Source organism: Coregonus clupeaformis, chromosome 23, assembly GCF_020615455.1.
Source record: "Coregonus clupeaformis isolate EN_2021a chromosome 23, ASM2061545v1, whole genome shotgun sequence".
NCBI lineage: Eukaryota > Metazoa > Chordata > Actinopteri > Salmoniformes > Salmonidae > Coregonus > Coregonus clupeaformis.
In genome coordinates, this window is record NC_059214.1 from 16,956,068 (window position 1) to 17,179,751 (window position 223,684).

The 223,684-nt window shown below is 43.6% G+C and overlaps 1 protein-coding gene across 4 annotated transcripts; it reads left to right on the forward strand.

The window, feature by feature from the left end:
* The first annotated feature begins 66,995 nt into the window (after positions 1 to 66,995).
* LOC121536674 (acid-sensing ion channel 4-A) lies at positions 66,996 to 215,753 on the forward strand. Of its 4 annotated transcripts, none has more exons than XM_041844099.1 (11): positions 66,996 to 67,940; positions 204,202 to 204,346; positions 204,665 to 204,792; positions 204,899 to 205,052; positions 205,869 to 205,922; positions 212,127 to 212,280; positions 212,792 to 212,883; positions 213,140 to 213,219; positions 213,608 to 213,715; positions 214,365 to 214,475; positions 214,917 to 215,753. In XM_041844099.1, exons 1-11 carry the CDS (start codon positions 67,365 to 67,367, stop codon positions 215,052 to 215,054), a joined length of 1,740 nt encoding a protein of 579 aa, XP_041700033.1. In that variant the 5' UTR covers positions 66,996 to 67,364; the 3' UTR covers positions 215,055 to 215,753. The 4 variants fall into 4 exon arrangements, with proteins under 4 accessions (XP_041700033.1, XP_041700036.1, XP_041700035.1 ...); XM_041844102.2 differs by having other exon boundaries at positions 214,365 to 214,423; positions 214,917 to 215,016; XM_041844101.1 differs by having other exon boundaries at positions 214,365 to 214,518; positions 214,917 to 215,000.
* Positions 215,754 to 223,684: the final 7,931 nt, after the last annotated feature.

Here is a 223,684-nt window from a genome sequence, read left to right on the forward strand (position 1 = left end):
ACACCAGTCTCAACGTCAACAGTGAAGAGGCGACTCCGGGATGCTGACCTTCTAAGATGGCGTAGCAGTGCGGTCGTGTCCTTGTGTAAATAGCCTGTTTTTTTTTCTCAATTTTACTTTTCATTCTTTAACTAAATATACTTTCCTGAAACCCGCCTCACCCAACGTGGAAAGGATTCTATTATTTCTTTATAACTTTTATCAAGAACCTTAAGCTGAAACTAGTCTAGCTGCAACCGAATGGCTACTTGCTATTAGGCACCGTTAGCGTCTTCACCATTGTCCGTGGCCTGCACTACCCACCAGCCAGCTCTAGCTCTAGCCTGGACAATTTGTCGGCCAGTCTGCACAGCGTGCTATTGACCCAGAGCATATCGGATTTTCTGCCAGAATCACTGGACCCTAGCGCCGGATCATCGTAACCAGCTAGCTGTAACCAAAAGGCTGTTGTCATTGGCTAATTACCATTGCCCCTTAGCAAACACCAGTTAGCCTTGAGCTAGCCTCGAGCAAAGCCCATCTCCCGGCTATCTACCTCTCTGTCAACCGGACGGGACCTCCTAGTGTTGACACGGAGCCCCGCTGATCCAACACGACTGGTTTGCCGACTAAATCGTCTGATGTGGTTTCAACAGGCTTCCCATTACGACGTCGACCACAAAGATCCATCTGCTAGCCCCGGCCCGCTAGCACACGCAAGCCGGGCCTCTTGCTCGCCAGTGCTGTAGCAGCCCCCGAACTACCTCCGAACTCTCCTATTGAAGTTCACCGGACCTTATGATAACTCAGCTATACAGCTGATGCCTGCTGGACTTTATACGGTACCGCATCCTGTTTATGTTTAGCCTCAGCCCAAACTTTGTTGCCATTACCAGCTGTTATCTTAGCTCTCTCGAATAACACCTGTGATTGCTTTATGCCTCTCTCCCATGTCAATATGCCTTGCTTATTGCTGTTTCGGTTATTTCTTATTGTACTATTTCACTGTAGAGCCCCCAGCCCAGCTCAACCTGCCTTAGACAGCTCCTTTGTCCCACCCCCCATACACGCGGAGACCGATTCAATCGGTGCCTCCAGTGATGCTATCTCTTTCATCGTTACCCAACGCTTAGGTTTACCTCCACTGTACTCATATCCTTCCATATCCTTGTCTGTACATAATGCCCTGAATCTATTCTACAACGCCCGGAAATCTGCCCCTTTTTTTCTCTGTACCCAACGCACTAGAAGACCAGCTCTTAAAGCCTTTAGCCGTATCCTTATTCTACTCCTCCTCTGTTCCTCTGGTGATGTAGAGGTTAACCCAGGCCCTGTATCCCCCAGTATCACTCCTACTCCCCAGGCGTTATCATTTGTTGACTTCTGTAACCGTAAAAGCCTTGGTTTCTTGCACGTTAACATCTGAAGCCTCCTCCCCAAGTTTGAGTTATTCACTGCGTTAGCACACTCCGCCAACCCTGATGTTCTAGCAGTGTCTGAATACTGGCTTAGGATGGCCACCAAAAATGCAGAAATGTCCATCCCCAACTACAACATTTTCCATCTCGATAGAACTGCCAAAGGGGGTGGGGTTGCAATCTATTGTAGAGATAGCCTGCAGAGCTCTATCATATTATCCAGGTCTGTGCCCAAACAGTTTGAGCTTCAACTTCTAAAAATCCACCTTTCCAGAAATAAGTCTCTCACTGTTGCCGCTTGCTACAGACCCCCCTCAGCCCCGAGCTGTGCCCTGGACACCATATGTGAACTGATTGCCCCCCATCTATCCTCAGAGTTCATACTACTTGGTGACCTAAACTGGGATATGCTTAACACCCCGGCCAACCTACAATCTAAACTAGATGCCCTCAATCTCACACAAATTATCAACGAACCTACCAGGTACAACCCAAAATCTGTAAACATGGGCACCCTCATAGATATCATCCTGACAAATGTACCCTCTAAATACACCTCCGCTGTCTTCAACCAGGATCGCAGCGATCACTGCCTTATTGCCTGCGTCCGTAATAGGTCCGCGGTCAAACGACCACCCCTCATCACTGTCAAACGCTCCCTAAAACACTTTAGCGAGCAGGCCTTTCTAATTGACATGGATGGATATTGACCTCATTCCGTCAGTAGAGGATGCCTGGTTGTTCTTTAAAAGTGCTTTCCTCTCAATCTTAAATAAGCATGCCCATTCAAAAAATGCAGAACTAAGAACAGATATAGCCCCTGGTTCTCGTCAGACTTGAGTGCCCTTGACCAGCACAAAAACATAATAATAATAATAATAATAATAATAATAATAATAATAATATGCCATTTAGCAGACGCTTTTATCCAAAGTGACTTACAGTCATGTGTGCATAAATTTTTACGTGGTGTACTGCATTAGCATCGAACAGCCCCCGCAATATGTCAGGAACCAATATACACAATCAGTTAGGAAAGCAAAGGCTAGCTTTTTCAAACAGAAATGTGCATCCTGTAGCACTAACTCCAAAAAGTTTTGGGACACTGTAAAGGCCATGGAGAATAAGAGCACCTCCTTCCAACTGCCCACTGCACTGAGGCTAGGAAACACTGTCACCACCGATAAATCTACAATGATCGAGAATTTCAACAAGCATTTTGCTACGGCTGGCCATGCTTTCCACCTGGCTACCACTACTCCGGCCACCAGCTCTGCACCCTCCGCTGCAACTTGCCCATGTCCCCCCCCCCCCGCTTCTCCTTTACACAAATTCAGACAGCTGATGTTCTGAAAGAGCTGAAAAATCTGGACCCCTACAAATCAGCTGGGCTAGACTATCTGGACCCTTTCTTTCTAAAATTAGCTGCCGAAATTGTCGCAACCCCTATTATGAGCCTGTTCAACCTCTCTTTCGTAACGTCTGAGATACCCAGAGATTGGAAAACTCCCCCTCTTCAAAGGGGGTGACACTCTAGATCCAAACTGTTACAGACGTATATCCATCCTGCCCTGCCCTTCGAACGTTTTTGAAAGCCTAGTTAACAAACAGATCACCGACCATTTCGAATCCCACCTTACCTTCTCCGCTATGCAATCCGGTTTTCGAGCTGGTCATGGGTGCACCTCAGCCACGCTCAAGGTCCTAAACGATATTATAACCGTGATCGATAAAATACAATACTGCGCAGCCGTCTTCATCTACCTGGCCAAGGCTTTCGACTCTGTCAACCACCGCATTCTTATTGGCAGACTAAATAGCCTTGGTTTCTCAAATGACTGCCTCGCCTGGTTCACCAACTACTTCTCAGATAGAGTTCAATGTGTCAAATCGGAGGGCCTGTTGTATGGATCTCTAACAGTCTCTATGGGGGTGCCACAGGGTTCAATTCTCGGGCCGACTCTATTCTCTGTGTATATCAATGATGTTGCTCTTGCTGCTGGTGACGCTCGGATCCACCTCTATGCGGATGACACCATTTTGTATACATCTGGCCCTTCATTGGACACTGTGTTAACGAACCTCCAAACGAGCTTCAACGCCATACAACACTCCTTCCATAGCCTCCAACTGCTCTTAAACACTAGTAAAACTAAATGCATGCTCTTCAACCGAACACTGCTTGCACCCGCCCACCCGACTAGAATCAGTACTCTCGGTGGGTCTGACCTAGAGTATGTGGACAACTACAAATACCTAGGTGTCTGGTTAGACTGTAAACTCTCCTTCCAGACTCACATTAAGCATCTCCAATCAAAAGTTAGATCTAGAATCGGCTTCCTATTTCGCAACAAAGCCTCCTTCACTCATGCTGCCAAACATGCCCTTGTAAAACTGACTATCCTACCGATCCTTGACTTCGGCGATGTCATTTACAAAATAGCCTCCAACACTCTACTCAGCAAATTGGATGTAGTCTATCACAGTGCCATCCCTTTTGTCACCAAAGCCCCATATACTACCCACCATTGTGACCTGTACGCTCTTGTTGGCTGGCCCTCACTACATATTCGTCACCAAACCCACTGGCTCCAGGTCATCTATAAATCACTGCTAGGCAAATCCCCGTCTTATCTTAGCTCACTGGTCACCATAGTAACACCCACCCGTAGTCTGCGCTCCAGCAGGTATATCTCATTGGTCATCCCCAAAGCCAACACCTCCTTTGTCCGCCATTCCTTCCAGTTCTCTGCTGCCAATGACTGGAACGAACTGCAAAAATCTCTGAAGCTGGAGACTCTTATCTCCCTCACTAACTTTAGGCGTCAGTTGTCAGAGCAGCTTACCCATCACTGCACCTGTACACAGCCCATCTGTAATTAGCCCATCCAACTACCTCATCCCCATATTGTTATTTATTTTGCTAATTTGCACCCCAGTATCTCTATTTACACATCATCTTTTGCACATCTATTATTCCAGTGTTAATACGAAATTTTAACTATTTTGCACTATGGCCTATTTATAGCCTTACCTCCATAATTTACTAAACTTGCACACACTGTATATATATTTTCTGTTGTATATTTTACTTTATTTTGTTTACCCCATATGTAACTCTGTGTTGTTGTTTTTAATCGCACTGCTTTGCTTTATCTTGGCCAGGCTGCAGTTGTAAATGAGAACTTGTTCTCAACTGGCTTACCTGGTTAAATAAAGGGGGGAAAAAAAAAAATAGGCATAGTTGCAAAGAAAAAGCCATTTCTCAGCCTGTCCAATGAAAATAAAAGATTATTGGGCAGTCTGAGATAATTCTTTTTCTTTGCAACTCTGCCTGGAAGGTCAGCATCCCGGAATCGCCTCTTCACTGTTGACGTTGAGACTGGTGTTTTGCGGGAATAGCCTTCATTTCTCAGAACAAGAATACACTGACGAGTTTCAGAAGAAAGTTATTTGTTTCTGGCCATTTTGAGCCTGTAATCGAACCCACAATGTCTGATGCTCCAGATACTCAACTAGTCTCAAGAAGGCCAGTTTTATTGCTTCTTTAATCAGCACAACAGTTTTCAGCTGTGCTAACATAATTGCAAAAGGGTTTTCTAATGATCAATTAGCCTTTTAAAATGATAAACTTGGATTAGCAAACACAACGTGCCATTGGAACACAGGACTGATGGTTGCTGATAATGGACCTCTGTACGCCTATGTAAATATTCCATTAAAAATCAGCAGTTTCCAGCTACAATAGCCATTTACAACATTAACAATGTCTACACTGTATTTCTGATCAATTTGATGTTATTTTAATGGACAACACAACATTATTTTTTTTTTTAAACAAGGACATTTCTAAGTGACCCCAAACTTTTGAACGGTAGTGTATGCTGGGGAGGAAATAAGTGCAAGTTGATGGACAGACAACCAGTAGAATTACAGGACTATTTGACGGCAACTGCAATACAAATGGCCTTTGCTTTTGTTGAGTGTGAAATGCCACTCGTTCCCTCATCCCCTTTGTTGTAAAGCTTCAAATAAAACATATCCTTTGGGTATACTCCAATTAGTGACTTGCTCTGCCCATTGTTTACTGTTTGAAGGCTGTAGGCTGTATGCACACTCCCAGGCATTCTCTCCTGCCTCGTTTCTGTTCTACACACAAACAACAAAACACTAAAGATCAGACATGGCACTGATGGAGGCTAGTTCAGGCAACAGGAAAATGCCACTGTTCCAATCCAGTCTTAAAGGAAATCTCAATGTACACAATGCTTTTAAATATGCAGAATAGATAAGTGTCTGGTTGAATGAAATACAGCTTTGTTACAGTCATATTTAATTAGTTGGACCCAAATCATTTAGGGTCAGTTTACAATGACCAATCTGAATTTACATGAATAGATTAAATATTTTATAAACAATATTTCCTTTTTATGATTATTTTATTGTGAGGAGGTTTGGTCATACCCTTATATATCACCAAACCTTTTGATTTTAAATAATTTGCTTTCTCCTAGGGTTTAATTGGAGTAAAGCCTGAATAATTAATGTATTTTTTTGTAAGTAAACGCTACAACAACAAAAAATATCCTATTTCCAAATGTCTATGTAGATAAGTGGGCAGCTCTAGCAACACTGACATGAGGTAAAACAACTTGAGTAAATCCAAACATATATGGAGAGCCCCACCTTAACATGGTATTGATTATTTTAACCTCTACGGGATCGGTGTCCCGTATACGGGACGGTTGAGCTAACGTGCGCTAATGTGATTAGCATGACTGTTGTAAGTAACAGCAAACTTTCCAGGACATAGTGTCACGCTCGTTGAAGGACGGGACGGACCAAGGCGCAGCGTGATATGCATACATGTTTATTATACCGAATAAACACAACGACAAAACAACTAAACGAAACGTGAAGTCCAAGGTAGACAACATACCTTACACGGAACAAGATCCCACAACCCACTAGTGCCAAAAGGCTGCCTAAGTATGGTCCCCAATCAGAGACAACGAGCTACAGCTGCCTCTGATTGGGAACCACACCGGCCAACATAGATCTACACATAATGGAACTACAACATAGACTATATATAACAAAGAATATACACACCCTGACTCAACATCTAAGAGTCCCCTGAGTCAGGGCGTGACAGTACCCCCCCCCAAAGGTGCAGACTCCGACCGCACAACATAAACATAACAGGGTAGGGGCCGGGTGGGCATTCCGCCTCGGAGGCGGATCCGGCTCGGGGCGTGACGACCTCTCACTCTCCGCCTCCCTGTTGCGCCCCTGGTCTGGTCTGGACCTCGGCGCGCTACTTCCCCTCTCCTTCCTCCCACGATACGCCAGGCCCTTTCTGGACCCTGGTGTGGGAGACCCCGAACCTGGAGAGGGGCTGACGTCATGGTCTGGACTGGAGCCGCTGACCGGAGCTGGACTAGGCACCGGTGGAGCGGACTACTCTGGCTCCGGAGTGGAGCCGCTGACCGGAGCTGGATCAGGCACCGGTGGAGCGGACTGCTCTGGCTCTGGAGTGGAACAGCTGACCGGAACTAGATCAGGCACCGGTGGAGCGGACTGCTCTGGGTCCGGAGTGGAACAGCTGACCGGAACTAGATCAGGCACCGGTGGAGCGGACTGCTCTGTCTCCGGAGTGGAGCAGCTGACCGGTGCCGGACAAGGCACCGGTGGAACGGGCATGGGCCGTGCCGGACAAACGCACCACAGGCTTGGTGCGAGGGGGGGGGGAACGGGCCGGGCCGGACTGGCGACGCGCACCACTGGCTTGGTGCGAGGAGCAGGAACAGGCCGGGCCGGGCTGGCGACGCGCACCACTGGCTTGGTGCGAGGAGCTGGAACAGGCCGGGTAGGGCTGGCGACGCACACCACTGGCTTGGTGCGGGGAGCAGGAACAGGCCGGGCCGGGCTGGCGACGCGTACCACTGGCTTGGTGCGGGGAGCAGGAACGGGCCGGACCGGACTGGCGACACGCACCACTTGCTTGGTGCGAGTAGCAGGACTGGGTTCCTTTATTAACCCCCGCTCCTTCTGCTGCCTAACCAGCTCCTCTCGCCGTGCCTCTACACCTTCCTTCTCCCTTCTAGCCTCCTGTAGCGCCTCCCTCTGACCGAATATCTCCTGCTCCCTCTGAACCAATAGCCCCCGTAATCTGGTGGCCTCCTCTCCTAACCAGCAGATCCGCCCTATCGCGGCCTCCTGCTGCCTCGTCGTCCACACCGTGTGCCCCCAAAAAAATTATCTTGGGGTTGCCTCTCCACCCTGATCCATTTCAGGGCCTCCATCTTTCTTGCCAGATCCTCTCTTATCTCCTGCCAAGTCCATCCTCTCTGCTCCTCCTCGGCACACTGCTTGGTCCAGGTCTGGTGGGATCTTCTGTCACACTCGTTGAAGGACGGGACGGACCAAGGCGCAGCGTGATATGCATACATGTTTATTATAACAAATAAACACAACAACAAACTAAACGAAACGTGAAGTCCAAGGTAGACACAACCAACATACCTTACACGGAACAAGATCCCACAACCCACTAGTGCCAATAGGCTGCCTAAGTATGGTCCCCAATCAGAGACAACGAGCTACAGCTGCCTCTGATTGGGAACCACACCGGCCAACATAGATCTACACATAATAGAACTACCACATAGAATATATATAACAAAGAATATACACACCCTGACTCAACATCTAAGAGTCCCCTGAGTCAGGGCGTGACACATAGACATGTCTTATATGGGCAGAAAGCTTAAATTCTTGTTAATCTAACTGCACTGTCCAATTTACAGTAGCTATTACAGTGAAAAAATACCATGCTATTGTATGAGGAGAGTGCACAACAACAAAAAACGCAACACGGCAACTGGTTTGATACATTCACTGCTGAAGGTAAATAATGTACTTGCATTCAGAAAATCTTGCTCTGATTTGTCATCCTAAGGGTTCCAGAGATAAAATATAGCATAGTTTTGTTTGACCAAATCCATTTTTATATTCAAATGTAGGAACTGGGTTCTACAGTTTGAAGCCCTGCTGTCTCTGGCTCCACACCCACCCCGTCTGGCCATCTAGATGTGTGAAAGTTAGTGTATAAGCTAATGATCTATCATGTATTCCTGGGAGTGTGTAAACTTACATTTTGTATTACCATATCATTTTTGTATTTTCTCTATAGTTATGTACTTGAAATGTATCAATTGACAAATTCGGCACATTTGAGCTGACTTGATACAAAATGCTTCACCGGATCAATCTGAAACTTTGCGCACACTGCTGCCATCTAGTGCCAATCATCTAAATTGCGCCTAAACTGCAATATTATATTGTGGCCTTTCTCTTGCATTTCAAAGATGATGGAACATAAAATAAATAGAAAATGCATGTTTTTTTGTTTTGTATTACATTTTACCAGATCTAATGTGTTATATTCTCCTATATTAATTTCACATTTCCACAAACTTCAAAGTGTTTCCTTTCAAATGGAATCAAGAATATGCATATCCTTGCTTCAGGTCCTGAGCTACAGGCAGTTAGATTCGGGTATGTCATTTTAGGTGAAAATTGAAAAAAAGTCCGATCCTTAAGAGGTTATTAAGCCTTGTAACTTGTTAGTACTTAGGATAGTGCTTATATAGCCCAAGTATTGATATTCGTCATTCTATAAAGGGTTAATGAGACTGCCAAAGACTGTCATACTTTAGAAAATATGGATCTGATTAGAATCTTGCCTCTCAAATGTAATAATGTAAATCCAAGTGTATTTCCATGGATCTATATCCCTTCAAATGGCCCCTAAACAGAACCAGACGCCCTCTCTGTGATCCTGCTCTAGCAAATATCTACAGTGGGGAGAACAAGTATTTGATACACTGCCGATTTTGCAGGTTTTCCTACTTACAAAGCATGTAGAGGTCTGTAATATTTATCATAGGTACACTTCAACTGTGAGAGACGGAATCTAAAACAAAAATCCAGAAAATCACATTGTATGATTTTTAAGTAATTAATTTGCATTTTATTGCATGACATAAGTATTTGATCACCTACCAATCAGTAAGAATTCCGGCTCTCACAGACCTGTTCGTTTTTCTTTAAGAAGCCCTCCTGTTCTCCACTTATTACCTGTATTAACTGCACCTGTTTGAACTCGTTACCTGTATAAAAGACACCTGTCCACACAATCAATCAAACAGACTCCAACCTCTCCACAATGGCCAAGACCAGAGAGCTGTGTAAGGACATAAGGGATAAAATTGTAGACCTGCACAGGGCTGGGATGGGCTACAGGACAATAGGCAAGCAGCTTGGTGAGAAGGCAACAACTGTTGGCGCAATTATTAGAAAATGGAAGAAGTTCAAGATGACTGTCAATCACCCTCGGTCTGGGGCTCCATGCAAGATCTCACCTCGTGGGGCATCAATGATCATGAGGAAGGTGAGGGATCAGCCCAGAACTACACGGCAGGACCTGGTCAATGACCTGAAGAGAGCTGGGACCACAGTCTCAAAGAAAACCATTAGTAACACACTACGCCGTCATGGATTAAAATCCTGCAGCGCACGCAAGGTCCCCCCTGCTCAAGCCAGCGCATGCCAAAGCCCATCTGAAGTTTGCCAATGACCATCTGGATGATCCAGAGGAGGAATTGGAGAAGGTCATGTTGTCTGATGAGACAAAAATAGAGCTTTTTGGTCTAAACTCCACTCGTCGTGTTTGGAGGGAGAAGAAGGATGAGTACAACACCAAGAACGCCATCCCAACCGTGAAGCATGGATGTGGAAACATCATTCTTTGGGGATGCTTTTCTGCAAAGGGGACAGGACGACTGCACCGTATTGAGGAGAGGATGGATGGGGCCATGTATCGCGAGATCTTGGCCAACAACGTCCTTCCCTCAGTAAGAGCATTGAAGATGGGTCGTGGCTGGTTCTTCCAGCATGACAACGACCCGAAACACACAGCCAGGGCAACTAAGGAGAGGCTCCGTAAGAAGCATCTCAAGGTCCTGGAGTGGCCTAGCCAGTCTCCAGACCTGAACCCAATAGAAAATCTTTGGAGGGAGCTGAAAGTCCGTATTGCCCAGAGACAGCCCCGAAACCTGAAGGATCTGGAGAAGGTCTGTAGGGAGGAGTGGGCCAAAATCCCTGTTGCAGTGTGTGCAAACCTGGTCAAGACCTACAGGAAACGTATGATCTCTGTAATTGCAAACAAAGGTTTCTGTACCAAATATTAAGTTCTGCTTTTCTGATGTATCAAATACTTATGTCATGCAATAAAATGCAAATTAATTACTTAAAAATCATACAATGTGATTTTCTGGATTTTTGTTTTAGATTCCGTCTCTCACAGTTGAAGTGTACCTATGATAAAAATTACAGACCTCTACATGCTTTGTAAGTAGGAAAACCAGCAAAATCGGCAGTGTATCAAATACTTGTTCTCCCCACTGTATGAGGCTAACGCATCCATATTAATCACAGTTATTCATGCTGCTTTCTCCATTAGACATTTTCATTTTATTAATTTAGCAGATGCTCTTATCCAGATCGATTTACAGGAGCAATTAGGTTTAAATGCCTTGCTCAAGGGCACAGACAGATTTATAACTTATTCAGTTACTGGCCCAATGCGCTTAACCGCTTGCCTACCTGCCTCCCAACATTAGCACATATTCACCAAGTATTCACCTAGCAACCTTTCATGACAACTAGACAGCGCTACCATGGAGCATGTTCTCCAGAAATACACTGTTGTTACTCTATCGAACTGACCACATGCAGGCGTGCGCGCGCGCACACACACACACACACACACACAGAGAACATTGTTGCAGGCTCATCTTGCCATTTCACCGGAGCTGTTTACATTGCTGTCCCACTTTAATAATAATGATGAAAAATGAAGATTTCCCTTCCCTCAGCTGGCTCTGAGGCATTTCACCAGTCTAAAGAAGCAGTGCTAATATGAGCCACTCTGAATGTGTTGACGCTGTTTTGAACAAACTGAAGCCTTTCTAGGAAAAAGTTTGTTGTAATCGTATCCCAGGCAGACATAGGTTTGAGAGCCCTTGGCCTTATCTGAGGATACAAAGGTCAGGTGCGAAATGAGAAAAAAATGTAAAGACCCAGAATCCACAGAGTTGTATTTATGACTGTAGCCAGTGGGCTTTTTGTACACTGTGAAATTTGAATTTGGTCACAAAAATGACACAAACAACATCTTTTTAGAATGACCTTTGCCGCTCCAGACTACTTCAAAGAACCTGGAAATAGGTTTAACGGTTCATTTCCTATTTGCCTCTCCGCCATTTTCTAATAATTGTTTGCAATTGTGTGTCTCTTTGTGCAAGAATCGTCGCTTTGTGATGCTCTAATGACTGTTTTCACTGTCACAATAGTCAGTGTCCTCAGTGTCACTGATACAATGGAGAATTGGACTACTCTGTAAATGGGAAAGAAATTCAGATCGCGTTTATTTAGAAGATTACACACCTCTGCCAAAAGCACTGTTTCCCAATTTAACACTCATAATAACATTTTGACTATAACTCCACCATAACTCCATTTTGACTATAACTCCACCCAAACTGATATGAAGCTCAGCAGCTGCTGATGTGCTAGAATCAATGCTTCCAGAAACATTGTGAATAGAGAAATCAATTATTGTTTAAACACTAGGCCTGCGCGTCCAGGAATCAATCGATGAGATGTATTATGGCTCAGACACTCTTTACTATACTGAAAAACAGTTATTTTTCGTAGAAGGGACACAGAAATAGCCTGGTAGCTGGTCTAATGCATGACCTCGGGCACAGCTGAAATGGCTCGTATTGTTAGGGGTCTCTGCCCTAAGATAATGCGCGCAGTTTGGTCAGGAGCACGTTTTGAAATCTCAGTCCTCATATTGATGTGCAGAGAAGGAACATCAGGCTATATGCTAACTTTTTAACACCATCTCCCACATAGCCTTGCTTCAATTAATATATTATGCACAGGTAGATTAAATACTTGTTTAAAGCAAAGGTCTTGCTGACATATTGCCTGGGTCACCATTAAACTCAGTGTTGGTGGGATATGTCCAAATTATAAGACAGGGTTTGTCATTTTCTGGCACTGATCAATTGTATCTTTCATAGAGTATTTGGGATTTCTGCAATGGACACAATAAGCATTTGTCACCACGTTGAGCTTACAGTGCATTCGGAAAGTATTCTGACCCCTTGACTTTTTCCACATTTTGTTACGTTACAGCCTTATTCTAAAATTGAATAAATTGTTTGTTTTCCCTCATCAATCTACACACACTACCCCATAATGATAAAGCAGAAACAGGTTTATAGATTTTTTTTAAAGTTCATAAAAAATAAAAAATGGAAATATCACATTTACATAAGTATTCAGACCCTTTACTCAGTACTTTGTTGAAGCACTTTTGGCAGCGATTATTACCTTGAGTCTTCTTGGATATGACGCTTCAAGCTTGGCACACCTGTATTTGGGGAGTTTCTCCCATTCTTCTCTGCAGATCCTCTCAAGCTCTGTCAGGTTGGATGGGGAGCGTCGCTGCACAGCTATTTCCAGGTCTCTCCAGAGCTGTTCGATCGGGCTCTGGCTGGGCCACTCAAGGACATTCAGTGACTTGTCCCAAAGCCACTCCTGAGTTGTCTTAACTGTGTGCTTAGAGTCGTTGTCGTGTTGGAAGGTGAACCTTTGCCCCAGTCTGAGCACTCTGGAGCAGGTTTTCATCAAGGATCTCTCTGTACTTTGCTCCATTCATCTTTCCCTCGATCCTGACTAGTCTCCCAGTCCCTGCCGCTGAAAAACATCCCCACAGCATGGTGCTGTCACCACCATTCTTCACCGTAGGGATGGCGCCAGGTTTCCTCCAGATGTGACACTTGGCATTCAGGCCAAAGAGTTCAATTTTTGTTTAATCTGAGAGTCCTTTAGGTGCCTTTTGGCAAACTCCAAGCGGGCTGTCATGTGCCTTTTATGGCCACTCTACCATAAAGACCTGATTGGTGGAGTGCTGCAGAGATGGTTGTCCTTCTGGAAGGTTCTCCCATCTCCACAGAGGAACTCTGGAGCTCTGTCAGAGTGACCATCGGGTTCTTGGTCACCTCACTGACCAAGGCCCTTCTCCCCCGATTGCTCAGTTTGGCCGGGCGGCCAGCTCTAGGAAGAGTCTTGGTGGTTCCAAATCTTCCATTTAAGAATGATGGAGGCCACTGTGCTCTTGGGGACCATCAATGATGCAGAAATGTTTTGGTACCATTCCCCAGATTTCTGCCTCGCCACAATCCTGTCTCGGAGCTCCACGGACAATTCCTTCGACCTTATGGCTTGGTTTTTGCTCTGACATGCACTGTCAACTGTGGGACCTTATATAGACAGGTGTGTGCCTTTCCAAATCATGTCCAATCAATTGTAATTAACCACAGGTGGACTCCAATCAAGTTGTAGAAACATCTCAAGGATGATCAATGGAAACAGGATGCACCTTATGTCAATTTCGAGTCTCATAGTAAAGGGTCTTATGTAAATAAGGTATTATCATTTTTTTTAAATAAATTTGCAAAAATGTCTAAGAACCTGTTTTTAATTTGTCATTATGGGGTATTGTGTGTAGATTGATGAGAAATTGTTTATTTAATCCATTTTAGAATAAGGCTGTAACATAACAAAATGTGGAAAAAGGGAAGGGGTCTGAATACTTTCAGAATGCACTGTATATGGAGATGTTTTTGGCAGGCAGGCCACAGTGATTAATGATGTCTAACGTAAGTATATCAACATGCACAAAATATGTCTTCATTTTTTGCTACAGTAAGAGGGCAGTGTGCATCGACCCAACATTTATTATATATTTTTTCACATACTCTGAATTTTTTTAATATGAGCAGCAATTTTTCTAATTTGGCTTGACAACATTTATGCTCGGGTTTTCATATTTTTTCATGTCTTCGTTTAGCAATTATGCCGTTTTAAGACTTCATACCTTGCAGTCATAGTCAGTCACCTATACATCACATGCTAGCGTGACTTTAGCTGTAAAGGATTGTGGGAAAAGCTAATTATATTCAGTATTTTGCAGACCTATTCTTTTGTTATGCCACATAGCACATTGCTGTTGCCATTACGATCGAAGGTGAGCAATGTGCAATCTAAGGGTGCGTCCCAATAATATCTCCTTTCTGAAGTGTGTACATGTTCACTACTTACCATCATTCTAAGAACATTGGATTGGTGGAGGCATGGGCTAGTGGGACTTTTCACCATACTTTTTAAACCAGCCATTTCCTTTCAAATCAGTGAAGGGAAGTGAACAAGTGGACACTTTGGGAGGAAGGAGAGGTAATTGAGACATAACCTAAGGGAAATGTTGGTCTTGGAAGCAAGGAATCCAATGTTAGATTAACTGAAAAAGGAAATCGCACTGGTTTCCTAGAAGTTTCACATGAGGAAAGGCGCATTGACAGTAACCCCAGGGTAGACGGGGGAATAATGAAATAGATGGGCATTGGCCTTGTCTCTCTCTGCCGAATGTGCTTCAGCTACAGCCCACTTTCTCATGTATCAGTCGGTACATTCCTTAAGACATCAATTTTATATTAACATGTTCTTTTCCCAACAAACATCATGGCTGCCTCTCACTTTTACAGAGCGTGTTTGTTTGATGATCAAATATACTTTGTAGTTTGGGGAAGGGCTCTTTTGGATTACCTGACTGCTACTGCAGATTTTAGCAGTCAGCAATTACAATGTCCCTGAGTGTAAAGAGTTTTTACCTACAGTTTTCAGCTTTTATTTACAGTATAATGCTGTGTGCTCTTATGTATATACATTCATTTTACTTCAACATGGACATTTCTAGGAAAGCAGTTCCTTTTATAAGACACTGACTCACGTTCTAGTCATACCTTACTGCAAATTGAAATGATCTGTCGTCAGAAGCCCTATATGGAATTTTATAGGCTGGGTAGTTTGGATACTGGATGCTGATTGACTAAAACAGCATTCAGCTGCGTGCATGTGAGATCATATACCATGACGTTTAGCCTTTTCACCATGAAAGCCGTGGAGACCGTATACTACGGGTATGACAAAACATGTATTTTTACTGTTCTAATTCCGTTTGTAACCAGTTTATAATAGCAATAAGGCACCTCGGGAGTTTGCGGTATATGGCCATTATACCACGGCTAAGGGCTGTATCCATGCACTCCGCACTGCGTCGTGCATAAGAACAGTCCTTAGCCATGGTACATTGGCCATATACCATACCCCCTCGGGCCTTATTGCTTTAGTATACAGTAGGTCAGACAGCTACTGTACAACCACAGTCTACACCTGTGGTCCACCTTACCCGACACCCTAGACCCACTACAATTTGATTACCACTCCAACAGATCCACAGATGATGCCATCGCACTACACACTGCCCAATCTCATCTGGATAAGAGGAATACCTATGTAAGAATGCTGTTAATTGACTACAGCTCAGCCTTCAACACCATAGTACCCTCCAAGCTCATCAATAAGGCCCTGGGCCCTGGGTCTGAACCCCGCCCTGTGTAACTGGGTCCTGGACTTCCTGATGGGCCGACCCCAAGTGGTGAAGGTAGGCAACAACACCTCCGCCACACTAATCCTCAACACGGGAGCCCCACAGGGGTGCGTGCTCAGCCCCCTCTCCTGTACTCCCCGTTCACCCATGACTGCGTGACCACGCACGTCTCCAACTGAATCATCAAGTTTGCTGACGACACAACAGTGGTAGGCCTGATTACCAACAATGACGAGACATCCTACAGGGAGGAGGTGAGGGCCCTGGCGGAGTGGTGTCAGGAAAATAACCTCTCCCTCAACGTCAACAAAACAAAGGAGCTGATCGTGGACTTCAGGAGACAGCAGAGAGAGCACGCCTCCATCCACATCAACTGGAGTGGTGAGGGTGAAAAGCTTCAAGTTCTTCGGCGTGCACATCACTGATAACCTGAAATGGTCCATTCAAACAAACAGTGTGGTGAAGAAGGCTCAACAGCTCTTCTTCTACCTCTGGAGGCTGAAGAAATTCAGCTTGGCCCCTAAGACCCTCACTAACTTCTACAGATGCACAATTGAGAACAGCCTGTCGGGCTGTATCACCGCCTAGTACGGCAATTGTACAGTCCGCAACCGCAGGGCTCTCCAGAGGGTGGTGCGGTCAGTCCAACGCATCAGCGGGGGCACAGCGCCTGCCCTTCAGGACATCTACAGCACCCGGTGTCACAGGAAGGCCAAGAAGATCATCAAGGACCTCAGCCACCCAAGCCACAGCCTATTTAACAGTACAGGTGCATCAAAGCTGGGAGCAAGTCACTGAAAAACAGCTTCTATCTCCAGGCCATCAGACTGTTAAATAGTCACCACTAGCCAGCCTCCTCCTGGTACCCTGCCCTGAACCTTAGTCATTGTTTCTAGCCCGCTACCACCCGGTACTCTACCCTGCACCTTAGAGACTGCTGCCTTATGTTTATAGTCAAAATATGTGTAAGTGACCCATACAATTTGATTTGATTTACACTTAATAGTAATAGTAGTACTAAGTACAGCTGGGCGATATGGACAAAATTCATATCACAATAAATTGACTGAATTTTTACACTAACAATAAATTGAACAATACGTTTATAACATTAATGTGCACCACAGTTAGTTTAAAAAAAATATTATCCGTAAAACTGCTACTACTACTTTGAATGTTGTAGCTATCAATTGATTAAAACTCACCCATTTATTTCATTTCAAACTTCACATTTCACTAGTAGGGCCCTGTAGGTTATTTATTGTAATGTACGATATCAGCAAAATGTCCACGATAAGTCAGTGTCGATAATTTTTGGTTTACCGTCCCAGCTCTAGTACTTAGTCATCAATACAGCAAATGTCAAGCACTTTACCAAAGGGTAGTGATTACAATGATAACCTACATATTAAGATGCCGTCTAATCAGTTTTCTCACCTTGCTCTTAATCTACCTGTCAGCGTTGCCTGCCAATCAAATACACCAGAGTGACTGATTAGATTTGAACTGCTAAACAGTGAGGATGCTCTAAAGATCATGGGAGTGATGAGTTCCCGGTAGTTTCTTCTCCTGCATCAACATCTTATTCAGTATTCGTATAATACCAAATCAAATGTTGGTTTTCTGACGGCACACAGCGGGGAGAGATCGCCCATATTCTCCTCCTCCTATTAGAATGCTTCCAGTAATCAAATTAATTACCTCCGTCCAAATTAGAAGAACCATGTAAGGGTCCCCTGCCTCATAAGTGATGAATGAATCCGATTACGTCCCAAATGGCACCCTATTCCCTTGGACACTACTTTTGACCAGAGCCCTATGGGCCTATAAAGGGAATAGGGTGCCATTTAGGACACATCCTCTGTCTTCAGATCAAGCGATCTCTGGCTGGAGTTTTCATGAATAGAGCCAGAGGTGGGGGGTTATTTATCAGAAACATCCTGCATCACAGCAGGTGATGCAGTTAACACACTGGAAAACTGGGTTGAATCATGAAACAGAGCAGCTGCCCTTCAGCAATTAAAGTTATGAACCCATAAATCACAGCTAATAGGGCCTAGACTGTAGTAAGGAGCACAGACTTGTGGACCCTACAGTCATTTAGCTGGGGTTTTCCAATACATTGAATTCATTACATTGGGTGTGGACTTTGATTATTGGAACACTGTTTTAGATCTAAAAGGGAAGTTGAAACATAATTGGACTTTAGTTTACAAATGCGTTGTTGATTACATCAGTACTCTGTAAGACATTGCACTTAGGCAACTTTTTTTCTACACAAGCTCATCATTTTTAGCCTTTCAACATAGGATAGAGCGCATAGAGAGCCTTGACAACCAGTCAGTCACCTCCTATCCTTAACCCCTGTAAGTCTAAGGTTCTAAGCTGACATATGGAATTGTTTTAAGATGGTCATACTATGGATCATTTAGCTATTTCATAAAAAAATGTAGGACCTCTTTAGGTATCAAAAACATAAAAATATAAAATATTGAATTTGGTCTTTACTACTATAGCCCAGAGAAACACATTGAATAACACATTCATAAATGGCAAAAAAAGAGTCAAAACGTAAATCATAAGAAACAAGGTTTTGAATGTCTGTCCTATATCTAGGAGATATAAAAAAGCTCAGGAAATATATATATATATGTATATGTATATACAGTGCCTTCGGAAAGTATTCAGACCCCTTGACTTTCTACACACTTTGTTACGTTACAGCCTTATTCTAAAATGGATTAAATAAACATCCTCAGCAATCTACACACAATACCCCATAATGACGAAGTGAAAACAGGTTTTTAGAAATTGTTGCACATTTATATAAAAAAAAAAGATATACCTTATTTACATAAGTATTCAGACCCTTTGCAATGAGACTCGAAATTGAGCTCAGTTGCATCCTGTTTCCATAGATCATCCTTGAGATGTTTCTACAACTTGATTGGATTCCACCTGTGGCAAATTCAATTGATTGGACATGATTTGGAAAGGCACACATCTGTCTATATGAGGTCACACAGTTGACAGTGCGTGTCAGAGCAAAAACCAAGCCATGAGGTCAAAGGAATTTTCCGTAAAGCTCCTATACAGCATTGTGTCGAGGCACAGATCTGGGGAAGGGTACCAAAAAATGTCTGCAGCATTGAAGGTCCCCAAGAACACAGTGGCCTCCATCATTCTTAAATGGAAGAAGTTTGGAACCAGCAAGACTCTTCCTAGAGCTGGCCGCTCGGCCAAACTGAGCAATCAGGGAAGAAGGGCCTTGGTCAGGGAGGTGACCAAGAACCCGATGGTCACCTTGACAGAGCTCCAGAGTTCCTCTGTGGAGATGGGAGAACCTTCCAGAAGGACAACCATCTCTGCAGCACTCCACCAATCAGACCTTTATGGTAGAGTGGCCAGACGGAAGCAACTCCTCGGTAAAAGGCACATGACAACCCGCTTGGAGTTTGCCAAAAGGCACCTAAAGACTCTCAGACCATGAGAAACAAGATTCTCTGGTCTGATGAAACCAAGATTGATCTCTTTGGCCTGAATGCCAAGCGTCACGTCTGGAGGAAACCTGGCACCATTCATACGGTGGAGCATGGTGGTGGCAGCATCATGCTGTGGGGACTTTTTTCAGCGGCAGGGACTTGATGAAAAACTGTTCCAGAGTGCTCAGGACCTCAGACTGGGGAGAAGGTTCACCTTCCAACAGGACAACGACCCTAAACACACAGCCAAGACAACGCAGGAGTGGCTTCGGGACAAGTCTCTGCATGTCCTTGAGTGGCCCAGCCAAAGCCAGGACTTGAACCCGATCGAACATCTCTGGAGAGACCTGAAAACGACACTCCCCATCCAACCTGACAGAGCTTGAGAGGATCTGCAGAGAAGAATGGGAGAAACTCCCAAAATACAGTTGTGCCAAGCTTGTATCGTCATACCCAAGAAGACTTGAGGCTGTAATCGCTGCCAAAGGTGCTTCAACAAAGTACTGAGTAAAGGGTCTGAATACTTTTGTTATTTTTTATAAATTAGCAACAATTAATTAAAACCTGTTTTTGCTTTGTCGTTAAGGGGTATTGTGCGTAGATTGATGAGAAGAAAAAAAAACATTGCATAAATTTTAGAATAAGGATGTAAAATGTGGAAAAAGACAAGGGGTCTGAATACTTTCCGAAGGCACTGTATATAACCTTTTTTTGTGTGTGTGTTTTCTTTACACATGTAACCCCTTTTGTGGGTAGGTACAAAACTACTTTGTACTTAACCGGTACCGGTTACCTTCAGGTGAGTCCCGTGACACTTGTGGTGGTCGTAGAACAAAATGGAGAACACCATTGTATTCGTGAGAATATCCCCTTTCCACATTAGTTTTTGGCCCAAACGGTTCGGACGCTACAAACAGAAGTTGGCATATCGATGGTACCGACTTCAGATGAGTCCCCTGATACTTGTGGGGGTCAATAGTTTGTAAGTCAAACTGTTCGGACTCTACAGACGTTTTTGGGAGAAGACCGATGTTTGGGATGTCTCATGGTCTGACAAACACCGCTCTAGCTCTGCCACCTTTTACCGCAGATGCGGAAGTGCGACATCGGTGGATGTGGTGGATTGAGATGCATCTAATGCAAAAAAAGATATCTCTAGAACCGGTGCGTCAATCGACTCTAGGTTAATGTAGCTGAGCAGATTCTGCTGCTGCTGTCTGTCTGTCTGGTGGTGAAGTGTATTTCTCTAAATACCAAGCCAGCCCCCAGCTGCTGCTGGTTTTGTCTCTCCTCTCCTCTCCTCTCCTCTCGTGGAGATCAAACAAGGTGGGTGGTGTCCTGAGGAAAATCCCCCAGTGCAACAGCTTGCTCCCAGGCGCCCGCTTTGCTGCAGAACACTTCTAATGGAGACAGGTCCATTCAAAGGTTAATCCTCTTAGACAAGGAGCAACAGCAGCTCAGGTGTGACAAGCCCCCCTGTTCTGTTTGTACACAACGCCTCTGCAACCTGAGGCTAGACCAGCACCACAATGGCGCTGTGTTTGTTTGTTCAAATACAGACACCACTAGGTTCCTGCAGTGAATAGAAATGTAATATGCAGTATTGTTATGTAATACTAACACCACCATTACGTCCATCTCTGTGTCATTAGACGCATGGCAGATGGATTATGTAATTTAACAAATCTCGTAGTTCACACCCCTCTTGTTGGTGGATAGAAAATGTTACAGTTTTAAAGCTAATTTCCCGCAATTATATGCATTCTTCCATGTCTTATGTGTGTTTATATGATACCAGAGGTCGAAGCCCGACCGACAAAAAAAAGTATGTTCAACACTCTGTTTTTGCACGCACACATAGTTAGCTGTACACCCACTCTCATTGAGGGTGGGGGTGGGGTGGGCATCTTTCACCCGCATGGCCACAGGGACAGGTCAAGCGGTCATGTTGTCAGTGTTTATTAATGGTGACTGCGGAGCAGAGTGACAGCATGGTGATCTCTGTGATGATGATGCCTTATTGCTTTCCATGAACACCCCCGGTGCATGCATATTTATGACCCGCTGGCTGTTCCGTTGCCTTGACGCGTGGTAGAAATATCTGTTTAACACCCTGCCTGGCTGCTTACCCAGGCAGTCCTGGCAGTAAACGCCCACTTTTAGTGCTAATACTTCTACCGCCTCACTGGTGATCGGTAGAACCCAGAGAATGATTTTCATTCAAATTAATTCAGATTGTTTAATTTGGAAGTTGAAGTTAGGATGAGAGAAATTGCTCAACAACATGCCATGCATTGGACAGTCGAAGAAAAACTGCCTATTCAATTTGCCGAAAAAAACCCATTCACAGTCCCAAATAAATCTTCACTGTACTGATGTCAGCAATTCGCAATAAACAGGAGCGGTTCTTGACTATCGATTTAATTAATTTGAACTAATTGGAGGGACAGATTGATTTGTGACACGATGACACGTGTGTGTATTAAATATTTACAGCATTCGGTTCCCTCCGGACTAGGCTGGGATTTGAAAGGGCAACTCATACGCTGTCATTTACTTGAATGATAAGGGCCTCTCATTGTTAACCAACATTTCTGTTCATGTTTGTCCATATTTTGTTCCCAATGCATCTTCTTTGATGTTCTTTCCGTAGGAAGCTACTAGCTCATGTGCTAAGTGTTGTTTTCCAAAACTGAACAATTATTAATCTCATACTTTTTGTAACAGTTTGTTACAGGTCAGATCATAGTTAATTGTACAATGGCGTTCTCATCAAACCTAGTTAAAAGAAGCCTACATAATGTATTGAGGTCCAGTTTCCCAGACACAAATTAAGCCTAGCCCAGAAATTAAAAGTGTTTGCAATGGAGATTCTCCATTGAAATAGCTTTTTACTCCAGGACTCTGCATAATCTGTGTCCAGGAAACTGGCCCACCGAGTATATGCAATACTACAATACTGAAAAGCCTATAGACATGCACTGTCTCCCTCCCTAATAACTACAGCTATTCTTTATGTATCCCCTATAAATGTTTAGTAGGGACTTTATCTTCATGCTCTGATTTGTTGTTTAAAGCACCAGATTTGATCAGAGGTTCTAAATCATATCTAAAAAACATATACTTGTTCCTTTTCAACAACCGGGAAAATATCAAAATAAGATGTAGCATTTATTTTCTGCATGTTCCAGCAGTAATTCATGACACAGGCAGAATGTTACATGATAATATATGGCACTTTAAATCCAATGGCTCTCAAATCTGCCTGCTGAATATGTTTGGAGGTTTCACCAGGCTCCTGCTATACAGGGCTATAGCTGAATGTAGAAATAATAAATACAGTCTCCAGATAATGTCACTCCTCCGTACAGTATCTCTCTCTCTTCAAAAAAGGCCACCTTCTACTCTCCAAGTCGATTGGCTTGTCTTGGCTCTTCCCCTTTCATAAGCGCTGCTGCTGAGATCTTGTCAATGATGAGAGAGACATTCTCTGGTCTGCTGCTGATGTGACAGTGACACACCCCCAAACCCAAACCCGACCCAAACCCGAGATCAAGCCATCCCTGTGCTCTTGTCTAGAACACTGGGATTGGGTTTTCAGACATACCCCATACAGACCCCATATGGTGATTCGATTGTAAATGTCACATTTTGGTCATGCAACCAAATCAGCCGCTCCCCCCTCCCCCACTTCCATCATTTTCCCAATGGGATGCAATTCGTTACATACATTAAAACTCCAATCTAGGCACCAAAATGGGAATAAATCATTCTACCAGCTACGCTGAAGGGGGGACTGATTATTCCACTGTGTGACCAGGAACTGGGACATTATTTCAAAGCCTACGTCTGGGGAATGCAGCCACACATTCTCATTGACAAATGCACAATTATTTTATCAAACACCTGCACATTATGCTATTTTTGTTGTATTAGTCATCCACTTATTTTGAAATAATATATGATTATGCCACTTTCTTTCAAATCTGCTAGTTTGAATATTGAGATGAATGTACTACTCTGATTCATGTGTCATATAGTTTGTATGTCATTTAACACTAGACCTTCATGGAGCCCCTATGACCAGGGCTCCTGCTTTGGCTAGTTTTACAGACCCACTGTTTGTTGATATTGCACCTAGGCCACAGAGCTCTATAGGGACGTTCCATATGATTTCAATCACTTTCTGACTGCACCCCTTTTGATTTGAACGAAACCTTTCAAACATGCCCATGGTAGAAGTGGTCAGAAAATGACTTTTTGGACCTGAATGCAAATTCAGGAGAGGTGCTCAAAGTTGACCCATTTTGCAGACCCCACCCTACCATAAGCTGTCCATGTCTTCATCACTGAAAAAGGTTGAGTTTGATGTCATTTGAAAGCTTTCAAACAGGATTGCCAAACTATTATGTCATTTTTTAAGTTTGAATGTAAATGATCTAAAAACGTAAACTATGATTTTTCTAATTTTAACAAATGTTGTAGCTCAGACTCTATTTACATCATCAGCATACTCTTGAATACATGGTGAGTGTCATTTCAGTTATATAAATGTAATTCATAGAATGGACCTATCCCTTCATGCCCCTGTAATTTAGCTGGTGCACTATTGACATTTACATTTAATTGAAACTTTAACTTCCAATTACTACCAGTAAGATGCCTGCCGGTCAGTGGCGATTTTAGCATGTAAATCTTGGTGGGGTAAACAAACATAATTTTTTGTGGATGCCTGCCAGCAAAGCCACTACACAACACAACACAACACTAAACAATACATTAATTGCACTATAAATGTGACAAACGGTGCACACAAACTGTTAGGGCCTACATAAAGCTGTCTTTTCAGCACCATGGAGTGAATCCTTACCACTGCTACACCTGGCTATCAGCGGAGCCTTGTCTGGCAGCAAAACAATTCATTCAGCCTCATTTACTGCCTTTTAAGAAAACATAGCTGATATGGCTGACTTGCTTAAACAAATGTGGTTTCTAATGACAATTGAGATGTACAAACTATGGCATAAGGGGACGACGAGCGGATAAGAGGCAATCTGGAATTTCGATTAAGACATTAATGAGCGAGCTAGGACGGACGTAGTCAAAATAACTATTTTTTCAGCACTTTTGAAATGTACAGCGACAGAATTCAGAACATGGGCCATTCTTAGTGTTCTCCCTATACACTAAGTCAGAACATTGGATATAAAAGGGGGCATAGAAGCAGAAAATGAAAACTCTTACAATATTCAATGATTATATTTCTCTAAAACAGGCTATAGGCTACATGTGCACCACCAAGTCAGAACAGTATGCTGAGTTATGAGGGGGAAAGGGACCAAATTATTAGGGTGTGGCACATGGGCTACCAGCAGCTTACTACACAACATACAGTGAGGGAAAAAAGTATTTGATCCCCTGCTGATTTTGTACTTTTGCCCACTGACAAAGACATGATCAGTCTATAATTTTAATGGTAGGTTTATTTGAACAGTGAGAGACAGAATAACAACAAAAAAATTCAGAAAAACGCATGTCAAAAATGTTATAAATGTATTTGCATTTTAATGAGGGAAATAAGTATTTGACCCCTCTGCAAAACATGACTTAGTTTCTTGTAGTTGGCCACCAGGTTTGCACACATATCAGGAGGGATTTTGTTTCACTCCTCTTTGCAGATCTTCTCCAAGTCATTAAGGTTTTGAGGCTGACGTTTGGCAACTCGAACCTTCAGCTCCCTCCACAGATTTTCTATGGGATTAAGGTCTGGAGACTGGCTAGACCACTCCAGGACCTTAATGTGCTTCTTCTTGAGTCACTCCTTTGTTGCCTTGGCCGTGTGTTTTGGGTCATTGTCATGCTGGAATACCCATCCACGACCCATTTTCAATGCCCTGGCTGAGGGAAGGAGGTTCTCACCCAAGATATGACGGTACATGGCCCCGTCCATCGTCCCTTTGATGCGGTGAAGTTGTCCCGTCCCCTTAGCAGAAAAACACCCCCAAAGCATAATGTTTCCACCTCCATATTTGATGGTGGGGATGGTGTTCTTGGGGTCATAGGCAGCATTCCTCCTCCTCCAAACATGGCGAGTTGAGTTGATGCCAAAAGAGCTCGATTTTGGTCTCATCTGACCACAACACTTTCACCCAGTTCTCCTCTGAATCGTTCAGATGTTCATTGGCAAACTTCAGACGGCCCTGTATATGTGCTTTCTTGAGCAGGGGGACCTTGTGGGCGCTGCAAAATTTCAGTCCTTCACGGCGTAGTGCGTTACCAATTGTTTTCTTGGTGACTATGGTCCCAGCTGCCTTGAGATCATTGACAAGATCCTCCTGTGTAGTTCTGGGCTGATTCCTCACTGTTCTCATGATCACTGCAACTCCACGAGGTGAGATCTTGCATGGAGCCCTAGGCCGAGGGAGATTGACAGTTCTTTTGTGTTTCTTCCATTTGCAAATAATCGCACCAACTGTTGTCACCTTCTCACCAAGCTGCTTGGCGATGGTCTTGTAGCCCATTCCAGCCTTGTGTAGGTCTACAATCTTGTCCCTGACATCCTTGGAGAGCTCTTTGGTCTTGGACATGGTGGAGAGTTTGTAATCTGATTGATTGATTGCTTCTGTGGACAGGTGTCTTTTATACAGGTAACAAACTGAGATTAGGAGCACTCCCTTTAAGAATGTGGTCCTAATCTCAGCTCGTTACCTGTATAAAAGACACCTGGGAGCCAGAAATCTTTCTGATTGAGAGGGGGTCAAATACTTATTTCCCTCATTAAAATGCAAATCAATTTATAACATTTTTGACATGCGTTTTTCTGGATTTGTTTGTTGTTATTCTGTCTCTCACTGTTCAAATAAACCTACCATTAAAATTATAGACTGATCATTTCTTTGTCAGTGGGCAAACGTACAAAATCAGCAGGGGATCAAATACTTTTTTCCCTCACTGTACACTTAGTATTACTTTCTTAGCTACAGTATACACATCTCCCTGGCATATTGCATCATTTATGCAGCAGCATACAATACATGTTTGGACTCACCTTGTTGTGCTGTGCTCACTTGAACACGAAGGTGGCGCGGTGGTCCTTGTGGGCACACTTGGTCATCAAACTTTGTCATCAAAGTCTGGCTTTCTCTGGAAAATGTATGTTGTTTAAAAGACACCTGGGAACTCGGAAAAAAAACAAGATAGAATAATGATGGCAGTGATCTTCAGGTCAGAGCTCTAGAAAGAGGCCCGAGTTCCCGACTTGGAATTCCGAGTTGTATGACTGTTCAACACTTATTTTCCCAGTCGGAGCTAGTTTTTTTCCGAGTTCCCAGTTGTCTTGAACTCACTGAAGTCTGAGATTTCCCAGTTCCGAGTTTCCAGAAGTCATGCTGGATTGACAGCATGAATGTTTATCCTTTTAAGCTTGGAAAAGAGACCCTTAAACCCAAATTTGGACCACACACCCACTCCACTGATAACAGGCTAGTGATTGCTTTGCAACACTTGCAGTTAGCCAGATTCCATCCAAACAATCATTGTTGAATTTGCGATTTCCAACTTGTTGTGTAAGGTTTATGTCCAATGGCCGATGAGCACCGATACGTTTTATCTATAATTTGCCTTCATATGACAAGGATTGAAAAGGATTTGCCAGTAGATTGTCAACGTGATTCATGATAATGACTGCTTGCTAGCTAAGATTTTGAAAGTATGATGTTGACATGATCAGTCCAATCAAAGCTACGGTAGATATAATGTGGTTGACATCATTTTATCTGTGGCCAATGACCTTGAGCCTTCTTGGATGGGCAATTATAATGTAACTTTATGGAAGCACCCAAGGGGCTTGAATTTTCGAGCTCTCTCCGTATATTTTGCGGTGATGTAGTGTCCCCATGAGTGACAGAACACTGAGCCAATCATGGCCCAACTAGAGAACATTACCAACCCCTACGCTCCGTATTTTTGCCCTGTCTGCCCCACCACCATAGAAAGCACTGAGCTAGGCTAAAACACCTGCATTTTGGAGCTACCTTACTCAAGAAAGCAAAAAAGAGACCATGTTTGTAATAAAAAATACGTAATGTAATATATATATTTATACATTACTAGTCAAAAGTTTGGACACAGCTACTCATTCAAGGGTTTTTCTTTATTTGTACCATTTACTACATTGTAGAATAATAGTGAAGACATCAAAACTATGAAATAACACATATGGAATCATGTAGTAACCAAAAAAGTGTTAAACAAATCAAAATATATTTTATATTTGAGATTCTTCAAAGTAGACATCCTTTGCCTTGATGACAACTTTGCACACTCTTGGCATTCTCTCAACCAGCTTCATGAGGAATGCTTTTCCAACAGTCTTGAAGGAGTTCCCACATATGCTGAGCACTTGTTGGCTGCTTTTCCTTCACTCTGCGGTCCAACTCATCCCAAACATGGGTTGAGGTCGAGGGATTGTGGAGGCCAGGTCATCTGATGCAGCAGTCCACCACTCTCCTTGGTCAAATAGCCCTTACACAGCCTGGAGGTGTGTTGGGTCATTGTCCGGTTGAAAAACAAATTATAGTCCCACTAAGCCCAAACCAGATGGGATGGCATATCGCTGCAGAATGCTGTGGTAGCCATGCTAGTTAAGTGTGCCTTGAATTGTAAATAAATCACAGAAAGTGTCACCAGCAAAGCACCCCCACACCATCACACCTCCTCCTCCATGTTTCACGGTGGGAAATACACATGCAGAGATCATCCGTTCACCTAGCTTGCTTCTCACAAAGACACGGTGGTTGGAACCAAAAATCTCCAATTTGGACTCATCAGACCAAAGGACAGATTTCCACTGGTCTAATGTCCATTGCTCGTGTTTCTTGGCCCAAGCAAGTCTCTTCTTCTTATTGGTGCCCTTTAGTAGTGGTTTCTTTGCAGCAATTCGACCATGAAGGCCTGATTCACGTGGCCTCTTCTGAACAGTTGATATTGAGATGTGTCTGTTACTTGAACTCTGTGAAGCATTTATTTGGGCTGCAATTTCTGAGGCTGGTAACTAATAAACTTATCCTCTGTAGCAGAGGTAACTCTGGGTCTTCCTTTCCTGTGGCGGTCCTAATGAGAGCCAGTTTCATCATAGCGCTGGATGTTTTTGCGACTGCACTTGAAGAAACTTTCAAAGTTCTTGAGATTTTCCGTATTGACTGACCTTCATGTCTTAAAGTAATGATGGACTGTCATTTCTCTTTGCTTATTTGAGCTGTTCTTGACATAATATGGACTTGGTCTTTTACCAAATAGGGCTATCTTCTGTATTCCACCCCTACCTTGTCACAACACAACTGATTGGCTCAAACGCATTAAGAAGGAAATAAATTCCACAAATTAACTTTTAACAAGGCATACCTGTTAATTGAAATGCATTCCAGGTGACTACCTCATGAAGCTGGTTGAGAGAATGCCAAGAGTGTGCAAAGCTGTCATAAAGGCAAAGTGTGGCTACTTTGAAGAATCTCAAATATAAAATAAATGTTGATTTGTTTAACACTTTTTTGATTACTACATGATTCCATATGTGTTATTTCATAGTTTTGATGTCTTCACTATAATTGAAATTTCAACTTCATTCACATTTTAGTACATTTATATGCCAAAACATAACACCCACCCTGTATTCAGGAGTATGCTGTCCCAACCAATGGCGGGCACAACACAAACACCTCAGATGATGTAAAATAGGGTCTAAGATGGAACATATATGAACATGAACAAAATCGGAGTTTACACATTTTTTGATAATTGGCGGAAAAGCCATTTTTTAATGAAAAAAAAGTATGTCAATAAATCATAAAACAGTTTGACAACCATGTTTGTAAGCTTTCAAATTATATCAAACTTGATCTTTTTCAGTGATGAAGACATGGAAGTCTCATGGTAGCGTGGGGTATGCAAAATGGGTCAACTTTGAGCACCCCTATCTCCTGAATTTGCATTCAGGTCCAAAAAGTCACTTTCCGACCACTTCTACCATGGGCAAATATGTATGGAAGGTTTCGTTCAAATCAAATGGGGTGCAGTCAGAAAATGATTGAAATCATATGGAACGACCCTATACAGTCAAGGGCATGGCTTGGATTCATGGCATTTATAAGTTAAGTGGGGAAGGGTTCACACTGCAGCAAAGGCTTTAAGACCATATGAAAGTTATAGATCCTCCTCTTTAATGGGGTCCTTGGTAAGAATCACCATATCACATTTTGATGCATAAATGCTAAAATTGTAGGCTAGTCAGTTTAATGCTCTGCTAAAGATTCACTACAATATAATGAATTTGGCAACTGCATGGAAATGACTGTCAAGGTCACTTATCCTGTGTATCACTGCTTCAGTAGAAAAGACAGAAAGTAGAATTGACAATGATGGGATGTGATTAAGAGCATTATTTTTCGTAGGATACACAGCAGTTGCCTTTGGAGAGTCAGGAAATATGTTTCAATGGAAATATCTTGGATGATACTGTTCTAGTTCTGTGAGCAATGATTGTCTAGCCACAGCCCCCAGAGTCAATTTTATTAATGCCGTTTTGCAGCCCATCCGTGGATGGCTGGGGTTGTCTCTTTGTTGTTCTTGAACTCCAAAATGCAGTTTGTTGCTCCCTTTTAGTTTGATTAGGCTACTGATTATTTGGAGCTACAGAGGTGGTGGGTTGTTTGTTTTCTGACTAAAGAGATCTGGGGTGTTAACATACTACGTTTCAGACACCCTTGATTTGGCTTCTCAAAACAACAGCATTATTTTCATTTAAGTAAGATTTGAGGCTTGATTTATGTCTGCTTGTTGGGCATCGGGGGTGACTTTGAGTTATCATACTCAGGCACAAACAAACTTAATTTACTTCCTTCCTTATTTTGCTTGTTGTCATGTTACCCAAGGCTATTTTGAATGGTCTATTTAAGTCTTCTAACTGAATCTTCCATTTATAGGCTGAGAGGTGGAGGAAAGCAAGAGCGAGGAAAGCAATAGGCACTATGCTTTGTGATTGGATGAGAAAAAGTAACCAAGGAAACCACAGTGCTTAACGTGTTCTAAATTGGTTTAAAGCCATTTAACTGCAATCCGAGTTGCAACATTGGTGAAGTAAACATGATCAATCAGTGATGAGGCACGGCTCAATATGTTTGGACACTGTGCCCTATTTCTGTATTCCCCATGTTAAGTTTGTGTATCTGCAATGTTGCAAGTGGGCCTGCAAGAGTATTTTATGGAAATTTGGAAAATAATTAAGGAAAGCGTTTCAAAGGTACCCTCATAAATAATGTAAATTCAGCGTTAAATGTCCCTGACAGCCAGTGCTGGCGCTGCAGAATGGTTGCCCTGGGAAAGGCTGAGCTGGTCTGTCTGGTCAGGTGAACTCCTTGGAGTGCCATAAATTGACAGGAATGGGAGACAGTGCAGAATAAATGGGATGGCTTGAGTGACGAACGTTCCCTAATAATGTGTCCAACGGGGAGATCTGATAGCCTACAGGAGGGTTGAGAAATAAATCAGTTACCACTTCACACAAAACCATCTCTTTACTCCTCAGATCTGTCCAGAATACATTTGAGAACTAATTTATGGCTTCAGAATAGATGGTCTTTATCAATCCCTGAAAACAGATGATGGTGGTGATGATGTGTCACTAATCCCTCTCTCTGAAACAAATAATAACGAGCTCTTCTTTTGTGCTATATACATATCAACAGCAGAACTGACAAAGTATTGCACACTATTCATTACTAGTCACTGTCTGTTTGGTGTGTTGTACAGTAGACCTATGTCCTGCATCACTAGCTTCACCATATCAAACCTCTACCAGTCACAGAGAAACCCTCTCATCTATTTTCCTCTTCTCCCAAAGCCTAGGCAGCAAGACTAATCTAGGACAGCTTTAGTGACAGTTACCCATCATTAAAAGGAGTTATTACTCACGCCTTGATTTTATTTCAAAAACCATATAAGACAACTTTGTCTCATAACGTCTTTAGCAGTCACCGCTTTGTTTCTACACTTTGTTTCACAGATATTCTGGAAGTCCTCGCTATGTGGAGTTGAGCTATACTGTCATTATAGTTTTTGGAGGGAAATAAATATTTACGTTTTTCACTGAGTTAAGAAGACCCAGTAAGAAGGCCCAGTAATGTCTAGTTTGTTCCCCAGAGAGCAGAGCACTGCAGTGCAGTGCAAATCAGCCTTCTTTCTAAGTGTTGGTTTAGCCTGTGGGCCTGTGACGGATGAGTGCGATGTCTCTGGCCCAGATCTCCAAGAGTGTGTCCCCTTTGATATTCCCTGACTCCGGGGCGTGCATAAGCGCGTTGAGCAAAGAAGTCAAGGTCACTCCCACTCTGTCGCCATCCACACACTCATGAATATTATGATTAATCAGAGTCCTTTGGCTTGGAGTAATAACAAACCCGACATTGTTGTGATAAGTGCATAACCCATAGATTTGATGCCGGTTGAGAAGAGCTGTCTGTCGTAAGCCCCATTGGCGCTGTTTTCCTTGAATGAAAACAAAGGCTTTCTCCCAAGGCACCCATTTGTCTAGTTTAACTGATTGCAATCTATTAGGGTGAATATTTCATGAATATTAAATATCGGGAACTGAGGTTATACTGAGTTCCCACTATGGATTATCTTGCTCTTTTGTATGCAGTAATTAATGTATTTTTGTTTTTGTTTATTAATATTGATACCTCTGGACAATTCTTTCATGGTTTCACATTTCACGGGGAATGGTGCACGCTACAGTAAATAAATCGATCTCATAAAACATGAATAAAAAATCAGCCCGCCTTTTTTAATTAGTACGTTTAATTGAGTAATTTCATATAATAGCTGCGAAGAAGTCAATCAATCAGGGTATTCAGGTATGTCGATAGCACAATACCAACAATCATTAGATTTAATGTCACACTCAGCGATGCTTGTAGAGCAGTGAACAGTAGACATAATTTCACGTGCAATTAGGCAGAGCGAACAGATAGGAGTCTCTTTATTATGCGACATGAAACACTTTTTTCTTTTTCTTTATCAACTCCACTCCAGCCACTGGGGAAGACAATATTTCACATAGTTGCGGGTCCATTTGTCATGATAGTGTAATGTTACTGTTGATTTTTACAAGCTGTAAAACATGAACCAAGGTTACGTTGCCTCTTGGCGATGTGTGCTCAGAACAATTAACCTGTCCCACTTAAAGCCAGCACGTTGGCTAATTTATTAGCAGTCATTTATTAGTGGAGTGGAACAGCATCAGAGCCACCAAGACAGGTTCCTGTTGCAGCCAAACTGTCACTGTCTCTGTCATGATGTGCCCAATCTAAAGGCCTTGTTCCGCCGAGGGAGGCCACCCCTCTTTACCTGTCATTGTGCTACTTAAGTGGCAACAGGTGTCTCATTCGATGCTCTCCAGCTCTCCAGTAACCTTCTTTATTTATTTAAAATCTCCTGATGGTCCCGGTTTGCAAATGGAGTTGTTCCTCCCACTGCTGGTTTACGGGAAGCGTCTGACAGCTCTTGAGAGGTCCTGGGGATGCCTTGATGGGTATTAGACATGGTTTCACACACCCAGAGGATTGGGACAAGTTTGAGTAGGCCTACTTTCTCAGAGTTAGTTGTTTAGTGTTCATTTTTAAAGGGGTAGTTGGCAGTGGCGGTCGGTGCCGTTTAAGATGAGGGAGGACGCTAATTTTTTTATGAGCTTGGCCTTATTTCTATTACATCATATTGATCATTCATATTCTATTCACCAGCTCAATGTAACATCAATAGATTTAGGCTACTACATGATACTCGAATTTCCCTATGCCCATCATGAGGTTGCTACAACCTGGCCTATGAATGAAAGTTTACAACGTAGGTGCACAGGTCGAGATAATTTTTTGTAGTCAAGGTGACAGACAGTGACACATTCAATACCGCCTTGCACACTCTTGCCTGCATCTAGCTGATCTAGGGCGTAATCATTAGTCCAACAGTTGCAAACGAGAGTTTCTATTGGACAAATTCAGGTATGTTTATTCTCGTTTCGTTCCGTTTGCTTCTGTTTAAAAAACGTTTTTCAACAGAATCAGCGGAATGAATAGACCCCTGATCACACGCAAACACAGTTCACTTTCATAGCAGCCACATACAAACAGCATGATTACTTTGCTCATTGTAATTCCTTCTCGCATCTACGCGCTTTCCTCCTCTCTCACCTTTTCCCTTCACGTGTGGACTTCAGTGCAGAACACATCAGCTTTGTGTGAGCAGGCAAAAAAAACTTTCCAAGACAAACCTTCATATCATAACCACTAACCGCTACACACAGCCTAAATCATTGTCACCATATTATCTAACATCATAGACAACATAGCTAATAGAACTAACACATTAGTAAACCCGCTACAATCATGCAGTACAGTGTCCAGTCAGCAAGCACTTTAGCAGTTACACCGGCGGCCCCGGTGGCAATAAATTAATAACCTTGACTTGGAAGAGATCCGGTGTTGGATAGCCAGCAAGCTAACATGGGGGCGGCAGGTAGCTTAGTGGTAAGAGCGTAGTGCCAGTAACTGAAAGGTCGCTGGTTCTAATCCCAGAGCCGACTAGGTGAAAAATCTGTCGATGTGCCCTTGAGCAAGGCACTTAACCCTAATTGCTCCTGTAAGTCGCTCTGGATAAGAGCGTCTGCTAAATGACGTAAATGTAAAAAAAAAAAAAAACATAGCAGCACTCTCTGTTTGACCCGGGTGTTTGAGTAGGCTAAACTAGCTAGCTAGCTAAGTAAGTGAAAGTGAAAAAAATACTATGAAAAATTGCCAGCTCCCTCCTCCCTCTCTCTCTCTTGCTTCTCCTTAATTTTTAAGAAATGTTTTTGTTCAAAACTGTTCAACTATTGTGTTTCTCTCTCTTTGAGTCAACTACTCACCACTTTTTATGCACTGCAGTGCTAGCTAGCTGTAGCTTATGCTTTCAGTACTAGAGTCATTCTCTGATCCTTTGATTGGGTGGACAAAATATCAGTTCATGCTGCAAGAGCTCTGATAGGTTGGCGGACGTCCTCCGGAAGTTGTCATAATTACTGTGTAAGTCTATGGAAGGGGGTGAGAACCAGGAGAGTCCTAGGTTTTGTATTGAAGTCAATGTACCCAGAGGAGGACGGAAACTATCTGTCCTCCGGCTACACCATGGTGCTACCATACAGAGTACTGTTGAGGCTACTCTAGACCTTCATTGCGAAACAGTGCGTTTTAATCAATTATTTGGTGACGTGAATATATTTAGTATAGTTTTATCTAAAAAGGCTAACTTCTTTTATGTTTCACTATTTTTATTTTTATGAAATTCACTGAGGAGGATGGTCCTCCCCTTCCTCCTCTGAGGAGCCTCCACTGGTAGTTGGATAGTGGGATAGTTAAATTTTACCTACATTATATTTCAAGTGTCTACATTTTCTTGATATTCCTGTCAGATCTCGTCATCCATCTTGCCTGGATTGATTTACAGTCCAGCCAGCATCTTTCACTAAACTCCTCTCCTCACTTCCTGTTACGAAGCCTTTCAGACCTTTTCCTCTTATCTTCCCTTGTTAAATTTTTCTTTTAGGACAAATCCCCCTGAAGAATCTCAGAATACAACTGTTTTATCATTAGACCTGTAACCTTAAGTTGACATTTATAAATACCGAATGTCCCTCTGAATTGCTTTTTGTTGAAGTCACTGTATTGCAGGGCCAGATAGCATCAGTCCATTTGTTTCCAGACTTTAAGTACAGGCTCCGTGGGCAGGCACGGCGTGAGAGGAGGACAATGCTACCGGTCCAGCTTCTCTGCAAGCCTATCAGAAACAATAGCGATGGAAAGCAGAGGTAACGATGGTACTCTCCCCTTCTCCTCTGTTTGTGTACCCAGGACAATAAATCGATACTGCCGGCTTCAGAGACTATTTTACAGTCAGGGCACCTCTCAGCTTAAATGTTTGTCTGTTTTAGTCAATGACACTTCTCTGCAAACTATTACCCACCGGGAATGGAGAACAAACGTGAAACAAATAAACTAGACGCCGACCCATCTTGGCATTGTTTGCGCTTACAGATGGAATCCTGATAGTGGGGACATTTTCTTTGCGCAGCGCCAAAGGAAAATCTATCACGGCCAAGATCCAAAGCCATTATACTAGTAGTACAGCCTCAGAGGAAATATTACTTGTGATAAAGGAGGATTTCTGGGCTGATATGAAATCAAGGTTATCTGGATCTTAGTGATGCCTCTTGTATGACATGCAAAACCAGCCAAAACAAGAAAACAGTTCTGCCTGAAAACTCATTTCTGTTTTCGCTAGACTGCCAGTAAACAAGAACAGTACTGATGTGATCATAATTCTCCTTCTCTCCACAGTGAGTCTACTGTAGTGTTCCCCAATGCCTGTATAGTTCTTACTGTGGTGGCTCTCTTTTTGCCTGTTTAGAGATCTTTAAAAAAGGGAACAGCATATATTCAGTAAAATATTTTGAGTGGAACAACCAGAAGTCAATATGCAATTTGAACACTAGTTCCTTGTGTCATAAATAAGTTCAATCTCCAAGTACTCTCTTTGTATTGCCTCTCTTCTTACTGTTACTGGGAAGAAAAGGGAAAAGAGACTGAGGTTTAGTAGAGCAGACAAGCCAGCCACAGCCTCACACCGCTCACCTGGATCCAGGCAGGACCGAAATAGCACTAAAAGCACCCACTCTCACTTTGTAAATGTTCCTTTGTTCCTCTGTCTCTTGCATCACTTCTATGGCTGCAAATCCCATGGCTTATCTCTCAAGAGATTTCGCCACATCACTGACTGGTGGTTCTCTCACCTAGACGTTTTAACCCCTGAGATTCTGGGACCCTGGCCCTACAGACCAAGGGCTGTCACATTGATTCCTGTATAAATGGATGGTTTTGAAAAAAACGAATAACTTATAAAGTGGTATAGCAACAAGATTCATGTCGCCTGCCACATAACTTGTCAAATAGCAGGGATTTTTTTAAAATATAGGCATGGCAATTCCATATCGTTCGATCAACAGGGTTTTCCACCATTCCCACTAAATATTCCCACTAAATAAAGAGTATCTCTCCTTGGTACTGTCATGTCCTTAGAGACAGTTTAGTTTGAGGGGGAATATTATGGCTTGTCGAGAGCGTGACGTCAGTAGTGCACTGCAATGACTCGTCCTGACAAGGATGGGGAACCTCCCTTTCGCTGCTGGAGTCTGATTGATTGGGCAGTCACGACCATAGGAATGTCCTTCACAATGGCCAGGGAAGGACAGCAAGTAGATTTTCTCTGTAGGAACTTCCTCTAAACTGAACAAACACTGTTTGCAAAGGCAGTGCATGATACAAAAGACATACGGTCTACACCTAGGCCTATTCGGTGTGCACACAGTACACTGACTTTAGTTCAGTCTTGTTAGGTCAAGTTAGTATTACATATTGAAGTATTTAGTTATATATTTTTTCCCAGATAATTTTTATGTAGAAATTGACTACATAATGCAATTCAGTATTGACAGTGTAACAACCTCTCGGGTATATGAATAATAAAACAAATTTGGTGGCAAGGATTGTACTGAAATATATTGTGGTCTTTTTCTTACCCCTTGTGTTTCTCTAGGTCCCTAGTTCTCCAGCAGTAGTGACGGATTCTCTTTTGCCCAAGCTGTTCCTCAGGGCTATCAAAAGTCCATTTACTCAGAGTAATGTGGTCCACGGAGCCTACATGGACCTGCCAATACTCCCCTCAGCTCCACCATATATCATGTTGTACCATAGTAGACCTGTTTTATTACACCTAGTTTATGTAAACATGTAATTATGTCATAGTAAAATCCTCTCTTGCACAATCATGAAAACAGTTGTCATTCATTTCTATTTTGGAAACAAACTATGGTAATCTAAAAGTGAAAGGACTCCCCCGCCTCCTTTCCCTATAAATGTAGCTTTCATATGACAAGATGGGCATTCATGATGCTACTAACAAGCAAAATACACAGTTTGGAATATAGACAGGCTGTTCCCTTAGTCGTAGACATGAGATGTCTGTCTCCCCCTTTACCTTCATCCATTTTAGGCAGGGCCTTGTTAAATATTTGTAGAGTGCCAAGGCACACAGAAGCCATGGCATCATCCCCATTACGAATGAGCCGGGCCCCTCTTTTAAATGTTAATTGCCTTCCCTCATGCTTTCTCATTACACCCATTCTAAATTATGTGCTGTAAGCTCCAGTGAAAGTGTTCTCATTTATTCTCCAGAATGGCATTCAAGATCCACATAGTTATATTCCAATCCCAAATTTGCCATGAACGAAAAGGAATCGCCCTGCGCATTTTGGTGTGTGCATTCACCACCACTGTTAGTGATCAGGGTTGGTTGACAGAATTGTTCAGCCAAGTTTGAGCGAAATAAACAGAAGGCGCCAGCGTCCAGAATGACCACATGCATTATGGAATGTAGTGTATGTGGTCATTAGGTTGGTGCAGGGATGCTTGCTGTCTATATGCTGTATCTGCTCTCACCTCACCCACTCAGCCGCTGCATAATGCATGGGGCTAGCTACACCGTTAAAGATCAGCATTCCATATAGAGCCAAATGAATCATTATTCACTTGTATAGGTAAAATGTTCAAAATAAGAATTGTGTGCATATTCAATGTTTTTTACAATGAGCAGCGTTAACCGACTTGTCACAAGACCTGCAGTACCATCGTTTTTTTGCTTAGTCTGGGAAGTATGTAATTTGTTTCATTTAGGTGTTTCAGTTGTTACCAACTGTGGTTGATGCAATTTTTTGTAGTTTTATACCGTTAGTGTGGTTGAAATGTAACATTTATGGAATTGCATTTGTAACTGCTTTAATACTCCAATAGTAATGGCTATATCAATTATGAACAGTAACGTACTTCATCTCTCCCAACATTGCCTTTCCTAAACCAAATCCCCAAATGGGATTTTGGTACACAACAGTAATTACTTTAGTTTGATAACATTCAGAATGTTGCACGCATTATAATGTCCCGCTAGTTTGTCATTGTGTTTTTCTTTCGTAATCGCAACACATACTTCCGTAAAGGATTTTGAAATTCCTTTTTAGACATTTCCCTCCAGCCCGTTCTTCGGGAATTGAAAGGGTTTGGGAGAACGGTAATGGGCAGACCTCTGCAGTGCTCTTTATTATAAGCATGTTTCTCTGCAGATCCATCTGGGTTTCTGGGTGTCAAACTCATTGCAGAGAGGAAGATGAGTATGCCAATCGTCAGGGCCCGGGGCTTTGCCCCTCACGTCGTCAACATCGCTCCAGTCCTCTCCTGCTGTAATGCCATCTGGCAGAAAGGTCAAAACAGGCTGATCCAAGTGCAAGACTTTGGGGTAAAAACAAAAACACATTTCAGGGTTTACATAATCCCCAAACTCTGTGATGTATCTCGTCTTCCAGACGTTCCAGCATCAAAGTGAGGCAGGAGAGGTATTTAAAGCATCCATGTGAACGCCTTGGCTGCATAAACATGCCCTGTATCAACTCGCCGTATGCCCCCCCCATCACAGTCCTGGCTATGATGCAGATTAACCAACTTGTCTGGAAGCATAGACATTTTTTCCCCTCTTTCACAATGAAATGGAACTGATGAGAGCTTGGCAGGATGGTGTTTCTGCACCTTATGTTTATGGGGATTCCAGTTTGGTAAAAAGGCTTTCCCATAGTGAGTCAACCTAATTATTAGCTGTACAGGGAGGTGTCTGCTAGTCTGTCACACTATTCATCCAATTTGCGTCATCCCATATGTCCATATGAGCAGATATCCCATACCTGAAGTGAATCCGGATGACATCATCACTAAAGTAAAGAAGCTGTCACAGATAGACAACCCTCTTGTGTTCGTTTCCATTAATCTAGTCAAATATTCAGCGGATGCATATTTAAAAGTTGCACTCTTTTTCTCACATTGTATCAAGATGCGAGGGAAGAATAATGAGCTTCATTATAGGAATCCACCCACTTGTCACGACACGTCTTGACCATTACCGCTTCAACTTTTTATCTTTAATACTTAATTAACCTGGCTGAAGAGCAGCTGGTGGAATTATCCAAGATGGGTAAAGCTGCAGCATCTTGCTGGTTGCCTTGGAAACCTTGGATTTTAAGCACCAAGCACTGGGCAAAGTTGGATGATCAAAGGAGCATCAGCACAGGGCGAATAAAGTTAATTGGTTTTGGAGATTCAACCATAACTGACCAAGAGTTGCTGTTATGAGTGGAAAATAAAACCTCTCGAAAGTTTTATAATCTGAGGCCTCACAGAAAATAAGGATTCCGTTCCTGACATGTACAGGAATATGCTGCTCTAGTCTAGGGATGACGATTCAGGATAGGGGCTTAAATCTGACACAATGTGGCCATACAATAGATGGATCTGAAGTCTTGGGAATCTGCGGTGGAAAGCACAGACGTAACAGAAATCCCCACTATAAAGGGAAGGGGCAAAAAGGCAGTTATTTAACCAGATGCCCCACTCAGCAGAGAGGGGATTAAAATGCACTGCTGCTTATCTGCCTTTAAGACCTTGACTTTCAAACCACAGGTTCCCCTCAAACCACGGTGCCAAGGTCAGCTTTTTATTAGTGCTCCATTGTGTGCTAATGAGAATGCAGAAAGACTATTTCAGAGACAGGATTTAGGTATTCTCACTTCAAAGTCTGTGTCTATAAAAGAAAGAAATACAAGGCTAGTGACACATGCATTCTGTGCTGAACAATATGGCAAGGGAAGGTGAATGCTCTTTGATGTGTCAGCATGTTCAAGTTGGACTGAGAGCAGATCTTTGGAGGTTGTGTCCAAAGGCATAGGACATTGGCTGAGGTGAGATTGAGTGGCATAGCTGCCTAAGTTTTGGGGGTGAAGTATGTCCACGTTATTTACATTTTGTTCCACTTAATAATCTTAGTCCACAATGCTAGTCCAGTAATGGCACAACACAGTATTTCCTTGTAATGCTAGTGACCTGTGATGCAGGAAGCAAATTACACTACATCCAGTCCCAATGTAATATTTCCTATAGGATAGTGAGTGTAATGGACTGTGCCCAAGTTTAAGGTATCGAGTTGTGCAAATAAGAATGGTGTCATAACCCTTGCTTGTGTGTGCATGCATGGGATGCATTATTGCTAATATAGCAATATACAGTAGGAAATGTCTCTACAGACTTCTGCCTGGCTCATTCCTATTCTGCACGTTCCACTATCTTACCGCACTCCCCTTCTGTGATGTGACTTGTGAAGAAATGGCATTTATAACTCATACAGTAGTGCGAGAAAGAATCCCTGATGATCAGCAGAGTTCTAGAAGCATGCTAGGAGATTGTGTAGGCCTCAGTACTCCTCTGGTCAATGGAAGTTGATTGGGGTCTCATAGTCATCAGAAGGACAAATCAGAGCCCTATTCATGTCCGTGTACTTAGTAGGCAGGGAAAACCAGTTTTGGTGATTTCTGGTATATCTTCAAAATAAATAAATCGCAGCACAGTTTTGGACTCATTCAGCAGTTTTTTTACCTGATTAAGTACAATACCATTGGAAATTAATGTTGAAAGTTCCATTCATATTCCTAAAACTTAAGTTGAAAATGCTGTCGCTGATTCCTGTTGACAAAACATTTCGATAAATAGCCCAATGTCAAAACACAGTTTTAACGTTTCCAAATAAATTACCAATATGCAGAAACAGTTTGTGATATATTGAGAACATAAACATACAATGTACTATCTACACATACATGTGCCACAATAGTAATCATATTACTTGTATTTTTTAAACAAGCACCTTATAAACTGCACACGCACCAAAAACCCTGTGGCAATAAATCACTGATATCGATTAGTGTTGTAGGCGCTGTTGAAACTAACACAACAAAAAAACACACATGGAAACTGGAGATATTTTTTTACATCACTGGTTAGAGAACAACCTGCAGATGACAGTCAGCTACATTTTGGAGTGATGCATTTTGATTTGGCGGTTGGCAACACTTATTTGTCAATCACTCATATCAATATCATGTTGAAATCAATTGCCCTAGAGGGGGAAGATGAGGTTGCACGTCTTGTTAAAACTAACACAGCTCAAAAACCACACGGAATCTGGGAATAATGTGTACATCACTGGTTAGAGGACAAATTGTAGAAGACAGCTAGCTACATTTTGAAGTGTTACATTTTGATTCAAGTGGGTCGCCAACGCTACACCCCAAAACGTTTGGGGTGTAGCGCTGTTTAAACAAACAATATTCAAAGGCCACACGGAAACTTAGAATAACCTATACATGGTTGGTTAGATGAAAACTTGTAGAAGGCTTATATCTATATTTTGGAATGTCGGATGTTGATTTTGGGAGGCTGCCATCACGGAAAAGGGGAAAAAAACACTTTTTCTGTTAGTTAACTTAAACGAATCACAACACGGTATAAGAAATCAACAGTGACAACGGTTGACTGCTATTAAGTGATTGTTTGACTGTCAAATCCAGGTATTGGTGTGTGGCCAGCGGCTTTTATAGAGAGACTGCCCCGAAGTTCTGTGCATCCCAGCGCATGTGCAAAATCAATGGTACAAAACCAAAGATAATGATATTTTTTAAGCAATCAATCTTATGTCATCGTGATGACTGTACACTTTTATATTAACATCTCCAATCTGAGGTAAAAATTATGTGTAATTCCACTACATATCATTGGGTAAAAATGCAAGCTTAGGGAAATTAACGCAATATACAATAATTTAATATTCCAGAATAATTCAACATGTTAATTTAAGATGATGACATACAGTGCATTCGGAAAGTATTCAGACCACTTGACCTTTTTCACATTTTGTTACGCTACAGCCTTATTCTAAAATGGATTAAATTAATTGTTTTCCTCATCAATCTACACACAATACCCCATAATGACAAAGCTAATTTAATCCATAAATTTGCTAATGTATTCAAAAATAAAAACAGAAACACCTTATTTACATAAGTATTCAGACCCTTTGCTATGAGCCTCGAAATTGAGCTCAGGTGCATCCTGTTTCTATTGATCATCCTTGAGATGTTCTACAACTTGATTGGAGTCAACCTGTGGTAAATTCAATTGATTGTACATGATTTGGAAAGGCACACACATGTCTACATAAGGTCCCACAGTTGACAGTGCATGTCAGAGCAAAAACCAAGCCATGAGGTCGAAGGAATTGTCCGTGGAGCTCAGAGACTGGGGAAGGGTACCAAAAAATGTATGTAGCATTGAAGGTCCCGAAGAACACAGTGGCCGCCATCATTCTTAAACGGAAGAAGTTTGGAACCACCAAGACTCTTCCTAGAGCTGGCTGCCTGGCCAAACTGAGCAATCGGGGGAGACCAAGAACCCGATGGTCACTCTGACAGAGCTCCAGAGTTCCTCTGTGGAGATGGGAGAACCTTCCAGAAGGACAACCATCTCTGCAGCACTCCACCAATCAGGCCTTTATGGTTGGACAACGACCCTAAGCACACAGCCAAGACAATGCAGGAGTGGCTTCGGGACAAGTCTCTGAATGTCCTTGAGTGTCCCAGCCAGAGCCTGGACTTGAACCCGATCGAACATCTCTGGAGAGACCTGGAATTAGCTGTGCAGCGACGCTCCCCATCCAACCTGACAGAGCTTGAGAGGCTCTGCAGAGAAGAATGGGAGAAACTCCCCAAATACAGGTATGCCAAGCTTATAGCGTCATACCCATGAAGACCCGGGGCTGAAATCGCTGCCAAAGGTGCTTCAACAAAGTACTGAGTAAAGGGTCTGAATACGTAAATGTGATATTAAAGTTTTTTATTTTTATACATTTGCAAACATAAACCTGTTTTTTCTTTGTCATTACAGGGTATTGTGTGTAGATTGATGAGGGAAAAAAACAATGTAATCAATTTTAGAATAAGGCTGTAACGTAACAAAATGTGGAAAAAGTCAAGGGGTCTGAATACTTTCCAAATACACTGTATGTTGCCCACTCACAAACTATTGCAACAATTACATCTATTTCTCACTCATTTAACCATTTAGAGAGTTAAAAAATGCTCTCAAACTATTTAACCATGCGGCTAGACTAGAGCCTCCATAGTGTCTATGCAGCAGTCTGAACGTTTGACGTCCCTATACTTAGAATGACTTGAAATACAGGCACACCTTACCAGGAATATTCATACACACGACCCTGTTTCTTCATAGAATTTAGGTTCTACCATGTTCAATGCTCCCCATAGAATTACTTATAGAATAATGAATGAAAGGATCTCTATGATGCTCCTATGCTCTGAGTTGATATTCATGTCATAAGAAGGAAATTCCAAATTGGGGAATTGGGGATTGGGGAAACATTATTTCCCATTGACCCCCGTTGTAAAAGAGCCAACTTTGTCGTCTATTTTTTTGTTATACAGAAATAACAAAGCATGACGAAAAGCTGCTGTGTTGTTCATAATACATGTAACCATGTAAAAGATCCTGACCTATGGTTCACAATGCTCCCACATAGGGAAATAGAGCCTGCGAGAACAGCCCTGTGGCTTCAGGCTTTTCAGCGTGGGAAATGTGGGGACCCGGTGTCCAAGTAGGCTACAAGTAGCTACACTGAACAAAATATAAACGCAACATGTAAAGTGTTGGTCCCATGTTTCATGAGCTGTAATAAAATATCCCAGAACTTTTCCAGATGCACAAAAAGCTTATTTCTCTCAAATGTTGTGCACAAATTTGTTTACATCCCTGTTAGTGAGCATTTCTCCTTTGCCAAGATAATCCATTCACCTGACAGGTGTGGCATATCAAGAAACTGATTAAACAGCATGATCATTACACAGGTTCGCACAGCCATTGAAGAGGAGTGGGACAGCATTTCACAGGCCACAATCAACAGCCTGATCAACTCTGTGCGTTTTCTGAGGCAAATGGTGGTCACACCATATACTGACTGGTTTTCTGATCCACGCCCCTACCTTTTTTTAAAGGTATCTGTGACCAACAGATGCATATCTGTATTCCCAGTCATGTGATATCCATAGATTAGGGCCTAATGAATTCATTTCAATTGACTGATTTCCTTTTATGAACTGTAACTCAGTAAAGTCTTTGAAATTGGTGTAGTGTCGAGTTAACGTTGCTAATTATGCTGTGTTGACAAGGAGGACCCGCTGACGCTGTATTTTCATCATAAGGTTTATTCATAACAAAGGGTTACAGCGTCGATTTACAGATACCTGCAGATACCTGGAGAATAATCGCCCCATCTCTAATATGATTATTCTGTCTTCCTTTCTCCCAACTGTGGTATATATGCTATGTAATCTGATATGGGTGTTCCCTACAGACCAATCCCAGGAGGACACCTAACAGACTTCCTCTGTTCTAAGGTGTGTCACCACAAAACTACTCCCTCTAACACTGAATAAACATCCTCTCAGGTTCCACTTGAAAACATTAGCAAAGTCATAATTCATCATACACTACATTGGTGTATGTTGCATTTATATTTTTGTTCAGTATATTTGTGTGGAAAACATTTCATCACAGTTAAGACATTTAACTTGTTTAGTACAGTCCATTTGTAACTTCACTCACTACTTGTAGCTGTATAGTCCATTTGTTTGTGTTGTTGGTCTTGGCTAGCTTAATGTTCCGGTTGGTAGTTGGCTAGCACTCAGTCACGTGGCTGCTAGCACTGTCATGAAAAGGGGCATGAGGGAAGCCCTACAATATAACATTTTTCTAAGTAGTGAGAATGCTCGGGAGATGTTGAAAATAAGAAGAGGACACGAAAATTGCGTTTGAAATAGTTGAAGTTTTTGCTGTGAGCCAATGGGGTGGTTTTCCCTACAGGTGGCGGGCCGCGATGTTCTATCTAATACCTATTGGGACTATGCTCCCAAGACACACTACTAGAGCTTGTGAATGGCAAGGGGATTCCTTGGGTGAAGGGAAAATGCCTTTCTATTCTACTAGATTATAGCAAAACAAACCCTGCCATTCACTGTAAGATGCCCCATCTGGGAGATTGGCAGGACTTGCTGTTGTAATCAATGTAGTAATTGTAAAACAACCTGTATTTAAGGAATTAGAGAAATAGCAAAACCCCAGTTGCAATTTTGCCCGGGTTGAAGTAGATAAATGATAGTGCAACTATTAATATTGCTGCATTTTGGATATGAGTCATTTATTTTCAAAAGAGACAAAAAGGCATTTCCTATATACTAATGTTTAATGATGATAATAATTTACTGTAGATTATTCAATCAGCAATGAGTGACAGTGTTGAACAATAACCAAATCCATATAAGTTTAGACTGTCAGAAAGACACACTTTGCACCATCTGTCAAAAATACAAAATAGTTATTTGCAAAATGTCAGTTTTGTATTTCACAAAACCTGTTTATGTCCATTTAGGCCAGGCAGAAAATGTCAGTATGAGGGTTTTGCACTTTTTTTCTTAGCTCTAGAGCCCACTTCAAAGCCATTAGGCGTTCAGAATAAGATTAGTATTCCCTTCACATGAACACATGGCTGTAAACTATGGAGGTTGAGTTATAGGAGAGGTTTATGCTGTAGGTAAGGCCAGAGAACACATTCATCTTTCATTTTCTGTCGATACTGTGGCACAACAAATGATGGAGGAAGGATTAGGCAACAGTAAACACAACTTAACATATAAGGCCACAACGTGTACCATAGGATAAAATCACAAAATACCATTATCTGTGGGTAATTCCATTTTTGTTTTTGCTAAAGTCCATGGAAAATAAGAGCACCTCCTCCCAACTGCGCACTGCACTGAGGCTAGGAAACACTGTCACCACCGATAAATCTACAATAATCGAGAATTTCAACAAGCATTTTGCTACGGCTGTCCATGCTCTCCACCTGGCTACCACTACCCCAGCCACCAGCTCTGCACCCTCCGCTGCAACTTGTCCATGCCCCCCCCGCTTCTCCTTCACACAAATTCAGACAGCTGATGTTCTGAAAGAGCTGAAAAATCTGGACCCCTACAAATCTGCTGGGCTAGACAATCTGGACCCTTTCTTTCTAAAATTAGCTGCCGAAATTGTCGCAACCCCTATTACTAGCCTGTTCAACCTCTCTTTCGTAACGTCTGCGATCCCCAGAGATTGGAAAGCTGCCGCGGTCATCCCCCTCTTCAAAGGGGGTGACACTCTAGATCCAAACTGTTACAGACCTATATCCATCCTGCCCTGCCTTTCGAAAGTATTTAAAAGCCAAGTTAACAAACAGATCACAGACCATTTCGAATCCCACCGAACCTTCTCCGCTACGCAATCCGGTTTCCGAGCTAGTCATGGGTGCACCTCAGCCACGCTCAAGGTCTTAAACGATATTATAACCGCGATCGATAAAAGACAGTACTGCGCAGCCGTCTTCATCGACCTGGCCAAGGCTTTCGACTCTGTCAACCACCGCATTCTTATTGGCAGACTAAATAGCCTTGGTTTCTCTAATGACTGCCTCGCCTGGTTCACAAACTACTTCTCAGATAGAGTTCAATGTGTCAAATCGGAGGGCCTGTTATCTGGACCTCTGGCCGTCTCTATGGGGGTGCCACAGGGTTCAATTCTCGGGCCGACTCTATTCTCTGTGTATATCAATGATGTCGCTCTTGCTGCTGGTGACGCTCGGATCCACCTCTATGCGGGCGACACCGTTTTGTAAACATCTGGCCCTTCATTGGACACTGTGTTAACAAACCTCCAAACGAGCTTCAACGCCATACAACACTCCTTCCGTAGCCTCCAACTGCTCTTAAACACTAGTAAAACTAAATGCATGCTCTTCAACCGAACGCTGCTTGCACCCGCCCACCCGACTAGAATCACTACTCTCGGCGGGTCTGACCTAGAGTATGTGGAGAACTACAAATACCTAGGTGTCTGGTTAGACTGTAAACTCTCCTTCCAGACTCACATTAAGCATCTCCAATCAAAAGTTAGATCTAGAATTGGCTTCCTATTTCACAACAAAGCCTCCTTCACTCATGCTGCCAAACATGCCCTCGTAAAACTGACTATCCTACCGATCCTTGACTTCGGCGATGTCATTTACAAAATAGCCTCCAACACTCTACTCAGCAAATTGGATGTAGTCTATCACAGTGCCATCCGTTTTGTCACCAAAGCCCCATATACTACCCACCATTGTGACCTGTACGCTCTTGTTGGCTGGCCCTCACTACATATTTGTCGCCAAACCCACTGGCTCCAGGTCATCTATAAATCACTGCTAGGCAAATCCCTGTCTTATCTTAGCTCACTGGTCACCATAGCAACACCCACCCGTAGTCTGCGCTCCAGCAGGTATATCTCACTGGTCATCCCCAAAGCCAACACCTCCTTTGGCCGCCATTCCTTCCAGTTCTCTGCTGCCAATGACTGGAACGAACAGCAAAAATCTCTAAAGCTGGAGACTCTTATCTCCCTCACTAATTTTAAGCGTCAGTTGTCAGAGCAGCTTACCGATCACTGCACCTGTACACAGCCATTCTGAAATTAGCCCACCCAACTACCTCATCCCCATATTGTTATTTATTTTGCTAATTTGCACCCCAGTATCTCTATTTGCACATCATCTTTTGCACATCTATCATTCCAGTGTTAATTACGAAATTGTAACTATTTTTCCACTATGGCCTATTTATTTATTGCCTTACCTCCATAACTTACTACATTCGCACACACTGTATATATATTTTCTGTTGTATTTTTGATTTTATGTTTTGTTTACCCCATATGTAACTCTGTGTTGTTGATTTTATCGCACTGCTTTGCTTTATCTTGGCCAGGTCGCAGTTGTAAATGAGAACTTGTTCTCAACTGGCTTACCTGGTTTAATAAAGGTGAAATAAAATAAATAAAATATTTTACTGTGGCTTAGTAAATGCTCTCAGTGAATATAAGTTGACATTACATTTACGTGTATGCTCTATGTATATACTTATAATTCAAATGTCTTTACTACATTTATTGAATCATTTATTGAAACTCTCTTCCTCCACAACTGTTTACTAGAATGTAATAACACCTTTGTCTTAACCCCTCTGTCTTAGAACATTCTCACTGCAATAATAACCTATTATTATCTATGAAGTAGTCAAATAATGGTATTCAATAATTTGGTAAAGAACAATAGATTAGAGTCCACATGCCATTATGTTAATATTTTAAAAACATAATTAAGTTTTCTGTAGAAATACAGGTCATATTGGTTTACATGAAAATCAGCATAACCTAAATACAATATAATTTCCAATGCTTATTGGGTTTCCTTCCTTTATTAGTGCTGTGTGGCCCTACTTAAGGGGGATGTTGTGGTAAAGGGATATATATATATATATATATATTTACCTTTATCTGCCCCAGAGTCAGATGAAATAATGGATTTTTATGTCTCTGTGTCTAGTATGAAGGAGGTTAGAGGTAGTTTTGTGAACCAATGCTAACTAGCGTTAACTTGAAGTATATGGTAACAGCTAAAATGGAAGTCTATGGTAGCAGCTAGCATTAGTTAGCAATTGCGCTAATGCTAGTTAGCAACTTCCTTCAAACTGCACGCAGAGACTTAAAAATGGTATCCACAAGTTCATCTAACTCTGGGGAAGTAGAAAATGGCTTAATTGCCAAAATCCCAAAGTATCCCTTTAAGAGGAAATCCACTCAATGTGTTTTACAATAAATGCCAGCTCAGCCCCAACAGCTCAAACCCTGGCCAACAGCTAATGTAGAGTTGAATTTCAATTGTATTGAAACAAGGTGACCTAAATGACCCCTCTTTTAGTCCCCATCAAATCCCTTTACACAAACAGGAATAACCAGGAAGTGGGATTCCGCCCAAATGTCAGTTTGGCTCACCATTTATCAGAGAACACAGACAATGAAAGACTGCGTTAAAGGGAGCGCCCACTGAAACCATGGAAGTATGTATACAGTTGAAGTCGGAAGTTTACATACACCTTAGCCAAATACATTTAAACTCAGTTTTTCACAATTCCTGACATTTAATCCTAGTAAAAATTCCCTGTCTTAGGTCAGTTAGGATCACCACTTTATTTTAAGAATGTGAAATGTCAGAATAATAGTAGAGAGAATGATTTATTTCAGCTTTTATTTCTTTCATCACATTCCCAGTGGGTCAGACGTTTACATGCACTCAATTAGTATTTGGTAGCATTGCCTTTAAATTGTTTAACTTGGGTCAAGCTTCCCACAATATGTTGGGTGAATTTTGGCCCATTCCTCCTGACATAGCTGGTGTAACTGAGTCAGGTTTGTAGGCCTCCTTGCTCGCACACGCTTTTTCAGTTCTGCCCACACATTTTCTATAGGATTGAGGTCAGGGCTTTGTGATGGCCACTCCAATACCTTGACTTTGTTGTCCTTAAGCCATTTTGCCACAACTTTGGAAGTATGCTTGGGGTCATTGTCCATTTGGAAGATCCATTTGCGACCAAGCTTTAACTTCCTGACTGATGTCTTGAGATGTTGCTTCAATATCCACATAATTTTCCTTCCTCATGATTCCATCTATTTTGTGAAGTGCACCAGTCCCTCCTGCAGCAAGGCACCCCCACAGCATGATGCTGCCACTTTGTGCTTCACGGTTGGGATGGTGTTCTTCGGCTTGCAATAACCCCCTTTTTCCTCCAAACATAACGATGGCCATTATGGCCAAACAGTTCTATTTTTTTACAACCTAAGTGTATGTAAACTTCCGACTTCAACTGTAGGTGTAAGTACTGTATATAATAAAGTGATGAAAATGGGGTCAACTGGAAACCCCCCAGCTTGTTTCGTCCTTGTCAACACATTACTTAGGTGCTTTTGTTGTTGTTGTGGTGTTGGCGTTTGCGCTACTGTCAAAAAAACGTCACTGATGTGTTTCATATTGCTTCATATGTTTGTCCTTTGAGAGTTGTTATACGCAGACTGCTTTCTTCAGTTTTATGTATTGTTTTCACAACGCTGCCTGAGCGTAGGTGAAATGCGTTGCAGTTGTGTGTCCTGATGTACTATGCTGACTGCTCCCGTATATACAGTGGGGAAAAAAAGTATTTAGTCAGCCACCAATTGTGCAAGTTCTCCCACTTAAAAAGATGAGAGAGGCCTGTAATTGTCATCATAGGTACACGTCAAGTATGACAGACAAAATGAGATTTTTTTTCCCAGAAAATCACATTGTAGGATTTTTTATGAATTTATTTGCAAATTATGGTGGAAAATAAGTATTTGGTCAATAACAAAAGTTTCTCAATACTTTGTTATATACCCTTTGTTGGCAATGACACAGGTCAAACGTTTTCTGTAAGTCTTCACAAGGTTTTCACACACTGTTGCTGGTATTTTGGCCCATTCCTCCATGCAGATCTCCTCTAGAGCAGTGATGTTTTGGGGCTGTTGCTGGGCAACACAGACTTTCAACTCCCTCTAAAGATTTTCTATGGGGTTGAGATCTGGAGACTGGCTAGGCCACTCCAGGACCTTGAAATGCTTCTTTACGAAGCCACTCCTTCGTTGTCCGGGCGGTGTGTTTGCGATCATTGTCATGCTGAAAGACCCAGCCACGTTTCATCTTCAATGCCCTTGCTGATGGAAGGAGGTTTTCACTCAAAATATCACGATACATGGCCCCATTCATTCTTTCCTTTACACGGATCAGTCGTCCTGGTCCCTTTGCAGAAAAACAGCCACAAAGCATGATGTTTCCACCCCCATGCTTCACAGTAGGTATGGTGTTCTTTGGATGCAACTCAGCATTCTTTGTCCTCCAAACACGACAAGTTGAGTTTTTACCAAAAGGTTCTATTTTGGTTTCATCTGACCATATGACATTCTCCCAATCCTCTTCTGGATCATCCAAATGCACTCTAGCAAACTTCAGACGGGCCTGGACATGTACTGGCTTAAGCAGGGGGACACGTCTGGCACTGCAGGATTTGAGTCCGTGGTGGCGTAGTGTGTTACTGATGGTAGGCTTTGTTACTTTGGTCCCAGCTCTCTGCAGGTCATTCACTAGGTCCCCCCGTGTGGTTCTGGGATTCTTGTGATCATTTTGACCCCACGGGGTGAGATCTTGCGTGGAGCCCCAGATCGAGGGAGATTATCAGTGGTCTTGTATGTCTTCCATTTCCTAATAATTGATCCCACAGTTGATTTCTTCAAACCAAGCTGCTTACCTATTGCAGATTCAGTCTTCTCAGCCTGGTGCAGGTCTACAATTGTGTTTCTGGTGTCCTTTGACAGCTCTTTGGTCTTGGCCATAGTGTAGTTTGGAGTGTGACTGTTTGAGGTTGTGGACAGGTGTCTTTTATACTGATAACAAGTTCAAACAGGTGCCATTAATACAGGTAATGAGTGGAGGACAGAGGAGCCTCTTAAAGAAGAAGTTACAGGTCTGTGAGAGCCAGAAATCTTGCTTGTTTGTAGGTGACCAAATACTTATTTTCCAACATAATTTGCAAATAAATTCATAAAAAATCCTACAATGTGATTCTCTGGATTTTTTTATTCTCAATTTGTCTGTCATAGTTGATGTGTACCTGTGATGAAAATTACAGGCCTCTCTCATCTTGTTAAGTGGGAGAACTTGCACAATTGGTGGCTGACTAAATACTTTTTTTCCCCACTGTATGTATTATTTTATAGATATATTCTGTTAATAGTTCACTAAAGTTTATTGCAACGTACCGGCCGCCTACTTGTCTTCTTTCAATGTATTTTTTATAAAAATTAACAGTATTCTTTTTATCAACTTCATATGGTCGCCCATACTGTACATGTACTGTCCAGAACAATAAAAAATAAACACACATCATATTGGACAGTAGTGGAAAATTGCCAATTTGTTCATCACATTCTGCCCCTTCTACTATTACCCGAGCAGAACCATCACAAGGAACTACCTAGCCCAGGGGTATTCAACTGGGCGTCCCATAGGGGGCCACAGAGGTACTGCAGGGGGTCTGCAAAAATACATATAAGAAATAATATTATTATTTCAATGTTTTTATGAATATCGCTAGCAACAACAGAAAAAACAAATGTTCAATGAAATACTTTACCTACAGTTTATCTTATTTCTAACAATGTCAACTTTATTTCTCAACTCCTAATATTGAGCAAATTACACTCATTGGAGCCAATTACACTCACTGGAGTTTCTGACACAGGCTTTGAAAAAGCACCCGTGTATAGGCTACCGGTGCGGCAAGTGCCGCTGGCTGCTGGTAAGCTTTCTTGACTTGGACATACATTTTTGCCAACACATGGCTAACCTTTGTTTAACCAGCTAAACAGCTGCTCTTAGCAAAAATGTGTTTAGAGTTACCATTCTAGCTAATAGGCTATGTTAGAGTTTACACTTCCTCTTCCAATTATAATGTGGGGAAGTCAAAATAATGAAAAACTGTCTACCAAATCTATTCATTTGAAAATGTTGAATATTTTTCCTTGCAATTATCATTGGCTGATGATAAGACAAGACGTGAAAAAATATGTTTTTTTGCTAACATATGATGGGGGTTCCTGGGTTGCCGGTTTGCCTGGGAGGGGGTCCCTGGGCAAGAAAAGGTTTGAATCCCACTGACCTAGCCCAATAACCCAACAACTCCTGATTCCCCATTACTTTGTTGTGGCCATCACTAAAATACATAAAAGCAATTAAGTATAGTTCCGATGGCTGGGGGTAAATTCAGGTCCCATCTGGCTGGGGGATCTGTTTGTTACTTCCTCAAAGTTGTTTTTGCAAAGGGTTTACTATTCCCAATAACTTAGGCTGCATCCCACATGGCACCCTATTCCTTATATAGTGCACTACTTTTAAACAGAGTAGTTAAAGGTTGTGCAGTAGGGAATAGGTTGCCATTTGAGATGCAGCCTTAGACATTTAAATGTCAAATTTTACTCTACTCCACCTCTTGAGAATAGGAAGCCAAATGACATATTTAAATCCCAGAACTCACTCATTCTGAACTAGAGTCCCTTTTCAAGTCCTTGGCACAAAGGGTAGCTCATGCAGGAGGAATTTACCCTATCCAACCATTGTACCTGCAGTAAATAATAGATTGAGAGAAAAAAAATACACATCTCCCAGACATAAGACATGACGAGTTAACAGACATAAAAAAGAAACCAAGCTTGGAGAAAATTGGATTTTAGAGAAAGCCTTGTCTTGCAAAAAATGACCAGTCAGAAAATGTTAGTGAAGCAGACTGGCTTTCATTAGGTCAGTCATTTAGAGCTATTGAACCATGAAGATTGGTTAAGGGATATTATGTTAACCTCCTGTTTTACATCTAAAGTGAAGATTAAATGTAATTAGGGAGCTTGTGTAATGTTCTGCACAGTATCCTGGTAATTGATGAGTGACTGAAGCCATTTAGTATGTGTCTGTGCTATTGTTCTGATTCCAGGCAGTGGCATGTGCCATTTTACAGTGATTGATCGCAAACGTAGACATCCGCTATTTCACTCCTCCTTTTTGCTTTTAATGTGAGCCCATATTGTGATGAAAAATATTGTATCACATGAGGGGTTTATCTATATTCTGTTCTATAATCGTATATATATTTAGAATTCGGCAATATTCGTAGTTACGCATTGATCAATGTTAAAACCAAATCTTCCTACTATCACATCTAAGCCAGTGTAACCAATTTCGATAAAACTTAGCAAATCTACTTGGATGGAGGTCGACAATACACTCTCTGTATCTCATAATGCTAGCTAGCCAAAATGACCCAAACAAGACTGCATATATGGACATTTTGTGCACCATAACTAAATGTTGACGATATCCCACTTTTTCCGCAAAACATAGATAGCTAGCTAAGTTCAAAGCTAACAGCAAACTTTGGGAAACTGCAGCACTGCTAACTCACACGTGTATTACTTAACTTACTAGCTTGCTACAGTACATAGCTATTAGATAGCTAGCTACTCCATTATCAAACAATTTTGGGGTAGCTAAGGTAAGCCAGCTAGATACAGCTAGGTTTGAGTCCTAAGCAACCTTCCCTGTAGTGAGTAGCCTACATGTTGTTTGAAGTACAGTAGACCAACATAGCTATTGTAGTTGGTCAAAGCAGTGAGTCTATTAAACCTAGATAGTGCATGTGTGAAGCTAGACCTTGTGTTGCTTGTCAGACCAGCCTAACTTCTCACTTAAAAGGTTGTTTTTGTGTTTAATTTAAAGTATATTCTGTATTTTCTATCCAGTATGGCTGTACAGATTTGATAGACTCCCCTGCAACATTTTGGAACAAATACGGAGGCAGGAGATTGATAACAAATGTCATTTTTGGTGCACAAATGCCTACATCACATTGAAGCGTGGACTCCCTGACCTTTTAAAAAGCTCTATGAATGATATGTATTCACATGAAATTATGTGTTGTCAGCCATTCCTCTGAACTCTTCTATTTGTAACTCCCCTTTACACATCGGGTAACATTTTCTACTGATTGCAGCTTTCACAACCAGTTGTGAGATCTTTATTTGATGTATACAAATGCATGTACATGGGGATAGTACATGGGGATATTAGTACAGATATGGACAGCCCTGGCACTATAGTGTCTCTACAAGTACTTGAACAGAGTTGGAGTGGTGGATATATTTTTTAAGTCATGGGAAAGTGTGTATGGAACACAATGAATCGAAAAGTATTTTCACTCATGTAATTTTGGTATCTTGGACAATATGCTACAAAGGAGAGCAGGTTCACTCTATCCTGAATAAGGAAAGAAGGAATTTAATTCTGCTCCATCTTATGCTCATCATGGACAGAATGGAATGGCCCGAACAATGTGCCAATATGCCTCAAGCAATTTAACTACCGTAAGTAGTATGTAATAGTAAGCATTTTAAATGATCAATTAATTTAATGACAAGATATAGATCTAAATAAAACTGCATAATCCCCTAAAACCAATTATCCCTTCCCTGATCATCTCACGTGCAGTGCATACTGTATATACATCAGAGTTGTTGAAAGTCACCTTTCCCACTGTTTCTCAGTACAGAACATGCATATTTCAATAGCTTTTGGCAAGGCTGCCCCTTTTCCACCCATGTTAGGGGATGAGAGTGGTTTTGGGGCTAGAGAGGCAGATGGGCTCTCATCTTTCCCTCTCCACTGATGGCCTGACCTCTGCGTCTCCTGAGAGCATGATACCACCAAGGGCTCTGATTAAGACCTGTGCAGCCTGCACGGGCCTGGGAAACCCACTGGGCAGGTGAGAGAGGAGGCAATAGAGTGGACATGATTGACTACGCCGCACACACTGGCCGAGAGTTGCAGTTCCAACAGATCGAGAGAGTCCTCCCCATGTTTTCTGCTCTTTGGCTAATTAAGTATTATTATCCAACACAGCAGGAAGTACCTGAGAGATAATTGTCCACAGCAACAGCTAAATGTCCCAATCTGGAGGTTGAAGCCAGGAGCACTAGGAAAGGTCAGACACCATTATGTGTTCCGCTGCTGATCTAATTATCGCTACCATCCCTCACAAGGACTCCATTAATTCATATTCCAAAATGTTTCTTGGGGCATTAGTGTCACCTGAAAGCAGCTATTTTGGTCTCTTTTTTAAAAATGTATCTTTATGTAGTCCCAGCCCTTGTTGGCATGCTCTGTATTTTAATGTCTGTACATAATAAACAAGCTGCTTTATTGTGGTGAATTGCTGTTTTGTCATAGTTCTTTGAAGACATCAATTACATCGTATCAATAGCAATGCCATGCAGACTTTATTCAACACTTTTTCCCCATGCAAATTCTCTGTGTTATGATCAGATGCAAAAGGTCATCTCAGAGCCACGAAGGTTACAGAATGTTCACAGCTTGATTACATTTTACGCTGAAGCCTGATTCACATTGGACTTCTTTCATTTGCAACCTTAGTCATTTACCAAAATGCACCTGTTAAGAGATCAAATGACAGAGCATTGAAGTACATTTCACATCACAATAGATTCATCCCCCTGCTGATGATAAAGACATTTTGGATCTGATTGGGCAGAATGGGACTTTCCTTTGTGAGAATGAAAGTCACGTACAATGTGAATAACGGTAATCAACAAGTAGTTAGCTGCACATTGTACTGTTATTGTCACGCCTGCTCCCGCTCCCCCTCCCTGGTGCTCGAGGGCGCCAGGCTGACCATCATTACGCACACCTGTCACCATCGTTACGCACATCTGCGCTTCATTGGACTCACCTGAACTTCATCACTGTTTGATTGCCTCCCCTATATCTGTCACTTCCTCAGTTTCATTCCCGTGTCTGCATTGATGTTGTTTTGTTTGTATTGTCCAGACGCTGTCGGTGTTTTGTTCCTGTCTGTTTTTTCTATAAATGTTCACTCCCTGTACTTGCTTCTCGTCTCCCAGCGTCTGTCCTTACAGAATGCAGACACCAATATCAGAAGCATCAGGGACGTTTATATATATTTTTGGGGTTGGTGACGTCGGGGCTGGGTGCCGATGCCGAAGGAACCGGGGATGCCTCAGCTGGCTCGTCAGGCTTACATGCCTTAGCTGGCTCGAGAGGTTTTCTTGCCTCGGTTGGCACGGCAGGCTCCCATGCCTCGGCTGGCCCATCAGGCTCCCATGCCTCGGCCGGCCCGTCAGGCTCCCATGCCTCAGCCGGCCCGTCAGGCTCTCATCCCACGTCTCAGCCGGCCCGTCAGGCTCCCATCCCACATCTCAGCCGGCCCGTCAGGCTTCCACGCCTCAGCCGGCTCATCAGGCTTCCACACCTCAGCCGGCTCGTCAGACTTCCACACCTCAGCCGGCTCGTTAGGTTTCCACGCCTCAGCCGATTCGTCAGGCTTCCATGCCTCAGCCGGTCGGTCAGGCTCGACAGGTTCCCGATCCTCGGCCGGCTTGTGAGGCTCCCATGCCTAGGCCGGCCCGTCAGGCTCGACAGGTTCCCGCGCCTCAGCCGACTTCATCACTGTTTGATTGCCTCCCCTATATCTGTCACTTCCCCAGTTTCATTCCTGTGTCTGCATTGATGTTGTTTTGTTTCTCTTGTCCAGACTCTGTCTGTGTTTTGTTCCTGTCTATTTTTTTCTATAAATGTTCACTCCCTGTACTTGCTTCTCGTCTCCCAGCGTCTGTCCTTACAGTTATACTGTATTACATTTTCTTTTTGAAGTACTCAAAGCCTTTGATATACTTTTAATAGAGGGGGTTAGAACTTTCTTGATCTATTTTCATTCAGAAGAAATAAAATCGACTCCCATTCAAAGTGACAATATGAAGTTCTGCCTCATGTAAGATAACACCAGCATGTTCTGAATGGCTCAAATGTACTGTCAATCCAATTTAGTTTGGAACAACTGAACACATTTGAACTAGAAGGGTGTCTTGATCTGAAAAGTAATAAACGTCTACAGCTTACAACTACATCAACACGTTTGTGCTCAACAGATGTTTGAAGCAAGACCTTGCCAAATTGTGTAAAATTGATCTGTCTTTCATTGCCTTTGTGAGGATCCCATTATCGGGTGACTCTTCTGCAATATTTATTCAGTTCACCCCTCTCTGCCCCCTGGCTGATCCATCCATGCTCCCCTTGTACCTCCTTTAGCTATCCAATCACTCCCCAATGCTAATGAGCAGCTTAGGTGCCTGCTCTCCTGTCCCTCAGATATCATGACTGGAGACGGGCTCATTGATTGGAGAAGATTGATCAGGCCAGAGATGATACAGCAACATTACATGATTTATTCTGGCTCTAATATCCTGTGTCAGGGTCTCTCCCTAGGGACGCTGTTCTTCAAGCATGTTGTTCTTTCATCATCGGGAGGATCAGAACCTCTTTACAAAATGCAATCTCAACTTTTCTCGCAGGATGTGGCTGTGACACTCTTCACTTAGCGGGGAGCCTGACTGTTTTGATAAATTCTTACACCGTCTCGAAATTGTCGTCATTTATATTTAATGCGTTATTGTTCTAGGACAGTTTTTTCTTTCTCCCCTTCTCTTATTCCGAACACCCGTTTGTCTTGCGTTCGGTAGTTGCTATGTTATGGCAATTTAATGAGCTGTTTCCCCCCCTCTGAAAGCCAAGATGGCACAAACAAACACAATGATTCTACCTCTCAAAATAACTGGATTAGAGGTAAGATCCAGCCAGAGAGACACAGTTTTCAACTTTTAACCCTCTTCCCACCACGACCACCACCCTCCCCCAAAACAGAATAGAATCATTATCATCGTCACTGACTCACTGTTGTGTGAAATCCTAGTGAGCCTCACAGGGCTGGAGTGAGTTTTCACAGACTCCACTGAGTCGGGGCGGCGTGGCGTTTGTGGTGGTGAGGTACACAGCTGGCGGCAGAACATGCCCTCTTGTTGTGGGGGCTGGAGGGCAGGTGAGGCTCTGTCGGAGCAGGGGAAAGATTGGGAGTGTGATGCCCGTAGTGTTTTTAATGCTGATGGGGAAGGGAAGAGGGTCAGCGGTCCCTCCCAGGCTTTCCTCCACATCCCATCTGTCCTGCACTGACAGCCTGTGAGCCCAATAACAAGTCAGCATCTGTCCTCTAATGAGGCTTCCCGCTCTGCATCAAGACATCAAACACAAACATATAGATAATCAAGGCAGGGGGAGAGGTGCCCCTCGTGAAATATAGCCTTATCAGTCCACTTAATCACAATGTCTCCAAGTACAAAGTAAGCAATTATCGCAAGATGGCTCGAAGCGCCTCGCTATTCATTTTACAACACACACAACTTGGCTTTATCAGTGTAAACTTTGCTTTGTAAACCGAAAACAATGGTTCATTTATAAATATCTGTTTTTCCCCCCTCACATTTATCATGTCTCTCTTCCTGCTGTCTTCTGTCATCCATTGTTTTCAACTGGACTGTTATTATGTGTGTCGGACGCAAACAGATCAGGTTCAGTCAGTCAATGTTCTCCCCTGGCGTTACATCTATTTCAGCCGCCCTCCACATAAAACCTGACACTCCCATGAACTCTCAAAGAGGGAGAGGGATTTTTATTAAGAAGCTCTTAAAAAGAAAGTGCATTTATTATTTACAAAAAGCTATGTGTTGTAGAAATTGCGCATGAATGATTTTTGTGAAAGGAGATTCAGCCTGTGACATTTAGCTTTTGTTCCACTCGCTTATGGGAGAGTGCCTTTCTTACTTTTTCTTGGGGGGTGGGGGGCTACATGCAGGTGTGGGGAGGGTGAGGACACAAAAGTATCATACTGTTGGGAAGTTAAAGTCTGCTCTACTCTGGCTGTGTCCTTCACTAACTGTGGATAAGAGCGTCTGCTAAATGACGTAAATGTAAATGTAGATGCAGAGCTCTGCCATTTTGGTTGTCAATACTTGAAAACCCTACAAATTGTCAACAACCTCTGTTTTTTAATTTGAGGTTTTATCAATAACGTTGCATTTGTTAGCCTTGGTCTCTTTTTGGTTCCCTTGAGAATAGTAGTCTTTCATATGAACTGTAGATGAGAGCAGCTGATTGGCAGCAATACACTTACAGGGAAATGATGTACTGTGGTCCTCAACATTCTCTGTGAGAGCAATACTAGGAAGGTCAAGGGATGTGCACTTTCCGTGATCTCTTCCCATGTTGTTCACATATCTATGGATGTTATGGACTGAAACATTGAAGATATACACGAGTAAGATAGTGTGCATTTTTTAATAAAGCAGCTTACTGCGTGTGTTCTTCTTAAATATCAATTATCCTCAGGGCTCTAAAAATAATTGGTGAACCTTGAGCTTTCTACTCATGTGTGCAGAGCATGTCAATTCCTCAGTCCACTGCGTTGGCTACACTCTTTATTTTTCTCCCTTGGGCAATGGGCTACATTCATACATACAGCAAAATGAGTATCCATATGGTCCTTCAGTAGATAGTCTAACCTTAATAATGAGAGCTCTCACTATGCCCTGGCACTTTGGACTTTCATGTAGTATTAGACCATGGTAGCAGGATTTGTGCTGGCCAAGGCTGAAATAAGCGACTGATCCGTACCGTGTCCAATCTCAGCATAAACGGGGGAAAGGTCTGGTGTGTGGCTTTCAATGTCATACCAGATATTTCAGCATTTTCAGAGGAATTAAAAGAAAAAAAGTCTCAATCTGTAAGGAATTGTAAAGCAGAAATTCCAATTCTAGACTTAGCAGCAAGGTTGGCCTCAATACAAATATCAGGGCAATATGTTAATACATTCACTGCAATGTATGTCTTTTTTTATTTGGATCCCCAGCAGCATCTACTCTCCCTGGGGTCCACAAAAAACACAAAACATAACAAAGTTACAAAAGTAACAAAACACTGATACACTGACAGACAAGGACAGTCACACAAATACAAAATGCAACAATATACAAACAATACAACAACAAAATAATACAAACCATACAACAACAAAAAACGATGTGTGTGTTAGTGTGTCTGTTTGTGTGTGTCCCCTCCCGCTGTTCCATTTTTACCTGATGTAATCTCAAAAATAAAATAAAAACGAGAGTCGATTTCCACGGTGCCGTGGAAATCGAATTAGCAGAAATAAAAAAAACAGCAGATCAGCTGTACCGACTTCAGACAACTTCTGTCTGTAGCGTCCAAACAGTTTGGGCTACACACTAATAAAGGTGAAACTCTCCAAACAGGTACATGTCGGTTGTTTTGCTCTAGGACGCCCACAAGCCTCACAAGACTTGTCTGAAGGTCCCCCCGTACCAGTTTAAAACATTTATGGAAGGATATAGTTCAGTGCCAAAAATAAGGGGTCAAATACATGTCAAAAAAATTAATAATAGTTTCCTGATCTTTCTTATAACTCTCAGATATAGGACAGACACTTCAGAACATTGTTCTTTTGACCAATCAGATCAGTTCTGAAAAAGATCTGATGTGAAAAGATCTGATGTGATTTTTCAAAAGACCAATTAGTGGAAAGAATTTCAGAATTCAGAACAACTTTAGTGATAGCTTTTTTGTTGTATTATCTTAACTTCATTTTACACCTGAATCTCCCAAACTGGGATGATCTTTGCTATTTACTATTCAATAAATAGTAAATATCACCACATCCTTCCATTTCCCACAGTCCCCCAACTAAACTTAAATGCAAATCTGACATTTCCCTGGCCTGTTTCAGGCAGTTGGATTGTCCGTTTGGTGCAGATAAACACCTTTGTTACCTCTGAGGTAGCAGTCACCTCACCTGCATTCGAGGAACATATTTTAACAACTGAGAGAATGAATACCTCTCTAACAACAATTACATAGCCTCAGAGTCTCAAAGTTAATTTGCTTGTATAGCAGCAAGGCTGGCTAGGGTCTGTCAGAATTTGTCAAACTCCATATCTCATAGTTGCACTCTTGGGAATGAATAGAAATGCCTGTGTGGAAAACGTTCACCCCCAGGAAAAGTTTATTCAACAGAGATTAAAGAAAACATATTTATTCCCAGGATAAATAAAAAACATATTGAACTGCAAAACGGAAGTGCAACATTCTGGATTTATTATGTAGCACAAAACTGAAATGTGAAGAGAATTCTCCAGTTCTACACTGAACAAAAATATAAACGCAATATGCAACAATTTAAAAGATTTTACTGAGTTACAGTTCATATAAGGAAATCAGTCAATTGAAATGAATTCATTAGGCCCTAATCTATGGATTTCACATAACTGGGAATACATACAGTTGAAGTCGGAAGTTTACATACACTTAGGTTGGAGTCATTAAAACTAGTTTTTCAACCACGCCACAAATTTCTTGTTAACAAACTATAGTTTTGGCAAGTCGGTTAGGACATCTCCTTTGTGCATGACACAAGTCATTTTTCCAACAATTGTTTACAGACAGATTATTTCATTTACAGTGGGGAAAAAAAGTATTTAGTCAGCCACCAACTGTGCAAGTTCTCCCACTTAAAAAGATGAGAGAGGCCTGTAATTTTCATCATAGGTACACGTCAACTATGACAGACAAAATGAGGAAAAAAAATCCAGAAAATCACATTGTAGAATATTTTATGAATTTATTTGCAAATTATGGTGGAAAATAAGTATTTGGTCAATAACAAAAGTTTCTCAATACTTTGTTATATACCCTTTGTTGGCAATGACACAGGTCAAACGTTTTCTGTAAGTCTTCACAAGGTTTTCACACACTGTTGCTGGTATTTTGGCCCATTCCTCCATGCAGATCTCCTCTAGAGCAGTGATGTTTTGGGGCTGTCGCTGGGCAACATGGACTTTCAACTCCCTCCAAAGATTTTCTATGGGGTTGAGATCTGGAGACTGGCTAGGCCACTCCAGGACCTTGAAGTGCTTCTTACGAAGCCACTCCTTCGGTGCCCAGGCGGTGTGTTTGGGATCATTGTCATGCTGAAAGACCCAGCCACGTTTCATCTTCAATGCCCTTGCTGATGGAAGGAGGTTTTCACTCAAAATCTCACGATACATGGCCCCATTCATTCTTTCCTTTACACGGATCAGTCGTCCTGGTCCCTTTGCAGAAAAACCGCCCCAAAGCATGATGTTTCCACCCCCATGCTTCACAGTAGGTATGGTGTTCTTTGGATGCAACTCAGCATTCTTTGTCCTCCAAACACGATCGAGTTGAGTTTTTACCAAAAAGTTATATTTTGGTTTCATCTGACCATATGACATTCTCCCAATCCTCTTCTGGATCATCCAAATGCACTCTAGCAAACTTCAGACGGGCCTGGACATGTACTAGCTTAAGCAGGGGAACACGTCTGGCACTGCAGGATTTGAGTCCCTGGCGGCGTAGTGTGTTACTGATGGTAGGCTTTGTTACTTTGGTCCCAGCTCTCTGCAGGTCATTCACTAGGTCCCCCCGTGTGGTTCTGGGATTTTTGCTCACCGTTCTTGTGATCATTTTGACCCCACGGGTGAGATCTTGCGTGGAGCCCCAGATCGAGGGAGATTATCAGTGGTCTTGTATGTCTTCCATTTCCTAATAATTGCTCCCACAGTTGATTTCTTCAAACCAAGCTGCTTACCTATTGCAGATTCAGTCTTCCCAGCCTGGTGCAGGTCTACAATTTTGTTTCTGGTGTCCTTTGACAGGTCTTGGCCATAGTGGAGTTTGGAGTGTGACTTTTTGAGGTTGTGGACAGGTGTCTTTTATACTGATAACAAGTTCAAACAGGTGCCATTAATACAGGTAACGAGTGGAGGACAGAGGAGCCTCTTAAAGAAGAAGTTACAGGTCTGTGAGGGCCAGAAATCTTGCTTGTTTGTAGGTGACCAAATACTTATTTTCCACCATAATTTGCAAACAAATTCATTAAAAATCCTACAATGTGATTTTCTGGAGAAAAAACATCTCTATTTGTCTGTCATAGTTGACGTGTACCTATGATGAAAATTACAGGCCTCTCTCATCTTTTTAAGTGGGAGAACTTGCACAATTGGTGGCTGACTAAATACTTTTTTCCCCCACTGTATAATTCACTGTATCACAATTCCAGTGTGTCAGAAGTTTACAACACTAAGTTGACTGTGCCTTTAAACAGCTTGGAAAATTCCAGAAAATGAGGTCATGGCTTTAGAAGCTTCTGATAGGCTAATTGACATCATTTGAGTCAATTGGAGGTGTACCTATGGATGTATTTCAAGGCCTACCTTTAAACTCAGTGCCTCTTTGCTTGACATCATGGGAAAATCAAAAGAAATCAGGCAAGACCTCAGAAAAGAAATTGTAGACCTCCACAAGTCTGGTTCATCATTGGGAGCAATTTCCAAACACCTGAAGGTACCACATTCATCAGTACAACAAAGTATAAACACCATTGGACCACGCAGCCGTCATACCGCTCAAGAAGGAGATGCGTTCTGTTTCCTAGAGATGAACGTACTTTGGTGCGAAAAGTGCAAATCAATCCCAGAACAACAGCAAAGGACCTTGTGAATATGCTGAAGGAAACAGGTACAAAAGTATCTATATCCACAGTAAAATGAGTCCTATATCGACATAACCTGGCATTGCTACCAAATACTAATTGAGTGTGTGTAAACTTCTGACCCACTGGGAATGTGATGAAAGAAATTAAAGCAGAAATAAATAATTATCTCTACTATTATTCTGACATTTCACATTCTTAAAATATAGTGGTGATCCTAACTGACCTAAAACAGGGAATTCTTACCAGGATTAAATGTCAGGAATTGTGAAGAACTGAGTTTAAATGTATTTGGCTAAGGTGTATGTAAACTTCCGACTTCAACTGTATATCTGTTGGTCAGAGATACCATAAAAAAAAGGTAGAGGTGTGGATCAGAATACCAGTCAGTATCTGGTGTGATGACCATTTGCCTCATGCAGCGCGACACATCTCCATCCAGGAATTATGTACAGATCCTTGCGACATGGGGCCGTGCATTATCATGCTGAAACATGAGGTGATTGCGGCGGATGAGTGGCACGACAATGTCCCAGTTCTTCCATGACATGCATACTCATCAGACATGTCACCCATTGGGCATGTTTGGGATGCTCTGGATCGATGTGTACGACAGCGTGTTCCAGTTCCCGCCAATATACAGCAACTTCGTACAGCCATTGAAGAGGAGTGGGACAACATTCCACAGGCCACAATCAACAGTCTGATCAACTCTATGCAAAGGAGATATGTCGCGCTGCATGAGGCAAATGGTGGTCACACCAAATACTGACTGGTTTTCTGATCCACACCCCTAACTTTTTTTTAAGGTATCTGTGACTAACAGATGCATATCTGTATTCCCAGTCATGTGAAATCCATAGATTAGGGCATAATGAATTTATTTCAATTCACTGATTTCCTTCTATGAACCGTATCTCATTAAAATCGTTGAAATTGTTGCATGTTGTTTTTATATATTTTTTCTGTCAGTGGACTGTGTATTTTGGCTTGTAAAATGAAAAAACCTGTCTTGGCTAAAGGTAAATATAATTCTCTCCGATATGTGAAATTATTAAATTTGCCAGATGTGGCTGCTATATTTTTGGTAGGCAGGAATGAGGGCTGTACCCCTCCCCCAGGATGATGAACAGCCCAGCCCTCTGTGTGGTTGCTGTAAATAACCTCAGCATCCTCAGGGTATCTATTCAAAATACTTCATGTCCAGCAGACTTCACTGCCAGTAGCATGGTTAATTAAATTAAACATCATTCCCACCGAGTAAATTGAATATTCCTTAGATATCTCAATGTATCCGTAAGGAATTATGATCAAGGGTCCATCCCTTTAAGTTTGACCCCTTGTTGAAGTGACTACCATGACATTGTTCAAGGGACAAATAAACAGAGAAGAGTCAAGGATATGGCTTCCGAGTTACTTGAGGGCACCTTATCAATTCTCACTGTTGATGGGAATTTCTTTGGCTTGCACAAACTAAGGGTGTATTGATTGTTCTTGTCTTTTCAATCAACATCTCAATTCTATAATTTGACAAGATTTCATGCTATTCGGTTATATACTTTCAATAGTCGTGGCACAAATTACTTTCCTGCTGTTTCTTAGTATTATTTAGTCCCCTAGTCTATGTAGTGAGTGAGTAAGAAAGGGGAAGGGCCGCGATTTTTTAATTTTTTAAAAGCTTTTAAAAGCCTCATTGTCACCGTAGTTCCTCGTTCAATCTGTAATAATCCTGTTAATAATGTGTTTAAAGTGGTTTAATTCACCTTTAAATATTTTTCTCTACAGGTCCCAGCCCTGTGTGATGTGACCCACATGACTAATCCCATTTAAAGGGGAATAACATGCATTAGGGAGCCCACTTTTGTGCCTCCTATTTACATCATTTTGTTTGGCAATCTGGAAAAGGGTCATTAATAGCATGAAGGCACACACTATAAAAGAGGAGGAGTGGGGGTGAAGGGGGGGAAATCAATACTTTATTTCAACATCTCCAGGATCAACTTGGTCCCAGATCAGAAGGCGTCCACTAATTCAAATTCATGCTGGAGCCTGTGACGCTACCATTAATTCCTGATAAGAAAGGACCGTTGTACTGCCTTCCTTAATCTCTGACAGATGCTTCAGCCGGATCGATAGTCTTTCACTTTTTTTGTTCCAAAGAGGAGATTGATTGCTAGGAGTTGCCTGCTGCTTGTTTCCACTTCTCTCACTCCTCATTATTGTTCCAATTAGGCATTCTCTGGGGACCCAGGGTGTGTGTGGGGGGGGTCATTAAAAACGACTGACACCCTGCAATTCACATCAAGCACCGGATGTTTGGGAGAACAACCTTTGACCCCAACTTATTACGATCAAGGAGTAAGACCGTTTCAAACAAGTGGATTAAGCAGGAGCAGGCTGTGGGAAGCACAGGGACGTACAACGGGGGAAGTTGCAGCTCGTGCCAGTGAGGAGGAAATAATCACAATGTTGCCTTCTCATGAATTATTAAGTAGCCCCCTGCCTCTTTTAGCTTAACTCAAAATGCTGCATTTTCATCTGTGGTCTGAAGCGGAGAGCAAGGGTGTTTTTTGGACAGCTGTATTACTGCTGATAAGCAAGACTCTGCGAGCTGATCAAGTACTGAGACAAGCATCCAGAGCAGCAGCACAGCAGCACTAGTCACTACGAGCAGTGGCAGTCAGTAGCAGCAGCAGGAGCAGGAGCAGCAACAGCAACTCTCTCGTGCCTTTTTCTTCTTCTTTGTGGAGTTGTAATCTGTTCTGAGGACAACAGCCAGAGAAGACGGGACAAGTGGATCAGGGCTGACAGCTGTCATCAAAACAACCCCAAACGCAGACCTGGCTGCCCACATGCCGATCGAATTTGTTTGCAAAATCAAATTTGCTGAGGAGGATGAGAAGCAGAAAGGCAAGCAGGATGGGGACAAGGAGAGCCTGATTGAGGAGAGCTGCTCACCCCCAGCTAAAGACCTGGTCGGCTTCGCCAACTCCAGCTCTCTCCACGGGATTAACCACATCTTTGTCTCGGGACGCCTGGGCATTCGGCAGACCCTCTGGGCACTTGCCTTTTTGGCTTCTCTGGCACTCTTTCTGTACCAGGCTGCAAAGTGTGCCATCTCTTACCTGGAGCATCCTCATGTCACCGCTCTGAATGAGGAAGCGAGCCCTGAGATGGTCTTTCCCGCTGTGACCATCTGCAACATCAACCGCTTCCGCTTCTCTGCTCTCACCGACGCCGACATCTACCACCTGGCTAACCTCACAGGTCTACCGCCAAAAAACCGGGATGGTCACAAGCCCACTGATTTGGACTATCCTGCACCAGACATGCAGGACATCTTCAACCGGACAGGACATCAGCTGGACGAGATGCTGAAGAGCTGCAACTTCAGTGGACAGAACTGCTCTGCCGAGGACTTCTCTGTGGTAAGTTGAAAAGTTTCCCAAAGTAGCTGACATACCTGTGTCTTGTCTGAGAAAGAACATTTCATTCAGTGTTCATCTAAACTAAAACATTTCAGATAATGAAAACACAAGGCATTAGAAAAATAAGTACACTTATGTTTGGAAGTAAACTATTCTGAATTTGATCAATATCACAGATCCTTGGAACATAGCACTTTTCTTGTTTTTGCAAAACACCTGGAGGCATGAAAGATAATGTTGGAGTCAGCTATATACTTTAAAGATAGTGTAATTGAAATGATCTGTGTTTTAGTGTTACTTGAAGAGCCATGTGCTTTTTACTGGGAAAAGCTTAAATAAATAGGATTCAGAGCTCTGTGTCTCTGTTATGTTTCGTCATGGACAGGGGAGCAACAGTTCTCTAATGATTTCCTGTTTGAGAATGGAACAACATGGAACAACGGCTCCGGCTCCCCTGAAGATACATTTATTTTACTTTTCAAAAACACAATGTGGTTTTATGCTGCCTTCAATGACAGCAGCTGAGAGAGTACATGGCCACAAAATCACCTTTTAAAAGCTAACTTCTCTCTCCCTCACTCCCTCTCTCTCTTTCTCTGTCTGGCATTGTGGAACTGCTCCCTGGCTCTCTCAGCTCTTCTACCTTTCAGGAGGGAAGGAGTAATGTTCCACCAATGTTGTATTTCAATCTCGCTGCTGTTAAGATTAAATATTTAGAGACAGACATACATGATTATTGCATTAGCCAGATTGACTAAAAGGAATGAAACAATTTCCATAAGCTTCTCTCACATCCAGTCAGGAAGGTCCTCTCTCTCTCTCTCTCTGTGTGTGTGTGTGTGTGTGTGTGTTGTGTACTATTTATTAAAGCCACAGTCCTGATAGGAGATGGATTTTTTCCCCCCTCTCTCCAGGAGGAACAGGAATATGCAATTACTTTAGTGATGATAAAGTACTGGTGTCAAGTATTAATAGGGTGTGTTGAACATTGATATGCTCACCTTGCTGAGACCTAAGGATTCTCTCTTATCATGGTGATTACACAGTATTAACCTTTGATATGCCAAGTTACAGACCAAGGAAATAATGACTTATCCTCCCTGATTTCTGTGGCTGTTGCAATGTATAGGCAGCTTTTTTCTCTTTGTAGTATTTCTGATCCTCAGAAGAATCACTCACAGAGACATTGTATTACCCCTGACATATAGTAATTTATTGTATCATGCCAAGGAAAATGCCATGCATCCTAGGGGACCAAAAAGACGGGTAAAGATGGCAAAACACTGGCAGCTGTGGAGGTGTGATTCCAAAAGTTTGTTATGCACTTGGGTTCAAGCTACAGTATTTCTACACCAGTTGATGAGAATGTCCTCTGACACATTGACAGTCACTTCCCTCGCAGTACATTAATTAGGGGAAGATTGTGACATCCAGGAACGGGGCTGTCCCATGTCAGCTGTTGAAACCTCACTAGTTCTCTGGGATGGGGAGTGACTTCATCACAGATTAAGATCCCGTTGAAAGTTCCTTAAGTAGCTGTTTTCTCTCTGTCAGCTCTGTGATCTGCATTTGGGGGGCTGTCAGTTAGATTTGTTACAGGCTTCCTACTGCCTCCACGCATGACATGTCATTTACTGCATCCCCAAGGGCAGCAGAACTTGGAGGGAGCGTCAGTGTGAGGAGCCAACCAGCCTGGGTTGGGAGCTCTGGGTGAGGGCAGGCAGGGATGGGATGTGAGGGATGTGCTCTAGCTAGCTAACAGATGTTAAGCCCAGCCACAGAGTCTCTCTCACACGGCATTTACTCCTCTTTTCATGTGTGCGTGCCTCTGAGGTGCGTGGAGCAACAGAAGTGTGCACCACAGTATGTAGCTAAGGCTGAATATTAAACTAACAGTTCAAATGCTATTAATCACACACACACTAACACACACACACACACACTAACACTAACACACACACACTAACACACACACACACACTAACACACACACACTAACACACACTAACACACGCGCTCTCTCTCTCTGTACACGCATTCATTATTCTTCTTCTCATTGATTTGCATATATCAGGATTGCCTTCTTGCACAGCGTTGTGAGTTTCAATACATCATTTGGAGGACTCTAGATGTTTTGTTTAGGTAATGACTGAGATGGTGCTCAGGAGAAGTGTCTGATGAATAGTCTCATCACAAGGCCTTTGTCATTTCATTTTTGCCTAAATAAACATTCTGTCTGTCTTTATCCTTTTACTGCAGTGGGCTAAATCAGGGTCACGTAGAGTGTTTCTTGGTAGTCTTAAACAAATCTACTTTGAAACAAACGTATACACACCTCACACACATGGTTATGGGCTTATCTGTACCATGTCAGATATAGAGTTGAAATGTATTCAATTTTGAGTTTGCATCCCAATATTGCACTTTACAGTATATACATCACAGAAGAGTGAAATATAACAAAACCGTTTGACATAGAAACATCGGATTTTCAGCGTGTTTTTTGAAAAATATTAATAACATCCTACCCATGAGGCCACTAGGTCATTTGACTGCAGAAAAGGGCTACTACCTTGAAACGGACATTTTGTTTCAATCTTTTTCTCTCACATAACACTTGAATGCTCTCAAGTTAGACACAACACAACATTTTATTGAAGAATAAGAGTGTGTCACTGTGTGTCTGAATCGTGCGCTTTGAAATGCAATAATTGGAAAGGGAAAAAGGAATTCAAACCATGCATTTATGCTTGAGGCACTCGAGACCCCACCAAGATAGAGATACATAGCAATTTATTATACAATCTGGTCCCTAAAAGTGAAATGATTGTTGAAGTAATATAGGCATAGTTCAAAACCTGTCTTTGTCATCCAAACACAGTAGCTCCAGAACCGTATCGTCAGAAACACCTTGGATGAATGTGGACTATCAAAGACCTGTTGTTATTTTTCAGAAGATTGATTGTTGTATTTTTAGGAGCTGTTCTTCTGCATTGAAAAGAAAATGCAAAGAAAAAGGCAGCTAGTAGCATATTCGTATTGTTTTATTTTTACCGATACCCAATGTTAGCCATTCCCAGTCCATATTCAATTCACCAACCTGTTTTCCATAGAGGTCTTGTTGTTTTATATTGAATCTAAGAACGTGTTGACTGGTCAACAAATAGAAAAACAAATAGCTGATCTATTTAAGATGCGATCGTACATAATTATGCATCAAAATGATTTGTTTCCCTTTAATGCCTTTGCTGGTTGGCAGCTTTGTTTGACTAGCATTTTATGCCATTTAGTATAATCAAAAATAATTTTATTGACTCAGATTAATCAACACCAGATAGAGCTAGCTCAACATGCCATGAATAAATATACACCTTTTATTTGTTCTTCTTTTTTTGTAACCTGAGGATAATTGTGTGGCTCTATCGTGTAGATCTGGCAGAGAGCCTTTGGCTTTTTAAACAGGATATTTTGGATTTGTTTACTCTCTGACGGCTCTGTTTGCAGCTGCATTATCAGATTTAGCTCTCAGCAAGGACAGAACCCTTCTGCATATATTCATGGGGTTAACTAAGTGGCATTGGACTTGTAATGGTGTGCAGCAACCTTTGAAACCTGGGTTAACGCAGTCACCATTAAAGGTCCCCCCTGTCTGCAGTTTGTAATTTCTGCATGTCCTTGTTGAGAGGCTGGTGTGTTTTAATAGATCATTGAATATTTAATGACGTGAACCTGAATGGTTAACTATTCTTGACCAACACCTCATCTATTTCGATCAAATTATAAGTGTTGGATAATGCAAATCAATAGTATGCAGAATGGTTAGGCAAGCATGTATGGTGATGCTGTTGTTGATCCTTACCGATGCTGACAACTGCCTAACTAGAGATCTGGGGCTTTGTTCATACAAGCTCCAGTGAATTTCCTATAGGCAAAAACTCCCAAGTCAACAACAAAAGGAGGCACTCTCTACATCTGATTCCTTTGTGTCGTCCTGTGAAAAGTTTTCCCATGAACAGGTGCTCTGTGTTGTGTCTCTGTGTTGCTGGCACCCACTCTCTCCCAGGGTGGCATGTCTCTCTTGTCTTGGAGTGAGTGCTGCACATGAGCACAGGAGTATGTGAATGACAGGTCCCCCAGTGGGTTCAGCGTCTGGCATCCCCTCCCCCCCCGCATCCTTCCAGCCCCCTGATAGAGACGGAGGACTGGGGACCATGAAAGTGACCGCCTTTCTGGAGCTCCATCTGAAACAGCCTGTCAATTAGCCGTCCAGTTCCACTGCTGTGGGCCTCTCTCTCTCCAGTCTTCACAGCTTACCATGCTACTCCACATTTGATGTACAGACTCACTCTGAATTCAGAGCCCATCTTCAGTTAGGATTTGAGCAGCTCAGGAGACCAAGTTTGCATCCGTTTTTTCCCGCTAATGCACAGTCTGTATAGCTATTGCTCCTACACGTGTAAAGAAATACGCCAGTTGATCCCATATCATGCTGCTCTGATGGGGAAGATGTGAAGAGTACTGTGGGTGTAACCTATTCCAGGCCTGTCCCACACACTGTCCTCTTCCTCCACTCTGCCGCGCTCGCTGGAGATGAATTACAGTCAAATTGGTCGGCTGCTTTACTCGGTATGCATCATCAACATCCAATCAGATAAATCCCACCTGTGACCAGCTACTGTTTAATACAAAACCAAACAGTTTATTTTTTAGGGATTTGGCTTTTTTATCATTTCTGATCAGATTTAAAACCTCTTACTTCTGCAAGGTTTGGATCACTAGGCTGTATATGAGGAGAAGCTAGAGCTTAGGGATGGCTTTTAACTCCACGATAAAGGCTTCTAATGCTCTGGTGCAGTTAACCCCCTCTAACCCCTGGGAGTCTTTACTCACACACATTTGTCCCCTTTTGATAACTAGTACACCAAGCTGTGTGTGTGTGTGTGTGTGTGTGTGTGTGTGTGTGTGTGTGTGTGTGTGTGTGTGTACACATGCATGTTTCATCACAGGCTGAAGGACTTGGTTCAACAAGATTGATAATAACCCCTAACTTTGTGGCCCTCCCCCTTCCAATGGATCGATAAATCCTCCAGTCAGATTGCTTCCCATCCCTTAAGCCTAGTGTGACTAATTATCTGGTTGCTGTGTTTTGGGCCGAGTCTCTGCTGCATTTGTTAATGCTGCCAGAGCCAGGTTCGAGTTTGATTTTAACATTTCTATTAGTAGAAACACAGAGTTGTTGGCCGAACTCAGTCAATATGTCAGACCTTTCCTCATTTACATGTAAAGGGTGCTCCAATGGTCTAGTACTGCTAAGTAATGAACCATGAGCAGCCATTTCCACACCTCATACAATAGTGGGCTGAAAATACACTCTGCATTCTCTATATATGTTTTCAAAAACAGTGTTCACAGTCTCCATCTGAATACAGTAAGGCTGCATTCCAAATGGCACCCTATTCCCTTTGTGTGAGCAGTACTGCACTATATAGCGAATAGTGCACTAAGTAATGTGCTATATAGAGAATAGGGCGCCATTTGGGTAGCAACCTAGGTGATGATGATGATGAAAGCTGCTGACCAAAGATGCACTGTAAACTCTTTCCTTTCTTCAGGGGAGCAAGCCGTGAGAGTCTCCGAATACATTAGTGGAAAAGCTTGTAAAAAAGGAATCAAGCCTGCTTTTAGACCACATCAGATAATAGATGCGTGCCTCTCATTTCCTTTTACCAGTATCACTTAATTACTTTGAAAGAGACAGCATATTTGAACATTTCAAAGATATTTCAGTTGTAGAAACCATTGTGGCTGCGATTTGCATGAAAATGTCATTGATCACTTGGACTACCATTCAGCGGCAGGAAATGACAAGAAGCGCAAATGTCACAGTGCATATCTACCCCCAGCACTATCTGTATCTGCATGAGGAACTGCCTGTGCCTGGGATATCTGCTTGGCTGGACAATTGGCTTGTGTTCTGAATTATGTCTAATGTCACTTGGCTCGGCCACTTGCTGATCTTTCGAGTGTGGCCTGGCCCCACACTTTGCATACATTATCGAGCGGAATTTCACAAACATTTTATCTACATTTTTGTGCCCATTTTACATCATTCTTTGCATATTTGCCACTATTGCTCAAAAGATTGATGCAAACCAGGTATGACCTCTATTGACACACAGTGCCATGACTGTCAGGTGTGAAATTCGGTCTTGATCTATCAGATTATAACAGTGTCCTGAAGAGGACACTGAACCTAGAACCTCTTTCCCTGTGAGAGAGGTTTGGTAAAGCTTGTGCTAAGAAATGGCTGTAACGAACTGTGGAATGGTTAATGATGGTTACATATGAGCCAACTGCAAATACACAGCCTTAGGTTGACCCCTGACCTCCAGTTTTCTTGTGTAATATTTTTGGTGAGTAGGAAATCATAGAAATCCTGTTCAGTAATGTTAAAGCTTTCTGAATGATTTATGAAGTAGTGTAATGGAGAATGCCTTATGGTAATGCTCAGGACCTGTTAATGCTGATACCTCCCAGTTGCCATCGTAGCAATCCTCTGCTAAGAGCTGTGATCAAATGTGTGCCTGAAATATTCATACAATTGTGTATAGTGCTATATATAGGCTACTCTAGAAAACATTTGGCCTGATTTAATAAGCATTTAAACTATAGTGCAAAGTTTGCTCCCTTTAGTTTCAGAAGGGAATGAAACATAGTGATGATTTTGCTTTGTCCACTCCTCCCCTAACTTAGAACACCAGATTTATGTGGTGGTGCACAGTAACTGTAAATTGACATATGTTATGTTGAGTGGAAAAATAGGGATTATATTTAAACAAAGTAAAGATGGACATAACCTTTGAAGATACTTTAGTTACTAGTACCTAACTATAATCAAAAAGGGATTGAATATATTCAAACAAAGTAAAGAGAGAATTTCTGAAGGTACTGTAGTTACTTGAACAAGGTTTTACAGTACCTTGAATAAAGTTATGCCAAGATTATTTTTATGATCGTTTATATATTTCTATTTCTGTACATAGCCTAATCTTTCCAGACAGACAATTTCCCTGTGTGCCAGCCCAGCAGGTTGTGTGGAGATGTGATGTTGACAAACCACTCGACCTTCAGGTGCACAGAACGGTCATCTGATTTATACCCCAGTGCTTGATTTGCCACCTCTCATTTTGTAATCTTATGAAGGAAATACATTACAGTGTAATGAACTGCACTAACAATCAACCAAATTACTTCCTGTTAGATTCCAAAATGACTGTGTCCGTCTTGGATGTGGTGTGGTGGTCTGATCTACTTTTCCTGTCCTTTTGTCTTCTGCCTGACCAAGAGCTTTCACCTTGTGTGCATCCCAAATGGCACCCTATTCCCTATATAGTGCTCTACACTTGACAAGAACCCTATAGACCCCTATGGGCCCTAGTCAAAAGGAGTGCACTATAGGAAATAGTGTGCTATTTGGGAGGCAGATTCTGGATTACCGTCTAGAGCTTTGAAGTGACATTTGTTGATATGCTGTTGATCGTGACTGGATCCAAGGTTGTGACAGTATATGATGGAGCAAGGGCATCCAGCAGCATCTTTCGAAGATGGTCGTTAGTTCATTGTTAACATTCAGAAATGATTTAGATTGAACTCATATGAATCTGGCTGAAGTAGGAGGACATGTCCTTCAGAAAGAGCTATTTAGTTCTACTAATCATCCTCCTCGTATACTATTACCTAAACTAATTATAACACATTTTTCTGATTGTACATGTTTTTTTTTGTCTTAATGAGTCAGATAAGCAGCATTCCTTGCTTTAACAGCTGTGTTTGTTGTTACTAGAGTTGTATTTGTTGTCTTTGTAATTGTACTCCTTCTCCCTAACACTGTTGCCAAGATGTATTCTGTTCATCCTAATGTATGCTTTTGAGAAGGTTTTGTGCATTTCATTGTCAATAAGGTGAAATGCGGTCCTGCTCCCTAAATGCCGTCTCCATTCAATAACCTATTACAGTTGAAACACAGCTAACTTGGCACGCATCAGGAAATGTATGCTGACATTGATCCAGCGGGGAGAGGACCTAGTGGCTCCGATTAACACTGTTGTCCCTAGAGGGAAGTCCCTTTGGCCATTAATAGCAACACTGTCCTCATGTCCTGGGTTCCCCTCATGATCATAGGAACATTCTTCTTCATGAGCACCTAAGGGGGAAGTCTAAAAGGGGGTGAAGAGATACTTGGACGTGGAAGAGATCTGCCCACCACCAAACACTGTTTCTAAACATGTGTACCAAGTGGAGAGCTTACTGGTGTGTCTCTGCTCACATCTTTATCATATTTTTCACCTTTCATATCAATATCACACCAGTTAGATACTGTAGACAAACTCCAATACACATGACTGCTTGACTTTTCTTTTAAAAGATCAGAGCAGATTCTGTGAAGACCTTGTATTTTGTTGACGGTGAGATGCATAAAACAAAACACTTATTTTAATAGCAAAATTCACAGCACTTTTGATGAGCACGCACTTGTGTGTGTGTGTGTGCGCAGCTGATCGGAGCTCTTGAATGTAAATACCCTAATTAGAGCTTCTCCGTTTGTGATTTTCTCATCTAAAGATAAGTTAAGATTATATGTCCTTTCCTGGGCGAAGAATGTAAATCGCTTTTCCTCTAAATGCCCTTGGGACAAACAAAGAAAAGATAGATCCTTTCAAATTTGTGATCTCATCCATTTCATTACAAACACCGTGATAAGGGCATCACTTAGAATAAATATGGCCATTAATGAGGTGTGGCATCCCTTCCTGTCCATGTTTACGTGTGTCCTTGACATTCTCTCTGAGCTGCATCCCAAATGGCACCCTATTCCCTATATAGTGCACAACTTTTGACCAGGGCCCATAGCCTTTGCCATAGGGCTGTAGTCAAAAGTAGTGCACTATATAGGGAATAGGTTGCCATTTGGTTACAGAGCCTTAGAGTAAAGGAAGGAAGGGATAATAGTGTGCTTCGAAACAGATCTCCAAAGTCCAGGGAAGAAATAAATGTCATGCCGCTTCACTCACAAATCACCACGCTTTTTTTCCTTCGTCTTTGACCTTCACCGTCGACTCTGTTCTATGGGGAATTAACAGGATGCTAATGTTTCATTAGTATGTGTACCATAATGAAAGTTATCCCCTGAGACTGCTTGTATATTTTTCCATATTAGCTATAATGCCTCTTAACTGACAATTAATTAGCAAGTTGAGGTAATAGGCTAATATATAAATAATCACCACGACATTGAGGAACATCAGGGAAGATAATGTGCAACAGGACCTGAGATATAGGAGTGAGATGGAGATATATAGAACGAGACGTGTCATTATAGAACAAATAGTCTGCTCTTTGTGCCAAAAGAGGGCTGACAATATCATTTGTGCTCGTAAATCCAATTTAAGCTAGAATATTGATGATCTAATAGGTATTATCATACTTTCTGAAGAGAGCTTGGGGTATTATTTGGCAGCTCCTGAGGAAGCGCAATAGCTACAGATCGATATCAGCAGAGTACTATACATAACTATATTATGATTATACACTCCAGCTACAGCATAAAGGAGAGGAGAAAGGATGATTTGAATGAGCGCCACGCCCATTGGCACAGCTTTTTCTTCCCAAAGTGGTACTCAGTGAGCTCAGTGGGAAACAGAGTGGTCAGCGAGATTGCGTCTGTCCCTTGCTGTCCACTTCTGTGCTGGACCAGCTGATTCAGGAGCTAAATTGGAGCCACCCCATGTGCCAACTTGCCGTATGCTATTGGAGTGTTCCAAATGGGGGCGTTATCTGCCTCCTTTCCTGCCCCTCTGACTAAGCTTGTAAGGAAGTCAAGCAGCTTTCCTACTCAGAGAGAGCACCTTTACACAATGGATTCACCCTTTAGTGGGTAGAAATCACAAGGCACTCACAGAACTGGACTGCCACTCACTGCTTTCTTTCTCTATATTAAGGTGCATGGTGTCTTTCAGGACAATTCGGGCCCGTTTGTGGCATGTCATGTTTGTTCATAAACAAATTTAAAAAACGATCAATTTGGAGCATAGTATGTACTTTAGAATTGGTTGGCAAATTAACAATGCATCACAAATTAATTATTCAGCCGTCCACAAGATTAATACCATGTACTTTTGCTTGAATAATTAAACTTCCTGATGGAGAAATTGAGATAAGGAAGGAAAATAAATCTAAAACCTACATCGCACCAGTCAGGTAAAACGATGCTCAGGAGAGGTCACCTTTAACCACGAGCCTCGTTCAAATGCAGCTAATGTCGGAAGAAGACCTGAGATCTCTTTACACGGAATATGTATACAGATAGACACTGAATAAATAAAAGCCTTCTCTCTCTCCCAAACACTGGAATGCGTTGCAGAGGATTAGCATCTCATTACAAAGGAGTGCTGTGAATTGTGGACAAAGTGGTGTGAGGGAGAAAAAGAGGGATTGGGAGAGTTCCCTCTCTGAATATGAAAGAGGTCGTGGACGCTTGGTCCCTCCCGGGAGCTCTGGATAAACATGCATAGACTATGGATTGCACCGCAACAGAGAAAATGTCCCACAAATGGTTCTGTTATTGCGGCAAACTTGCTATCAGACATGATTACACTCCCTCCTTTGTTCCGAGGTGGTGCATCCAGGTTGGATATTTCACAGCAATGTCTCCCAACCTAAACTGTGTGAGCTGTTTGAGTAAACACCACTCTTGAGACGTTGGGGGAGAGATGTATTGGCAAAAGCTACAAATCTCCTGCTGCTGGCCAGTCTGCGTTCTGTGCCATGAACATGCAATTGCCCTTGATTCCTCTCCCCACTGATAAGTGTACATTGCCAGCCGCGCAGCAAACTACGGTAGACAAGCGGCTCGTCGACAGTAGCTACGCTGCATCTAATTCTGAAGGACACGAATACACTCTCCCTAATTTGGATACCAACTTTTGAACTTTTTCAAGATACTGTAGTGTGTTGTGTTTATAGTTAGTTGGATAAAGCAGCCCGATGATGCAGTTCTATATCGTGGAGCTCCGCCCCATAGGGGAGCTCTGCTCCTAATGGTTTACCCTCTGCCCTAAGGCAGCAGCAGCCTGAGACAAAATTATGCACACACCTACAGCCAATAGGAGTACAGGTGTCCCTATAAGAGGGGTGCCTCCCCTCAATCAGCCTCCCTTTTTCTTCAGCGACTGGATGACTAGACTGAAGAGCCAAGAAGAGACGAAGCACGAAGACTCAGGACGAAAACGCCGTTGATATTCCAGTCATCAACGTCGTCTAAATGAGCACACCGGGAGATTTTCCACCCCCAAAAGCTCTTTTCAGAGCTCAGTGCAGATGCACTTCCATGGCGGCCGGTGACCACCACGACTTATGTTTCGTGTGTTTGGGATCCCAGCATGCCAAGGAAGGCGTCTGCAGTCCCCAATTGCGCCTCCTGCGCCCTCCTTTCTTTAAAGGAGAGGAAGCAGCGTTGGCGTTTTCAGGAGGACATCCCCCTTGAGGATGTGTTGTCGATACTAGCCTCTGCTTCAGAGGCGTCGTCCGGCGGCGCAGACTCGGGGAAGATGGGGATTTTGAGGAAGGGTCTGGCATTCCAATGGAACAGTCGGACCCCGTCCCTCATACTTTCAAGCCCCCCTTTCCTTTGGAGAGCGAGAGGGCTTGTAGTCCCTATAGCGAAGGGGATACGAGCTCTGAGAGATCAGAAGCTCTCTCTTTCGCTGCAGCCTCTCTGAGAGCGGATTTTCCGGGTCTCATTGAGAGAGCTTCTCAACGGCTGGCAATAGAGCTGCCCCCTCTTCCCTCCGCACCGGAGGTTGATATGATGGAGGGCGGTCCTTATTCCAGGCCAAGGAAGGCGGCAGAGCCAGTGGCTCCTGCCATGCCTTCTTTGGCTAGGTACGTTGGAGGCTCGTGGGAGGCACCTTTAGCGGCGCGTTCGCCTGTAAAAGCGTATCTCCCATTCACGAGAGTGGAAGGAAGGCTTCAGGGTCAGGGAATCCCCAGGTTAGAGAGCGCCATGGCGGCGTATCTCGTACCGGGTTCGAGCCCTTGGCCCTCTTCCAAGAAGGCCATGTTGCCATCCCAGAAGGACCGACTCACAGCGTCGCTGTTAGAGAAGTCTTTTGGGTTGGGAGCCCAAGCTGTAGCAGCAGCTAACAACATTGCCCTCTTGGCGGCCTCTCTGTCCCGTTTAACCACGGGTAAGACAGAGATGACACCGGAGGAGGTGGAGGAGGCGTCCAGAATTTCTGGCGCCATACTCCACCTTACACAGGCGTCCGCAGTCTGCGCGGGGAGATCCATGGCCACTTCGGTGGTCGGGGAACGACACCCCTGGTTGTCTTTGACTTCCATGAAAGAGGCAGACAGGACGTCTCTCTTGAACGCCCCCCTCTCTGACGACGGCCTCTTTGGGGTCGCAGTCAAAGAGGCGACGGAGCTTTTTTCGAAGTTGGAGGAGGAGAAGAAGCAGTTGGCCAAGCACCTGCCGTTGGCAGGACGACTCGGCCCCCCTCCTCCCCAAAGGCCATCTACCTTCGCCCCTCTAAGTAGACCGGGATCTACGACGAGGCGGCGTAATCGGCGTCATCCGGCGGCCACGAGCAGCAAGGGAGGCGGGCTCGGCCCTCCCAGCAGCTACGGTAGCCCCACTACAGCCGGCGAGGGAGGTGACGAGACTCCGACCTGGCCCTCCAAGGGAGGCAAGAGGAGGCGTACGTGACGGGACGCGGGGAGAGGATGGAGGACGCATCGATGGTGTCGAACGCGCCCACTGTTCCCCCACCCTTCGGTTGAAGGGACGGGTGCTGATGTAAATGCTTTTGTTGATGTGTTTAATAAAGAGTTGGCTCCACCTGACTTTGTCAAAAAAATAGCCTCTTTTCCATAATACGTCCGAGAGCGTTCAAATCTCACCCTCTCTTCCTTACCACTCTAAGAGTCGTTCAGCCCACCGAGGGTGCGTTGCTGAACAGGCACTAAGAGTAGGTATCCAGAAGACCTCAATCAGGTCGTCACATCACACTTCACGTATAAGAAGTGCTTTACATAGAAGGCAGCAGTCCCGGTCAGATTCTGACATGAGGACGCAGCCGCTATTTGGGGATGGCGCACTAGTACAGACTAAAGTCTCCACTAGTACGAGCCAGACCCATGCTGCGTTCACGGAGGGCCCGATTACCGCGGTCACCAAGGTGCCCAGAGTATCGGCGCCCCAGGCATTGTAACACAGCAGCTATCTGGGGACGGCGCATTATCGCAGACCAAGGTCTCGGTTAGCGCGATTCAGACCCATGCTACGTTCACGGAGGGCAGGATTACTAGCGTTATGGGTATAACCAAAGTATCAGCTCCCCTGACAGAACGAGCCAGTACTCACCACACTGAGCGTGAATCAACCCACCAGGGGTGCAGAGTTGAACACACACAGAAGGTGAAAGTTAAGAAGGTATCAAGGCGCCGCCTTGTTTTACCTCATAGAGACCTCATACTACAGACTTCTAGGAGTACTGTAGTGAAGGGCTCTGATAGCGAATTGCAGTCACCTAAGATGACGCAATCGCTTGCTGGGGATGGTGCCCTGCCGCAGGCTGTGGCCTCGGTCAGTGCAATTCAGACCCGCGATGCGTTCAAGGAGGGCAGGAATATGACGGTTACGGGTTTAACCGACGTCCCTACTCCTCTTTCTTTCTCAGAACGCATTTCCTCTCCCTTTCACGGGAGGCCCACCTTGGGCTGTTCCACCACTTCAATGTTGGGGAACAGTGGCGGTAAGGGCCATAGAGGAATACAGGTCCTTCCTACTGGATGCACCACAGCTTCGCGCCCAGCCACTTTCTCAGCATTGCTGGCAGTGGCGAAGAAGCTGCACCCTCTCACGCTGGCTAGAACAGACGTTGCAGAAGGGTTATGCTCTCCAATTCCACGGACCCCACCCCCGTTCAGGGAGTGGTGGAGACGGTGATGAAAACGCCAGACAAAGTGGCCGCTCTGATGACAGAGATTACGGAACTTTTGGCGAAGGAGGCGGTGACAGTAGTTCCCCGGGAGCAAAGGAACAAAGGGCTATATTCGCCTTATTTCCTAGTGCCCAAAAAAGACGGGGGGAGTGAGGCCGATTTTGGATTTACGCATTCTCAACGAGAGCATAACCAAACGGCCCTTCCGAATGCTAACGACAAAACGTCTGCTGGAATGTGTCCAGAGAGGGGACTTTTGTACGAGCATAGACCTAAAGGACGCGTACTTTCATGTGCCGGTTCAGCCGCGTCACAGGAGGTTTCTGCGGTTCGCCTTTCAAGGGGTGGCGTACGAATACACGAGGATGCCATTTGGGTACGCCCTGGCACCTCGCACATTTTCCAAGTGTGTGGAGGCGGCATTGGAACCGTTGCGTCGTCAGGGAATACGGCTACAAGCCTACCTGGACAACCTACTGGTTCTCGCCCCGTCAGCAGAGCTGGCGATCACTCACACAACACAGACAGTGATGCATCTCACAAGTCTGGGGTTCGCTGTGAATTGGAAAAAGAGCGCGCCTTGGCCCACTCATCAGATTGTCTACCTGGGGATACAGCTAGACACTGTGAGGATGAGGGCTCGAATATCGGACCCCCGAAGGGTAGCCTTGTTGCTAGCCCTAAGGAAGTGTCGTCCGAATCACACGGTGACGGCGCTGTCGATCATGTCACTTTTGGGTCTCATGTCGTCAGCCCACTCTGTGGTTCCGCTGGGACTCCTGCACATGCGCAGGACGCAGCGATGGTTCGCCCAACTAAGACTAGACCCATTGCGTCAACGTCATCGGTTGGTGGTGGTTCCCCCTCTCGCTCAGTGCAGACCTAAACTATTGGAGAAACTCGCGCGTTCTCACGCACGGAGTCCCGATAGGAAAGGTGTCCTCTCACATCCCAGTATTCACGGATGTGTCCCTGACGGGATGGGGAGGGACATGTCAGACACAAGCGATAGGAGGTGTGTGGCCTCAATCAGGTCGTCACATCAACCTCCTGGAGTTGGAAACGGTTCGACTGGTTCTGACCCACTTCGCGTCTACCCTTCGGGGTCGCGATGTGCTGGTCTGGTCAGACAACCGGACCACAGTAGCCCACAGAAATCGCCAGGGTGGAGTCAGGTCGCCTCCTCTCCATCGGGCGGCAGAGGAATTGTGGCTGTGGGCTCACGAGCACCTTCGCTCATTGAGAGCAGCACACATTCCGGGCTACTTGAACGTAGGAACAGACCTCATGTCAAGAGGGGGTCCTCGAGACGACGAGTGGTGTCTGCATCCAGACATTGTTCTCCAGATTTGGGAACAATTCGGGAGAGCCGAGGTGGACCTATTCGCGTCACGCGTGAAGCGCGCAATGTCCTCTGTGGTTCTCTCTGAGGGAACAGGACGAACCGCCACTGGGAAGGGACGCCTTTGCGCACCAACCGTGGCCGAGAGTTCTCCTGTATGCATTCCCTCCGCTGTCCTGCATTCTCCCACTGCTAGCCAGGGTGAGGTCAGGGGTCTGTCAGTGATACTGATAGCGCCCGATCGCCCGGGGCTCTGTGGTTTGCGGAGATGAGTCAGATGTTGATTGCGCCACCTTGGCCAATTCCACATCGACGGGACGCGTTGTCTCAGGCGGCTGGCACGATAGGGAAATTGCCCATAATCGGCCAACCACTGAAGGCCTGGCTGCTGAGAGGGACAGGCTAGAGCGCCGTGGGTTATCTGATGCAGTGATCAGGACCATACAGGGTTCACGTGCCAGTTCCACTTCTAAGATGTATGCCAGTAGATGGAACGTGTTTTCACGATGGTGTGTCACACAAGGTGTGGACCCCATGAGCTGTCAGGTGGAGAGTATTCTCTCTTTTCTGCAGCTCATGTTTGATAAGCAAAAATCGCCTGCCACGATTAGAGTGTTTGCAGCAGCGATTTCAGCTTGTCATGAGGGTTTTGGCAGAGACAATGTCTTTAGTCACCCTCTAGTGAAACGCTTCCTATTAGGAACGCGCGACTTAGGCCAACACCTAGAGTCACACTTCCTCAATGGGATTTGGCTTTGGTACTCGAAGCGCTATGTAAGTCGCCGTTCGAGCCATTGAATCAAATACCCCTCAAGATGCTGTCTATCAAGACAGCACTGTTGCTCGCTTTGACTACAGCTAAGCGGGTCAGTGATTTGTGTGCTCTTTCGACGAGACCTGACTGCCTGGCCATCAATGGTGACCTGAGCAGAGCAGTGTTACGTCCTAACCCGGCATTTGTGCCGAAGGTTATTAAGAGTTCATATAGGTCACAGACCGTGGAGCTGTGGGCTTTTTCTCCTCCTCCTCATAGAGAGAGGAGTGAGGAGAAGCTCCATCGCCTGTGCCCGGTACGCGCTTTGGCGTGTTACGTCGAGCGCACAGCAGCGATTAGGTCATCGCCTCAGTTGTTTGTGTGTCACGGTGCGGCTGCACTAGGTAGACCACTTTCAAAACAGAGGCTGTCTCACTGGCTTTGTGAAGGCATTGAGACAGCTTATGAGGTAGCAGGGCGGCAATTGCCTCAGTGTATCAGAGCTCACTCCACTCGTGGAGTAGCGGCTTCTACTGCCCTTTTTAGAGGAACAGGAGTAGAGGATATCTGTAGAGCAGCATCCTGGTCGACGCCGTCTCCATTTATCAGTTTCTATCTCTTAGATATGTCTTCTAATTCTCTGGCTCGATCTGTACTCAGCGTGGCTGAAGGGAGATCTTGAGCAAGAAAGAGAGGAGAAGCAGGACTGTGGACTCAGGTTTCCATCAGGTCCGCTTTGGTTAGGAAGACGTGTTTTTTTGACAGATGTGTTTTCTAACTCTTTGGCTCGGTCTGTACTCAGCATAGCTGAAGGGAGATCTGGAGCTAGGAAGAGAGGGAAAAGCAGGACTATGGACTGGGTTTCCATCAGGTCCGCTTTGGATAAGAAAACATATTTTGTGACATGAATCCTGACTGACAGGATCAGTACAGTAGAGGCATGCTTTGATTAACAGAATATGAGGTCATCTATCTGCTTGTTCAGTTAGTATGACTCATGTTTTTGTTCCTGCCCACTAATCTCTGGGATTCCATTGAGTGAGTGAGGCGGTCTACCGCGTTCATAATGTAGAGTGACACTTGATGTCATTCCATTAGTGGTCGGTAGTGTTTTCACAGGATATTGAGGCACATCTATCTGCTAGTACAGATTAGTATGGCTTCTATTCTGGTGATCTGCCCACTAGTCATTAGCATTGCCATTGGGCTAGGTGGGGCGGGTTTTTTAACCGATGACGCGGTATATTGTGACGCCCGTAGGGGTTTTTAGTTGCAGTACTGCGGGACTCGGTTGCAGCCATTGCTAGGCTTGACTTTCTCGTTTCGATGGGAAGTGTTAGGCTCGGCAGGGAGTACATTTTGGAGCGCTACGCTCCGCCTTAAACCATTAGGAGCAGAGCTCCCCTATGGGGCGGAGCTCCACGATATAGAACGATTAGTTACCGGAGTGTAACTCCAGTTCTATGAGTGGAGCGGAGCCCCATAGGACTTAAGGCCCTGCCGACCCTCTCTAGTCTCGCTGAAGAAAAATATCTCGGGAGGCTGATTGAGGGGAGGCACCCCCTCTTATAGGGACACCTGTACTCCTATTGGCTGTAGGTGTGTGCATAATTTTGTCTCAGGCTGCTGCTGCCTTAGGGCAGAGGGTAAACCATTAGGAGCAAAGCTCCCCTATGGGGCTCAGCTCCACTCATAGAACTGGAGTTACACTCCGGTAACTAATCGTTTTGTCTCATTTTCAAGTTGCTTATGGGAAAACTTCCAGTCTCTCAACTGTTTGATAAAACTTGGAAGTGGGTCTGCTCAGACTCTGCTGCTTCACTCCCCACGAGTGCTACACTAGCCTATATCCTGGCTGATTTGGTAGGCAGATGTCTCAGGGCAGTGTGTGGGAAGGGTAGGAGTGAAATGCTAGATGGCCTCAGTGACAGACAGCGTCCCATTGCACCACTTCAATTGATACAAACAGGAACTTCACAAAGTGTGTTATATTGCATGGTCACGTGACGTTACACTTGCATCTGAACAATACAAAGCTATTTTTTTCACCATTGTATGGTGAGTGAGTTGTGATTCACACAACTCATATTTGTGTTGACCACTACACAGTGGAACCAGGGTATACTAGTAACTGTTACACATCAATTATAATGTATGGATCGGAATACACCACTAGAGTAAGGGTGAGTTTTCTTCCACAAAGCTGTAGAATTGGAGATGTAGGAATATGTCAGTGTCTGTCTTCTCCCTATGATGGCTTACCTTGCTGTACTTATCTGCTGTTGTATACAGTGCCTTGCAAAAGTATTCATCCCCCATGGCGTTTTTCCTATTTTGTTGCATTACAACCTGTAATTTAAATTGATTTTTATTTAGATTTCATGTAATGGACATACACAAAATAGTCCAAATTGGTGAAGTGAAATGAAAAAAATTACTTGTTTCAAAACATTCTAAAAAATTAATAACGGAAAAGTGGTGCGTGCATATGTATTCACCCTCTTTGCTATGAAACCCCTAAATAAGATCTGGTGCAATCAATTACCTTCAGAAGTCACATAATTAGTTAAATAAAGTCCACCTGTGTGCAATGTAAGTGTCACATGATCTGTCACATGATCTCAGTATATATACACCTGTTCTGAAAGGCCCCAGAGTCTACAACACCACTAAGCAAGGGGCACCACCAAGCAAGCGGCACCATGAAGAACAAGGAGCTCTCCAAACAGGTCAGGGACAAAGTTGTGGAGAAGTACAGATCAGGGTTGGGTTATAAAAAAAGATCAGAAACGTTGAACATCCCACGGAGCACCATTAAATCCAATATTAAAAAATGGAAAGAATATGGCACCACAACAAACCTGCCAAGAGAGGGCCGCCCACCAAAACTCACGGACCAGGCAAGGAGGACATTAATCAGAGAGGCAACAAAGATAACCCTGAAGGAGCTGCAAAGCTCCACAGCGGAGATTGGAGTATCTGTCCATAGGACCACTTTAAGCCGTACACTCCACAGAGCTGGGCTTTACAGAAGAGTGGCCAGAAAAAAGCCATTGCTTAAAGAAAAAATAAGCAAACAAAAGGCATGTGGGAGACTCCCCAAACATATGGAAGAAGGTACTCTGGTCAGATGAGACTAAAATTGAGCTTTTTGGCCATCAAGGAAAACACTATGTCTGGCGCAAACCCAACACCACTCATCACCCCGAGAACACCATTCCCACAGTGAAGCATGGTGGTGGCAGCATCATGGTGTGGGGATGTTTTCCATTGGCAGGGACTGGGAAACTGGTCAGAATTGAAGGAATGATGGATGGCGCTAAATACAGGGAAATTCTTGAGGGAAACCTGTTTCAGTCTTCCAGAGATTTGAGACTGGGACGGAGGTTCACCTTCCAGCAGGACAATGACCCTAAGCATACTTCTAAAGCAACACTTGAGTGGTTTAAGGGGAAACATTTAAATGTCTTGGAATGGCCTAGTTAAAGCCCAGACCTCAATCCAATTGAGAATCTGTGGTATGACTTAAAGATTGCTGTATACCAGCGGAACCCATCCAAAATCCCAGTGGCTAGATGTACCAAGCTTATAGAGACATACCCCTAGAGACTTGCAGCTGTAATTGCTGCAATAGGTGGCTCTACAAAGTATTGACTTTGGGGGGGTGAATAGTTATGCACGCTCAAGTTTTCGTTTTTTAAATCTTATTTCTTGTTTGTTTCACAAGAAAACATATTTTGCATCTTCAAAGTGGTAGGCATGTTGTGTAAATCAAATGATACAAACCCCCCAAAATCCATTTTAATTCCAGGTTGTAAGGCAACAAAATAGAAAAAATGCCAAGGGGGGTGAATACTTTCGCAAGCCACTGTACATCCTACATTTCCTTCCCATAGCAACTCCCATTCTAGCAACATGTTTATCTGCAGGGGTGGATAATTCCTTAATCCCCCGACAATCCGCTAGAATTTAGTGTGTAGGATTACAGGTGGGAATGCAGAATATTGGTGATGACCTTGGTAAACATAGACAGGATACACTTTTTATTAATATTGCTAAAGTCGGTCGAGATTGTATTGTTTAAATTACCCCAGCCATTATCACCTTGGCTGCTGTAGGTTAATTCACCTCAGTCAATCTACAAACGCATAGCCTATTAGCTATACAATTGTAATGTTATATCCCTGAATAATGGGAAATATGAGAAATTATTCACACTGGCACGTAGCATCAGCGACTGTTCAGTCAGTTGTAATGATGAATTGCATAAAATCCTCAACTATTTACATAGATATCTCTTTTGTCAAATTACATAGCGTTCACATTTGTATTCCTAGGCATTACTAATTAAGCTCCGCACAAACAGACATCAATGGAGTACACATTCACATGAACTATTAGAATATTACTTACAATTCTGTATTAATATAATGGATATAATAGTAAAAGTTGGGTAATGGGTAAACTATAAACTCCAGTGGGAAATTGAGATAAGACGAACAACCACCGATATAAACAAAAACGTGTGACATTTTTACAACTGTATTGTTTGCATTTTGATTGCATTTTAATGTAGGCCTAAAGGGAACATAGTACATTTGGAGATGTTCATATTAAAACATCTCAACAAAAAAAAAATCCTAACTTGTTTGAAAAGATTAGTAGGCCTACAGATTTTCTCAGAGGACCCCACATAAGGGCCCTGACCCCAAGTTTGGGAACCACTGTCCTCTCTCTGCTTGCTTCCTATAATTATAATAATATGCCATTTAGCAGACGCTTTTATCCAAAGCGACTTACAGTCATGTGTGCATACGTTTTTACGTATGGGTGGTCCCAGGGATCGAACCCACTACCCTGGCGTTACAAGCGCCATGCTCTACCAATTGAGCTACAGAGGACCACTTCCTCTCTCTCTATTACCCATTTCAGACAGAAGATGTGGCATATTACCTGTAAAAAAATATATAAGGCAATGTTTAAATGGTCCCCTTTCAAACAGCCCCTTATTTACCACATTCTTGCAGGTATATCCATTTTATACATATCAGTGGGTAACTGGCAAATTGGGAGAGGTGGTGGGTGGGGGGTGTTGTTTAACCAAGAGGGCTGTTTGCATTTAAAATTAGGGAGGTGCTAAACAATGGAAGTGTTAATGAATTTACCTGCAAAAAAGCAGAGAACCGTTCACACAGACCTGATACGACTATTTTGGTTAAAGGGTCTGTGGAAATGCAGGATTCATGACTAGGTTTTAGGTGGGTTTTATTTTCCCTTGTTTTTTTTACCACCTACCCCTTTTAGATATAAAATAAAGTAGGCAAAAAGAAGCAGGGATAGTAAATTAGTGGGATTTTGGTCTGTGTATGAAGGAGATATCTGTCTCCTCTGCTTCCTCCTGCATGCATTGCAGCCTGCCTCAGCCTCACCACTGAGCGCCACATCCATGTCTGTAGCCTACTCTCTGTAAAGCAAAGTTATTATGAGAATTTAGTAGCCATTTTTTTGCTCCAGTAGGCTCCGTTTAACATGAGCCAGCTAGAAGGATGAAGTAAGAAGCTAAGTAATATTCGCCAGAGCCCTTCAAAGTTATTGCAATAGAAGTCTCTTCCGGCTGATAGCCACCTTACTGAATGTAAGCGACTATTTACCAGTTGTGCACAAATTCTCCGAAAGTGTTTTTTTGTTTGTTTTAAGGAATATCTGTAGACAAGGAGGGAGTCGAGGGACGGTTTTAAAATGGCCTTTTGTCCGACATCTCGCAAACTGTCAGCGTCTCTAGTTGCCTACTTGAGCCCACTCTGAACTGGGGTAGTTCATTTAATGTCTCAGGCCCTCGGTCTGTGCCGCGAAAGGGTGGAGTTAGCCATTTGAGAGAGTGGTGAATGTGCTGCTAAAAAGGCAAATCTGGGATGCAAATCCAGGGGACGAGGCGAACAGAACAAACCACTGTTCATGATTCATGATATATGTATATATATATATATATATATATATATATATATATATATATATATATATATATATATATATATATATATATATATATATATATATATTATATTTATATATGTATATATATACATGTATATATATATATACATGTATATATATATGAATGTATGTATCTATATATACATGTGTATATATATACATGTATATATATATGAATGTATGTATATATATATGTATATGTATGTATGTATGTATGTACGTATGTATGTATATATACAGTACCAGTCAAAAGTTTGGACACACCTACTCATTCAAGTGTTTTTCTTTTACTTTTACTATTTTCTACATTGTAGAATAATAGTGAAGATATCAAAACTATGAAAAAACACATATGGAATCATGTAGTAACCAAAAAGTGTTAAACAAAGGGATAAAGGGAACACTTAAACAACACATCCTAGATCTGAATGAATGAAATTATCTTATTAAATACTTTTTTCTTTACATAGTTGAATTTGCTGACAACAAAATCACACAAAAATTATCAATGGAAATCAAATTTATCAACCCATGGAGGTCTGGATTTGGAGTCACCCTCAAAATTAAAGTGGAAAACCACACTACAGGCTGATCCAACTTTGATGTAATGTCCTTAAAACAAGTCAAAATTAGGCTCAGTAGTGTGTGTGGCCTCCACGTGGCTGTATGACCTCCCTACAACACCCGGGCATGCTCCTGATGAGGTGGCGGATGGTCTCCTGAGGGATCTCCTCCCAGACCTGGACTAAAGCATCCGCCAACTCCTGGACAGTCTGTGGTGCAACGTGGCGTTGGTGGATGGAGACATGATGTCCCAGATGTGCTTAATTGGATTCAGGTCTGGGGAACGGGCGGGCCAGTCCATAGAATCAATGCCTTCCTCTTGCAGGAACTGCTGATACACTCCAGCCACATGAGGTCTAGCATTGTCTTGCATTAGGAGGAACCCAGGGCCAACCGCACCAGCATATGGTCTCACAAGGGGTCTGAGGATCTCATCTCGGTACCTAATGGCAGTCAGGCTACCTCTGGCGAGCACATGGAGGGCTGTGCGGCCCCCCAAATAAATGCAACCCCATACCATGACTGACCCACCGCCAAACCGGTCATCTGGAGGATGTTGCAGGCAGCAGAACGTTCTCCACGGCGTCTCCAGACTCTGTCACGTCTGTCAAATGCTCAGTGTGAACCTGTTTTCATCTGTGAAGAGCACAGGGCGCCAGTGGCGAATTTGCCAATCTTGGTGTTCTCTGGCAAATGCCAAACGTCCTGCACGATGTTGGGCTGTAAGCACAACCCCCACCTGTGGACGTTGGGCCCTCATACCACCCTCATGGAGTCTGTTTCTGACCGTTTGAGCAGACACGTGCACATTTGTGGCCTGCTGGAGGTCATTTTGCAGGGCTCTGGCAGTTCTCCTCCTGCTCCTCCTTGCACAATGGCGGAGGTAGCGGTCCTGCTGCTGGGTTGTTGCCCTCCTAAGGCCTCCTCCACGTCTCCTGATGTACTGGCCTGTCTCCTGGTAGCGCCTCCATGCTCTGGACACTACGCTGACAGACACAGCAAACCTTCTTGCCACAGCTCGCATTGATGTGCCATCCTGGATGAGCTGCACTACCTGAGCCACTTGTGTGGGTTGTAGACTCCGTCTCATGCTACCACTAGAGTGAAAGCACCGCCAGCATTCAAAAGTGACCAAAACATCAGCCAGGAAGCATAGGAACTGAGAAGTGGTCTGTGGTCACCACCTGCAGAACTAAAATAAAAAATAAATAAAATAATTGGTCATTTAGCAGAAGCTCTTATCCAGAGCGACTTACAGGAGCAATTAGGGTTAAGTGCCTTGCTCAAGGGCACATCGACAGATTTTTCACCTAGTCGGCTCGGGGATTAGAACCAGCAACCTTTCGGTTACTGGCACAACGCTCTTAACCACTAAGCTACCTGCCGCCCTTAACCAGAACCACTTCTTTATTGGGGGTGTCTTGCTAATTGCCTATACTTTCCACCTGTTGTCTATTCCATTTGCACAACAGCATGCGAAATGTATTGTCAATCAGTGTTGCTTCCTAAGTGGACAGTTTGATTTCACAGAAGTGTGATTGACTTGGAGTTACATTGTGTTGTTTAAGTGTTCCCTTTATTTTTTTGAGCAGTGTATATTTAATATTTTTGATTCTTCAGTAGCCACCCTTTGCCTTGATGACAGCTTTGCACACTCGTGGCATTCTCTCAACCAGCCTTACCTGGAATGCCTTTCCAACAGTCTTGAAGGAGTTCCCACATATGCTGAGCATTTGTTGGCTGCTTTTCCTTCACTCTGCGGTCCAACTCATCCCAAGCCATCTCAATTGGGTTGAGGTCGGGTGATTGTGGAGGCCAGGTCATCTGATGCAGCACTCCATCACTCTCCTTCTTGGTCAAATATCCCTTACACAGCCTGGAGGTGTGTTGGGTCATTGTCCTGTTGAAAAACAAATGATAGTCCCACTAAGCGCAAACCAGATGTGATGGCGTATCGCTGCAGAATGCTGTGGTAGCCATGCTGGTTAAGTGTGCCTTGAATTCTAAATAAATCACAGACAGTGTCACCAGCAAAGCACCCCCACACCATCACACCTCATCCTCCATGCTTCACGGTGGGAACCTACTCTACTTCTCACAAAGACATGGCGGTTGGAACCAAAAATCTCAAATTTGGACTCATCAGACCAAAAGACAGATTTCCACCAGTCTAATGTCCATTGCTCGTGTTTCTTGGCCCAAGCAAATCTCTTCTTCTTATTGGTGTCCTTTAGTAGTGGTTTCTTTGCTGCAATTCGACCATGAAGGCCTGATTCACACAGTCTCCGCTGAACAGTTGATATTGAGATGTGTCTGTGACTTGAACTCTGTGAAACATTTATTTGGGATGCAATCTGAGGTGCAGTTAACTCTAATGAACTTATCCTCTGCAGCAGAGGTAACTCTGAGTCTTCCTTTCCTGTGGCAGTCCTCATGAGAACCAGTTTCATCATAGCGCTTGATGCTTTTTGTGACTGCACTTGAAGAAACTTTCAAAGTTCTTGACATTTTCCGGATTGACTGACCGTCTTAAAGTAATGATGGACTGTCGTTTCTCTTTGTTTATTTGAGCTGTTCTTGCCATAATATGGACTTGGTCATTTACCAAATAGGGTTATCTTCATAATACCACCGCTACCTTGTCACAAGACAACTGATTGGCTAAAAATGCATTAAGAAGGAAAGAAATTCCACAAATTAACAAGGCACACCTGTAAATTGAAATGCATTCCAGGTGACTACCTCAAGAAGCTGGTTGAGAGAATGCCAAGAGTGTGCAAAGCTGTCATCAAGGCAAAGGGTGGCTACTTTGAAGAATCTCATGTATAAAATATTTGTTTAACATAGTTTTGGTTACTACATGATTCCACTTGTGTTATTTCATAGTTGTAAAGTCTTTACTGTTATTCTACAATGTAGAAAATAGTAAAAATAAAGAAAATCTGCACTGAGTAGGTGTGTCCAAACTTTTGACTGGTACTGTATATAATTAATTTTATTAGAAAAAAATTACCGATGTCCGGACCTCAGTGTCCTCATATGTAGTTACTGCCCTGGTTTGGTCTAGACTAGATTTCGACGATGAGGGCTTTAGATCCCAAAGACTGATGAGGTATAACAGACTGGCAACTGCTCTTTTGAAAATATTGACGATGGGATTTGTGAGGAATATTACTTCAGCATTCTCCACACGCTCTCAACTTTAAGATCTTTTGATCACCCACCTAGGAGACGTCCACACCCGTGATTTACCCTCCGTTTTTTATCACTCCGATCATCTATCTTGTGCTAGCATGTGGAGTCTGGATTCTGCCTGTATATTCTATCTTCCTGATTACAACAGGTTCAGGAGCTGTCTGTCTTGCCTTGCTAGCAGTCAGCAGAAGGCTTTGTGGGGGTGGGTGGGTTGTGGAGGTGGGTAGTGTGGGAGGGGTGATGCTGGTGCTGCTGGTTTAGTTGATGGTGGATTAATCCCCCACACTGAGACATTAGGTCTTGTGTTCTCCCTCTAGCTACTGGAACTTTGATCAAGCCCTTATGTGATTAGGCGCTGACCCTGACATGACAGGCCCCAGAAACTTGTAAAAGAAGCCGGAAATAAAATTATTCTGATCTGACGGGTAAACTAAGAAATGTCTGAAATATTCTGAAGGTGTCTTTCCTGCCTCTCTCACACCGTCTTGAGGGTAATAAAGATTTAATGTATTCATTTTACTCTGGCAAAAATTGCAATCTATAATGACCTGACTTTTTTTTTTTTTTACTAGCCAGCAGCCTCATGATTTGAATGTTAACCAGAGTCCCGCTCAACTCCGGGTAGTAACTAGTGGGAGAGGCATGCTTTGAATTATACAGGGATTACACACCTGTGAATGCAGAGATGCATGTTTTGAATTAATCCATATTATTCATTTGTTTATATTTTGCATACATGTTTTCCACGTTGCATTTTTATAGTATGTCAGGTGACTTCTCTTTGGTTTTTTATAATATTTAATGACTCATATAATGTACAATTTGAATCAATGGCAGACATGAAGATGGAATAGACAGAAAGTTAGCCTCTTGTTAGTGGAACAGATATTTATTGATCTGAATGTCAAATAGAGTAGGGTGAATTAGGAATAAGTGGGACACTTTTTGCATTTACTTCTTCTGTAACCTCTTACGACATCTATCCAGCATATTAGCCCAACACATGATACATTTCTGAAGTCCTCAAGATTTTTCCTAATCGCACAAAAAGGATAAATGTTGATATTATATTCACAGGAGGCATGACACCCATTTGTGTACACTGATCCAAAACCATATTTTCAGTTTGCATTTGGTAAACTGGGACAGAAGGTTAGATAAACTGGGATAGTCCTATTTGTACCCCAATGACAATTCAATTCAATTTTGTGTGACCAGGAAACACCTTATCATGTGTTGGGCTAATATGTTGGATAGATGTCGAAAGAGGTTATAGAAGACAGAAATGCAAAAAGTTCTGCTTGGTTCTATTGGTGCCAAAGATTAACAGGATAACAGTACTAAAAGAACCAGAGCCCTGCCTAACCTAAGTACAGGAGGTCCCTAATGTAAACTGGATCTCTTTCCATTGGAAAAGCCTATAAGATTATCCCACTTTAGCTACTCCATGATGTCCTACTTTAGCTAGCTATGAAGTGGGACAAAATAAATGACTGAATTACTAAATGTTTTTATTAAAATTGTCTTTCTTTAGGCTGTTTTTATTTTGATGTACCAGAACATATGTACAATCTACATCACAATTTTGCATAGTGCATTATTTAACAGGGTGAGCTCCCTGGTTGAAGCTTGCTCTGCCCCCCTCTATGATGTCACACCAATGAAGTGATGTGATTTTGATCATGTGGTTTCTCTGCAAGGGCTTAGTAACAATAGTTTTGATTTTCACTTGTCAGACCAAGAAATAAACGCATCAGGATGAAGCTGTCCCAGTTTATGTGATATCCCACTTTTTCTGAATTCACCCTATGTTATAAAACTACCTGATCGGTGTGTTCCGCCTATGTATAGAGTTCAGTTCCTCCTTTCACCTTTGTTTGGGGTAAACTGCAATGCCTGAACTTCAGAAGCTGCATGCTGCCTGTGCCTGTGTCAGGTCTCAATGTATTATGTTCAGTCTAAAGCTATTTAGCAGCTTTGGCGTGGAAAGGCATGGAGATTAGAAAGAGGGTGGATAGTTGATTATTTAGCATTCTGTTTGGTTCTCCCCACCATGCCTGGAGTTGCTTAGAAGACTTTAAAGGCCTGTCGGAATCTCTTTAATGTAGGGTTCTACTCCATCCTAGGGTACCTCCATTGCTTTTTACCACATCAGCCCGGCCACATTCCCATAATCTCCATTGGTAATGAGATCTAGAAGATTCAGGGCAATGTTTTCTCCACAGAGATGCCCTCTGCAGAAAGGAATACTTATTTTCACAGGCTATTGTGGCATTTTGAGGGGGGTGGAGGTAAAATACTGGTAAAAAAAAGTACAAAAAAATCATTATTTTAATGCATGTACTATTAAGCTTCTTGGGTTTTACATCAAATATGTAAAAATGAGTCATACAGTATAATTCTGAATTGATATTGATATTGATTACTGCATTGTTGGGTTTAGAGCTTGCAAGAAAGGCATTGCACTGTACGTGTGCACGTGACATTAAAACTTAAAACTTAATAATATTATGTTTTAAGTTTCAAGTTTTAATATGTATGTTTACAGGAATATTATATATGTTTACAGGAATACAGTCCACCCCCCAAATTCAACCCAAGTTTTATATTATGTCATGTCAATAGTGACCAATGCAGAACACAGAAAATATCCTAAATGAACAGATGGATATGTATTTAATATTCCATCCATCAACATAACAATCAGTTCCAGTCCTTTTGATTTATTAATGTTCACATCTTTTAGCACAAGAAATATACAATTATATACAGACAACATAACAGATTTTCCACATATAAAGTGTGTTCAGGGACCTATCTGGTGATCCACACAAATTTAGTGAGCTTGCCTCAACACGTCATAAGGGACACTGGCAGTACAGAAGATGTGGACGATATTCTACAGAATTGGCCAAGAGATGGAAAAGATGTTCAACCTCAAGGGATCCTCAAACATTAGCCCATAATGAGAAAGGAGATGTGTAGAAATTGGTTGGTTTTCAGTCGGACATGTGGCTGTGCAGCTAAAGGCACAGGTTTATTTCCTCGAACTACATCCTCCAGAATGGAAAAAAGTCCATGTGATAATGGATGTTGTTGTCCTTGATTGCATTTGCGGTTCATATCTCATTATCGATGTGTTGCGTTAGAACTCTCTCCAAATGAACAAACACTTTCCTCTCTTATTATCTGCATCATTTTGTAATAGCATTGCATGGCATTGATTGTGTAAATCTACTTAAAAAGAGGCAGATGTAATTGCGTGGATTGAGTATGCCAAGGAGTTGACTATCTGTTAACCCCTTAGACATGTCTTTATGTGACCAGCTCTAACATAAGGCTTAATGCTGCCTCCTTAGAGAGGGTGCTAGGTCATTACATTTACATTTTAAGTCATTTAGCAGACGCTCTTATCTAGAGCGACTTACAGTTAGTGAGTGCATACATACATGATTGGTGTGTGTGAAATGTAATACATTATTCCAACCCTGTGCATCTCAAACAGGGAGCGGCTAGACATATCTTCACCTTTCCCTCTTTGGCGTTGTCCTTTGTTGCTCTCTTTTGTAACTTCACTTTCTTTTCAACAACAACATCCCTCTACTTAACTTAGCTCCACTCTCCTGCTGTCCATTCACCAGCCTTCTAAACCACAGCCTCCCATCCCAATGGAGTCCTAATGCAGTGTCTCCCCTGAGGGAAGTCAATCAAAGTCTCCCTGCAGTAAGTCATTTCTCCAGCCCTAACTGATCATTTTCCCTCTAATATCCCAGGCCCGGCTTCACACCGGCTGATCAATGTTGTTGAAAATAGTGGACTGTCCATTCTGTCTGGGAGCAGTGGGGAAGTGAAAAACGTACTAAATGGATGACTTTGTAAAGGGAGGTGGGAAGGCTTGTATAACCCACGGTTCCCTCTCAAAACACATTCCCGTCAGCCTCATCACAACTAAATTAGCAATTCAAAGTGCGGCCCGGGGGTTGCGAGTGTTTATGTGGATGCCCAGTGCAATGAAGGTTCACATTTGTATCCTGTCACTGCTCTGTTACTCACTTGGCACTGAAGTTAGGAGGCAGCTCTAATTTTAAACCTCAAACACTTCTACAGTGGCCAGTTACTGACAATCCCTAAAAATAAAGGATATAAGATTTTCCTATCATGAGTATGTTTCTCTCTCATCGAATCCACTCCCAATGATATAAGGTTCTCCTATAGTGAGAGTATTATTTTCTCATTGTTTCTTCTCAAACCATTAAAATGCGTCCATCAGAGAAATAGTATTTTTTTATTTTTTTATTTAAGTGCCCTTCGTGAAAGTTGCGAGGTTTGCCACTTTGCACTCCCAGTAAATTATGTGGGAGTTTTTCTTCATCATCTTAAACTGTGACATGATACGGGATCGATAATCCTAATTAGCACATCTATAGCAACCCAAAGTAGTCATCAGAGTTTGAGATTACATTTTCAACCTCACTGATCAATTGGCCGTTTGAAGTGTCTTACTTAATAATGCTACAGTAACTCTTACTCTGCAACTTGCTAATGAAGGCTCCTGAGTCTCCCAGGGACATGTGTAGGTTCAGCCCTATCCCACTGCTTCCCACTGCTTCTTTTTGCGGTGCATCAGCGGCATCCACTGTGGTCTTTAGGAAGACGTGAAAACTTGCTATCTTATCTTGAATATTTTTAACCTACTTATATACTGTATACATATATATTTATAAAACGGGTTGTTTAGATCCTGGAGGCTGATTGGTTGATAGCAGGGAGTTATTCACCACAATCCCCACATTCTCCGGGTAATGCCTGTTAACAGTTCCATTAGATTTATCAATGCGCCTCCACTGTCCCACAGCCCAGCCAGTCAATTTATGAACTTAATCTCCCCTGGAAAAAAGCGTATAAATCAAATCAAATATTTTATTAGTCGCATACACATATTTAGCAGATGTTATTGCGTGTTTAGCGAAATGCTTGTGTTCCTAGTTCCAACACTGCAGAAATATCTAACAATACACAACAATACACAGACACAAAAAAAATTAAAAATATTAGGACGAGCAATGTCAGAGTCCGGAGTATAAATGTATATATACAGTGCATTCTGAAAGTATTCAGACCGCTTTACTTTTTCCAAATTTTGTTACGTTACAACCTTATTCTAAAATTTATTAAACCATATTTTCCCCTCATCAATCTACACACTATACCCCATAATTACAAAGCAAAAACAGGTTTTTAGACATTTTTTTGCAAAAAATAAAAAAACGGAAATATTACATTTACATAAGTATTCAGACCACTTTGTTGAAGCACCTTTGGCAGCGATTACAGCCTTGAGTCTTCTTGGGTATGATGCTACAAGTTCATCTTTCCCTCTATCATGACTAGTCTCCCAGTCTCTGCCGCTGAAAAGCATCCCCACAGCATGATGCTGTCACCACCTTGCTTCAGTGTAGGGATGGTATTGGCCAAATGATGAGCTGTGCCTGGTTTCCCCCAGATGTGACGCTTGGCATTCAAGCCAAAGAGTTCAATCTTGGTTACATCAGACCAGAGAATCTTGTTTCTCATGATCTGAGAATATTTTAGGTGCCTTTTGACAAACTCCTTTTATTGAGGAGTGGCTTCCGTCTGGCCAATCTACCATAAAGGCCTGTTTGGTGGAGTGCTGCAGAGATGGTTGTACTTCTGGAAGGTTCTCCCATCTCCACAGAGGAACTCTGGATCTCTGTCAGAGTGACCATCGGGTTCTTGGTCACCTCCCTGACCAAGGCTCTTCTCCCCCGATTGCTCAGGCGACCAGCTCTAGGAAGAGTCTTGTTGGTTCCAAACTTCTTCAATCTAAGAATGATGGAGGCCACTGTGTTCTTGGGGACCTTCAATGCTGCAGACATTTTTGGTACCCTTCCCCAGATCTATGCCTTGACACAATCCTGTCTCGGAGCTCTATGGACAATTCCGTCAACCTCATGGCTTGGTTTTTGCTCTGACATGCACTGTCAACTGTGGGACCTAAAATAGACAGTTGTGTGCCTTTCCAAATCAATTGAATTTACCACAGGTGGACTCCAATCAAGGATGATCAATGGAAACAGGATGCACCTGAGCTCAATTTCGAGTCTCATAGCAAAGGGTCTGAATACTTATGTAAATAAGGTATTTATCTTTATTTATTTTTTATATATTTGCAAAAAGTTATAAAAACCAGTTTTTGCTTTGTCATTATGGGGTATTGTGTGTAGATTTCTGAGATAAAAATGTATTTAATCAATTTTAGAATAAGGCTGTAACGTAACAAAATGTGGAAAAAGTGAAGGGATCTGAATACTTTCCGAATGCACTGTATATTTATACAGCTGTGTAAAAAATTAAGAGACCACTGCACATTTTTCTACATGTATGACAGCCATTCCATTCCAGTGTCTGTAGAATTCCAACACAGGCACACCTCATTCTACTGAATTAGATACTGATTAGGTGATCACATGAACCAAATCTTATTTAACGAGGAAAGGTATAAGAACCACTGCTGTGGTCATCACTATACTCTTGCAATAGGACCAGCTGGATGGCAAAAACAGTGCTAATAGTACCTCCAAAGTAATATTAATCAAAAAATAACTATTGACCATGCCAAAAGAGATGAAAAGGAAAGTTTCGAGTGAGGAAAAGAAGGGTTCTATTCTGGCTTTACTGGCAGAGGGATACAGTGAGCGTCAGGTTGCTTCCATCCTTAACATTTCAAAGGCCGCGGTTCATAAGAACAAGGTCAATCAGCAGACATTGGGGACAACAAAGCTACAGACCGGCAGAGGGCGAAAACAACTCTGTATTGACCGGGATGACCGCCAACTCATTCGAATGTCACTCAAAAACTGTAGGATTACATCAAGTGACCTACAAAAAGAATGGCAAATGGCAGCTGGGGTGAAGTGCACGGCGAGGACGGTTCGAAACAGGCTCCTAGGGGCAGGGCTGAAGTCGTGCAAAGCTAGATAAAAGCCCTTCATCAATGAGAAGCAAAGAAGAGCCAGGCTGAGGTTTGCAAAAGACCATAAGGATTGGACCGTAGAGGACTGGAGTAAGGTCATCTTCTCTGATGAGTCCAATTTTCAGCTTTGCCCAACACTTGGTCGTCTAATGGTTAGACGGAGACCTGGAGAGGCCTACAAGCCAAAGTGTCTCGCACCCACTGTGAAATTTGTTGGAGGATCGGTGATGATCTGGGGGTGCTTCAGCAAGGCTGGAATCGGGCAGATTTGTCTTTGTGAAGGACGCATGAATCAAGCCACGTACAAGGTTGTCCTGGAAGAAAACTTGCTTCCTTTTTGAATAGCTGAATCATTGGACATTAACACCGGATCGCAACTAGCTAGCCACAACCGAATGGACGTTGCTGTTGGCTAATCACCACTGCCCCCGAAGCAAGCACCAGTTACCCTTGAGCTAGCCTCGAGCCAGGCCCATATCCCGGCTATCTACCTCTCTGTCTACCGGACGGGAGTAGCCAGCTAACTAGCTACTTACTATTAGCCACCGTTAGCGGTTTTTCACCAATGTCCGTGGCCTGCACTACCTACCAGCCAACTCTAGCCTGGACTATTATCGGCCTGTCTGCACTGTCTGCACAGCGCGTTATCGACCCAGAACATATCGTTTTTTCTGCCGGAATCACTGAATCACTGGACCTTTAACACCGGATCATCGCAACTAGCTAACTGCAACCAAATTGATGTTGTTGTTGGCTAATCAGCCTTGAGCTAGCCTCGAGTCAGGCCCATCTCCCGGCTATCTACCTCTCTGTCAACCGGACGGGACCTCCTAGAGTCGACATGGAGCCCCGCCGATCCATCACGACTGGTCTGCCGACGTAATCATCTGTGGTTTCAACAGGCTTCCCATTGCGACGACCACAAAGATCCATCTGCTAGCCCCGGCCCGCTAGCACATGCAAACAACAGCCGTGCTTCCTGCTAGCCTGTGCTGTAGCACCAATTCGAACTGCTCTCGGACTCACATATTGCTGTTCACTGGACCTTATGTTCACTCAGCTGCAAAGCTGATGCCTGTTGGACTGTTCCTTTACACGGTACCCTGTCCTGTTTATCTGTTTAGCCTCAGCCCAAACCTTCATCGCCATTACCAGTTGTTGTCTTAGCTCTCTCGAATAACACCTGTGATTGCTTTATGCCTCTCTCCCATGTCAATATGCCTTGCCTATTGCTGTTCCAGTTAGTTGTTATTATACAATTTCACTGTAGAGCCCCAAGTCCCTCTCAAACTGCCTCAAATAGCTCCTTTGTTCCACCCCCCATACACGCGGAGACCGGCTCAATCGGTGCCTCCAATGATGCTATCTCTTTCATTGTTACCCAACGTTTAGGTTTACCTCCACTGTACTCATATCCTTCCATATCCTTGTCTGTACATAATGCCCTGAATCTATTCTACAACGCCCGGAAATCTGCCCCCTTTATTCTCTGTACCCAACGCACTAGAAGACCAGTTCTTACAGCCTTTAGCCGTATCCTTATTCTTGTCCTGCTCTGTTCCTCTGGTGAGGTAGAGGTTAACCCAGGCCCTGCAGCCCCCAGTATCACTCCTACTCCCCAGGAGCTATCATTTGTTGACTTCTGTAACCGTAAAAGCATTGTTTTTTTGCATGTTAACATCAGAAGCCTCCTCCCTAAATTTGAGTTATTCACTGCGTTAGCACACTCCGCCAACCCTGATGTTCTAGCAGTGTCTGAATCCTGGCTTAGGAAGGCCACCAAAAATTCAGACATTTCCATCCCCAACTACAACATTTTCCGTCTAGATAGAACTGCCAAAGGGGATGGAGTTGCAATCTACTGTAGAGATAGCCTGCAGAGCTCTATCATACTATCCAGGTCTGTGCCCAAACAGTTTGAGCTCCTACTTCTAAAAATCCACCTTTCCAGAAATAAGTATCTCACTGTTGCCGCTTGCTACAGACCCCCTCAGCCCCCAGCTGTGCCCTGGACACCATATGTGAATTGATTGCCCCCATCTATCCTCAGAGTTCGTACTGCTTGGTGACCTAAACTGGGATATGCTTAACACCCCGGCCATCCTACAATCCAAACTAGATGCCCTCAATCTCACACAAATTATCAAGGAACCTATCAGGTACAACCCTAAATCTGTAAACATGGGCACCCTTATAGATATCATCCTGACTAACTTACCCTCTAAATACACCTCCGCTGTCTTCAACCAGGATCTCAGCGATCACTGCCTTATTGCCTGCGTCCGTAACGGGTCCGCGGTCAAACGACCACCCGTCATCACTGTCAAACGCTCCCTAAAACAATTTAGCGAGCAGGCCTTACTAATTGACCTGGCCCAGGTATCCTGGATGCATATCGATCTCATTCCGTCAGTAGAGGATGCCTGGTTGTTCTTTAAAGTGGTTTCCTCTCAATCTTAAATAAGCATGCCCCATTCATAAAATTCAGAACTAAGAACAGATATAGCCCCTGGTTCTCCTCAGACTTGACTGCCCTTGACCAGCACAAAAACATCCTGTGGCGTACTGCATTAGCATCGAATAGCCCCCACGATATGCAACTTTTCAGGGAAGGTAGGAACCAATATACACAAGCAGTTAGGAAAGCAAAGGCTAGCTTTTTCAAACAGAAATTTGCATCCTGTAGCACTAACTCCAAAAGGTTTTGGGACACTGTAAAGTCCATGGAGAATAAGAGCACCTCCTCCCAGCTGCCCACTGCACTGAGGCTAGGAAACACTATCACCACCGATAAATCTACAACAATCGAGAATTTCAACAAGCATTTTGCTACGGCTGGCCATGCTTTCCACCTGGCTACCACTACCCCGGCAACCAGCTCTGCACCCTCCGCTGCAACTTGCCCATGCCCCCCCGCGCTTCTCCTTCACACAAATTCAGACAGCTGATGTTCTGAAAGAGCTGCAAAATCTGGACCCCTACAAATCGTCTGGGCTAGACAATCTGGACCCTTTCTTTCTAAAATTAGCCGCCGAAATTGTCGCAACCCCTATTACTAGCCTGTTCATCCTCTCTTTCGTAACGTCTGATATCCCCAGAGATTGGAAAGCTGCCACGGTAATCCCCCTCTTCAAAGGGGGTGACACTCTAGATCCAAACTGTTACAGAACTACAGTGGGGGAAAAAAGTATTTAGTCAGCCACCAATTGTGCAAGTTCTCCCACTTAAAAAGATGTGAGAGGCCTGTAATTTTCATCATAGGTACACGTCAACTATGACAGACAAATTGAGAAAAAAAAATCCAGAAAATCACATTGTAGAATTTGTAATGAATTTATTTGCAAATTATGGTGGAAAATAAGTATTTGGTCACCTACAAACAAGCAAGATTTCTGGCTCTCACAGACCTGTAACTTCTTCTTTAAGAGGCTCCTCTGTCCTCCACTCGTTACCTGTATTAATGGCACCTGTTTGAACTTGTTATCAGTATAAAAGACACCTGTCCACAACCTCAAACAGTCACACCAAACTCCACTATGGCCAAGACCAAAGAGCTGTCATAGGACACCAGAAACAAAATTGTAGACCTGCACCAGGCTGGGAAGACTGAATCTGCAATAGGTAAGCAGCTTGGTTTGAAGAAATCAACTGTGGGAGCAATTATTAGGAAATGGAAGACATACAAGACCACTGATAATCTCCCTCGATCTAGGGCTCCACGCAAGATCTCACCCCGTGGGGTCAAAATGATCACAAGAACGGTGAGCAAAAATCCCAGAACCACACGGGGGACCTAGTGAATGACCTGCAGAGAGCTGGGACCAAAGTAACAAAGCCTACCATCAGTAACACACTACGCCGCCAGGGACTCAAATCCTGCAGTGTCAGACGTGTCCCCCTGCTTAAGCCAGTACATGTCCAGGCCCGTCTGAAGTTTGCTAGAGTGCATTTGGATGATCCAGAAGAGGATTGGGAGAATGTCATATGGTCAGATGAAACCAAAATAGAACTTTTTGGTAAAAACTCAACTCGTCGTGTTTGGAGGACAAAGAATGCTGAGTTGCATCCAAAGAACACATTTACATTACATTTACGTCATTTAGCAGACGCTCTTATCCAGAGCGACTTACAAATTGGTGCATTCACCCTATAGCCAGTGGGATAACCACTTTACACATTTTTTTTTTTTTTTGGGGGGTGGGGGTAGAAGGATTACTTTATCCTATCCCAGGTATTCCTAAAATAGGTGGGGTTTCAAATGACTCCGGAAGGTGGTGAGTGACTCCGCTGTCCTGGCGTCATGAGGGAGCTTGTTCCACCATTGGGGTGCCAGAGCAGCGAACAGTTTTGACTGGGCTGAGTGGGAACTATGCTTCCGCAGAGGAAGGGGAGCCAGCAGGCCAGAGGTGGATGAACGCAATGCCCTCGTTTGGGTGTAGGGACTGATCAGAGCCTGAAGGTACGGAGGTGCCGTTCCCCTCAATGCTCCATAGGCAAGCACCATGGTCTTGTAACGGATGCGAGCTTCAACTGGAAGCCAGCGGAGTGTGCGGAGGAGGGGGGTGACGTGAGAGAACTTGGGAAGGTTGAACACCAGACGGGCTGCGGCATTCTGGATGAGTTGTAGGGGTTTAATGGCACAGGCAGGGAGCCCAGCCAACAGCGAGTTGCAGTAATCCAGACGGGAGATGACAAGTGCCTGGATTAGGACCTGTGCCGCTTCCTGTGTAAGGCAGGGTCGTACTCTCCGAATGTTGTAGAGCATGAACCTGCAGGATCGGGTCACCGCCTTGATGTTAGCGGAGAACGACAGGGTGTTGTCCAGGGTCACGCCAAGGCTCTTCGCACTCTGGGAGGAGGACACAACAGAGTAGTCAACCGTGATGGCGAGATCATGGAACGGGCAGTCCTTCCCCGGGAGGAAGAGCAGCTCCGTCTTGCCAGGGTTCAGCTTGAGGTGGTGATCCGTCATCCATACTGATATGTCTGCCAGACATGCAGAGATGCGATTCGCCACCTGGTTATCAGAAGGGGGAAAGGAGAAGATTAGTTGTGTATCGTCAGCGTAGCAATGATAGGAGAGGCCATGTGAGGATATGACAGAGCCAAGTGACTTGGTGTATAGGGAGAAAAGGAGAGGGCCTAGAACTGAGCCCTGGGGGACACCAGTGGTGAGAGCACGTGGTGCGGAGACAGCTTCTCGCCACGCCACTTGGTAGGAGCGACCGGTCAGGTAGGACGCAATCCAGGAGTGAGCCACGCCGGAGATGCCCAGCTCGGAGAGGGTGGAGAGGAGGATCTGATGGTTCACAGTATCAAAGGCAGCAGACAGGTCTAGAAGGACAAGAGCAGAGGAGAGAGAGTTAGCTTTAGCAGTGCGGAGAGCCTCCGTGACACAGAGAAGAGCAGTCTCAGTTGAATGACCAGTCCTGAAACCTGACTGGTTTGGATCAAGAAGGTCATTCTGAGAGAGATAGCAAGAGAGTTGGCTAAAGACGGCACGCTCAATAGTTTTGGAAAGACAAGAAAGAAGGGATACTGGTCTGTAGTTGTTGACATCAGTGGGATCGAGTGTTGGTTTTTTGAGAAGGGGAGCAACTCTCGCTCTCTTGAAGACGGAAGGGACATAGCCAGCGGTCAAGGATGAGTTGATCAGCGAGGTGAGGTAGGGGAGAAGGTCACCGGAGATGGTCTGGAGAAGAGAGGAGGGGATGGGGTCAAGCGGGCAGGTTGTTGGGCGGCCTGCAGTCACTAGTCACAAGATTTTATCTGGAGAGAGAGGGGAGAAAGAAGTCAAAGCATAGGGTAGGGCAGTGTGAGCAGGACCAGCAGTGTCATTAGACATAACAAACGAGGATCGGATGTCGTCAACCTTCTTTTTCAAAGTGGTTGACGAAGTCATCCACAGAGAGGGAGGAGGGGGTGGGGGGGAGGATTCAGCAGTGAGGAGAATGTGGCAAAGACCTTCCTAGGGTTAGAGGCAGATGCTTGGAATTTAGAGTGGTAGAAAGTGGCCTTAGCAGCAGAAACAGATGAAGAAAATGTAGAGAGGAGGGAGTGAAAAGATGCCAGGTCGGCAGGGAGTTTAGTTTTCTTCCATTTCCGTTCAGCTGCCCGGAGCTCTGTTCTGTGAGCTCGCAATGAGTCATCAAGCCACGGAGCTGGAGGGGAGGACCGAGCCGGCATGGAGGATAGGGGACACAGGGAGTCAAAGGATGCAGAAAGGGAGGAGAGGAGGGTTGAGGAGGCAGAATCAGGAGATTGGAGGGAGAAGGATTGAGCAGAGGGAAGAGATGATAGGATGGAAGAGGAGAGAGTAGTGGGAGAGAGAGAGCGAAGGTTGCGGCGGCGCGTTACCATCTGTGTAGGGGCAGAGTGAGTAGTGTTGGAGGAGAGCGAGAGAGAAAAGGATACAAAGTAGTGGTCGGAGACATGGAGGGGAGTTGCAGTGAGATTAGTAGAAGAGCAACATCTAGTAAAGATGAAGTCAAGCGTATTGCCTGCCTTGTGAGTAGGGGGGACGGTGAGAGGGTGAGGTCAAAAGAGGAGAGGAGTGGAAAGAAGGAGGCAGAGAGAAATGAGTCAAATGTAGACGTAGGGAGGTTGAAATCCCCCAAAACTGTGAAGGGTGAGCCATCCTCAGGAAAGGAACTTATCAAGGCGTCAAGCTCATTGATAAACTCTCCAAGGGAACCTGGAGGGCGATAGATGACAAGGATATTAAGCTTAAATGGGCTAGTGACTGTGACAGCGTGGAATTCAAATGAGGAGATAGACAGATGGGTTAGGGGAAAAATTGAGAATGACCACTTGGGAGCGATGAGGATTCCTGTGCCACCACCCCTCTGACCAGATGCTCTCGGGGTATGCGAGAACACATGGTCAGACGAGGAGAGAGCAGTAGGAGTAGCTGTGTTTTCAGTGGTAATCCATGTTTCCGTCAGCGCCAGGAAGTCGAGGAGTAGCTGTGTTTTCAGTGGTAATCCATGTTTCCGTCAGCGCCAGGAAGTCGAGGGACTGGAGGGTAGCATAGGCTGGGATGAAGTCAGCCTTGTTGGCAGCAGAACGGCAGTTCCAGAGGCTGCCTGAGACCTGGAACTCCAGGTGTGTGGTGCGTGCAGGGACCACCAGGTTAGAGAGGCAGCAGCCACGCGGTGTGAGGCGTTTGTGTAGCCTGTGCGGAGAGGAGAGAACAGGGATAGGCAGAGGCATAGTTGACAGGCTGTAGCAGATGGCTACAATAATGCAGAGGAGATCGGAATGAAATGAACTAAACATCTGGGAAAGGAGAGAGCAGGGCCTCCCTCACCAAAAAAATATAACTCTCCCAACTTCCACCTCAGAAACTATAATTGTTTCACTGAACCACCTGAATAAAACTCTCCCAACTTCCACTTTAGAAATTAGAATTGTTGTAAACTACAGCGGTTCAATGTTTCAAGGAATAGACTCAACTTACTTTATTCAGCTAGCTAACTATGACGCCATAGCTAACTAGCATGCTAGCATCCAATAACACACAGTTTAGCACCACTACTTGGTTACAACAAACTACCAATAGTGTGTTAACACACTAAACAGATAATTCGTGTCCGTGTCTAGTTCTTTCATAACGCAGCAATAATTAAACGTTGGCTAGCTAGCACAAAGATATTGTATTTAGCTACTACAGTACAGCTAGCTGGTAGTGTTGGCTAGCTAGCAATGGCTGCTGTGTTGACTTTGTTTGAAAAACGGCGTCGCTGCGAACGAATGTAGCTGGCTAAAAGGATATTGTATTTAGTTGCTACCGTTGCTAATAGCTACTCGACAGCTAGTCCAGGAGGTGAGTTAGCTAGCTAGCTTCGTGCTACACCCGGCACCGCCGAATACAAAAGTAACCTACAATAACTACATACAACAACTACCCACAACAGCCCACGATGCCTACCTATAATACCTAATAATATACAGCCCACGATGCCTACCTATAATACCTAACTACAATCTAAATACATAGTTTAAGCCTTACTCGACAAAGCCCAAGCTATGTATAAAGCCAAACTTACCCGACGCCAGCTGTCTGTGTGGCAGACTGCAATCAGTAGCTGTAATTAAGTACAGCAGCTACCAACCACCTAACGTTAATGCCTCGGATAATGAGGTTAGAAAAACAGCTGAATGGTAGGCAGCTAGCTGGCTCAATCACAGGTACTCTTAAGCGTGAAATAACATTGGAAACAACTAACCACAGTTGCTAAAAGTTACCAGTAGCTACCCGCTAGCTAGCTAGCTTTGTTGGTCCAAGTAGTGGGTTAGCTAGCCTCGTGCTTCGCCGGGGTCCGCCGAATACAATACTTACCTACAATAATTACTTACAATAACCTACAATAACCTACAATAACTACCTAAGTAAACTACCTATAATACCTACAATCTAAATACATGGTTTAAGCTTTACTCAACACCATATAAGAAGCCAAGCTTACCTCCTGCTAGAGAAAACACAACCTCTCCCGACAACCTCTCCCGAACACAGTTGTCCTGAACACCATACCTACTGTGAAGCATGGGGGTGGAAACATCATGCTTTGGGGCTGTTTTTCTGCAAAGGGACCAGGACGACTGATCCGTGTAAAGGAAAGAATGAATGGGCCATGTATTGTGAGATTTTGAGTGAAAACCTCCTTCCATCAGCAAGGGCATTGAAGATGAAACGTGGCTGGGTCTTTCAGCATGACAATGATCCCTAACACACCGCCCGGGCAACGAAGGAGTGGCTTCGTAAGAAGCATTTCAAGGTCCTGAAGTGGCCTAGCCAGTCTCCAGATCTCAACCCCATAGAAAATCTTTGGAGGGAGTTGAAAGTCCGTGTTGCACAGCGACAGCCCCAAAACATCACTGCTCTAGAGGAGATCTGCATGGAGGAATGGGCCAAAATACCAGCAACAGTGTGTGAAAACCTTGTGAAGACTTACAGAAAACGTTTGACCTGTGTCATTGCCAACAAAGTGTATAACAAAGTATTGAGAAACTTTTGTTATTGACCAAATACTTACAGTGAGGGAAAAAAGTATTTGATCCCCTGCTGATTTTGTACTTTTGCCCACTGACAAAGACATGATCAGTCTATAATTTTAATGGTAGGTTTATTTGAACAGTGAGAGACAGAATAACAACAAAAAAATCCAGAAAAACACATGTCAAAAATGTTATACATTAATTTGCATTTTAATGAGGGAAATAAGTATTTGACCCCTCTGCAAAACATGACTTAGTACTTGGTGGCAAAACCCTTGTTGACTGGCTAGGCCACTCCAGGACCTTAATTTGCTTCTTCTTGAGCCACTCTTTTGTTGCCTTGGCCGTGTGATTTGGGTCATTGTCATGCTGGAATACCCATCCACGACCCATTTTCAATGCCCTGGCTGAAGGAGGTTCTCACCCAAGATTTGACGGTACATGGCCCCGTCCATCGTCCCTTTGATGCGGTGAAGTTGTCCTGTCCCCTTAGCAGAAAAACACCCCCAAAGCATAATGTTTCCACCTCCATGTTTGACAGTGGGGATGGTGTTCTTGGGGTCATAGGCAGCATTCCTCCTCCTCCAAACACAGCGAGTTGAGTTGATACCAAAGAGCTTGATTTTGGTCTCATCTGACCACAACACTTTCACCCAGTTCTCCTCTGAATCATTCAGATGTTCATTGGCAAACTTCAGACGGGCATGTATATGTGCTTTCTTGAGCAGGGGGACCTTGCGGGCGCTGCAGGATTTCAGTCCTTCACGGCGTAGTGTGTTACCAACAGTTTTCTTGGTGACTATGGTCCCAGCTACGTTGAGATCATTGACAAGATCCTCCCGTGTAGTTCTGGGCTGATTCCTCACCGTTCTCATGATCATTGCAACTCCACGAGGTGAGATCTTGCATGGAGCCCCAGGCCGAGGGAGATTGACAGGTCTTTTGTGTTTCTTCAATTTCTTTGTTGTTATTCTGTCTCTCACTGTTCAAATAAACCTACCATTAAAATTGTAGACTGATCATTTCTTTGTCAGTGGGCAAACGTACAAAATGAGCAGGGGATCAAATACTTTTTTCCCTCACTGTATTTTCCACCATAATTTGCAAATAAATTCATTAAAAATCCTACAATGTGATTTTCTGTAAAAAAAATTCTCATTTTGTCTGTCATAGTTGACGTGTACCTATGATGAAAATTACAGGCCTCTCTCATCTTTTTAAGTGGGAGAACTTGCACAATTGGTGGCTGACTAAATCCTTTTTTTCCCCCACTGTACATATGAAGTGGGTAAAACAGTATGTAAACATCATTAAAGTGACCAGTGTTCCATTATTAATGTGACCAGTGTTCCATGTCGATGTACATACAGTGCCTTGCAAAAGTATTCATCCCCCTTGGCGTTTTTCCTATTTTGTTGCATTACAACCTGTAATTTAAAAATGATTTTTATTTGGATTGAATTTAATGGACATACACAAAATAGTCCAAATTGGTGAAGTGAAATGAAAACAATAACTTGTTTAAAAAAATTCGAAAAATAAAATAAAGGAAAAATATGTATTCACCCCCTTTGCAATGAAGCCCCTAAATAAGATCTGGTGCAACCAATTACCTTCAGAAGTCACATAATTAGTTAAATAAAGTCCACCTGTGTGCAATCTAAGTGTCACATGACCTGTCACATGATCTCAGTGTATATACACCTGTTCTGAAAGGCCCCAGAGTCTGCAACACCACTAAGCAAGGGGCACCACCAAGCAAGCGACACCATGAAGACCAAGGAGCTCTCCAAACAGGTCAGGGACAACGTTGTGGAGAAGTACAGATCAGGGTTGGGTTAATTTTTTAAAATCCGAAACGTTGAACATCCCACGGAGCACCATTAAATCCATTATTAAAAAATTGAAAGAATATGGCACCACAACAAACCTGCCAAGAGAGGGCCGCCCACCAAAACTCACGGACCAGGCAAGGAGGGCATTAATCAGAGGCAAAAAGAGACCAAAGCTAACCATGAAAGGTGCTGCAAAGCTCCACAGCGGAGATTGGAGTATCTGTCCATAGGACCACTTTAAGCCGTACACTCCACAGAGCTGGGCTTTACGGAAGAGTGGCCAGAAAAAAAGCCATTGCTTAAAGAAAAAAATAAGCAAACACATTTGGTGTTCGCCAAAAGCCATGTGGGAGACTCCCCAAACATATGGAAGAAGGTACTCTGGTCAGATGAGACAACAATTGAGCTTTTTGGCCATCAAGGAAACGCTATGTCTGGCGCAAACCCAACACCTCTCATCACCCCGAGAACACCATCCCCACAGTGAAGCATGGTGGTGGCAGCATCATGCTGTGGGGATGTTTTTCATCGGCAGGGACTGGGAAACTGGTCAGAATTGAAGGAATGATGGATGGCGCTAAATACAGGGAAATTCTTGAGGGAAACCTGTTTCAGTCTTCCAGAGATTTGAGACTGGGACGGAGGTTCGCCTTCCAGAAGGACAATGACCCTAAGTATACTGCTAAAGCAACACTCGGGTGGTTTAAGGGGAAACATTTAAATGTCTTGGAATGGCCTAGTCAAAGCCCAGACCTCAATCCAATTGAGAATCTGTGGTATGACTTAAAGATGGCTGTACACCAGCGGAACCCATCCAACTTGAAGGAGCTGGAGCAGTTTTGCCTTGGAGAATGGGCAAAAATCCCAGTGGCCTGATGTGCCAAGCTTATAGAGACATACCCTAAGAGGCTTGCAGCTGTAATTGCTGCGGGGGGTGAATAGATATGCATGCTCAAGTTTTCAGTTTTTTTGTCATATTTCTTGTTTGTTTCGCAATAAAAAATATTTTGCATCTTCAAAGTGGTAGGCATGTTGTGTAAATCAAATTATACAAACCCCCCAAAAATCCATTTTAATTCCAGGTTGTAAGGCAACAAAATGCCAAGGGGGGTGAATACTTTCGCAAGCCATTGTAGGCAGCAGTCTCTAAGGTGCAGGGTTGAGTAACCAGGTGGTAGCCAGCTAGTGACAGTGACTAATGTTCAGGGCAGGGTACTGGGCGGGGGCCGGCTAGTGGTGACTTTTTAACAGTCTGATGGCCTTGAGATAGAAGCTGTTTTTTATTTTCTCAGTCCCAGCTTTGATGCACCTGTACTGACCTCACCTTCTGGACGGTAGCGGGGTGAACAGGCCGTGGCTCAAGTGGCTGAGGTCCTTGATGATCTTTTTGGGTTTCCTGTGACACTGGTTGCTGTACATGTCCTGGAGGGCAGGCAGTGTTGGGCAGACTGCACCACCCTCTGGAGAGTCCTTCGGTTGCGGACGGTGCAGTTGCCGTACCAGGCGGTGATCACCCCGAGAACACCATCCCCACAGTGAAGCATGGTGGAGGTCAGGCAGTGTTCGGCAGACTGCACCACCCTCTGGAGAGTCCTTCGGTTGCGGACAGTGCAGTTGCCGTACCAGGCGGTGATACAGCCCAACAGGATGCTCTCAATAGTGCATCTGTAAAAGTTTATGAGGGTCTTAGGGGTCAAGCCAAATTTATTCTGTCTCCTGAGGTTGAAGAGCTGCTGTTGCGCCTTCTTCAGCACACTGTCTGTGTGGGTGGACCATTTCAGATTGTCAGTGATGTGTATGCCGAGGAACTTTAAGATTTTTACCTTCTCCACTGCGGATGTGGATGGGGGCGTACTCCCTGTGCTGTCTCCTGAAGTCCACGATCAGCTCCTTAATTTTGTTAATGTTGAGGGAGAGGTTATTTTCCAACTCAAATGATTGAGTTGGAGACATGCGTGGCCACGCAGTCATGGGTGAACAGGGAGTACAGGAGGGGGCTGAGCAAGCACCCTTGTGGGGCCTCTTGTCACTGGTGCTGTAGGTGGGTGTGGTGCAGGAATCAAGCGCAGGACGCAGAAACTAAGTCCAAAAGACTTTAGTGAAAATTCACTTAGTACACGAGCTCAACAAGCCCGGAGGCGAAATAAAGGCGCACACAGGCGTCAAACAAAAGGCGCACTAACATGTGCGAAAAACCCTCTCCAAAACAATGGAGGGAAACACGTAGCACAGAACACCAAACAGAAGCGCAATCACACACAACACCTGACACACACAACGAGAACTAAATAGGACACTAATGAACACTAACTGGAAACAGGTGTACAACATCAAGACAAAACCAAACGAACATGAAACATACAACGGTGGCAGCTAGTACTCCGGGGACGACGACCGCCGAAGCCTGCCCGAGCAAGGAGGAGGAGCAGCCTCGGCCGAAGCCGTGACAGTACCCCCCCCCTTGACACGCGGCTCCAGCCGTGCGCCGACCCCGGCCTCGGGGACGACCAGGAGGACGCAGAGCAGGGCGCGCGGGATGCCCCCGGTGGAACTCCGACAGGAGAGACGGGTCTAGGATGTCCCTCCGCGGTACCCAGCACCGTTCCTCCGGGCCGTACCCCTCCCACTCCACGAGATACTGGAGACCCCCCATCCGACGTCTCGAGTCCAAGATGGACCGAACGGTGTACGCCGGAGCCCCCTCGATGTCCAGTGGGGGCGGAGGAGTCTCTCCTATCTCACCTTCCTGGAGTGGACCAGCTACCACCGGCCTGAGAAGAGTCACATGGAACGAGGGGTTAATATTCTTATATTCAATAGGCAGATGTAACCTATAACACACCTCGTTCAGTCTTCTCAGGACTTTAAAAGGCCCCACAAACCGCCGACCCAGCTTCCGGCAGGGCAGGCGGAGGGGCAGGTTTCTGGTCGAGAGCCAGACTCGATCTCCAGGTGCGTACACCGGCCCCTTACTGCGGTGGAGATCGGCGCTCGCCTTGTGTCGACGGATGGCCCGCTGCAGATGGACGTGTGCAGCATTCCACGTCTCCTCCAAGCGCCTCACCCAATCATCCACCGCAGGGGCCTCGATCTGGCTCTGCTGCCAAGGTGCCAGAACCGGCTGGTAACCTAACACACATTGGAAGGGGGTTAGGTTGGTAGAGGAGTAGCGGAGAGAGTTTTGGGCCATCTCCGCCCAGGGAATATACCGAGCCCACTCCTCCGGCCGGTCCTCAGACCTCAGAAACCTACCCACATCCTGGTTGACTCGTTCTACCTGCCCATTGCTCTCCGGGTGGTACCCCGAGGTAAGGCTCACCGAGACCCCCAAACGCTCCATGAACGCTCTCCAGACTCGGGAGGTAAACTGGGGGCCTCGATCAGACACTATATCCTCGGGTACCCCGTAATGCCGGAAGACGTGGGTAAATAGTGCCTCTGCGGTCTGTAGGGCAGTAGGAAGACCCGACATAGGGAGAAGACGACAGGCCTTAGAGAACCGGTCCACACGACCAGGATGGTGGTATTCCCCTGCGAGGGGGGAAGGTCTGTCACAAAATCCACTGAGAGGTGGGACCAGGGTCGTTGTGGAAAGGGCAGGGGTTGTAACCTACCCCTGGTCAAGTGTCTGGGCGCCTTACACTGGGCGCACACCGAGCAGGAGGAGACATAAACCCTCACATCCCTGGCTAACGTGGGCCACCAGTACTTAGTGCTAAGACAATGCACTGTCCGGCCAATACCCGGATGTCCAGAGGAGGGTGACGTGTGAGCCCGGTAAATGAGTCGATCCCGAACCTCGAGCGGAACGTACTTCCGACCCACAGGACACTGTGGAGGGCTAGGGTCGGCACGCAACGCCCGTTCGATTTCAGCATCGACCTCCCACACAACCGGTGCCACTAGACAAGACGCCGGTAGTATGGGAGTAGGCTCAACGGACCTCTCCTCCGTGTCATACCGCCGGGACAGAGCATCTGCCTTACCGTTCTGGGACCCAGGGATGTACGTGATTTTAAATACGAACCTGGCGAGAAACATACTCCATCGAGCCTGGCGAGGGTTCAGTCTCCTCGCTGCCCGGATGTACTCCAGGTTCCGATGGTCAGTCAAAATGAGGAAAGGGTGTTGAGCCCCCTCAAGCCAATGCCTCCACACCTTAAGGGCCTGAACTACAGCTAACAGCTCCCTGTCCCCGACGTCATAATTTCGCTCCGCCGGGCTGAGCTTTTTAGAGTAAAAAGCACAGGGGCGGAGTTTAGGTGGCGTGCCGGACCGTTGAGAGAGTACGGCCCCTACACCGGCCTCAGACGCGTCCACCTCGACCTGAAAGGGTAAGGCGGGATCCGGATGCGCCAGCCCGGAGCCGACGTAAACAGGTCCTTCAGTCTCCCAAAAGCCCTGTCCGCCTCAGCTGACCACTGCAGGTGCACCGGACCCCCTTTCAGAAGGGACGTTATGGGAGCTGCCACCTGTCCAAAACCCCGGATAAACCTCCGGTAGTAATTCGCAAAGCCCAAGAACTGCTGCACCTCTTTGACAGTGGTTGGGGTTTGCCAATTACGCACGGCTGACACACGGTCCACCTCCATTTTCACCCCTGACGCGGACAACCGATAACCCAAAAAGGAGACCGACTCCTGGAAAAACAGACATTTCTCTGCCTTGACATACAGGTCGTGCTCCAACAGCCTCCCTCAATACACGACGCACCAGGGCTACATGCTCGGCTCGGGTAGACGAGTACACTAGAATGTCATCAATGTACACGACCACCCCTTGCCCCTGCATATCCCGGAAAATCTCATCCACGAAGGATTGGAAGACTGACGGAGCATTCATCAACCCGTATGGCATGACGAGATACTCGTAATGACCCGAGGTGGTACTAAACGCTGTTTTCCATTCGTCGCCCTCCCTAATGCGCACCAAGTTATATGCGCTCCGGAGATCCAGTTTTGTGAAAAACCGCGCTCCGTGCAATGACTCCGTCATGGTCGCAATCAGAGGGAGTGGATAACTGTATTTCACAGTAATCTGATTGAGACCACGGTAATCAATGCACGGGCGCAACCCTCCATCTTTTTTCTTCACAAAAAAGAAGCTCGAGGACGCAGGTGAAGTGGAGGGCCGTATGTATCCCTGTCTCTCGGATTCGGCTATGTAAGTCTCCATAGCTTTTCTCTCCTCTTGAGACAAAGGATACACGTGGCTCCGTGGGAGCGCTGCTCCTGCCTGGAGGTCTATCGCACAATCCCCCTGTCTGTGAGGAGGCAACTGCGTCGCCCTAGCTTTACTAAACACAATAGCCAAATCCCCATATTCAGGCGGAATGTGCAATGCGGGCACTTGGTTTGGACTTTCCACCGAAGTCGCCCCCACGGAAACACCCAGACATCGCCCCTCACACTGAGCAGACCACCCATTGAGAGCTCTCTGTTGCCACGAAATGGCAGGGTTATGGGTACTTAACCAGGGAATTCCCAGCACCACCGGGTACGCAGGAGAGTCGATCAGATATAGCTGTATAGTCTCCTCATGACCCCCCTGCGCACACATCCTAAGTGGCGCTGTGATTTCCCTAATCAACCCCGACCCCAACGGGCGGCTATCTAACGCATGAACGGGAAAAGGCTTGTCAACAGGCAGGAGGGGAATCCCTAAATCTAAACAAAACTTCCGATCAACAAAATTCCCAGCTGCACCTGAATCTACTAGCGCCTTATGCTGGGAATGAGGTGCAACCTGTGGAAAACGAACAGGTATACAAAAGTGCGCAACAGAGAGCTCTGGGTAAGTGGGGCGTCTACTCACCTGGGAATGCTCCCCAGTGCGTGGCCTGTTGTCTCCTCCTCCTGGAGACCCTCCCCAGCACCTGGCCGCAGTGTGCCCTCCACGACCGCAATTGGTGCAGGGGACAGGCCCCCTCGGGCTCCTTCTCCTCCTTTCTCTAGAGCCAGCACCCCCGAGCTCAATAGGGCTCGGCTCGGAGGTGCTGGAGGGTGGAATGGACGGACCCCACTCGGGACGTCCACGGGTGGCCAGCAGGGTGTCCAGACGGATGGACATGTCGACCAACTGGTCGAAGGTGAAATTGGTGTCCCTGCAGGCCAACTCACGTTGAATGTCCTCCCGTAGGCTACATCGAAAATGATCGATGAGGGCCCGTTCATTCCACCCTGCGTCTGCCGCTAGAGTCCGGAACTCCAGAGCGAACGCTTGTGCGCTCCTCCTCCCCTGTCTAAGGTAGAATAGACGCTCCCCCGCCGCTTTGCCCTCAGGTGGATGGTCGAACACGGCCTTGAAGCGACGGGAGAACTCCGCGTAGGAGATGGTGGTGGCGTCTATCCTCCTCCACTCGGCGTTGGCCCATTCCAACGCCTTGCCCGTGAGACAGGAGATGAGGGCGGAAACGCTCTCGTGTCCCGAGGGCACCGGGTGTACAGTGGCCAGGTAGAGCTCCACCTGCAGGAGGAACCCCTGACACCTGGCAGCTGTGCCGTCATACGCCCACGGGAGCGAGAGCCGAATCCCACTGGGTTCCAGACCTGGGACTGGTGGACCGACCGATGGTGGTGGCAAGGTAGGTGGAGGTGTGGGTACCCCTCTGGACTCCCATCGGTGCAAGGTGTTGATGACATCCTGTAGAGCGGTCCCCAGTTGTCTGATCTGGTCATCCTGGCCGCGGACGTGCTCCTCCAGCGACTCAGGTGTGGCTGTTGCTCCTGCTGATTCCATTTATAAGGTGTGTGATTCTGTCACGGGTGCTGTAGGTGGGTGTGGTGCAGGAATCAAGCGCAGGACGCAGAAACTAAGTCCAAAAGACTTTAGCGAAAATTCACTTAGTACACGAGCTCAACAAGCCCGGAGGCGAAATAAAGGCGCACACAGGCGTCAAACAAAAGGCGCACTAACATGTGCGAAAAACCCTCTCCAAAACAACGGAGGGAAACACGTAGCACAGAACACCAAACAGAAGCGCAATCACACACAACACCTGACACACACAACGAGAACTAAATAGGACACTAATGAACACTAACTGGAAACAGGTGTACAACATCAAGACAAAACCAAACGAACATGAAACATACAACGGTGGCAGCTAGTACTCCGGGGACGACGACCGCCGAAGCCTGCCCGAGCAAGGAGGAGGAGCAGCCTCGGCCGAAACCGTGACACCTCTGTGTTGAGGTTAAGCATAATGGAGGTGTTGTTACATTTACATTTACATCATTTAGCAGACGCTCTTATCCAGAGCGACTTACAAATTGGTGCATTCACCTTATAGCCAGTGGGATAACCACTTTACACTTTTTTTTGGGGGGGTGCGGTAAGGGGGGGTGTAGAAGGATTACTTTATACTATCCCAGGTATTCCTTAAATAGGTGGGGTTTCAGGTGTCTCCGGAAGGTGGTGAGTGACTCCGCTGTCCTAGCGTCGTGAGGGAGCTTGTTCCACCATTGGGGTGCCAGAGCAGCGAACAGTTTTGACTGGGCTGAGCGGGAACTGTGCTTCCGCAGAGGTAGGGGGGCCAGCAGGCCAGATGTGGATGAACGCAATGCCCTCGTTTGGGTGTAGGGACTGATCAGAGCATGAAGGTACAGAGGTGCCGTTCCCCTCACAGCTCCGTAGGCAAGCACCATGGTCTTGTAGCAGATGCGAGCTTCAACTAGAAGCCAGTGGAGTGTGCGGAGGAGCGGGGTGACGTGAGAGAACTTGGGAAGGTTGAACACCAGACGGGCTGCGGCATTCTGGATGAGTTGTAGGGGTTTAATGGCACAGGCAGGGAGCCCAGCCAACAGCGAGTTGCAGTAATCCAGACGGGAGATGACAAGTGCCTGGATTAGGACCTGTGCCGCTTCCTGTGTAAGGCAGGGTCGTACTCTCCAAATGTTGTAGAGCGTGAACCTACAGGATCGGGTCACCGCCTTGATGTTAGCGGAGAACGACAGGGTGTTGTCCAGGGTCACGCCAAGGCTCTTCGCACTCTGGGAGGAGGACACAACGGAGTTGTCAACCGTGATGGCGAGATCATGGAACGGGCAGTCCTTCCTCGGGAGGAAGAGCAGCTCCGTCTTGCCGAGGTTCAGCTTGAGGTGGTGATCCGTCATCCACGCTAATATTTCTGCCAGACATGCAGAGATGCGATTCGCCACCTGGTTATCAGAAGGGGGAAAGGAGAAGATTAGTTGTGTGTCGTCTGCGTAGCAATGATAGGAGAGGCCATGTGAGGATATGACAGAGCCAAGTGACTTGGTGTATAGCGAGAATAGGAGAGGGCCTAGAACTGACACCAGTGGTGAGAGCACGTGGTGCGGAGACAGATTCTCGCCACGCCACACTGTAGGAGCGACCGGTCAGGTAGGACGCAATCTAAGAGTGAGCCGCGCCGGAGATGCCCAACTCGGAAAGGGTGGAGAGGAGGATCTGATGGTTCACAGTATCAAAGGCAGCAGACAGTTCTAGAAGGACAAGAGCAGAGGAGAGAGAGTGAGCTTTAGCAGTGCGGAGAGCCTCCGTGACACAGAGAAGAGCAGTCTCAGTTGAATGATCAGTCTTGAAACCTGACTGGTTTGGATCAAGAAGGTCATTCTGAGAGAGATAGCAAGAGAGTTGGCTAGAGACGGCACGCTCAAGAGTTTTGGAGAGAAAAGAAATAAGGGATACTGGTCTGTAGTTGTTGACATCAGAGGGATCGAGTGTTGGTTTTTTGAGAAGGGGTGCAACTCTCGCTCTCTTGAAGACGGAAGGGACATAGCCAGCGGTCAAGGATGAGTTGATGAGCGAGGTGAGGTAAGGGAGAAGGTCACCGGAGATGGTCTGGAGAAGAGAGGAGGTGATAGGGTCAAGCGGGCAGGTTGTTGGGCGGTCGGCTGTCACAAGTCGCAAGATTTCATCTGGAGAGAGAGGGGAGAAAGAAGTCAAAGCATAGGGTAGGGCAGTGTGAGCAGGACCAGCAGTGTCATTAGACATAACAAACGAGGATCGGATGTCGTCAACCTTCTTTTCAAAATGGTTGACGAAGTCATCTACAGAGAGGGAGGAGGGGGGGAGGGTTAGAGGCAGATGCTTGGAATTTAGAGTGGTAGAAAGTGGCTTTAGCAGCAGAAACAGATGAAGAAAATGTAGAGAGGATGGAGTGAAAAGATGCCAGGTCTGCAGGGTGTCTAATTTTCCTCCATTTCCGCTCGGCTGCCCGGAGCCCTGTTCTGTGAGCTCGCAATGAGTCGTCAAGCCACGGAGCAGGAGGGGAGGACCGAGCCGGCCGGGAGGATAGGGGACATAGAGAGTCAAAGGATGCAGAAAGGGAGGAGAGGAGGGTTGAGGAGGCAGAATCAGGAGATTGGAGGGAGAAGGATTGAGCAGAGGGAGGAGATGATAGGATGGAAAAGGAGAGAGTAGCGGGAGAGAGAGAGCGAAGGTTGCGACGGCGCATTACCATCTGAGTAGGGGCAGAGTGAGTAGTGTTGGAGGAGAGCGAGAGAGAAAAGGATACAAAGTAGTGGTCGGAGACATGGAGGGGAGTTGCAGTGAGATTAGTAGAAGAACAGCATCTAGTAAAGATGAGTTCAAGCATATTGCCTGCCTTGTGAGTAGGGGGGGACGTTGAGAGGGTGAGGTCAAAAGAGGAGAGGAGTGGAAAGAAGGAGGCAGAGAGAAATGAGTCAAAGGTAGACGTAGGGAGGTTGAAGTCACCCAGAACTGTGAGGGGTGAGCCATCCTCAGGAAAGGAACTTATCAAGGCGTCAAGCTCATTGATGAACTCTCCAAGGGAACCTGGAGGGCGATAAATTACAAGGATGTTAAGCTTGAATGGGCTAGTGACTGTGACAGGTAGTCATTGTTGCCTACCTTCACCACCTGGGTGCGGCCTGTTAGGAGGTCCAGGACCCAATTACACAGGGCGGTGTTCAGACCCAGGGCCACAAGCTTAATGATGAGCTTGGAGGGTACTATGGTGTTGAACGCTGAGCTGTAGTCTATGAACAGCATTCTTGCATAGGTATTCTTCTTGTCCAGATGTGATAGGGCAGTGTGCAGTGCGATGGTGAATGCGTCATCCGTGGATCTATTGGGGCGGTATGCAAATTGCAGTTGGTCTAGGGTGTCGGGTAAGGTGGAGGTGATATGATCCTTAAGTAGCCTCTCAAAGCACTTCATGATGACAGAAGTGAGTGCTACGGGGTGATAGTCATTTAACTCAGTTACCTTCACTTTCTTGGGTACAGGAACAATGGTAGACATATTGAAGCAAGTGGGGACAGCAGACTGGGATAGTGAGAGATTGAATATGTCCGTAAACACTCCAGCCAGCTTATCTGCACATGTTCTGAAGACGCTGTTAGGGATGCTGTCTGGGCAGGCAGCCTTGTAAGGGTTAACACGCTTAAATGTCTTACTCACGTTGGCCATGGAGAACGAAAGCTCACAGTCCTCGGAAGCGGCGGTGGCCCGAGGCAGCGGCATTGTGTTTTCCTCGACATGGGTAAAGAAGTAGTTCAGCTTGTCCGGTAGCAAGACGTCGGTGTCCGCGAGCGACGTGGCTGGTTTTCTCTTTATAGTCTGTGATTGTCTGGAGTCCCTGCCACATACATGTTGTGTCTGAGCCGTTGAATTGTGACTCCACTTTGTCTCTGTACTGACGTTTTACCTGTTTGATTGCCTTACGCAGGGCATAACTGGACTGTTTGTACTCAACCATATTCCCAGTCACCTTGCCATGGTTAAACGCAGTGGTTTGCACTTTCAGTTGGACAATATTTCCACATGCTACTAGGCTAGCATTTGTTTTGCAACAGTTGGGGTTTGTCTAAACCTTGCTGTATCCCTCTTTGACCTGTGGAACCATGTTTTTTCGCAATCTCTACTGTGCAATGCATATGAACGTGACGAGACTGACAGCTTCTCTGATCCAGGCGAATTCATTTATGAGTATTATTATAATAGATATATCCAAAGAATTGGCAATAGAAACGAAGGTTAAACAAACAAAAATGCACATATTTTGCTGTCATTGCAGCTGCTTTATGTGATTGTGTGTTAGCTTTAGTTGGCTAGCTAGCTAGCTAGCAAAGGAGACGTATAGTTAGCCTAGCTATCCTCCATAACTGTCTTATTGACTCGACAATCAGCTGGTTGTTGCCTATGTATAAATTATTTATTAAATCATTATTTGTAGGGTGTCCACCCACTCTGCCCAGAGTGGGTGAAAACACGCTTTGGTGATGACATTTCACTTCCTTATGTTAGAAAATACATTTTAGAAAGACAAATATGATTATTCATGTTCTGAATCATTCAGTAAGTTCTTTCTCTAACATATATCCATTAAGTTGGATTTCGTAACCTAATACATCCGATAATAAGCACTGAGCTCTGTTTTCTCGTAACAACTGCAGGTTTTTTCTTTTTGAGGATTTGACATTTTAAGGTCGTTTCCGTGGATCGCAAAAAGCAAAATTAGCATGACACGGGCTGAATTAAATGTAAAAGGCTTTGAAAATGAACAGAGATGTTTGTAAAATAACAGGAATTTCGAATTTATTGTGAAAAGCGTATACTAAAATATGAAAATACTACATGTCATGTCTCAAAATTGATATCCATCTTACTTGTTTTATGAGAAGAAAGATTACTAGTTCAACGACAATTATCATATAATTTTACCCATTTGTCAAAAGATGCGTTGTTGATTGGACACCCTATTAATTGCTGAAGTTCTTGTTGCCTATTTGTAAAATCATTATTTATTGAATTTATTTTCTGTTGTCATCATTGAACCTCTGCTAGCTAGCTACATGCCAATGAATGAATGACTGGGTCAAAACAAGAGAATATAATTAATGACCAGCCTGTTTGGTTAGCGACTTCAGAACCTCAGAACTAACAACTGGCTTTTTGCCCGGACTATATCGTCTGGTGGAAGGATAAAATTAAACGAATTAACTCATTGTCATGACTTGCCCTCATGGGTTGAGGATCAAACATTCCTGCTAGGCAAAGGTTTGAACACCCCCTTTCCTGGGGGCCAGTTTTATGACTTAACAGTCGGTCATAAATCGTTTGCAGAAAAGGACTCCTTTTGGTCTCTAGTATGGGAAGAAAGGATTTCCCTGTGAGACAAAGGAAGTCTTCCCGCCAAGACTCCAACATCCAAAAGTGGATAATGAAACAATATTCCTACTTAAAAGAATGTGGGAAATGGTCAGTGGGGATCTAAAGAATAATCATGTCATATTGTTTATTATTTTGTGATGTCATTAAGGATGGTATCAAGTAATAACATATATTATGTCTATCAACATCTAAATGTTGTATAAAATATAATATTAAGTATGAGAGTATTTTGGTGAAGATAGGAATGTGATTTTAGTCTTCTAATGAGTTAACTAGCTACGCCCCGAGTGACATCAGAGATCGTGTAAACATGATGGAATGCCCCTTTTACCCCGAATGCATAAAACGTTTCGTGACGAAATTCACCTCAGACCAGCAGACGTGAAGCATGAGCTAAATGTTGCAAATGATTGAAACTCTTTCTACAAGACCAGAAAGACCAGAAAACGTGAGACAGTCCACACGTTTGAAATGGAGAAACTCTGAAACTCTCAACCTCTACATGAGGTGAAGAAGAAGACAATGCACTAGACCTTATCATTTCAGTCTGCAGCTGGCATGTATAGTAATCTAGAGAACTTTCACTAAAGACACGAAGTGGGAAGGACAATCCCTCTTAGACAACCGCTGGTACATCTGAAGTAACCATTCTAACCAGCACTATGACCAGAAACTCTACCAAGGACATTGGGATCTCTGGTGGGCAAACCAGAGTCCTTCATCATCAACTCAACTATCGAGGACAGCTACACGTAAATACATGTTGCATTTCTAATCCGAATGAGCATTATTAGGGTGCATAAGTATTATGATTACTGTGAGCATAGTCTCCAAAGTAGCCATGATAGTTTGAATCTCTGTCTCTCCCTTCCACTCTGACCCTCCTTCTACCCAAGCAGTCATTCGATTGTTAGTCCAGTCAACTAGGGACCTGTTTTCATTGTATTACGTTAGTAAGTAATAACCTAAGTGTGTTTGTATTGTGTTATTATTTAGTTAGTTAGTAAATAAATAATTAAGCCAATTTGTGTATTGCTGATTCATCAATAAGGTTAGGGTTCTTGCAGGTTCAAGGATTATGTGACGTTCAGAATGAGACTGATAAGAGGTAATTATTTGATAAGTGACTGTTATCGATATAAAACATATCTTATAAGAGTTTAATTCGGGAGATGGTAACTCGTTAAACAACTTCTTCCATGGTTCCCCAAATTCCTAATGAGTTAATTGTTACATGATTAATTTAATCGAGTGACAATTAAACATAGTTAGGTGATTCGATAAATAACAGTCATACATTAAAGTAAGTCACGTCACGACATCATTAAAATAAAGATTGTAATGCAAACATGTAATTAATATATTTTGTAATATGTTGGCAACCGTTCTATAAAAGCACTAATGTCCTCCCGGCCATTAAAAAAGTTTTCCTTTAGATAGAACTATACTAAATATATTCACTTAATCAAATAATTGATTAAAACACATTGTTTTGCAATGAAGGTCTACAGTAGCCTCAACAGCACTCTGTAGGGTAGCACCATGGTGTAGCCGGAGGACAGCTAGTTTCCGTCCTCCTCTGGGTACATTGACTTCAATACAAACCTAGGAGGCTTGTGATTCTCATACCCTTCCATAGACTTACACAGTGATTATGACAACTTCCGGAAGACGTCCTCCAACCTATCAGAGCTCTTGCAGCATGAACTGACATGTTGTCCATCCAATCAAAGGATCCGAGAATTAATCTAGTACTTAAAGCATAAGCTACAGCTAGTTAGCACTGCAGCGCATAAAATGTGGTGAGTAGTTGACTCAAAGAGAGAGAAAGACAATAGTTGAACAGTTTTGAACAAATTACTGTCTTCAGAGAGAGAGAGTGAGAGAGAGATGGCTATTTATATACTGTATATGTTTCTTAGCTAGCAAATGCAGCTAGTTAGTTTAGCCTACTCAAACACCCGGCTCAAACAGAGAGGGATGCTATGCTACCTAGCTGGCTATGGCTATCCAACACTGGAACTCTTCCAAGTCAAGGTAAGCTTTTGGTTTTATTAATTTATGAACACAGAGGCCCGCCGGTGTAACTGCTAAACTGCTTGCTAACTGTACTGCATGATTGTAGTGGGTTTACTAACCCATTAATTCTAGTAGCTATGTTGATTTGACGTTAGCTAATATGGTGACAATGATGTTGGCTGTGTGTAGTGGTTAGCGGTCATGATATGAAGGTTTGGCTTGGAAAGGTTTTTTCGCCTGGTCACAGACAGCCGATGTGTTGTGTACTGAAGTCCACAAGCGAAAGGAAAAGGTGAGAGGAGGAGAGTGCATAGATGCAAGAGGGAATTATCCAACGATTAAAGGCTCATGCTGTTTGTATGTGGCTGCTATGAAAGTAGGGGTGTGCGGACAAGGCCATACTTGACAGTTGATAATCGGATCGGCTGATACTTGTGATCGTAAAAAACGGCAGTGTTTTAATATGCCTACGTAGATGTTGGCAAAATACCTCCCTGCACGTTCTCACTGCAAAAACATCTGCAGATTTGGAGCAGCGTGCAGAGGGGTGGGTGTGTATGTGTGTCTGTGTGCTATCAACAGTCAGAATGCGCATTAGTTTAATATTTTTTTCCTACCCTTGCCCCACTTGTTATATATTATGCACATTGATAGCTTGATAGCAAACGTCCTCGCCATGTGATTTATCATAGTAGCAGGCGGCAGCAATCTAAATGATCAGACTGAAAACATGCGAGGAAAACTTATCAGGTGAAATTATGAAGCGAGTGGATGGAGAAATACAGCTTCACTCTATCCAATCAGAGCAGTAGGATCAACGTACAGCCCGCCCTTCTCTTTACAGGCAGGAAAACTAGCCAGTTTATTAATTTAGACCGCACATGACTGACTCAAAAACAGTACAGTATGGTTTAGAAACTTTGTGACTGACTGACATGAGAAAGATGCTTGCTGGCACCCGAAAATATCATTTTTTCAGATCACGGATAACTAGAAAACATACTCTGATCATAATCGTATCCAGAAAATTGCACATATCCGTTATGATACTCGTTTTGTCCGACTGCTCAGCACACCCCTATATGAAAGTGAACTGTGTTTGCATGTGATCAGGGGTGTATTCATTCCACCGATTCTGTTGAAAAACATTTTCTTAAATGGAAGCAAACGGAACAAAACGGGGATAAACATACCTGAATTTGTCCAATAGATCTCTCATTTTGCAACTGTTGGACTAATAACCATACCCTAGATCAGCTAGATGCAAGCAAGATTGGACAAAGCGCTATTGAATGTGTCACTGTCTGTCACCTTGATTACTCAAATTTCTCTCGACCTGTGCACCTACGTTGTAAACTTTCATTCATAGGCTAGGTTGTACCAACCTCATGATGGGTATAGGGAAAATTAGAGTATCATGTAGTAGCCTAAACCTATCAATGTTACATTGAGCTGGGTGAATGGAATATGAATGACAGTCATCCAATATGCTGTAATAGAAATAAGACCATGCTCATACATTTTTTTATAATTCTCCCTCATCTTAAACGGCACCGACCGCCACTGGTCGGGAGAATCCCCGTGTTCTCATGCATTATTATTATTATTATTATTATTATTATTATTATTATTATTATATTATTATTATTATTATTATTATTATTATTATATGCCTTATTGCTTAAATATAATGTATCTATAACTTGTCCTATATATACTGTAATATTTGTTGTCTATAATTTGTCTTTTATATAACTTATCTTATCTTACTTATCTTATTTTGCACTGGCAATTATTTTGTCTTAACCCAACAACAGGGTTTACTCCGCCCCAAAAATCTGTCCATATTAAGCAGATCATTCATTTTTAAGCATGTGAGGAGTTTTTGTATGCAGGGCCGGACTACCGCATTTAGGGCCTCAGGAGTTTCTCATTTTTATTTTGGGGAAATCATCTAACTTCCTGTATTTCAACACATTTTGGCATTGTGCAGAGAGTAAAAATTGCCGTTTTATAATGCTATTCTACACATTTTGTCATTTGGAAATGTTGCAGTTTTAAAGCTAATTTCCTGCAATTCTACACTTTTTGCCATGGTGTAGGGATATTTTATGTTGCTGTTTTATAGCTCATCTCAAGCTTTTGCAAATTTTTGTAAATTGAAGAAACATTGCCTTGTGCCTTAATATACCATGACCAAAAAAACACATATCTGTAAGATATTTTTCTAATTTCTCTCCCTCATGAGGAGAGAGGATAATGAAAGTTCACAGAAGTAACAAGTAACGGTAGACCTATCAATTAGTTAGTGTTTTTACTTATATCAATTTTGTTTATGAATTATTAAGTGATTATAACTCAAAATTATGTTACCAAATTTGGTAACAGAATTTCTGTAAAATCTCCCTCAGTTTTTTATGTAACCACATTTTCCGAAAAAGATCTGCACAGTTCTTCCAGTAAATGTGTTTTTGTAAAATGTTCAGTGTAAATTGTTAAAAGTAGTCCTTGTGCATGGTTGTATGGTTTGTTAAGTCCAAGGCTGAAATGACATTTTTTGCATCTACCTATCAATTTTGAGATTTGGGGGTATTTTGGTCCATTAATATTAGTATTTTGAAAAAGTAAACGTAGAAATGTCAAAATCTTGATGAAAATGTCTATTTTATTAGTTTATCATACTACCGTCATCAACATTTCATGAATTTTAACCACTTTAAAATGAACATACATCCATAATTTAAAAGCCAATTTCATAGAAAATGTAACAAACTGGACTATATGTAATAACTTACTTTGAAGAGATTGTGATTGGGTCTAAATAGGTGTTTGGCGTTTGGTAAGTGTACGTCAGGGTCTTTAACTGCCATTTCCCGAAATTCAGACTCTTCTCACATGCCAACAAATTTTCCTCAGTTTCAGAAGCAGCTACATTCATCAAATTTGGTGTGGTTAAGCTTAGATATATTCTCTAGACTTGCCCGGAGGAAATTGTTAATGTGTTTTTTTAATTCTAGATAATATTTTCTTTAGAACAATGTGCCAAATTACAGATAGAAAAATGAATAAAGTATTTATCAACAATCTGCTCTGAGTAAGTTCGGTCCTGGTTTGTCTTAACAAAATGAAACCAAAACATTTAGGCTGACTTAATCCAGTGTCCTGAAAAAATGTATTTGTGTGATATGCAAATATGCACATATTTAATGAGATATCGGCTCATTTTCAGAAAAATTGTAATACAAAAAAGTATTATATTTGTATCTACGTCAACCGGTAAAAGTTGATTGTGATATGATTAAGGGGGAAAAAATCCCTATTAGTGTGTGGTGCCTGGACTTAAACTTTGAAATCAATAGTTTTTGTTTGGCATACATGTTAAGTAAAAAATAGTCTCAGCACAATTCAGTTTCTGTGGAATTGTCCTACACTTTCCCTCCTTTATTTTCAAGCAGGGATAGGGCCTCAGGCTTGATATGAATGTTGACATTTCTACTCTGACTAATGCCTTGCCAATGTGGGACTGGCAGGTGTTAAACAGATGCAGTGTAAAGAAACACCAGAGGTGTGGTGAAGAAAAGTGAAATCACTTGCATAAGCCGGTGTTGTGATTTCATGTTCAAAATAAATGGTTGGGTGCTAAGTAAATCTAACAGGGGACTTTTGGCCATTAGCCAGTCAAGTAACACAATTTAATAAAACCCTGGGTTTAAATTACTCATATTTGCTCAAGTTAGAATTCAATACACTTATGCACAGAGTTCAGGTGGGTCTTCACGATTCAGTAAACAAAGGAAAGGAGGGGTGCTCAACAACAATGACAAAAAATCATGAGAAGGGCTTTCCAAGAAAAACTTCAAAAAGGACTTATTTGAGGCAGAAAGGAGTAAGAGCACTCAACAAAAAAGGCAGAGATTGATTTATTTTAGTTCACTTTAATCCATTGTACAGGATTACAACAGGTGACTGACGTTTCGACATCAAGCTGACATCTTCCTCAGTGACCTGACCATTGCACTTAGCTCCTATTTATAGCCTAGTAGCCCACATTCTTACACAATGTAAGAAAATAATAATAATGTTTCAAGGTAAATGGCAAATTATAGCACAAAATAATAAGAAGAGAAACCATGTGTCTCATTAATCAATAGGCCATGTCAAAATAAAATATCTACATAGGTGATATTTGGGTGTCTGCAACTCTGACCCTGCGGGGGACCAGAGAAACTGCATTACGCCAGTGGCGTCTATGCAGTGGCGCACAATAGCATAGTCCGTGTTTTTATTACGAATAGCATCCTTCCGTTCTGCGATGCGGAGTTTCAATGCCTGTTTAGTTTGACCAATATAAGCAGCCCTGCAGACGCATTTGAGAATTTATATGACATTTGTGGTGCTACAAGCTTTGGATTTTGTATTCTTTACCTGTTCTTCGGTGGTAAAAACTCTAGTAGTGGTCGTGTTTCTGCAATGTACACAGTTTATCAAATGTTTATCTAAATAGCGCAGCATGTTTATTCCCGCAGCATCACGTGCCTCTCTACATAATCAACAATGTTGGCTGTTTGTTGTGGTTATTATCACATTGTTACAAACCAGCTTTGTATTATGATGACAGCTTATTGTAGCGGGAGACTTCTATTAAGTTCAATGAGGATCATGTCAGTCCAGTTGTTATTAATATGCTGTTTGTCCGTTCCTGACCCTAATTATGTAAATGTGGCATTAATCCCCCAGAATCCCCGGGATTGTGGAGCTGAAATACGGTTGTTGAGAGGTTAATGATGGTCGGAATTGTCTGGGTGGTTATCAACATACACTGATAACTTCTAGGAGCCGTATTGGTTTTGGCTGCTGCTTTAACTGCACTATGTAATTAGTGTTTGTACACTGTGTGCATATGATTAGCTCTCTGTGGCCCTAGCCACCTTGTGTGTGTCAAATGCATATTTTCTTCCTCTTGTCCAGGTATGAGACCCTATTAAGAATAGACACAACAAATATGTTTAGTTATGATACATTGTGACAATTCTTATAAATGTTTTTTGTCTGAGCTTCACAGTAAAATGTAATTACATTTATTGCTGCTATTTCTATCAAAAGCTTTGAGTTTCCTGATCTTTTGTTGTTTTAGAATCAATGAGACCTTGGGCGGGCACTTACATGTTCAGTGAGTGGCACATTTTCTCATAGAGCAGAAATGACTCAGATCGATGTAGGCAATAACCTATTCAAACTGATTGAACAGTGTCCTGAATCATTCCACACCACACTCTCTACAGTACGTGATTTGTCTTTAACAAACCAGCAGAGCGCAACACACACGTGGCAAATACATAGGCCTACATCTAACGAATAGTTTTTATATATACATACTCTACCAGTCAAGAGTTTGGACACACCAACTCATTCAAGGGTTTTTATTTATTTTTACTATTTTTACATTTGTCACGTTCGTTTACAGACGGGACGGACCAAGGCGCAGCGTGATATGCATACATGTTTATTGATATGAATAAACAACCGACAAAACAACAAATGAAACGAAACATGAAGTCCAAGGTAGACAAACAACATACCTCACACGGAACAAGATCCCACAACCCACTAGTGCCAATAAGCTGCCTAAGTATGGTCCCCAATCAGAGACAACGAGCTACAGCTGCCTCTGATTGGGAACCACACCAGCCAACCTAGATCTACACGATCTAGATCTAAACATAGAAAATGCAACATAGAACAAACCACACAGAAAATACACACCCTGACTCAACAAATACGAGTCCCCAGAGTCAGGGCGTGACAGTACACCCCCCCCCCCCAAAGGTGCGGACTCCGACCGCACAACATAAACATAACAGGGTAGGGGCCGGGTGGTCATTCCGCCTCGGAGGCGGATCCGGCTCAGGGCGTGACGACCACTTACTCACCGCCTCCCTGTTGCGCCCCTGGTCTGGTCATATGGGGTAAAAAAACATAAAGTCAAAAAATACAACAGAAAATATATATACAGTGTGTGCAAATGTAGCAAGTTATGGAGGTAAGGCAATAAATAGGCTATAGTGCAAAATAATTACAATTAGTATTAACACTGGAATGCTAGATGTGCAAGAGATTATGTGCAAATAGAGATACTGGGGTGCAAAAGAGCAAAATAAATAACAATATAGGGATGAGGTAGTTGGGTGGGCTAATTTCAGATGGGCTGTGTACAGGTGCAGTGATCGGTAAGGTGCTCTGACAACTGATGCTTAAAGTTAGTGAGGGAGATAAGAGTCTCCAGCTTCAGAGATTTTTGCAATTCGTTCCAGTCATTGGCAGCAGAGAACTGGAAGGAATGGCGGCCAAAGGAGGTGTTGGCTTTGGGAATAACCAGTGAGATATACCTGCTGGAGAGCAGACTACGGGTGGGTGCTGCTATGGTGACCAATGAGCTAAGATAAGGCGGGGATTTGCCTAGCAGTGATTTATAGATGGCCTGGAGCCAGTGGGTTTGACGACGAACATGTAGTGAGGACCAGCCAACAAGAGCGTACAGGTCACAGTGGTGGGTAGTGTATGGGGCTTTGGAGACAAAACGGATGGCACTGTGATAGACTCCATCCAATTTGCTGAGTAGAGTGTTGGAGGCTATTTTGTAAATGACATCGCCGAAGTCAAGGATCGGTAGGATAGTCAGTTTTACGAGGGCATGTTTGGCAGCATGAGTGAAGGAGGCTTTGTTGCGAAATAGGAAGCCGATTCTAGATTTAACTTTGGATTGGAGATTCTTTATGTGAGTCTGGAAGGAGAGTTTACAGTCTAACCAGACACCTAGGTATTTGTAGTTGTCCACATACTCTAGGTCAGACCCGTCGAGAGTGGTGATTCTAGTCGGGTGGGCGGGTGCCAGCAGCGTTCGATTGAAGAGCATGCATTTAGTTTTACTAGTGTTTAAGAGCAGTTGGAGGCTACTGAAGGAGTGTTGTATGGCATTGAAGCTCGTTTGGAGGTTTGTTAACACAGTGTCCAATGAAGGGCCAGATGTATACAAAATGGTGTCGTCTGCGTAGAGGTGGATCTGAGATTCACCAGCAGCAAGAGCGACATCATTGATATACACGGAGAAAAGAGTCATGTTGGGTCATTGTCCTGTTGAAAAACAAATGATAGTCCCACTAAGCCCAAACCAGATGGGATGGCGTATCGCTGCAGAATGCTGTGGTAGCCATGCTGGTTAAGTATGCCTTAAATTCTAAATAAATCACAGACAGTGTCACCAGCAAAGCACCCACACACCATAACACCTCCTCCTCCATGCTTTATGGTGGGAACTACAGTTTTGAGAATGACACAAATATGAATTTTCACAAAGTCTGCTGCCTCAGTTTTTATGATGGCAATTTGCATATACTCCAGAATGTTATGAAGAGTGATCAGATGAATTGCAATTAATTGCAAAGTCCTTCTTTGCCATGAAAATGAACTTAATCCCCCAAAAAACATTTCCACTGCATTTCAGCCCGGCCACAAAAGGACCAGCTGACATCATGTCAGTGATTCTCTCGTTAACACATGTGAGAGTGTTGACGAGGACAAGGCTGGAGATCACTCTGTCATGCTGATTGAGTTACAATAACAGACTGGAAGCTTTAAAGGGAGGGTGGTGCTTGAAATCATTGTTCTTCCTCTGTTAACCATGTTTACCTGCAAGGAAACATGTGCCGTCATCATTGCTTTGCACAAAAAGGGCTTCACATGTGGTTTCACTGTGGTTCTCTGTAGCTCAGCTGGTAGAGCACGGCGCTTGTAACGCCAAGGTAGTGGGTTCGATCCCCGGGACCACCCATACACAAAAAAATTTGTGCACGCATGACTGTAAGTCGCTTTGGATAAAAGCGTCTGCTAAATGGCATATTATTATTATTATTATCATTACACAGGTGCACCTTGTGCTGGGGACAATAAAAGGCCACTCTAAAATGTGCAGTTTTGTCAAACAACACAAATCCAAAGATGTCTCAAGTTTTGAGGAAGCGTGCAATGGGCATGCTGACGGCAGGAATGTCCACCAGAGCTGTTGCCAGAGAATTTAATGCTAATTTCTCTACCATAAGCCAACTTGTTGTTTTAGAGAATTTGGCAGGACATCCAAGTGTCCCATGGTGGCAGTGGGGTTATGGTATGGGCAGGCATAAGCTACGGACAATGAACACAATTGCATTTTATCGATGGCAATTTGAATGCACAGAGATACCGTGACGAGATCCTAAGGCCCATTGACGTGCAATTCATCAGCCGCCATCACCATCACCTGTCATGTTTCAGCATGATAATGCACGGCCCCATGTCACAAGGATCTATACACAATTCATGGAATCTGAAAATGTCCCAGATCTTCTATGGCCTGCATACTCACCAGACATGTCACCCATTAAGCATGTTTGGGATGCTCTGGATTGACGTGTACAACAGCGGGTTCCAGTTCCTGCCAATATCAAGACACTTTGCACAGTCATTGAAGAGGAGTGGGACAACATTTCACAGGCCACAATCAACAGCCTGATCAACTTTATGCGAAGGAGATGTGTTGCGCTGCATGAGGCAAATGGTACTGACTGTTTTTCTGATCCACGCCCCTACCTTTTTTTCAAGGTATCTGTGACCAACAGATGCATATCTGTATTCCCAGTCATGTGAAATCCATAGATTAGGGCATAATGATTTCCTTGTATGTTTTTCAGTATACATAGCTGCCTCAATTACCTCGTACCCTTGCACATCGATTCTGTACTGTTACTTCCTGTATATAGCCATGTTATTGTTATTCGTTATTCACTGTGTATTTGTTCCTCGTGTCACTATTTATATACTGTATATACAGTTGAAGTCAGAAGTTTACATACACTTATGTTGGAGTCATTAAACTCGTTTATCAAACCACTCCACACATTTCTTGTTAACAAACTATAGTTTTGGCAAGTCGGTTAGGACATCTACATTGTGCATGACACAAGTAATTTTTCCAACAATTGTTTACATACAGATTATTTCACTTATAATCCACTGCATCACAATTCCAGTGGGTCAGAAGTTTACATACACTAAGTTGACTGTGCCTTTAAACAGCTTGGAAAATTCCAGAAAATTATGTCATGGCTTTAGAAGCTTCTGATAGGCTAATTGACATTTTTTGAGTCAATTGGAGGTGTACCTGTGGATGTATTTCAAGACCTACCTTCAAACTCATTGCCTCTTTGCTTGACATCATGGGAAAATCTAAAGAAAAATGTGTTGACCTCCACAAGTGTGACACTCTGGCTCCATGGACTTTATTATTGAGCCAGGGTTGTTCATTTTCCTTGTTTGGGTGTATTTCTATGTTGGGTATTCTGGTTGTTTCATTTCTATGTGTGGTGATTGTTCGTGATTATTCAGGTGACTCCCAATCGGAGGTAACGAGTGACAGCTGTCGGCTCGTTATCTCTGATTGGGAGCCATATTTATACTCTTTTTTTTTCTCGTGGGTATTGTGGGTTTTTGTTCCGTTTTCAGTCATTGTATCTGTTGGACTTCACTAGCCGTCGTTGTTTGTTGTTTTACGTGTTGCACTTTACTTAATAAAGACATGTTCACGTCAAACGCTGCGCTTTGGTCTACTCCCTTTGAAGACGGCCGTGACAGAAAAACCCACCATAGAAGGACCAAGCAGCGTGTCCAGGAGCAAGACAGCTGGACATGGGAGGAAGCGCCTGGTAAGGAGATCGAGAGGCTGGCGATGGCCCAGGTGGGCAAATCGTGGTCCTGGGAGGACATGCTCGGGGGCAAGGGACCTTGGGGGAAGATCAAGGCCCTGGCGAGAGAGGAGCAACGGCGTCAGCAGGGTCATCGTTGGAAGGACGAGAGGCAACCCCAAAAAGTTTTTTTGGGGGGCACATGGCTTTAGGGCGGTTGGGCAGCAGGAGGCTGCCACAGGGAGATGTGGAGAGAAGGCTATCGGATTACGGGAGCCATTGGCGAGTAGAGGAAGGGAAGTTGTTGCGGCACGGCGTGAGAGACTGATGTGTGTTACCAGTCCGGTCCGGCCCGTTCCTGATCCCCAGTTAAAGCCAGTGGTGTGTGTTCCCAGTACGGACCGGCCTGTTCCTACTCCACGCATCAAGCCCACGGTGTGCGTCGCCAGTCCAGCCCGGCCGGTTCCGGCCCACGTACTAAGGATACGGTGTGCGTCGACAGCCCTGCCCGGCCTGTTCCTGCTCCACGCACCAAGGATACGGTGTGCGTCGACAGCCCTGCCCGGCCTGTTCCTGCTCCACGCACCAAGGATACGGTGTGCGTCGACAGCCCTGCCCGGCCTGTTCCTGCTCCACGCACCAAGGATACGGTGTGCGCCGACAGCCCTGCCCGGCCTGTTCCTGCTCCACGCACCAAGGATACGGTGTGCGTCGACAGCCCTGCCCGGCCTGTTCCTGCTCCACGCACCAGGGATATGGTGCGCTTCGCCAGCCCGGCCCGGCCTGTTCCGGCCACTCGCACCAGGGATACGGTGCGCGTCGCCAGCCCAGCCCGGCCTGTTCCTGCTCCCCGCACCAGGGATACGGTGCGCTCGCCAGCCCGGCCCGGCCTGTTCCGGCCACTCGCACCGGGGATACGGTGCGCGTCGCCAGCCCGGCCCGGCCTGTTCCTGCTCCACGCACCATAAAAGCCCTGAGATGCGTGTCCTCAGCCTGGGACCACCAGTTCCGGCACCACGCATCAGGCCTACGGTGGCGTCCCCAGGGCCCAGCATGCCCTGTTCCTTCTCCCCGCACTAGCCCTGAGATGCGTGTCCTCAGCCCGGTACCTCCAGTTCCGGCACCACGCACCAGGCCTACGGTGCGCCTCAGACGGCCAGAATCTGCCGTCTGCCCAACGGGGCCTGAACTGCCCATCTGCCCAACGGCGCCTGAACTGCCCGTCTGCCCAACGGTGCCTGAACTGCCCGTCTGCCCAACGGGCGCTTGAACTACCCGTCTGCCCTACGGGCGCTAAAGCCGCCCGTCTGTACTGAGCCTGCAAAGCCGCCCCGTCTGCCATGAGCCTTCAGAGCCGTCCGCCAGATCGGAGCCGCTAGAGCCTTTCGCCAGACAGGAGCAGCCAGAGCCTTCCGCCAGACAGGATCAGCCAGAGCCTTCCGCCAGACAGGATCAGCCAGAGCCTTCCGCCAGACAGGATCAGCCAGAGCCTTCCGCCAGACAGGATCAGCCAGAGCCTTCCGCCAGACAGGATCAGCCAGAGCCGTCCGCCAGACAGGATCAGCCAGAGCCTTCCGCCAGCCATGAGCAGCCAGATCCGTCAGCCAGCCACGAGCAGCCAGATCCGTCAGCCAGCCATGAGCAGCCAGATCCGTCAGCCAGCCATGAGCAGCCAGATCCGTCAGCCAGCCATGAGCCGTCCAGCCAGGATCCGCCAGAGCCGGTCCAGCCAGGATCCGCCAGGAGCCGTCCAGCCAGGATCCGTCAGAGCCGTCCAGCCCGGATCCGCCATTCAGTCCGGAGCTGCCCCTCAGTCCGGTGCTGCCCCTTAGTCAGGTACTGTCCCTTAGCCCGGTGCTGCCCCTTAGTCCGGTGCTGCCCCTTAGCCCGGTGCTGCCCTTATCCCGGTGCTGCCCTTATCCCGGTGCTGCCCCTTAGTCCGGTGCTGCCCCTTAGTCTGGTGCTGCCCTTATCCTGGTGCTGCCCCTTCTCCTGGTGCTGTCCCTTAGTCCGGTGTTGCCCCTTAGTCCGGTGCTGCCTCTTAGTCCGGTGCTGCCCCTTAATCCAGTGGGGTTATATTGGAGGGTGGTCATTTGGAGGAGGCTACGTAAGCGGGTAGTGACTATGGTGGGGTGGGGACCACGACCAGTGCCAGAGCCGCCACCATGGACAGACGCCCACCCAGACCCTCCCTAGACTGTATGCTGGTGCGCCCGGAGTTCGCACCTTTAGGGGGGTACTGTGACACTCTGGCTCCATGGACTTTATTATTGAGCCAGGGTTGTTCATTTTCCTTGTTTGGGTGTATTTCTATGTTGGGTATTCTGGTTGTTTCATTTCTATGTGTGGTGATTGTTCGTGATTATTCAGGTGACTCCCAATCGGAGGTAACGAGTGACAGCTGTCGGCTCGTTATCTCTGATTGGGAGCCATATTTATACTGTGTGTTTTCTCGTGGGTATTGTGGGTTTTTGTTCCGTTTTCAGTCATTGTATCTGTTGGACTTCACTAGCCGTCGTTGTTTGTTGTTTTACGTGTTGCACTTTACTTAATAAAGACATGTTCACGTCAAACGCTGCGCTTTGGTCTACTCCCTTTGAAGACGGCCGTGACAACAAGTCTGGTTCATACAGGTACAAAAGTATCTATATCCACAGTAAACGTGTCCTATATCGACATAACCTGAAAGGCCGCTTAGCAAGGAAGAAGCCACTGCTCCAAAACCGCCATAAAAAAGCCAGACTATGGTTTGCAACTGCACATGGGGACAAAGATCTTACTTTTTGGAGAAATATCCTCTGGCCTGATGAAACAAAAATAGAACTGTTTGGCCATAATGACCATCGTTATGTTTGGAGGAAAAAGGGGGTGCCTTGCTATCCGAAGAACACCATCCCAACCGTGAAGCACGGGGGTGGCAGCATCATGCTGTGTGGGTGCTTTGCACTTCACAAAATAGATGGCTTCATGAGGAAGGACAATTATGTGGATATATTGAAGCAACATCTCAAGACATCAGTCAGGAGGTTAAAGCTTGGTCGCAAATGGGTCTTCCAAATGGACCATGACCCCAAGCAAAGTTGTGGCAAAATGGCTGAAGGACAATAAAGTCAAGGTATTGGAGTGGCCATCACAAAGCCCTGACCTCAATCCTATAGAAAATGTGTGGGCAGAACTGAAAAAGCGTGTGCGAGCAAGGAGGCCTACATACCTGACTCAGTTACACCAGCTCTGTCAGGAGGAATGGGTCAAAATTCACCCAACTTATTGTGGGAAGCTTGTGAAAGGCTACCCAAAATGTTTGACCCAAGTTAAACAATTTAAAGGCAATGTTACTAAATACTAATTGAGTGTATGTAAACTGCTGACCCACTGGGAATGTGATGAAAGAAATAAAAGCTGAAATAAACCATTCTCTTTACTATTATTCGGACATTTCACATTCTTAAAATAAAGTGGTGATCCTAACTGACATAAAACTGGGAATTTTTACTAGGATTAGATGTTAGGAATTGTGAAAAACTGATTTAAATGTATTTGGCTAAGGTGTATGTAAACTTCCGACTTAAAATGTACGCCCACGCCTACACACACATAACACACGCATATATGCATGCTGATGAGGAAAAAGAGGGTTTCTTGCAACCCGAAGAACACCATCCCAACCGTGTAGCACGGGGGTGGCAGCATCATGCTGTGGGGGTGCTTTGCTGCAGGAGGGACTGGTGCACTTCACAAAATAGATGGCATCATGAGGAAGGAAAATTATGTGGATGTATTGAAGCATCTCAAGACATCAGTCAGGAAGTTAAAGCTTGGTCGCAAATGGGTCTTCCAAATGGACAATGACACCAAGCATACTTCCAAAGTTGTGGCAAAATGGCTTAAGGACAACAAAGTCAAGGTATTGGAGTGGCCATCACAAAGCCCTGACCTCAATCCTATAGAACATTTGTGGGCAGAACTGAAAAAGCATGTGCGAGCAAGGAGGCCTACAAACCTGACTCAGTTACACCAGCTCTGTCAGGAGGAATGGGCCAAAATTCACCCAACTTATTGTGGGAAGCTTGTGGAAGGTTACCCAAAACGTTTGACCCAAGTTAAACAATTTAAAGGCAATACTACCAAATACTGTACTAATTGAGTGTATGTAAACTTCTGACCCACTGGGAATGTGATGAAAGAAATAAAAGCTGAAATAAATCATTCTCTCTACTATTATTCTGACATTTCACATTCTTAAAATAATGTGGTGATCCTAACTGACCTAAGACAGGGAATTTTTACTAGGATTAAATGTCAAGAATTGTGGAAAAACTGAGTTTTAATGTATTTGGCTAAGGTGTATGTAAACTTCCGACTACTTTATCTTTAACTCTGCATTGTTGGAAAAGGACCCGTAAGTAAGTGTTTCACTGTCAGTCTACACCTGTTGTTTACGAAACCTTTGATTTGATAGATTAGATTTCTGATGTATGGACCAATATGAGGAACTCTCAATGGAGAAGTATCACATAACACTACATCCACCATGGCTATTGCACTGTGGAGACCTGTAGACTAGTATGACCTATAACCTGTTGTCATCATGGAAATGTTGGACATGGAGAGGGTTGAGATTAATTAAGAAGCTCGCTTTCAAGGCTAAGCTCCAGTGTTCTGTGACCTATGTCTCCCATCTGATAGAACACGCCCTGCGGTGGACAACTGTGACTCTGCATAAGTAGGGTGCTCACACAATCCAGGGGGAATGAACATTGGGCTCAGTTGGACACTTGATGTTGTCATCACCATAATTAGGCCATTTTGAACCATGATTGCCACAGAGACAGATGAAAAGTGCTTCATAAATGTAGGTTACCTGACCTTTGCAAACCAAACAAATAATATTGTAGCTCATAAACTCCGGCTGAAAAGAGAGAAGATGTGTGCATGTTCTATTTTCCTCTCCGAGTGAAGGCATTTTTGTGCTTTTGGAAGAGTACCTGATAAGAGCTCAGTAAGATCGCAAAAAGTAGCTAGTTTTGGCCATTCAGGATGAACTCATTGTGATTGTGCTATTGGACAAGATCACATGGATTGCTTTTGAAGACTGCTTTTGAAGAAGAGATGCAGTTTGTGTGTGTGGTCTTCTCAGCGTGGAGAGATTGAGCTGTGAGAGTGAATTACTTTCAAGGTAAAAAGCCCTCATGGATTTTTACCTTGACTCTTCTGTCTCCCTTTGTGTATGAGAACATGATGTTTCCGACAACCTTGTTATACTCATATTTTGAGAACAGCATTGGCACATCATGTGACATCATAACGACAATAACGTTCCTTCTTTCTGCACCGGCAAGCTGTTTAAACTCAGAATTCAATATTTTTAGAGTGTTTTTTCCGGCCAACACAAATAAAATGCACTTCTGAAAGCGCAGTGCAGAGAATACACTATTAAATGTGTCAATATTTTTCCCAGTCTGGACAAAGAAATACGAACAACTGTAACTTGGACATCATGCTTGGTTGTTTTTGCTGTTTTGTTAGCATGCCTAAGTCTTAGTATGAAGTTGTATAAAGAAATCTGCACTGCACATTTGTATTGTTTAGACAAATACTCTGTTGTGTGAGAGAACTGGTCTGTGGAAACATTTATTTTCTACAGTTATTTTTGTCCATTCAGGCACATTCGTAATTATTCAATTAAGCCGTGCATGGCTGATTAAACAATATTTTGTTTGATTGAAATAAATTACGTTTTGGATGTCTCCAGAGAAATGGAGTGAACAGATGACTTATGTAACTATTTTTCACAGACCATTTCACTGTTTTTCTCTGTCTTTTCCTAACAGCTGTGCAATTGTATGATTGAACCGTAGAGAGTCGCGTGTTGTCTCTTACGTCTTGAAATTACGACCAGCGGCCTGTGACATGTCGTTAATATACAGTAACTTTGAATTGAACTTCCACATGAATATTTATGCTGTAAATTGTCACCAACCGGTAATGAGTTATCAGGAATTAATTATTGGTTTCAAGGGGAAGAGATACAAATCGATCTGGTGTCTTGATGCTGTGTAAAATGTGTCAGATGTACGGGGGTTGTCTTAGTCCTTGGAGATGGTACTGTAGATCACATTGGCTCCCGAGTGGCGCAGCGGTCTAAGACACTGCATCTCAGTGCTTGAGGAATCACTACAGACCCCCTGGTTCAATTCCAGGCTGTATCACAACCGGCCATGATTGGGAGTCCCATAGGGGGGTGCACAATTGGCACAGCGTTGTCTGGGTTTGGCCGGTGTAGGCTGTCATTGTAAATAATAATTTGTTCTTAACTGACTTGCCTAGTTAAATAAAGGTCAAAAAACATCAGGGGACTGCTGATTAAAAATGTTATTTTCAAACGTCACACACTGTTTCGCGATATATGGAACATGATTGGGGATCTGAGCTGGGCTCTTCTCGTTGCAGAAGGACTCTTGTCTTGGATTATGCAGTGTCAAGGCTTAGACTAAGTCCCAAATGTCCTTCTATACCCTTAATAGTGCACTACATAGGGAATAGGGTGCCATTTGGGATGCAGACTCAGTAGAGGTACATGTAAATAGAGGGCATGACTGTTTTGCTTCCCGTTGACATGGCAATACACTATCGTCTCCAGAGTTCATATCCCCCAATTCCCCTCTGTGTCTTTCTCTGAGTAATGCCCCTTCACCACACCTAAACCACACTGGCCTTTGACTCATTTACACAGATAACAGATGTGATGTTGAAACATGGCCTGGATCAGCACCTGCCCCTCTGAGGTGTAACAAAATGTCACAATGATGGTGAGGACACAAATGCTTTATTTTCTTGGACCTATTGTTTAGCAGATCCACAGCAGATGTGATGAATGTCCTGCAGCGGGACACACATCCTACCTGTCTACCTGTCTGTGGGGGTTTACCAGAGGGAAGAAGAGAAAGCTGTGGTTTCAGATGGTTACAGTAGGAGGGATGTTTGATCAGAGACAGGGTGGATGCACTCGTGGCTCGGTGTTTGGCCTCTGGAGAGTTGTGTCTGCCACTGCAAGGGAAGATGGACTAGATCAGGGACACACACATTTAGAAGGTCAATACAGGGACAGGCAGCTGTGGGCCACTAGTGTGTAGGCCACAGCAGCCTCCACAGCCACAGCATGTACCACTGCTGTCATACTGTATACCTTAGAGATCAGACATGGTAATACACAATATACTTTGCTGTAATGTATAGACATTTTACATTGACATTTTAGTCAGTTAGCAGACACTGTTATCCAAAGCGATTAACAGGAGCAGTTAGGGTTAAGTGCTTTTCTCAAGGGCATATTGACAGATTTTTCAACTAGTAGGCTCGGGGATTCGAACCAGCAACCTTTCGGTTACTGTCCCAATGGTCTAAAAGGAGTAGTTCACTATTTTACAACTTGATGGGCCAAGAGAAACTGTAATCCATGGTTCAGTTTTCTTTAAACAGCCACTACAAACTTCAGCTAACCTTAGCCACCACAAGCTAACAATCAATGGAAGTGTTGGGGGGCATGTGAGCATGTTTACAAAGAATTATGTCCAAATCACCTGAAATCTATTCAAATCAACTATTTGATGTTACTTAAAGGTGATTTGGCCATAAAAAGAAGGCATGCTCACATGCCCGCATCATTTCCATTGATTATTAGCTTGTGGTGGCTAAAGTTAGCTGAAGTCTGTTGAGGATGTTTAAAGAAAACTGAAGCAAGGATTACAGTTTCTCCTGGCCCATAGACTACTTTCAGAGTGAGATTCCATCTAATATCAAGTTGTAAAATAGTGAACTCCTCCTTTAAAGGGTAGGTAGCGTAAATGTAACCACATGAAACATAAGGATTTGCAATAGTATATGCATCTAAAGTCCCAATGCAAAGTAACACCTCACTTTTCAATTTTTCGAGTTAATCATAAAACCAATCAGGATTTTGAAGAATGCTGAAGTCATGCAGGATTTTATTTTTGCAGGGTGTGACTTTTGTGGAGGACCCAGCAAGCCAGCCTATTCCCTATAATGTAAACTCCAACAGAAATAACTTCAAATGTATAACTTCAAATTAAACCAAGTTGTTTGCACTCATGACTACTGGTTTCAATACAATTTTCAGCCAACCTACAAGCAAATACTTTATTAATTTATTGTTACAAATCAGCTTGCAAGGTTGCTAGCCAACTAGCCTGCTAACGTTTGCCCTACAAGCCTACTAACATTACGATAGCACTGCTTAAGTCAGCCAGTTGCTAGCAACACCTAGCTTACAGCTATATTAAAGTAAACCAAAGTAGATCGATTCCAGAGGCAATAATCCAGAGGAGGCATTGGGCACAGGAGATGAGGGGACGAGTCAACAATAAGACAGCGATTGGAGGAAGGCTCCAAGCAGATGGAAATGATAACAACAGCACAGCCAGTCAGCTACTGTAGCACGCTATTTCTAAGCCAAGGTTGAAAAACTCTGCCTACTTCACGGAAAACCGGTCAAAAAGCTGACCAAACAAATTGGAGGACGAAAAACAAATGAAGAACAGACGAGGTACTAAACAATTAGAGCAGGCAGGAATGATTTTCCACTATCCTTTTGAGTCAGAGGCAAGCCTGCCGGTGCAAAAGAAGTCAACACTTGGTCTGCATGGCTAGTGGTTAACACTAGCCAGTTCGAGCTAGCTAATGCAGAGTAGATTCTCAATATGACATTAGTGCATTATGGGTAGTTTAGAAGATATCCGGAAATAAGTTAATAAATATGTAAAAACCCAAAAGCATAACTATGTTTGTAGTTATAGGTAACCAGATCGTGACTACAACTAAGTTACTAAGTCTTTGACCACACTGTGTTGTTATTTTGGTGAGTAAAAACGAATGCTTTAAACGCTAAGCTACCTGCCGCCAGAAAATGTAGGCTTTTAGAATGACCTTAGAGAATAGTCTCAAGTGGGGTTTGGTCCTTAGAAGAAAATTCACTGAAATGCACTGAACTCTATGGGCCTGGCATTGCATTATAAATACATCTGAGAGAAAATGCATAATACAGAGATGGATTTCAGCAGTAGCGGTGCGTGGATAAAATCACTGAGAAAGGCAAGCCAGTAAAAAAGCCATATTACAACCTATGTTGTGATAATTGCTTTGTTTGCTCTATAACCCATTCACTCATACACCACCGTGATGTACAATAAGGCCGTGACAACCAAAAGACAACAGTCATACAGTGGCGGAATAAATTCAACTACACATTCGTTTGTTTCAAATCAAATCAAATTTTATTTGCCAAATGCGCCGAATACAACAGGTGTAGACCTTACAGTGAAATAAATGCTTACTTACAAGCCCTTAGCCAACAATGCAGTTTTTAAGAGAAAAAAAAGTGACTATGCATAAATAATAAACAGAGTAGCAGCAGCGTAAAAGAGAGGGTTGGGGTGGGGTGCAGCATCTATCACAAAACCGTAGAGCAACATCTATCCGGTGAAGCCCACAAAGCAAATATTGCATGTAACAAACAGTTATATCACCTGCAGCATGGTCAAGCAAGTTCATGTTTTCGACAGTTTACTAAACAACTACTGATTTAGAACCAAGGAGTTACCACAAGTCAGCATCATTTCAACTTAAACATTTACACATAATCAAATCAACAAGGCTATATATGCTTAGTTTAATGAACTGAAAACAACTTAAAGATACCGAAAACTATTTTGTCCAATCAATGTTGCTAAATATCATGTGGCAGTCCATGTTACTGATTTATGTCTCTCTCTCTCTCTCTCGCTCTCTCTCTCTCTCTCTCTCTCTCACTCTCTCGCTCTCGCTCTCTCGCTCTCGCTCTCTCGCTCTCGCTCTCTCACTCTCTCGCTCTCTCTCTCTCGCTCTCTCGCTCTCTCTCTGTGTGTGTGCGCGCACCCTCAAGTAAAATAATTTTTTTTGACTCACACTACTTGTAGACTAGTTGAACGCCAATGTCATTCTCCTCTCTTTCATGTTGGCAAAATGGTCTATGGCACGGTCATACAGTACACTTTTAGTTTTTGTTATCATAGGCTACCTAGCTAAAATGCTTGCTAGCCTAACTTCCTTACATGGGCAACAATGAACCAGCTAAGTTAGCTAGCTAGTTAGCGTGAGCCTAAAAAGGCTAGGCTACATTTAGGCTACATTTTGAACTTCAATCGTCTCAGGCCAGTGGCACAACATATTAATTTAGGGTTAGATCAGAATTGCCATCATAATCATTGGCTAGTACAGATAATTAATTTAAAACCAGAAGTCCAAATCCCCATCTCCATCCATGGTTTAAGAAAGGGACGATTTAGCAAGCTAGCTACTGTAAGACATCAACACAACCAGACCAGAAAAATAGACGTTTTTCTGAAAATTGAGTTTTGCTTATGAAGTGATTTGATTTGTATGAATCCAAATCCAAACTGGCCTCCCTTGATGATTTCTCTGGTGAGATTCAGCCACTTGCAAACTGATGAAAAATTATAAAAATACAGAGAGACAAAATATAAATTATTATGTAATTTTAAAAATTTTATTTGGGGAAGCCTGGCTTCCCTTGGCATCCACGAATACACACCACTGGATTTCAGTAACACTTCACTGGTGATAGAGAAAAAGGGGAAAATAAAATCAGTTATGTGTACCAGCCAATTTCAAAGGGAAGATCTTGTTCCAACATAAGGTAATTATAATGTAACACATTGACCTTTCGCATGACCTGTTTTAAAGGAGTACTCTGCTGACAAGCGCTAAGTAATATTAGCCTGCAGCAGCAATGGACCAGTGTCTTCTGGGAGGAGGTAAACAATGCTAGTGAACTGGCTGAGGTCCTGTAGAACACAGCAAAGGCCATCAGTTCATCTGCTAACACCCCGGTCTCAGCCCTCTCTTTCTCCCACTCCTGTGAAAAATAAACTGGCCAGCTGCTCATACATATTACTAAATATGGAGAATGGGTCAGCTCTCTAGTCCCGTGTAGCTCAGTTGGTTCATGCTGTGAGATTTCAAAATGTTTAAAACCATGACTAGAGAGAGACCGTCAACAAATACAGCAAAGAGCTGCTGTTTTTACGAGTGACTTCATGTTTAAGTTCTTTTATTCTTTCTTTTATTTTTATTTTTATTTTTTTTATGTTAACTTCTTGGGGGTAGATCAACTTAATATTGCAGATAGATTGTAACTTCCATCAATGTAATTGTCTGCATCACTTCCAATCCCCCATGTTTTATATATATATATATATATATATATATATATATATATATATATATATATATACACACATACATACATATACATATATACATACATATATATACAATATATATATATATATATATATATATATATATATATATATATATATATACACACATACATACATATACATATATACATACATATATATACATATACATACACATACACATACATACACATATACACACACATACATACATACATACATACATACATACATACATACATACATACATACATACATACATACATACATACACATACATATATCCTTTTAAAAATATATATATATTCCCCTTTATTACTTTCCAACCGCGCCACCCTTTCCCCACTTGGAGTAAACTAGTGAACAACAACGCCTAGGCCTCTACTTCCAGCCCATACCCACTATCTACATTTTATGGACACAGTCAATTTTACAGTAATTACATTTGGTTTGTTCTTTCTCCTGAACTTCTTCTACTCTCTTCTTCTACTCTCAAAATCATTTTCATGATGTCCATCCGGTTTGCTTCTATATGCCATATCTTTCTAACTGTGCTCCTTCACAAAAGCTCCCAACCTACAAACCATACACTTATTATGTTTAAGCTCTTACTCAGCGCTGTCAACACTTTGTATTCAACACTTTTATAAGCCATAAAATGCACATTCTTCCTATTTCCACACAGCACTACAACAAGCACTGCAGCAGTAATGATCGAGTAGGAAAGTGTATCTATAGGCTTGCGCTGTTGTTATTATTAGCAGCTTGGGTCTTTTTTAATATCAAGTAATATTTCACTTTCTCTGTTCATAGGAGTAACAACATGAGGCAGAAATGCGGTAAGACTTGAGTTTTACCATCAGCTGGAAGACGGTGTCCCTTTTTGGTCAGTGTCAGTGGAGGAAAGGGAGAGCGGAGGGATTTGCTAGTTAGTGCGTTATTAGCCAGCAATAGGGGACTGATTGCTTCCTACAAGAGCACAAAACGTGTACATTTCTAGACCTCTTTGAAAAATGAGTCAGGTAAAGAGCTTTTTTTTTTTGACTTAAAGGGGCAGTGCTGTATTTTTGCGACAGGCTTGAATAAGCTAAGTAGCCAATAGGCAAAGGGTAGCATAATTTGTCTGATTCTCTGTAATAATGGTATGGGAATAATAATGCATTTTATTTTGTAAAGTGGTTTCTTGCATCAATCAACAACAACATGTTCAGTCAAGTGGATAAACAGGTTAATGTCAAGCCCTGCATGTTTTTTTTCAAAAGTCTCATGGAATGTAGGCCTACATTGAACACCACACATTGGCTGCTACTGTAGGCTAAATGATAGAACAGCTATTTCCATGTTAAAATGTTATGTGATGCATTTTCTCCATTGTTTTTGATGTTAGCCCACTCTGGTAGGCCTACATTATGATCAAATAGCTACAGTAGCCTACTTGGCCACTGTTAAAACTGTAACTTAAAGCCGGTACAACCTCAGTGTTCACATTAAACGCGCACTGGAAGTTGCACATCATTTTCAATGTTCAAGTTTGCGCTCAGCAGACATGAAATTTGCTCAGTGCCCCAAAAAATTGGAGGGAAAATTGGTCACCACACCTCTCCATTTCAGTATCTCTTTGATGTTTTTATCAAGCATCTATGCTAACATATGTATTGTACACTAGAGGGTTGTTGGCACACCTGATGTAGTACCCAGTGCAAAGAGGAAAAAGATACTCCAGCACACTGGTGTTCTCCACAATGTCTCAATCTTCCTACATGGATGCGACGTCTATAATATTGTTTAAGTTTAGCCTACAATTTTTCTCAGTCTCCACAATGTTGTGTTCAACATTTTGCTCCATCAGAATACCAGTGCACCGGAGTTCCTTTTTGAAAATATACTGTATGATATCAGAGCTTAAAACTGAATAAAGGTTTTCCTGTAGTTGCCATATTGAAATCTACCAGGCCCATACCTTAAACAGTTTCTCTCACACATGCAGTCATATTTTCCCCTCCATCTGCCATTTCTCTTGGTCAAATCAATAGCAATTTATCAGCTGCAGCAGGGGACTCATTTTCATCATCAGCTCATTGACCTTCTCGCTCACGAACATCCAAATTCTCCCAATAACAATATCTACTGATAGACCTGGAGGCTTGCAGCAGAGCCGGGAGATAATACTTGAGCACAGAACACCTTAATGAGCTTGTTTTGAGATTGTGCATGTCCACTGAAAACAGCTTTGTTAGCAGACATTTAGTAAAAACGCTCTGCATCACAAATAGCACACCCTATTCCCTATGTAGTGCACTACTTTTTAACAGGGCCCATAGTGGGCCATAGGGCTCTGGTCAAAAGTAGTGCACTATATAGGGAATAAATAGGGAAGGTAAGGCAGCACAGCCAAGGCAAGGTTTCCCTTGATCTGTGCAGCTCTGAAGCATCATCATAAATGCTGTCACCTGAGCGGTCAGTGGGAGCTCGCAAGTGAAATAAAGGCATCCAGCAGGGAGTTGGGTTTTATGTTGACATAGCACATTTTTTAAAAACCAGTTTGATAATGTTGCTCGGCAAGGACTGGGTGAAACCTAAGGTGTACATCAATGCTTGCTTTCTCCTGTCAACATTGATATAGGCCTAAGAAAATAGTTTTTTATTAAAAATGTTATGGTCAACTCCTAACTTGCATTAGGATTCGGACATGTTCGGACCTTGATCTGAATAAGACATTGATTGGGAAATTATAATACATTTGTGTTTTCTGTGTGACAGACATTTGCTCCTTCACTATGTTCATATTCTAATCAGGCCAACGCTATGAGCAATTATTTGTCAAATTCCGAGCGGCGCTACATACCATGCATTGATCCCATTAAACTCGTGTCGTGAGGCTGGCCACTATCGCCCTGTTTTGTCCATTGCCATGGAGACGGTGTTGCGTCTGAGAGTATTTAGATCACTCATGGCGGAGGAAGACATTTGACCATGCCATGTTAATCACCAGTTCTGATTAGTTTTTTGTTTTGTTTTTATTGCCGAGGCCAATTATGGTAAAGCTCTCACTCTGAGAATTACACTAATGGCACAGGCTGAGCTCGCCTCTCCTTGGGTGGCCTCTGTAGTCAAGTACACACATTTCCCTCCCTGCAAAGCATACTGGAACAAATGGGGTGCCTCTGTCACTGCCAGCGTCTCAAATATACACACTATTCCTTAGATAGTGCACTACTTTTGACCAGAGCCCCTATGGTCAAAAGTAGTGCACTAGATAGGGAATATTGTGCCATTTGGGACATATCCTCTGTGTTCGTAATGCACCCTTATGTTATTTCCAGTTCTGCTTGTATGGGATTCTCAATAATAACTCATGGATGCTGACCTTTTCTGCAGATTTCTGGTGACATTCAAGTATGTCCCCTGGATCGAAGGCCTGCTCTTAGTGCCTGTTTGGGAACAGAGATGAATCTCTCTCTGATCTGTGCTACAGCCCGTCAGACAGGGGATTGAACCAGTGGTCTGCTGGTCTCAGGGTGAGCACTGGGGCGAGACAGAGGGACTGAGTACTGCTAAAACCTCAACGTAGGAGTGCACTGAAAGGTGTGTGAAAATGTCAACGGGGGAATGAAACATGAACACAGGTCATTGTTCTCTTGTATCCAATTGTTCGATTGTTTTGCCCTATTTCATGTGATTCGAACATTTTCAACTGTTCAATTAGACACAACTTACACTGTTCAGTAAGGCGGAGGAGAAGGCTGTGGCAAATGATATCCAGAGGCAGTGGAGTGTGTTAAAGTGGAATGCTAAAATATCCCTGTCGTGGCCTCAGCCAAGAGATGTGAGCTGCTCTAATGGAAATCATTGAAACCACTGGCATTTAAAATGTGGCTTGATGAAATGTGTGAAGTAGCCAAGAGAAAGGGAAATTAAATGATCAGGGGAGTAAGCACATTGACGGCTGAAAGTCACAGCGTGCCCCTGCTTATTGTGCTTGCTCTGTGGGACTCCTGGTGCCCAGCACTGCTTCTGTGGCCTGGGCTTTACCTCACTGCTGTCCAAAGAAACCTGGTTTGCATCCAAAATGGCACCATATTCTCCTATATAGTGCACTACTTTTGCCCAGGGCCCACCCTATTCCTATATTATGCACTAGTTTTGACTGCAAAAGTAGGTAAAGGAAATAGGGTGCCATTTGAGACACTGCCCTGCTGCCCGGCCAAAACCTTAGACGATGGATGCATTATATTAAGACAAATCACAGTCAAATAATACTGTCAGCCAGTGAAGCAGTGCAAGAGTGGAGATACTGACAAGCGACACAGTCTACCTCTGTTCTCTCATGTGTACAATTCAATGCAAATGACCTTCCCCCGTATGAAAATGTATGCACTCACTAACTGTAAGCCGATCTGGATAAGAGCGTCTGCTAAATGACTAAAATGTAAAATGTATAACTATTGTATAGAGTACAGACTGATGTGTTGGAATGCCAATCTAGCTAACTGCATGTGGCAGAATGCACTTTAGTTTAAGGGTATTAAACTGTGTCCCTTTGAGAGATCCCCTTTGACTGTGGTAACAGCAGTCGCTGAGGGAAGATACTGTAGTTTCCCTGAGGTGCAATTGTTTTTGCAGATGGTATAAATAGTTTTAATATGATTGACAGGTGCAGTCTCCAATACAGTCTAATCTAAAGCAGCTTGCTCCTGTAACGTCTTAAAACGTGCTGTCTCTAGTAGCACCACTCGTAGGAGCTGAGTTGAAATTTCCAGTAGAAATTAATAAATGATAGGAAATGTCTACCTCTACCTATCAACGCCAAAATGCGCTGGTAGATTGCCTGGAGAGTGTTCCTGGGAATGGATTCGTCATGTTTCTGTAACATAGACGCAGGGAGTCAGGAAGCAGGTGCAGATTGTGAGTTTAGTAACGAACATGGAGCATTACAAAACAAGAGAAGTGTCTGGACATGGAAACTGAACCAATACTGCCTGAAGAGTGATCAAATCAAATGTTATTTGCCACATGCGCCGAATACAACAGGTGTAAACATTACAGTGAAATGCTTACTTACAGCCCTTAACCAACAATGCATTTATTTCTTAGTAAAAAAGTAAAATAAAACAACAAAAAAGTGTTGAGAGAAAAAAGAGCAGAAGTAAAATAAAATAACAGTAGGGAGGCTATATACAGGGGGGGTACCAGTGCAGAGTCAATGTGCGGGGGCACCGGCTAGTTGAGGTAATATGTACATGTGGGTAGAGTTAAAGTGACCATGCATAAATAATTAACAGAGTAGCAGCAGTGTAAAAAGATGGGGTGGGGGTGCAAATAGTCCGGGTAGCCATGATTAGCTGTTCAGGAGTCTTAAGGCTTGGGGGTAGAAGCTGTTGAGAAGCCTTTTGGACCTAGACTTGGCGCTCCGGTACCACTTGCCGTGCGGTAGCAGAGAGAACAGTCTATGACTAGGGTGGCTGGAGTCTTTGACAATTTTGAGGGCCTTCCTCTGACACCGCCTGGTATAGAGGTCCTGGATGGCACGAAGCTTGGCCCCAGTGATGTACTGGGCCGTATGCACTACCCTCTGTAGTGCCTTGCGGTCGGAGGCCAAGCAGTTGCCATACCAGGCGGTGATGCAACCAGTCAGGATGCTCTCGATGGTGCAGCTGTATAACTTTTTGAGGATCTGAGGACCCATGCCAAATCTTTTCAGTCTCCTGAGGGGGAATAGGCTTTGTCGTGCCCTCTTCACGACTGTCTTGGTGTGTTTGGACCATGATAGTTCGTTGGTGATGTGGACACCAAGGAACTTGAAGCTCTCAACCTGTTCCACTACAGCCCCGTCGATGAGAATGGGGGCGTGCTCAGTCCTCTTTTTTTTTTCTGTAGTCCACAATCATCCCCTTTGCCTTGGTCACGTTGAGTGAGAGGTTGTTATCCTGGCACCACACGGCCAGGTCTCTGACCTCCTCCCTATAGGCTGTCTCATCGTTGTCGGTGATCAGGCCTACCACTGTTGTGTCGTCGGCAAACTTAATGATGGTGTTGGAGTCATGCCTGGCCATGCAGTCATGGGTGAACAGGGAGTACAGGAGGGGACTGAGCACGCACCCCTGAGGGGCTCCCGTGTTGAGGATCAACGTGGCAGATGTGTTGTTACCTACCCTTACCACCTGGGGGCGGCCCGTCAGGAAGTCCAGGATCCAGTTGCAGAGGGAGGTGTTTAGTCCCAGGATCCTTATCTTAGTGATGAGCTTTGAGGGCACTATGGTGTTGAATGCTGAGCTGTAGTCAATGAATAGCATTCTCACGTAGGTGTTCCTCTTGTCCAGGTGGGAAAGGGCAGTGTGGAGTGCAATAGAGATTGCATCATCTGTGGATCTGTATGCAAATTGGAGTGGGTCTAGGGTTTCTGGGATAATGGTGTTGATGTGAGCCATGATCATCCTTCATGATGCTAGGGAGTGCTAGATAAAGGGGATGTAATCAGGGTAGTGGTGAAGTCCAGGTGTGCCTCATGATGAGGTGCCAGTGTGCGTATTGAGGGTTGCCAGGTGTGCATCATGATGGGTTGCCAGGACCGGTGGTTAGTAAACCGGCAACGTCGAGCGCCGGAGCGGGAGTAGACATGACAGTACACCCCGACATGCAGATCCAGCCGCAGGATGACGCCGGCCAAGGGGACGGCCCCGAGGGCGAGGAGCAGGCCGGTCGTCGAAGGTGGAAATCTCGGATGATGTTGAGATCTAGAAAATCTTCCATTGGAACCCAACACCGGTCCTCTGGACCATACCCCTCCCAGTCCACCAGGTACTGGAGTCGACCCCCACGATGTCGGGAGTCACAGAGGGATCTGACGGCATAGGCAGGGCTTCTCTTGATGTGCAGGGTAGGCGGAGGGGTGTCGTGGGCAAGGCTTCAGTCAGGGGACCAGTAACCACTGGCCTGAGGGAAACATGAAAAGAGGTTGAGATCCGGTAATTAGTGGGGAGCTGTTACCACATTGACCCTCCGGAGGACCTTAAAGAGCCCCACAGACCGGGGGCTCAGCTTCCGGCAGGGCAGGCGGAGCGGGAGGTTCCTGGTGGAGAGCCAGACGCGATCACCAGGATGGAACATGGGAGCCTCACTGCGGTGGCGGTCCGCCTGATCCTTCTGATGGCGGACGGCGCGCCGGAACCACTTGTCAACCGCAGGGGCCTCGGTCTGGCTCGGAGTCCACGGAGCCAGGGCCGGCTGATATCCCAGGACGCACTGGAATGGAGTCAGCCCTGTGGAGGCGTGACGAAGTGAGTTCTGGACGTATTCCGCCCAGAGAAGGAACCGGGCCCACTCCCCCTGCCGGTCCTGGCAGTGACTCCTTAGGAACCTCCTCAGCTCCTGGTTGGTCTGCTCCACCTGCCCATTAGACTGAGGCCGGTACCCGGATGTGAGGCTGACCGTGGCCCCCAGCTTCTCCATAAAGGCTTTCCAGACCCGTGACGTAAATTGGGGACCACGGTCGAAACGATGTCCTCCAGAAGGCCATAGTGCCAGAAGACCTGCGGGAATAGTGCCTCAGCAACCTGGAGAGCGGTGGGTAGACCAGAGAGGGATAAAAATGGCAAGATTTTGAGAATCTGTCAACCAGAGTAAAACCATCAAAAAGGGGGAGATTCATTACAAAGTCTGTGGACAGATGCGACCAAGGCCGCTGAGGCACGGGAAGGGGGAAGTACTTCACCTGTTGGAGCGTGCAGGGGAGATTTGGATTGAGTACATACCAAACATGAGTTGACATAGTGGGCGACGTCCTGCGCCAAGGTGGGCCACCAGTATTTATCGGAGAGGGATTGGAAGGTGCGGGTGATACCTGGGTGTCCAGCGGTGAGGGATGTGTGTGCCCAGGTCAACAGCCGATCACTCACCCCCGTGGGGAAGTGAGTAATTGTGCCGGATCCCCATGGTCGCATATTCAGAGCTTGGACTGGAAAAGGAGAGGAAAGCGGGTATGAAGTTATGTTCAGGGAGGAGTTGAGGGCCTGGTCGATGAAGTTCCTAGCGGCACCGGAGTCCACTAGAGCTGTAGAGACAGATGAGGGACAGCCAGCCAGTGAAATTTACACCAGAAAGGGTTTGGCGGAAAGTGATGGAATACTCACGCCTACCCTGGAAGACGGAAGGTCACAGGGCCGCCCCTCTGCGCTAGTGGACCCCTGGTTAGGACGCACCGGGAACAGCTGAAGCTGGTGTCCCTCCTGGCCGCAAAAGGGACAGAGCCCCAGCTGTCTCCGGCGACGCGGAGAGAAGCGTGGCCCCCACCTCCATGGGTTCAGGCTCTGCCGCAGGACAGCCATAGGAAGGAGGCGAGTGGTGAAGTGGACACCGGCGCTCCCGAAGGTCCAACGGATGGCCATTGAGATGAGAGTGTCCAAGGATAGGTTGTCATCTCGACATGCCAACTCCGTCTGGACCTCCTCGCGCAGTCCACTGCGGAATATAGTGCGGAGCGTCGGCTCATTCCATCCGCTGGTGGCTGCCACAGTCCGAAAGGTGAGGGCGTACTCCGCAGCAGTCTGGGCACCCTGCTGGAGTTGTAAAAGGTTGCTCACCTCCCTCTCTGCCCTCTGGAGGATGGTCGAAGACCGCCCTGAACAGAGCCATGAACCTCTCATAGGAACCCAACTAATCCTCTCCCCCAGACGGCCGTAGCCCACGCCCGTCCGGTCAGCAGGGAAATTACCGTGGCAACCTTGGACCTCTCGGTGGTGGGGGCTCCCGTCTGATAGGCGAAATAGAGGGAGCACTGGAGTAGGAAGACACAACATTTCAATGGAGTACCGTCATACTTCGTGCATAAGTCGTGCATCGCTGACCTGGGCGGACGGCTGGGTAGCCTGGGGGACAGGCTCACTGTGACAACCCATGGTAGGAGGCCCTCTGTCAGATGTATGGAGAAACTCACTGGTGGTGTCGATGCGGTGGAGAACGCAGAGGACCTCCTTCATGGTCGTACCCAGTAGAGCCAGCAGGTTGTGGTGTTGGTGGAGTAGATGACCCTGTTCCACGACCGTCTGGAAGATGGTGTAATCATCTGCTGCTTCCATAATTCTGAGGCAGTATTCTGTAACATAGGAGTCAGGAAGCAGGTGGTGAGTTTAATAATAATGAACATGGCACATTACAAAACAAGAGAAGCATCTGGACATGAAAACTGAACCAATACTGCCTGAAGGGTGCTGATAGGGAGTGGTAGATAAAGGGGAAGTAATCAGGGTAGTGATGAAGTCCAGGTGTGATACATGATGAGGCGCAGGTGTGCGTATTGAGGGTTGCCAGGTGTGCATCATGATGGGTTGCCAGGACCGGTGGTTAGTAAACCGGCGACGTCGAGCGCTGGAGTGGGAGTAGACGTGACAGTTTCAATACAAATGTGTGAGAACTCAATGAAAAGAGGAAATACTGTTAACTGTGAACATCTTTCTGTTGTGCTCCCAAATGACTTTTTTGAAATCCTTTTTGTCCTCAATGTTTATGTGAGAAACATATTCATATTCAGGCACAACATGTTATTTTCTTTATTTGAAATATGTAACAAGACTTGAGAATTCTGTTCTGTTATCACATTGGAATTGCACCCCAGATGTTTGCATCAGATAAAAGCTATTAATCTTAAGAGGAGCGAGATTGTGAATGTAAAAAGGTAGATGTACAGTAGATCCATTACCTTTTTGGATTTCTATTTTGACAGACCTCATATTACACAGTGATTGGCAGTAGAGTCAAAATGGAACATACAGTTGAAGTCGGAAGATTACATAGACTTAGGTTGGAGTCATTAAGACTCGTTTTTCAACCACTCCACACATTTCTTGTTAACAAACTAAAGTTTTGGCAAGTCAGTTAGGACATCTGCTTTGTGCATGACACAAGTCATTTTTCCAACAATTGTTTACAGACAGATTATTTCACTTATAATTCACTGTATCACCATTCCAGTGGGTCAGAAGTTTATATACACTAAGTTGACTGTGCCTTTAAACAGCTTGGAAAATTCCAGGAAATGATGTCATGGCTTTAGAAGTTCTGATAGGCTAATTGACAACATTTGAGTCAATTGGAGGTGTACCTGTGGATGTATTTCAAGGCCTACCTTCAAACTCAGTGCCTCTTTGCTTGACATCATGGGAAAATCCAAAGAAATCAGCCAAGACCTCAGAAGAAAATTTGTAGACCTCCACAAGTCTGGTTCATCCTTGGGAGCAATTTCCAAATGCCTGAAGGTACCACGTTCACATGTACAAAAAATTGTACGCAACTATAAACACCATGGGACCACGCAGCCGTCATACCGCTCAGAAAGGAGACGCATTCTGTCTCCTAGAGATGAATGTACAAATCAATCTCAGAACAACAGCAAAGGACCTTGTGAAGGGAACAGGTACAAAATTATCTATATCCACAGTAAAATTAGTCCTATATCGACATAACCTGAAAGGCCGCTCAGCAAGGAAAAAGCCACTGCTCCAAAACCACCATAAAAAAGCCAGACTACGGTTTGCAACTGCAAATGGGAAACAAAGGTCGTTCTTTTTGGAGAAATGTCCTCTGGTCTGATGAAACAAAAATAGAACTGTTTGGCCATAATGACCATCGTTATGTTTGGAGGAAAAAGGGGGACGCTTGTAAGCTGGAGAACACCATCCCAACCGTGAAGCACGGGGGTGGCAGCATCATGCTGTGGCGGTGCTTTGCTGCAGGAGGGATTGGTGCACTTCACAAAATAGATGGCTTCATGAGGAAGGAAAATTATGTGGATATATTGAAGCAACATCTCAAGACATCAGTCAGGAAGTTAAAGCTTTGTTGCAAATGGGTCTTCCAAATTGACAATGACCCCAAGCATACTTCCAAAGTTTTGGAGTGGCCATCACAATGCCCTGACCTCAATCCCATAGAAAATGTGTGAGGAGAACTGAAAAAGTGTGTGCAAGCAAGGAGGCCTACAAACCTGACTCAGTTACACCAGGTCTGTCAGGAGGAACAGGCCAAAATTCACCCAACTTATTGTGGGAAGCTTGTGGAAGGCTACCCAAAACGTTTGACCCAAGTTAAACAATTTAAAGGCAATGCTACCAAATACTAATTTAGTGTATGTAAACTTCTGACCCACTGGGAATGTGATGAAAGAAATAAAAGCTGAAATAAATTATTCTCTCTACTATTATTCTGCCATTTCACATTCTTAAAATAAAGTGGTGATCCTAACTGACCTAAGACAGGGAATTTTTACTACGATTAAATGTCAGGAATTGTGAAAAACTGAGTTGAAATGTATTTGGCTAAGGTGTATGTAAACTTCAGACTTCAACTGTATATTACTCCCATCCTCTAATTGTGCGACGTCCATGATGACGCCAATGACGTTTGCAGTTGTGAAATGAAACTCTGTAGATACAGTAGATGTGTGATACACATAATGCAGTCACGTTGTTAAATGCCAAATTAGTTTTGAAACAAATGTCACATTGCGTCATGTTTTGAGTATTTAAAGTGATATGGTATATGTTGACAACTGCACAGCGTTTTGCATGGTCACTCAATTATGTTATGTGGAGGGCTCTAGAGAGAAAAGAGTGCAAAAAGTAAATAGAAAAAGAGTGGAACTAGATCATTTGATTGAGCTCCCTCTGTGTTTGGCAGTGCGACAGCTGCTCCGGTGATTCTCAGCAGCTCTGTGTTGACTCTGTCTTCAAGGTTCGGGGCTAAGTACCCATTAAAATCCTATGATCACTTAATACACCTGTCATTAGCCATCGGCTGCCCATTTACAGTGCAAATCATCGGCCCTTACTCCAGGAGAATACAAAACCTAATAGAAACCTGGGCTACATCCCAATTATCTCTCCTTCCTCCCAAAGTGTGCATTTGTACACTTCCCTTCACTGATTTTAAAGGAAATTACTGGTGTAAGAAATAAGGTGAAAACTCCCTCTAGCTAGCCCACGCCTCCACCAATCCAATGGATTTAAATGTGTGGTAAGTAGTGAACGTGTGTACATCTTAGGAGAAAGAAGATGACATTGGGATGCACCCACAGCCTCAAAAGCCTGCTTCAGAGTTCCAACACAATGGGCCACTCCTCAGGTTTTTATTACAATATGTTTGAAACTTTGAGGCAAGTAAAGGCAATGTGTGAATAAATGGGAAATAAACATGTTTATTTTAAGGATCTCACACTTACCTTTGGCAAGACAAAAATCTATTTTCTTCTGACCAACTTTGAAACTGAGGACAATAAACAAAGCAGAAATGGCGGTCGGTGTTCTTAGGACCTTGGCAAGTCAATAGAATGTTCTCATTAACAGACTCATAAAAAAAAATAGGTAGCTGTATGTAGAAATAGATTTTCTGGTAATTGTTTTTGTAGCTGGAGGCCAGAGATGCGGAATCGTTTAGTAAGACTGTTTATTTCTTTGAATATCAAAGAGGAAGGTAGCCCATTTCCTACATCAACATATCGTTTGAAAAGACTGGTTCCTTCTGCCACTTTAATTAGACTAGACCAAACTGAAAAGTGAATTTACTCTTTGGAAGAAGGAGCACCTGTCAATCCTTTTCTGTCACCTCATTTTCTCTCCTCTGCTCTGCTTGGTCAGGGATGGGCAAACTGCATCTTCAAAACAACAAACACATGTTCCAAAAATTTACATTTACATTTTAGTCATTTAGCAGAAGCTCTTATCCAGAGCGACTTACAGTTAGTGAATGCATACATTATTTTTATGTTTTATTTTTCATACTGGCCCCCTGTGGGAATCGAACCCACAACCCTGGCGTTGCAAACGTCATGCTCTACCAACCACCCTGCCGGCCATTCCCTCCCCTACCCTGGACGACGCTGGGCCAATTGTGCGCCGCCCCAAACATTTCAAATACTAATTACATATTTCAAAGTTTGAAGGTATTCAGACCCCTTCACCTTTTCCACATTTTCTTATGTTACAGCCTTATTTTAAAATTGATTAAATCAATAAAAATCCTTTAGAAATGTTTGCAAATGTATTAAAAATAAAACAAATAAATACCTTATTTACATAATTATTCAGACCCTTTGCTATGAGACTCAAAATTGAGAACAGGTGCATCCTGTTTCCATTCATCATCCTTGAGATGTTTCTACAACTTGATTGGAGTCCACCTGTGGTAAATTCAATTGATTAGACATGATTTGGAAAGGCACACACATGTCTACAGCATATAAGGTCCCATAGTTGACAGTGCACGTCAGAGCAAAAACCAAGCCATGAGGTCGAAGGAATTGTCTGTAGAGCTCCGAGACAGGATTGTGTCGAGGCACAGATCTGGGGAAGGGTACCAAAAAATGTCTGCAGCATTGAAGCCCGCTTGGAGTTTGCCAAAAGGCACCTAAGGACTCTCAGACCATGAGAAACAAGATTCTCTGGTCTGATGAAACCAAGACTGAACTCTTTGGCCTGAATGCCAAGCGTCACATCTGGAGGAAACCAGGCACCGCTCATCACCTGGCCAATACCATTTCTACGGTGAAGCATGATGGTGGCAGCATCATCCTGTGGGGATGTTTTTTAGCGGCAGGGACTGGGAGACTAGTCAGGATCGAGGGAAAGATGAACGGAGCAAAGTACAGGGAGATCCTTGATGAAAACCTGCTCCAGAGCACTAAGGACCTCAGGCTGGGGCGAAGGTTCACCTTCCTACAGGACAACGACCCTAAGCACACAGCCAAGGCAATGCAGGAGTGGCTTCTGGACAAGTCTCTGAATGTCCTTTAGTGGCCCAGCCAGAGCCCGAACTTGAACCCGGTCGAGCATCTCTGGAGAGACCTGAAAATAGCTGTCCAGCGACGCTCCCCATCTAACCTGACAGAGCTTGAGAGGATCTGAAGAGAAGAATGGGAAAAACTCCCCAAGTACAGGTGTGCCAAGCTTGTAGCGTCATACCCAATAAGACTTGAGGCTGTAATCACTGCCAAAGGTGCTTCAACAATGTACTGAGTAAAGGGTCTGAATACTTATGTAAATGTGATATTTCAGTTTTATATTTTTTATAAAAACCTGTTTTTGCTTTGTCATTATGGGGTATTGTATGTAGATTGATTAGGGGAAAAAACTATTTTATAATAAGGCTGTAACGTAACAAAATGTGGAAAAAGTGAAGGGGTCTGAATACTATCCGAATGCACTGTACAGCCCATCCTTGTGCTGTGTCATGCTCAGTAAATTCTATGGCTGATCACTTAGCCTTTGGTTGTAATAAGACTTTGATGAACAATTGTGATACAGCTCATAAAACAACAGAGAACCTAGCTAGTAAATATCTACACTATTGATATTATAATTAAATTAATGTCTACCTAGAAGTGATGCCATTCTGTGTATGGTTTAATCAACGATAACCCGCAGACTAGTTATCATAAATGTCTGCACAATACTTTTGCTGTTCAGAGCATTTACAAAATAATTGGGATAAACATTTTAGGTTTCCTGCTTATTTGTGGTAATTGACTAGTTTTCCCTGCTCTGCAGTAAGTGAAGTCTGTCTCAAGCTGTGCCTCCCCATTCAGTGCTATATGGAGCATTTTGACATAACACTTAGCAAATATGCCACTAAAAAGACCCATTCGATCCAAGGCTAAAACAAAGTGCTCATGGTAAGGTCAAGTGAGGGACGACAAGAAACGAAGGTTTTTAAATCATATAGTCATTAGTCCTGTTCCTGAGTCAGTGGGCTGGGCTTTTTCTGAGTGAGCTGTTGGGGCAGATCTAGGCTGCATTCCAAATGGCACCCTATTCCCTACATAGTGCACTACTTTTGACAATATATCTATTTTTAAAAGTCAATGCTTGACAAATGAAGACTGTCATTTTTTCTAAATTAAATTGCAAATGTTGTGATTAGACATAAGGTTCTATTTTTCGGCTGGCGATAAGGCTGCACAAGTGTCAAATGCACGTTAACGGTAGCTAACGCACTTTTGTACATCGCGCTGTTCCGTACATTTGACCTTTAGCGCAACAAAAACGTAATAATTCCAGGTCAACTGTAATATAAATACCATTGTAAAGCACAATTTCTCCCCTTTCCAGCAAAATCAATGACGAGACCTTCATGCTGCCCGTCTCTGCATGATTGAAGAAAGCAATGGAGCTCCGCCGGGTCGTTTTAAAAATGGCGGGTGGGGAAGCTGCTTTTTTCACCTGATTTGTCCAACTTATCACCTCTAAAATGTAAATAAATCGCTATAAAGAGTTTATATAATGTCTCATTACATACCTATTTGAAGGTTATTGTCGACTTTGAATAGGGGTTTTTAGGGCGGCGCTAAATTTATCTTCACAATTAAACTGTGGGTGTCACGGTTTTTGAGAGTCATGATGGCTCGCAGTGATTATGCGAAAAATTACCAATTGATTGAATTAACTATTGATGAACTCACAAGTAATTAACTTTACACTCACAATTACACTCACCATTGATCATTTCTTATTTTTAATCTGCGAGAGAAGCGCTACACCTGGTGTAAAGAGGCTGTACGGCACAGAATGAGTTGAATAATGCGTGCCGTACGTTACTTCGTGACACGTCACACTTTAACATACAGCGTCAGCGGGGTCAATTTTTTCAACTTTTCTCCAATACTATTGGTCCATTACCATGTCAATCAACACTGAATCGAAACTTAGATCACACCCCGGATTTTGATGCCAACACAGTCTATGGCTGATCACTTAGCCTTTGGTTGTCCCATTAGTTTTCATTGCAGCCTATTTTGAATGCCGCGGTAGCCCACATATGTACGGAACGGAGTTAGCTACCGTTAGTTGTCAATTTTGGCATGTAAAAACTTGTGTTCCACCCTTTGCGACAGGTTCGGAAATGTACCTGGCCAAAATCAACTAACTTGCGGTGAAGTGGGAGGGGTGGCAATATCTGATGTGTGTCCTTAAAAACAAGTGCAAAACTGACAATTTCATTCAGTGCAAATAGGGAGATTTAAGACTCACCAAAAGTAGGTCTTAGCGGTAACGCGGTTTGTTATGGCATGGAATTTGACAGCGGAAGCGCAGCCTATCCTTCTCCTTGGAAGAAGTAACACCTGTCAATCATTTTCTATCGCATCGTTTTCTCTCCTCTGCTCTGCTTGGTCAGGGATGGGCAAACTGCATCTTCAAAACAACAAACACATTTTCCAAGCCTTTCAAATACTAATGACATATGTAAAATACAATCCATCCCTATGTGGTGTCATGCTCAGTACATTCTATGGCTGATCACTTAGCCTTTGGTTGATATAAGACTTTGATGAACAATTGCGATACAGCTCATAAAACAACAGAGAACCTAGCTAGTAAATATCTACACCTGCTTATTTGTGGTAATTGACTAGTTTTCCCTGCTGTGCAGTAAGTGAAGTCTGTCTCAAGCTGTGCCTCCCCATTCAGTGCTATATGGAGCATTTTGACATGACACTTAGCAAATATGCCACTAAAAAGACCCATTCGATCCAAGGCTAAAACAAAGTGCTCATGGTAAGGTCAAGTGAGGGACGACAAGAAACGAAGGTTTTTAAATCATATAGTCATTAGTCCTGTTCCTGAGTCAGTGGGCTGGGCTTTTTCTGAGTGAGCTGTTGGGGCAGATCTAGGCTGCATTCCAAATGGCACCCTATTCCCTACATAGTGCACTGCTTTTGACAATATATCTATTTTTAAAAGTCAATGCTTGACAAATGAAGACTGAACCTGACTGTCATTTTCTCTAAATTAAATTGCAAATGTTGTGAATAGACATATTTTTTGGCAGGCGGCACAAGTGTCAAATGCACATTAGTTGTCAATTTCGGCATGTAAAAACTGGTGCTCCACCCCTTGCGAATGTATCTGTCTAACGTCAACTCACAATATTTGAGGTGTGTCCTTAAAACAAGTGGAAAAGTGTCCACGGTTGGTTAAGGAATAGATTTTGACAGTAGAAGCGCAGCTTATCTAGCCGTGACGCACAGTGCCCATATGCACATGGAACAGAATATGTGCTTTTGTGCCCCTGACCCTCGTATCTATGTATTGTACATGATTTTAGCCAGCTCCTGTTATTATTTTGTATGTGCGTAAAACCCCCTCCATGTAGGCTACATGTCCATATACACATCATGGAACGACAGATGACATGATGCCTGTGACCCTCATATTTAGAAACATTTAAGTAATCTTTCTGTAACAACTGCTTCTTTCCCGTTTCGTTCGATTAAATACCAAGCCCTCAGTAGGCTACCTTACTATAACAAAAGTTGGTTCAACAGCAATGCTTTGGGTGTCTTTCTAATCCTGGCTATGCATTAGCAAAGTAGCCTACCTGTAAAATGTTTCTAAATGGTCTACTCGTGAGGCTTTTGCCGTCATGCTTTTGTATTATTCACAGTTCACATAGGCCAACCTGCAGAGGCTACTCCATTTCGCTTGTATCCATCTCCATTTCCAAAGAGCGCTTCTTGTCCGGTTACCAAAGACGTGCTCCTCCAAACATATTCAAATTATTCAGTCCTATAATGTCATATCAACGGAGGATATTGCAAACGTGCCTCACACATACAGCACATTATATTTTAATGGGAGCCTAGTATTTTTTATTTCAGGGAAGTGAAATGCATAAAGACATGTATGGCCTATACTCGTTAAAGCAATTACAACAATGTTGAGTGCCAACATTCCAAACATATTTAGCAAAAACTGTATGTATTTTACTGTTGCGAGCACACCCCCATCCACAACGATGGGGCAGTAGTGGAGCGGGTCGAGAGCTTCAACTTCCTCGGTGTCCACATCACTAAGGAATTAACATGGTCCACGACAGCCCTTCAGGAGGCTGAAAAGATTTGGCACGGACCCTCAGATCCTCAAAAAGTTATCCAGCTGCACCATTGAGAGCATCTTGACACACACACACACAGATACAGTTGAAGTCGGAAGTTTACATACACTTAGGTTGGAGTCATTAAAACTCGTTTTCAACCACTCCACAAATTTCTTGTGCACATCTAATTTGTGCATGACACAAGTAATTTTTCCAACAATTGTTTACAGACAGATTATTTCACTTATAATCCACTGTATCACAATTCCAGTGGGTCAGAAGTTTACATACACTAAGTTGACTGTGCCTTCAAACAGCTTGGAAAATTCCAGAAAATGATTTAAAAGCTTTAGAAGTTCTGATAGGCTAATTGACATCATTTGAGTCAATTGGAGGTGTACCTGTGGATGTATTTCAAGGCCTACCTTCAGACTCTGTGCCTCTTTGCTTGACATCATGGGAAAATCAAAAGAAATCAGCCAAGACCTCAGAAAAAAATGGTAGACCTCCACAAGTCTGGTTCATCCTTGTGAGCAATTTCCAAATTCCTGAAGGTACCATGTTCATCTGTACAAACAATAGTATGCAAGTATAAACACTATGGGACCACGCAGCCGTCATACCACTCAGGAAAGAGACGCATTCTGTCTCCTAGAGATGAACGTACTTTGGTGCGAAAAGTGCAAATCGATCCAAGAACAACAGCAAAGGACCTTGTGAAGATGCTGGAGGAAACAGGCACAAAAGTATCTATATCCACAGTAAAACGAGTCCTATATCGACATAACCTGAAAGGCCGCTCAGCAAGGAAGAAGCCACTGCTCCAAAACTGCCATAAAAAGCCAGACTACGGTTTGCAATTGCACATGGGGACAAAGATCGTACTTTTTGGAGAAATGTCCTCTGGTCTGATGAAACAAAAAATAGAACTGTTTGGCCATAATGACCATCGTTATGTTTGGAGGAAAAAGGGGGTGCCTTGCTATCCGAAGAACACCATCCCAACCGTGAAGCACGGGGGTGGCAGCATCATGCTGTGTGGGTGCTTTGCACTTCACAAAATAGATGGCTTCATGAGGAAGGACAATTATGTGGATATATTGAAGCAACATCTCAAGACATCAGTCAGGAGGTTAAAGCTTGGTCGCAAATGGGTCTTCCACATGGACCATGACCCCAAGCAAAGTTGTGGCAAAATGGCTGAAGGACAACAAAGTCAAGGTATTGGAGTGGCCATCACAAAGCCCTGACCTCAATCCTATAGAAAATGTGTGGGCAGAACTGAAAAAGCGTGTGCGAGCAAGAAGGCCTACAAACCTGACTCAGTTACACCAGCTCTGTCAGGAGGAATGGGTCAAAATTCACCCAACTTATTGTGGGAAGCTTGTGAAAGGCTACCCGAAATGTTTGACCCAAGTTAAACAATTTAAAGGCAATGTTACTAAATACTAATTGAGTGTATGTAAACTTCTGACCCACTGGGAATGTGATGAAAGAAATAAAAGCTGAAATAAACCATTCTCTTTACTATTATTCTGCCATTTCACATTCTTAAAATAAAGTGGTGATCCTAACTGACCTAAAACTGGGAATTTTTACTAGGATTAAATGTCAGGAATTGTGAAAAATGGATTTAAATGTATTTGGCTAAGGTGTATGTAAACTTCCGACTTCAACTGTACGCCCACGCCTACACACACATAACACACGCATGTATGCATGCTGATGCCAAATACACACACACACACACTTTCACACTCACCACATACATTGCTGCTACTGTCGATTATCTATCCTGTTGCTTAGTCACTTTACCCCTACCTACAAACATTAGGAACACCTTCCTATTGAGTTGCACCTCCATTTGTTGTTGTATGGACTCTAGGTGTCGAAAGCGTTCCACAGGGATGCTGGCCCATGTTGACTCCAATCCTTCCCACAGTTGTGTCAAGTTGGCTGGATGTCCATTGGGTGGTGGACCATTCTTAATACAGAACGGGAAACTGTTGAGCATGAAAAACCCAGCAGCGTTGCAGTTCTTGACACAAACCGGTGCACCTGGCACATCCTACCATACCCCATTCAAAGGCACTTAAATATTTTGTCTTGCCCATTCACCCTCAGTATGGCACACATACACAATCCATGTCTCAATTGTCTCAAAGCTAAAAAATAATTATTTAACCTGTCTCCTCCCCTTCATCTACACTGATTGAAGTGGATTTAACAAGTGACATCAATAAGGGATCATGGCTTTCACCTGGATTCACTGTCACGACTTCCTCCGAAGCTGCCTCCTCTCCTTGTTCGGGCAGGCTTCGGCGTTCGACATCACCGGCCTTCTAGCCACTGCCGCTCCTCATCTCATCATTCCATTTGTTGTGTCTTGTTTATTACACACACCTGGTTCATATCCCCTCATCAGTACCTGTATAAGTGTTCCCTCTGCCCTGTTGTTTTTGTGTGTGATTGTTTATTGTGGAGGCTAGTTTAGCTCGGTGAGCTCCTTGTATTTTGTATCGCTGGAATATTTCACCCGTGTGCCTTATTGTTTCCCAGTGCGCCTGATTTCCGCACTGGAGTGTTTGACGCATTGCTGCGTATCTATGTGTTTTCGGAAGAAACCCTTTTATTCTGTGATTTACCCTCCTGCGCCTGACTCCTTTAAAATGACATTCACCTGGTCAGTCTGTCATGGAAAGAGCAGGTGTTCTTAATGTTTTGTATACTCTGTGTATACTGTATGTATTTATTTCCCTCATTAAAATGCAAATCAATTAATAAACATTTTTGACATGCGTTTTTCTGGATTTTTTTGTTGTTATTCTGTCTCTCACTGTTCAAATAAACCTACCATTAAAATTATAGACTGATCATTTCTTTGTCAGTGGGCAAACATACAAAATCAGCAGGGGATCAAATACTTTTTTCCCTCACTGTAAGTACCCCAATTACCTCGTACCTCTGCACATAGACTTGGTACTGGTACTTCCTGTGTGTAGGCATGTTATTTTTACTACTTATTGTTATTCATTATTTGCTGTGTATTTATTCCTTGTGTCACTGTTTCTATTTTTTATCTTTAAGTCTGCATTGTTGGAAAAGGACCCGTAAGTAAGCATTTCACTGTTAGTCTACACCTATTGTTTACGAAGCTTGTGACAAATACAATTTGATTTGATTTGTTACTGTAAACTATTTCATAAACGCTATCAATATACAATGGACTATGACACAAACATTTTGTGCCCCCCCAGCCGAATTGGAGTTGATGACAACGCAAAAACCGTCAATAACATATCTTCAGACAACAGCATCGATTATTAAGCCATGGAACACGCTGATTGGCCAGTGAATGGTCTAACCCTTGTCACACCTACAACTTATTTATTCATCAAAACCCATCTTTTTCACGCCACCGCCAACTATTGCACCCATAATTCTCGCTGTGAAAATAGCTCAAATATTTCTGACACACCCCCGGACCTATAGCTACCACTATAAGATTTACCATTGTGTTAGGTTTGTTAAAATAGAGCCCAGAGTATTTTTATCACTATAGTGATATTTATGTTTGTTGGATTTCCCCACATTGTACTGAGCCTCTTGGTAGTTGACAGCTGCTGAGTTTACAAACACAATTTGCAGTCTTTTTTCAGCCCACTGAACCAGGCGAATGAGCTGGAGTGTAGTGCCAAGGCCCTGGTGGCCCAGATTCATCACCCCCTCTATAAAACAAACAGTGAGAGACAGGAAGGAAAGAATGAGTGGCCAACCCCTGGGTGTCCGATAGCATCAATGGTATGGTACTCTCCGCTCCCTCTCTGTGGCCCTTACAAAGCTGGATGGGGGGGATGTCTGGGCTGGATTAGGCAGGGCTGTGATGGCAGTACCCCGGACGGTGTCCCTGGTTCCCCCCTAGCTCCCCCCGGCCCGCCCGCCTCTCAGTACTGAGTGATCTCAGACAGTCAGACTGCCTGGGTGCTGAAGGAGTGTGCAGAGGCAGCAGGAGGCAGAGATAAGGCCTCCCAATACCTCCACAGATTAAACAGGCGGATTAACCTCTCTCCTCCAACACCACTGCTTTTTCACCCCTTATCTGGCCCCCTTTTTCCTTAACATTTGCCACCATAATTTGTACAGATGTCATGATGGGGGAAATTGCTTTTTAACCCCTTGCGGCATTTCCTCTCTGGTAATTGAAGCATAAAAACAAATGGAACTGACACTGGCTAAACACAAAAGTAGCATGGTGTGTTAATCTTGGAGAGTTCAAAGTATCTTTCATTGTGTTTTATTTCCCCGTTTTCCCTCCCGTTGTCCCAGACTTGACATGAACAAGCATGGGGACATTGGAAAAGTGGAAGCACTGCAGAGTAATCCACAGATTACAATAAAATTATCTTTGTTGATTTTCTTTTTCACTCTCCCAGATGTAATAACTTTGGAAATTCAGTCGCACATTTTGAGTTATTTGTGTTCAAAGAATAGGGGTGCCAGCAGCACCAATAAATAGTGGCTGTGATAATGCTGTCCTCAGCTGTGCCACCCTGAAGCCACACAACAGAAATGATTTGTAGATACTTACTTATTTTACCACCCCCTAAGCAAATTAACTTATAAATTCAATCCATGAGTGTTTGCAAAATGTTTATATTTCTGTCCCTGAATGCCACACTAACTCTTAACTCTGAATTACAGAAACATCAAATGTGTTTAGGATTTTGGGCTGGTAGGAAAGGGGCAGAGATGCCCTGTTGGAAGGACATGACACCTGCACCCCTCCAGACTCCGTGATTAGCATAGGACCCCTACAACCCGTTTCTGTAGGTACCTGCGATAAGAGTGCTAGTGACCAAGTGAGCTATGACGTTCCATTGATCCAGAAAATTGCTGCGGAGCCAGCCTTGAAATTAGTTTAAATTGCTGAATCAAAAAATGTTATCCGTGATTCTGGCAAGGCCAGAGTAAACCCCTCTTCCTAATCCCTGGCTGATGTGAAAAGTTGTCAGGGATCGTGTCTTCCGCTGCCCGATTGATGGAGGAATTTGGATCGCTTGTGACAGAGAGACACACATGCAACCAACTGGGATTTGACTTGGATGGCACTTATTGTGACCAGGGTCGTGACTTGGTTTTGAATTCGAGGGCTTGAGGCATTTTGAGTGTGATCTACAGCGGCTTTGTGCTTTTCAATTCAATTACACGCCAACACTTTCCACTGTGCCAATCTGATCCTCTCTTAGTTGTGATTTGAGTCATAACTCCATGCCTTGCTACACAGTTCATGGATCGGGGAATAATTTAACGTCAATCATGTGTCTTATTTTACCCCGTTTGCTTCATCCTAAAAATAGCAACAAACACCAGCGTTTGAGCTGGAGATTGATGTGAAGAGGGAGCAGGCAGGGACATTTTGCACAAAAACAGCCCTAATGTGGAGTAAGTTGCGCTAAGAGGATCACTAAGGCAAACACAGTAGTGGATTATACCACACATATTCTGTCATTATTACCGTATTATTATCATTACATTAAAGAGCAGAGAGAAGGCCTCAGCATACGTTCATAAAAAAATATTCTGCGGATTCTGCCTGCTATTTAATGGGAAGTGGGAACATTTATCGTAATACAATACAAATGTAATGGAAAGTTATGATTTTCACATAAAGCCACACTCCCACACAGCTTGCACTCTGTAATTGTCCAAATTGACTGAGCATTCTAAATCCATTCTAGTTAATTACCTGCATGCAGAACCTTGCTATTAGCCAGGTGTGATGGGGACTGGGGGCTAATTGAATTGCTTAAGGATAATGCAAACACACCAGCAGATCACACTGGCACCACCAAACATGTGTATGTTGTCTCAAGTGATCCTTGGGAAAAAGGCAGGTGTTCCATTTTATTGTCAAAGGTATTTTCAGCCGTAGATTGTTGTGAATCCTGATACAGGAGAATAAGCTTATTCTCCATGGAGAGCAGTTTTACATTTTCATGACTGATGTTGAAAAATGTCTGGGATAAAGGATAACAGATGGCTTTTCATCTGTCACTTTGATGGGTGATTTTTTCCCCACAAGTTTTGGTTTGTTTCTTTACGCAAACTCAAAATGTAAAACTCATTCCTCCTTTGTTTTTTCACCCACCTTTCCTGGCAAAAGTTGGAGGAAGAAGCTTTAAATCTTACCCATAATCCCCCCATCGCTCACAGGAATAAGAATTCCACCCTGAAGACCACTCAACGGATTTTAAGTTAGTGTGTGAAAATCCTTAAGGATAAAAGAATGCCCTACTGGATACACTAGGATTAGAATGTCCTTTAAGTGTCTATTGATTTCTGTCATCACCAGCTACATGCAGTGTATTATAGACAGATTAGTTAGACAGTATCTGTCAACATTTAAATGAAAGGCAAAGAGGGTGGTCAAGGACTTGCATGTCTCTCAAACAGCTGCTTCAAACAGGAGGCTTCTTGGAAGTCAGAGGGTAGATTTGCCCCCACCTGACCTTGCCATACAGAATAAAACGTGGGTAAATCCAGGGCAAAGCTAAATGTCTTCTACCCTGAGATTTATTGCCTCTGAGCAAATGTTATTTCAGTTTTATGAACAAGGATCTGAAATTGTTTCTTTATAAACGGAATTTGGCATTAAACAGTGTTTTGTTGTTATACATTTAAATTGATCAATTTCACAGATCTCGAATAGGCTCTGCGATTTACAAAATCAAATTGGAATTTCCCACTTCGTTTCGTAAGCAAAGATCAACAACTTGACAGTCTCACTCATGACACTACGTTTTGAAAGCCAGTCTGTCTTTTCCTAGTAGGCTGGTTTTGTACAAGCTCTTTGAATGGAGAAATGCATGACAATAATTGTCAGGGTGATTTGACTTCAAATGGAGTCCCACCTGTCGTGGTGACCCCAGCAGACCATGGTTCTCTGTGTCCTCTCCGTGGCCCTGTAGTGGATTGGAAATCATGAGGCCTGACAAAGTGCTGACAACTTGTCCCATGCAGACCGACCAAGGCGTTATCAGGTCCGTCTGTCTGTCTCAGTGAAGCGCAGTACAGATGCCACACATGCCAAACAGGATCAAAGGTAGACTACCATGGTGCAGTTGATAGGATTGGATTGGATAGGATGAACTTTAATGTCCCCAAGCGGAAAATTGTCTTAGACACACAGTACTGCTGTATACAAAGTAGACACTATATATCAGTGTGTAGTACTCAAGTCTCGAGTCCGGTCCGGAGACTACATATTGAGTGTCTCGGTCTTGTCTCGGCGTTGGATACATTTGTACTCAGTCTTGACTCGGTCTCGGACAGTGAGGACTCATCATTTCTTCCTGAGACCAGCTGAGACCAGGCCAAATATATACACTCCTTTCTTGAAACATAAATATCTTAACAGCCTTATCTATTATAGACATGTTTGACAGTGGCGAACCTATAGGCCTTCATTGTGTGACAGGTTCGTGGTTCTGAAAGGACAGCAACCGTAATACCAGCGCACTCCTGTAGGAGAGTGCACGTTTTGTAAAATACAAAGGGCCAGTGGTGTAGTGGAGTGTATACGCAGGTATAAACCATATACCCACTTTTTTTGCGTGTACTCACTTCTTAATCCCTATTGAGGTATACAATTTATCAATGATGTAGTACAATAGAGAAATCATGCACGTAGAGCATGGCGCTTGCAACGCCAGGGTTGTGGGTTCGTTTCCCATGGGGGGCCAGTATGAAAAAAATATATGTATGCACTCTGGATAAGAGCGTCTGCTAAATGACTAAAATGTAAATGTAAATGTTTCAACTTACGATATCTACCAGTAAATGCTAACTAAGGCAACAATGGGTATGGAAATCAGGTATTGAAAAAGTTTAGTCCGAAGTGTTGGTTAGTAGGTTATTTGTGATGCGCTATTGTAATCATGCTTTGTTTGGATCAGGGGCGTAGACATGGATGGGCCTGGGTGGACACATGCCCACCCACTGGGGAGCCAGGCCCTGACAGGCCCACCCAATCAGATTGATGTGGTTTAAGCATTGTTGTGGACTTAGACCATCAAATGTTTGTCGTTTTTCTATTTAAAAAAAAGGTGTGATGTTAAGAGTGAAAATCTCATTAAAAAACATAGGAAAACATAGGATTCTTCACACAGGGTGCCTTTCCTTCGGTGGGCGGGCCGTTTGGGGGAACTTTTTGGCAAAATTAAAGTAAACCCACTTCTCCAGGCACCACTACACCACTGCATAGGGTCGATGGAAAGACAGCAGTCACACACAGCATTATGTTAAAGGATAAGCAGTCCATAAACTCAGATATAATACGCCAGTAGGTCCCAGTCATAAGAATACAAAAACACAACCATTAAGCATTTCCCAATCGAAATGTACAACTATTACTTCCCATTGCAAAAAACATTTAAGGTTTAGCACACAAAGTAGCCGGTGACCTAAGTTTAAAGTGGAACTGACAGCGTTTTAACTACTTTGCAGATATGAAACAAACAGACAATCATAATATCAGTAAAAAATATCAAATTCTCAGTTTATGCTACAAAACCAACTTTATAAGAGGTTTTAAAAATAGGTTCCATTTGACTCAACGTTCCATGACGTACACTAAGGCATAGCTGGCAGAATAGATGAATGCAGTTCAATGATTGATTAATATAATTCATCAATACATTTGTTGGTAGTCCATAAAATATTTATATTAGGTTGTAAATCACAGCTGGTCTGTTACATTGTTTGCTGTCTCTATTCGGGATGCAATATTTCAATTTCAATGACTCAATATTCTGGACAAGAACGGACGAATGCAACTAAGGCTGGGAATGTAAATACAATCAAACTAGAAAGGGCAATTATCACGTCAGTCATAACGTGGCTAATAGGCTAGCGTATCTATTTATGTAGCATGCTAAAAACATGGAGCCTAACGTTAGCTAGATAGCTAGCTAGCTGCTAGGAGGATGTCATGTCATGCCATTGGAGGAGTGGGTGAGTGACTGACTTTTTCCCCTCATATCGTTTTTCGGTGGCTATACAAAGCTAGAAATGCAGGTGTCATTTGGTTAGCTAGCAAGAACTAGAACGACTGTTATCCAGTTAGCATGCAGTGCCTTCGGACAGTATTCAGACCCGTTGACGTTTTCCACATTTTGTTAGGTTACAGCCTTATTCTAAAATTGATTAAATTGTTTTTTCCCCTCATCAATCTACACACAGTAACCAATAATTACGAAGCAGAAACAGGTTTTTAGAAATGTTTGCTAATTTATTACAAATAAAAAACATTTACATAAGTATTCAGACCCTTTACTCATTAACTTTGTTGAAGCACCTTTGGCAGCGATTACAGCCTTGTGTCTTCTTGGCTATGACACTACAAGCTAGGCACACCTGTATTTGGGGAGTTTCTCCCATTCTTCTCTGCAGATCTTCTCAAGCTATGTCAGGTTGGATGGGGAGCATTGCTGCACAGCTATTTTCAGGTCTCTTCAGAGATGTTAGATCGGGTTCAAGTCCGGGCTCTGGCTGGGCCACTCAAGGACATTCAGAGACTTGTCCCGAAGCCACTCCTGCGCTGTCTTGCTGTGTGCTTAGGAATGTTGTCCTGTTGGAAGGTGAACCTTCGCCCCAGTCTGAGGTCCTGAGCACTCTGGAGCAGGTTTTCATCAAGGATCTCTCTGTACATCTTTGCCTCAATCCTGACTAGTCTCCCAGTCCCTACCGTTGAAAAACATCCCCACAGCATAATGCTGCCACCACCATGCTTCACCGTAGTGATGGTGCCATGTTTCCTCTAGACATGACGCTTGGCATTCAGGCCAAAGAGTTCAGTCTTGGTCTGAGAGTCTTTAGGTGCCTTTTGGCAAACTCCAAGCGGCCTGTCATGTGCCGTTTACTGAGGAGTGGCTTCCGTCTGGTCACTACCATAAAGGTCTGATTGGTGGAGTGCTGCAGAGATGGTTGTCCTTCTGGAAGGTTCTCCCATCTCCACAGACGAACTCTAGAGCTTTGTGATAGTGACCATCAGGTTCTTGGTCAGCTCCCTGACCAAGACCCTTCTCCCCCGATTGCTCAGTTTGGCCGGGCTGCCAGCTCTAGGAAGAGTCTAGGTGGTTCCAAACTTCTTCCATTTAAGAATGATGGAGGCCATTGTGTTCTTGGGAACCTTCAATGCTGCAGAAATGTTTTGGTACCCTTCCCCAGATCTGTGCCTCGACACAATCCTGTCTCTGAGCTCTACGGACAATTCCTTCGACCTCATGGCTTGGTTTTTGCTCTGTCATGCACTGTCAACTGTGGGACCTTATATAGACAGGTGTGTGCCTTTCCAAATCATGTCCAATCAATTGAATTTACCACAGGTGGACTCCAGTCAAGTTGTAGAAACATCTCAAGAATGATCAATGGAAACAGGATGCACCTGAGCTCAATTTCGAGTCGCATAGCAAAGGGTCTGAATATTCATGTAAATAAGGTGTTTTCTGTTCTTTATTTTTTATACATTTGCATTAAAAACCTGTTTTCGCTTAGTCATTATGGGGTATTGTGTGTAGATTGCTGAGGATTTATGTATTTTTTATATCCATTTTAGAATAAGGCTGTAATGTAACAAAATGTGGAAAAAGTAAAGGGGTTTGAATACTTTCCGAAAGTACTGTATCTCTTGCGTTCGCAAATCCACTCTTGGTATCTACTCTGATTTCAGAGTGTGCCAGAGCGCAGAACAACTGATTAATTTACGAATGCGCAACACCCGCTGAATATGACCGGTGTCGGTAAACGTAGGCAAAAAAAGTAATTGTTAGTCAAGAACGCTCTAGATAACATGTAAACAGCCTAACCAGCTCTGCTACGGCGAGTAAAATGGTCAGAGTGAGGTGTTCTCTCATTTGTGTCTGGAAGTAGCTAGCTAGCAAGCTAGCCAACTTTAGCCAGTTACCTTGTGTGCTTGGTTGGGACAAGCATGCATTGGCAGGCAAGCTGCAGAAGGACGAGGAGGCTACAATTCCCCATTGTTTATCAGTGCAATTTTGACAGCCAACTAGCTGAAAAAGTTTGAGAGGGTTTATCTAAAGTTTCTTCGTTAGATTTTAGCTCATCTTGCTCAGGCTAGCATTAGTTGTTGATCTTGTTGTTGTTGATGTGCATAACTGAGGGAGAGAGAGCCTACCTTTTCATGGTTGTTTGATCAATAGGATTGTAAAGTTCCCAAATGTAAGAGGACTCCCGTGGTGTTTACATATTTGCAGAAATCCATTTAGGTGTATTTTGTGGCTTTTGGCGAATGCGTTCTAATGATTTAAAGTCGCGGTGTTGCAACTGGCTGTAAACACACAGTCCAGTTCAAAGTGAATGATGTTAGGCCCGTGTGGCAAATGGCTTGTTTGTATAAAGGTCTACTGTAGCTCTGATTGGCTATAGCTCACCGGTCAGTGTAGACTCCGGTCCTGGATAAGACAGATGTTTTTATTCTGTTTTATTTACTGCAGTGTCTATTAATTGTCCAAACGCATGGCCGCTTTCCCACTCTATATTGCTATAGAATTTTCACAAATACCTTAGTATACGTAATTCCCAAACATTCTAAGAATTTATGAAAACGTGAAAATGACCATATCTAAGTGTAATATTCTTCCTGGGGGTGTAAATGAACAGATTTGAATAAGATTTCATGTTGCTAAAATGCTGTCAGTTCCACTTTAAATGCAACAATGGTTCACACACATAAGTTATTTTCAAAGACATGGCTAACAACAGTAAGCGCGCTGCAATAAAAAACACAATTCCACTCACCAGATGATGATCATTTGAAACATAATAACTTATTGTTGAAAGTTATTCTTGAAAAAGTGCTGCTAACAAATTAGCAACAACATCCTCTTTGATAACACCTGCTGCAGCCGCTGCAAACTAGTCGACAACAAAAGCTAGCTAGCTAGACTGTGGGAAAATTACTGTTCCACTGTCCAAATACAGTTGAATGGCAGATGCCTTTATCTAGCTTCTGATGGCCTAGCCAAGGGCTGAATTAGCTAGCTAGATTTATCTCCCCAGAGATCAGCAAAGAAAAATCCTGATTGGATAATTTTTTGTCTTCAGTGTTAACCCTTTCCTTTCCAACAAAAACTGAAGAGATTAAATCAGATTAAAACATCATTGAAAATAATAATATAATTATTTTATAAATCCTTAGCCCTTCTCTGAAGGTGTAGAAGGCCCATTGTTCCCCACTGTGTTTGGGTTAGTAATAATTTGTAGAGTGGGTCTATTTCCCCTCAGCATGCATTTTTTCACTATTCTGAATGTCTAAAGAATCCATAAATTGTTCATAAATATGAACACAGAAATACTGGACATTTTGAACTCATATTATGGTAGTGATTTGACAAAATTACAATCATGATCTTTAATTGGACTCGCATTTTTCTGGTCTCGGTCTTGACTCCAGTGGAGGCTGCTGACGGGAGGACGGCTCTTAATAATGTCTAGAACGGAGTAAATGGAATGGAATTATATCAAACGCATGGAAACCACGCGTTTGATGTATTAGATATCATTCCACTTATTCCGCTCCAGCCATTACCACGAGCCCGTCCTCCCCAATTAAGGTGCCACCAACCTCCTGTGCTTGACTTGGTCTCAGACCCCTTGTCCCCCTCCCGGTCTTGGTCTTGACTCGGACTCGGATTGCTCCAGTCTTGGTCTTGAATCGGTCTCGCTTTAGGTGGTCTTGAACACAACACTGCTGTATATTACACATTCAACATACTACATACATTGCCTAGTGAAAGTCTAGACACCCCTTGCACAGTCTTCACATTTTGCTGCCTTAAAATTAAATCTAAAAAGGGATTAAATTAGATTTTTCAGACTTTCAATCAAATGTAAGTCAGGACTGAGACTGGCACACTCAACACCTCTTGGAAAGCCATTCTGGTGTGTCTTTGGCATTACAATTTGTGAAATTGTCCCGCTGAAAAATGTGAATCTATCCCAGGGTTAGGTTCTCAGAAGACTCAGGCAGCTTTTGCTCTAACTTTTTACCTGGGCTTTGCTTCTTTCATATTTTCAGATCCTGACAAACTCCCCAGTCCCTGCCGGTGATAAGCATGCCATACAGTGCCTTGCAAAACGTTTTTCCTATTTTGTTGCATTACAAACCTGTAATTTAAATGAATTTTTATTTGGATTTCATGTAATGGACATACACAAAATAGTCCAAATTGGTGAAGTGAAATGAAAAACATAACTTGTTTCAAAAAATTCAAAAAAATAAATAACGGAAAAGTGGTGCGTGCCTATGTATGAAGGCCCTAAATAAGATCTGGTGCAACCAATTACCTTCAGACGTCACATAATTGGTTAAATAAAGTCCACCTGTGTGCAACATGATCTCAGTGTATATACACCTGTTCTGAAAGGCCCCAGAGTCTGCAACACCACTTAACAAGGGGCACCACCAAGCAAGCGGCACCATGAAGACAAAGGAGCTCTCCAAACAGGTCAGGGACAAAACTTTTAACATACCACAGAGCACCATTAAATCAATTATTAAAAAATGGAAAGAATATGGCACCACCAAAAACCTGCCAAGAGAGAGCCTCCCACCAAAACTCACGGACCAGGCAATGAGGGCATTAATCAGAGAGGCAACAAAGAGATCAAAGATAACTCTGAAGGAGCTGCAAAGCTCCACAGTGGAGATTGGAGTATCTGTCCATAGGACCACTTTAAGCCGTACACTCTACAGAGCTGGGCTTTAAGGAAGAGTGGCCAGAAAAAAGCCATTGCTTAAAGAAATAAAATAAGCAAACACAGGCATGTGGGAGATTCCCCAAACATATGGAAGAAGGTACTCTGGTCAGATGAGACTAAAATTGTGCTTTTTGGCCATCAAGGAAAACGCTTTGTCTGGCGCAAACCCAACACCTCTCATCACCCCAAGAACACCATCCCCACAGTGAAGCATGGTGGTGGCATCATGCTGTGGGACATGTTTTTCATCGGCAGGGACTGGTAAAATGGTCAGAATTGAAGGAATGATGGATGGCGCTAAATACAGGGAAATTCTAGAGGGAAACCTGTTTCAGTCTTCCAGAGATTTGAGACTGGGGTGGAGGTTCACCTTCCAGCAGGAAAATGACCCTAAGCATACTGTTAAAGCAACACTTGAGTGGTTTAAGCGGAAACATTTAAATGTCTTGGAATGGCCTAGTCAAAGCCCAGACCTCAATCCAATTGAGAATCTGTGGTATGACTTAAAGATTGCTGAACACCAGCGGAACCCATCCAACTTGAAGGAGCTGGAGCAGTTTTGCCTTGAAGAATGGGCAAAAATCCCAGTGGCTAGATGTGCCAAGCTTATAGAGACATATCCCAAGAGACTTGCAGCTCTAATTGCTGCAAAAGGTGGCTCTACAAAGTATTGACTTTGGGGGGGGTGAATAGTTATGCACGCACAAGTTTTCTGTTTTTTTTGGTGTTATTTCTTGTTTGTTTCACAATACAAATATTTTGTATTGAACTAGCACTTTAGCAAACCCGCTACAATCATGCCATACAGTCAGCAGCAAGCAGTTTAGCAGTTACACCGGAGGGCCCCAGTGGCAATAAATTAATAAACCCAAAAGTTTACCTTGACTTGGAAGAGTTCCAGTGTTGGATAGCCATAGCCAGCTAGCTAACATAGCATTCCTCTCTGTTTGATCCGGGTGTTTGAGTAGGCTAAACTAGCTAGCTGCATTTTGACTCTAGCTAAGTAAGTGAAAAAATATATACTACGAAATATAGCTAGCTGTCTCTCTCTCTCTCTCTCTGGCTTCTCCTTAATTTTGGAAGAAATTAATTTGTTCAAAACTGTTCAACTATTGTCTTTCTCTCTCTTTGAGTAAACTACTCACCACATGTTATGCATTGCAGTGCTAGCTAGGTGTAGCTTATCTTTCAGTTCAAGATTCATGCTCTGATCCCTTGATTGGGTGGACAACATGTCAGTTCATGCTGCAAGAGCTCTGATAAGTTGGATGACGTCCTCTGGAAGTTGTCATAATTAATGTGTAAGTCTATGGAAGGCGGTGAGAACCATGAGCCTCCTAGGTTTTGTATTGAAGTCAATGTACCCAGAGGAGGACGGAAGTTAGCTGTCCTCCGGCTACACCATGGTGCTACCCTACAGAGTGCTGCTGAGGCTACTATTGACCTTCATTGCAAAACAGTGTGTTTTAATCAATTGTTTAGTGACATGTGAATATATTTAGTATAGTTTTATCTAAAAACGTTTTTTCTGAAATTCACTGGGGAGGCTGGTCCTCCCCTTCCTCCTCTGAGGAACCTCCACTGCTGCCTCACACCCATAACCTTCATGGCAGTTTGTGTCAGGCGGGCAATTTGAGATTTTAGTTGGACAGATACATTAACAAACCAGACTGATGCCATATCACACGATACTCTCTATGACCACATGCTTGAACAGTAGAATTATTTTCTGGTCAACTCCAAAAACCCTCAGTCTACGTAGGAAATTGAGGCATTGTTGGACTAACCTGTGCTATGTTGGAATAGTGGTCAACCACAGGCGCAGGGTTGCCAACAGATTTGGGGAAAAACACCATCTCCTACGTTTTCTTTACATTAAGGATGAGATAGTGTTCATCACACCACTGGACAAACCTCTGGATCTCTGACCTGTACACAATAGTATCAGCATCATTATACAGCAGACCAAGCATGGCGGGATCATCTGAGAATTTGACAATATAGTTATCAGGATTACTGCTGGTGCAGTCATTTGTGTAAAAGGTGTGAATAAGATGGGAGAACTGCGGGGCCACCAGTGCTAATGTCTCTATACTCAGCAAGAGTACTGTTAACTCTAACCTGCTGAGTGCGGCTAATCAGGAATGAGTAGTACCACCTAATGGTGTAGGGCTTAACACCCATTTTTCCTACATGTTAAACTTCAATAGACATTTTAGTCCCGCAAGAAGAGCAATTAATGGATTATTTCTGGAGGAATGGCAAATTATAAATAAAGTTGACAAACGTTTATGGTTACAGATAAGGCTACAGTGCCAAACCCAGTGCCCACCACCACCCAACACTGTACTATATCTGAATTAGGTGATGAATGCAATGAGGCCCAGGTTGGAGTTGAATGATAATTAAAGGGCAATTGAATGTCAGCTAAATCAGACAAACATTTCATGAAGAGGAGGACACATTTGATGACAAAGAAAAGAAAGCGCCACCTTTTTGTTTCGTTCAGTAGAGCCGTACCTCCCATCGTTAAATACTTACCGTGATGTGGTCTCCTGGGAAATTAAAATCATATTGTGCACATTTTCCCTATGACTCGGAGACTCTCTGGGGAGGAGACTTTTTACATTTTCTAATAAAGGAGACTTCAAATGACTGAACAGGGGACTTGTCTTTAATTAAACTGGGAATTTGGACGGGTCAAGCTCTCATATTTATCTGTTTATGTTCTTTGTTAGAACTCCTAAAGCATGTTGAGACTTTTAGGGTCACCACTTTGGGGACTTGTCACCCCCAAGGGTTGCGCAATAAGATAATTGTGTGTTGCAATAACTTCAGGTGGTAAGATGAAGAAAGATGGTACAGTAAAAAATAAAGCATACAAAGGTTCTGAGAAATATTTTTTGGGGCACATTGTCCTTTCTCTTTGTTATCTTGCATCACAAAGGATTGCCAGCTAATTGAATATTTTGGTCCCTGGGACATCGACGTTGGATTTCATCACCTCATTTCACAGGTACCTCTTCATTTTAACGCAAAGTTTAAACATTTGGAGCAGAAGTTAGACAATAAGCTTGTGGGTAGTTTAAAAAATGTATCACAGAAAGTGGGAAAACGTTCAGGATAATACTTGAAAAAAAAAACTAAAGCAGGAAGCACCAGTGACTCGGTTAATAAAAAAGTGGTCAGATGACGCAGATGCTAAGCTACAGGACTGTTTTACTAGCACAGACTGGAACATGTTCCGGGATTCTTCAGATAGCATTGAGGAGTACACCACATCAGTCACTGGCTTCATCAATGAGTGCATCGATGATGTCATCCCCACAGTGACCGTACGTACATACCCCAACCAGAAGCCATGGATTACAGGAAACATCCGCACTGAGCTAAAGGGTAGAGCTGCCGCTTTCAAGGAGCGGGACTCTAACCCGGACGCTTATAAGAAATCCCGCTATGCCCTCTGACGAACCATCAAACAGGCAAAGAGTCAATACAGGACTAAGATTGAATCGTACTACACCGGCTCTGACGCTCGTCGGATGTGGCAGGGCTTGAAAACTATTACAGACTACAAAGGGAAGCACAGCCGCGAAGCTTCCCAGTGACACAAGCCTACCAGACGAGCTAAACCACTTCTATGCTCGCTTCGAGGCAAGCAACACTGAAGCATGCATGAGAGCACCAGCTGTTCCGGATGACTATGTGATCACGCTCTCCGTAGCCGATGTGAGTAAGACTTTTAAGCAGGTCAACATTCACAAGGCCGCAGGGCCAGACGGATTACCAGGACGTGTACTCCGAGAATGTGCTGACCAACTGGCAAGTGTCTTCACTGACATTTTCAACATGTCCCTGACTGAGTCTGTAATACCAACATGTTTCAAGCAGACCACCATGCCCAAGGACACTAAGGTAACCTGCCTAAATGACTACCGACCCGTAGCACTGACATCTGTAGCCATGAAGTGCTTTGAAAGGCTGGTCATGGCTCACATCAACACCAGTATCCCAGAAACCCTAGACCCACTCCAATTTGCATACCGCCCCAACAGATCCACAGATGATGCAATCTCTATTGCACTCCACACTGCCCTTTCCCACCTGGACAAGAGGAACACCTACGTGAGAATGCTATTCATTGACTACAGCTCAGCATTCAACACCATAGTGCCCTCAAAGCTCATCACTAAGCTAAGGATCCTGGGACTAAACACCTCCCTCTGCAACTGGATCCTGGACTTCCTGACGGGCCGCCCCCAGGTGGTAAGGGTAGGTAACAACACATCTGCCACACTGATCCTCAACACGGGGGCCCCTCAGGGGTGCGTGCTCAGTCCGACCTGTACTCCCTGTTCACCCATGACTGCATGGCCAGGCACGACTCCAACACCATCATTAAGTTTGCCGACGACACAACAGTGGTAGGCCTGATCATCGACAACGATGAGACAGCCTATAGGGAGGAGGTCAGAGACCTGGCCGTGTGGTGCCAGGATAACAACCTCTCCCTCAACGTGACCAAGACAAAGGAGATGATTGTGGACTACAGGAAAAAAAAGAGGACTGAGCACGCCCCCATTCTCATCGACAGGGCTGTAGTGGAACAGGTTGAGAGCTTCAAGTTCCTTGGTGTCCACATCACCAACGAACTATCATGGTCCAAACACACCAAGACAGTCGTGAAGAGGGCACGACAAAGCCTATTCCCCCTCAGGAGACTGAAAAGATTTGGCATGGGTCCTCAGATCCAAATCCAAATTCTACAGCTGCACCATCGAGAGCATCCTGACTGGTTGCATCACCGCCTGGTATGGCAACTGCTTGGCCTCCGACCGCAAGGCACTACAGATGGTATTGCGTACGGCCCAGTACATCACTGGGGCCAAGCTTCCTGCCATCCAGGACCTCTATACCAGGCGGTGTCAGAGGAAGGCCCTCAAAATTGTCAAAAACTCCAGCCACCCTAGTCATAGACTGTTCTCTCTGCTACCGCACGGCAAGCGGTACCGGAGTGCCAAGTCTAGGTCCAAAAGACTTCTCAACAGCTTTTACTCTCAAGCCATAAGACTCCTGAACAGCTAATCATGGCTACCCGGACAATTTGCACTGCCCCCCCACCCTATCTTTTTACGCTGCTGCTACTCTGTTAATTATTTATGCATAGTCACTTTAACTCTACCCACATGTACATATTACTTCAACTACCTCAACTAGCCGGTGCCCCCGCACATTGACTCTGCACCGGTACCCCCCTGTATATATAGCCTCCCTATTGTTATTTTATTTTACTTCTGCTCTTTTTTTCTGAACACTTTTTTGTTGTTGTTTTATTTTACTTTTTTATTAAAAATAAATGCACTGTTGGTTAAGGGCTGTAAGTAAGCATTTCACTGTAATGTCTGCACCTGTTGTATTCGGCGCATGTGGCCAATAAAATTTGATTTGATTTGATTTGAATGATAGTGGGATGAAAGTGTGTGTGGAATAATTCCATAGTGTATAATCAGGTTCCTCATAATTATCCTCTTGATCTCTACAGTATGTTTGCTGTGAAGCATGCGTTCAAGGTTGATTTTAAGGTCAAGAAGGACCAACACAAACATCAGCCGTACACTGCTGGTATGTCCTATATCGCCTGTAACCACAGAACATCGGCCCGAATTTTATCTCAATTTCCTGACGATTCTACATGTTCGTTGACACCCAGCAGGTGATCTACTGCACACGGCCGACCTGGTCTGTCTTATATTGTATTATTTATTTATTAAGCATTTTGACCTCTAAGTAATTTACCCTATGTTAAGCATTAATATTACTTTATTAACCTGACTCCTGTTAATCAGCCATTACACAGCACTTATTCTCATTTAATGGAGGAAATAAGGCAACATTGAAAAACATGCCTTGAAATGCAGCAGTTGAATGTACTGTAGCCGTTTTGAAAATCGGTTCCTATATCTGCATTGTGAAGTTGTGGAATGTCATTGCTCAAGTGTAAAAACGTTGCATTTCTTTTGTAATTACATTTTTTTCCTTCAATTATAATAGTTGTTTTTTATGCTTTATCACACACAGTTAAGAAACATTACACGTAGCTTGTACAGCTTGCCAATAAATAGAGCGGCAGGGAAAAAAGTGCGACTTTGATGAATGGTCATTTGCAGCTCTTCCGCTTGTTTGTTCATCCATTGCTTTGTTGTCCCCCACGATGAAATCGGGGAGGGGACTGTGGATCTGTCTCTGTCCGTTAGTACGTTCGTTTGTTAGTCACACACGATATCTCAGACAGCATTGGCCCGATTTTGACGAAACTTGGGTGAATGATGCGTATTGCCATAGAGATCTGGCATTATTACACTGTTTGTCCAGATGGTGGCGCTATAACAAGATATTGAAAATGTAGACTTTGAAAGGTCACGTCCCTCACTGCGTTTGACCTAAAGTCATGAAATTCGGTACATAGGTCCCTCTCCTCACAAGGAACAAATTTGCCTCAGGGACCCATAAGGTCCACCATGATGGATTTTCCACCATTTCGAATTTTGTGAAAAACTCTTAAAACGCACCGAATGACCGATCTGCATAAAACTTGATATATGGCATCTATGGACAAAGGTCTCTCAACGCAATATTTTCCAGACTAGTACCTAAAACAACATGGCCGCTATTGACCAATAAACATTCACGTGGCCGTGGTCTGGTACATAAATGCATATAAATCAGTCAAGGATATTCATATTGTAACAACATTTGGTACACATGTTGCAAACACTGTCAAGACTCAACATATGCAAGAATATTCATATCAACCTCATGGTGGCGATATAACGGGCACATGTTTATATCTCTTGATCTGTTTGACTCAGAGTGATGAAAGTTGGCACACATCTCAGGGATATATCTAGCTAACCCATGCTATATCTCAGACACCACTGGCCCAATTTGGACAACATTTGGCTGAATGATGCATCTTGCCATAGAGATCCGACACTTACAAAATTACACGGATTGGCTCAAGGGTTCGCTATAATAATCAAATGTACGTACGGTAGTCACACACAATGTCTCAGACACCACTGGCCTGACTTTGACGAAACTTGAGTGAATGATGCGTCTTGGGGGACGACGTGTTTACTGTTGTTTACCCTTGTTTAAACAAGACCAAGGGAGGAAGCCGGAGTGTTTCACTGAGCAGAGGGGCATGGTTGCTTGGATTATCTGTTACCATTGCTTTTATAAGGGTCTTTCTTGACACCAGACACCCTTCAAACATCAATATCAGATGTCTGCTATTCCCCTTGGGTAAGTTCAGCTGAAGACTTTCCATCCCCGTATGAAGCCTTGCTGGCAGACATGGAGGCATTATGGGAATCCACTGACATATATTGTTTTATCCCCATGCACACACAGATAGTTTAACACATTGGATCCAGTCCCGATTAGCTGGAGATGCTTTATTTACAGTAGGTGAGAGTAGGTGAGAGAGCAGCGCTGTACAAGCTGTAGAGACATCAAGGCCAACATAAGTAGTTTGTCTGTGTTCAGGCTCATTCATTCCATCTTTTAAAATGATCTTGAAAAAAAAAGCCACTGTAAATGAGTGATTGTAGATTTCCTCAGGAAAGTGGTCATACAGTAGGCCTATGTTAGCAACAAATTTTTTGGGGACTTTTCAACCTATGGTGACTAGCAATGTGATTATGGTAAAAGGAATAAATGCAACAGGGATACTTCAGGACTTTGGCAATGAGGCCCTTTATCTGCTTCCCCAGAGTCAGATGAACTTGTTGATACCATTTTTATGTCTCTGTGTCCAGTACGAAGGAAGGTAGAGGTAGCAGCAGATACTCATAGACTTTCAATCATTGCAGTAACGCTAGTTAGCAATTGCGCTAGCGCTAGTTAGCAACGTCCTTCTCGCCTTGGTGTCTATTATAGGAAAATAAATAGCAGGAATTTAGACTATCTCATTTCCTAGGAAATTCATGTAACTTTAACAGTCTGAATCCACAGGATGTCAGAGACTAACCGCTTACAAATGGATTTGTCAATGACATAATACTGTAAATAAAACAAAATCATTAAGCACCCTTATTGAACATTTTTGTTTTGAATGCTCATTGTGACAAGGCTATTTTGTTTTATTCCCTGTATGGGATTTAATAGCGTCTTCACTGCTCACCGAAAATGTTCTACCCTAATATCCAGTTTAAATTGGATTTGACAGAAAATTGTACACCCATTTACCTTGAGGGAACTATCCAACGATGAGGAGAAAAAAACTGTAAAAAGAATTGCTGCTTGTATGCAAGTGTCTCACTGCTTATGTGTTCGTATCATCATCATTGATCATCATCTCTGGTGTTGGTACAACACAGTGGATCCTTTTCACTCAGAAGTAATTTCCCCTCACTTGACCCATGCATCAGTTTGACCTCCAACTCATCTTCCCCCAAGAGCAGAATAACATCAGCGCTAGCTCTGTGAGGTTTGGCTGTAGATAAAAGCAAATGTGGGTCATCATTGCTCAACACCAGCGAGATCAAATCCACATTGACAGTTAGCGCCGTAACCGCAGGAGCCCTTCCAATATGTGTAGACCTGTGTATACTAGGCGAGTCCTTCACCTGACATTAGTAGTCTACTCACCTGTGACAACATTCATACCAGTATGGGGTTGCCGTTAAAACAAAATATAAAGAGTTCACACATATTTACCTTACTAATCCTCACAGAGAAGTCTGGCACAGAACACCCAACAGCTTTGAGGTGAGTTTTCAGAGACTTGACCAGTATGAAGTAGTATCCTTTTTATCAGAATGTTAGCCGCCTTGGGGTGTTATTGACTGACCACAGACTCGCCCTTGATGTTTTGGGAGCGTCACAGGCCTCTTGGAAAAAAATATTATTGTGTCTCATGATCCCAATTTGGCAGCTCAAGAGTCCACATGCCAAACATCTGTGAGGATGGCACCCAGCCTTGCTGCTAATAGCCCATCATATATCTGGACCTGGCTGGATTGGACAGCTCCTCCACCACTCTTTGATGTGTTGACCATAGAGTTGGATAGAGGGCATGTCTTTGCATCTTTCGCATAATGGCTTCTTAACCCAGAGGAAGTCACACCCAGCTGTCTACTTCAAAATGGTGAAAGTTGTCAATGGCGCTGGCCATGCTAAAACAGGAACCCAATTTCAAATGGACCCCTAGACCTTTCGCCCTATGCACTTGTGGAGATCTGAGAGGATTTGACCGGTGCAATCCATTTGGTAATAGCTCCACCTTGTCCTCTGATAGGATAGGTTGAAGTTCCACCATATTGCTTATACCAATCAAATCCTCTTAGATCTCCACAAGTGCAGAGGACGTAGGGTCTAGGGGTCCATTTGGGAATGGGCCAGGCTTTGTGGAAAGTGCGCCCTCCATCTAACTCTATGGTGTTCACAAAGATCACAGTGGTGGCTAACACTAGATCCCCACCATCATGCTAACCAAAGAAAGTAATTCAAATGTGCAAAATGTGTCTTTCACTAACTTCCACACGTTCTAAGAACAAGTGTATAGGCCTGAGTAAAGATTCTGCTCGGAGGCGCAGTCCGATGATTCATAGACCATGGACCACACTGGTCCCCAGAATCATTAATATTACAAGGTAAACATTGTTTCCTTATTCATGTTAAGCCCACCAAAACAAGAGGTTTGGGTAAGCCTGATATGTTGCGCTTATTGCACCACCTTGTGAATAAATATAGTGTTGCATGTCTATTTTGTAATATCACAACATGGGCTATGGTGATCTATAAGTATTCTATTTATAACGTATTTAATAACATTTGTTATAGATGTGTAATAATGCTGGGTGAGGTAATTTTCCTAAATTACCATAATCCTTACATTTATAATGAATGTGTTCAGTCTAGGTCTAGACTCTAAAAGGACCATTGACTAATGAACGAAAAAAATACTTATTAAACCCCTGAACACCATATACTGTATACTGATGAGTTATGTAGTGGTAATGTAATAGTTGCTGTTCTTCCAATACGGAATTGTCAGTCCTTAACAAATATTGTTTTCCCAGACTTCCTTCCCAGAGAAAGAAAAACAGCCGCGACGGTGTCTCACATCTGATGAATACCAAATAAAACGTTTGCCAGGCAAAAGTGGAGCCCGGGTACGCTGGTGACGGCGGCAGGAGTAGTTTTCTAGCGGTTGCACCAGGGAGGTGGGAGATTGAGAGCTGGGGAAATGAAGGTCTATGATAACGAGAGAGGTGCCTTAATTAAAATAGAAAATCTAAACGGCAGCAAGAAAACAAAGTCGACAGTTAGACAAATGCCTCAGGCAGGGCTGTGTTCTGCGCTCTATGCCCAGGGCCGATTTCTCTTCTCCCTTTCAAGCTCTATCAAATATTACCAAACAGAATCACTGATAAGAACAAAGAGCAAATTGACCCAAAGGGAATAGCCTGGCACTTATTTGATAAACGTGGATTATATAAGTCTGGTGAGGACCCTTGTGACCTACGATAACATGCAGTCAGCAGTGCTGTAGTAGTAATCTGCTCCAGTCCTTTCATCCACGCAATGATCCTGACCATCCAAGTGGAAAAAAGAGCCAGAGATTGTAACTATAATGCCATGGGCAAGAAAAGGCACATAAGTCAACTGTCACAAATGGTTAGTGTAGTTTAGACACATGATGCATAATCCAATAAACAAATTTGCTAATTTGAATACAGATCTGAAAGAATGATATGACTACAGAAGTAGTCATATAAATGAAGAACATACTATATCTAATGTTACCCAATGCTACATTTATAGAAGCCTTTGGGTGTTTTAAAAATGGGAAGATTTAATCATTTGATTTATAGAGGAGATCAGGGGGGCATCGTTTCTGTGCCCAATCGGTTGTTTCAGTCCTCCAAGACATTTAACAAAGCTTTACAAGCAAGGGAGGACTCATTTCCATTACCGGCAAAGACTGCTTAGAGAATTGTATGCCTCTGGTGATAGAAATTAATAGATCTCCGTTATATTAGTGGTATCTAATCACATTTCCAAATGGCTCATTTGTGTGCCTGTGTACGCTGTTGGATGTTGGCACACTCTGTCAACACTGTCAAGGTAGATTTCCCCCCATCTGTCTGAGCTGTTGTCTGCGTCCCAAATGACATCCTGTTCCCTACATAGTGCAGTACTTTTGATCAGAGCCTCATGGTGCCATTTGTGACGCAGACTTTGTCGAGTGCACATGTGCTGCTCCATTAGCCTGTTATAATCCAACATGAGGAGAGGAAGGAGGGCTATACAGCCTGCTAGTTTCTGATGAAGTTGTCTATACCATTTTTATGTCTCTGCGTGCAGTTTGAAGGACGTTGCTAACTAGTGCTAGTGCAGTTGCTAACTAGCGTTAGCTGACTGAAAGTCTATGGGTATCTGCTAACATGCTAGCAGATACCCATAGACTTCCAGTCATTGTGCTAACGCTAGTTAGCATTGGCTCGCGAAACTACCTCTAAATTGGTTCATACTGGACAGAGAGACATAAAAATGGTATCCATGAGTTCATCTGACTCTGGAGAAGTAGATAAAGGGCCTAATATTGCTAAAATCCTGAAGTAGCCCTTTAACAATATGTGTATTCTAAGAAGTATAGTGCCCATGTTTTCCTTCATTCTTATTTTTGTGGTTGAGTGAGGGAGATCGGAAACAAAAGAAAAGTCCCAGATTATTATTTTTTTATCAATACAGTAATTTATATTTCAGCACCCCCCATATACTGTATATTTACCAGGATATGGATGATTAACCACACTGTTAAAAGATAATATAACGGAACGTTTGCAAATATAGATGGCACTTAGTGCACTGAGTCATATATTCAACAGTGATTAGAGACTCGATAGTTTGATAAAGTATAATCTCACCGCTGTGGCGTCTGTCCTATATAAATTACTAAAAATCTCAAATTAAAATAATGAGATATAATACCGTCATAATCCACTCTGGTTTTAAAGTGATGGAGAGGGATAGGCCACCACTCAAGCGATGCTGCCAGTCAGTTGTTTAATGAAGTTAGGAATTTATATACAATAAATGTAATGTGTCCGATAGTGTGCCAAAGTGGTGCCCTAGACGCCGATTTGAGTGGCTTACCCCTGAGACAGGAGCTAATGGTGCAGAACCTTGCGTGCCTCTCATTCCTATCCACACTGTTTAGACGTTACGTTTCAATGTCTCCTCCGTTTTAGCCAGTATCTGTGTAATATAATATAATATGCCATTTAGCAGACGTTTTTATCCAAAGCGACTTACAGTCATGCGTGCATACATTTTTAGGTATGGGTGGTCCCGGGGATCGAACCCACTACCCTGGCGTTACAAGCGCCATGCTCTACCAATTGAGCCCTATGGGCCCTGTTCAAAAGTACACTATATAGGGAATAGGGTGCTATTTGAGATGCCTTCTCTGTTCCCTCAATGAGAGTGCTTCCTTCTCCCCAGTATGTTGAGATCTTAAAAGCATTGACCCATGACAAATCTCATATGTTTCATGTTGCCCTTGATAGACTCTAATTGCATACTTTGATTCCGGATTATTTTATCATTAAGTGACTAAACTGCAGTCTAGCTGCCACTGCACCTTGAGCAGTGAGGTAGAACCGCCGCCCTTAGTTCCTAATTTCCTCTGGCACCTAGCTACTGTATGTGCAATTCAGGCGGTTGTGAGACTTCATAGATGTCCTTACTCAATCAGTCCTGCCTTGCAACTTAACACAAACGCTACCAACCAAGACATGTCTCCAAATAGGGTTGCAAAATTCTGCTAATATTCCCAAAATTCCCAGGTTATGCAGAAATCCTGGTTGGAGGATTTCAGATTTCCTGCTTATTCCCTCCTGATTCCGTGAATCTTCCGAGCGGGATTTCTGGAAAACCTGGGAAAGTTTTGGGAAGTTACCAGAGTTTTGCAACCCTACTTGCAACTTAACACAAGAGCAACCAACCAAAAGACAAGATATGTCTCCAAAGGTTTTGCAGCTCTCATGTAAATATTCCACCAATGTATGCCACTGTGTGATCCCTAGCACTCTGCCAGAGGTCTGTAATGAAGCCATTAAACCAGGGAACGTTCTGTCTCACCCTTAAACCCGCGTGAGCCACCCTTAATGGGACTCAACTGCCAATCAGCCATGCAGCATGTTCCACTACCCTCTGAAATGAATTCCAATCCTCCTCCTCATCCATATACAAAGAGCCCCGGCCGCTGACACACGGTCACATGCTAGGAGAAGCGCTCAAGCGATTCTTGTGGGTTATTTAAAAGGAAAGCGCCCGGGAACTGTCAGATGACTGTCATAAAGCAAGTGGTGAGCCTCTTAATGTATTTAAAATGGAGAGACAATGGGAGAAAGAAAGCAATTTAAGGATAAAACAATGCCAAAACACTGTTAATGGCCTGATAATAAGACCAATTAAGTTGGGTGCTAGAACAGGATAGATTTATGCAAATGAGATGTAGCTAGGCAACTTTCCAAAGCAAAGATACTGCTACGGACTTGGGTTGCATTTTAATGTGGATACCATGTAACTATCCAGCTGTTCATGTGGATGTTGGCCTATTTGTATCCTTTTTAAATTTCTAACCTATAGAGATGTCCCTCAGCAGAGGATGAGAATGTCAAATGAACCAACGACCGAGATAAGGTTCACTTATTTATTAGGAAAATAGACATGTCACATCATGCATACCACAGCAGCAGCTGCATAGGTCAGTTTCCAGCACCTTCTGGTTTACACATGTGCAGTATGTCCCTTACATCTCTTCACGTTCTTGTCAATGATTGGCTTACAGGGTTGTCTGTTAATAGATATGGCCAATACCTTGACACCTCCTCCTTAAAGATACTTACCCATTTCCTGCTTTGTCAACCATACTATCTGTAATGTCAACATTAAGATATCAATTCAACTCAAACTTCAAGTTGCTTACAGTAACTTCCAAAATAAGCAAGTCTATCAGCATTAGACATCTTTTCTCTTCGTTTAACTGACCTCTCCATACTCTGCTGATCATCAATTTAAACTTGAACAACTGTAACACAATAAACATTATTGTACACCGTTTGCATTGCCTGCTTGTAGCTGCGCTGTTTTTCAGACTATTATTCAGACTGTTAAACAGTCACCACTAGCCAACCTCCGCCCAGTACCCTGCCCTGAACCTTAGTCACTGTTACTAGCTGGCTACCACCCGGTACTCTACCCTGCACCTTAGAGACTGCTTTTCCCTATGTACATAAAGTCGTTGAACACTGGTCACTTTAATAATGTTTACATACTGTTTTACCCACTTTGTATATGTATATGCCGTATTCTAGTCATGAATCATCCTATATAACTGCTGCTGTACTCACCTTTTCTATTCATATACTGTCCATACTGTCTATACACACCATTATATTGTCAAGGTAGATGTAGGTGGGTGTGGGTGGAATCAGGCGCAGGACGCAGTACGTTAGTCCAACAGACTTTAGTGATGCACAGCAAAACAAACACGAAATAACTGCCCTGAGGCAAAAGCTCCGCACGTAGGCGAAAACACAAGCGCACAAAACAGGTGCGACAAAGTACTCCAAAACTAAGGAGCAAAATAGCTCAACCGAGCAAACAGCAATAATCCAGCCTACCGGCACGACAGTAAAACAATCACACACAACACTAGACAAACACAACGAGAACTTATAGGACACTAATTACACTAAACGATAACAGGTGTACAACAATCAGACAAAAGCAAACGAACATAGAAACATACAACGGTGGCAGCTAGTATTCGGAGACGACGAACGCCGAAGCCTGCCCGAGCAAGGAGAGAGGCAGCCTCGGCCGAAACCGTGACAGTACCCCCCCTTGACGCGCGGCTCCAGACGTGCGCCCGACTCCGGCCTCGGGGACGACCAGGAGGACGCGGAGCAGGGTGCGTCGGGTGCCCACGATGGAATTCCGTCAAGAGAGACGGGTCCAAAATGTCTCTCCTCGGCACCCAGCACCGCTCCTCCGGGCCGTACCCTCCCACTCCACTAGATATTGGAGACCCCCCATCCGACGCTCTCGAATCCAAGATGGACCGTACGGAGTACGCCGGTGCCCCCTCGATGTCCAATGGGGGGCGGAGGAGTCTCCTGATCTCACTTTCTTGGAGTGGGCTAGCTACCACCGGCCTGAGAAGAGACACATGGAACGAGGGGTTAATACTCTTATACTCAACAGGTAGTTGTAATTTGTAACACACCTCGTTCAACCTTCTCAGGACTTTAAATGGCCCTACAAACCGCCGACCCAGTTTCCGAGCAGGGCAGGCGGAGGGGCAGGTTTCTGGTAGAGAGCCAGACTCGATCACCAGGTGCGTACACCAGTCCCTCACTGCGGTGGAGATCGGCGCCGCCTTATGACGTCGGAGGGCCCGCTGCAGGTGGACGTGTGCAACATTCCATGTCTCCTCCGAGCGCGCGCGCCACTCATCCACCGCAGGAGCCTCGATCTGGCTCTGCTGCCAAGGTGCCAGAACCGGCTGGTAACCTAACACACATTGAAAAGGGGTTAGGTTAGTGGAGGAATGGCGTAGGGGAATTCTGGGCCATCTCGGCCCAGGGAACGACCTTTGCCCACTCCTCCGGCCGGTCCTGGCAGTATGTTCTAAGAAACCTACCCACATCCTGGTTCACGCGTTCCACCTGCCCATTACTCTCCGGGTGGTAACCCGAGGTGAGGCTCACCGAGACCCCCAACCGCTCCATAAAAGCTCTCCAGACTCTGGAGGTAAATTGGGGACCTCGATCAGACACAATGTCCTCGGGTACCCCGTAGTGCCGGAACACATGGGTGAATAGTGCTTCGGCGGTTTGCAGGGCAGTAGGAAGGCCCGGCATAGGGAGCAAACGACAGGCCTTAGAAAACCGGTCCACAACGACCAGTATAGTGGTATTCCCCTGTGAAGGAGGAAGGTCAGTGAGGAAATCCACCGAGAGGTGAGACCATGGTCGTTGTGGAACGGGCAGGGGTAGTAACTTACCCCTAGCCAGATGTCTAGGCGCCTTACACTGGGCGCACACCGAGCAGGAGGAAACATAAACCCTAACATCCCTCGCCAACGTGGGCCACCAGTACTTGGTACTAAGACAGTGCACTGTCCGGCCGATACCAGGGTGTCCAGAGGAGGGTGACGTGTGAGCCCAATAGATCAAACGATCCCGAACCTCGAGCGGAACGTACTTCCGACCCTCCGGGCATTGAGGTGGACTAGGGTCGGTGCGTAACGCCCGCTCGAGTTCGGCATCGACCTCCCACACTACCGGTGCCACCAGACAAGACTCCGGCAGTATGGGAGTGGGCTCCACGGACCTCTCCTCCGTGTCATACCGCCGAGACAGTGCGTCTGCCTTACCGTTTTGTGACCCAGGGATGTACGTGATCTTAAATGTGAAACGGGTCAAAAACATATTCCACCTCGCCTGGCGAGGGTTCAGCCTCCTCGCTGCCCGGATGTACTCCAGGTTACGGTGGTCTGTCAAAATGAGGAAAGGGTGTTGAGCCCCCTCAAGCCAGTGCCTCCACACCTTTAGGGCCTGTACCACGGCTAACAACTCCCTGTCCCCCACGTCATAGTTTCGCTCCGCCGGACTGAGCTTCTTGGAATAAAAGGCACAGGGGCGGAGCTTAGGTGGCGCGCCGGACCGTTGCGACAGCACGGCTCCTATACCGGCCTCTGACGCGTCCACCTCTACCTGAAATGGCAAAGAGGGATCCGGATGCGCCAGCACCGGAGCCGAGGTAAACAGGTCCTTCAGCCTCCCAAACGCCCTGTCCGCCTCGGCTGACCACTGCAGACGCACCGGACCCCCCTTCAAAAGAGACGTTATGGGAGCTGCCACCTGTCCAAAACCCGGATAAACCTCCGGTAATAATTCGCAAACCCCCAAAAACTGCTGCACCTCCTTCACAGTAGTTGGCGTTTGCCAATTACGCACGGCTGACACCCGGTCTACCTCCATCTTCACCCCCTGACGCAGACAACTGATAACCCAAAAAGGAGACCGACTCCTGGAAGAACAGACACTTCTCTGCCTTGACATACAGGTCGTGCTCCAACAGTCTCCGCAACACTCGGCGCACCAGGCCCACATGCTCGACTCGGGTAGGTGAGTACACGAGAATGTCATCGATGTACACGACCACCCCCTGCCCCTGCATGTCCCTGAAGATCTCATCCACGAATGATTGGAAAACTGAAGGAGCGTTCATCAACCCGTATGGCATGACAAGATACTCGTAATGGCCCGAGGTGGTACTAAAGGCTGTCTTCCATTCATCGCCCCCCCTAATGCGCACCAAGTTGTACGCGCTCCTGAGATCTAATTTAGTGAAGAAACGCGCCCCGTGCAATGACTCCGTCATGGTCGCAATCAGCGGGAGTGGATAACTGTACTTCACCGTGATCTGATTGAGACCACGGTAATCAATGCACGGGCGTAATCCTCCATCCTTTTTCTTCACAAAAAGAAACTCGAGGACGCAGGGGAAGTGGAAGGCCGTATGTATCCTTGTCTCAGAGATTCGCCTATGTACGTCTCCATAGCTCTCTTCTCCTCCTGAGACAGAGGATACACATGGCTCCGTGGGAGCGCAGCTCCTGCCTGGAGGTCTATCGCACAATCTCCCTGCCTATGGGGAGGCAACTGCGTCGCCCTCGACTTACTGAACACAATAGCCAAATCCCCATACTCAGGGGGAACGTGCAATGCGGGCACCTGGTTTGGACTCTCCACCGAGGTAGCCCCTATGGAAACGCCTAAACATCGACCCACACACTGGGCAGACCACTCCATCAGAGCCCTCTCCTGCCACGAAATCGATGGGTTATGGGTACTCAACCAGGGCATGCCCAGCACCACCGGATACGCAGGCGAGTCGATCAGAAATAGCTGGATCATCTCCTGATGACCCCCTGCGCACACATCCTAAGTGGCGCAGTGACCTCCCTGATCAAGCCCGCACCCAACGGACGGCTATCTAGGGCATGAACGGGGAAGGGAACGTCCACAGGGAGAAGGGGAATCCCTAAGGCTAAACAAAGCTTCTTATCAACAAAATTCCCAGCCGCGCCTGAATCTACCAGCGCCTTATGCTGGGAATGAGGTGCTACCTGTGGAAAACGCACAGATATACAGAAATGTGCAACAGAGAGCTCTGGGTGAGTGGGGCGCCTACTCACCTGGAAGGAATCCCCAGTGCGGGACCTGTCGTCCTCTCCCCGAGGAGGCCATCCCCAGCACCTAGCCGCGGTGTGTCCTCCCCGACCACAGTTGGTGCAGGAGATGGACCCCCTCGTAAGCCGACCCCTCCTCTCTCTGGCGCCAGCGCCCCGAGCTCCATGGGGCACGGCTCGGAGGCGCTGGAGGGTGAAATGGACGGACCCCCCTCGGAACGTCCGCGGGTAGCTAGCAGGGTATCCAGCCTGATGGACATGTCGACCAACTGGTCGAACGAGAGGCTGGTGTCCCTACAGGCCAGCTCCCTACGGACGTCCTCGCGTAGACTACATCTGTAGTGATCAATGAGAGCCCGCTCATTCCACCCTGAACCCGACACAGGTGGTGCTTGAAGATGCCGGCGATTTGTCCTTTTCTCTCCAATAACCGGAGTCCTCAGAAGGTAAGAGTGTTGGGTCACACTCTCTCTCACTATCGAAGCTGGGCCTTTCCATGTCTTTTTCCCCGTCCAGCTTGACCAGTACCGGATTCCCCGGTCTCCAAGTGGATAGATCTCGTACTCCGTGACATCTGTTAAAGTAGAAAGCATGTTGTTGTTTTGCTGCCGCATCTCGTTGCCTGATAACGGTTCTGTTTTGCCATTTCGGGTATAGGTTCTTTTCCAGTGTAGGTAGTGTTGTCCATCCCATCAGCAGCTCTGCTGGGCTCGCACCTGTAGATGTAGCTGTTGTCGCTCTGTAGCTCCTGAGAGCTAACAGTGGGTCATCTTGCTGTAAGATCCGTTTTGCTGTCTGGATTGCACATTCAGCATGTCCATTCCCATGCAGGTTGTGAGGGCATGAGGTTATGTGCTCAAAGTTTTACTGTTTAATCAACTATCCAGGCTTCCCTGGTATACTGGGGTCCATTATCACTGACTATTTGGGTCGGAACCTCGAACCTGCCGAATGTCACTTTTAGTTTAGCTATAACCTGCCGTGTTGTTGTAGTAGGCAGATGTCTCTAAGTAGTGTGAATAATAGTCTGACACTACGAGATAGTTTTGATCTTTATACTCACACAAGTCTGTGCCTATACGCTGCCTGGTCGCTCCGGGAGTGAGTGGCTCTTTCTGTGAATGTTTTGCATGTCTCACAACAGAACTTGCATGACAGTACTTTGCTTTTGATATCCAATGATAAACCTGGCCACCACACTGATGTTTTTGCTCTTTCTCTGCATTTAGTTAGTCCCTGAAGCCCATCATGAATATGTTCTAGTAATACTTGTCTCATTGCATCAGGTTTGACAATGCTATTGCCTAGTATAATCAGCCCCTCAGTGACTGATAAAGCATCTTTCATAGGATAATAGTCTTTCACTGTTGCTGGGATACTTTTAGAATGTTCTGGACAGCCTTGTTTTATTAGTCTCTGTACAGGGTAGGCTGTCAATCACTGTGTTGTCGTGACCAGTGACATCAGCTGACGTTGTGCTCTGCTCCCTGCACAGTGGGCTGCGTGATAGAATGTCTGCCACTACCAAAGTTTTACTGGGTGCATATTCTGCTGTTGCCCCGAATCGCATCAATCTCAGTAAAAGTCTCTGACATCTTATTGGCACTGCATCTAAGTCTTTGCTATTTATCAATGGAATTAGGGGTTTACGGCCTGTTATTAGTCTGAATCTGTAAATGCCAATAAGGTACTTTTGGAAATGTTCACATGCTCCGAACAGTATGCAACAGGTTTCCAGCTGTCCCCATGGAGCTGTAGCATTACTCCGCCTACTCTATAACAGCTCACATCAGCTGACACTGCAGTTGCCCTCTGACTGTTGACAGGTCTGGAATGTATTTCCCCATGTACTTTATCATGCCCAGGACTCTTTTCAGCTCCTGCACATTGGTTGCTTGGTCGATCGGAGATGGCTCATACCTTTTCTGGGTCTGGCCGGATCCAATTCTTGTTCACGATGTGTCCCAGGAAGTGTAGCTCACTTTTCCTAAACACGCACTTGTCCTTGTTCAACTTCAAACCGGTCTGTTCGATTCATTCCAGGATGAGCTTCAGTCGCTCATCATGCTCTGTCATGCTACTTCCATAAACAATGACGTCATCCATATATACTGAAACGCCCTCCAGACCTACAGTAGCAATAGTAAAGGAATTTTGGTACTAATTCCAAAAGGGTGACGTTAAAAACCGTTTTGTCTGAATGGCGTTAGAAAATTTGTTAGAAGGCTACTCTCGCTGTGTAATGTTATTTGCCAAAAACCACTCGCTGCGTCTAATGATGAGAACACAATGGCACCTCTTAGTTTGGCTAGTGTTTCCTCAGTAGTAGGCAATATGAATCGCTCTCTTTTCACAATCTCGTTTCACAAAAGTTTCTGCAGACCAACGCATATGCATACTTTACCGTTCGGTTTCATCACTGTCACCATTGGTGCACACAAATCTGTGGGTTGTGTCACTTTCGCAACGTTGTTTTCTTCCATTCTTTTTTGTATCAACGGCGCCTAGGTAGTATGCGTTCTCACTCTCGTAATTGTTTGTAACCTCCCAGTGGCTCCCAGTGTCCCTAGTTGTTGCATCTCCTGCACACCGAATCTGCCGCTGGGCACCTAGATGCCTCCTTGTGCTGAGCTTTACTGCATTTTACGCATCTGCTTTGACTTGGTGTTCTCTCTCCTATTGCCTCTGTCGTGTCTCTTTCTTTCCAGACGTTTGTCATTCCTCCGTGCCGAACGTCGGTGGAATACCTCTTGCACACTGCATGTTGCCGATCCCTGATGTGTTCATTTCTGTGCTCACCGAAGTCACAGTTCTTTGTGAGGTTGTAGAGTGCTCTGATGAACATTTCAGCTTTCTCCCCCAGTTTCTGTACTCGCTAGTAGAAGCATGCCTTCTCATGGATTACATTTTTCTTAGGCACGAAGTACTCTTCAAACTTAGCTAGCATTATATTGCAGTCATCTTTTCATTTTCGTCGAATGTGAATGTCTTAAAATATTTTTTGCCTCTGGGCCCATAGAGTATATGAGTGTGCTCACTTAAATGTTGCCATCTTCTTCACTTAGCTTGGTAGCTATTCTGTAACGCATGAATCGCTGGTGCCACGTGGCAGGTTAAACTCTGCATTTTGTTATTTCGTTCAGTTTCTTCCCCTTTTACCTGACTGCTTCTGACACCATGTCAAATGAACCAACGACCAAGATAAGGTTCACTTGTTTATTATGAAAACAGACATGTCACATCATGCACAGCACAGCAACAGCTGCATAGGTCAGTATCCAGCACCTTCTGGTTTACACATGTGCAGTATATCACCTTTACTAGTGCCCCGTCTAATCCAATCGCATGGTTATATGCAAATACAAGAGGCCGCGTCTTACCCAATAACATCAATGCAAATATCCTCTGCAGAACCTTGGGACAAGCAGGCAGAAAAAAACAGAAAGATTTGACCGCAGTTCAACTGTTAATATCACAGATAGCAGGAGCTTAGTTAAAAAAAGTTGACGCTGAAAATCGTATATTCAAAGACGAGCGGACAGAAAAGTATGTATTAATTCTCCCCGCAACTAGCACAAAACCTGTGCCTGATATGCAGCGAGTCCGTAGCCCTCGTGAAAAGTGCAAATGTTAAGCGCGATTATAGTAATTTCGATCAGACGTATCCCCTGAACACGGAGGTGAGTACAAACGAGATTAACCAACTCGAATCCCAATATGAGAAATCCACCAAAGTCCTTGTCAATTCCCTGACAGCCCAACAACGTGCAATGGAGTGTTCACTGAGGATAGCTTGGGTTTTGGGAAAACCCCAAAAAACCTTTTCTGATGTTGAGGTGGTAAAATAATGCATGTGTGAAGTTGCTGACAGCTTGCTTGAAGGTAAACAAAAAGATGAGCTCAGGGAAAATATCAAACAGATCCCACTGTCAGATTCCACAGCAATTAGGAGAACTGAAATATTAGCGGAAGATTTAGTAACTCCACAACTTGATGAGGCCATTCAGAATTCACCATGCATTTCATTAGCTGTGGATGAATCAACAGATAACACTGATAATGCCCAGCTTCTGGTGTTTGTCAGATTTTATAATGAAACAAAGAAGTAATTCTGTGAGGAGCTGTTGGGCTTAACAAATCTAGAAGCACACGGGGAGAGGATATCCATGAGGCCATCAAAGGGATGCTGACAAAAAGGGGTATAGATCTGAAGTCAGTGGTCTCCATCACCACAGATGGAGCTCCAGCCATGATAGGAAGTGGGAGGGGACTAGTTGCACGTTTGAAAGAGGACCACCCTGACTTGACATCATACCACTGCATCATCCATCAATCTGTCCTGTGTGCCAGTCTGGGAAAATAGTATTCTGAGGTCATGACAACGACAATAAAACTGATAAACCTTTTGAGAGCAACATCATCCCTACAACAGCGCCTGCTACAAGGCTTTCTGACAGAGGCCAATGCCAGTTTTGCTGACTTACTACTGCACAACAATGTCAGATAGCTCAGCAAAGGCAGGGTTTCGGAACACTTTTGGGCCATTCGGGAGGAAATCAAAGCTTTCTTATCAGAGTAAAAGAGTGACAAGGCAACTCAGTTTTCTGAGTTTTTGGAAGATGAGGAGAAAATGGAAACAGTTGGATTTTTGACAGACATTACATCACACCTTAATTAACTGAATTTTAAGCTGCAGGGACGGGACAAGACAGTGTGTGATAAGATATCAGCAGTCCGGGCTTTCCAGAAGAAATTTAAGCTTTTCAAGAATGATCTCCAGGGAGAACTTGTCCACTTCCCCAATCTTCTGGTGCAAACGCAGGGAGACAAAGATGTTCCAGTGTCTCAGAGTTGCTCTCACACCATTTGTGCCAAAGTTCAAAGCATTGATAGGAGACAGAAAGTGTAATTTCTTTCATTGATGGAAGGGCAAGGCCCAGAGTGACTTATACATGAATACTGCATGGCCCACAGTGACTTTCTGTGCATTCAGATTATTTTTGTTAAACTCTCTTTTGTTCTCCCGAAAACATGCACTTTATTTTATAAAAAATTAAATTAAATCAAGGCCCATGTACAGTGCACATTTTGCATAGACAATTATGCAACCACTTTTGTTCTTCAGCAATGTTGATGCAATGACGCACATGTTTACATTTTAAAGAAAGAAGTTGTAATTAATTCAAATGTGTCTTATTTAATGTATTTAATGTACATTTTATATAACAACATGTTTCCTAAGTCATAGACGACTATGTTTGTTAATACGCTGTACCACAGCGCCGTTAAAGGACGATATCCATCCGGACCTTTGCCACCTAGGAACTTTGTGTCACTGGACCTCTGGTTTACAGGGTTATCTGTTAATAGATATAACCAATACCTTGACAGAGAACATCATAGAAGTTTTGTCATGAATGTAGCTATCTGTTACATTCATTAAAAGTTAACCAAGAACACTAGTCCACAACATGATTTACCTTAAAGGTGTATAGCTACAGATGCCTTTGAGAGATTATTTTAGAACTCTTGTTAGTGTGATTTGAGGATACTATGTTCCTCCTTGGAATTGACAAAGTCAGTGCTGTTACTTTGCTAAATTTGGTGCGAGATGTAACAAGGGAAAATGCTACATCAATCACACAGACTCTTGGAGAGACGCGAGAGAGGCTCTAAAGCTGAGAAATGAATCAGTGGAAGCTCTGCCAACAACCATTTCCAGGCTGAGATGATGGGAAAACTTCCCCTGCTCTCTGGGGACATCATTTGTGAACACCCCAGCATTCTCACAACACTATGTAAGAGAGTATTCTTTCTTTCTATTTTTTGTTACATTTCTAAACTTGAATCCCTCTACCGCTGGAGCCTGCTGGATCAGATCGAGTGCAGCGGTGGAGGCTTAAGTATGTCAATGAAGCAGGCTAAATCAATGATAGGTGCAGCTTACCTTCTCTGCTGCTCTCTGCCAGCCTTCCACAGATTAACCCAATTTACACTAACAGCCCATGTCAGTCAAAGACGGCGGCTTGCACACCATTGTCCTCTTCGTACACTATTGGTTTAGCCACAACTAAACTGTATGCCTTTGAAACATTTGACAACATTGTTTTGTTCCTACATACTAGGCTACCCATTTATTGAATGATCATACAGTAGATTGAAATGTTGACTTTTTTTCTGTCAAAGGAACCATATGGTGGGTGTGTACTATGTTTTAGTAAACATCCCAGTTTGGTAATAAGTGTCTGTATAAGCATTTCGCTGCACCCGCGATAACATCTGCAAATCTGTGTACGCGACCAATAAACTTTGATTTGGGCTTAAAGGGACAATCTGGGATTCAAACAACAACAAAACTGGTCTTAATGACTGCTGTGGATGGAGTACAACAGCTAACTGCAGAGCCAGATGACAGTGTACAGGTTTTATAGCTCAACCATGGCTTTGATTTGTGTGTAACTATCAGAGATCAGAGCACTCCATGTGATCTGTAAATCAGTGTGCATGTGTTGTCTCATGTTTGTCCCTAATTTAGTTAATTTATTTAATTTAGTCGCACCACTCATTATAAGGCTTGTGCTTAGGGTTGCAAAATTCCGATAATTCCCAGGATTTCCTGTTTATTCCCTCCTGTTCCGGGAATCTTCCATCAGGGCATTTTGAGAAAGTTACTGGAATTATGTAACTCTAAGTGGGCTGATATTGAAGTAAAAACAGGCTTGTTTTTACAGAAACATACTGGATTTGGCACCACTGATATTTTACTGTCAACCCTGCGGTCTCATCTGCTCATCTTGTTTGTCGTGTGATTTTCTCATCTTTCATTCTTTTGTTCTAATGCTCCACAAGGTTCATGGTGTCAAGTCAAAATAATAGACGTGTCACTTTGGATTATACTGTATTGAGATGAGGCCCATAAACAAAGGAATTATGCTTCCCTAAAAGGCTGCTGTCAAGCTTTCAAATGATTTTGTACCTCAGTTTCAAATGCTTCTGTTTTTTTATATTTTCTTATCAACGTAGATTAAAAGGAACACTTAACTTCGTGTGATCTTTTTGTGGAATCCTGAATGGATAATTTTTATCATGGTCATAAGTATGTAAAGTATATAGGTATAAGTTACAAGTTGTGTTTTTCATGTTTTTATAAGTATAGTAAAGATCAAGACTGTTGGTACAGTGGTTTGCAAAAGTATTCACCCCCCTTGGCATTTTTCCTATTTTGTTGCCTTACAACATGGAATTAAAATAGATTTTGGGGGGGTTAGTATGATTTGATTTACACAACATGCCTACCACTTTGAAGATATAAAATCTTTTTGGGGGAGAAACAAACAAGAAATAAGACCAAAACAAAGAAAACTTGAGCGTGCATAACTATTCACCGACAGAGAATGTAGACCACGTAGACAATCTTGTTTATTTTCCAGTCCATATCTTCAACTTCAACTTCACCTTATGAGTATGTCTGTCGTAGTAGAGATGAATATTGTCATGTTTATTATGACATTTCTGATATGAATATATTCTCCTGTAGGTCTACACCAGATATGGAAAATGTTATACTTTCAATGGGAACAAGTCGACGTCCAGGAAAACCAAGCAAGGTGGAATGGGAAATGGCCTGGAGATTATGTTGGATATTCAACAGGACGAGTATCTCCCCATCTGGAAAGAGACAAGTAAGCCATAAATCTAACATGTTGCTGCGGGATCTGTTTCTGTTGTCATAAATCTGAATCATGTTTGTATGGGACCCTAGTGATACATTTTTGCAATGGCAACACCATCCTGAATAATGTTTTCGTAAAATGATTACTGGAAGGGATAAATCTGTTGACAGCGCTGTTAGTCATATAATGTGATCATTGTCAGTGTCTCATTTTTCTCATGACTGAGAAAATTAGCCTTCCCCTAGGATTGATGGATAAAAGGCTGAATGAACCCGCTCTGTATGTGTGTCTTTGTACTGCATGCGCATGCCTCTTTTATCCCTGAAGATGAGACGTCGTTAGAGGCAGGGATCCGCGTGCAGATCCACAGCCAGGAGGAGCCTCCATACATCCACCAGCTGGGCTTCGGAGTCTCCCCGGGATTCCAGACGTTTGTTTCATGTCAGGAACAAAGGGTAGGCCCCAGCACCGCTTTCTCCCAGATTACCACTCCCTCCGTACTTTACTCACTTCTCCACACCGTGGCTCAGACACGGCTCTAATCAATCACTCTGTGCTTAGCTGACCTACCTGCCCCAGCCCTGGGGGAACTGCCGCTCCACCAGCGACCAGATGATCCCGGGATACGACACCTACAGCATCAGTGCTTGCCACCTGCGCTGCGAAACCAGGGAGGTGCTCCGGGAGTGCAACTGCAGGATGGTGCACATGCCCGGTAAGTAGTCTACTGTAAACCTCACTCCCCACTTGGCACAGACGTAAATCCAACGTCTATTCCACGTTGGTTCAACGTAATTTCATTGAAATGACATGGAAACAACGTTGATTCAACCAGTATGTGCCAAGTGAGTCACTGGTATTAGATATTTTTCCCTGTTAACCATTTCATGTTCCCACACTGTGTCAATATATATGTATAGGCATGGCTATAGTCCTATGTGGTATACAAATCTGCTTCTTTTAATTCCTGAATGGAGTGCCTTGATGTAAAAGCCCCTTTACAGACACACCTGACCTCTCTCCATTGAGAATATGATGAAAGATTTCCTGTGCATTCCTGCTATTCTGATCATAATGACGACTCTGCTCCTCTATGCCCCCGACTTTAATATCCCCAAATCAATCTTCCCCAATGCAAATTGAAAAGGCGACTGTTCTCAAAACATTAACTCAAAGAACATTTTGTCGTCTGCGTTGCCACACATATTTCCCGCGATTAATTGTGCTCCTGATGAATTCCTATCATTAGTGCCCCCTGCGCTGTGTTTGTCACGGTGAGAAGGTAAATCATTGATTGGTTTTTAGACTTTCTAAGTATGCCTTTGGGGTGGTGCCCCAGTGCTCCATTTCCGATGCAATCAGAGGCGGACACCCTATCCCTGGAACTCATCTTCCCACGTCTGCTTGCGTTCGTAGATGAATGATAAGCTAGTGTTCTGTTCTCAATGAGAGTTTCCAATGTTGGCAGAGATACAAGCAGCGAACATTTTGTTTTTGATTGATCAAACTCATTTCATGTTTTGTACTCCAGGAACTGCCGATATCTGCACTCCCAGTAACATCAAGTGTGTTGACAAGGCGCTTGGTAAGACATGTTTTTTTATCTATTATAATAGAGTAAAACGAGAGTGAAATCAGTAACTCAGAATGTTGATTTACTTTATAAGGAAATATTGGGTTTCAATGTATATGGGTGGAGATAGCCTGGGTAAAGATTTCAAAATGAAATTGCCTCCATGTTGGTATGTCAATTGTAGGAGCAGGAAATGTGCAAGCTGTGAGTGACAACGATGTTACCCAACTCCTTACTCAACTTCATCTCAGAGCTTTCACAATACATTGATATTCCTTCACCAATCCAATTCCATATTGTGCAGCCGACTCCCCACTGGCTGGTTCGGGTTATCTCTGTGCAGAGGTGCCTTGTCTCAAAGATATTATGATGGTCATAAAAGAGACGCTTTATTATGTGATGAGAGATATATTAGTACAATTATGATCTTCAAGCCTAATAAGCCAGACATTTAATTATCTTCTTCTTCAAAATGAATCCAAGCCCATTTAATGGGTGGGTGAGCTAAATCTAGATATATCTTACAAGAATTGCTCATATTTCTATTTGTTATATTCTCTACTCAAATAATCAGAATACATTTACCCATTGTGAAAGGTAATAACTTAAAACATTATTTATATATTTTTATTAAATAGTTGAATTTTTGTGTGCCTCAGTCCAAGAATAGATTATGTGTTGCCCCTGCATACAAATAACCTCATTATAAGAGTTATAAAATTTGAATTACTGTTATCAGGTCATGGACACTGGCCATTTTGTCCAACTGAATTGAATTTTGTCTTGAAAAGAGGGATGATTCAGTAAGCCATGTATTGTGGTCTATGTTTATGTAGTATGTGAGTTTCTTTCTGATTGTGCATATATTTGCTTTTATTGCTGTGAATGAGCAATTGTTTATGCATTCGGAAAGTATTCAGACCCCTTAACCTTCTCCACATTTTGTCACGTTACAGCCTTATTCTAAAATTAATGAAATGTTTTTAAAAATCTCATCAATCTACACACAATACCCCATAATGACAAAGCAAACACAGGTTTTCAGACATTTTTGCAAATGTATTAAAAATAAAAACAGATATACCTTATTTACATAAGTATTCAAGACCCTTTGCTATGAGACTCGAAATTTAGCTCAGGTGCATCCTGTTTCCATTGATAATCCTTGAGATGTTTCTACAACTTAATTGGAGTCCATCTGTGGTAAATTCAATTGATTGGACATGATTTGGAAAGACACACATCGGTCTATACAAGGTCCCTGTCACGGTTTCGGCCGAGGCTGCTCCTCCTCCTGGTTCGGGCAGGCTTCGGCGGTCGTCGTCCCCAGAGTACTAGCTGCCACCGATCTATGTTTCATGTTCGTTTGGTTTTGTCTTGATGTTGTACACCTGTGTCTTGTTAGTCCTCGTTAGTGTCCTATTTAGTTCTCGTTGGTTGTGTTTGTCTTTGTGTGTGATTGCTCTTCTGTTTTCGTGTTGGAGCTACGTACTTCCCTCCAGTGTTTTGGAGAGGTTTTTCGCACATGTTAGTGCGCCGTTTATTTGACGCCTGTGTGCGCCGTGATTTCGCCTTCCGGCTTATTGTGCTTATTTCTCTACTTGAATATTGCACTAAAGTCTTTTGGACTGAGCCTCTGCGTCCTGCGCTTGATTCATGCACCACACCCACCTTCAGCACCCCTGACAGTCCCACAGTTGACAGTGCATGTCAGAGCAAAAACCAAGCCATGAGGTCGAAGGAATTGTCCGTAGAATTGTGTCAAGAAACAGATCTGGGGAAAGGTACGAAAACATTTCTGCAGCATTGAAGGTCCCCAAGAACACAATGGCCTCCATCATTCTTAAATGGAAGAAGGTTGGAACCACCAAGACTCTTCCTAGATCTGGCCGCCCGGCCAAACTGAGCAATCAGGGGAGAAGGGCCTTGGTCAGGGAGGTGACCAAGAACCCGATGGTCACTCTGACAGTGAGTTCCTCTGTGGAGATGGGAGAACCTTCCAGACGGACAATCATGTCTGCAGCACTCTACCAATCAGGCCTTTAGGGTAGAGTGGCCAGACGGAAGCCACTCCTCAGTAAAAGGCACATGACAGCCCGCTTGGAGTTTTCCAAAAAGCACCTAAACGACTCATGAGAAACAAGATTCTCTGATCTGATGAAACCAAGATTGGACTCCTTGGCCTGAATGCGAAGCGTCACATCTGGAAGAAACCTGGCACCATCCTACGGTGGTGGCAGCATCATGTTGTGGGTATGTTTTTCAGCGGCAGGGACTGGGAGACTGGGAGACTAGTCAGGATCGAGGGAAAGATGAACGGAGCAAAGTACAGAGAGATCCTTGATGAAAACCTGCTACAGAATGCTCAGGACCTCAGACTGGGGCGAAGGTTCACCTTCCAACAGGACAACGACCCTAAGAACACAGCCAAGACAACGCAGGAGTGGCTTCGGGATAAGTCTCTGAATGTCCTTGAGGGGCCCAGCCAGAGCCCGGACTTGAACCAGATCGAACATCTCTGGAGAGACCTGAAAATAGCTGTGCAGCGACACTCCCTAATCAACCTGACAGAGCTTGAGAGGGAGGATCTGCGGAGAAGAATGGGAGAAACTCCCCAAATACAGGTGTGCCAAGCTTGTAGCGTCATACCCAAGAAGACTTGAGGCTGTAATCGTTGCCAAAGGTGCTTCAACAAAGTACTGAGTAAAGGGTCTGAATACCTACAGTGGGGAAAAAAAGTATTTAGTCAGCCACCAATTGTGCAAGTTCTCCCACTTAAAAAGATGAGAGAGGCCTGTAATTTTCATCATAGGTACACGTCAACTATGACAGACAAATTGAGGAAAATAAATCCAGAAAATCACATTGTAGGATTTTTAATGAATTTATTTGCAAATTATGGTGGAAAATAAGTATTTGGTCACCTACAAACAAGCAAGATTTCTGGCTCTCACAGACCTGTAACTTCTTCTTTAAGAGGCTCCTCTGTCTTCCACTCGTTACCTGTATTAATGGCACCTGTTTGAACTTGCTATCAGTATAAAAGACACCTGTCCACAACCTCAGTCACACTCCAAACTCCACTATGGCCAAGACCAAAGAGCTGTCAAAGGACACCAGAAACAAAATTGTAGACCTGCACCAGGCTGGGAAGACTGAATCTGCAATAGGTAAGCAGCTTGATTTGAAGAAATCAACTGTGGGAGCAATTTTTAGGAAATGGAAGACACACAAGACCACTGATAATCTCCCTCGATCTGGGGCTCCACGCAAGATCTCACCCCGTGGGGTCAAAATGATCACAAGAACGGTGAGCAAAAATCCCAAAACCTGCAGAGAGCTGGGACCAAAGTAACAAAGCCTACCATCAGTAACACACTACGCCGCCAGGGACTCAAATCCTGCAGTGCCAGACGTGTCCCCCTGCTTAAGCCAGTACATGTCCAGGCCCGTCTGAAGTTTGCTAGAGTGCATTTGGATGATCCAGAAGAGGATTGGGAGAATGTCATATGGTCAGATGAAACCAAAATATAACTTTTTGGTAAAAACTCAACTCGTCGTGTTTGGAGGACAAAGAATGCTGAGTTGAATCCAAAGAACACCATACCTACTGTGAAGCATGGGGGTGGAAACATCATGCTTTGGGGCTGTTTTTCTGCAAAGGGACCAGGACGACTGATCCGTGTAAAGGAAAGAATGAATGGGGCCACGTATGATGAGATTTTGGGTGAAAACCTCCTTCCATCAGCAAGGGCATTGAAGATGAAACGTGGCTGGGTCTTTCAGCATGACAATGATCCCAACGAAGGAGTGGCTTCGTAAGAAGCATTTCAATGTCCTGGAGTGGCCTAGCCAGTCTCCAGATCTCAAACCCATAGAATATCATTGGAGGGAGTTGAAAGTCTGTGTTGCCCAGCGACAGCCCCAAAACAAAACTGCTCTAGAGGAGATCTGCATGGAGGAATGGGCCAAAATACCAGCAACAGTGTGTGAAAACCTTGTGAAGACTTACAGAAAACGTTTGACCTGTGTCATTGCCAACAAAGGGTATATAACAAAGTATTGAGAAACTTTTGTTATTGACCAAATACTTATTTTCCACCATAATTTGCAAATAAATTCATTAAAAATCCTACAATGTGATTTTCTGGATTTATTTTCTCATTTTGTCTGTCATGGTTGACGTATACCTATGATGAAAATTACAGGCTTCTCTCATCTTTTTAAGTGGGAGAACTTGCACAATTGGTGGCTGACTAAATACTTTTTTCCCCCACTGTATGTAAATGTGATATTTCAAAAAAATGTATCACTTTGCAAACATTTCTAAAAAACAGTTCTTGCTTTGTCATTATGGGTTATTGTGTATAGATTGATGAGGGGGGAAAAATCTATTTAATCCATTTTAGAATAAGACTAACGTAACAAAATGTGGAAAAAGTAAAGAGGTCTGAATACTTTCTGAATGCACTGTATGTGTTAGTGTGTGCACCCAATGAAATAGCCATGAGCTTAGTAAGTATATTAAGCATGTCGTAACATTACCTCTGCCACACTGATCCTCAACATGGGGATCCCACAGGGATGTGTGCTTAGTCCCCTCCTGTACTCCCTGTTCACCAACGACTGCGTGGCCACGCACGACTCCAACACCATCAAGTTTGCTGACGACACGACGGTGGTAGGCCTGATCCCCGGTGACGATGAGACAGCCTACAGGGAGGTCAGTGACCTGGCCGTGTGGTGCCAGGACAACAACCTCTACCTCAACATCAGTAAGACCAAGGAGCTGATCGTGGACTACTGGAAACGGTAGGTGGGGGAGCACGCCCCCATCCACATCGACGGGGCTGCAGTGGAGCGGGTCCAGAACTTCAAGATCCTCTGTGTCCAAATCGCTAAGGACTTAAAATGGTCCACATACCACATGCAAACAGTCGTGAAGAAGACGCGACAGCGCCTCTTCCCCTCAGTAGTTTGAAAAGATTTGGCATGGGCCATCAAATACTTAAAAGGTTCTACAGCTGCACCATTGAGAGCATCTTGATTGGCTGCATCGCTGCTTGTTATGGCAACGGCACCTTCCCCTAGATCGCATGGCGCTACAAGGGGTGGTGCGGACAGGCAGTACATCACTGTGGCCGAGCTCCCTGACATCCAGGACCTCTATATCCGGCTGTGTTGAAAGGAAGGCCTGGAAAATTGTTAAAGACTCCAGCCACCCAAGCCATACAGTGTTCTCTCTGCTTTCACACGACAAGGAGTACCAAGTCTGACACCAACAGGCTCCTGAACAGCTTTCAATCCCCAATCAATAAGACTACTAAATAGCTAACAAAATGGCTACACGGACTATCTGCATGGACCCTTTTATTTTTGCACTGTCTTTATGCACACTCACACACTCACTCTATGAACATTCTACACACACACACACACACACACACATTCAAACTGACTCTACACACGCACACACACTCAAATACAAATATCATACCCGCTGCTGCTACTCTGTTTATCATATATCCTGATGCCTAGTCACCTTACCCCTATACATATCCAATCTTATCACTCCAGTTTTCCTTTCTCATTGGAAATATGGTATTGGCACTGACCCTGGAACTGACCCTATATATAGATTCTTACTTTTTTATTTCTCGTGTGTTTTTGTTCTATTTAATTTTTTTATTGATTTTTTATAGAACTACTGCATTGTTGGGAAAGAGCGAGCAAGAAAGGCTTTTCATGGTACTAGTACATGTGACAATAAAAACGTTGAATTATATTAAAGGGAAGATCCACCATTTATTTACCTCATATTCATTATCTCCACCACATAGACACTGGAGAATAATGAACATGAGGTTAAAAAGTAACAGAATTCCCCTTTAACTTGCTAACTGAAATACATCAACAGTGGTTATTGGGTAGGCAAAGATGGAACCCAAACACACCTGCATCCTATTTGTGGTGCCCATGCAGGAGAACAAGGGCCTCACTTTGTGCATGGCAGGTGTTCTATCATCACTGGAGTCTATAGCTCATTTAGGATCACCTGGCTTTAGACTGGCCTACTGACCCAAGCTATATCCTAGAGGCAGGCTAACACACTGCTCTGTGTTCGAGGCTATGTCCCAGACCCAGGCTATAACACTCTGCTCTGTGTTCCAGGCTATGTCAGAAACCCAGGCTTTAACAATCTGCTCTGTGTTCCAGCCCTTCTCCAGAAGAGCACTGGGGACACCTGTCCCTGTGAGACACCATGTAACCTGACCCGCTACGGCAAGGAGCTCTCCATGGTCAAGATCCCCAGCAAGGGCTCCGCTCGCTACCTGTCCAGGAAATACGACAAGTCTGAGGAATATATCAGGTAGAACTAACGTGACGATTTAAATTACTATGACCTGGAAAAGATCAGTGCTGGAAAATGGAGACACCCTCAGGGGTTGGCTACACATCATGTGTGTCTCAAATTGCACCCTATTCATATATAGTGCAATACTTTTGACCAGAGACCTATGGACCTATGGAAGTAGGGTACTAGGTTGCCATTTCAGACAGCCCATGCTTTTCATGTTCACTGCTCAATGCTGTTAAAATGTTAAAGAACCCATAATCTGACAATCATTAACTTGAATACTTTTAATTGCTTTAAGGCATGAAAGTGCCATCATGACAATTTATGACGACCATAAAAATTACATGGTACAGTATACGTTTTGAGATATTATCCTGTTAATATTAAAGTGCTGTGGTTGAGGTCAAAAGGAAAGTGCAATTTGTTTTATTTTTCATAACAACACTTCACTATTGGTTATAACAACATATAACAAACATATGCAGTTATCTTTTATTAATGTTCAAATTTTCTCCGTCTCTAGAGACAACTTTCTGGTGTTGGATATCTTCTTTGAGGCTCTTAACTATGAAACAATTGAACAAAAGAAAGCGTACGATGTTGCAGGTCTACTGGGTGAGTTTCTCTTTTCTGCCATGACCCCTTTCTCTCTCACTCATCTTTTATTCAAAGTTTTCAATAATTGGTGTTTGATGTGGTTTAAGATAAGTCTTAATATGGAAACTGTCTGACAGTGGTTCTTTGGCTCTAGTAATAAATGGAATTTGGAATCAGATAATGGTTTTGAAATATCAGTGAATGAGTAATCATTGGCATCACCTGGAACCATACCAGAAGTAGGAATCTTAATATTATATTTCTTCCTTTTCAGGTGACATTGGAGGCCAGATGGGCTTGTTCATTGGAGCCAGTATTTTGACAATCTTAGAAATATTGGATTATGTTTACGAGGTACATTGTCTAATATGTGTATGTGCATGAAGCTCACAAAAGGTGACACATTTGGGGTTGCACATTTCTGTTAGTTTTCCAGTAAACGAATTTTACAACCCTAAACACATTTCAGCTGGTCTTACTCTGTAAACCCCAATGACACCATTCTAAAATGGCAGCCTCAATCAGTGTCAGTGGGACTTTGACCTTTTCAACTGTTACGCAAGGACTACTATCACTGGTAATGTGTCAATTATGAGTTTGAAGGATATCACTCGTGTTATACGAGGCTAAGAATATGGAAATCCTCCACTCACTGAGCTCTGGGACATGTCAGATGTGCTGATGGAGTGAACTCCTGACTCTGCTTGCTCTCTTCCATTTCTCCATCTATCCCTTCATCCAGGTGATCAAGCACAGGCTGCAGCGTCTGCTGAGGCCACAGAAGGATGAGAAGAAACAACAGGCGACCACTGTTGCAACTGTGGATCTGCAAGATATGAAAGCCAATAAGGTGTGTGCGTTGCTCGTGGAGGGCAGGCATGTTGCATCAGGCATGTTGTGGGCCTACACGGCTACAGTATGTGCATGCAGGGAGAGCCCAAAGGGGAATGAGCCTCCTGAAAATGGGGTTGTTCAGTTCACTCTGGCCCCGTACACATTCAATTTGTACAACTGATGTACAACGCATTCGACACAACGGTTGTACATCTAAATATCACTACAAGCTATAGCACTATAAATCTTTATATATCACTACAAGCTATATCACTATAAATCTTTATATCACTACAAGCTATATCACTCATCTTTATCACTACAAGCTATATCACTAATCTTTATATATCACTACAAGCTATATCACTAATCTTTATCACTACAAGCTATATCACTAATCTTTATATATCACTACAAGCTATATCACTAATCTTTATATATCACTACAAGCTATATCACTAATCTTTATATATCACTACAAGCTATATCACTAATCTTTATATATCACTACAAGCTGTATCACTAATCTTTATATATCACTACAAGCTATATCACTACAAGCTATATCACTAATCTTTCTCACTACAAGCTATATCACTGCATGTCTTTCTCAAGGAGATCAGGTTAGTCTCTTGTTAAAAATATTGTTTTATCCCATTGTACAGGATTACATCCCCCCAGAGGCAACTTCAATTCCCAGGTCCCTCTCTCATGAGGAACAAATGTACTTCTCGAGTTCATATAAAATCATCCAAAATCCTCCATTTTCCCTACACGTAAAAAAATTATCTACATGAAATATCTACCATTACATGAAAGGTATTATCATTTTGGTTTATTCAAAGGCATTATAATTTTGGTTTATTGAGCCAATGTTAAACTGTACATCAGTTAGGGCCAGTTTCCCAGACACAGATTAAGCCTCCATTGAACATGCTTCTTAAAGCTCTATTCAATCTGTAGCGCTGAAGATCCGCTTTATAGCCCGATTGACTATTAAAGTCAATGTTCCCGCGGTCGCAGAGACTGCATTCACAGTAAACGCAGCATATTTCGGCTCAGTTGGAAATTACCTTAAAATGTATACGTGGATCTTCCGCGATACTTCGGCGATACGAATTGAATAGAGCCCTTAGTCTAAGACTAATCTTAATCTGTGTCTGGGAAATTGGCCCATTTTATATATCTTATTGTGTTGTGGTCTTTTTGGCCACCAGGAGTCCAGTGATATGACCATGACCAGAAGTCATCCTGAAGGAGCTTACGCCAATACGATTCTACCGAACCACCATCTCCCCCACCACGAAGGACACGAAGGACACCCACATGGAGTGTTTGAGGACTTTGCCTGCTAGAGCCAGCGGCCATCTTTCCATCCTGATGACAACAAAAGATGTGTCCTCTCTGGGCTGGATCGGGCATCAAAACAGACCCTGGGACCTCAGTTCTATGTATTTCTTGCTGTCACCAGTGAAAAAGCTACAGCCAAAGTTGAACACCAAACCTGTGCTGCTAACAGACCACTTGTATGTAGGCACAGATTGGACCCCACATTACTGTCCAGCTGGAGACGCCCACCTTCGATCCTCCTCCAGTTGAAAGCTGGCCACTCTGTGATTTCTATACTGGTTATTTTGGTACATGGTCACCACATGGGAACAAGACAAGGACTGCATGTCATCTTGAGCCATCTTGATGAATTTATACTCAACTCCAGTATCTTGATTTCTGTACCACTATTCTCACTCAGTTCACTGTTTTGAATCATTGTAAAATATGTAATTGTTTAATGAGATATTATAATTTCCCCTCTATATTGTATACAAGATGAGTATAAGACAAGTGGTCATATTCAATCTAACCATTATATTGAGATCTCAACAAACAAAATCAGAGGAATTACATTGATCTTTTAACGTGTTAAAACCATACTACCCTTGCTTTGATTATAGGGCCCATACTGCATACCAGCTATATACCATTTAGTATTTATTAGGATCCCCATAGCTGCTGCCAAGGCAGCAGCTACTCTTCCTGGGGTCCAAGCAGGGTTAAAACAGTTACATCATCACAACAAAACACAACAGCCTAAATCATAAATAAAACAATGCATCATACAATATATTATTACATTATTACTCTCTTATTAAAAATGTACAACATAAAATCCACAATACCACAATTACAACGTGTGTGTGAGTGTGTGTTAGATTGTGTGTGCATGTTTGTGTGTCTCTTCACAGTACACTTTGTGCCATGAGGTGTTGTTTTATCTGTATTTTTAAAAAAAAATGATTTTACTGCTCGCTTGAGTTACTTGATGTGGAAGAAAGTTCCATGTAGTCACAGCTCTATGTAGTACTGTGTGTTTCCCAGAGTCTGTTCTGGACTTCGGGACTGTGAAGAGACCCCTGGTGGCATATCTTGTGGGGTATGTATGGGTGTCTGAGCTGTGTGTTAAATGTTTGAACAGACAGTTCGGTGCTTTCAACAAGTCAATACCTCTCACAAAAGGCAAGCAGTGAGGAAGTCAATTTCTCCTCTACTTTGAGCCAGGAGAGATTGACATGTCTGGTTTATGGTAAAGGTGTTTTAGAGAGTAGCATTATACATGTACATACACTACCGTTCAAAAGTTTGGGGTCACTTAGAAATGTCCTTGTTTTCGAAAGAAAAGCAATTTTTTTTGTCCATTAAAATAACATCAAATTTATCAGAAATACAGTGTAGACATTGTTAATGTTGTAAATGGCTATTGTAGCTGGAAACGGCTGATTTTTAATGGAATATCTACGTAGGCGTACAGAGGCCCATTATCAGCAACCATCAGTCCTGTATTCCAATGGCACGTTGTGTTTGCTAATCCAAGTTTAACATTTTTAAAAGGCTAATTGATCATTAGAAAACCCTTTTGCCATTATTAAAGCACAGCTGAAAACTGTTGAGCTGATTAAAGAGGCAATAAAAGTGGCCTTCTTGAGACTAGTTGAGTATCTGGAGCATCAGCAATTGTGGGTTCGATTACAGGCTCAAAATGGTCAGAAACAAATAACTTTCTTCTGAAACTCGTCAGTCTATTCTTGTTCTGAGAAATGAAGGCTATTCCATGCGAGAAATTGCCAAGAAACTGAAGATCTCGTACAACGCTGTGTACTACTCCCTTCACAGAACAGCGCAAACTGGCTCTAACCAGAATAGAAAGAGGAGTGGGAGGCCCCGGTGCACAACTGAGCAAGAGGACAAATACATTAGAGTGTCTAGTTTGAGAAACAGGCGCCTTACAGGTCCTCAACTGGCAGCTTCATGAAATAGTACCCGCAAAACAACAGTCTCAACGTCAACAGTGAAGAGGCGACTCCGGGATGCTGACCTTCTAGGCAGAGTTGCAAAGAAAAAGCCATATCTCAGACTGCCCATCTTAATCTTTTATTTTTATTGGCCAGTCTGAGATATGGCTTTTTCTTTGCAACTCTGCCCAAACTTTTGAACGGTAGTGTAGGTTCAACCTGAATACAAAGAGAAAGCACTGTTTTAAATGGATAATTATTAATTTAATATATAACACTAATACTACTTTTTGTAAATTATTTATAGATTTTAGAGAAAATGTTTTTTTTTTTTTATATATATACACATAGCCGTTATTATGATTACTACAATCAGACTGACATCTCTTTGTTTATTAGCAAAACCAGTCAGAAAGACGATGATTGGAATTGCTTTGCTCCAAGCAACAAACTTATATAGATATGGTTAATATTATTGTCATTGTTTTTGATTTACTGACTTGGGTATGGGTGAAGTTCTTACAACAATTACCGTGTCCATATTAGGTCAGCAGTCAAAAAGTCAATGAATAGCAAGCAACAAGCTGTGCTGTGAATCCCCTTGACGTGGATTAATCATAATAAACATAATTGAGCACATTCAACAGTCTGTAGTAGCTGAGCACCTCTATTTAAAGAAAGGGTCAGAAGAGTATTTTCCAGAAATCCCTGTTGGAAGCAATGTTGCAACGTTAGTCTCCCGAGTGGCGCAGTGGTCTAAGGCACTGCATCGCAGTGCTAGCTGTGCCACTAGAGATCCTGGTTTGAATCCAGGCTCTGTCGTAGCCGGCCGCGACCGGGAGACCCATGGGGCGGCGCACAATTGGCCCAGCGTCGTCCAGGGTAGGGGAGGGAATGGCTGGCAGGGAGGTAGAGCATGGCGTTTGCAACGCCAGGGTTGTGGGTTCGATTCACACGGGGGGCCAGTATAAAAAATCTAAAAAATTATAATGTATGCACTCACTAACTGTAAGTCGCTCTGGATAAGAGCGTCTGCTAAAATGTTAAATAATTGTTCTATGTCTCCTGCACAATCTCTTGGCTTAGATAGTGAATTTGTTACAGTAAAGGTTGATCCAAGATTAAAACTGCTGTCAACTCCCAAGTAGAACAGCCTCAGTGAAAAACCTATCAAAGACCTATTACTTTGACTACTATCTGAAAATCAACTGTGGGTATACGATTTTGTATTTTGCTGGGTTATTCATTTATACCTCACATTACAGTGCATACAGTGGGGGGAAAAAGTATTTAGTCAGCCACCAATTGTGCAAGTTCTCCCACTTAAAAAGATGAGAGAGGCCTGTAATTTTCTTCATAGGTACACGTCAACTATGACAGACAAAATGAGAAAAAAAAATCCAGAAAATCACATTGTAGGATTTTTAATGAATTTATTTGCAAATTATGGTGGAAAATAAGTATTTGGTCAATAACAAAAGTTTCTCAATACTTTGTTATATACCCTTTGTTGGCAATGACACAGGTCAAACGTTTTCTGTAAGTCTTCACAAGGTTTTCACACACTGTTGCTGGTATTTTGGCCCATTCCTCCATGCAGATCTCCTCTAGAGCAGTGATGTTTTGGGGCTGTCGCTGGGCAACACGGACTTTCAACTCCCTCCAAAGATTTTCTATGGGGTTGAGATCTGGAGACTGGCTAGGCCACTCCAGGACCTTGAAATGCTTTTTACGAAGCCACTCCTTCATTGCCCGGGCGGTGTGTTTGGGATCATCGTCATGCTGAAAGACCCAGCCACGTTTCATCTTCAATGCCCTTGCTGATGGAAGGAGGTTTTCACTCAAAATCTCACGATACATGGCCCCATTCATTCTTTCCTTTACACGGATCAGTCGTCCTGGTCCCTTTGCAGAAAACCAGCCCCAAAGCATGATGTTTCCACCCCCATGCTTCACAGTAGGTATGGTGTTCTTTGGATGCAACTCAGCATTCTTTGTCCTCCAAACACGACGAGTTGAGTTTTTACCAAAAAGTTCTATTTTGGTTTCATCTGACCATATGACATTCTCCCAATCCTCTTCTGGATCATCCAAATGCACTCTAGCAAACTTCAGACGGGCCTGGACATGTATTGGCTTAAGCAGGGGGACACGTCTGGCACTGCAGGATTTGAGTCCCTGGCGGCGTAGTGTGTTACTGATGGTAGGCTTTGTTACTTTGGTCCCAGCTCTCTGCAGGTCATTCACTAGGTCCCCCCGTGTGGATTTTTGCTCACCGTTCTTGTGATCATTTTGACCCCATGGGGTGAGATCTTGCGTGGAGCCCCAGATCGAGGGAGATTATCAGTGGTCTTGTATGTCTTCCATTTCCTAATAATTGCTCCCACAGTTGATTTCTTCAAACCAAGCTGCTTACCTATTGCAGATTCAGTCTTCCCAGCCTGGTGCAGGTCTACAATTTTGTTTCTGGTGTCCTTTGACTGCTCTTTGGTCTTGGCCATAGTGGAGTTTGGAGTGTGACTGTTTGAGGTTGTGCACAGGTGTCTTTTATACTGATAGCAAGTTCAAACAGGTGCCATTAATACAGGTAACAAGTGGAGGACAGAGGAGCCTCTTAAAGAAGAAGTTACAGGTCTGTGAGAGCCAGAAATCTTGCTTGTTTGTAGGTGACCAAATACTTATTTTCCACCATAATTTGCAAATAAATTCATTAAAAATCCTACAATGTGATTTTCTGGATTTCTTTTCCTCCATTTTTCTGTCATAGTTGACGTGTACCTATGATGAAAATTACAGGCCTCTCATCTTTTTAAGTGGGAGAACTTGCACAATTGGTGGCTGACTAAATACTTTTTTCCCCACTGTATGATCACATAAATAGATAAAGATGTTTGAATAAAACGATTTTTAATTTATTTTGCTTGTGCTCTTAATGCAGCTGTTTTGATCTCAATATCAAATTTGGGTAACAATTAAGTACCTTACTGTGATTCTTTTTTACCATTTTAATTTAAAACAAACAAAAAGCTTCTTAGCAAAGAGCAATGTTATTGTAGTTTGGAACTCTTTCTTATTGGTCTATGAAGTAATTGATGTCACCAGGTAGGCCAAAACTCCATCCCACCAAACCAGGCTGAAATTTCAGGCGGTCTTTTCAAACAGCTATTAACTAAAAAGGGCATTATCATCTTTTTCACAATTTCACAGTATAATTCCAACACAGGAAAATCTCATTTTTGACTACACTGGGCCTTTAATATCGGTAACCCTGCTGCAGTTGCGTGCTCCGAGCTGTGCTTTGTTAGACAAGTCCACAATGAAATTAACCATTCATCAGCTAAATATAATCTACTCTTGTCCTTGTCAAGTAATCATGGGCCATACATGGCTTTTAAATATTCATAATCATGTGTCACAATGACATTTTCAAAGGTTCCCAATCATGGTCTCTGATGGCATCCTATACCAAGTTTCTCCTCTGTCATCAATAACACTGAAGATGACAGGTCACACACACACACACAGAGGAGATGCTGTTCTAGGGTGAATGTGGGGTCAAATGATCAATGTAAAGCTTGACTTCACTTGTTACAATCATTTATAGGCGGTCATGTATGTATAGATACAGCAAAGCCTCAGAGTCAGTCTCTGATTTTCTGTGTGTATAGAATACATGTATGGCCTATCTGAGAATGTGTCCATGGAATTCTGAAATAATTTGGTATGTAATATTACAAATAGTAGTTGCAAATTACATCTGGGCATATTACTGTGGAACGAAATAGTGGCTGTGGAGCTGGAGTTGACCTTGCTTGATTCCCCCAGTTGACAACATTCTGTACATTACCATTTCTAAATTTGCCGCTCTGCTCGTTCTTTCACTTCATTTCTCTGCTTGTTCAGTTTCACAATACTGTTTACATGTTGTATATTCACACAATCAAAATCAAATTCTCTGTAATAACAGTTTGTGTATTGCGAATTTCTCATTTTCTCAATGTTCCACATGACAGCAATAGGGGGTCATAGAGTGAGATGGCAATGCAGCATGCACCGTTACACTGTCGACAGTTCAAGATGAAGAACGGATCAAAGCAATTCTATCAAACAGTATGACACCAATGGAAATTCACTACGATTTACAGGAGAATGCTGAAGACATTTTGTTCAGAAGTCTGCTATTGTAACTGTTTCTTCTGTTAGAACACATTTTATAAATGTTATGGTAAGTACAAATATTAAAGTTTAGATTGGTACATTAAATGCCTCCTATATGATCTATTGTAAATTCACTTTTTTTCCTTCTTGCTTTCATCACTTTGTTCTTGAGCTTTAAGGAGCTTAGCCGTCAGGTATTTTTATTTATACTCACTGTGACCTTTGTCAAAATAATTTCAGCGATAAGGAGAAGACAAAATACATCGCTCATACATTTACGACAGGTTGAGTGTGACTGAACCGTTTGTCTTCAAAGCATCAACAGGAACAAACAAGACTGTCTTCGATAACAAGTTGGTGTAACTAATGTGAAAGTTGAATAGCAAAAGTATGGTAATTCAGCTCACTCAAAGTGTGCGCATCCCAAATGGCAACCTATTGCAGTACCCATAGGGCTCTGGTCAAAAGTAGTGCACTATATAGGTAATGGGTGCCATTTGGGACACAGCCCTCGAGTCTGAATTCTTCAGATGAACCCTTCCTTGTGGGAGGAGAAAGTCCAAGGACTGTATGCAAAATAATGACATACAATTTGCTCCCAGCTGCCATATAATTAGGTGGTTTCACAGCATGCCTGGGGGTAGTATGTATGGGGCCCTTGAAATACACCTGCTATAAATATAATTGAGCCTTTTTCAGTTTCTTCCCAAACAAACTTAAAAAGAACACTTGATACAAGACAAAAGTAAAAAATAAGATGTACAGAATATGCTAATATATAATATAGCGTACTGGCTTTGAAACTTTGAAAGTGTGCGGTTTTAAACATATAACAGAAGCAATTTGGTCGTCGCACACACTTTTCGCAATGTTGATAAACAGCCGACATTTGGCCGTGGCTGAATGATTATGTGCTCTTTTGCTGACACCTAAAGGACATCCTTGGCTTTGTTGGCTCCACTGACTCAATGTAATGCTCCGATTTCTCCACGCTAGTTCATCACCAACCACACATTTTAAACAGGAACTAAGATAAAACGTTCATTCTCAAATATTGTTTATTTCATAATTACAATAATTCACAGTTCATTGAGGATTTCAGTATACCATTGAGTGTTATATCTACATAATGACTAATTTGGATTAATATGACATGCAAAATCTTTGTAACAGAAGATTTATCAATGAGTATTTTGTTTTCTGTTGGCAAGTAAGAACTGTTCTGCACGTGTGTACTGTGTAACGAATGTCCTAAGATGGGGGCAAAACATCATTTACAGTTTGTACTGTACACAGGACCTTTTCATATAGGTCTGGATAGCCTTGGGCCAGCTGCTTTAAGGGGAGGATACGGATTGAATTTCCAACCTATCACGGTTTCTCAATTTGATGAGTAATGGCTTTGGTTAACACTACCATTAGAAACATACTACAGTACACTGGATACTTCAAATTACTGGTAAATAAATGATTGACCGAACTCTGACTGAATCCAATACTTGGAGAATACTCAACAGACACAGTGTAAAATACAAAGTAGGAAACGTCTATCACGCCGTCCCGCACAATATTATTACAATTTGTGTAAACAAAGCTAATAACAGAACAGTTACAAGACAAATATTATATACACACACAGATAGAAAGCAAACAATGGAAATCTCTATTTGAGCTTCAGCATTCTGAATTTGCATAATAGTCTCTGGTGAAGTAGACATGCATTAAGAATTGTGGATGCAATTACAAAACCACTTGGAAAATCAGGATATACATTTAAAATCAAGATTTACAAGGGAATTAGGTTATTTCTTTTAAGTATGTTTTCATTTCATGATAGATTAAAAAAGTGTCCATTTCGTTTTTGTGTCAGTATAATACAATATAAATCTAATGTTGGAAACATTGTGTATTAATTAACACACAAAACAGTAATGCAAGTTAAGTCTTAATATAGTTTATGTCACATTCAGTGTTGTTACACAGGATATTTCCTTGGTATAAGTTTAAAATAAATATAATTTAGAGTATGTACTTGCAACATGTAAAAAAATTGTAATCCTTGTTCTTGATTGGACAGTTAATTTTTTTGTTATAATCTATACAGTATTGCACATATTTTACTTAAGCTCATATTTCAAACTCAGGTTTCTAGTACCTGCAGCGCCCACTCAAAAGGCCTCTGGTTGCACAATACTGAGCGGGAACTGGGGTGTACAGCTATTTGTTTGATGTCAAACTATTACATATTTAGGGCTACAATGTGTTACCATTTAAATAAATATAATAATACTTATCATAATAAAAAACTTGACAGAAATGTTACAGGGAAATGTCAATATCAATGTAATTTCAAACTATGGGTGCGTTCATAAATTCACTCTGGCTATCTTTCAGAGCACTCTCATCTGAGTGTGCCAGAGCGCAGAATAACTGATGAATTTATGAATGCTCAACACCCATTGAATATGGCCGGTGTCAGTAAACATCGGCAAAAAAGCTTAATTAAATTGTTGCCAGCAGCACAGTTACAGTCACCAATG

Bases quoted from the DNA above. Each gene is read 5' to 3' on its own strand.
- LOC121536674 (XM_041844099.1), top strand. From the start codon at position 67,365: ATGCCGATCGAATTTGTTTGCAAAATCAAATTTGCTGAGGAGGATGAG. The intron at 204,347-204,664 runs GTAAGCCATAAA...TTATCCCTGAAG, and splicing joins CCCCATCTGGAAAGAGACAA to ATGAGACGTCGTTAGAGGCA. The intron at 212,884-213,139 runs GTGAGTTTCTCT...CTTCCTTTTCAG, and splicing joins CGATGTTGCAGGTCTACTGG to GTGACATTGGAGGCCAGATG.